This window comes from Triticum aestivum, chromosome 3D (assembly GCF_018294505.1).
Source record: "Triticum aestivum cultivar Chinese Spring chromosome 3D, IWGSC CS RefSeq v2.1, whole genome shotgun sequence".
NCBI classification, from domain to species: domain Eukaryota; kingdom Viridiplantae; phylum Streptophyta; class Magnoliopsida; order Poales; family Poaceae; genus Triticum; species Triticum aestivum.
The window spans coordinates 398933136-399221493 of record NC_057802.1 but is presented as its reverse complement, the minus strand read 5'-3'; the positions used below and the strand labels follow the sequence as shown (position 1 = coordinate 399221493).

General features: G+C 44.5%; 2 protein-coding genes across 3 annotated transcripts; one reads left to right on the top strand and one right to left on the bottom strand.

Annotated features, from left to right (window-relative positions):
* The first annotated feature begins 207527 nt into the window (after window positions 1-207527).
* LOC123079166 (FCS-Like Zinc finger 8) lies at window positions 207528-209727 on the top strand. The gene is made up of 3 exons (XM_044501855.1): window positions 207528-207817; window positions 208476-209203; window positions 209290-209727. Exons 2-3 carry the CDS (start codon window positions 208515-208517, stop codon window positions 209408-209410), a joined length of 810 nt encoding a protein of 269 aa, XP_044357790.1. The 5' UTR covers window positions 207528-207817; window positions 208476-208514; the 3' UTR covers window positions 209411-209727.
* Window positions 209728-224660: 14933 nt separating this feature from the next.
* Window positions 224661-230125, bottom strand: LOC123079165 (probable E3 ubiquitin-protein ligase RZFP34). Of its 2 annotated transcripts, none has more exons than XM_044501853.1 (12): window positions 228676-230125; window positions 227970-228514; window positions 227773-227860; window positions 227041-227100; window positions 226913-226945; window positions 226746-226823; window positions 226612-226655; window positions 226459-226499; window positions 225681-225763; window positions 225495-225586; window positions 225300-225405; window positions 224661-225163 (listed from the first exon to the last, which is right to left on the bottom strand). In XM_044501853.1, the coding sequence occupies exons 2-12, from the start codon at window positions 228137-228139 to the stop codon at window positions 225059-225061; spliced, it is 900 nt and encodes a 299-aa protein (XP_044357788.1). In that variant the 5' UTR covers window positions 228140-228514; window positions 228676-230125; the 3' UTR covers window positions 224661-225058. The 2 variants fall into 2 exon arrangements, with proteins under 2 accessions (XP_044357788.1, XP_044357789.1); XM_044501854.1 differs by having other exon boundaries at window positions 227970-228192; window positions 229913-230125.
* Between the last annotated feature and the right edge of the window lie 58233 nt (window positions 230126-288358).

Below are 288358 nucleotides of genomic sequence, written 5' to 3'. Positions count from 1 at the left end.
GTCATAGAAGTGTCATAAGCATGACAGAAAAAAATCGTTCGGCCCAAAATGTCACGGATGCGTCTTTTTTGTAGTGATACATAAAGTTCATACGCACTTATTCCCATAAAACAACATACAAACTCTCTAGCTAAAGCATTTAAATGCAACATCAAATGCGATCAAGATCGCAACTAAGGTAACAATTGATCCAACAACATAATGATACCAAGCCTCACTATCAATGGCATATTCTCTAATCTTCAAGCGCATTTTCTCCATCTTGATCATTGACGACACCGGCAACATACAACTCCAGTTTCATCTTCTCTTCTTCAATTCTTTTCAATTTTTCTTTCAAGTACTCGTTTTCTTTTTCAACTAAATTTAACCTCTCGACAAGAGGGTCGGTTGGAATTTCCGGTTCACATACCTCCTAGATAAAAATATCTATGTCAACTTGACGGGCATAATTTGTCATAAACACGAAATGCAACAAATAGTTATAAAAGAGAATGTACCACATCTGAATCATAAACCGGACAAGGGCCGACGGGGACGGATATCAAAACCATGCCGTATAACAAACAACGTATGGGTAAGAAAATTATAAGAGTAACTATATATCTAAATCACACAAACATGATTTTTTTTAATAAGAACAAGAGGCTCACGAAGGTGGTGTCGGCGACGGGAAGGTCCGGGCGATCGACGGTGGTTAGGACGGGGATGGGAAGTCACTAAGTAAACCACACCTACATATGCAAACTAAGCGTTAATTTTAGTTCAAATTGCATATAAATCAAATAAACAACCACATATAATTACTCCCAAACTAAAACCCACAAATCACTATACTTATAGAGCATTGCAAGAGCTAATCTAGCAATGAGAGATGAAGGGACAAAGTTGCAAACCTTTGTGTTCACTTGGATGGATGGGGGGCCTTTAAATCTTGACAAATTTTGGGCAAAATTAAGGATGAGCTCGAGCTTTGGGGAAGAACAGAGAGGAGAGGAAAGGGGAAGAACAGAGAGCTTGATGGCGGGCTGGACGAAGGGTTTATATAGGAACATCTTTAGTCCCGGTTCATGATATAAACCAGGACTAAAGGTGAGCCTCTAGTACCAGTTCGTGCCACGAACTGGGACTAAAGGGGTTGGTGGGTCCCCAACATGACACCAGCCTGCCACCACCTCTTTAGTCCCGGTTTGTGGCACGAACCGGTACTAGAGGTTCAACACGAACCGGGGACTAATGATGCCCGCCCGCCTAGCCGTTGGAACCGGCACTAATGGTCACATTAGTGCTGGTTCGTTTACAAACCGGGACTAATGTGTCTCACGTAAAGTAGTTTTTCTACTAGTGATGTATTTAAAACCTTATCCTCAACTAAGAGGGCACTAGATTCCTTTTTTACAAGGGCATCCACCCTTTGTTCGGGGTCTTGACTTAACTTAGCCTCAAAGGCTTGCCACATAGGCATAACTAGTTAGAGTCTTCAAACCCTGATAGCTTTACTAAACCGTCACCACCAATCGTGGGGTGAGGTCAGTTATCACAAACTCATTTCGTGGCTCAGGGCTACCTTTTACTGACATGTCTCATCAATACTGAGTTCGTGCCCCAGGTTTTAAGGCATATCATCAACAAGTTGTTTTACCGATGTGAGCACAATGACATGATGGGTTGGAAAACATGAGATTTACCCGGCGCGGAGAGGGGACTCTTGGTCTTTTACTGACCTATAAAAGCAAAGGGGTAGTAAATCACTTCTTCCACGCTTCCATCCCTTGCTCCATCGCTCAAATCTCCCAAAGCGCTGGCACCCTCAGATCCACCTCCAAGCTTCTCTCGCTTTCCCACGTTTCCCCATCAACGATCACCAACGCCGAGGTGAAGGGGCGGTGGGTGCCCTCCAATGTCACGGTGGGAACCATTGAGGAGCTCCAGTCTGCGGGTTACATCCCTGCAGCAACCAAGTGTCGTGCACCGGCGCCAAGTGAGACCGACCACTCCGACTCCGCCATTCCCACTCCCAAGGAAAGGGAAAGGGTGGTCTTCATCCCCCACTTCATCCAAGGTCTAGGATTCCCTCTTCATCCCTTCGCGAGGGCGCTGATGTTTTACGACGGGTTAGACTTCCACCACCTGGCCACGAACGCCATCCTCCATATAGCCACTTTCATAACTATTTGTGAGGCGTTCCTGTCGAGCCGCACTTTGGCCTGTGGCTGAAGATCTTTAGTTTTAAGCCAAAGAGTAGCGGCTCCCAGCTAGCTAAATGCGGTGGGGCCATGATAAGCAAACTTCCCAAGGTGCGCTGGCCGGAGGGTGTTTTTGTGGAGACCATCAAAGTGTAGCAGCGGGAGTGGTTCTATCTCACTGACATGCCCGCCAAGGGTCAGACAATGATCCCCGCCTTTACGACCGAGCCCCGGAAGAGACTCGTCTCCTGGACAAAGAAAGGCCTTGACTGGGGAAACCCATCCGAGGTTCAGATGCTTCAGAAACAACTCACAACGGTCATCAAGCATGGCATCAAATTAGTGGACATAGTCATCGTCATGCTTCATCGCGGCACCCTCCCTCTTCAGCTCAGGGCCAACCCGCTGCGGTGCTACAAGCCTGAGCATGAGGTGACCATGTGACACTTCTTCCGCAGCAGCCTTGAATGGATGTGGACGGCACTCTTTAAGCCGTCCAAGAATGACTTCCCTGAAAAGAAAGAAGACGTCGTCCTTGATGCCCATAATGCTCCATCAGAGGTATGAAACAATGTTACTTATGTTCCTATCCTTTCATTGTTTTTCGTCTTTCAGTAGAGTGATTGGTTTGTCCTCCCATAACCAGACCTAGTGCAATAAGGATCGGAAGATGAAGTCTCCGGCGCCGCTATCCGAAGAGGCCAGGACCCCTCAACTTGAAGCCCTCCTGGTCGAGGAGCCATACGAGGTTCTGGTCAAAGAGACGAAGAAGAAGAAAGAGGGCATGCGCCATCGAAGGGCAACTTCGGGTGCCAGGTCAAAGAGTAACCACGGATCTTCCATCCACGAGGAGGAGGAAGAAGAGGTGGAGAGCGAGGAAGCCTACCCTAAGAGGAGGAGGGCAACATCTAAAGTCGGCCAACCAAGTTGGTCCTCGGCCCTTGACGAGGTCGCACATTCTGGTGCCTCTGAGGATGTGTTCCCCTATCGTGTAGGAAAAAATGCAACCGAGAAGGTACCTTGTCTAACACATTGTAGGTAACTAGTTTTAGTTGGCATATGCTTGATTTTGCTGACTTTTACTTTTACATACCGTAGTGACGCCTTCCAGGAGAGGGATCGAACAATGCCATCCCTCCTCCCGAGCTAGCGGAGAGCTCTTCGGGCCCGCGTGTGTATCCCTCCCTCGTGCATGATGAGCTTGGGGAGGTGTCTTCGCATCTAGCTCCTCTTGTATTAAACACGGTGAGAGATGATGATCTGCTCATGGACGAGGTTCAGACCTCAGTCGTCGAGGACCAAGGGGAAAAGACTCCTCTGGTTTTTGAAGAACCGGTGCTTAACTGCTCGGAGTCCCCGGTCCTGACGGCTCCATTGCCACCAAGTTGCCCGGAGGCGGCCGCCACTTCTCCAATGAGGGACAGGGACAAGGATGCATAGCCGCCCATCTTGGGGTGGCATAAAGAGATAGAGGCAGCTCTCAAGAGCAACTCAATATTTCCCGAGCACCGTGCCATTCTTGGTGCAGCGTTCAACCAATCTCGTGCTGCAGAGGCCGGCATCATGGATGCTTTAATAAGCCTTTCAAAAGGTTTCGAGGTATGTAACTTTTACTTTTCATCAGTCTCTACAACTGTAATGTTTTAAGTTAATGCTTATACACCCAGTGGACAAGTTTTAAAAAGGGTAAAAGTTGTCCGAAGAATTTACTCGTCGGTATTGTCTTGAAAAAATCAGGTTATGCTTTTGGAAATGCATATATAGTAGCCCCTGAGCCCTAAGTTAGCTTGATAAACTGACTTGGGGGTTGCTTTAATGAACTTGAAAGTTATATTAAAAAGTGATTATGCAGTATCCCTCGAGACTCCTGTTGGACCAATATGTCCAACGATAGGATTGATTTTCATTGTAACAGACTAATAAAATCTTTGCAGTCGCCCGCCTCCACTTCGGCATCCAACTCGAAAGAGTTGGAGTCCGAAGAGGACATGAATCTGTTGAAGGCGCAGATGGATAAGGCGCAAGGTAAGATATGCACCATAGCTTTATTCATTGTCAAAAAAACTCAAGTACTAATACATGTGCGCTTGTTGTTGATTTAGCTGTCATGGACAAAATGGAGGCCATCCGTACCGAGCTTCCCGAAGAGCAAAATGCTCGGAGGAAAGATCAAGCTCGGGTCTATGAGGTGGAGCAGGACCTACATGGTCTATACGTGGAGCGTGACACCCTCAAGGCCGACAAGGCGAAGGACGCCGCTGGTCTTAAAAGGCTCAAGCTAGCGCAAAAAGAGGCCCAGGTCCAGGCAAGTGTGGACAGGGAAGAACTTCGGCAAATTTCAGATATAGCCACTTGTGAGCCATCTTAATGCAGTGCGTCTTCGGTGGTGGCCGTTTCGCTGAGCTTACGCAACTCTGGCATGTGTCAGGTGCCTTCACGGACCCGCCAAGGAGTGCGGAGGATGCGTGACAATACTTCGATGGGCGTGAAATGCTAATGATCACAAGATATTCTGGGCGCAATTTCAAGCGTCGTTGCATTCCCCGCTCCTCAGCAACCAGATGAAGCAATTTATGGAGTTGGATCGCGTTGCCAGGCCTGCCATGGAAGACCTTTGTGTTGCCCTGTGGCCTACTGTTAGGGCATATTTCACCCTTGTGGTTTTGGTGATTGATGGCAATGCGTTTTGCGCTAACCATGTGCATTGAGTATTTCAGAGATTACATTAGATGGCAAGAGACGGTTTATTTATCCTCGGTGATTAAGTGAAGACGGTTATGTTCCGACGATTTTTTTGAGATCTAGAGTAGAAAAAACTACTCAAGAGTGACCAATACAATTGGGGGTAAACTCCGAGATCATCAGTGGTCTGAGACTAACTGGTACATTCACAAACATCAGTTGATCTCCATCGCTCCTAGTCAAAGTTGCTAATCCATGTGCAAGCTTATTTCTATCTCTTCTCACATAGCTAAAACTGCAGGTGTCGAAAGCTACTGCATCATTCTTGATTCCATGATAAGGCCATAGAGAGGCGAGCACGTGGGAGACTGAGCAGCTAGCTCCTTTGCAATGATCAGGTTATCCATCTCAACGATCATCTTACCACTAAAGGAACCAGTCAGGGTCTGTAGGCCGACTTGGACAGCCCGAGCCTCGGCTTCCTCCACACTATGGCAGTGCAGCAACTTTTTGCAGACGGCCGCAAATACATATCCTCTCCAATCTCTCACAATAGCAACAGCAGAGCTCTCTCCATTTTCAGCTAAAAAAGCAGCGTTAGAGTTGATCTTGACATATCCTCGTACAGGGGGAATCCATTGCATGTTCATGTTATCAGGCGGCTAGGTAGGCATGTCTCCTCTATCCCTGTCCCCTTTCTCACTGTCCAATCCTCTGGCCCATTTGCACTTTTTAGTTCCTCAACATACTGAGTCAGAAACTGAACTGACCTGCTGATTGTTTCTCTGCCATTACTGCGAACGCAATCTTCCCTGAGGAACTAGTAGCGCCAGAGGAGTAGTAGGATTTTGGCATGGATGTCCTCATTTTTTGTGTCAAGCAGGACTTGCAGCCAATCATCGCATGTATGCCAAAACCTGTTTTCTGCAGGTAGGTTCCAGACCTCCCTCATAGCATATCTCAAGCTTCTACTTTTTGTGCATGTGATCACAACATGGAATTCGTCTTCCAAGCCATTTCCACAAATGTTGGAGGTTGCATCTGTGTCAAGGGATCTTTCCATTTGTTTTTCTTAGTAGCAAGGGTATTTGTAGCCACCCTCCAATCGTACCCTCCATCCAAAGATACGAACTTTCCTGGGTACTTTTGCCTTCCAAATTAGGTCCCAAATACTGCGATCATTTGGATCCCTGGATGAACTAGACGGGTTTTGAATCATTTGTGGGAGGCCAGCCTCAGCCAACTTGTACGCGCTCCTAACCATGAAGATTCAATTCTTTTCAAAGGGACAAGCGATTTCATCTGTCGCATCTAAGGCCAGGATTGGGATTTTGCATATTTCATCTGCATCGAATGTATAAAAGTCTATCTGATTAGGTCCTCGTTCCACTCCTTTTTATCTGGCTGTATGAGTTGGTTAACCCAATGGATCCTGGACCTCTCGATGAATTTTGCCGTCATAAGCCCTTCTCTCCTTGGGATCCATTGGTCTCTTTGGATTTGGATTCTTTTGCCATCTCCCACATGCCAGATTAGGCCTCTTTTTAGTAGCTCCAAGCCGAACTCAATAGCCCTCCACATAGGAGATGCGTCAGAAGTAAAAATTGTATCCATGATATTACCGTGAGGATAATACTTGAATTCGAGGACTCTGGCAGATAGACTATCTAGGTTCTGAATGAGTCTCCATCCTTGCTTCGCTAGGAGGGCTTGGTTAAACAGGTGCATGTCTCTAAAGCCGATGCCCCCTGCTCTTTTGGGTTTTGTCAACCGTTCCCATGACATCCAATGAACCTTCATGTGACCATCCTCATCTTCCAGCAGAAATCCCTGATCATTCTTTCATATTTCTCACAGAAGCCTTTGGAAAGCATGAATACGCACAAGATGAAGGTGGGGAGCACCTGCACAACCGATTGATCATGAACCTCCTTAGCTGCGTACGACATAAATTTTTCTGACCAATCATTACATCTTTTCCACAATCTATCCATGATAGGTTAGAAGTGGTCATCTTTCATCCTTCCTTCCGGTGTTGGCAGCCTGAGGTATTTGCTCTCAAAAGTGTGCGAAGACAATCCAAGGGTGCTTTTTTACCTCTTCTCGTGTTTCGGCCACTGAATAGGAGTGAGCATTTGCTCGCACTCAGTAACTGTCCAATACACCTCTGAAAAGAATTTAGTACCCTCTTTATAGATTCAGCCTGATCCGGCGTTGCTTTGAAGAAGATCAAGCTGTCGTCAGCGAACAGGAGGTTTGAAATGCCTGGGCTATTTCTAGCAATCTTTATGGGGGTCAGGTTGTTCTGAACCATCTCCTTCTTGAGCAGGTGCACTAGTCCGTCAGCGACAAATAAGAAAAGATATGGGCTGAGGGGTCACCTTGTCGCAAGCCACGGGACGGTATGAACGGTTCTAGAAGCACTCCATTGCATCTCACAGAGTATCCCACTGATCGTACGCACTGCATCACCCATTCGGTCCACTTGTTGCAAAACCCAAGCATTTGTAGCACTCCTTCCAAGAAACTCCAATCAACCCTATCATAAGCTTTTGCTAGGTCCAGTTTGTACACACAATAAGTATCTCTAGCGTTCCTGCTATGTTGAATCTTGTGGAAGCATTCAAATGCTATAATGGCATTATCCGTGATCATCCTGCCGGGGATAAACACACTCTATGTTTCCGAGATGATATCATCCAGCATAGGTCCAAGGCGGTTCACAAGGCATTTCGCAATCACCTTGTAAACTATGTTGTATAAGCTGATGGGTCTGTAATCCTTCAAAGACTGAGGGTCACTTCCTTTAGGAATTAATACAATCATTGTGTCCTTTATACCTTCAGGAACAACACCACTTTCAGAAAAATTGAGGACACCTCTTACTACATCCTCCTTCAATTACCCCCAGTTCCTTTGGAAGAACCGTGCCGGGAAACCGTCCGGGCCAGGTGCCTTAAGAGGACCAATTTGGAAAAATGCATCGCTGATTTCCTCTCCAGTAAAAGATTTTGTTAATGTCTCATTCATATTAGCACCGAACGTTATGTGACTAATTCTAGAATTTCTGTAGGATCAATCCCACTTTCTTTCTCATAAAGCGTCTTAAAAAAAGAGTTTGTCATCTCATGTAAACCTTTATCATCCTCCACCCAAACCCCACTGTCATTCTTTAGTTTTGATATTTTGTTCTTCTTCTTTCTCCACATTGCTTTCCGTTGAAACCATTTCGTATTTTTGTCCCCCTCTCTAATATAAGTTACCCTTGAGCGCTGCCTCCACATGAGCTCTTCCCGGAGCAGTAGTTCATCCAACTCTTTTGCAATCTTATTTGCTCTCTCCTGTAGTACAGCGGATGGTGGTGAGTTCCATATTCTACTCAGTTTCTTTTGAATTTCTGCTGATTTCTTTACAACCGAACCAAAGTCTCAGTTGGCCCAGACCCTCAATTCTTTCTGCATGCTCTGAATCTTTTCGCCCACTTTCTGTAAATTTCCAGCCGGTCCATCCCTATTCCATGTTGCTATGATGGTATTCTGTAAAGATCCCACGCGCTCCCACATATGTTCATATCTGAATGTGCACGTATTCTTTTCACCGACAGGTCTCCATTCCATTCTGCAACCCACACTGAGTAGTAGTGGAAAGTGGTCTAACCAAGAGGAACAAATGTGTTCAACAGTGGCGTCTTTGAAGTGTTCTAACCATTCCGGGGAAGCTACACCTCTGTCCAACCGAGCACGAACATTTTTTTGGCCCTCCTGTTTATTGTTGTAAGTCCATACCGGTCCTCTATACCCCAAGTCAAACAGATTACACTCAAAGAGTACCTTCCTAAAATTTTCCACGTATCTCTCAGATCTTTTAGCCGCTGAAAAATGTTCGGATTGCCACATGGTCTCGTTGAAATCTCCCATCATCAGCCAAGGGAGATCATGGGTGTCTTTAATCCTTTTTAACAGAGTCCACATGTTGTGAAGTTCGTGTGCTTTCGGTTCGCCATACACAAAAGTAACCCTCCAAAACAAACCATGAGGATTCAAACATATCAACACATAAATATACCTCGTCCCAATGGCAATCTTTTTTATTTCCACACTCTCATCATAGAAGATGGCAATGTCGGCACCTTTTCCAATGTCGAGTTGCGCAATGCAGTGGCGGAGGCCAAGCCTTCCCTTGAGATTCATGACATACTTATTACTTTGTCGTGTTTCAGTGAGGAAGACGAGCTTGGGCTTATACGTATGCACGAGGCACACAAGTTCTTGAACTGTTAGAGGTTGCCCGAGGCCTCGACAGTTCCAGCCGAGGATCGTCATGGCTCCTGGCGAGCACCCTCCTTAGCGCCCACCAGTTTAACGGGAGCCCCTATTTCGGTTGCTTCCATTCCACCATCGTCGCCGAGATGATTTCCCTCCTCTTCTTCAGCAGTTCCCTTGATCTTTTTCTTTTGTTCATTGTTATCTCCTTTGTTCTCTGGATCTATTGGTGCTTTGAACTCCTGCTCTCTGTCACCTCCTTTTCCAAGTACATACGTCATCTGGACGGAACTAGCAGCTGTCTTTCTGTTCACTTTCTGAACCTTGGCACTTGTAACAGCAGCTTCGCCAGCAGATGGCGCCATAGTTGGAGCAGGGGCGACAACAACTGCACTGGAAAACTTGGCCACCGGTCCAAACCCAGGCGAGTAGGGAGGATCCTCTTCATTGGCTGCCACTGTAACCTGCACACCAACTCCAGCCTGCTTTGGGGGCGCGCTAACACCATCTAGCGTTGCATCCTTCTTTTCAGTAGCAGGGATTGGGAGCAGAGCCGCCTACTGTCCCAGCTCCCTCTGATCCCAGCATGGTCCAACGGAGTAGACACCACCAGTGTCGTCTGTCCCGTTGGCTGAGTGTCTCTGTCTGAGACTTTGACAGCGATGACTGCTACTATAGCTGCTTGCACTAGAGGGTTTGAAAGGATCTCCTCCGTGATCCTCTCTTGGTCTTGCCCTGACAGACTATCAGTATCCCCTCTGACCACCTCTTTTCCGAAGCTGAGAAGCCTCCTAGCACTGCTCGCAACCGGAGCCACATAACCACCCCTACTGCTACTCTTTTTAAATGGGGAGGCGCACATTGTTGTCGTGTACCTCATCTCTTGGAGGTCCTCCGGCAACTTTCCTGACGATTTCTTTTTGGTGGATTTGAGTCATTGGAAAACTGTACTATTAAGAAGGGGTCCACAGTGGAAAGGTTAGGGTGGAATCAACATGTACACTTCCCTGTGCACCCATGATACTTTCCCACTTCGATGGAGCTCCATCTGTTTTTCTGGTGGGACAATTCCATTTCTCCCCTAACTTGAGCCACCACTTGGCATTTGCCCTTAATTTTCGGGTATGCTCAAAAATACCCCTCTGCAGTCAAGTCACCTTATAGAAATGCCCTTACCGTCCGGTCAAAGGGCTTTGACCGTCTGGTGAATAGTAAATTCGAAAAAATAGCAAAAAATCAAAAAATCTGCAATTTTGTGGGATCGAAGATACTCAAGGGCGCAAGGTGTGTGCAAATTTTCCCGTTGTTTGGACATTCCAGGAACTCATGGCAAAGGAAAAACTATAAATTTATACGCCATAAATAGTAAATTCAAAAAATAGCAAGGAAATTCAAAAAATATGAAAAAATTGGCATCAAAGAGGCTTGGGTGCACAAGGCGCTTGCAAATTTTTGTGCTCAAATGGCATGCGAGGAGCTCTAGCAAAAAAACAAAATAGTGCATTTTTTTAAAGTTTTTTTCTGAGCCAAATTTTGATTTTTTTGTCCACGAGCTCCTACAATGTCGAAACACAACACAAATTTGCAAGCACCTTGTGCATCCCAGCCTCTTTGATGGCAAAACAATTCATTTTTTTGAATTTTCTTGCTATTTTTTTGAATTTACTATTCATAGTGTACATATTTACATTTTGTCCTTTTCCACGAGCTCCTGGTGTGTCCAAACCACACGAAAATCTACACGCACCTTGCTCCCTTGAGTATCTTCGATCCCACAAAATTTCAGATTTTTTTGCTATTTTTTTCAAATTTACTTTTCACCATACGGTCAAAGCCCTTTGACCGGACGGTAACGGCGCCGAAGGGCATTTCTATAAGGTGACTTGACGGCAGAAGGGTATTTTTGAGCATACCCGAAAATTAGGGGCAAATGCCACGTGGTGGCTCAAGTTAGGGGGTGGAATTGTCCCTTTTCTGTTGGTGGTTTTGAAGCACCCAAGCGGTAGTACCGCGCTGGGCAGCAGTACTGCCGCATTTCAGTGATTTGTGCACTACCGTTTGTTTTAGGGCCATTGTGATGAAAATTGCTCCAGTAGTAGTAGGGCGGTAGTGGTGAGCGGTAGTACCACTCGAGCGGCACTACGACTCACACCTCTACCTCACTACCGCAATTCCTGTTGTAGCCCTGTCAATTTAAGCGGCAGTACCGCTCAGGAGGAGCGATAGTACCACTTGTGCGGTACTGCCACATTCTTCCTCCGCTCGCACTATCACCTAATTTTAGCTTCTGTATCCATTTCCCTCTCAATGGAAGTAGAGCGGCAGTAGGACACGGCAGTATCGCTGGTCGCAGCACTACCGCCCCTCGCCGACTCCACTACTGCTATTACTGTGTACTGCAACCTCTACGGTAGTATCGTGGGGGCGAGTTCCAATCATAAGTGCATGTGACCCAAGTACAGAAAGTATGTTAGTGTATGCCTCTCCCTCATTGCATATGATAAGTATCTATCGTGTTATATTCAATTGCCTATGGACACTCTTTCTCTTTGTGTTACAAAAAGCTCTCTAATAAAACAAACTAACTTTTATTATCTAGCTAAGTACTTCTAGTTTTATTCTTGCAAACTTATCATCTTACACCTACAAGGTAGTTTTATTCTTGTTCTAGGTAAAGCAAACGTTAAGTGTGCATAGAGTTGTATCGGTGGTCGATAGAACTTGAAGGGAATATTGATTCTACCTTTAGCTCCTCATTGGGTTCGACACTCTTACTTATCGAGAAAGGCTACAATTAATCCCCTATACTTGTGGGTTATCGAGCATCCATCCTGGCGCCCAAGTGGTTCTTCATGGCATCAAACTTGTCGTTGTTGGTGTAGACCGAAGTAGATGTGCTTTGCCTATCCATCATAAGACTCGAGCAAAGGTGGGTAGGAAATGAGACAAACAATCCCAATATACCTTTTCCCAAAGTTGAGGATGTATCCCGCATCTCAATGTGAATTGAGAGAATAGTGGAATTGGTACCGAACTTGTTCACTCACATCTACAAAGTAAAGCTTGCCGAGTGGCTTGGTTAGGACAAGTGACACAAAATTCAAGCAACTGTTAGTCAATGATATCGAAAATGTTGAGAAAGATTCACAAAATTGCAATCTAAAGCAAATAGATCAATAGCTATAGTGGCATAAGAAACACACACGGATAGATAAGTAGGATCCGTGCATCCAAGGAATGAGCTCAAAAATGTGTTACCACGAAAAAGCTCTTGCTGCACGGATACTAGAGAGACAATAGCTCGATTGCTCAAATGGGCTAAATATGATTGTGCACCAACCTATGCAAATAACCATGTCATCTTCAATCCCAAGTATGTTATGTATGTATGATCCAATATGATATACTATGCAAAATGGCTAAATGCTATTTCTAGTGCTTACAAGCTCTTTGGTATCTCCTCTTTTGCTTAAGCTTTGTTGTATTTTTGATATGCTTTGCCACTATGCTCGATGCTCGAGCCAATATATGAGACAAGTATGTAAGATATGCATGGGAGAGACTTATGGCACAATGATGATAGCAATATGATTGCACGCTAAATGTAGCTATGCGGAGTAAGCGTATCACTAAGATGCACAAAGAGCATGGCTCGGCAATTCTAAACTCGCTAGTCTTGGTGGGAAGGTGACGCAAAGTCTCAGGGCTAACAAAGCAATGGCAAGGAAATGTACAATGACGTCGTCAAAGTTACCGTCCTTGCTTACGGGCACGGTGTCAAAAGGTGAAGTGGTCGTTGTCAATGTCAAGTCCATGGCGATGATGAGTGGCGGTGATGTTAATGTTGGACCATTCCTAATTATCCAAAACATCTTAGGAAAGGGAAAACCACAACTCAAAGTCTCAAATAGAATTGGTCAAAATTGGGTTAAGGTAAACGACACCAAAACAAAATTTCAGCTGAGTCAGTTTTCACAGGTACCGGATTTCCGGTAAAGTTTGGACTTTCGATAATTTGGTACTTTATAGGGGCATCAGATTTCTGGTAATTACAGGGCATCCGGTGGTTCGGGAGGCTCTGGACGTCCGAAAAAATGCTGGTCATCCGGTGGGTCGGGGTCAACGCGGGATTTTGGATGCGGGACGTGATTTTGGACAGAAATTGATGATTTGGGGGTCAAAATTGATGGGGAAAGAAAAATTTTGGGTGGATTTCATGGTGGGGAGGTGGGGAATGCCAAGATCCACTTGCAAAACAACAAAATCATGGGTCAAAGACAACAAACTCACAAGAACCAACAAAATAAAAAAAATGGTATGGCTATTTTTGGTGGGGATTTTCAAATTGGGACAAAAAAACAAAATTAAGCTAGAAAACAAAGGGGGGATACTCCAAATTCGTGAGAACCTAAGCTCTGATCCAAGATGATGTAGGGTGGAGACCCTAGTTGGTGATCTTTCACGAATTGGAGGGGGATTCCACGAAGAACACAAAGAACACGGAGAAATCACAAGAGGAACACTCAAGAACAAGCCCCAATCGCACACCCACTAGACCCATAGCCACACAAGATCCACAAAGTTATAAGAACAACAAAGGGAACAAGGATACATGGTAGAGTTTAGCCCAAATCCTATGAAGGAGATGAGGTATTGAAACCCATATGGATCTTCCCTAGAAAGGTGTCTTGATACCCTCTAGGGTCTTCTCACATGGAGGCCTTGGACTCCATGGGAGTTGCAGTGGTAAGGAGCAAAGCTAAATTAGAGTGAGCTATCACTTTGCTAACCCTAGAAATGAGGAGGAGAAGGTCTATTTATGGTCCAAGCCAAGAAGGGGTAAGTGGGAGAAAGATACAGGGCCAAAGGCCCACGGCTGCGCACAGGCTGGTACCGAACGTCCTGAGGATGTCGGACTTCTGACGTGTAGCCTCTGGACGGGTGGCACAGGATTTTCGGACATGGTCGGTCGTCCGGTCGCTGGAGGTTGTTGGACGTCCGACGTCTCGTCGGTCGTCCGGCCACTGTAGAGTTCATCGGTTGTAATTCTTCTCGATGGCTCCACTGCATTAGGTACCAGATGTCTGGGGCGTCCGGGCGTCCGGTGGTTTGTAGCTTGCAGCAGCTCCGTTTCTTCCTTCTTCGCTTCCACGCTTCCCTCATGGACGCTGCAAGTGATCCTTGGAGCTTGCACTCCTCCTCGTCATCCGTGAAGTTCCGAAAATACCTATGCATGCACACGAGAGGGGTTTCAAGTGGTATACCATCCTCGAAGGGGTCAAGTGAACACGTGTAAAGGAGATGATTCACCTTTATGTATGTGAAGTAGAAGTTGTATGTGTCACTTGCCAAACAGACTCTTGACATGGTGATGTCCGTAGGATGCTCCACATTAGTTTTTTTCAATCTTACTTATATAACGTAAATAAATTGTAACCCAATAATTTTTAAACATTTTAGGAATTGATCACATTCTAGTACAGCAGAACAATTCAAATACTAGATGCAGAAGTTTCTGTTTCTGCACAGGATCGAATCAACAAGCATCGAAACTATCCCAAAGGATTTACTTGGCACAAAAATGAAAAGAGAAGATAAAGACATAATTACTACGGAATTTGATTAAGATAGGCTTGAGATTGGGTTGTCTCTTTGAAATAAATTGGGTTGTCTCCTAACAAGCTCTTTCTTTATTGTCATTAAGATAGGCTTGAGATTTCAATGATGCTCACATAAAAGACAAGAAATGGAGCACAAAGAGGGCAACATATAACGTGTAACAAACACATTTAACTCTAACCATCTTACTATGCATAGGCATTTTATAGGAAAACAAATTATCAAGACAAGCAATATCTAGCACATGCAAATAAGAAGAATGAAACATTAATAATTCCAACACAAAGAGAGGCAATTTAGTGACATGAAGAATTTTATAACCATATTTGGCCATCTCAAAATAATTACATGTAGGATCATAATCAAATTGAACAATATAACTATCGCATGACATATTCTCTACATTATGAACATGCATACGAATTTTATAATCTTCCAAAATAGTGGTACTATTATCAACTAAAGTCATGACCTCTCCAAACCCGCTTTTAACAAAAACTCATAAGATGTTCTCCAAAATAGTGGGATTTTCACCTAAAGTTGACACTCTTGCAAACCCACTTTTAATAGTATTAGAAATTTTATTATTTATAATAGATTCATTACGGGCTCAAATAAATTCTCAAGATCACAAGAGGCATCATAATCATCACCCCGATCATGATCATTAGCACAATTGACTTTCATAGAATTTGTGCTAACATCGTTGCAATCATGCTTTTCATTCAAAGAACCACCATGAATCATTTTATAATTTCTTCTTCAACACATCATAATAATTTTCAGATTCATGATTTTTAAGAAAAACTTCATAAAGATAATTAAGTGCACTCAACTCCATCTTTTCTTTCAAAGAACTTACCCCAATGGCATTTTCATCACTAGAAATTTGTTTATCATAACTGGAATTTTTGGAAAGATTAGCAAGGGGATGAGGATCAATATCAATAAATTTTAGCAAGCGAAGATGCAAGCAAATAGAAGGCACATGGTAACACAAGCAGAGATAGTGACACAAATATTTTTGGTATTTTTGATCTTTTTATGAGGAGGGGGAGGAAAAAGAGAAGGCAAATAAAAAATAAAAAATAAAGGCAAAAGGAAAAAAAGATAAGGACAAGAAAATGATAAGTTTGTGCAAAGGCACCTAGTTTGTGTGGTGAAGCCTCCCCAAAACGGCGCCAGAAATTCTTCTTCTACTTGTAATAGTGTTGGGATTCCCCGAAGAGGATGGGTGATGTAGTATAGTAACAGATAGTATTTCCCTCAGTTAAGAACTAAGGTTTATCAAACCAATAGGAGACGGCACACAGACAACTTTAGCAGTACTTGCACATGCACACACACACAAATGTTGGCATCCCAACAAGGCACGGGGCGTCACTCCCCTTGTTCTTGCTCATTGCAAGTATCAAATCTGGTAGTGGTAGATACAATACATATAAGTAAAATTAAAATTAAAAGAAAATAGCGAGGAATTATAAGATTTGTTTTAATTTAAAGGTGAATGGACCCGGGGGCATAACGTTCACTAGAGGCATCTCTCTCATAAATAACATCGGTGGGTAAACAAATTACTGTTGGGCAATTGACATAATAGCACATAGTATTATGATCATCCATGGCTTAATTAATATATAGGAATTACGTCAGTTCCAAGTAGGCCGTAATCCAACTGCATCTACTACTATTACTCCACCCCAAGGCCGCTATCCAGCATGCATCTTGCTACTTGTGATAGCGTTGGGATTCCCCAAAGAGGATGAGCGAAGTAGTGTAGTAGCAAAAAGTATTTCCCTTAGTTAAGAATCAAGGTTTACCGAACCATTAGGAGACACCTGTCACGCCCAATATGTGACTCTATCCTAAAGGAACTCGAAGGTCCCACCAAGGATAGTACCGCATATTGACACGCTTTTGCAAGGTGGATATCATTACATCGTACCATTACATAATAGTTGGGGATACAAACAAAGGCATACAAATGCCACATGAATACATCAAACTTCATACATGAGAACAACATCCGACTACGGATGAAACAGAAACAAGAGCTCAAACGACATCCACCCTGCTAGCCCAGGTTGCCGACCAGGAACCTAACCCAAGATCGGCGAAGAAGAAGAAGAACTCCAAGACAAGTAACATCAGTCTCACGTCATGATCATCGCATTAGCTGTACCTGCAACTGGTGTTGTAGTAATCTGTGAGCCGCGAGGACTCAGCAATCCCATTACCATGGGTATCAAGACTAGCAAAGCTTAATGGGGGTGGAAAGGATAAGTGGTGAGGTTGCAGCAGCGGCTAAGTAATGTATGGTGGCTAACTTACGAGTACAAGAGTAAGATGAGAAACTACGCAAACGGTCGCAAACTAGTAATGATCAAGAAGTGATCTTGAAACAACTTATGTTCAAACATAACCCAATCGTGTTCTCCTCTTGAACTACCCCGAAAAGAGACAGTCACGGTTACGCACGCGGTTGGTGTATTTTAAATGAGTTTACTTCAAGATCGCTACAACCGGATATTAACAAATTCCCATCTGCCACATAACCGCGGGCATGGCTTTCGAAAGTTTAAACCCTGCAGGGGTGTCCCAACTTAGCCCATCACAAGCTCTCACGATCAACGAAGGATATTCCTTCTCCCGGAACAACCCGATCAGACTCGGAATCACGGTTACAAGACATTTCGACAATGGTAAAACAAGACCAGCAAGACCGCCCGAATGTCCCGACAAATCCCGATAGGAGCTGCACATATCTCGTTCTAAGGGCACACCGGATGAGACATCCTACGAGTAAAACCAACCCTCGAGTTTCCCCGAGGTGGTTGTCGGTGTCAAAACCGGCGGATCTCGGGTAGGGGGTCCCGAACAGTGCGTCTAAGGCCTACTTTGGAGGTAATACCCTACTTCCTGCTTGATTGATCTTGATGATATGAGTATTACAAGAGTTGATCTACCACGAGATCGTAGAGGCTAAACCCTAGAAGCTAGCCTATGATTATGATTGTTGTTGTCCTACGGACTAAACCCTCCGGTTTATATAGACACCGGAGGGGTCTAGGGTTACACAGAGTCGGTTACAAGGGAGGAGATCTACATATCCGAATTGCCAAGCTTGCCTTCCATGCAAAGGAGAGTCCCACCCGGACACGGGACGAAGTCTTCAATCTTGTATCTTCATAGTCCAACAGTCCGGCCAAAGTATATAGTCCGGCTGTCCGAGGACCCCCTAATCCAGGACTCCCTCAGTAGCCCCTCAACCAGGCTTCAATGACGATGGGTCCGGTGCGCAGATTGTCTTCGGCATTGCAAGGAGGGTTCTTCTCCAAATCCCGAGTACCTGTCGTAACGAGTAGTGTCCGGCTTCCCATGAATGTTGCACTCCTCGGCTTCTGTGCTTTAATAATGGCTATCTCCACGTGTCGAGCGAATGCGAGAAGTCGGGGCATTTTTACATTTGCCACCCTAACCATGTAAGTAAATCGTCTATTTAAAGAGACGGGGATCCTCAGATCCCGATCTCACCATCCTCCCACAGCGAGTATCCCTCAGAGCGCGCCCGGAAAAGTCCATCCCATCATGGCCGGCCATCGCAGCTCCTCCTCTCGCTCCCGTAGCACTAAGCCAGGCAATTGGGAGAAGTGTTCCGTCCCCCACAACCAATTAGTAGAGTTGCAGACCCAGGGGTTTCTCCCTCCTGCGCATATGGTCCCCGTCCGAGCCGGACTAGCCACTTATAATGGCGGGGAGCAAGCGGAGAGCTTTCCCAACCCATCCAGGGGGAGCGGGTATGCCTTGTCCCTTACTTATTGAGGGGACTCGGATTTCCAGTCCATCCATTCCTCCGTGGGCTCCTGGAGTTCTATGGCCTCCAGCTGCATAACTTTACTCCCGCCTCCATATTACACATCGCCGGCTACGTCGCCTTTTGTGAGCTGTTTCTGGGCTGCGAAGCTCATTTCGAGCTATGGAAGAGGCTATTCTGCCTCGTTCCCCGTACACAGGAGGGGTCAATATATCAAGTGGGCGGAGCCGAAATATGTCGCATCGCCGGGACCGGATACCTATCCGGTATTCCGAAGAAGACATCCGAAGACTGGCCTTCGGAGTGGTTTTATATGGAGGACGTCCCCCTTTCGGACCCTATTCTGATGGGCCTTCCTGAGTTTGATAATGCCCCTTTGAAGAAACGCCACAGCTGGCGCCCTCGGAGCCCCCAGGAGGAAGATAACAGAGAGGTCCTTTAGCTGATGGGCAGGATAAAAACGCTGGCCAAATCAGGACTGACAATAGTTGAGGTTATGTCAATATGTATAATGCAGGGGGTGCAGCCACTTCAGTATCGGGGGAAACCCATGTGGCACTTCAATGGAGAAGACGATGCCACCCGCTGCGGTCGTAAAGGTCCGGACTCCGCCGCTGCTCTAGCGAAAATACTGTCCGATTTGTACAAAGGAGAGGAAGAGGAGTTCATCCGCATTAAGCCACGGGATGGATTCTCCATGTACAACCCCCCAAACTGGGTGAGCCGCTACCTTTTACTCCAGACCTTCCCGCATTCTTCATCATAAATATTTACCTTGCTATTTCATAGCAGGAACTGCGAAAAGCTGTGAGGGAGGTCCACAGCCCGTCTCCACAGCCAAAGGACCCTGACCGGGCCCTCGACCCCGGACTCGAAGAAGATCCGGACATATTTGTGGAGCTCGTCGACAGGACGTTCTATCAGTTAAGCCGCGACAGTGCCTTGGTGGCCATCATAGCCGATTATCCTGGCCTGCTCCCTGCATCGCATGTAAGTAAAACCGGAGTCCCAACTTCCGAGAAGGATCCCTTCTTTGCACTTCACCCACCGCACACGTATTGCGTCTTATAGGGAAGGCCCTCGGGGCGCCATGCCGAACCCGCAGTGACTCATCGACAAGGGGAACCGAAGCCGGGTAGGCTTAAAATGAAGGCGGTCAGGATTGAGACGCCGTCGCAGAGGTATGAAAAAACCCTGCTCCGTGGTTGTCGTCTTTAAAATATAATAACGTCCATGGTTCCTGGCAGAAAAAACGCTCGCCGGACCGTGTCCGGAGAGCCTGCCGGCCACACCTCCACCAGCCGGACTCCAGAGCCGGACTTAGGGGCAGATGCTAACGTGGGGACAACACTGGATGTTCCTCCTACAGAGGATGCGGATAGGCTGTCCGCTACGAATTCCGAAGTGGAGAGCGCCATGAATCACAGGCGTCGCCGGGCCGTACTCCGCGACCCTAGTTTCTCCGAAGAGGTGTTCGATGCCTTCAACTCAGGAGACGCGTATATCTGAGCTGCTCAAAATGGCCTTGCCAGAGCCACGGGCCAGTATGTAAAGGATATACGGGTAAGAAAATCTGATAATTATCTATATCAGTAGCCCCTGAGACTTGAAACAGTTGGCACAACTGATTTAAGGATCATTATATGCGTAGGTTCTTACGGAGAAGAATACCCAGTTGTCTCAAGAGCTGGAGGAGTGCAAAGCCCAGCTACGGGCCGTAGTTGCCGGAATGGAGGAGTCCAAGAAGGCCCCATCTGGTAATACTTGTCTTGATCGAAAAGAATGAAATGACATGTACCAGGTAGTATTCGGCATGCATGCAAATCTAACAATAGATTCTGCAGATAATACCGGAGTGAATCCGAAGATCGTACGAGGGGAGGAGCAACATGCTCAATGACAGCTAGAGGCTAGCGAGCGCGTGCTGACGCGGGTTAGGCGGGAGAAAAACGATCTCCAAGATGCCAATACCCGGCTGGGCATTGAACTGAAAGATGTTCGGGCCCAGCTTGCTGACTCCGTAAAGGAGAATAGGAGGCTTCGACGCGGCATTTTTGGTAAGTGCTTGAACGAACTTTTATAGAGTTCGACGAAGAAACCGGCTAACAGAGTTATATCTGTAGGTATGCTGACGGGTCATCCCGAAGAGGAGATGCCCGGATCTACAGGCGATCTTCTGCAAGAGCTCTCACAACTGCACGAACAAGTTCGGCAGGTGATGCAGGGCATTGCCCAGGCCTTGTGGCCATCCGCCTCCCTGCCAGGAGTCATGGGGGAGCTCATAGAGATGCTCAAGGGAGCGCGGCGGCGCTTCCGATTATGGAAGATATCGGCCTGCCGACAAGGTGCAAGGGAAGCCTGGGCCATGGTGAAGACGCGATATACCCAGTCTGACCCGAACCACATGGCCGAGGTCGGACCTGTAGGGTCTGATGGGAAAGAGATCCCCGTTAGTCTGGTATATGACCAGGTAAAATTAGCCACAAAGTATTCCCAACAGGATTGTAGGCTAGACAGCCTGTTGGATGGTATAAAAGAAGAATTTAGTTAGTCTAAGTGACTGTGTACTTCAAATGACATATTTTGTCCCTAGCCGGATTGTAAATCATTTGTCATGGCGGACCTTTTCGCTTCGACCTCCGGACCCGACAGTCCGGAGTGTATCCGAATACCCGCTCAGTTATGTAAAAACCGGGGTACGCGTGGAAACCAGGCGTAGGGGTCATAAGTGCTTGAACAAACAAGTACCCAACTGGCTATGTTATATTACATGGATAGTAAGAAACATCTTCCAGGGAGAATAGTTCCGTTAAGGGTTCCTTTCCCTGGGTACGCAGGCATTAATGTGCATGTCCGAACTGCGAAAAGAGACGCAGGATATAAACATCTGGGGGCATGTATTGCAATAAGTAAAAGTAATCTTTTGTTCACCGATCGAATATTCCCTTAAGAACGCTAGCTTTCGGCTTCACCCAGTCTGAGGTACACATCCGGCTGACCCGGCAGTAACAATCGCAGAGGTGCTCCCCTTATGCCCTAGCCGAATTAACGGGAACGTAGGGCATAAACACAAGAGCCAGGCAACCCAGCTTGGCCAAAACTTAAGTCATATCGATGCATATAATGGCGAAGAAAAGGTACATGTGGAAAAGTAACACATGTGCAGGGGGCATAAAGCCCGGAATATAATTATATTAAGCTTCTGTATAAGAAGCCCCCAGGTATAATGAGCACGCACGGTGCGTCAAGATTGTGTAGTTAAGACACATTTTAAGCTTTTAAGGCCATGAAGAAAAGGGGAAGAAAGAAAGAAAGAAAGACAGATAGCGGATATATATTAAAAAAGGTGGAGGTAAGGAGACGAACACAGAGTCCGGCACTAGGCGTAGAACCTTCGGAGTCGGGCCGCGTTCCATGGGTTTGGCTCGAGTCGATTGTCCGATGCATCACGCAGACGGTACGCTCCACCGGTTAGAACTTTATCGATGATGAAGGGACCTTCCCATTTGGGCTTGAGCTTGTCCTTTTTCTTCTCTGGTAGGCGTAGAACGAGTTCGCCAACGTTATAAGTTTTGGGCCGTACTTCTCTGCTTTGATACCGTCGAGCCTGTTGCTGATAGAATGCGAAGCGGGCTTTTGCAACGTCACGCTCCTCCTCCAGGGCGTCTAAACTGTCCTGCCGATCAAGCTAGGCTTGTTTCTCTTCATACATGCGCACTCGAGGTGAGTCATGAATGATGTCGCAGGGCAGTACCGCCTCTGCGCCGTACACCATAAAAAATGGTGTGTATCCGGTAGTGCGATTCAGCGTGGTCCGCAGCCCCCATACTACGGAGTCGAGCTCCTCAACCCAGTGCGTATCTGATTCCTTCAAGGATCGCACTAATCTGGGTTTAATGCCGCTCATAATAAGACCGTTTGCTCGTTCGACTTGACCGTTTGTTTGGGGGTGATAGACGGAGGCATAATCGAGCTTAATGCCCATGTTGCCGCACCAAGTTTTTACCTCGTCAGCTGTGAAGTTCGAGCCGTTATCGATGATGATGCTGTGGGGGACACCATAACGGTGTACAACCCTGGATATGAAGTCTATCACTGGTCCGGACTCAGCCGTTTTAACTGGTTTGGCGTCTATCCATTTGGTGAATTTATCCACCATGACCAATAGGTACTTTTTCTTATGGCTTCCTCCTTTAAGGGGTCCGACCATATCAAGCCCCCAGACCACAAAGGGCCAAGTAATGGGGATTGTTTGGAGAGCGGTAGGTGGCATATGGCTTTGGTTTGCAAAAAGCTGGCAACCGACGCAATGTTGGACGAGGTCCTATGCGTCTGCTCAGGCTGTCGGCCAGTAGAAACATGTACGGAAGGCCTTGCTTACAAGGGCCCGAGCTGTGGCGTGATGGCCGCCGAGTCCAGCATGAATTTCTGCCAAAAGTTGCCGTCCTTCCTCTTCAGAGATGCACCTTTGAAGTATTCCGGTAGCACTTTTCTTATAAAGCTCTCCCTCGTGGACCTTGTAGGCTTTAGACCGCCACACAATGCAACGTGCCTCGTTTGGGTCCTCAGGGAGTTCTTGCCTATTTAGGTAAGCCAAGAAGGGTTCTGTCCACGGGGCGATGACAGCCATAATCGCGTGGCCGAAGGTGTTATTTTGGTGGCGGAGCCTCCGATTACGTCAAAGTGTTCGGGGTCTGGTGTTGTGGCCGGATCCGGACTGTTATTGCCGGTCTCCCCTTCCCACTCCACGGATGGCTTAAACAGCCTTTCCAAGAAGATATTAGGTGGGACAGGGTCGCGCTTAGCGCCGATGCGGGCGAGGATATCCGCCGCTTGATTATTTTCTCGGACCACATGGTGGAATTCGAGCCCCTCGAACCGAGCTGACATTTTGAGGACGGCATTGCGGTAAGCCGCCATTTTTGGGTCCTTGGAGTCAAAGTCTCCATTTATTTGAGATATTGCGAGGTTCGAATCCCCACACACCTCTAGGCGTTGAATGCCCATGGAGACTGCCATCCGGAGACCATGCAACAGGGCCTCATATTCTGCTGCATTGTTGGAGTCTGTGTATAATATTTGGAGTACGTATTGGACTGTATCTCCGGTGGGGAATGTTAGGACGACGCCTGCCCCCAGACCAGCCAGCATCTTAGAGCCGTCAAAGTGCATGATCCAATTGGAGTACGCGCCGTACTCTTTAGGGAGTTCGGCTTCTGTCCATTCGGCGACGAAATCAGCCAGTACTTGCGACTTAATGGCTCGTCGTGGTTTGTATGTTATGTCGAACGGGAGGAGCTCAATAGCCCATTTAGCAATCCGGCCCATGGCATCGCGGTTATTTATTATGTCATTGAGTGGTACTTCAGAGGCCACCGTAATTGAACACTCTTGAAAGTAGTGTCGTAGTTTCCGGGATGCCATGAAGACCGCGTATGCTATCTTTTGATAATGTGGGTACCGTGATTTGCATGGAGTGAGGACAGTGGATACGTAGTATACCGGCTTTTGAAGCGGGAACTTATGTCCGTCCGTCTCTCGTTCGACGACGAGCACTGCGCTTACAACCTGGTGTGTTGCCGCTATATATAACAGCATTGGTTCGCCGATATTTGGCGCGGCCAAGATTGGGTTGCTGGCCAAGAGGGATTTCATTTCTTCCAATCCGGCCGTGGCCGCATCCGTCCACTCGAAGTGTTCGGTGCGTCGAAGAAGGCGATAAAGAGGTAGTGCCTTTTCTCCCAATCGGGAGATAAAGCGACTTAAGGCAGCCACGCATCCAGTTAATTTCTGGATTTGCTTGAGGTCTGTTGGGATAGCCAACTGTGACAGAGCTCGGATTTTTGCCGGATTTGCTTCAATTCCTCTATTGGAAACGATGAAGCCCAAGAGCTTTCCGGCGGGCACGCCGAAAACGCATTTTTCCGGATTGAGCTTGATGTCATATGTTCGGAGATTGTTGAACGTAAGCCTCAAGTCATCTATTAAAGATTCGACGTGTCTGGTTTTGATGACCACATCGTCTACGTATGCCTCCACTGTTTTGCCGATTTGTGTTTCCAGGCATGTCTGAATCATGCGTTGATAGGTTGCACCGGCGTTTTTTAGCCCGAAAGGCATGGTGTTAAAACAGAAGGGGCCGTATGGAGTGATGAATGCCGTTGCGGCTTGATCGGACTCCGGCATCTTGATTTGATGGTATCCGGAGTATGCGTCGAGGAAACACAATGAGTCGTGTCCTGCGGTAGCGTCGATAATTTGATCGATGCGGGGGAGAGGGAAGGGATCCTTGGGGCAAGCCTTGTTAAGGTCCTTGAAATCGACACATAGGCGCCAGGATTTGTCCTTCTTTGGTACCATTACTAGGTTTGCTAGCCAGTCCGGATGTTTTATTTCTCTAATGAATCCGGCCTCGAGTAACTTGGCTAGCTCCTCTCCCATGGCTTGTCGCTTAGGCTCTGAGAAACGCCGAAGAGTCTGCTTGACCGGCTTGTATCCCTTTAGAATGTTTAGGCTATGCTCGGCCAGCCTGCGTGGGATTCCTGGCATGTCTGAAGGATGCCAGGCGAAGATGTCCCAATTCTCGCACAAGAACTCCCGCAGTGCGGCGTCTGTTGTGGGGTTCAGCTGTGCCCCGATGGATGCTGTTTTTGTAGGGTCCGTTGGGTGGACCTGGAATTTAACTATTTCGTCTGCTGGTTTAAAAGAGGTGGACTTGGGTCTTTTGTCGAGTGTCACGTCGTCCCTGTCCACTGTGGAGCGCAGCGCAGTTAGTTCTTCGGTCGCGAGGGCTTCGGATAATGCCTCGAGGGCCAGTGCGGCGGTTTTATTTTCGGCGCGGAGTGCTATGTCTGGATCACTAGCTAGAGTGATGATTCCACTGGGCCTGGGCATCTTGAGCTTCATGTACCCGTAATGGGGTATAGCTTGGAAGATCGTGAATGCCTCCCGTCCTAAAAGGGTGTGGTATCCGCTACTGAACGGGGCCACTTGGAATGTGATTTCTTCGGACCTATAATTCTCCGACGTGCCGAATACCACATCTAGTGTGATTTTTCCCGCACATCGTGCCTCCGGACTAGGGATGATTCCTCTAAAGGTCGTGCTGCTTTGCTCAATGCGGCTCTTGTCTATGTCCATTTTGCTAAGAGTCTCCTCGTAGATGAGGTTTAATCTGCTGCCACCGTCCATGAGCACTTTAGTAAGCCGGAAGCCGTCCACAATTGGACTAAGAACCAAAGCGGCTGGTGCTCGGACTGTTCGGAATTGAGGTTCGTCACTGGCATTGAAGGTTATGGCCGTATCGTTCCATGGATTTATTGCTGCAACGTGGCAGACTTCGGCGAGGCTGCGGAGTGCTCGCTTGCGCCTATTATTTGAGGCGGAAGTCTCGAAGACTGTCAATACTGTATTGTTATTTTCCACGGGATGGTGCTCTATGGTATTGTTGATGAGGAGATCCTCGCCGCTCTTGGCCACCTGCCGGAGTATCCAACATGCTCTAAGGCTGTGTGTTGGCATGGTATCTGGTGTACTGTGAATTTTGCATGGCCCATTGAGCCATCCCTCCAATACGGTTCCACGTACTGTAGTGGGCTTTGGTTTCTTTATAATTGGATCGGGTGACTTATGAGAGTACACCCTTTTGGTTCGGACGGGGGGTTTAGTGAGAGCCGGAGGATCCCGCGCTTTCCATCGCACAGTACTTCTGTACTATGGCCGCCAAGTCAGCGAAGTGTGCTATGTCATGGCGACTTATGGCGTTGAGGATTCCCTTGTCCGTGCAATTTTTGCAAAAGAATGAAATTGCGTCTTCCTCGCGACAGTCCTTGACCTTGCTCATTACAAGGAGGAATATGGCCCAATAGTGATGTACTGTCTCTTGGGGCTCTTGTCTAATGTGGGAAAAATCACTTATGTCTAGGTGGGTGGGTAGATTTAGGTCCAAACCCTGACCCAATCTAAGACCCAGGGGTAGAGGAGTTTCCGAGCTTGGCAGTTCGGGCTCCGGGATGTTGCCCAATTTTTCTGGCCCGCTGTCCGATTCTAGGTTCGAAGCTTGGGCCATGTCCTCCCGTAGACAGGTATCCGGCTTGGAGAGCTCGGGAATCCTGACATAGTTTGTCCTCAAAATAGAGGAAGAATCGCTGCATTGCTCCTCCACCACCGCTATCTTATGGGTGACCGGCGGAGAGTTAATCTCCCTTTGGTCGGGTTTAAGCCCGATCCGATCATATTCCGTAGAGACTCCCAGGGTGGCGATGCGATCCAAGAGCTCGTTCAAGGAAGAGAGCTCCATTGGATCCATCTGCTCGGTGAATCCTGAGCCGATGTGGAGGCTGTTTTTGATGACCCGAGAAGTCATCGTCGGCGCGACGGCTGAACGGGCGGTCATGACGAAGCCGCCTAGTCGGAGGGCTTGGCCTACAGCCAGGGCTCCCCCAGAGGTGATGCTGTCCTTGACAACAAGACGAGTCATCAAGCCTTACCGTGACGGCACAGTGGAACTCTCAATGAAAGCACCAATGTCGGTGTCAAAACCGGCGGATCTCGGGTAGGGGGTCCCGAACTGTGCGTCTAAGGCTAATGGTAACAGGAGGCGGGGGACACAATGTTTACCCAGGTTCGGGCCCTCTCGATGGAGGTAATACCCTACTTCCTGCTTGATTGATCTTGATGATATGAGTATTACAAGAGTTGATCTACCACGAGATCGTAGAGGCTAAACCCTAGAAGCTAGCCTATGATTATGATTGTTGTTGTCCTACGGACTAAACCCTCCGGTTTATATAGACACCAGAGGGGTCTAGGGTTACACAGAGTCGGTTACAAGGGAGGAGATCTACATATCCGAATTGCCAAGCTTGCCTTCCACGCAAAGGAGAGTCCCACCTGGACACGGGACGAAGTCTTCAATCTTGTATCTTCATAGTCCAACAGTCCGGCTGTCCGAGGACCCCCTAATCTAGGACTCCCTCAGTAGCCCCGCAGTATACTCGGTTCGGACCAACACTCAGAGGAGCACTGGCCCGGGGGGTTGATTAATAAATTCCTCGGGTTAATTACTCCCTAGGCAAATTTTAGTTGTTATTAGGAAAATGGTAAAACCAAGGTTGGGCCTTGCTGGAGGAGTTTTATTCAAAGCGAACTGTCAAGGGGGTCCCATAACCCCAACCGCGTAAGGAACGCAAAATCAAGGAACATAACACCGGTATGACAGAAACTAGGGCGGCAAGAGTGGAACAAAACACCGAGCAAAAGGCCAAGCCTTCCACCCTTTGCCAAGTATATAGATGCATTAATTAAATAAAAGAGATATGGTGATATCCCAATATATCCATGTTCCAACATGGAACAACCTGCAAGGTACCTACAACTAGCAACGCTATAAGAGGGGCTAAGAAAAACGGTGACATAGCCAAACAACGGTTTGCTAGGAATGGTGAAAAGGTTAGAGGCTAACATGGCAATTTGGGAGGCTTGATAAACAAGTGGTAGGTAGCGTGACATAGAGATAGCATCGAGACGACTAGCATAGCAAAGATAGTAGTGAGATCTAAGGTGATGGTCATCTTGCCTGAAATCCCTCTAGGAAGAAGATCGAGTCCATAAAGAAGATGAAGTCACGTAGACGAACGAATCCTCACACTCGCAATGAAACAGGAACTATCGAGAAGGAGCACAACCAGAAAGAGGCAAACAACATGGTAAACACACAACACATAAACATGACATGATGCTCAACCAAGTATGATGCATGACAAGGCTACATGATGCTACTCATGGCAAGAGATGATGCATACAAGAGTAACACACCAAAGCAAGTTTAAATGAGGCCGGAAACAACATATATCAATTCCGGTAAGTCCTCATATGCAAATTTCAGAATTGGTCCTGAACTTATTATAACACAATGTTGAAGTTGTTAAATAGCAAGTTAAAGTGCACCATGATGATCTACACGGTTTTCCAATCAAGTTACATATAAAGTTTGTTTAGTTTGGAGCTACGGACTAGAAGATATGAGCAAAACAAATTAAACATGGATTGATGCAAATGCAAGCAAAACAACATCACAAACACTCCAAAACAAGGATGCGACAACGTAACATGAAACTACATGCAAAACCAAGCAAGTTTCATATAGATCATGCTCAAAACGGAGCAACGGTTCAACACATACACTCAATACAAGTTTCAAACACAATTTGCCCAAAACAGCAACTAAGCACTTTGCAATCAAGGAAACAACATGCTACAGGAAACATATGGACATAAACATGATATGCACTTCAAGTACAGACAACATGCTTCAAATATCATTAAGGTTCAGGTCTGTAGGCATCAAGATTAAACCAAGATGATCAATGCAAAAAGCAGCTTGATAACACAGATTATGACAGTGAAAAACAAAGCATATACATGAGCAGAGTTTAAACGATGGCATGTTGGAGGCAAGAAATAATTAAGCTACAGTGAAAGAACATGGCAAGCAAAAGCATGACATGCTATTACATAACATGGAGATCACAACACACCACAAGGCATAACCATACGAGCAACAGGTTCCTGAGAATCATCAAGACAAGATGCAAACATGATATAAGCTGATTCTCAGACTTAGAAGAAATCTGGGAATGCAAACAATAACATTATGATTCTGACTTTGGAGGCACATAACAGCAAGCATAGCAACTTTAATAATTATACAAAATACATGGGCATGTAGTAGATGTGATATACTTCAAATTAGTCCAAGGGCACAAGTTCATATGATGCATGGAGTAATCACTATGATGGTTGCAAAAAGGAACATGTTGTTAACAGATTGACAGTTTTAGCATGAAGGGAACTTGAGAGCAAGAAAGAGACAAACTACAGCAAGTTATATGGCAATGAAGGGCATGGAATAAAAGTACTCATAACAAAGAGCAAATAAAATTAAGGCATCATACACATATGGCTCATGGACTAGTGGGAACCATCAAGTCAAGTTTGAATGTTGTAACAGTTTCAGCAAGTATAAAACAGCAACATCAGCATAGCATGTTTGCAAGCTTAGAACAGATGTCATATGAAGTCCAAAATTAGCAAACTTGGCATGTGGACAAAGTACTCATAGCATACTTCAAATCATGTAAGCATCTCCAAAAGAGGCATAGGTTAATTAATAACAAGCTCACAACATGGCATCATGAAGTTAACAGAACACTGGAACATCATTTAGGCATGTTCATGGCAACAAAAACATATGCTACAGGATACATATGAGGCATCAAAAGGCATGGCATGATAGGACAAAACATGTCAACTAGGCATCCCCATATTATACATGGAATAGATGGTGGCACCAAGTTTACATGGCAACAAATTGTAACAATTACAGAAAGCAAAAATCACAGTCTCGGAAAACAGCAAACATCAAGTGGCACACTTTGTAAGCTTGATGCACTCACCACAAGGCACATAAAAATACATGGATTGAACCACTGTAAAGATGGCATGAGGATGCTCCTAAAACATGTTGACATGATACTCAAAAGATCAACACACAAAATGCTATGAAAAAGACAAATCAGCAAGTTATGACAATTTTCAGCAGGTTATATCATTTAGCACTTCTGCAACGATGATTAGGGCATCAAAATGAGCAGTAACATATATGAAAATTACACTAGCATGTAGAGCACTCAGATAAGAACAATTCCATATATCATGCATGCAAAACGAAGTAACGAGCACGGAGTTATGCCATGATGAAGAGGCACACATAATATGAGATCCTGGGGACTTGGGGAAATTTCAACCTCGTGGAAACGGGACGAGGGGATCCGGGATGAGCAGATCTGGGACGGGACGAGGCGTTTGGTTCGGGGGAGTGGTGGATCTCATCCCACTCCCCAGATCCAGCGACTCCGGCGATGGCGACGACGAACTCCGGCGAGGAGGGCAGCTGGACGGTGAGGGGCGGCGCCGGGCGAGGTGGAGGCGGCCGATCCGGCCGCTGCGCACTGGATCCGGCCGGTCTTGGACCCGGGGCGGCGCGGGGAGGCTCGGGCGGCGAGCTTGCGGCGGCGGCGCGGTGGCTGCGGGGTGGCGGCGTGCAGCGGCAAGGCGTGGAGGCGGGCGACGCGGCGCGGCACGGAGGCGACGGTGCGGGCAGACGGCGGCGCGGGCGGCGGCGGCGAGGCGCGGCAGGGCGGCGGCGAGGCGGCGCGGTGGCGCTACGGCGGCGGCGGCGCAAGGCGGCGGCTCGGGCACTGGCGCGAGGCGCGGCCCGGTTCGGCCCGGGGGCGGGCCGGTGATGGGCCCCGCGGGCCCGCGCAGTGGAGACGGCGGCGGGGTGACGTGGCGCCTTCCGATTCATCGAGGGCGGTGGTGCTGGACGCGTCCGGCGTGGACGGACGTGTCTGGCGGTGTGGAGGGAAGATGGTTAGGGTTTCGTCCGCGAAAATGGAGGGGGAGGGCCTATTTATAGGTAGAGAGAGTTAGGAGAGTCCAAATGAGGTGTTGTTTTTGCTCACACGATCGTGATCCAACGACGGAGAGCATGGAGGGGGTTTAGATGGGCTAGTGGGCTGTTATGGAGGGGTGCTGGGCTGTAAAGAGAGAGGGGTCTCGTGGTTACACAGTTAACCGTTGGGGCATCAAACGACCTCCAAATGGGACGACATTTGGCAGGCGGCCTACCGGTGATATGCCAAGGCCACTCGACAAATCTCGTCCCATTCCGAGAACGTTTTTCTCCCGCCCACGAAACAAGGGCTGGAAGGTGCGGCGGGTGCATGTGAGAGTGTCGGAATCCGAAACGGACAACGGAGAAAGTGACCGGATGAAAGTTTTGAAAACATGAGGATGCAATGCACATGATGACATGGCAAAATGCAACACGCAAGCAAATGACATGGCAACGACGGCGAATAACTGGAAGACACCTGGCGCATCGGACTCAGGGCGTTACAACACCACACGGACAAGATAAACGGTACCTACACACACAAAAACAATGGTTGCACCCAACGACAGCAAGGGGGTTGTCAATCCCGTTGTTCTCGCCAATTGCAAGGATTAAATCTGGTAGTGATAAATAGATAAAATTAAAAGGAAATAAATTGCAGCAAGTATTTTAAGGGTTTTAGTAAATATAAAGTAATTGGACCCGGGGGACATAGGTTCACTAGAGGCATCTCTGTCATAAGCATAGTAACGGTGGGTAAACAAATTAATGTTGGGCAATTGATAGAATAAAGCATAGTTATGATGATTCTTCATGGCATGATCAATGCATAGGCATTATGTCCGAGACAAGTAGACCAAAATCCATCTGTATCTCCTACTATTACTCCACCCCTCAACCGCTATTAATCCAACATGCATCTTAAGGTATTAAGTTCATAACAAACAAGTAATGCTTGGAGCATGATGACATAATGTAGACAAATTAAGACTAAATAATATGTTCGAACCCCGTCATTTTATCCTTAGTAGCAATAATACAAATATGTGCCTTGCAACTCCTCTTTTCACAGAGTAAGGACGCCGCAAGATTGAGCCTACTACTAAGCACCTCTCCCACTAAAGATAAATAAATCTAATTGGGCAAAAGAGATAAATAGATCGGAGATAAATACAAGGCTATAAAATCAAAGGTTGGTGTTTACGGTTTAGAGTCTAAGGTCTATTGATTAGGCTATTCCATAGCTTTATTGTTCACGACAAAAACAAACATGCCCGTGTGTTGCAACAAGAGAAAAACACAATGCGTTCAAATGCAATCAATCTCAAAGGTGACGAAAAAACTAATCTGGTCAAGCTGGGCGACCGCTGTTCCCGAGCTATGACCTACACCTAGTCCATCACCGTCCCTCATATGCGCGCTCACTTTTAAGTTGTATGTCTTTTTGCAAAATGCATCAACACTTTTTTAAAACATATAGACACTTTTTAAATCACATGGACTTTTTTAAAGAGCATGAATGTTTTAAAATTATGAATATTTTTTTAGCGCGTGAATACTTGGAACTACATGAATTTTTTTAAGAAAAGGGTGAAGAATGAAAATTATATGAAAAATATTTTTATATGTGAATACTTTTTCTTAAAACTACACAAATATTTTAAAATGCACATATGATTTTAAAAATAACATATATTTTTTTAAAGGCACAAAGACATTTTACATAACTTTTTTTTCCATGAAAACAGGTATTGATAGGATAGGGAGTGTATCAACTGATTAGGTGCTAAACATATATTATTCCTATGTTATTTTCTAGGCATTAATCCCTTATTTCAATTGGCACAATGGAGTTTATCATTTGTTTATTTGATTCTTGAGGCAGCTAATTAATTTGAAATCATAGATGTTGGTGTGATGAGGTGTAAGAAAGCGAGGTGGGACTATTTAACAAAACAAATTGAGGCAGCTATTGTGATGATGTTTTGAAACAGACTGTGCATGTATCCTCTGGCATTGCTACTGAAGCTCTAATGGAGAAATATTTGGGCCTCCCAACTGCCCTTGGTAGATCAACAGATGCACAATTTGAAGGGATCATCTCATCTATTAAGAAATTGTCAAGGGTTGGACGCCACAAATGTTAAACAGTGCAGGCAGAGAGGTGATGGTGAAATCAGTCTGCCAGGCGATCCCGACTTTCTCTATGAGCTGTTTCAGATTGTCAAAAAATATGTGTAAGAAGATTACGAATCTTTTTGCTCGCTATTGGTGGGGGTGATGAGAAAAAACGTAAAATGCATTGGAAAGATGGATCGACATTGCAGTTCCGAAGAGTGAGGGAGGAATGGGATTCAGGGACATTCAACTTTTCAACCAAGCTATGTTGGCGAAGCAGGGTTGGAGGTTGATAACGAATCCAAACTCGCTTTGTGCAAGAATTCTAAAAGGCAAGTATTACCATGATTGTGACTTCATGTCCGCAAGAAATAAAAGAAATGCTAGTCATACATGGAGAGCTATTCTGCATGGGAGAGAGGCGCTTAGCAAAGGTTTAATTAAGAGGGTTGGTGATGGAAGTTCTATCAGGATTTGGGAGGACCCGTGGATACCGAAGAGTTATAGTAAGCAGCCACTGATTAGATTACCTACTGCATATGTATTAAAAGTGAAAGAGCTGATTTATCCATGATTGCAAGAATTCCAATTGGGAGACTTCAAGAAGACTTCTCGGCGTTGCACCCGGATAGACTTGGGAATTTCTCGGTAAAATCTGCGTATAACATGTTGGTTATGTTGCGTCGTGATTCAGAACATTCTTCGACCTCGACAGGACCTGACAAGATGTTCTGGAAGAAGCTTTGGCGCCTTCTAGTACCCCCAAAAGTCCGGAATTTTTGGTGGCGAGTTATTAAAGAATTTATACCAACTAGATCAGCCTTGTGTGCAAGACATTTGGAGCAGACTGGGTTCTGTGAGGCTTGTGGTCAGGAAGAAACTATATGGCACGCATTGTTTGATTGCACTTGGGCGAAGCTTTTCTGCCAAGAGGTGAAACTAATCACAGGCATCAAAATACCAAACCTACGTCCAGACTCTTGGGCGATGGATATGCTTGACGAAATGGCAGTGAAACAAGCTGATGCTTATGTCATCTTATGTGGTGTTTGGGCAGTCTGGACGGAGAGAAATGTGCGTGTGCATGGGGAGACGACTAGAACCATTCAACAATCTGTGAAATGGGCTACAGACATAGCAGTGAACCTATCACAGACCGGTAAACAACAAAGACTTAGACCAGTGAAACATATGCAGAGTTGGCAGCCACCTAAAGATCCTTTCATAAAGATTAATGTTGATGCCTCTTTTCTGGAGGAGACTCATCAAGGAGGTACTGGGCTAGGAGTACGGAACCATGAGGGTACTCTGATTCGCGCTCAAGCTCTATGGTATGAGTCTGGATTATCAGCAATGGTGATGGAGGCTTATGCAGTGAGAGATGGGGTCCAACTAGCTTATGAGTTGGGTTATAGAAAAGTTATCATTGAAACTGATGCTAAACTAGTGGTAGATCAGTGGAAGACTCCAAGGGTTGACCGCTCGGAGATATCTACTAGATAAATGAAATTTGAGAGCTTAGTGGGAATTTTGAGGAATTCCGTTTGATCTATACGGCCAGAGAAGCGAATGAGCTAGCGCATCTTTGCACTAAACAATGTAGTGCTTCTAGGAGGCGATGCTTATGGATTAATTATATTCCTACCTTCCTCGCGGCTTGTGCGGAAGGAGTGTAATCCTGTCGATTGATTAATATAGCTCACGATTCTCAAAAAACAAATTGAGGGCTGGGGCTATTTAATAATTGAACGACAAATAAAAAAATTGTGTGGTGATGGGCCGGCCCATCAGGTGAGGCGATGCGAAGGTGGACGACACTCTGCTCGAGTTTACGTATTTGCGGCACAGGGATCAAGCGAGCGAACGTGTTATGGGCAAGCCCATTTGTGCAACGCGAACGTAGTATACGGGGATCAAGATTTTGAAGGAAGCTCCTATTGGGCACATAACGCGCTGGGAACGAAGCAGGCACACAACCTCATCTCGGCCGGCCCATGATTAAAAAAATGTTCACACTTTCAAAAAGAAATTGTAAGTTTTGATAAATGTTCAAGGTTTCAAAAAATGTTAATGTTTTAAGATATTGTTAACAAATTTGTGAAAACAAAGTCACAACTTTAAAAATGTTCATCATTTCATAAAATGTTTATGACTTTAAAAAACATTCACAAATTATAAGATTCTCGCAAATTAAAAAAAAGAATAAAAACGAAAACATAAAAACAGAGAACAAAAGAAAAAATAAAACAAAACAAAAAAGGAACAAAAAGAAAAGAAAGCGTAAAAAAGAAAAGAAAACCAGAAAACCCGGTTCAGGAAAAAAAAAACCTCCCGAAACAGGTTGGGGGTGAAACCCCGAAATTGGCCGGCCCATGGAAACAGCACCGCGTGAAGGGGGTACGCGCTACGTCGCTTCCTAGCGACCTAGACGCTATATAGGAGGGCATTTCCTAAACGGCGCCCTCAGAGCCCGTTATAGGCTGATTCACAAACGGGCGCACACCCGCCTCCCGTCATGGGCCAGGCCCGTTTTACTTCTTTTTCTTCCTTCCTTTAATGGTCCAAAAAATACGTGCCTGCGCAGGGGTCGAACTCCATACGTGCGGCCTTTTGTTGCAGCGCAGCTAGCCAACCGGCACAATTTATGGGCAGCTCCTGTGTGACGTTCGTTAGCGTCAAGCAGAGGAGCGTTCGCTGAAGGTACATGCTGATGGGCCGGCCCATTTAAAGGTCTGAAGCTCGAGCGCGTGAGAAAAAACGCCAAAAATATCCCGCACCAGCAGGAAATCGATCCCATGACGTCACGCTCCGAAACTCTGGAACCTAACCAGTTGAGCTGATAACTTCTTCTGGTTCGGAGGCAGCGCGAGATTTTAAAGTACCAAACAACTTTTGAATTTTCCGAACAATTCAAGAAAATCAAGAAAAAAATAAAAACTTCTGAACAAATTTTGACAAACGCAAAACCCTTTTTATAACCATGAACAATTTTTAAAATTCGAAAAAACTTTACAAACGTCAACAATTACTGAAAAGTTGAACACAAATTTCGGAATTCCAAAAAGAAGAGTTTTTTAAATATACATTGAAAAATTTTGTAACATATGCTGAACAATTTTTAAATACATACTGAACATTTTTCTGATATATCCCAAACAAATTTAAGATATACATTGAACATTTCTGTAACGTATGCTGAACAATTTTAAAATAAACACTGAACATTTCTGTGATATATCCCGAACAAATTTAAAATATACATTGAACATTTATGTAATGTACGCTGAACAAATTTTGAATTGTGAACAAAATTTAAAAACTGCGTGTTTTATGAAATCATGAAGAAAATAAGGAATTTTAAACTTTTTTGAAAACAAAGGATAAAAATAAATACGAAAAAATAAAAAGAAAATAATTTTAAAAAAAGAAACAAAAAAGAATAAAGAAACAGGAAAAATCAGAAAACCGGCAAAGAGTATAAAATAAGAAAGAAACCGGTTTAGGGAACCTGCTAGAAGGTTCCCAAAACCGGTTTGCCTGGCAACGCTTGAATTCGCGAGGTGGGCCGGCCCGTCGCGCGCAGCTCCTCCCGCGCGCTTCAGCGAAGCCACGCTTCCTGGACGCACACGGGCGTCAATTAGGATCCACCCAATTTATGGCTCTGATCACATTTCTGCTTTTACGATTTTGTATAGTAAATAAAACGCTAAGAAAAGCACCTACTTTCCCAGTCTGGTTTCCTTTGTATTTTTTCCGTTTTGTTTTTTCCTTTTCTTAAATTCACAAACTTTTTTCAAATTCTTAAAAAGAATCAAACTCCTGGAACTTTTCTCCAAAATTGATGAATTTTTTTCCCAAAATCCATGAATTTTTTCAAAATGGATGAACTTTTTCTCCTGACTTGATGAACGTTTTTCCCCACCAAACTCGTGATTTTTTTTTCAAAATCGATGTACTTTTTAAAATATGTCAACTTTTCTAAAAAATGATGAACTTTTTTCTAATTTTGTGAACTTTTCTTCAAAATCGATGAACTTTTTTCAAGTTTTCTGATAATTTCTTGAAAATTGGTGAACTTTTTTCTTCAAAAACAATGATTTTAAAAAAATATATGAACCTTTTTCAAAGTTTTTGATTTTTTCTAGAAATGATGAACTTATTTTTAGAATCGATGAACATATTTTTCAAAATCGATGAACTTTTTCTAGATTTAGTGAACTTTTTTGAAAATCAGTGAAATTTTTTGAAAATCATCGAACATTTTCGAAAATTGGATGAACCTTTTTTTTAGAATCTATGAAGTTTCTTTGAAAATCGATGAACTTTTTTCAATTTTCATGAACTTTTTTGAATTAGTGAACTTTATTCTAATTCGTGATTATTTTTGAAATATATGTACTTTCAAATTGCCCAAAACCTAAAAAGTGCGCGCGCACGATCCGGAGGAAACGAGTGGCCGCGCTAGCCGACAGAAACAGTCGTCGCTGACTCGCTCTCTCTCTTTAGTAGCTGCCTCTCTTCAGAAAAAAAACAACTAATCCCCTTGCACGCATATGGTGAAGCACGCCGCCCAGGAGCTTCACGAGCGGCCGTCTCGCCGGCGAACAGGATCCGCGTCACGCCGGTCCCCTCCTGCCTTCCCTCCTCTTTCTTCCTTCGCTCTCCCTCTCAGCTCTCTCTCTCTGTTCCACACAGGTCGCCGCCGTGGAGGATCCACGCCTCGGGTCAAGCTCGCCCCCGCCGACCACCGCCACGCTGGGCCTCCTCTCCATCTGCATCGACTTCGGCACGCCTCCGCCGCCGCCCCTCCCTATCTTCTCCATGGCCGCTGGATTTGAGATCCACACATCCTACTTCCTCTCGTTCATCCAAGGAGGTGCGTTTCTGCATTTGGATCGAAAAGAACACCAACTGTTCTCAAATCTTCTCCTAATGATAGTATCATTATGCGGGTGTAAGACTGTAGTTAATTACTAGTTTATTAATTGGAGACAAGGTGTCTTCTCGGGTGGATTTAGGCTGCAAAGTAGTACTACTATTATCTATGGATTTGTTTCTAATGTTGTTGTCAAGGAGTTTCAGATTTGTTCCAAACTGTTTAAGTAGTATACAATGCAATCTGGACATATCCGCCGAAGCAAAGGTCCAGTTCTATGTATTTTTCATCTTCCTTGCAGAAACCTATCATTCAGTGGATGATTGGATGCTGAAATAGATGTTTTCTTTAGTCAACTAATACTACAACGCTTGTATGTTTTGTAATTTATCAATCTCGGATTTTCTCTAGACCATAAGAAGAGTTGCACAACCATACTTTCAGAGTTGCACATCGACTGCCAGATAGTTGGTCGGAGTAGCCGTAGAAGTTGCATTCGTACTGCAAGGGGTAGTTGGAGTGGAGGTGACGCAGTGGTGCTCGAGGTGTGACTCGCAAATCCATTATGGATGGGTTAACAGGTCATGTGGAAGACCCCTACTCGTGGAGCCGGAGCAGTAGTGCAACCGAATGTCTCTTTTTTTCTCGGTGTTGGAGTTGGAGCGATATCATCGTCGAAAAGACACGTAAAGTTGCACAACCATGCTTTCGGAGTTGCACAACGACTGCCAGGCAGTTTGTCGGGGTACTTGTCAAAGTTGCACATCCTACTGGTACGGAGTTGCTTAAGTTGATCTATTTTTGCTAGTAACATTTTTTTGTTGACATCCGCGGTAGTTGTTGTTGCACACATAATAGTCCTCAATTGGATATGACCATTGAGAAGTACACAACATGGTGATACTAAGTTGGCTAGATGATGACTCGCGCTCGCATTGCTTACTAAGTGTAGCCAGAGCGTGTGATGTTTGTAAGCACGTCATAGTCGCACACGCACATCCATGGAGGTGCACACGCGTGTCGGTGCAGTCGCGCACACGCGGCCGTAGAGGTGCACACTGTCGTCGGTGTGGTAGGTCACGCATGAGTGTCCACATCCACGCTCGTAGCGGTGTTCAGGGTGCGACCGACAAATTCATTGTGGCTACGGTTAGCAGGACGCTGGGAAGACCCTGGCCATGGAGCCAAAGCAGTAGCCCCCTGCCGCATCATGTCCCTCTTTTCTCTCGGTGATGGAGCTGGAGCGATGCAGTTGTCGGGAAGCCACGCAAAGCTACACACCATGATATCGAAGTTGCACATCGACTGCCAGATACTTGGCTAGCACAGTTGTCGAAGTTGCACACTCTCGTCGGCATAGTAGGTCACGCACGACTGTGTGAGTTGCACATGTGCGGCGGCATAGTCGCACACGTGTGGTCGTGGAGTTGCACACTCTCGTCGGAATAGTAGCTTATGACGGGGAGGTGCACATGCATAGCGTCATAGTCGCACATGCCCTGCTGTGTAGTTGCACACTCTCGCCGGTATAGTAGCTCACACACGACCACGAGAGTTGCTCACACGCGGTAGAGTAGTCGCACATGCGCGGCAACGGAGTTGCGCACTCTTGTCGACATAATAGCTCATGCATGATTGTGGGAGTTGCACACTCTTGTCGGTATAGTTTCTCGCGCACAGCTGTGGAGTTGCACACTCTCGATGACATAGTCACACACGCAAGGGCACAGAGTTGCACACTCTCGTCGGCATAATTGCTCATGCACCGACCACAGGGTTGCACACTCTTGTTAAATAGTCTCTCATGCACGGTTGCTGATTTGCACACTCTCATTGTCGTAGTAGCTCATGCACAGCTACAAGAGTTGCACGCTCTCGTCGACATAGTCGCACACACACAGCCTACAAAAGTTTCACACGTGTGACTGTGGAGTAGCACACCCTAGTTAGCATAGTTGCTTACGCATGGTCCACTGGGTTGCACGCTCTCCGCCGGATAGTCGCACACGCACGCCCATGGAGTTGCACAACCTCGTCAGCACAGTTGCACACGCGTGACGGTATAGTCGCGCGCGTAGGGCCACAGAGATGCAAACTCTCGTTGGGGTAGTAGCTTACGCACGACCGCGAAGTTGCACACTCTAGTCAAAATATTCACAAACATGGAATTCAGATCTTTCAAACCGTGCGTCGGAATTTAGATCCGTTTTCACCATTGGAATCCTCACGACAAACTCGATCCCGCATGGATATGTTTTGATGAATTTTTTATGCCAATTTTGGTGCCATATGGTGCAACTCTATTACTACATCGTGCAATTTTAGTACAACATGGTTCAACTTTTTTCAAAACCATTTTTTAAAGTTGCATGATCGAAATTATTGTGAGATTTGCAACCTAGTAACCACGACAACTAATTTTTAATGATGTGCAACTAGTCTACTATCCGGCCAACTACCTACTAGTCGATGTGCAACCCTCCATTCCATATTCATGGATGATATAATTTTCCATTGTTGTCATACCATTGCCCCCACCTACCCCTACCAGCTATATGTGCAACTTACTCTATTGTTTTAGCTAACTTTTTAGTAGTCGACGGGCAACTCCTTTCCCTCCATACTTGTGTATATGTAGTTTTAGTTGGTAGGGGCTATAGAAGTAGTTGCACAGAATCTGCTAGGCAGTTGGCCAGGGCAACAGATAAAGTTGCACATCTCACTGGTATGGATTTGTTGAATGGTGAAAAAATGCACAAAGACCATGAGGGTGGAGAAAAGTTGTCTACAGGTGAGATCCTCAAGATGCACATCTCACTAGCTGGGGTGGGTGGAAAGGGGTGCTAGCAATGAAAACTACACATCCACGGGCACAGGGAAAAGTTACACATGCACATCAACCGTTAGGTAGTTGGCTGGGACAGTTTCCGAAGTTGCACATCCACTGCTTGGCAGTTGACCGAGGTAGCAAACAGTGAAAATTGCACTTCCAACTAGAGGAGAAAAGTTGCACATCGGCTACTAAGCAGTTGGCTGGGGCAGCAGGCGAAGTTGCACATCTCACTTGATAGTGGGTAGTTTGAGGTGAGGTGTCATCATTGAAAACTGCACATCCAAGGATAAAGAAAAAGTTGCACATCGACTATTAGGTAGTTGCACATCAACAACTAGCTAGTTGCACAAAACGGGAACAAAATTGCACAAAAGAAGTTTGTCGAAACATATCCATGTGGGATCTAGTTTCGAAGAACACATCGTGAGGATTTCAGCGGTGAAAGTGGATCGTAATTTCGATGTTTCGTTCAAAAATTATGGCTTTTCTAAAAAAATTAAATCTGAATTAAATGCATTCACACATGTTCATGTGTGTGCTTTTACAATTCTGGTTAAACATATTGTATAGTCTTTGTCTTTTTCTTGCTAGGAGGACAAAATAATTTTTAATTTGTTTGATTAAGACAAAAACATACTAAAAATGGAGGGGCTGCTACGGATTGCTATCGAGCAACCAGCCGCTCAGTAGACACGTCCTTCAAATTGTATTCACATTTATTTCAAAAGAAGTAACCTTTTCCAAAAATATTTTTCAAATAATTTAAAGATCTACGTGTACGTGCAATAAACAGTGTGGCTATAGTTTTTTGTTCTTATGCTCTCTCACGCTGGACTAATTCACAAATGCGTGGCAGCTCTTGTGGTTGGCAACCACTTACTGGAGGTAAGAGGCGCGTGTTCGACTCCATATCAGAAGAGTATTTTTGGGGGTTTTTTCGCGCTATAAGTACATTGCACTGTTTGCAGTTCGTGCGCCAGCCCACCAGGGTGCTCGTGTGAGCGCGCGGTTTTGAAACCTAGCAGAGAGTTTGCTGACTGGTTTTTGGAGACTTCTAGAACATTATACAACCGGTTTTTTATGTTTTCTTCTACAGTTCTTTTTTCCTTTTTCTGTTTCCTTTCACTTTTTTGCTTTTTTGAAAATTTGACAACTTTAAAATAAATTCCTGTCTTCCAATTTTGTTCATAAATTAAAAAAAAATGTCATTTCTTGAAAAATTCTCTTACTTAAAAAAAAATTAAAATTTCAAAATATAGTCCCGTTTTGAGTTTTCGTTCGAAAATTCAAAAAACGTAGCAATATTTTAGACATGTTTCGGTTTTCAAAAAATGTTCATCTGTTTTTAAAAAATTCAAAATTTTAATAAAAAAATCTCGTTTTCAATAATAGTTCACAATTTCAAAAAAAATCATGTTCAGAAAAATTGCTCAGAAAATCAAATAAAAGTTCCTACTTTTCAAATTTTGTTTCCGAATTGGAAATATGTCTCCTTTTTAAAAAATCAGAAATTAGAAAAAACTTGTGTTCTTTGAAAAATTCATGTTTGCCAAAAAAATGTTCTGAAATAAAATATTTTATTCAGGATTTCAAGAAATGTTTGAGAAAATTTGAAAAGTATTTTGGATCTACCGCTGCACTTGGTTCTTAAATGTTCACATTACAGTTTAGATAGAAACTTTCACGGGCGGACTACATTTGGTCATAAGCGGGGGTCGCGAGTTTGATTCCTCGCTTTTTTTTAAGGGTGGGTCGATTCTTGGCTTTCACATCGGTTTTTTGGTGTAATTTTACTTCGTTGCTGCTCCCTTAAGGGCCTGCCCAGGCGGGACTCCCCTAAAGGGGAAAGCGGGAAAAAAATGGAAGGCCCGGTATGGGGTGATTACGTACGGGAAAAAAGGACGCACAAAAATAGTACCACCTCAGATAGAAAAAATATATTAAAAATATGATATGGGTGAATGGACCAAAATATCAGAGAAAGGCACCTTCCCTTAACATTACGCATAGATTTACCATTAGTGTTTATGACTTTGGTTTCATTTTCTATAGTATTACTCCCTCCGTTTGTCAATATAAGTCTTATTAGAGATTTCAATATAAACTACATACGGATGTATATAGACATATTTTAGAGTGCAGATTCACTCATTTTGCTCGGTATGTAGTCCCTTATTGGAATATCTAAACAGACTTATATTTAGGATCGAAGGGAGTGTTATTTATAATTACAAATTATTGCCTTTCATGTTTATCACTTTCAATTTGTATGATCTAGCATTTCTTAATCATTTGTATGACTTGCTATAATGTATATTGACTTTGGAAATAGTATAATTAACTTGTCAGAATTGTATTGTGATGAATCAACACTAATGGATCAATATTAAAATAAGCTCACATGTAAATACAGTAAAATTTCTCAACATATGCACAATATGTATACCATTATAATACTACAAATTTTCATTTAATATAAGTTTGTCAACATTTCAAATGATAAAATTAAAGTATAAATTTTATAGACAATACGATTAAATAGATACTATTCGTACGTTGAATCAAAATGATTCCAACATCTTTTAATGATCACAACAATATAATAAGCATCAAATTATGAAAACAACAATATGATAAGACAAGTATTACGTGAAGTTTAGGTTTCATTTCAAAAAACTTGTCCTTACATGTTCATAGTGTTAAGTATTAAGGACCGTAACTTATTTCAACAAATTTTACACAAATATATTAGTAGCATTGCTTTGAGCTTCGTATGATTTCAATTCAAATAATTCGATATTATAAAGACTGGATATGGCGGACAAAAAAGTTGTTCGGGGATAACTAGTAAGCACAAGAAACAAAAAGAACCAACAAAAATATGGAAACATGACCTCACCAACTATACCATAGATTAAAATCATGTACTTGAAGAAATACGATCGTTACCAAATGCATAAGCAAATGAACCCATTTGGTCAAATTTGCACCTTCTTGTACCAAATATACGGGTGCGTGCGTTCGTATCTTCGAAGGCCTTCAACCTATGCGAACAAATGATGATCCCACTCCTTCCCCAGCTGAAATGAGGCCTGAAGGTGGATCGACGAGAACATAAGAACCAAGAGGAAATAAGAAGAAAAACAAAACAATGGCATGTTGGATCGTTTTTGCTCACACCTTTTGTAAATATATATGCGTTCCTTTCTGTTTTCCAGTGTTAAGGAACCCCACGGAACAGTTATCTGGCCCCACACCAATAGGTATATCGGTGTGATATACGTATGCATTATACACAAAAGGGAAAATCGAAAATTGTATGTACGTAAAGCAGTGTCACCAATCTTATCACAGATTGGTGGCCCACAATCTGCAGGGCCGCACCTGCGTGCCGCAAATCCCCTTCCCCAGAATCGTGTCAAGCCAGCAAGTCTCGTGGATGTCTTCTCAGATGGTTCTACATCGAGCCTTTGAGAGTCAGCTACACGCAACAAGGACAGAGCCACCTTGTATAATGCATGTTCAGAGTGCATACATACTCTCCCTCTTTCAGGTTGTTGGGCCTATCTTATTATCTTTATTTTTTCATTTGTTACTCCTACTTTCATTTCTCTTCATCACGGTTTAGATTCATAGACACATTAAATTTCCGCATGTAAGGAATAAAAGAAAACAAACAGCAGCCAGGTAACGGCTACAGTCTGCGAAAAAACCCAGTTTAAACAGCATAAGGCCGGCACGAGACACGAAGCATGGGCAAAAGAGCTTAGGCGCATGGCGTCGGTGGGCTACCAGTTAAGTGGCGTAGTGAGTTGGCGAAGAAGCGGCTATCGTCTACGAAGAGGCAGGACATTGCCAACACAAAAGCCGACAATGCAATGTCGGGCCTAAGTGGTTGCGGTGACTACACGAACTGAACGAGAGAAGAGAGGAAACCTTATCTCCACATGATTTTGCAATTAGTCCATAACATTTCTGCTATTGACGGAAATACTAAGTTCTGCAATTTGTAGTTGAGCCCTCATTCTCTATGGATTTTTAGTCATGCCCTTAGGCTAATCCTGGGCATGGACTGCCCGCCCCGACAACCATGATTGAGTCGAGCCGGGCTTCACATTCGGACCGGGCTTGGGCTTCTGCTTTTCATGATTTTGGGTCAGGCTTGCCCATGAAAATGGCAAAAAATGTTTTGGCTGGGCTTCGGGCTTGAGTTCGGATCGGGCTCAAGCTTAGAAAAGGGTTAATTTGGGGGCTCTGCACTAGGATTCGTCTAGGAGATTGAAGGCCAGGCTTTTGCAAGCCCGGATTTTGTCTGACTAAGGATCAGGTTTACCTTGGACTTATTATTATGGTAGATCGACACGTCGTTGGGCGAGGTCGGTCCATCCCTACGGCCCCGATCGACAGGTCCACCAGAAGATGACATCTTTGCGCTGTCGGTTGAGGTACACCAACTTCTCCTTGATTGATTGGTGTACCAGAAGGCGACATCTTGACATTGTGTGGCATGGGAAAAAACTCGTTGGCCTTCCTTGAGTGCCCTCCTTGACCAGCAGTCGAGAGAGGATGATGCTTACCATGGTAACCCCCTTGTCGGGCCACTAGGCTGACCTAGCCACTGATATCCTCGGTCGCTCAGCTCTGTCTTCGGCCACGAGTGGGAGCTATCCTCCTAATTTCCGAGGAAATTGCATAAAGGCGTCACTAACATTTGCATTGCATGTTCAATTGACTTGTTGCGTGTGATCCATAAATGCAATATTTTTTTCCCGTTGCAATGCACGGGCATATGTGCTAGTTTCAACTCAAGGCCAAAATTGTGTCAAGCCAGCAAATCTCGTGGACATCTGAAAGTGTATCTAATCTCTGGGTGGTTTTGGTAATTCATAACAACATATATCTCATTGAACTAATGCCTACTCAAAGAATATTTCAGGCAAGTTCAATTTAGGTACAACATTTGGATGTGAAACTGGAACCCTCAAAGTGTTAAGGACAAGTGTTGGCAAATCCTCAAGATTCTCCTTTTCTATTTAAGTGATCCAAGATCAAATTGAGTCCATGGGAAATCTAATACGATTAAATGGGGATAAGGTTTTGAAAATGAATTCACTTCTAAAGTGTTGGAAAATGAATTCACTTTGAAAACCTAAGTCACACTCTCATTTTCCACTATATCCTAAATACTAAAGTTCATCATGGTCCCCATTGAAGCATATACACCTGGACTTGCCGAGATACTCTTGACATAGTGGTTGCCTACCCTACACCATAGCACCTCAATCCCACCAAGTTGGCTCTTCGGTCCCACCAAAGAGCACTAGCGAACCTCCTGTTGCCAACTAAAATTCAGTCAATTTTTTTTGAATGGTTTTAGTCGGTGCCACCAAAGTGTGGAAAGTGCTTAGATTAGCATGACTCAGTCTCACCAAGAGGTTTCATCTGGTCCCGCCGAAAAGCCTAAAGTTTAAACCTTTTGTACAGGTCGGCCTCACCGAGTGGTTTCACGGTCCCACCAAACTATGCATAAAGGTGTGTAACGGTTGAACATTTGGTGTTGCCTATACATACTCCCACCCATTCCACCAACCCTCATGGAGCAGCCAGAGCAAAGCATACACTTCCCATATGCATTTTTCTGAGAGAGAGCTCCAAATCCTTGTGCTGAGATCAAAGGGATTCCACTCCAACAATAGAACTTTGATCTCTAACCACCTCAATTGCTTTGCACCCAAAATCGTCTCCTACCACATGACTATAATCCATGAGAGAGTTTTTGAGTGTTGAGGAGACTATCTTTTGAAGCACAATGGCAAGGAGTTCATCATCAACAACAAAATCTATTACCTTTTGGGAGGATGGTGTCTACTAGATTGGTTAGGCGTCACTTGGGGGCCTCCAAATCATGTGGTGTGAACCAAGGAGTTTGTAAGGGCAAGGAGATCGCCTGCTTCATGAAGATCTATCCCGACCGGGGCTAGTCCTTTGTGGATGGTGCAATATGCAAGGTTGCTTCTTCATTTACCCTTTGTGGGTGGAGCGCTCTGTGCACTCGCGCAGCCGCTATCTTTCATGGATTGAAGCCTCCATCAACGTGGACGTACGACACCACCACCTATTAGAACCACTGGAAAGATCTTCATGTCACCATAGAGTCTGCATGTCTCCAAGCTCTTCCTCTAATTATAATCGCTTGCAAAGTCTTTACTTTCCGCTCCCCAGTATTAGACTTGCATGTGTAGGGTGTATATAAATTTGCTAGAATTGTTAAACTCTGTCAAGAACTAAAATTGGGAAAAAGGTTAAGTTTTTATTTGCCAAGTAATCTAATCAACCCCCTATAGACCTACTTACGATCCTACAATGTCTTCTTGGCCGATCATAGTCCACGCGTAGGTTAGTGGATAGGGAGCAATCATGCACCCACACACGTGGTACAAGGCCGGCCCACTCTCACGCTCCTTTGTCTTTTTGTCACTAGTTTTGAGAAGGTTCATCCCTCGACTGGTTTTTCTATTTCTTTTCGTTTAAAAAACTGTTCTCTTTTCTCCTTTTCCCATTTCTAAATTCATGATTGTTTTTCAAATTTAGAACATTTTTCCAAATTCATGAATATCTTTTTCAATTTGAAACTTTCTTTGATAATCAAGTTTTTTTTAAATGCATAAACATTTTTAAATCTTGAACATTTTTTTATAATTAGAACATTTTTTAATGTGAACTTTTTTAACTTCTAAATAGTTTTTGAAATCCAAAACATTTTTCAAATTCAAGATTTCTCTACTCCTATAAAAATGCGAGTTGGTGATGATGGTGTGCCTGCCTTCGTGCCATTTGCACCGCCCGATCTGGAATCTACGGCTGAAACTGAGGAGGTTGTCTTGACAGTTAACTTGCACTTTTACAAAGACACCCCCGCACATTATATGGAATGTTGGAGAAGAGGCGGTTCAAACACAACATCACGCCGCGCTGAGTATTCGAGAACCCCGCGGAAGATGTCGAGTCTTCGAGAACCCCTTCGGTCGAGGGTTCATCCCCTTGTAAAGATTTCTCTATATCTATACCACTATATAGTGGGGGAATAACTTTGAATATAGACCATCTGATCTGTACATCCAATGGCCAGGATTTGGCAAATCCCTACAATGTGGACACATTTGCTCTATGTCCCATCGCGCTCGCCGTCCAGGTTCCTTTCTCCTCCTCAACGGCCTAGCTCCCGCCCCCTGGTACACGCGCGCATTTCCCGTCTTCTCTAAAGCGTTACCCAGAGCTGGCTTAATTTCATTCCAAAAGAACACGCTCAAGACCTCAGTATCAACCAAAGCGATGGTGGCCAACAGTAGGATGGGGAAGTTGCAAGTTGTGCGCAGCAGCAGCGACTGCTGCCTATGGGAGGCCCGGGAAGCCATAGTTCGTTGAGCTGCAGCTAGATGACATCGACAAGGGTAGGAAAGATGGCGGTATTAGTAGACTGAGGATGTTGTAGAGATGTGAAGAAGTTGTGCGAAGGATCTGAAGACGAGGGAGTAGGGAGAGAAGGCCAGATCCTATTTGGCGCCTTCAGCGCTGGATAGAGGCAAACTCGCCAACTGGCGCACACCCCCGTCTCCGCCTTGGGCCGACCCTCTTTCATTATTTCTTTCTATTCTAGAAACGTTCAAAAAAGAATCGCCCTATGAGTATTGAACTCGAGATCTCCAGAAAACAACATACCGCACTAACCAACAGTCCAACATTATCACTTGTGACAAATATAGGTAGGTACGGCTTTGTTCTTATTTACAAATCGCAGTGGTTTCACTGCTTTTATTTTTCGGTTTTTGTTTTGGGCGGTTTTTCTTCTGTTTTTCTCTTTCTTTTTCTTTTTTATTTTTTATAAAAGAAATTCATTAACCTTTTTTAAAATCGTGAACTTTTCTTAAATCCACAAACTATTTTTTAACTTTGTGAACTTTTTCAAAACACGTGGACTATTTCTTCAAAATCGTGAACTTTTTTCAAATCCATAAACTTTTCCTCAAATTAAATGAAGTTTTTTCAAAATGAATGAACTTTTTACGGAAATCGCTGAACTTTTTTGAAAATTCGTGAACTTTTTTTCAGAATCGATGAACTTTTTTTCAAAAGTGATGAACTATTTATCGAAATGGATGAACTTTTTTCAAAATCGATAAACTTTTTCTGAATCGATGAACTTTTTTTGAAACCGATGAACCTTTCAAAATTGATGAACTTTGTTTTCAAATTTGTGAACTTTTTTCTAAATTTGATGAACTTTTTTCATAAAAAAATAACTTTTCGAAATAAATTCAGAAATCTAGGTGGTACTGCGTAATAAATAGCACGGCTGCGATGGTTCTTAAAGTGTTCGGATTGTTATCAATCAGTAGCGTTCTGAAGGTGTAGTGGTTAGCTAAACAATCGCTGTAACGTTGTCGCGTGAGTTCGAGTCCTGGTACACGTGTTTTTTGCTGGGTTTTTTCGTCAAACAGTTTACTGCGCTATGTATGGGCCGGCCCACTAGGCGTTTCTGCGGGCGCCGGTTGCTTTTGCGGCGCCGAAGGTGCTGAGGAGGAGGTCTCGGAGAGAAGATACGGGAGAGTTCGAGGGATGTGTAGATGGACCATGGATGAGATGCAGCACAGTGTCACAAAGCTGAGCTGCCGTGGATTACCTCTTCTCCGACTAGGTAGGTACTCCCTCCGTTCCTAAATATAAGTCTTTTTAGAGATTTGAACAAGTAACTACATACGGAGCAAAATGAGTGAATCTACACTTTAAACTATGTCTACATACATCCGTATGTTGTAATCTATTTAAAATGTCTAAAAGACTTATATTTAGGAACGGAGGGAGTAGATCATACGGGAGCTCCTACGTACAATGTTGCTAGCGCACCACACTAACCACTAGACCAAACTAACTTTGTTGTCTACCAACAGAAACCATTTCTAGTTAACCTTTTCGTGTAGTAAAACGTTAACATACACCCAATATAAATTATCTGAAAAAAGAAAACGTAAATTTGAAAACCAGTTAATCAAAATTTAATAAAAGTTCAACAAATTGAAAAAGGCTCATCAATTTTGAAAAAAAGTACATCATTTAAAAAAAACGTTCATCCAATTCAAAAAAAGTTCATCGGTTTTTTTAAAAAAGTTCATCAAATTTGAAAAAAGTTTATAGAATTTGAAAAATAGTTCATTCAATTCAAAAAAATAGTTCATCGAATTTTAAAAAATTTCATCGGATTTGAAAAAAAGTTCATTGATTTATTAAAAAAAGTTCATTCAATTTAGAAAAAAAGTGCCGAACAAAATCGTTCGAAAAAAGAAAGAAAAACGAAAAAAGAAAAGAGAAAAGGAGATAGAAGAAAATGGTGAAGAATGTGAAACTGGGCACGTGGGATGGCATTTGGCTGGTGGTTAGTGCAGCCTCCCCTGGGGCAGGAGGTCGGCGGTTCGAATCCATCGCAGCGCAGCTCGTTTTTCTTTTTAGAAAACAAAAAAGAGAAATAGCAAGATGGGCCGAGCCCAAATAGAAGCGCCTTCAGGCGCCCGTTGGCAAACGGGCGCTTAAGCGCCAAATAGGAAACGCCGGCCATATTGGAATTTCTTGTTCCAAGTCACATGATCCATCGTAGCGCAGCTCGTTTTTATTTTTAGAAAACAAAAAAGAGAAATAGCAAGATGTGCCGAGCCCAAATAGAAGCGCCTTCAGGCGCCCGTTGGCAAACAGGCGCTTAAGCGCCAAATAGGAAACACCGGCCATATTGGAATTTCTTGTTCCAAGTCACATGACGTGGGAGCAACTAGTTAACGAGCGCTTCTTCGGGAGCCTCGCAACGATCAGCGCCATTTGGCGCGCTCTCAGCCATTCGCCACGTGTCGCGCTCTGGACGCTCCTTTCAGATTTTTTTTATTTTTTCGCACGTGTTTTCGGCTTTTTAAACGGTTTTTTCGATGTTTTGGTTTTTCCCTGGCCTTCCTTAGCGTTTCGACCAAAAAAAATTTAGAAAAAAAAAAATTGCGCGAAAAAACGCGTTTACTTTTTTTTTCTTTCGTGAAAAGTCACTTTTTTTCGCGAGAGGCACGGTTGTGCTCTAGCGAGAGTCACGGCCGTGCCTTTCGGAAACGAAAAAAAAATGCGTTTTCTGTTTTTTTCTTTCGCGAGAGTCATGGTTTTACTTCCGCGAGAGGCACGGTTGTGCTTTCGTGAGAGTCACGGCCGTGCCTTTCGGAAAGGGAAAAACAAAACGCGTTTTCTGTTTTTCTTTTCTTTCGCGAGAGTCACGGTTTTGCTTCCGCGAGAGGGACGGTTGTGCTTTTGCGAGAGTCACGGCCGTGCCTCTCGGAAAGGGAAAAATACGCGTTTTCTGTTTTTTTTTCTTTCGCGAGAGTCACGGTTTTGCTTTTGCCAGAGGCACGGTTGTGCTTTCGCGAGAGTCACGGGCGTGCCTCTTTCGAAAAGGGAAAAAACGCGTTTTCTGTTTTTTTTTCTTTTCACGAGAGTCACGGTTTTGCTTCCACGAGAGGCACGGTTGTGATTTCGCGAGAGGCACGGGCGTGCCTCTTTCGGAAAGGGAAAAAACCATGCTCCCGGTTTGGTTTTTTCGTCCGGTTTTTTTTGAAAAAAAAGTTCGTCAAAACCTATCAACATGGAATCTAGTTTTGAAGATCTCAACGCGAGGAATCCAATGGCGAAAACGGTTTGAGATTTAGACGCACGGTTTAAGAGATAAAACGTTTTGAATAAACGAATCTACGAAAAAAAAGAAAACTCCCGGGTTGCGACAAGTGGCGCGCTGCATGTGCGCCACTTGTCGTGACCTGGGAAGATGGAATGTTCTTTGCAACAAGTACTCCTTAATTAGTGATTTCGACATGAAGTTGTGTTGTAATAGGTGGTAATGGGCCTAAAGAATGAAATCGTGCCATAATGAATGGACTATAAACATAAGACCATAAGGAGGATTCTCTAAAAAATACGTATAAAGAATACCACCAATCAATTGCTACATACACGAAGTTGCCAAAAAAAAAAACTGCGACATACACGCATGCAAGTGTGTACTTTATAAAATGCCAATATGAACCAACTACGTGCACTCCATCAACATGCAAAGCACGTGCCATTTACTAGCTTCTTTAAAATCCATAATATTTTACAAATTCATGTACATTTTTTAAAATTCAGTTTTTTTAAACAGTAATATTTTTTGGAGACGAAAACCTTTTTCAAACTCACAAACAATTTTTTATTTTGGATTTCATTGAAACCAATTTTCAAATTCATGAATATGTTTTAAAATTAAAAATATTTAAATTTGTAAACACTTTTGAAGTTCGGTAGAATATTTTTCAAAATTTTATGAACATATTTTTGAGTTCAAAAAGCAAAAGTAAAACTAAAAACTAAAAGAAAAACAAAAACATGGCAGCCCACACATAGGTCGGCACAAAGCGCGCTCGGGGTGCGCGTTTGGCTGTTATCCACCATGTATCGTGTGGCATAGGAGGTCCTCAGTCTTCTCCCCTCCCTTAACAAGAGCTCCTTTTTTTAGGGGTCCTTAACAAGAGCTCCTATACGACGCCTTATGCTCCGGTTCAGCTTGTTGGCGCCCACACGCATGCTCAATTGGGCCAACCCATTAAAAAGCTCAATGCTCAGTTCGATTACAGGCAGGTTCGGTCGCTCAGTTTGTTTGTTGAAAGCTTGACCCCGGCAACAAACTGTTTGACGTATTGACCATTGGCTTTTCAACTTTTCAAAAAAGGGAATTTGAAAAGAGCTCAAGAATTTCATAGACAGGTTCACCAATTTGAAAAAAGTTCACGAAATACAATAAAGTTCATGAATGTGAAAAACAAAAAAAGTTCACGAAGAACAAAAAAGTTCACGGATTTGAAAAGGTTCATGAATTTGAAAAAGTTCATGAAAAAAGTTCACACATTTGAAAAAAATCACGAATACAAAAAGGGTCCACGAATTTGGAAAAAAAAGTTCATGAATTTGGAACAAATTCGAGAAAAGTTCAGAATCTGTAAAATGTTCATGAAGACGAAAAATGAAAAAGAAAAAGAAAAAGGGGAAAATAAAAAACAAAGAAGGAAAAAGGGAAATGAAAAAAAAACAAAACAACAAAAAACGAGTGGAGGGAAGAAATGGGCCGGCAACCCATTTAGTCTAGTGAGCTGGGGGTGTGCACCCTGTACAAAATACACACTATTTGGCGTTGCGCCAAATTGAATTGGGGTCCCTAACAAAGGAATTTTATCTGTTGGTCGTATATGGTTCTTGCATCCCTATGCATTGCTCTAAACTAGCCTATTAATTAATCATAGCCACTTTCTCTATGTCGTCTTTTCTCTTACCAATAGGTTTATGCCAACAAATTGACACCATGTTATGGAAATTTTTCTAGGGGAGACAGAATGGTGAAAGGAAGGTGGCCTGGGTGTCGTGGGAGGTTCACACAATGCCCAAATATCAAGGAGGGTTGGGATTTCGAGACACATAACTGTTGAACTTAGCTATGTTGGCTAAGAAAGCGTAGAGGCTTGTCCAAGATCCGACCTCTCTTAGTGCAAGAATCCTCAAGGTCGTATACTACCCGGAGATAGATGTGATGCAAGATGAACTAGGCAACAAACCTTCCCTAATTTGGCGGGCGGTGTGCGCTGGTATATCGGTTTTGAAACAAGGCCGTATCAAAAGGGTTGGGAATGGCCAGTCGATCCGGGCATGGGAGGACAGCTGGTTACCTCGTGATTTCATGCTGAGAACACTTCATCTGAGAACTCCGGATCCTCCACAACGGGTCTCGGATTTTATAGATGACATACTTATTCATGGAATAAAGAAAAAGTAACATTTCTAGACATCGGACGCTCAGCTGATACTTAACATTCATGTAAGCTCATGGAACATTGATGACTGCCCAGCCTGGCACTATGAGCGCAGCGGCATGTTCACTTTGAGGTCTAATCGTAGGATGTTCATTGATATGAAGCGCAGATGTGAGGATTGGCTAGAAGGCAGACCATCAACGTCGAACACTGCTACGACCCAGAATCAATTGAAGAAATTGTGGAGAGTAAATGTCTCGAGGAAAGTTAGAAATTTCGCATGGCGACTACCTTAAAATTCAATCAGATTTGTAATAATATGGAGGATAATGACGACATGCCCTGATTGATTGTAATATGGCAAAATGTATTTGGTCACTTGTAGACGAAGAGCTTGGTGAGCATCTCATTCGAGTCAAATCATAGGATGCTAGGATATATTGCTTATGGAGCTAATGGATTCTTTAAAAGATGGTGAATTTCTCGAAGTGCTGGTCACTTTATGGGCAATCTGGTGGGCACGGAGAAAAGCTATCCATGAACATGAGTTTCGGTCTCCGCTGAGCATTTTCAGTTTTGTGCAAAGTTACTTGGTAGATCTCCCATTGGTACCTAATGGCAGAAACCAGCAGGGGCACCATCTTCTTCATACTGGGTCACCAACCGATGAGGGGATGCTACTTTTTGAGCTTGCGTTGATTTTTTCCTTGAAGAGGAAAGGGTGATGCGGCAAAGTAGAGATAAGTATTTCCCTCAGTTAAGAATCAAGGCATCAATCCAGTAGGAGGCACAAGCAAGTCTGCAATTTATGCACCTACACAAACTAACAAACACTTGCACTCAACGCGAAAAAGGGGTTGTCAATCCCTTCACGGTCTTGAACAAGAGTGAGATCTAATAGAGATAGGTATAAACGATAAATAAAAAGGCAAACTAAAATAAATCTAAATAAATTGCAGCAAGGTATTTTTGGGTTTTTTGGTTTATAGATCTGAAAATATATGATGGAAAATAGACCCGGGGGCCATAAGTTTCACTAGAGGCTTCTCTCTTGAAAGCAAACATACGGTGGGTAAACAAATTACTGTCGAGCAATTGATCGAAAAGCGCAAAGTTATGACGATATCCAAGACAATGATCATGAATATAGGCATCACGTCCGTGTTAACTAGACCGACTCCTGCATGCATCTACTACTATTACTCCACACATCGACCGCTATCCAGCATGCATCTAGAGTATTAAGTTCATAAGAACGGAGTAACACCTTAAGTAAGATGCCATGATGTAGAGGGATAAACTCAAGCAATATGATGAAAACCCCATCTTTTTACCCTTGATGGCCACAATACAATACATGCCTCACTACCCCTCCTATGTCACTAGGTGAGGACACTGCAAGATTGAACCCAAAACTAAGCACCTCTCCCATTGCAAGAAAAACCAATCTAGTTGGCCAAACCAAACCGATAATTCGAAGAGAAATACAAAGATATTTGATCATGCATAAAAGAGTTCAAAAAACACTCAAATAATATTCATAGATAATCTGACGATAATCCACAATTCATCGGATCTCGACAAACACACCGCAAAAGAATATTACATCGGATAGAACTCCAAGAACATCGAGGAGAACATGGTATTGAAGATCATAGAGAGAGAAGAAACCATCTAGCTACTAGCTATGAACCCTTAGGTCAGTTGTCAACTACTCATGCTTCATCGGAAGGGTAGCAAGGTTGATGTAGATGCCCTCCGTGATCGAATCCCCCTCCGGCAGGGTGCCGGAAAAGACCCCAAGATGGGATCTCATGGGAACAAAGGCTTGTGGCGGCGGAAAAATATTTTGGTGTATCTCTCTGATGGTTTGGGAATATTTGGGTATTTATTGAGCAAATATTAGTGTTGGAGGACACCCGAGGGGCCCACAAGCCCTCAGGGAGGCTTGTGGCCTCCTCGGGACTCCTCTAGCCCCCTCTCCAAGTCTCTTAGATGTCTTCTGGCCCAAGAAAAATTATCGCGAAAGTTTTATTCCGTTTGGACTTCGTTTGATATTCCTTTTCTGTAAACTAGAAAACAAGGAAAAAACAGAAACTGACACTGGGCTCTAGGTTAATAACTTAGTCCCAAAAATAATATATAATAGCATATTAATGCATATAAAACATCCAAAATAGATAATATAATAGCATGGAACAATAAAAAATTATAGATATGTTGGAGACATATCAAGCATCCCCAAGCTTAATTCCTACTCGTCCTCGAGTAGGTAAATGATAAAAACAGAATTTTTGATGTGGAATGCTACCTAACATATTTATCCATGTAATCTTCTTTATTGTGGCATGAATATTCAGATCCATAAGATTCAAAACAAAAGTTTAATATTGACATAAAAATGATAATACTTCAAGCATACTAATAAAGCAATCATGTCTTCTCAAATTAACATGGCCAAAGAAAGTTATCCCTACAAAACTATATAGTCTGGCTATGCTCCATCTTCATCACACAAAGTATTTCATCATGCACAACCCCGGTAATAGTCAAGCAATTGTTTCATACTTTAGTATTCTCAAACTTTTTCAACTTTCACGCATACATGAGCGTGAGCCATGGATATAGCACTATAGGTGGAATAGAATATGGTGGTTGTGGAGAAGACAAAAGAAGGAGAAAGTCCCACATCAACTAGGCATATTAACGGGCTATGGAGATGCCCATCAATAGATATCAATGTGAGTGAGTAGGGATTGCCATGCAACGGATGCACTAGAGCTATAAGTGTATGAAAGCTCAAAAAGAAACTAAGTGGGTGCGCATCCAACTCGCTTGCTCACGAAGACCTAGGGCAATTTGAGGAAGCCCATCATTGAAATATACAAGGCAAGTTCTATAATGAAAAATTCCCACTAGTATATGAAAGTGTAAAAATAGGAGACTCTCTATCATGAAGAACATGGTGCTACTTTGAAGCACAAGTGTGGAAAAAGGATAGCAACATTGTCCCTTCTCTCTTTTCTCTCTCTCTTTTTTTTTCTTTTTTTGTTTGGGCATCTTTGGCCTCTTTTATTTTATTTGGGCTTCTTTGGCATCTTTTATTTTTTTATAAAGTCCGGAGACTCATCCCAACTTGTGAGGGAATCATAGCTTCCATCATCCTTTCCTCACATGGGACAATGCTCTAATAATGATGATCATCACACTTTTATTTATTTACAACTCAACAATTACAACTCGATACTAGAACAAAATATGACTCTATATGAATGCCTCCGGCGGTGTACCGGGATGTGCAATGATCAAGAATGACATTTATAAAAAAATATGAACGGTGGCCAAGCCACAAATAGTATGCCAACTACATGATCATGCAAAGCAATATGACAATGATGGTATGTGTCATAATAAACGGAACGGTGGAAGTTGCATGGCAATATATCTCGGAATGGCTATGGAAATGCCATAATAGGTAGGTATGGTGGATGTTTTGAGGAAGGGTATATGGTGGGTTTAATGCACCAGTGAAAGTTGCGCGGTACTAGAGAGGCTAGCAATGATGGAAGGGTGAGAGTGCGTATAATCCATGGACTCAACATTAGTCATAAAGAACTCACATACTTATTGCAAAAATTTATTAGTCATCGAAACAAAGTACTACACGCATGCTCCTAGGGGAGATGTGTTGGGAATCGTAGCATAATTTTAAAATTTTCCTACGCTCACCAAGATCCATCTATGGAGTATACTAGCAACGAGGGGAAAGGAGTGCATCTACATACCCTTGTAGATCGCGAGCGGAAGCGTTCCAATGAACGTGGATGACGGAGTCGTACTCGCCGTGATTCAAATCACCGATGACCGAGTGCCGAACGGACGGCACCTCCGCGTTCAACACACGTACGGTGAAGCGACGTCTCCTCATTCTTGATCCAGCAAGGGGAAGGAGAGGTTGATGGAGATCCAGCAGCACGACGGCGTGGTGGTGGATGTAGCGGGTCTCGGCAGGGCTTCGCCGAGCTTCTGCGAGAGGGAGAGGTGTAGCAGGGGAGGAGGGAGGCACCCAAGGCTGTAATACTACTGCCCTCCCTCCCCCCCTTTATATAGGCCCCCTGGGAGGGGGGGGGGGCGCCGGACAGAACCCATCTGGTGGGGGGGCGGCGGCCAGGGGGGTGCCTTGCCCCCCAAGGCAAGTGGGGCGCCCCCCCACCCTAGGGTTTCCAACCCTAGGCGCAGGGGGGAGGCCCATGGGGGGGCGCCCAGCCCACTAGGGGCTGGTTCCCTTCCCACTTCAGTCCACGGGGCCCTCCGGGATAGGTGGCCCCACCCGGTGGACCCCCGGGACCCTTCCGGTGGTCCCGGTACAATACCGGTAACCCCCGAAACTTTCCCGGTGGCCGAAACTTGACTTCCTATATATAATTCTTCACCTCCGGACCATTCCGGAACTCCTCGTGACATCCGGGATCTCATCTGGGACTCCGAACAACTTTCGGGTTTCCGCATACACATATCTCTACAACCCTAGCGTCACCGAACCTTAAGTGTGTAGACCCTACGGGTTCGGGAGACATGCAGACATGACCGAGACGCCTCTCCGGTCAATAACCAACAGCAGGATCTGGATACCCATGTTGGCTCCCACATGTTCCATGATGATCTCATCGGATGAACCACGATGTCGAGGATTCAATCAATCCCGTATACAATTCCCTTTGTCAATCGGTATGTTACTTGCCCGAGATTCGATCGTCGGTATCCCAATACCTTGTTCAATCTCGTTACCGGCAAGTCTCTTTACTCGTACCGCAATGCATGATCCCGTGACTAACGCCTTAGTCACATTGAGCTCATTATGATGTTGCATTACCGAGTGGGCCCAGAGATACCTCTCCGTCACACGGAGTGACAAATCCCAGTCTCGATCCGTGCCAACCCAACAGACACTTTCGGAGATACCCGTAGTGCACCTTTATAGTCACCCAGTTACGTTGTGACGTTTGGCACACCCAAAGCACTCCTACGGTATCCGGGAGTTGCACGATCTCATGGTCTAAGGAAAAGATACTTGACATTGGAAAAGCTCTAGCAAACGAAACTACACGATCTTTTATGCTATGCTTAGGATTGGGTCTTGTCCATCACATCATTCTCCCAATGATGTGATCCCGTTATCAATGACATCCAATGTCCATAGTCAGGAAACCATGACTATCTGTTGATCAACAAGCTAGTCAACTAGAGGCTTACTAGGGACACGTTGTGGTCTATGTATTCACACATGCATTACGATTTCCGGATAACACAATTATAACATGAATAATAGACAATTACCATGAACAAAGAAATATAATAATAACCATTTATTATTGCCTCTAGGGCATATTTCCAACAGTCTCCCACTTGCACTAGAGTCAATAATCTAGTTACATTGTGATGAATCGAACACCCATTGCGTCCTGGTGTTGATCATGTTTTTCCCTAGGGAGAGGTTTAGTCAACGGATCTGCTACATTCAGGTCCGTATGTACTTTACAAATATCTATGTCTCCATTTTGAACACTTTCATGAATGGAGTTGAAGCGACGCTTGATATGCCTGGTCTTCCTGTGAAACCTGGGCTCCTTCGCAAGGGCAATAGCTCCAGTGTTGTCACAGAAGAGAGTCATCGGGCCCGACGCATTGGGAATCACCCCTAGGTCGGTAATGAACTCCTTCATCCAGACTGCTTCCTGTGCTGCCTCCGAGGCTGCCATGTACTCCGCTTCACATGTAGATCCCGCCACAATGCTTTGCTTGCAACTGCACCAGCTTACTGCTCCTCCATTCAAAATATACACGTATCCGGTTTGTGACTTCGAGTCATCCAGATCTGTGTCGAAGCTAGCGTCGACGTAACCCTTTACGACGAGCTCTTCGTCACCTCCATAAACGAGAAACATATCCTTAGTCCTTTTCAGGTACTTCAGGATATTCTTGACCGCTGTCCAGTGTTCCATGCCGGGATTACTTTGGTACCTTCCTACCAAACTTACGGCAAGGTTTACATCAGGTCTGGTACACAGCATGGCATACATAATAGACCCTATGGCCGAGGCATAGGGGATGACACTCATCCTCTCTCTATCTTCTGCCGTGGTCGGGCATTGAGCCGTGCTCAATTGCACACCTTGCAATACAGGCAAGAACCCCTTCTTGGACTGATCCATATTGAACTTCTTCAATATCTTGTCAAGGTATGTACTCTGTGAAAGACCAATGAGGCGTCTCGATCTATCTCTATAGATCTTGATGCCTAATATATAAGCAGCTTCTCCAAGGTCCTTCATTGAAAAACACTTATTCAAATAGGCCTTTATACTTTCCAAGAATTCTATATCATTTCCCATCAATAGTATGTCATCCACATATAATATGAGAAATGCTACAGAGCTCCCACTCACTTTCTTGTAAACACAGGCTTCTCCATAAGTCTGTGTAAACCCAAACGCTTTGATCATCTCATCAAAGCGAATGTTCCAACTCCGAGATGCTTGCACCAGCCCATAGATTGAGCGCTGGAGCTTGCATACTTTGTTAGCATTCTTAGGATCGACAAAACCTTCCGGCTGCATCATATACAACTCTTCCTTAAGGAAGCCATTAAGGAATGCTGTTTTGACGTCCATCTGCCATATCTCATAATCATAGTATGTGGCAATTGCTAACATGATTCGGACGGACTTCAGCTTCGCTACGGGTGAGAAAGTCTCATCGTAGTCAACCCCTTGAACTTGTCGATAACCCTTAGCGACAAGTCGAGCTTTGTTGATGGTCACATTACCATCCGCGTCTATCTTCTTCTTAAAGATCCATTTGTTTTCTATGGCTCGCCGATCATCGGGCAAGTCAGTCAAAGTCCATACTTCGTTTTCATACATGGATCCTATCTCAGATTTCATGGCTTCTAGCCATTTGTCGGAATCCGGGCCCGCCATCGCTTCTTCATAGTTCGAAGGTTCACCGTTGTCTAACAACTTGATTTCCAGGACAGGATTGCCGTACCACTCTGGTGCGGAACGTGTCCTTGTGGACCTACGAAGTTCAGTAGTAACTTGATCCGAAGCTTCATGATCATCATCATTAACTTCCTCCCCAGTCGGTGTAGGCACCACAGGAACATCTTCCCGCGCTGTGCTACTTTCCGGTTCGGAAGGGGTGACTATCACCTCATCAAGTTCCACTTTCCTCCCACTCACTTCCTTCGAGAGAAACTCCTTTTCCAGAAAGGACCCGTTCTTGGCAACGAAGATCTTGCCTTCGGATCTGAGGTAGAAGGTATACCCAATAGTTTCCTTAGGGTATCCTATGAAGACGCATTTTTCCGACTTGGGTTCGAGCTTTTCAGGTTGAAGTTTCTTGACATAAGCATCGCATCCCCAAACTTCTAGAAACGTTAGCTTAGGTTTCTTTCCAAACCATAATTCATACGGTGTCAACGGATTTCGACGGAGCCCTATTTAAAGTGAATGCGGCAGTCTCTAAAGCATAGCCCCAAAATGAGAGCGGTAAATCGGTAAGAGACATCATAGATCGCACCATATCCAATAGAGTGCGATTACGACGTTCGGACACACCGTTTCGCTGAGGTGTTCCAGGCGGCGTGAGTTGTGAAACTATTCCACATTTCCTTAAGTGTGAACCAAACTCGTGACTTAAATATTCTCCACCACGATCTGATCATAAGAATTTTATTTTCTTGTCACGTTGATTCTCAACCTCACTCTGAAATTCCTTGAACTTTTCAAAGGTTTCAGACTTGTGTTTCATTAGGTAGACATACCCATATCTACTTAAGTCATCAGTGAGAGTGAGAACATAACGATATCCTCCGCGAGCCTCAACACTCATTGGACCGCACACATCGGTATGTATGATTTCCAATAAATTGGTTGCTCGCTCCATTGTTCCGGAGAACGGAGTCTTGGTCATCTTACCCATGAGGCATGGTTCACACTTGTCAAATGATTCGTAATCAAGAGACTCCAAAAGTCCATCTGCATGGAGCTTCTTCATGCGCTTGACACCAATGTGACCAAGGCGGCAGTGCCACAAGTATGTGGGACTATCGTTATCAACTTTACATCTTTTGGTATTCACACTATGAATATGTGTAACATCACGTTCGAGATTCATCAAAAATAAACCATTGACCAGCGGGGCATGACCATAAAACATATCTCTCAAATAAATAGAACAACCATTATTCTCGGATTTAAATGAGTAGCCATCTCGAATTAAACGAGATCCAGATACAATGTTCATGCTCAAAGCTGGCACTAAATAACAATTATTGAGGTTTAAAACTAATCCCGTAGGTAGATGCAGAAGTAGCGTGCCGACGGCGATCACATCGACCTTGGAACCATTCCCGACGCGCATCGTCACCTCGTCCTTCGCCAGTCTCCGTTTATTCCGTAGTTCCTGTTTTGAGTTACAAATATGAGCAACCGCACCGGTATCAAATACCCAGGAGCTACTATGAGTACTGGTAAGGTACACATCAATTACATGTATATCACATATACCTTTGGTGTTGCCGGCCTTCTTGTCCGCTAAGTATTTGGGGCAGTTCCGCTTCCAGTGACCACTTCCCTTGCAATAAAAGCACTCAGTTTCAGGCTTGGGTCTATTCTTTGACTTCTTCCCAGTAACTGGCTTACCGGGCGCGGCAACTCCCTTGCCGTCCTTCTTGAAGTTCTTCTTACCCTTGCCCTTCTTGAACTTAGCGGTTTTATTCACCATCAACACTTGATGTTCTTTTCTGATCTCCACCTCCGCTGATTTCAGCATTGAATATACCTCAGGAATGGTCTTTTCCATCCCTTGCATATTAAAGTTCATCACAAAGCTCTTGTAGCTTGGTGGAAGCGACTGAAGGATTCTGTCAATGACCGCATCATCCGGGAGATTAACTCCCAGCTGAGACAAGCGGTTGTGCAACCCAGACATTCTGAGTATGTGCTCACTAACAGAACTATTCTCCTCCATTTTACAGCTGAAGAACTTGTCGGAGACTTCATATCTCTCGACCCGGGCATGAGCTTGGAAAACCATTTTCAGCTCCTCGAACATCTCATATGCTCCATGTTTCTCAAAACGCTTTTGGAGACCCGGTTCTAAGCTGTAAAGCATGCCGCACTGAACGAGGGAGTAATCATCAGCACGCTGCTGCCAAGCGTTCATAACGTCTTGGTTCTCTGGGATTGGTGCATCACCTAGCGGTGCTTCTAAGACATAATCTTTCTTAGCTACTATGAGGATGATCCTCAGGTTCCGGACCCAGTCCGTATAGTTGCTGCCATCATCTTTCAGCTTGGTTTTCTCTAGGAACGCGTTGAAATTTAGGACAACGTTGGCCATTAGATCTACAAGACATAGTGTAAAGATTTTAGACTAAGTTCATGATAATTAAGTTCATCTAATCAAATTACTCAATGAACTCCCACTCAGATAGACATCCCTCTAGTCATCTAAGTGAAACATGATCCGAGTTAACTAGGCCGTGTCCGATCATCACGTGAGACGGACTAGTCAAGATCGGCGAACATCTCCATGTTGATCGTATCTTCTATACGACTCATGCTCGACCTTTCGGTCCTCCGTGTTCCGAGGCCATGTCTGTACATGCTAGGCTCGTCAAGTCAACCTAAGTGTATTGCGTGTGTTCCGAGGCCATGTCTGTACATGCTACGCTCGTCAACACCCGTTGTATTCGAACGTTAGAATCTATCACACCCGATCATCACGTGGTGCTTCGAAACAACGAACCTTCGCAACGGTGCACAGTTAGGGTGAACACTTTCTTGAAATTATCATAAGGGACCATCTTACTTACTACCGTCGTTCTAAGCAAATAAGATGCAAAAACATGATAAACATCACATGCAATCAAATAGTGACATGATATGGCCAATATCATCATGCTCCTTTGATCTCCATCTTCGGGGCACCATGATCATCTTCGTCACCGGCATGACACCATGATCTCCATCATCATGATCTCCATCATTCTGTCTTCATGAAGTCGTCACGCCAACGATTACTTCTACTTCTATGGCTAACGCGTTTAGCAACAAAGTAAAGTAATTTACATGGCGTTATTCAATGACACGCAGGTCATACAAAATAATAAAGACAACTCCTATGGCTCCTGCCGGTTGTCATACTCATCGACATGCAAGTCGTGATTCCTATTACAAGAATATGATCAATCTCATACATCACATATATCATTCATCACATCTTCTGGCCATATCACATCACATAACACATGCTGCAAAAACAAGTTAGACGTCCTCTAATTGTTGTTGCAAGTTTTTTACGTGGTTTGTAGGTTTCTAGCAAGAACGTTTCTTACCTACGTATGACCACAACGTGATTTGCCAATTTCTATTTACCCTTCATAAGGACCCTTTTCATCGAATCCGTTCCGACTAAAGTAGGAGAGACAGACACCCGCTAGCCACCTTATGCATCTAGTGCATGTCAGTCGGTGGAACCTGTCTCACGTAAGCGTACGTGTAAGGTCGGTCCAGGCCGCTTCATCCTACAATACCGCCGAAACAAGAAACGACTAGTAGCGGCAAGAAGAATTGGCAACATCAACGCCCACAACATCTTTGTGTTCTACTCGTGCATAGTAACTACGCATAGGCCTGGCTCATGATGCCACTGTTGGGAATCGTAGCATAATTTTAAAATTTTCCTACGCTCACCAAGATCCATCTATGGAGTATACTAGCAACGAGGGGAAAGGAGTGCATCTACATACCCTTGTAGATCACGAGCGGAAGCGTTCCAATGAACGTGGATGACGGAGTCGTACTCGCCGTGATTCAAATCACCGATGACCGAGTGCCGAACGGACGGCACCTCCGCGTTCAAGACACGTACGGTGCAGCGACGTCTCCTCCTTCTTGATCCATCAAGGGGAAGGAGAGGTTGATGGAGATCCAGCAGCACGACGGCGTGGTGGTGGATGTAGCGGGTCTCGGCAGGGCTTCGCCGAGCTTCTGCGAGAGGGAGAGGTGTAGCAGGGGAGGAGGGAGGCGCCCAAGGCTGTAATACTACTGCCCTCCCTCCCCCCCTTTATATAGGCCCCCTGGGAGGGGGGGCGCCCGCCAGAACCCATCTGGTGGGGGGGGGGGGCGGCGGCCAGGGGGGTGCCTTGCCCCCCAAGGCAAGTGGGGCGCCCCCCCACCCTAGGGTTTCCAACCCTAGGCGCAGGGGGGAGGCCCATGGGGGGCGCCCAGCCCACTAGGGGCTGGTTCCCTTCCCACTTCAGCCCACGGGGCCCTCCGGGATAGGTGGCCCCACCCGGTGGACCCCCGGGACCCGTCCGGTGGTCCCGGTACAATACCGTTAACCCCCGAAACTTTCCCGGTGGCCGAAACTTGACTTCCTATATATAATTCTTCACCTCCGGACCATTCCGGAACTCCTCGTGACGTCCGGGATCTCAACCGGGACTCCGAACAACTTTCGGGTTTCCGCATACACATATCTCTACAACCCTAGCGTCACCGAACCTTAAGTGTGTAGACCCTACGGGTTCGGGAGACATGCAGACATGACCGAGACGCCTCTCCGGTCAATAACCAACAGCGGGATCTGGATACCCATGTTGGCTCCCACATGTTCCACGATGATCTCATCGGATGAACCACGATGTAGAGGATTCAATCAATCCTGTATACAATTCCCTTTGTCAATCGGTATGTTACTTGCCCGAGATTCGATCGTCGGTATCCCAATACCTTGTTCAATCTCGTTACCGGCAAGTCTCTTTACTCGTACCGCAATGCATGATCCCGTGACTAACGCCTTAGTCACATTGAGCTCATTATGATGATGCATTACCAAGTGGGCCCAGAGATACCTCTCCGTCACACGGAGTGACAAATCCCAGTCTTGATCCGTGCCAACCCAACAGACACTTTCGGAGATACCCGTAGTGCACCTTTATAGTCACCCAGTTACGTTGTGACGTTTGGCACACCCAAAGCACTCCTACGGTATCCGGGAGTTGCACGATCTCATGGTCTAAGGAAAAGATACTTGACATTGGAAAAGCTCTAGCAAACGAAACTACACGATCTTTTATGCTATGCTTAGGATTGGGTCTTGTCCATCACATCATTCTCCCAATGATGTGATCCTGTTATCAATGACATCCAATGTCCATAGTCAGGAAACCATGACTATCTGTTGATCAACGAGCTAGTCAACTAGAGGCTTACTAGGGACACGTTGTGGTCTATGTATTCACACATGCATTACGATTTCCGGATAACACAATTATAACATGAATAATAGACAATTACCATGAACAAAGAAATATAATAATAACCATTTATTATTGCCTCTAGGGCATATTTCCAACAAGAGGTTGGTAGGAGTTAACCATCGCGCGCTCCCGACCTCCACACAAAGGATGACAATCAATAAAATAAATCATGCTCCGACTTCATCACATAACGGTTCACCATACGTGCATGCTACGGGAATCACAAACTTTAACACAAGTATTTATACCAATCCACAATTACTCACTAGCATGACTCAAATATCACCATCTTTATATCTCAAAACAATATGCAAGGAATCAAACTTCTCATAGTATTCAATGCTCTTTTTATATGAAAGTTTGTATTATATCCCTCTTGGATGCCTATCATATTAGGACTAAATTCATAACCTAAGCAAATTACCATGTTGTTTAAAGAGACTCTCGAAATAATATAAGTGAAGCATGAGAGTTCAACAATTTCTAAAAAAATAAAACCACCGTCGTGCTCTAAAAATATACAAGTGAAGCACTAGAGCAAACTACTTAGCTCAAAAGATATAAGTGAAGCACATTGAGTATTCTAATAAATTCACGATTAATGCGTGTCCCTCTCAAAAGGTGTGTACAAAAAGGATGATTGTGGCAAACTAAACAACAAAGACTCATATCATACAAGACACTCCAAGCAAAACACATATCATGTGGTGAATAAAAATATAGCCTCAAGTAAATTTACCGATGGGACGAAGACGAAAGAGGGGATGCCATCCGGGGCATCCCCAAGCTTAGATGCTTGGTTGTCCTTGAATATTACCTTGGGGTGCCTTGGGCATCCCCAAGCTTAGGCTCTTGCCACTCCTTATTCCATAGTCCATCAAATCTTTATCTAAAACTTGAAAACTTCACAACACAAAACTCAACAGGAAACTAATGAGATACGTTAGTATAATAAAATAAATCACCACTTTAGGTACTGTTGTGAACTCATTCTAAATTTATATTGGTGTTATATCTACTGTATTCCAACTTCTCCATGGTTCATACCTCCCGATACTACCCATAGATTCATCAAAATAAGCAAACAACACATAGAAAACAGAATCTGTCAAAAACCAGAATAGTCTGTAACAATCTGAAAACTTTGTATACTTCTGTAACTCTAAAAAATTCTAAAAAAATATTAAAATCTAGGAAATTCGTATATCAATCTTGTGTAAAACATTCAGATCAAAAGCACATTTCTGTGATTTTTAAATGTTTTGGCAATGAGCGCAAAAGTTTCTGTTTTTCAGCAAGATCAAATCAACTATCACCGTAGACCATCCCAAAGGTATTGCTTGGCTCAAACACCAATTAAAACACCAAAACACAACTACTACAGAAGTAATAATGTGTATTTTCATAAAAACAGAAAATAGAAATATTGGGTTGTCTCCCAACAAGTGCTTTTTCTTTAAACCCATTTAGCTAGGCATTGATAATTTTAATGATGCTCACATGAAAGATAGCAATTGAAACACGAAGAGAGCATCATGTAGCATGTGAAAAACAAGTTTAAGTCTAACATACTTCCTATGCATAGGCATTTTGTAAGCAAACAAATTATCAAGACAAGCAAAAACTAGCATATGCAAGGAAGAAGGAAATAATAGCAATCTCAACATAACAAGAGGCAATTTAGTAACATGAAAATTTCTACAACCATATTTTCCTCTCTCATAATAATTACATGTGGGATCATAATCAAATTCAACAATATAACTATCATATAAAATTTTCTCTTCATGATCCACATGCATGCAAAGTTGACACTCTTCCAAAATAGTGGGATTATCATTAAATAAAGTCATGACCTCTTCAACCCCACTTTTATCAAAAAAAATATAAGATCGATCATACTCCAAAGTAGTGGGATCATTATTACCTAGGGTTGACACTCTTCCAAACCCACTTCCAATATTATTGCAAACATATTCATCATGAGGCTTAAATAAATTTTGAAGATAATAAGAAGAATCACCCCAATCACGATCATTACAATAAGTAGCGGACATAGCAAAACTAGCATCCCCAAGCTTAGGGCTTTGCATATTATTAACACAATTGGCATTAACAGAATTTATAATAACATCGTTGCAATCATGCTTTTCATTCAAGGAGCTATCATGAATCACTTCATAAATTTCTTCTTTTAACACTTCATCACAATTTCCAGATTCACAAATTTCAAGCAAAACTTCATAAAGATAATCTAGTGCACACAACTCACTAGCAATTGGTTCATCATGATTAAATATTTTGAAAAGATTAGCAAGTGGATGAGGATCCATAAAATTTTTGGTTTCTGATTTTCAATAAATACACAATTATACCGAGCAAACAAGCAAACAAACCAAGTAAGACATAAGGGCAAACGAAAAGAAGGCAAATATTTTTGTGTTTTTCTGAAAACGTTTTAGAAGTGGGGGAGAGGAGAACGAGAGGCAAATGGAAAATAATGTAATGCAAGAGTTGAGAGTTTATGATGGGTACTTGGTAGGCTTGATGTGGAACCTCCCCGGCAATGGCGCCAGAAATTCTTCCTGCTACTTCTTGAGCTTGCGTTGATTTTTCCCTTGAAGAGTAAAGGGTGATGCATCAAAGTAGAGGTAAGTATTTGCCTCAGTTAAGAACCAAGGTATCAATGCAGTAGGAGACACAAGCAAGTCTCCAATCTATGCACCTGCACAAACTAACAAACACTTGCACTCAACGCGAAAAAGGGGTTGTCAATCGCTTCACGGTCTCAAACAAGAGTGAGATCGATATAGGTATAAAAGATAAATAAAAAGGCAAACTAAAATAAATCTAAATAAATTGCAGCAAGGTATTTTTGGGTTTTTTTGTTTATAGATCTGAAAATATATGATGGAAAATAGACCCGGGGACCATAGGTTTCACTAGAGGCTTCTCTCTTGAAAGAAAACATACGGTGGGTAAACAAATTACTGTCGAGCAATTGATAGCAAAGCGCAAAGTTATGACGATATTCAAGGCAATGATCTTGAATATAGGCATCATGTCCATGTCAAGTACACCAACTCCTGCCTGCATCTACTACTATTACTCCACACGTCGACCGCTATCCAGCATACATCTAGAGTATTAAGTTTATAAGAACAGAGTAACGCCTTAAGTAAGATGACATGATGTAGAGGGATAAACTCAAGCAATATGATGAAAACTCCATCTTTTTACCCTTGATGGCAACAATACAATACGTGTCTCGCTACCCCTACTATGTCACTGGGTGAGGACACCGCAAGATTGAACCCAAAACTAAGCACTTCTCCCATTGCAAGAAAAACCAATCTAGTTGGACAAACCAAACCGATAATTCGAAGAGAAATACAAAGATATTTGATCATGCATAAAAGTGTTCAAGAAAGAATCAAATAATATTCATACATAATCTGATCATAAATCCACAATTCATCGGATCTCGACAAACACACCGCAAAAGAATATTACATCGGATAGAACTCCAAGAACATCGAGGAGAACATGGCATTGAAGATCATAGAGAGAGAAGAAGCCATCTAGCTACTAGCTATGGACCCTTAGGTCCATTGTAAACTACTCATGCTTCATCGGAAGGGTAGCAAGGTTGATGTAGATGCCCTCCGTGATCGAATCCCCCTCCGGCAGGGTGCCAGAAAAGGCCCCAAGATAGGAGCTCACGGGAACAGACGCTTGGCGGAAAAGTATTTTGGTGTATCTCTTTGATGGTTTGGGAACATTTGGGTATTTATGGAGCAAAGATTAGGGTTGGAGGACACCCGAGGGGCCCACAAGCCCTCAGGGCGCGCCCCCTGGGGCGCGCCTAGGAGGCTTGTGGCCCCCTTTCCAAGTCTCCTGGATGTCTTCTGGTCCAAGAAAAATCATCGCGAAAATTTTATTCCGTTTGGACTCCGTTTGATATTCCTTTTCTATAAAACTCAAAAACAAGGAAAAAACAAAAACTGGCACTGGGCTCTAGGTTAACAGGTTAGTCCCAAAAATAATATAAAATAGCATATTAAAGCATATAAAACATCCAAAACAGATAATATAATAGCATGGAACAATAAAAAATTATAGATACGTTGGAGATGTATCAGGGGAGCGTGGAAGAAACCCGTGTAGGTGTGTATGAAACTCAACGTCGCTGTTGTAGGGAGGCATCGAGATAAAGGCTCATGTGCGGAGGATACGCAGGTGCGTCTGCGTTGGTGGTACATGATATGGTGCAACCCGAGAGTCTAGAAGCTATTGCGGTGAGGGAGACGTTTGCGTTGGCGCATGATCTTCAATTGACCAATATACACATCTCCTCCGACAGCGTGTCATTAGTTAACTATCTCGGCGGCAACTATATGGGTCTCCTAGGTGCGGTCCAATTATTCACGATATAAAGAAGATGATGATGGAGTTTGAAGAAGTACACATTTTGCACGATAAGTGAAAAAATATCTAGGAGCCACATAATTTAGCGAGATTTTCTATTACCTTAGACTCGGGGTGCAATCTATGGCTGTTAAATACCCCAGACTTTATGTATTTGCCACTTTCAATTTCAGTCGAATAAAGCATGGTAACACCCAAAAAAATATCATAGCCATCGATGGTAAGGTAAACCCTACTCTACACACGTGGCGAAAAATACGGGCCAAGTCACACAGTGCGTGCGAGGATGGCCGTCCCATTTGGTAGCTATGAGCAGTTCTCTTTTGGTCCTAGCTTTCTATGGTTTTGTGTTTTTCCATGTGGATCCTTCTTCTTTGCTGTTCACTTCCTTTTTCCTTGTTATTTTTTCTTCACTTTTTGAATTCATGCATATTTTAAATTCATGAATAATTTTGAATTTCACGAAGAGTTGTTTAAAATCGATGTTTAAACTCATGAACGAATGTATTGTTAATACCTTAAATAAGATTATCCCTATTCTATGATATATAAATACACTTTTTATAGCATATGATCTTTTTGTAGTATATATATTTTAATCTACTTTAAATAATTTGTCTTGTAAAATCTTCCGAGAAAGAACAACCTTTTACTTTTCAGTAGGAGCACCTAATTCGTGTCTTACCTGCAAGAGTTATTGGTTTTCTGGGAACGAGGAAGAGTTACAGGGCTCGTTTGTAGATGATTTGTGCCAGCCTGTGTGGGAGTTTGTAGACGATTTGCTCGATAGGATGACTCTAATGGACCTTGCACAGTTCAAATCTACAAAAGCAGCGGGATATCACCCAGAGATATGAAGTTGAACGTTGATGATGTTGGGGAACGTAGCAATAATTCAAAATTTTCCTACGTGTCATCAAGATCAAACTAGGAGATGCTAGCAACGAGAGAGAGGGAGTGCATCTTCATACCCTTGAAGATCGCTAAGCGGAAGCGTTACAAGAACGTGGTTGATGGAGTTGTACTCGTGGCGATTCAAATCGCGGAAGATCCGATCTAGCGCCGAACGGACGGCGCCTCCGCGTTCAACACACGTACAGCCCGGGGACGTCTCCTCCTTCTTGATCCAGCAAGGGGAGAGGAGAAGTTGAGGGAGAACTCCAGTAGCACGACGGCGTGGTGGCGATGGAGCTCGTGGTTCTCCGGCAGAGCTTCGCTAAGCACTACGGAGGAGGAGGAGGAGGTGTATGAGGAGGGAGGGCTGCGCCAGGGAAGAGGTGCGGCTGCCCTCCCACCCCTCCACTATATATAGGGGCAAGGGGAGAGGGGGAGGCGCCCTAGGTTTCCCCTAGGGGGCGGCGGCCAAGCAGATTGGATCTCCCTAGGGAAAATCCTAGGGAGACTTGCCCCCCAAGCCAAGCAGGTGGAGGCTTGCCTCCCAAGCCAGGTGGAGGCGCCCCACCTCCCCAAGTAACGTGGGAAAGGGTGTGGGGGGCGCACGTCCCCTTAGTGGGCTGGTTTGCCCCTTCCCCTTTGGCCCATGAGGCCCTCCAACACTTGTCGGGGCTCCCGAAACACCTTTCGGTCATGCTGGCCACAACCTGGTACCCCCGGAACACTTCCGGACTCCAATACCCTTCGTCCAATATATCGATCTTCACCGCCGGACCATTCCGGAACTCCTCGTGATGTCCGGGATCTCATCCGGGACTCCGAACAACCTTCGGTAACCACATACTATTTCCCATAACAACTCTAGCGTCACCGAACCTTAAGTGTGTAGACCCTACGGGTTCGGGAACCATGCAGACATGACCGAGACACCTCTCCGGCCAATAACCAATAGAGGGATCTGGATACCCATATTGGCTCTCACATGTTCCATGATGATCTCATCGGATGAACCACGATGTCGGGGATTCAATCAATCCCGTATACAATTCCCTTTGTCTATCGGTATGTTACTTGCCCGAGATTCGATCGTCGGTATCCCAATACCTCGTTCAATCTCGTTACCGGCAAGTCTCTTTACTCGTTCCGTAACGCATGATCCCATGGCTAACTCATTAGTCACATTGAGCTCATTATGATGATGCATTACCGAGTGGGCCCAGAGATACCTCTCCGTCATACGGAGCGACAAATCCCAGTCTCGATTCGTGCCAACCCAACAGACACTTTCGGATATACCTGTAGTGCACCTTTATAGCCACCCATTTACGTTGTGACGTTTGGTACACCCAAAGCATTCCTACGGTATCCGGGAGTTGCACAATCTCATGGTCTAAGGAAACGATACTTGACATTAGAAAAGCTCTTAGCAAACGAACTACACGATCTTGTGCTATGCTTAGGATTGGGTCTTGTCCATCACATCATTCTCCTAATGATGTGATCCCGTTATCAACGACATCCAATGTCCATGGTCAGGAAACCATATGTGATAGCCTGACTTATTAGGGATGATAGACTACTCATATCAATAAGGAATTCCTTCTTTTCCGGGAGCCCATTCGGACAGAAGTTAAGCGTGCTCAGCTTGGAGTAGTTTCACGATGGGTGACCGACCGGGAAGTTGCTCCCGGGTGCGCACGAGTGAGGACAAAGTGTGCAGAAAAGACTAGTATTGATCTGTGAGGCCAGTCTGGATCCCGATAGGAGTAACGACCACCGGCGGGTGTGTCCGGGGCGTTACAAGTTGGTATCAGAGCCGACCCTCGCGGTTACACGGATGTTTGCCGACAGGTGCGCGGTCATGTTGTTCATGACGTTTGTGACCCGTCGTGGCACACGGCATGGCACATGTACTGGAATGGATGCACAGACGTATGTGCCAAGAGGGAACGTTCCTGTGGCCCGACGAGGACGTCGGTTCCTCTGAGTGGGGGTGTATGTGATAGCCTGGCTTATTAGGGATGATAGACTACTCATATCAATTAGGAATTCCTTCTTTTTCGGGAGCCCATTCGGATAGAACTCCAAAGTTAAGCGTGCTCAGCTTGGAGTAGTTTCACGATGGGTGACCGACCGGGAAGTTGCTCCCGGGTGCGCACGAGTGAGGACAAAGTGTGCAGAAAAGACTAGTATTGATCTGTGAGGCCAATCTAGATCCCGACAGGAGTAACGACCACCGGCGGGTGTGTCCGGGGCGTTACACCATAACCATCTATTGATCAACGAGCTAGTCAACTAGAGGCTTACTAGGGACATGTTGTGGTCTATGTATTCACACATGTATTACGGTTTCCAGTTAATACAATTATAGCATGAACAATAGACAATTATCATGAACAAGGAAATACAATAATAACCATTTTATTATTGCCTCTAGGGCATATTTCCAACAGTCTCCCACTTGCACTAGAGTCAATATTCTAGTTCACATCACTATGTGATTGTAATGAATCCAACACCCATGGGGTTTGTTCATATCTCGCTTGTGAGAGAGGTTATTAGTCAATGGGTCTAAACCTTTCAGATCCGTGTGTGCTTTACAAATCTCTATGTCATCTTGTAGATGCAGCTACCACGCGCTACTTGAAGCTATTCCAAATAACTGCTCTACTATACGAATCTGGTTTACTACTTAGAGTCATCTGGATTAGTGTCAAAGTTTGCATCGACGTAACCCTTTACGACGAACTCTTTTACCACCTCCATAATCGAGAAAATTCCTTAGTCCACTAATTATTAAGGATAAGTTCGACCGCTGTCATGTGATCCATTCCTGGATCACTCTTGTACCCCTTGACTAATTCATGGCAAGGCACACTTCAGGTGCGGTACACAGCATAGCATACTGTAGAGCCTACGTCTAAAGCATAGGGGACGACCTTCGTCCTTGCTCTCTCTTCTGCCGTGGTCAGGTCTTGAGTCTTACTCAATACTCACACCTTGTAACACAGCCAAGAACTCCTTCTTTGCTGATCTATTTTGAACTCCTTCAAAATCTTGTCACGGTATGTATTCATTTGAAAGTACTATTAAGCGTTTTGATCTATCCTTATAGATCTTGATGCTCAATGTTCAAGTAGCTTAATCCAGGTCTTCCATTGAAAAACACTTTTCAAATAACCCTGTATGTTTTCCAGAAATTCTACATCATTTCCGATCAACAATATGTCAACAACATATACTCATCAGAAATTCTATATTGCTCCCACTCACTTCTTTGGAAATACAAGTTTCTCATAAACTTTGTATAAACCCAAAATCTTTGATCATCTCATCAAAGCGTACATTCCAACTCCGAGATGCTTACCCCAGTCCTTAGAAGGATTGCTGGAGCTTTGCATACTTGTTAGCATCTTTCAGGATTGACAAAACCTTCTGGTTGTATCACATACAACCTTTCCTCAAGAAAATCGTCGAGGAAACAATGTTTTGACATCCTATCTGCAAGATTTCATAAATAGTGCAGTAACTGCTAATATAATTCCAACAGACTCTTAGCATCGCTACGAGTGAGAAAGTCTCATCGCAGTCAACTCCTTGAACTTGCCAGAAAACATCTTAACGACAAGTCGAGCTTTCTTAATGGTGACACTTACCATCATTGTCTGTCTTCCTTCTAAAATCCATCTGCACCCAACAGCCTTACGACCATCAAGTAGTTCTTCCAAAGTCCATACTTTGTTTTTTATACATGGATCCTCTCTTGGATTTTATGGCCTCGAGCCATTAGTCGGAATCCGGGCCCACCATCGCTTCTCCATAGCTCGTAGGTTCATTGTTGTCTAGCAACATGACTTCCAAGACAGGATTACGTACCACTCTGAAGTAGTACGCATCCTTGTCATCCTACGAGGTTTGGTAGTGACTTGATCCGAAGTTTCATGATCACTATCATAAGCTTCCACTTCAATTGGTGTAGGTGCCACAGGAACAACTTCTTGTGCCCTGCTACACACTAGTTGAAGTGACGGTTCAATAACCTCATCAAGTCTCCACCATCCTCCCACTCAATTCTTTCGAGAGAAACTTTTCCTCGAGAAAGGACATGTTTCTAGAAACAATCACTTTGCTTCCGGATCTGAAACAGTAGGTATACCCAACTGTTTTTTGGGTATTCTATGAAGATGCATTTATCTGCTTTGGGTTCGAGCTTATCAGCCTGAAACTTTTTCACATATGCGTCGCAGCCCCAAACTTTTAAGAAACGACAGCTTAGGTTTCTCTAAACCATAGTTCATACGGTGTCGTCTCAACGGAATTGCGTGGTGCTCTATTTAAAGTGAATGCGGTTGTCTCTAATGCCTAACCCATAAACGATAGTGGTAATTCGATAAGACACATCATGGTATGCACCATATCCAATAGGGTGCAGTTATGATGTTCGGACACACCATCACACTATGGTGTCCAGTCGGCATTAGTTGTGAAATGATTCCCACAATGTCTTAATTGTGTGCCAAACTCGTAACTCAGATATTCATCTCTATGATCATATCATAGACATTTTATCCTCTTGTCACGACGATCTTCAACTTCACTCTGAAATTACTTGAACCTTTCAATAATTCAGACTTGTGTTTCATCAAGTAAATATTATCAGCATCTACTCAAATCATCTGTGAAGTAAGAACATAACGATATCCACTGCGTGCCTCAGCACTCATTGGACTGCACACATCAAAATGTATTACTTCCAACAAGTTGCTTTCTTGTTCCATCTTACTGAAAACGAGGCCTTTCAGTCATCTTGCCCATGTGGTATGATTTGCATGTCTCAAGTGATTCAAAATCAAGTGAGTCCAAACGATCCATCTGTATGGACTTTCTTCATGCATATATACTAATAGACATGGTTCGCATGTCTCAATCTTTTCAAAAACGAGTGAGTCCAAAGATCCATCAACATGGAGCTTCTTCATGCGTTTTATACCAATATGACTCAAGTGGCAGTGCCACAAGTATGTGGTACTATCTTATATCTTTTGGCATGAACATGTGTATCACTACGATCGAGATTCAACAAACCATTCATTTTAAGTGCAAGACCATTGAAGGTATTATTCAAATAGACAGAGTAACCATTATTCTCCTTAAATGAATAACCGTATTGCGATAAACATAATCCAATCATGTCTATGCTCAACGCAAACACCAAATAACAATTATTTAGGTTTAACACCAATCTCGATGGTAGAGGTAGCATGCGATGCTTTGATCACATCAACCTTGGAAACACTTCCAACACATATCGTCATCTCACCTTTAGCTAGTCTCCGTTTATTCCGTAGCCTTTTATTTCGAGTTACCAACACTTAGCAACCGAACCGGTATCTAATACCCTGGTGCTACTAGGAGTACTAGTAAAGTACACATTAATATAACGTATATCCAATATACTTCTGTCGACCTTGCCTGCCTTCTCATCCACCAAGTATCTAGGGTAGTTCTGCTTCAGTGGCCGTTCCCCTCATTACAGAAGCATTTAGTCTCGGGTTTGGGTTCAACCTTGGGTTTCTTCATTAGAGCAGCAACTGATTTGCCGTTTCATGAAGTATCCCTTCTTTCCCTTGCCCTTCTTGAAACTAGTGGTTTTACTAACCATCAACAATTGATGCTCCTACTTGATTTCTACTTTCGTGGTGTCAAACCTCGCGAATAGCTCAAGGATCATCATATCTATCCCTGATTTGTTATAGTTCATCACAAAGCTCTAGTAGCTTGGTGGCAGTGACTTTGGAGAACCATCACTATCTCATCTGGAAGATTAACTCCCACTCGATTCAAGCGATTGTAGTACTCAGACAATCTGAGCACATGCTCAACGGTTGAGCTTTTCTCCCTTAGTTTGCAGGCTTAAGAAACTTGTCAGAGGTCTCATACCTCTTGACGTGGGCACTAGTCTAAAATCCCAATTTCAGTCTTTGGAACATCTCATATGTTCTGCGACGTTTCAAAAACGTCTTTGGTGCCACAATTTTAAACCGTTAGCATTACGCACTGAACTATCACGTAGTTATCAAAACGTGTATGTCAGATGTTCGCAACATCCACAAACGACGCTCGAGGTTCAGCACACCGAGCGGTGCATTAAGGACATAAGCCTTCTGTGCAGCAATGAGGACAATCCTCAGTTTACGGACCTAGTCTGCATAATTGCTACTATCAACTTTCAACTAAATTTTCTCTAGGAACATATCTTAGTAGAACTAAAGCGTAAGCTACGACATAATTTGCAAAGACCTTTTGACTATGTTCATGATAATTAAGTTCATCTAATCAAATTATTTAATGAACTCCCACTCAGGGAGACATCCCTCTAGTCATCTAAGTGAGACATGATCCGAGTCAACTAGGCCGTGTCCGATCATCACGTGAGACGGACTAGTCATCATCGGTGAACATCTCCATGTTGATCGTATCTTCTATACGACTCATGTTCGACCTTTCGGTCTCTTGTGTTCCGAGGCCATGTCTGTACATGCTAGGCTCGTCAAGTCAACCTAAGTGTTTCGCATGTGTAAATCTGGCTTACACCCGTTGTATGCGAACGTTAGAATCTATCACACCCGATCATCACGTGGTGCTTCGAAACAACGATCCTTCACAACGGTGCACAGTTAGGGGGAACACATTCTTGAAATTTTAGAGAGGGATCATCTTATTTATGCTACCGTCGTTCTAAGCAAATAAGATGTAAACATGACAAACATCACATGCAAATCATAAAGTGACATGATATGGCCAATATCATCTTGCGCCTTTTGATCTCCATCTTCGAGGCGCGGCATGATCACCTTCGTCACCGGCATGACACCATGATCTCCATCATCGTGTCTTCATGAAGTTGTCTCGCCAACTATTACTTCTACTGCTATCGCTAACGGTTAGCAATAAAGTAAAGTAATTACATGGCGTTTTCATTGACACGCAGGTCATACAATAAATTAAGACAACTCCTATGGCTCCTTCCGGTTGTCATCCTCATCGACATGCAAGTTGTGATTCCTATTACAAGAACATGATCAATCTCATACATCACATATATAATTCATCACATCCTTTTGGCCATATCACATCACATAGCATACCCTGCAAAAACAAGTTAGACATCCTCTAATTGTTGTTGCATGTTTTACGTGGCTGCTATGGGTTTCTAGCAAGAACGTTTCTTACCTACGCAAAAGCCACAACGGTGATATGCCAATTGCTATTTACCCTTCATAAGGACCCTCTTCATCGAATCCGATCCGACTAAAGTGGGAGAGACAGACACCCGCTAGCCACCTTATGCATCAAGTGCATGTCAGTCGGTGGAACCTGTCTCACGTAAGTGTACGTGTAAGGTCGGTCCGGGCCGCTTCATCCCACAATGCCGCCGAATCAAGATAAGACTAGTAACGGTAAGCAAATTGAACAAATCATCGCCCACAACTACTTTGTGTTCTACTCGTGCATAGAATCTACGCATAGACCTAGCTCTGATACCACTGCTGGGGGACGTAGCAATAATTCAAAATTTTCCTATGTCTCACCAAGATCAATCTAGGAGATGCTAGCAACGAGAGAGAGGGAGTGCATCTTCATACCCTTGAAGATCGCTAAGCGGAAGCGTTACAAGAACGCGGTTGATGGAGTCGTACTCGCGGCGATTCAAATCGCGGAAGATCCGATCTAGCGCCGAACGGACGGCGCCTCCGCGTTCAACACACGTACAGCCCGGGGACATCTCCTCCTTCTTGATCCAGCAAGGGGAGAGGAGAAGTTGAGGGAGAACTCCAGTAGCACGACGGCGTGGTGGCGATGGAGCTCGTGGTTCTCCGGCAGAGCTTCGCTAAGCACTACGGAGGAGGAGGAGGTGTATGAGGAGGGAGGGCTGCGCCAGGGAAGAGGTGCGGCTGCCCTCCCACCCCTCCACTATATATAGGGGCAAGGGGAGAGGGGGTGGCGCCCTAGGGTTTCCCCTAGGGGGCGGCAGCCAAGCAGATTGGATCTCCCTAGGGAAAATCCTAGGGAGACTTGCCCCCCAAGCCAAGCAGGTGGAGGCTTGCCTCCCAAGCCAGGTGGAGGCGCCCCACCTCCCCAAGTAACGTGGGAAAGGGTGTGGGGGGCGCACCACCCCTTAGTGGGCTGGTTTGCCCCTTCCCCTTTGGCCCATGAGGCCCTCCAACACTTGCCGGGGCTCCCGAAACACCTTTCGGTCATGCTGGCCATAGCCTGGTACCCCCGGAACACTTCCGGACTCCAATACCCTTCGTCCAATATATCGATCTTCACCGCCGGACCATTCCGGAACTCCTCGTGATGTCCGGGATCTCATCCGGGACTCCGAACAACCTTCGGTAACCACATACTATTTCCCATAACAACTCTAGCGTCACCGAACCTTAAGTGTGTAGACCCTACGGGTTCGGGAACCATGCAGACATGACCGAGACACCTCTCCGGCCAATAACCAATAGAGGGATCTGGATACCCATATTGGCTCCCACATGTTCCACGATGATCTCATCGGATGAACCACGATGTCGGGGATTCAATCAATCCCGTATACAATTCCCTTTGTCTATCGGTATGTTACTTGCCCGAGATTCGATCGTCGGTATCCCAATACCTCGTTCAATCTCGTTACCGGCAAGTCTCTTTACTCGTTCCGTAATGCATGATCCCGTGGCTAACTCATTAGTCACATTGAGCTCATTATGATGATGCATTACCGAGTGGGCCCAGAGATACCTCTCCGTCATACGGAGCGACAAATCCCAGTTTCGATTCGTGCCAACCCAACAGACACTTTCGGAGATACCTGTAGTGCACCTTTATAGCCACCCAGTTACGTTGTGACGTTTGGTACACCCAAAGCATTCATATGGTATCCGGGAGTTGCACAATCTCATGGTCTAAGGAAACGATACTTGACATTAGGAAAGCTCTTAGCAAACGAACTACACGATCTTGTGCTATGCTTAGGATTGGGTCTTGTCCATCACATCATTCTCCTAATGATGTGATCCCGTTATCAACGACATCCAATGTCCATGGTCAGGAAACCATAACCATCTATTGATCAACGAGCTAGTCAACTAGAGGCTTAGTAGGGACATGTTGTGGTCTATGTATTCACACATGTATTACGGTTTCCAGTTAATACAATTATAGCATGAACAATAGACAATTATCATGAACAAGGAAATACAATAATAACCATTTTATTATTGCCTCTAGGGCATATTTCCAACAGATGACGCATTTGCAAGACTGCAAATAGGGGAGGGAAACAAGGTTCTATTAGGCTTGCAGGGCTACAGCTCTTTGAAAGACGAGCTGTGTGGGGGTGGTCTAACAGGACGAGAATTGTGTGATATCAAGGCGCATCAGTGCTGGTGTTCGATGGACTGACTGACCTGTAAACATTAGAACATTAGAGGCATACGCATGCAGAGAAGCGCTCGCTATGCGTGAAGATCTTCGGTTGGACAAGCTCTACGTCTCATCCGACCATCCGACAGTCATACAGGAGCTCGAGACGGCGAAGAACTTCGGTGGTCATTGCATGGTCCTAAGAGCATCTCTAGCAGACCTATAATGCCGACCCGCAAAACTCGTTTACAGTTCGCAAAAAATTGGTTTTGCGGGCCGCTACGGGTGCCGGCCCGCAAAACAGATGGGTTTTTATCTGAATTTGACACGTATGCCACATATTCAGAATTATTAATTCAATATAAGATAAAATGTCAATATTACAATACAAAATCATCCAAATTACAATAATTATTGAAATCACCGAAGCAAACTAAATAATTCAATACAAAACTTGTCCCTAATACAAATCACACATGAACTAAATGAAATGAATGCAAAATGGAATGTGTTCCTGCCCAGCCCTTTGCCAATGGTGCTCAATGAGATCCTCCTAAAGCTGAAAGTGGGTGTTTGCATTTTCAATCTCCCGGTAGATCTGAAGAAATGCTCTAATGCAGTTCGGGTCTCTAATTGGTTTAACACGGCTACCCACATTGTCGTAGAAGAACTCCAAGTTCATGCCTCTCTCATCTTCAAGAATCATATGTGAAGAATAACACAGCATGTCATGATGTTTTTCAAGGATCGCTTGTCCCAAAAACGAGCAGGACCACGAACAATGGCAAACCTAGATTGCAAAACCCCGAATGCTCTTTCAATATCTTTTCGGGCTACCTCTTGTACCCTTGCAAATTCACATTGTTTCCTAGTTTTGGGGTCTTTGATGCTCTTGACAAATGTGCACCAAGAAGGGTAGATACCATCTGCAAGATAGTATCCCTTTGTGTATTCATGCCCATTGATAGTGTAGTTGCAAGCAGGAGCATCACTACTAGCAAGCCTAGCAAACAAATGAGACTGTTGCAACACATTGATATCATTGAGAGTACCCGGCATACCAAAAAGGCAATGCCAAATCCATAAATTCTCGGATGCTACGGCCTCTAGCACAATTGTTGCATCACGAGACTTGCCACAATACATTCCCTGCCATGCCTTCGGTCAGTTTTTCCAAGTCCAATGCATACAATCAATGCTTCCTAGCATGCCATGCCAACCTCTTCTCTCACTTGATGCCATCAATTTTTTTGTGTCTTCCTTGTTGGGTGCCCGAAGATATTCAGGACCAAAGACACGGATGATCACTTTGGCATTCCTACGCACTGAATCAATTGTAGTATCTTCACCAATGCGAAGATACTCATTGGCATAGTCGGCCGGAATGATGTATGCAATTACACGCATAGCTGCCGAGATTTTCTGATATGCACTAAATCCCTTCAAGCCCGCGGCATTTCTTCTTTGAGTAAAATACCGACAATTGGCCTCGCAAGCTTGCACTATTTTTACAAAGAGGGATCGGCGCATTCGGTACCTTCTCCGGAAGAGGTGCTGTAACATCCCAAATTTTCAATTTGGAATGTTATACATAGATCATCATTTGCATATCATGTTTTGTGCATTTTTACAAAAATCCTCGATAAATCCTAAGCAACTCAAGGACCCTCGGAGAGAGTTGGGGATTTTCTTGAATTTTCTTGTTGATTTTTCCAACGAGGATTTTGGTTTTTAGTTATTTTTCTCTCCGGAAAAATATTTCATTTTAAATAAACAAGAGGAGAAAATATGACTTCTCCAAAACAATTGAAATACTGGAGGAAAAATGTTAAAATCATTATTTGAAATTTATCGGATTTTATTTGCATTTAAAAATATGCATGTTTTCAAATTATTTATTTTTGATTTTAAAAATGTTCACCCTATTCTAGATTTTCTAACTAGACGGGGAAAATTTATTTCATATTTTTCTGATTTTTATTTATTTTTCTACGCCATATTTTTCGCGGAACTTATTTATAAAAAAAAACGCGCTTGCCCGACTGGGCCGAGGCCCAGCCGATGCCAGGCCGGCCCGCTCGCGCCTTCTCCTCCCCGCGTACGAGCGCCGCCGCCGCGCCGTGTCCATGGCGGACACGGGAGACGCCCCGCCCGGCTTGCCCCTTCCCCAAGCCGCCGGTCTCCCCCCCTCCTATTTATACCCCCCCTCGCCTCCTCCTCTCATCCCGCCGCCGCCCGCCCCCGCACTCGCCGCCGCCGGAGCCGGAGCTCGAGCCCGCGCTGCCGCTCGCCGAACCTCGCCCCCCCCCCCCCCCGAGCCCCAAGCCCCGCCGCCCTCGCCGCCCCTCACCGGAGCACGGGAGCCCCGCCGGAGCTCTATCCCAGACGAGGTACTGCCCGTTCGTGTTGACCGGTTTTTCTGAAAAAAAACCCTTTTGTTTAAAAAAAAACCCTAGATCGGTTTTTTCTTCGGTTTTATTATTTTGCGAGCGTTCACCGAACCGTTCGTTTTAACGAACGCGTTCGTCGGTTTTTCTCTGTTAACGAACGTCCGTTATTTAACCGTTCGTCAGTTTTTCTTTTTCGACGGATTCTCTCGTTATTTTTCTCAGATTCGATTTCTGATCGAAACTTCGAATCTGTTTAACTTTTCGCTCGTTTATCGGAATCAGGTGATTCAAGCGCCTAGAGTTTCGTCTCGAAATTCTCTTTCCGATTAATCTACTCAAACAAGTTTTTGGTACAGTAAAATTTGACCTAGATCCAGATTAGCAAACGAAGTTTCTTTCTTTCGCCGTTTGACTTTCGTTGCTTCTTTCGAGTTGATTCTTTTTGCAAACCGGAGTTCTTAAGTTGAACTTTCTGGTTGGATTCTTTCTTTCGAGTTTTACCTGTGCATTAGATGAGTACTGATTGTATGCTTGTTTGTTTGCGGTAGAGTACCCGGAGTGCGCCGCTTGTTACTTCGAATCGCTAGGTTTTGCGGATCATCAGCAAGGCAAGTAACACTTTGATCATACCCCGTTCATACCCAGTTTTATTGCATTAGATCTGTTTTCCTCACACACTTGCATGATTAGGATCTAATTAAACTGTGGGTATTGGGAAGTAGTTGAGGTAGTACCTATTACCTGTTTACTATCAAACCCTTGGGAGTTACTTCTACGTTGCTTTTATTATTGCCATGCTATGCTCGTAGACGTGGATTGGGTTTGAGAGATATGCATGACAGATGTGAGTGTTTAATAATGGTTCAACTTAAGGTGGCAACTAAAACTCACATCTGGGTGGATTGAGGCACCTGGAGAACCCAGTGTTGTCTGTATGTATAAGGTCCGCCACCCAGGCTCAAAGAGATCATAAGATTATTCATGCTAGAAACTTCCGTGTGCAGCCGCAAGCTATTATGGGCTCTAGCATAGCTGAGTAGGTTACAGGATCTCTTGAAGAGGTGGACTAGCAGATGTAGGGGAAAGTAGGTGTACCGGTCCATCCAGAGTAGAGAGTGACTGTTTCTGAAAGACTGTGTCTCGGTCATCCGTTTCTCAAACATCATGCAGTGCGAGAATCAAGCGGAGGCGATCGAGTCTTGTGGGGAAAAGTGCACAAACCTTTGCAGAGTGTACAAACTGATCATGATTAGCCGTGTCCCCGGTTATGGACAACTTGAGTATCTAGTACCTGGATTATCATTTGAATCTCATCACCATGATACTTATAATTAATTTTGTTGGGTTAATGATGATACTTAATTGGGATTGAGTTGGAGGTACCTTCTCAATGTTTCAACCACCATGATAGTTAAATAAAATTTATTCCTTTGCAGTAGGATAAAATTGGCTTTTCGCAAAACTGTAACCATAGAGCTTTCTACCAGCCATATATGCATATAGTATAGCCTTATCATTGTTCATCGCTCTCTATGTGTTGCTTTGCCAGCATATTCTATGTGCTGACCCGTTTCGGGCTGCAACGTTTCATGTTGCAGACTTTTCAGACGACGAGTAAGGTGCCTTAGGTCGTGGTCTTATACTCAGTGATGCCGCTGGAGTTGATGGACTCACTTAACTTCCAAGTCTTCCGCTGTTATCGATTTTAGATGGCCTTAAGCCATGTTTATTATACTTAATCTCTTCGGAGATATTCGATGTAATAAGTGTGTGATTGCTACTCTGTTATAAATCCTCCATTTGTACTGTGCGTGTCAGCATTACTGATCCAGGGATGACACTGGTGCACAGCAGCACAGGCCATTTGAGGTCTGGTCGCTACAGGTGCGACATATATGTTGAATTGTCGGCGAAGTAGTCTTGCATCAACATCTCGTTCCCGAGATGGAAATTTCGAGGAATGCAAAGACGGTCGACGATCGATCCTTGCCGTCTCTTTCGATTCTCATCTTCGTGCTCCTTCACGGCGAGGGCCATCACCAACATCTGCTGCCGATGGTTCTCGAGCAGCGTCTCAACATCCGAGTCATCCGAATTGGACGAATCCTCGAGCAAAAACTTGACGTGAGGGCTCAAATCCATCTAAATTCACAAATACGAATGCCGCATGAACTAACTATGCATAGCGCATCCCAAAGCACAAGCACAAATACTCACCGGTGGCTCGGGGGGATGGCTCTGCGGCGGTGGATCCTGAGGCAGCGAGGGGGACTAGGGGCGGCTCGGATCGGGGCGGTGGCTCTGCGGCGGTGGATCCCGGGGCGGCGACGGCGACTAGCGGCAAGGCTCGGCGGATCCGGGGAGCCGGTGAAGCGGCTAGGTGGAACAGGGTGAGGGGCGCCCCCACGGCGTGATTCCGTCTGCAGATTTGGCTGGAATCGCCGGCGGCGGACGAGCGGAACTAATGGCGAGCGGGTGCGGAAGGGGGTGGGGAACGGGCGCGGGCTGAAATGTCCCTCCCGCCAACCGCTTTTCTAGGATACGGGGCACCGTCGGGTCGAGGGGGAAACCTGCGTTTTCGCGGGTTGGATATGTGATTTTACCGCGCCCCTCAAATTTTTATATGGGTCCGACACATTTACAGTGTCTGATCGGGTAGTATTTTCGCGCGGACCTGTATTTTGACGGGTATATTGCGGGTCGAGTCATTATACGAGTCTGCTAGAGATGCTCTAAGGGAGACCAAGGCTCGCATAACTTCTTTCCTGACATGTCGTTTTTGCCATGAAGAGCATAGCAGAAATGGAGAAGCTCGTAGGCAAGCAAAGATGGCTTCCTCCCTTGATGTTGGTCGCCATCTTTGGTTATCTGCACCTCAGGACATTTGTGTATCCCTTTTTTTTGAACCGGGCATAACCCCTTTCCATTACTCACATAACGGAAATACAACAGTTCAAAGCCCATCCAGGAAACTAAGAAAGAGGAAAGCGAGTTCAAAGCATCACTGGAAACCCACAATAAACACCCGTCATCGGGCAGTTCATCGCGGGGCGAATACCCAGTGACACCATATCAACTACACAAAATTACCAGATCGACAGGCTATCCAAAGCAAGTATCTAAGAAAGGCAACGATAAGTGCTCACGCAGGAGCATAAATCCACTCACACAGCCAAGCTAACTACTCCAAAAGCAACAGGACAGGCCAGCATGTCCCAGGCGAAGAAGAAAAGGCCACATCACGACTGAAAAGCGCCCATCATGTTCTTCAGTTCATCCCTCCCGGTGCCGCGCAGATACGCGTCATGTTCATAGCATTGATCCTCAACATCTTAGCTCCACGCTCCATTGCCTCACGTTCTTATCCCATCATCAGACCTGCCCAATAAGCAAGATAACCACAAGCAAAGTAGATTACATCAAAAGGAGATCTCAGATTCTTGAATTCAAAGGTGGCTCTGTTACGGCTATTCCACATAGCTCAACAAAGTGCAGCTAAGCCAAAAGTATAGAACTTCTCCCCATCTGGGAGAAACGTATAGCACCAGGAAAAATATTGCCATATGTTGTTCGGACATAGGTCCGTTCCCAGTATACATCCAACAGTTCTCCACATGACTCTTGCCACTGGACATGTGAAGAACAAGTGCTGGGAGGTTTCTCTATTAGCACAAAAGGAGCAGGGTGGATTCCCCAACCATTTCTGCCTCTTCATCACATCTCTAGTCAAGACAGAATCTTGAAATAGCAGCCATAGGAAGATTTGAATTTTAAGCGGAATTTTAGCTTGCCAAATCCACTTATAGTTACACCCAGCAATATTTCTTTGCAGATATTCATAGACTGATCTAGTAGTGAACTTCTTCTTCTTTTTCCCCAAGGACCACACAATGTTCATTAGCTATCGGCCAAGCCCCCACAACGGTTTGCATTTCTCTCCACTGATCCAACATGGGAGAGTGGAGGCGTCTTCTAAAGAAGTTGTCATCCACACCTTTATTAAAATTTGCTACCGTGATCTCTTGATCATTGCAAATGCCATAAAGCACAGGAAATTGAATGCATAAGGGAGGTTTATCATTAATAGAGTCATCCCACACTCTAGCAAGATTACCAGATTTCAGCACTACCTTCCTACCAGCAAGGTAGTACTCCTTGACTTTCATAATGGCTTTCCAAATTGGAGAATCACCAAATTTAGTTTTCATCGATACAACCGTGTCTTTTTGAGGTACTTGGCTCAGATTACGTCCCGCCACAGCCCTTGCTGTGTTTCCAACTTCCACCACCACTTTGTGAGGAGGCTAATTTGTGTATCCCTTTAAAAACATTGCCACATGAAATAAAGCTACACTGTTTATCTCGAAAGAAAACAAAAAGAAGCAAAGCCACTCGCAGGGGCGGAGCCAGCGTAGGAGCGTTGGGTTCAGCTGAACCCAATGACTTTTCGTGGCTGGGGTACAGGTATACGTATAGTATGTGCATGAACCCAATAAAAATTAAGGCATGAACCCATCAACTTGGAATGAAACGCTAGTGAGAAGCCCAAAAGCCCACAGTGAATTCCCTTCGTGCGAGCCTAATAGGCCTGATCGTGGGTTCTTGCCTATTCTATCTTTTCTGTAACGCGCGTATAGGGCAGCCGCACAACCTTTTGCACTTCTGTTCGCTTCCTCCCCTCTGCGATCTACTCTCGTTCGTCTTGATACCCCAACGACAGCGATGCGCCGACAAGGGAAGGGCGGCCGCGGTAACCCGGCCAGACCAAATTCAAGGTACTGACTCACATGGTCAGATCGTCAAATCCCCCACATCTCCTCTCTGTCGTGCATGCCCTAGCCAGTTGCCCATAGTTTTCTAACTAATTAGTTATTCGGTTAATCCTCGTAATTATATTGATCTAGGCTATTGAATTATATTTCTGAAAAAACAATCATCAGATTCAGATAATGATGTTAGCAGTTCAAGGTCAGCCATTAGACATAAATGTCATCGTGAGTATTCTTCTGAAGCCTTCTATTCAAAGAGAAATTAACATAGATGAGTTAAGATTCAGCTGGTCGGAAGATAATTTTCATGTACACAAGAAATCCTAGGAAGCAAGATGATATTAGGTTCAGATATTTAATGAAAGGACCTTACATGCCACTATTTAGTTATGTTTATCCACATAGGGATATTGGAGATGGAAGGAGATTTAATCCAGGCTGGTTTAAAGAAGGAAATTGCTAATTATTTTGCAAAGGGGACTTCATCATGACATTCTTTTGCTATTATTTGTGTTTTCTTACAAGTTAAAGATGTTCCCTGAGTTATTTATCTTCTATGTAGATAATTTTAAATTCTATTATTGAAAAAATCAGAGGTAATGTATTCATTTTGTTGATTGCTGAGGCTGCTGGCATATCCATTATTTTGCTCAACAACTCTAGTTGGTTATTGTGGCAGTATTAAAGAACCATGATGATATTGCAGATTTTTTCTACATGATCACCATTTCATTCAATATCATCCGATTGGTATGTCCCGCACTCTTTCAATTTTTAATGTAATACAATATGTGATAGGTGATGACGTATTTTCATTCCTTATGTTTTTTTCAAGTGCTAAACTAAAAGGACAAAGGACAAACCCAGTGCATAGAAGCTCCTACACAAGGTGGCCCCTGCAAAGTGCAATGCAGAGAGGCTGGTTCGAACCCAGGACCTCTTGGCACAAGTGGGGAGGACTTCACCACTGCACCAGGCCTGCCCTCTTTTCAAGTGCTAAACTAGAGGGTATATATTAGATTTTATACTTAATTAATTCATACCAAATCCTCGTAACAAATCAATAAGTGAATTCAATGGCAAAAATTTTCTGGCTCCGCCCCTGGCCACTCGTGATTCTCAAAGCACTCGACCGGCGATATGCATGTGACTAGGCGTAAACATCCCAGAACCAGAACAGGTGCTTTCCGATTGCAAGCTCGAGTGGCCTTGGTTTTGGAGAGAAGCACAAGCACGATATGGTTCGCGTGGTCTCCTGAGTTACTTGTGCTTGTGGTTGTGGACAACATCGACCGCAAACCAAGGGCAGTTTGCTTGTACGCTTGCACGAACTGCGCATATTCAACTGGCTGGTTCCACAGCTCCTCGACCTCGCCTTTGTTATCGCTCGACCGTGTTTTCAATCTTGTGCTGCCCGATACAGCCAGGCACGAATCTGCTAATGACAGAGCGTCCGAAACCTGCAGTAAATAACTTGAAAAATCATGCGGGCGTATCTATGTATCTATGTTGAGGATTGAATGAAGAACACACAGCCTTATAAGTAGTGTAATATTTATATGCACAACGAACAAAAACGGTGTGAGAGATGGATGGATACTCCTACGGATCGCAGTGTCATCGTCAGGCCAATAGATTTTACTGCTCACAGCAGGGGCACCACCGGCTGTCCCCTGGCCACTGCGCACGGCACAACCCACAGTGCCTGCCCGCGTAAAGAGGACCACCCAAGCGATTAAACCAAGTAAAAAGGGCCCTGCAGAGTGAGTAGAAAAGGAGGAAAGGGGAAAGCTCCAAGGGAGGAATTTTTCGTGGCCTGCGATTTGGAGCGGGTTAGCCTTAATCATCGTACCGCACGAGAGGGTTTAGCGCAAAGGTAGAGGCGGCTGCTGCCACTTAAGTCGTCGACCGATGCGATGACGACGAGTGGAGCTCGACACCTGGTCCCGTGACCTGACCTGCCTGCCAGGAAGAGCTGAGTTCATTGATGCTAACCACCATGTCGCCGGTAGCAGTCTGAGTATAAAGAAAATCACTTGCTTAAGTTTTACCAGTACATACATGCAGTGTACGTGGGCTCGTTTATGAAATGTGCGAGATGGTTGCACACAGTAGTCCGTCTCGTACAAACAATGACACGAGCATGTGCAATCGCTTTTAAAAGAGAAAGTAAAGAGCAGGAAAAGCCGCCACGTCCCTGGATAGGAGTACGATTGTTATGGAGATCTGCGCCGGTGGAACACGTATCCCTCCTTTGATTCTCCCTCGGACGCAAAACGACAGAATAGGCTTATCTTGATTTCAACGTTTTCACCGTTGTAGTTACAGTATAAATCAAAGCTAGGCGCAAGTTTGAAAAGGGATAGCTACGTGCAATCTCTTTCCAAAGGTGGAAAAAATGGTGGCATGGCATTTCAATACCCGAAAATATAAGGCGTATTAGTTTTTAAAAAAGGCACATTTTATTTAGATACCAATAAATATAGGACCCTGATAAGTGTCACACGTGTAGGACGAAGCAATTCCGGCCAAATGCCCTTCTAGCCACCCATTGTGACACGTCGGCCTTTTTCATTCTTTCACACATGCATGCAAACAGGGACGAAAACAAACATATGATGTCAGCGTGAAAATCTTTTGGGTTTTCAAATTTTAAAATGCTTTATCTCTTAAATAAAAAATCTAATTGAAAATCCGTTTTCACCATTAAATCCATCGTGACAAGGACTTCAAAACTAGATTTCATATCGACATGTTTCGAATATATTTTTTGACGGTCAAAAGTTACCATGTCTATTGCACATAAATTACCATGATGTTTACACTGAAATTTTCATGATATATTTGAACTACTTTTTCTTCTACGTTTAAAATAAATTTTGACATGTAATAAAAAAGGGAATTAAGAAACTAAACTTGCCATGGTGAATTACTAAAATTTGTCATGATTCATGAAATAATTTTGACATGGGTCATAATTAAAAAGAAATCTGTGGTTAATTACTTTAAAAATGCATAGTTAATGACTCAGATTTTCCATGAACCATAAACTAAAAATGCCGTGGTGAATTACTTAAATTTTCCAGGACACATGTACTAAAATTTGCCATATACAAATAATAAATTCCATGGTCAAAATACAAGAATTGTCATGGTTAATAAACTAAAATTGCCATGATCTATAAACTAAATTTGCTATAATGAGTTACTAAAAATTGCCATGATTAACGAATTAAATCTGCCATTGTTAATTACTAAAAATTGCCATGGTCAATTAATAAAATTTACCGTGAAAAGTAGTTGAAATACAATGGTAGCTTTAAATCTAGAAGAAGAAAAATAGATGAAACATATCATGACAACTTTAGTGTAAAGACCATGGCAACTTCAGTGTAAAATCATGGCAACTTTTGGCATCAAAAAAGTCGTAGAAACATATCAATATGGGATCTAGTCGTGAAGACCTCTTCGAAACGGATTTAATGATGAAAAAGGATTTTTAATCAGACTTTTTGTTTAAGAGATAAAACATTTTTAAATGCGAACAACCAAAAAGATTTCGCTGATGTCATATGTTTGATGTGGCAAAATGGATATTAATAGAAGCGTTTGGACCATGTTGCTTCATGTTGCACGTGTGACACTTATCATTTGGGTAAATATAAACATATAATTAATGTCGATGTATTCCTCTTCAAAAGAACTTATTTGCCATGCCATTTAAATCAAAATAATTGAAAATTAATAGAGTAACTGTTTACAAAGGCATTGTCTTAATCAAATGAAATATATCTTACATTTATTTATTTATTTATGGAATAGCACTTAGGGCATGCTTTTTTTCGAGAACACGGAAGAGATCTGTGTGCCTATGTGTTATGAGAAATCAAAATTTTGTTCGAGAGAGTTGCCTGAAAGCACCACATCAAGCTAGCCAAACATCCACCATGCGATCTCACTTAGGAGTTAGGACATGTTTCATTGGTCATATTTTTGTCATAATCTGAGTGCATTCCACTTGATATCCTTATACTTGTATCGTTGATCTTGCCCATAAACAAATACCATGCAAACAAATTCTGTCACAGTTCATGACACATTCTTCCTACTTCCCACTGTAATAGAGATAACTATTGTTGGTGGTCCCCCTATCCTTGGTTCCGTGGTGATGATGGCATGACCTCGGGGTATAGCAAAAGAAGAAATAGTCATCCCAATCACAACGCGGCAGCCTAGGTCAATGACTCGGAAGCCCAATGCGTATGTTAAGGCGCATCATCTACTTGGAATACAATCAAGGAATATTTGAGGATCTAGCTCAATCTATTTAGATTAGGTAGTATCGGTGTTAAAACCGGCGGATCTCGGGTAGGGGGTCCCGAGCTGGTGATCTTGGCACGATGGTAACATGAAGTAAAGGGACACCATTTTTACCTAGGTCCAGGCCCTCTCGAAGAGGTAAAACCCTACATCCTACTCTTGTTATATTGATTGTGGATGGGGTACAAAGTACATGATGATCTACCCCGAGATTGTATGTGTGAGCTTTAATCTCTAAAACCTTGCCTCTATAAACTAAACCCCTCGACGTATAGAGGGACCAAGAATATCTAGGGCTACAAGTATGTCGGTTACAACTAGGGATAACATGTCGATCATTTGAATGTGCCTTGAAGTATACGTCAAGTCTTCGGAGGATTCCATCTTGAGCACACCAAGGGCCACGGCCTGCGCGGCCCATTCTTCATCTATCGGTGGGTCCTCGGGTGACCCATGAATGGCGGGCCAACGTGGTGTGCACCCCCTAATCAAGGACACCACCAGGTAGATCGTAACTGACTCGGATCATGTAGCCCTAGCCTCAACTGTGCTATATAAGGCAAGGAAGGGGACCCTCGAGTGGGACTTACACAATCTCGCATCCACACAACCTATGTGATCTCATGATTTGCAACATCTATTCGCACAAACCCTAGTTCTTATATGGTACTAGAGCAATACATGCACAAAATCAGGAAGTATGGGATTACCTCATCCTTGAGAGCCTAAACCCAAATAAAACCTCTCTTCATATGCATCCCATTGGATTACCAATGACGTGCGATATCCCCATCATGATTACCCTCGGGAATTTACCACGACATGTGGCGCCAAATAAAAATAGGTGTCGACCACCTATTTGAAGGAAATATGCCCTAGAGGCAATAATAAAGTTGTTATTTTATATTTCCTTATATCATGATAAATGTTTATTATTCATGCTAGAATTGTATTAACCGGAAACTTGATACATGTGTGGATACATAGACAAAACACTGTGTCCCTAGTAAGCCTCTACTAGACTAGCTCGTTAATCAAATATGGTTAAGTTTCCTAACCATAGACATGTGTTTTCATTTCATGAATGGGATCACATCATTAGGAGAATGATGTGATGGACAAGACCCATCCGTTAGCTTAGCATAATGATCGTTAAGTTTGATTTCTATTGCTTTCTTCATGACTCATACATATTCCTATGACTATGAGATTATGCAACTCCCGAATACCGGAGGAACACCTTGTGTGCTATCAAACGTCACAACGTAACTAGGTGATTATAAAGATGCTCTACAGGTGTCTCTGAAGGTGTTTGTTGAGTTGGCATAGATCAAGATTAGGATTTGTCACTCCGAGTATCGGAGAGGTATCTCTGGGCCCTCTCGGTAATGCACATCACTATAAGCCTTGCAAGCAATTTGAATAATGAGTTAGTTACGGGATGATACATTACGGAATGAGTAAAGAGACTTGCCGGTAACGAGATTGAACTAGGTATGAACATATCGACGATCAAATCTCGGGCAAGTAACATACCGATGACAAAGGGAATAACGTATGTTGTCATAATGGTTCGACCGATAAAGATCTTCGAGAATATGTGGGAGCCAATATGAGCATCTAGGTTCCGCTATTGGTTATTGACCGGAGAGGTGTCTCGGTCATGTCTACATAGTTCTCAAACCCGTAGGGTCCGCACGATTAACGTTCGATGATGATTTGTATTATGAGTTATGTGTTTTGGTGACCGAAGTTTGCTCGGAGTCCCGGATGAGATCACGGACATGACGAGGAGTCTTGAAATGGTCGAGAGGTAAAGATTGATATATTGGAAGGTAGTATTCGGACAGCGGAAGGGTTCTGGAGTATATCGGGTACATACCGGAGTACCGGAGGGGTTACCGAAACCCCCCAGGGAAAGATATGGGCCATAGGAGGGAGGCTAACCAGCCGACAAGGGGCTGGCACGCCCCCCACAAGGGAGGAGGCCGAATTGGATTAGGGAAGGGGGCGGCGCCCCCCTTTCCTTCTCCTACTACCTCTCCCTTCCCCCTTTCCCCCTCCTGAAGAAGGAAAAGGAGGGGGGCGAATCCTACTACGACTGGAGTCCTAGTAGGACTCCCCTCTCCCTGGCGCGTCCCTGGTGGCCAGCCTCCTCCCCTCCTCCTTTATATACGGGGGCAGGGGGGCACCACAAAGCACATCAACTGTTCTCTTAGCCGTGTGCGGTGCCCCCCTCCACAGTTTACTCCTCCGGTCATAGGGTCGTAGTGCTTAGGCGAAGCCCTGCGTGGATCACATCACCATCACCGTCGCCATGCCGTCGTGCTGACGAAACTATCCCTCGACCCTCTGCTGGATCAAGAGTTCGCGGGACGTCATCGAGCTGAACGTGTGCTGAACTCGGAGGTGTCGTACGTTCGGTACTAGATCGGTTGGATCGTGAAGACGTTCGACTACATCAACCGCGTTAACCTAAGCTTCCGCTTTTGGTCTACGAGGGTACGTGGACACACTCTCCCCCTCTTGTTGATATGCATCTCCTTGATAGATCTTGCGTGATCGTAGGAATTTTTTTGAAATTGCATGCTACGTTCCCTAACAGTGGCATCAGAGCCAGGTCTATGCATCGATGATATGCATGAGTAGAACACAAAGAGTTGTGGGCAATAATAGTCATACTGATTACCACCAACGTCTTATTTTGATTCGGCGGTATTGTTGGATGAAGCAGCCCGGACCAACCTTACATGACCACGTTTATGAGACCGGTTCCACCGATAGACATGCAACTTGTTTTGCATAAAGTTGGGTGGCGGGTGTCTGTTTCTCCAACTTTAGTTGAATCGAATTCGACTACGGCAGGTCCTTGTTGAAGGTTAAAACAACACACTTGACAAAAAATTGTTGTGGTTTTGATGCGTAGGTAAGAACGGTTCTTGCTAGAAGCCCGTAGCAGCCACGTAAAACTTGCAACAACAAAGTAGAGGGGGTCTAACTTGTTTTTGCAGGGTATGTTGTGATGTGATATGGTCAAGGCATGATGTGATATACGTTATTGTATGAGATGATCATGTTTTGTGAAAGTTATCGGCAACTGGCAGGAGCCTTATGGTTGTCGCTTTATTGTATGAAATGCAATCGCCATGTAATTACTTTACTTTATCACTATGCGGTAGCGATAGTTGTAGAAGCAATAGTTGGCGAGACGACAACGACGCTACGATGGAGATCAAGGTGTTAAGGCGGTGACGATGGAGATCATGACGGTGCTTTGCAGATGGAGATCAAAGGCACAAGATGATGGCCATATCATGTCACATATTTTGATTGCATGTGATGTTTATCTTTTATGCATCTTATTTTGCTTAGTACGACGGTAGCATTACAAGATGATCCCTCACTAAATTTAAAGGTATAAGTGTTCTCCCTGAGTATGCACCGTTGCGACAGTTCGTCGTGCCGAGACACCACGTGATGATCGGGTGTGATAAGCTCTACGTTCACATACAACGGGTGCAAGACAGTTTTGCACATGCGGAATACTCGGGTTAAACTTGACGAGCCTAGCATGTACAGACATGGCCTCGGAACACTGGAGACCGAAAGGTCGAACGTGAATCATATAGTAGATATGATCAACATAGAGATGTTCACCATTGATGACTACTCCATCTCATGTGATGATCAGACATGGTTTAGTTGATTTGGATCACGTATCATTTAGATGACTTGAAGGATGTCTATCTCAGTGGGAGTTCTTAAGTAATATGATTAACTGAACTTAATTTATCATGAACTTAGTCATGATAGTATTTGCATATCTATGTTGTTGTAGATCAATGGCCCTTGCTACCGTTCCCTTGAATTTTAATGTGTTCCTTGAGAAAGCTAAGTTGAAAGATGATGGTAGCAACTACACGGACTGGGTCCGTAACTTGAGGATTATCCTCATTGTTGCACAGAAGAATTACGTCCTGGAAGCACCGCTAGGTGCAAGGCCTGCTGAAGGAGCAACTCCGGACGTTATGAACGTCTGGCAGACTAAAGCTGATGACTACTCGATAGTTCAGTGTGCCATGCTTTACGGCTTAGAATCGGGACTTCAAAGACGTTTTGAACGTCTTGGACTATATGAGATGTTCCAAGAGTTGAAGTTAATATTTCAAGAAAATGCCCGAGTTGGGAGATATGAAGTCTCCAACAAGTTCTATAGCTGCAAGATGGAGGAGAATAGTTCTGTCAGTGAACACATACTCAGAATGTCTGGGTACCATAACCACTTGACTCAGCTGGGAGTTAATCTTCCTGATGATAGTGCCATTGACAGAGTTCTTCAATCACTGCCACCAAGCTATAAAGGCTTCATGATGAACTATAATATGCAAGGGATGGAAAAGACAATTTCCGAGCTCTTCGCAATGCTAAAGGCTGCAGAGGTAGAAATCAAGAAGGAGCATCAAGTGTTTATGGTTAACAAGACCACTAGTTTCAGGAAAAAGGGCAAAGGGAAGAAGGGGAACTTCAAGAAGAATAGCAAGCAAGTTGCTGCTCCCGAGAAGAAGCCCAAGTCTGGACCTAAGCCTGAAACTGAGTGCTTCTACTGGAAGCGGAACTGCCCCAAGTACTTGGCGGATAAGAAGGATGGCAAAGTGAACAAAAGTATATTTGATATACATGTTATTGATGTGCACTTTACTAGTAACCCCAAGGGTATTTGATACCGGTTCAGTTGCTAAGATTAGTAACTCGAAACATGAATTGCAAAATGAACAGAGACTAGTTAAGGGCGAGGTGACGATGTGTGTTGGAAGTGATTCCAAGGTTGATAAGATCACCATCGCACACTCCCTCCACCTTCGAGATTAGTGTTGGACCAAAATAAATGTTATTTGGTGTTTGCGTTGAGCATGAATATGATTGGATCATGTTTATTGCAATACGGTTATTCATTTAAGTCAGAGAATAATTGTTGTTCTGTTTACATGAATAAAACCTTCTATGGTCATACACCCAATGTAAATGGTTTATTGAATCTCGATCGTAGTGATACACATATTCATAATATTGATGCCAAAAGATGCAAAGTTGATAATGATACTGCAACATATTCGTGGCACTGCCGTTTAGGTCATATTGGTGTAAAGCGCATGAAGAAACTCCATACGGATGGATTTTTGGAATCACTTGATTATGAATCATTTGATACTTGCAAACCATCCCTCATGGGCAAGATGACTAAAACTCCGTTCTCCTGAACAATGGAGCGAGCCACTGACTTATTGGAAATAATACATACCGATGTATGTGGTCCGATGAGTGCCGAGGCTCACGACGGGTATCGTTATTTTCTGACCTTCATAGATGATTTGAACAGATATGGGTATATCTACTTGATGAAACACAAGTTTGAAACATTTGAAAAGTTCAAAGAATTTCAGAGTGAAGTGGAGAATCATCGTAACAAGAAAATAAAGTTTCTACGATTTGATCACGGAGGCGAATATTTGAGTTATGAGTTTGGCCTTCATTTGAAACAATGTGGAATAGTTTCGCAACTCACGCCACCTGGAACACCACAGCATAATGGTGTGTCCGGACATCGTAACCGTACTTTATTAGATATGGTGCGATCTATGATGTATCTTACTGATTTACCACTATCGTTTTGGGGTTATGTATTAGAGACAACTGCATTCACATTAAATAGGGCACAGTCTAAATCCGTTGAGACGACACCGTATGAACTGTGGTTTAGCAAGAAACCTAAGTTGTTGTTTCTTAAAGTTTGGGGTTGCGATGCTTATGTGAAAAAGCTTCAGCGTGATAAGCTCGAACCCAAATCGGAGAAGTGCGTCTTCATAGTATACCCAAAAGAAACTGTTGGGTACACCTTCTATCACAGATACGAAGGCAAGATCTTTGTTGCTAAGAATGGATCCTTTCTAGAGAAGGAGTTTCTCTCGAAAGAAGTGAGTGGGAGGAAAGTAGAACTTGGTGAGGTAATTGTACCTTCTCTCGAATTGGAAAGTAGCTCATCACAAAAAACCGTTCTCGTGATGCCTGCACCAACTAGTGAGGAAGCTAATTGAAAAGGATCGATATAGTTGACTAGAGGGGGGGGGGGGGTGAATAGGCAACTAACAATTTTTAGCTATTCTTTACCAATTTAAACTTTGCATCAAAGTAGGTTGTCTAGATATGCAACTAGGTGAGCAACCTATATGATGCAACAACAACAAGCACACAAGCAAGCAAGGGATACGACACAATATAAGCTTGCACAAGTAAAGGTAAGAGATAACCAAGAGTGGAGCCGGTGAAGACGAGGATGTGTTACCGAAGTTCCTTCCCTTTGAGAGGAAGTATGTCTCCGTTGGAGTGGTGTGGAGGTACAATGCTCCCAAAGAAGCCACTAGGGCCACCGTATTCTTCTCACGCCCTCACACAACTTAATTGTAGGCTCCCAATGACACCACGAAGCTTCACCACAATGGAATATGGCTCCGCGGTGACCTCAACCGTCTAGGGTGCTCAAACACCCAAGAGTAACAAGATCCGCAAGGGATTAGTGGGGGGAATCAAATTTCTCTTGGTGGAAGTGTAGATTGGGGCCTTCTCAACCAATCCCTAGAAAATCAACAAGTTTGATTGGCTAGGGAGAGAGATCGGGCGAAAAAGGAGCTTTGAGCAACAATGGAGCTTGGGGGAGGAAGAGGTAGTCAACTTGGGGAAGAAGACCCCCTTTATATAGTGTGAGGACAAATCCAACCGTTACCCACCAACTCAGCCCGCGACATGCGGTACTACACCTGGGAAGTGCGGCACTACCGCTCGTGCGGCAGGAGCCAGGTGAATCCCTTGCACAAGGCAACGAGCGGTAGAACCACCGGAGCGGTACTACCGCGCACCCTTGCGGTACTACCGCAAGGCAGGGCTGAATCTGGGCTGGGAAGGCACGGACTAATAAAATTACATCCGTGGCTACTTCCGCTGAGTTTCGGTCAGTGCAAAAATCCGGCATGGTACTACAGCTCACAGGGAGCGGTACTACCGCGTAGAGTGCGGAAGTAAAAAATTACTTCCACCCCTACATCCGCTCATGCCATGGTGCCGGGCCAGAGGCCACGGTACTACCGCGTGCTAGGAGCGGTACTACCGTTGCTATGGGCGATACTACCGTGGGCAGCTGCGGTACTACTGCTCCCTTGAGAAGTACTACCACACGCCACAGACCCGTAGCACTAGGAGACCTTCATCTTCGCAACGACAAGGGGAACAACCGGTGCTCCAATGAAGCAAGGAAAGGTGGTGCAAAGGAATAGATGTGTACGTGTTGATTCCACCCTAACCTTTCCGAAGCGGACCCCCTCTTAATAGTACGGCTTTCCTACGACTCAATTCCACCGAAAAGAAACATAGAGAAACATCATCTTCGATAGGCTCCGAGGGGCACCGAATCATCTTGTGCCTATACATGAGATATCTAAAATGCTCAATGCACACGATTAGTCCGCAAATGCATTGTCATCAATCATCAAATCCACTTAGGGAGTAATATGCCCTTACAATCTCCCCCTTTTTGGTGGATTGATGACAATACAGGATTTGCAAATAGAGATATAAAATGAAACATAAGCAAACCCAACATCTATAAAATATAGACAGGCTCCCCCTAGATGTGTGCACTCTAGAGAAATGCTTTGGACTGCACGGCACACATACTAGGATCAACACTCCCCCTATATTTTATAAACAAGGCAATCCTTGCAACAATGTGAATGACAATGAGCATGGAGGCAAGGTATAGAATTGAGCATGAAGTGAAAAGGGGACATGGCATAATAAGCTCACAATCTACTAAACATACTAGATAATAGGATAAGACAATAAGATAAGCTGAGGACATATGTCTTACACCATATGATAGTCTCCTGGACTCACATGAACACAACCACAAACCGACAAGACAAAGCAACCGAAGGTTCAACAAAGCAAAAAGCAAAGCGAAACAAGACTCGACACAAGACTCGCAAATCCTACACTCTCTCCCCCTTTGGCATCAAGACACCAAAAAGGCAGAGAGGACACCTACGACATAGGTGGTGGCAGAACACCAAGGCATCACCAATCATGCTCATCCTCCGGAGACTCCTCAGCAGCACGGGATGTAGAAGGAAATCCAGCCTCCTCCTCTGAGTCGCTCCAGTGGCAGTGCTGACGGGTCCACTACTCCTCATCTGTGATCCGCTCCTCAGAGCCACTCTGGACCTCAAGGCCAACCTGCCTCATAATGGCCTTGTCGCGACGACGAGCCATCTTGGCGTTCACATGAGTCCGGTACCGAACCTTGGCGTGCATGCAGAACAGAGCCTTCATCTTGGCCTTGAGCTTCTTAGCCCAAGTGGGCTCAAAAGAGGGAGGAGTGTATCCATCAAAACTATCCTCATCCGCTTCCTCCTCCTCGAACTCATCCTCATCCACATCCATCTTAGCAGCCTCTGCCTCAGCCCGGGTAGTGGTGTTAGCCCATTGGCTCTTGATGCGTAGCCTGATGGGCTCATGACGAATTTAGTTGGGGGCAGCAAACTCTTCATTGGGAAAGAGCTGCTCCCAAGTCTTCGAGATCAAGAGAAACAGGTAAGGTCCATAGATGGGTACCTTACGGTTGAACACCGCAAACTGCAGCTCACACCACATGATATGAGAGACATCAAGTGGTTGCATCTGTTGGAGACGCGCCTCCTCACAGATGAGAATCATGTCCACGAGATAAGCATGCACCTTATCCTTGTCAGAAAGAGGGTGTTCCGGAAGATCCGGTGCATGATGTCAAGGAATGGATTCAGCACCCAAGTCTTCTTGTCAGTGCCAAGCTTCTTCTCAACAAGGTACGGCTGAAGCTTGTTCTTGTTGGCCGACTCGGGGTTGGCATGAGGGCGGACACCAACGGGCACATTGAGCCCCTCATCACGAACATGTAGCATCTCCATGAACTTCTTCCACTTAGCAGTCATCCTCTTCCCATTGGTCATCCATGTCATGGTCCGTTCCTCATCTGTATGGAAGTGGACCGACACAAAGAACTGAGCCACAGTCTCTGGGTCATAGTCCATGTGGAACGTGAGCAAGTCCTCAATGCCAAATTGCTCCACCAGGTCCAAAGCCTCACCAAAATATGCCCGGTGTTTATCCTTCCTCATATGAACCATGTCAATCCAGTGCACGTCCACATAGATGTTCTGCTTGGCCTTGATCACATCCAGGAAGATAAGATTCTGTTGCTTGGTCCAAAACAAGTCATTGCCCCTAGTGGCCTCCCTAGGGTTGACGTAGGGGTTGAGCTTCCATCGCATCAGAAACTCCGCTTGAGGTATCTCATCCATGCCTTGAGTTGGTTCCTTGGTTTTGGTAGCTGTGGACTTGGTTCTGCGTTGTGGGGCATTGGAGCTCTCTGGAGCCTCTTGGTTGCGCAGGCGCTTCGAGCCCGTATCACGGCTGGGATTCAAGCGCCGGACATTGGAACCGGAGCCACCACCTATGACACACAACACAAAATGAGAAAAACCGAGAAGGATTATTGCAAAGACGAGGGCCAAAACCAAATGAAACAAGCAAACATGAGATTTGGAAGGACAAAATAGCATAGTTTGCAACTCTACGGTAGTACCGGATCGGCTTACGGATGTAAAAAACTACAGCCGCTCTAGCCGCGGTAGTACTGTGCCGGGGTGGCACGGTAGTACCGCGCCTGGAGCGGAAGTAATTTTTTACTTCCGCGCCATGGGCGGTAGTACCGCTCCAGCGGAGCGGTAGTACCGCGCGAGGACAATTCTTGGCGAGCGTGCGGTAGTACCGCTCCAGGAGGAGCGGTAGTACCTCACGGATTCAAAATCCACAAGAACAGCAGATCCGGATCTAGAGACATCCGCAACAATAGATCGGTACTACCGTTGATCAAACTATACTGTTGTATCACTCCAAATAGCATGCCTACTGCACTAGCACTCTCCTACAATTCCCTCTTGTAAAGATTTAGCCAAAAATCACACGAACTACACATGCATCTCCCCAAGATCTATAAGCACAAGAATGGAACAAAAAGGGAAGGACTAGGGGGGATACCGGTGTCCATGGCAAGATGGCGAGGTGGGGAACGATCCCACCGGTCGGAATGCGAGGAGAGCGGCCGGAGACGGAGATCCGGCGAGGTCCTCCGGCGCCGTTCTTGGGAAGGAGAGAGAGACAGGGTGGGGAAAAGAGATGAATGGGTAAGGGGGAGTTGGAACTCCCCCTGCCCCGCTCTTAACCCCCACCCGCTCGCGACGGCACGGTAGTACCGCGGGTCCTCGCGGTAGTACCATCCGGGCGGAAGTACCGCTCGCAGGGCGGTAGTACCGCTCTTCTAGCGGCAGTAAAAAATTACTTCCGCAATGGAAGTGGTAGTACCGTGTCGGGGATGCAGCTGTGCACGCACAAGGCAACCCATCTCCAGCAGTAGTACCGTGGCTTGCCACGGTTGTACCGCAAACCCAAGAAAGTGCAAGTTTCGAAAAACAGAAAAGAACACGGCCTTTGCAATGCGACCTTCAAGCAACCGGACACACAAAAGAGCTAACACACGAGGCAACGCAAGCACAAGCTCGGCTCAAAGAAAAAAGGCAAAGGACAACAAGGACCAAACACGAAACGCACCCTCTCCAAAGAGAGGGCGGTGGCCGGAGCCACCTATGTTTGAGTCAATTGGTATGGCACCGCGAAGAATTATCCTTGGGCCCATGACCAAAACTCGTCTTTGAAGCACAAGTACCATAAAAAAATGGCTAATGTGAAAGAGTTGATCAATTTATGCATAATGGGGGGAGGGAGAGTTCATTGAGAGAACAACACTCCCCCTATGTCCATGCCTACACCTAAACAAGACATCAAGATGAGTATGGTGGGGTGTGCAAGGGTTCAAGCCACATTGCTCGAATCAATGATATTTAGCTCATGCCTTACTCGCGAGATCTTGCTTCATCCAAGGGCTTCGTGAAGATATCTACAAGGTTATCATGAGTGTTGACATAGTTGAGCTCGATCTCCCCTCGCCTAATGTGATCCCGGATGAAGTGATATCGAATCTCAATATGCTTCGTCTTGAAGTGTTGCACCGGGTTGAGAGAAATCTTGATGGCACTTTCATTGTCAAACCAAAGAGGCACTTTGTCACAAACGACACCGTAATCCTTTAAAGTTTGCCTCATCCATAGAAGTTGTGCACAACAACTACCGACACCCACATACTCCGCTTCGGTGGACGAGAGAGACACACAACTTTGCTTCTTAGAAGACCAACTCACCAAAGAGCAACCAAGGAATTTGTCGGATCATGGGTTCCGGCAAAACCCTCAAGGTTCGAACACTGGGGTGCGCGCGAAGATTTCCTCCCTACCGATCCACGCCCTAGATCGCTAAGATCTCGCGGACGAACTCGACAAACTCACAACACAAAAGACACAAGATTTATACTGGTTCGGGCCACCGTTGTGGTGTAATACCCTACTCCAGTGTGGTGGTGGTGGATTGCCTCTGGGCTGATGATGAACAGTACAAAGGGAAGAACAGCCTCCTGAGGTTGAGGTGTTCTTGTGCTTGGCCAACTTGTGTGGGTGAGGACTTGATTCCCTCGAGATGAGATGCCCCCTACTGTGGTGGCTAAATCGATTTATATAGGCCCCGGTCCTCTTCCCAAATATTGAGCGGGAAGGGAGACAACAACGGCCGATTTGAAAGGGGACAGCTACCACAGCTTATCCTGACAAAAGTGGTCTTCGCCTGCAAAAGGCTCTGGTGGTGACGCCGCATTGGGCTCCATGGTGGCCTCCGTCTTGCCGTATCGCTGGTCTTGGTCTCGTTGCACCGATATGGAAACCTTTGCTTGATGCCTCGGTACTCCGCGCCTACGCTTGCCTCCTTAGCACCAAAGAGGAAACAAGGACGCTGCGCGCGCTGGCGCCCGCCTGATCTTGATCGTCATGGCTCACGTCACGAGAGCCTCGCGAGGTTTGCCCTGCCTTGATTTCTCCGCTCCTCATGAGGCAGCCTGGTGAGGCCGCTCCCGAGGAGGTCTTGCGTCGTCCGCCTCGCGAGGCTTGGCCCCTCGCGAGGGTTCTTGAATGCCTTGTTGATGAAGATGGGCCGTACAGGCCCGCTAGCTCAGCCACGCCGCGGGCCGCAGGGAGGCAAGTCTGGGGACCCCCGTTCCCAGAACGCCGACAGAATTGGCACCCTCCGGAAGTTGACTTCCTATCCACTTTGTCTCCCGCCCAATCCGAGTCCGAAAATCCCACAAGGTTGAAGTTAGCTCCTCTTGGGTACCATAAGCCAAATTTGGGGTATGAGCAAAATATCGAAAGATTTGCTTGACCGCCACAAAGTGGCTTTCCTTAGGTGCGGCTTGAAACCGTGCGCCAATACCATTGGGATCTATGTCAAGTTGAAATTTGACAGGCATTGGAGTGGAAGCCGGCTTGACATCACTTAGCTTGAATCTCTTGAGCATGTCTTGAGTGTACTTGGCTTGGTTGATGAAGGTTCCTTCTCTTCTTTGCTTGACTTCGAACCCGAGAAAGAACTTCAACTCTCCCATCATGGACATCTTGAACTTTGAGGTCATGAGAGCGGCAAATTCCTCATTGAAAGCTTTGTTAGGGGAACCAAAGATAATATCATCAACATATAGTTGGCACACAAACAACTCCCCTTTGACCTTCTTAGTAAAAAGAGTGGGGTCGATTTTCCCAATTTCAAACCCACGATCTTGCAAAAACTCGGTAAGGTGGTCATACCACGCACGTGGGGCTTGTTTAAGGCCATAGAGTGCCTTATCGAGTTGGTACACATGATTGGGGAAATAGGGATACTTGAATCCCGGGGGTTGTTTGACATACACCAACTCATTAATAGGACCATCAAGAAAAGCACTCTTCACATCCATTTGTTGCAACTTGCAGAAGTTATGATGAGAAGCATAAGCAATCAACAAACGAATAGATTCAAGGCGAGCAACGGGAGCAAAGGTTTCACCGTAGTCGATACCCTCGACTTGGGAGTAGCCTTGTGCTACCAAATGAGCCTTGTTGCAAACTATAATTCCATGAGCATCTTGCTTGTTCTTGAATATCAAATTGGTTCCAATGACGTTATGGTTCCCCGTTGGCCTTGGCACCAATATCCACACCTTGTTGTGCTTGAAGTTGTTGAGTTCTTCATGCATGGCATTAAGCCAATCCGGATCCTCGAACGCCTCATAGACCTTTTGGGGTTCAACACAAGAAACAAACGCGTGATGTTCACAATAGTTTGCTAATTGTCTATGAGTTCTTACCCCCTTTCTTAATCTTCCAAGCACATTCGTCATGAGATGATCTTTGGTAGTGAGCTTGGATGCTATCTTAGCGGCAAGACGCTCCAATTCCTCCTCAGGAGTGAGTTGAGGAGCAGAAACTTGATCATCTTGAGCGTCGTCTTGAGAGCTTGTTCTTGATCTTGAGCTTGCTCTTGATCTTGAACTTGCTCGGTGGTGAGAACTTGACCTTGGGCATCACTTGGTGGTTCACCACCATCTTGAGGTTGATCTTGCCCTTGATCTTGTTCATTTGGTTGAGGGCCTTCACTTTGTTCTTCGGAAGTGTGTGGGTCTTGGGTTGGTGATGGTTCCACTTGAGTGGAACATTGTCCTTCTCCTTCGGCCACATGGGGTTCCTCAATGGGTAGGATATGACCAACACCCATCCTTCTTATGGCTTGGGGAGGAATTTCATCACCTACATCACAAGTACCACTTTGCTCCACTTGGGAGCCGTTATTCTCATCAAACTCCATGTTACATGTCTCCTCAATAAGTCCCGTGGATTTATTGAGGACACGGTAAGCATGAGAGTTTGTAGCATAACCAACAAATATGCCCTCATGAGCTCTAGCCTCAAATTTAGACAAACGAACACCTTTCTCGAGAATGAAGCACTTACACCCGAACACCCGGAAGTACTTGAGGTTGGGCTTGTTACCGGTGAGAATATCATATGGAGTCTTGTTCAAGCCTTTGCGGAGATAGAGCCGATTGGAGCATGACAAGCGGTGTTGATGGCTTCGGCCTAAAAGTTGTATGGAGACTTGAACTCCGCCATCATGGTCCTTGCCGCATCCATCAACGTCCGGTTCTTCCTCTCCGCTACACCATTTTTTTGAGGGGTGTATGGTGTGGAATATTGATGCTTGATCCCCTCATCACTAAGAAACTCATCCAAGGTGTAGTTCTTGAACTCGGTGCTGTTGTCACTTCTTATCGTCAAGATCTTTGCATTGTGTTGGCATTGAGCTTCATTTGCAAAGTCAATGAAGGTTTCTTGGGTCTCACTCTTCCTCTTGAAGAAGTATACCCAAGTGTATCTTGAATAATCATCCACAATCACCAAGCAATACTTTCTACCCCCAAGACTATCAAAGGATGGAGGCCCAAAGAGATCCAAGTGAAGGAGCTCCAAAGGCCTCTTCGAGTAGATGATGGTCGTGGGAGGGTGAGCCTTCTCATGTAGCTTTCCTTCGATACAAGCACTGCAAGCACGATCTTTGGCAAAACTAACATTTGTTAGTCCACGGACATGGTCCCCCTTGAGAAGACTTTGCAAAGATCTCATATTGACATGGGCTAGACGGCGATGCCAAAGCCATCCCACGTCAACTTTAGCCATTAGGCATGTCGCGGTCTTAGTGGGTCGCTCCGAAAAGTTAATCACATAAGACCGTTCTTGACATGCCCAACAAAGGCTACTTTAAGAGTCTTGCTCCACAAGAGGGCCACGGTATCAATATCAAAGAAAGTGGCAAATTCCATGAGTGCAAGTTGACGAACGGAAAGTAAATTGTATGCAAGGGACTCAACAAGCATGACCTTCTCGATCGTGAGATCATGAGAAATGACAAACTTGCCAAGACCCAATACCTTAGAAGACGAGGCATCACCCCACTCGACATTGGTGGGCATAGATGGAATCTTGTGCACGTCCACCACCAAGTCCTTGCTTCCGGTCATATGATTTGTGGCTCCACTATCGAGCAACCATGATCCCCCACCGGAAGCAAACACCTACAAGAGATCAATGCTTGGTTTTAGGTACCATTCTGTAATGGGTCCTTTGATGTTAGTAACAAGGGTCTTAGGAACCCATATAGACCATTCAATGTACTCATAAGGAGAACCAACAAATTTAGCATAAACATGCCCATCACTAGCACGACATAACACATAAGAAGGGTTAAAGTCGCCGGCTTTGTTGGAAGGGGTGGCATTGCCCTTCTTGACACCACCGCCCTTCACATTGTTCTTCTTCTCCTTAGAAGCACCCTCTCCCTCCTTCACAAAAGTTTGCTTGAGAGGAGGAGGTCGTTTGGCCTTGTCATTCTTCTTCTTGTTCTTGGACTTGGGTGCGAACCCAATTCCCTCCTTGGCCACAACTTCCTTTTGATTGCTCAAAAGGTCGTTGAGGGTCTTGTCCCCTTGTATGCAAGACAGAAGGCCTTTCTCAAGTTGCTTCTTCAACTTTGCATTCTCCTCCACAAGATGCACATGCTCACAACATGGGTTAGTAGCATTTACATTATCAATTAAAACCATATGAGGAAAAGTGGCTTTCTCCTTGGTTAGCTTCACTTGGAGTTGATCACGAGACTCTTTAAAGCTAGCATGAGTACCCTTCAAGGCCTTGTGAGCCTTGTAAATTATATCAAACTCCTCCTTGAGTCTAAGCAAGATCAACCCCAAGTTTGGCCTTCTCGGAATTTAGCACACGAGATACAACAAGAGCATGATCAAGATCTTTTTCTGATTTAGCATGATCATCGTTGTGTGACTCCTCAAGAGCCAAACGATGACCACACTCCTCCTCAAGCGCATTAGAGAGATCCGATATCTCATCGGCATAGTCATGACTATGCCCCTCCATCTTAGAGATGGTTTCCTCGTGAGCCTCGATCATGTCATTGGCTTCACCAAGTTGTGACAAGAGAGCAACAAAGTGCTTCTTGGATTTACCCTTGAGCTTACTCATAAAAGACTCAAATTCATTTTCCTCCTCATTAGACCCCTCACTTTCATCAATGCAATCCGTCAAAGAAGGATTAGTAATGATGGTAGTTTTGATGTTGGGGGTTACCTTGTTGGTGGCTTTAGCCATGAGGCACTTGGCGGTGAAGTTCTTATTGGGTGAGTCGAAGAGGGACACCCGTGAAGTTGTCACAATGGCAACGGAGGCCATGGCAACCGACTCACCGTCTTCATCATCATCATCGTCCTCATTGTACTCTTCTTGTGCTGCCAACCCCTTGGGAGGAGTCTTCTTGGTGAAGTTGTTCTTGTTGGGGAAGGACTTGGCCTTGTCTTTTCGGATGAGCTTGGCACCATTGTCTTCCCTCTTCTCATATGGGCATTCCGCAACAAAGTGGCTCACATTGCCACAATTATAGCAAGTCCTCACACGTTGCTTGCCCTTGGCGCCACTTGAGTTGTTCTTGTTGAAGTTGGGCCTTGAGTTCTTCTTGCTCCAAAATTGCCTTAAAGCGAGAGCCATGTGCTCATGATAAGCATATTTTGTATCTTCGGGGTTACTCTCCTCTTCTTCCTCTTCATCCTCTTCTTCCACACTAGCCTTGGCCTTCAAGGCAAGGTTGGGTTCTTTGCTCTTGAGAACGCAACACCGCATTGTCGGCGGTCTTGTCCAAGATCCTCATTGCCACAAACTCATCCAACACTTCACTTGAGGACAAGGTGTGGAAGTCCGGCCTTTGACGGATGACGGAGGACATGGCCTTATGGTAAGGCATCATGGCCTTGAGAAACTTGCGCTTGATCCAATTGTCATCCGTATCCTTGCTCCCATGATCTCGGAGTGAGACCGCGAGAGTGGTTAATCTCCGGTAAAGCTCACGAGGTTCTTCATCTTCATTCATTGCAAACTCATCGGCTTCATCTTGCACCACTTCATAGTTGGAGCGTTGAATGCTTGCGCTTCCCTTGTAAATGGAAACAACATGGTGACATGCTTCCTTGGCCACGGTGAAAGGTCGGAGATGCGCAATATCTTCGGATGGAATTGCATCTTGGATGATGAAGAGAGCATTCTCGTTGAATTGATGATCCGCGGCTTCTCTAGGGGTGAAGTTGCTTGGGTCATGCGGATAGAAACCTTGCTCAATGATTCTCCAAAGATTAGTATTAACATGATTTAAATGACGTTTAAAGCGATAGACCCAAGAGTCAAAATCCTCATTTTTCACAATCTTAGGAGGAGGACCAACATGATTCAAATGAGTGGAGGGAACCGGTCCTCCATAAGTAAGTGGAGGTTCAACATGGGCAAAGATGCCACTTCCATTTCTACCACTAGATAAAGGAACTTTGTCACTAGTAGCTTCCCCCTTGTCGGAGTTAGCATCCGTCACCTTGTTAGCGGGATCACCCACTTTCATTGGTGCGGTGGATAATTTAAGGCCTTCTAAGAACTTGTTGAACATGCCTTCAACCTCGGTCATCATGGAGGTCTTCAATGTGTCCAAAGCCGCATTGAATTCCTCACGAGAGACTGAGGATCCCCATCGGCCGTAGACGAGAACGAATTCACACCAGAGTGCTCCTCCCCACCGTCAACGGTGTCAACCATACTCTTCGAACGGCGAAGTCCTTAATAAAGAGACGAGGCTCTGATACCAATTGAAAAGGATCGATATAGTTGACTAGAGGGGGGGTGAATAGGCAACTAACAATTTTTAGCTATTATTTACCAATTTAAACTTTGCATCAAAGTAGGTTGTCTAGATATGCAACTAGGTGAGCAACCTATATGATGCAACAACAAGAAGCACATAAGCAAGCAATGGATATGACACAATATAAGCATGCACAAGTAATGGTAAGAGATAACCAATAGTGGAGCCGGTGCAGACGAGGATGTGTTACCAAAGTTCCTTCCCTTTGAGAGGAAGTACGTCTCTGTTGGAGTGGTGTGGAGGCACAATGCTTCCCAAGAAGCCACTAGGGCCACCGTATTCTCCTCACACCCTCACACAATGCGAGATGCCGTGATTCCACTATTGGTGTCCTTGGAAGCGGTGACCGAACCTTTACAAACAAGGTTGGGGCAATCTCCACAACTTAATTGGAGGCTCCCAACGACACCACAAAGCTTCACCACAATGGAATATGGCTCCGCGGTGACCTCAACCGTCTAGGGTGCTCAAACACCCAAGAGTAACAAGATCCGCAAGGGATTAGTGGGGGGGATCAAATTTCTCTTGGTGGAAGTGTAGATCAGGGCCTTCTCAACCAATCCCTAGAAAATCAACAAGTTTGATTGGCTAGGGAGAGAGATCGGGCGAAAAAGGAGCTTTGAGAAACAATGGAGCTTGGGGGAGGAAAAGGTAGTCAACTTGGGGAAGAAGACCCCTTTATATAGTGTGAGGACAAATCCAACCGTTACCCACCAACTCAGCCCGCGACATGCGGTACTACCGCATAGGCTTGCGGTACTACCGCTAGGAAGTGCGGTACTACCGCTTGTGCGGCAGGAGCCAGGTGAGGCCGTGTTGCACAAGGCAACGAGCGGTAGAACCGCCGGAGTGGTACTACCGCGCGCCCTTGCGATACTACCGCAAGGCAGGGCTCAATCTGGGCTGGGAAGGCACAGACTAATAAAATTACATCCGTGGCTACTTCCACTGAGTTTCGGTCAGTGCAAAAATCCAGCACGGTACTATAGCTCACAGGGAGCGGTACTACCGTGTAGGGTGCGGAAGTAAAACATTACTTCCGCCCCTACATCCGCTCATGCCACGGTGCTGGGCCAGAGGCCACGGTACTACCGTGTGCTAGGAGCAGTACTACCGCACTTGTGGTACTACCACTCCTATGGGCGGTACTACTGTGGGCAGCTGCGGTACTACTGCTCCCTTGAGAAGTACTACTGCACGCCACAGACCCTAGCATTAGGAGACCTTCATCTTCGCAATGAAAAGGGGAACAACCGGTGCTCCAATGAATCAAGGAAAGGTGGTGCAAAGGAACAGATGTGTATGTGTTGATTCCACCCTAACCTTTCCGAAGCGGACCCCCTCTTAATAGTCCGGCTTTCCTACGACTCAATTCTACCAAAAATAAACATAGAGAAACGCCATCTTCGATAGGCTCCGAGGGGCACCGAATCGTCTTGTGCCTATACATGAGATATCTGAAATGCTCAATGCACACGATTAGTCCGCAAATGCATTGTCATCAATCACCAGAAATATGCCCTTACACTAATGATAATGATCATGAAACTTCGGATCAAGTTACTACTGAACCTCGTAGGTCAACTAGAGCATGTTCTGCACCAGAGTGGTACGGTAATCCTGTTCTGGAAGTCATGTTACTAGACCATGACGAACCTACAAACTATGAGGAAGCGATGATGAGCCCAGATTCCGTTAAATGGCTCGAGGCCATCAAATCTGAGATAGGATCCATGTATGAGAACAAAGTATGGACTTTGATTGACTTGCCCGATGATCGGTGAGCCATTGAGAATAAATGGATCTTAAAAAGGAAGACGGACGCTGATAGTAGTGTTACTATCTACAAAGCTCGAATTGTCGCAAAAGGTTTTCGACAAGTTCAAGGTGTTGACTACGATGAGATTTTCTCACTCGTATCGATGCTTAAAGTCTGTCTGAATCATGTTAGCAATTTCCGCATTTTATGAACTCTGGCAAATGGATGTCAAAATTGCATTCCTTAATGGATTTATTAAAGAAGAGTTGTATATGATGCAACCAGAAGGTTTTCTCAATCCTAAAGGTGCTAACAAAGTGTGCAAGCTCCAGCGATCCATCTATGGAATGGTGCAAGCATCTCGGAGTTGGAATATACGCTTTGATGAGTTGATCAAAGCATATAGTTTTATACAGACTTGCGGTGAAGCCTGTATTTACAATAAAGTGGGTGGGAGCACTACAGCCTTTCTGGTAAGTATATGTGAATGACATATTGTTGATCGGAAATGATGTAGAATTTTCTGGAAAGCATAAAGGAGTGTTTGAAAGGAGTTTTTCAAAGAAAGACCTCGGTGAAGCTACTTACATATTGGGCATCAAGATCTATAAAGATAGATCAAGACACTTGATAAGACTTTTGATAAGTACATACCTTGATAAGATTTTGAAGGAGTTCAAAATGGATCAGTAAAAGAAGGAGTTCTTGCCTGAGTTGTAAGGTATGAAGTTGAGTAAGACTCAAAACCCGACCACGGTAGAAGATAGAGAGAGAATGAAAGTCATTCCCTATGCCTCAGCCATATGTTCTATAAAGTATGCCATGTTGTATACCAGACCTATTGTGTACCTTGCCATGAGTTTGGCAAAGGGGTACAATAGTGATCCAGGAGTAGATCACTGGACAACTGTAAAAATTATCCTTAGAGGACTAAGGAAATATTTCTCGGTTATGGAGGTGATAAAGTGTTCATCGTAAAGAGTTACGTCGATGCAAGCTTTAACACTGATCTGGATGACTCTAAGGATACATATTGAAAGTGGGAGCAATTAGCTAGAGTAGCTCCATGCATAGCATTGTGGACATAGAAATTTGCAAAATACATACGGATCTGAATGTGGCAGACCCATTGACTAAACTTCTGTCACAAGCAAAACATGATCACACCTTAGTACTCTTTGGGTGTTAATCACATGGCGATGTGAACTAGATTATTGACTCTAGTAAACCCTTTGGGTGTTGGTCACATGGCGATGTGAACTATGGGTGTTAATCACATGGTGATGTGAACTATTGGTGTTAAATCACATGGCGATGTGAACTAGATTATTGACTCTAGTGCAAGTGGGAGACTGAAGGAAATATGCCCTAGAGGAAATAATAAAGTTGTTATTTTATATTTCCTTATATCATGATAAATGTTTATTATTCATGCTAGAATTGTATTAACCAGAAACTTGATACATGTGTGGATACGTAGACAAAACACTGATACGTCTCCAACATATCTATAATTTTTGATTGTTCCATGCTATTATATTATCCATCTAGGATGTTTTATATGCATTTATATGCTATTTTATATGATTTTTGGGACTAACCTATTAACCTAGAGCCCAGTGCCAGTTTATGTTTTTTTTCCTTGTTTTTGAGTTTTGCAGAAAAGGAAAACCAAACGGAGTGCAATTGACATAAAATTTGACGGAGATTATTTTTGGACCAGAAGAAGCCCACGGAGCATCGGAGATGGACCAGAGGAGTCCCGAGGCACCCACGAGGGTGGGGGGCGCGCCCCCTACCTCGTGGCCGCCTTGGAGACCCCCTTGACTTGTTCCCGACGCCAAAACCTCTTATATATACCCAAACTTCCAGAACATAACCTAGATCGGGAGTTCCGCCGCCGCAAGCCTCTGTAGCCACCGAAAACAAATCTAGACCCGTTCCGGCACCCTACCGGAGGGGGGAATCCCTCTTCGGTGGCCATCCTCATCATCCCGGCACTCTCCATGACGAGGAGGGAGTAGTTCACCCTCGGGGCTGAGGGTATGTACCAGTAGCTATGTGTTTGATCTCTCTCTCTCTCGTGTTCTTGAGTTGGCACGATCTTGATGTATCGCGAGCTTTGCTATTATAGTTGGATCTTATGATGTTTCTCCCCCTCTACTCTCTTGTAATGGATTGCGTTTTCCCTTTGAAGTTATCTTATCGGATTGGTCTTTAAGGATTTGAGAACACTTGATGTATGTCTTGCATGTGCTTATCTGTGGTGAGAATGGGATATTCACGTGATTCAGTTGATGTATGTTTTGGTGATCAACTTGCGGGTTCAGTGACCTTGTGAACTTATGCATAGGGGTTGGCACACGTTTTCGTCTTGACTCTCCGGTAGAAACTTTGGGGCACTCTTTGAAGTTCTTTGTGTTGGTTGAATAGATGAATCTGAGATTGTGTGATGCATATCGTATAATCATACCCACGGATACTTGAGGTGACATTGGAGTATCTAGGTGACATTAGGGTTTTGGTTGATTTGTGTCTTAAGGTGTTATTCTAGTACGAACTCTACGATAGACCGAACGGAAAGAATAGCTTCGTGTTATTTTACTATGGACACTTGAATAGATCGATCAGAAAGGATAACTTTGAGGTGGTTTCGTACCCTACAATAATCTCTTCATTTGTTCTCCGCTATTAGTGACTTTGGAGTGACTCTTTGTTGCATGTTGAGGGATAGTTATATGATCCAGTTATGTTATTATTGTTGAGAGAACTTGCACTAGTGAATGTATGAACCCTAGGCCTTGTTTCCTAGCATTGCAATACCGTTTAGGCTCACTTTTACCACTTGTTACCTTGCTGGTTTTATATTTTCAAATTACAAATACTCATATCTATCATCCATATTGCACTTGTATCACCATCTCTTCGCCGAACTAGTGCACCTATACAATTTACCATTGTATTGGGTGTGTTGGGGACACAAGAGACTCTTTGTTATTTGGTTGCAGGGTTGTTTGAGAGAGACCATCTTCATCCTACGCCTCCCACGGATTGATAAACCTTAGGTCATCCACTTGAGGGAAATTTGCTACTGTCCTACAAACCTCTGCACTTGGAGGCCCAACAACGTCTACAAGGAGAAGGTTGCGTAGTAGACATCAAGCTCTTTTCTGGCGCTGTTGCCGGGGAGGTGAGTGCTTGAAGGTATATCTTTAGATCTTGCAGTCGAACCTTTTAGTTTCTTGTTTTATCACTAGTTTAGTTTATCAAAGAAAACTACAAAAAAATGGAATTGAGGGTGCCTCATATGCTTCATCTTTTTAATATCTTTCATGAGAATAAGGATTCCGATAATTGTTCTCAATTGCTAGAGGAATGCATTAAAATGTTTGGCACTAAATCTTTGAATGATGAGCATGATTGCAATGTTGTTAGTATGAACTCTTTGAATATCCATAGTACTAATGATGATTGCACTAGTCATGATGAAAATGTCTCTTATAAGCATGTCCACTTTTGTGGAGTGCATAGAGTTTGCAAGTACACACCAAATTGGGAAGATAGATTTTGCAAGAGGCATAAGTATTTAGAAACTAAATGGTTGCAAGAAAGGCTAGATGTTTGTGCTGAAAATTTAAAATTTCTTTGCCATCCTTGTGAACTTTGCAATGAACGTGATCATTTAAATCTCCAATGCAAATTGTTTCATGATCGAATCGTGTCCAAAAATTGTGATGACTTGATTTCCCTTGCACATCATAATGAACTTAGTTTGCTTTCGGGTTATGAAGAAATGAAACGTATAACTAAGGATATGCCAGAATTTATCCTTGATAAAGTTCTTGATTTTGATCTAGAAGAAATTTTTATGTATTGTGCGGTGAATTGTATTGAAAATCCTTATATTGCCAATTACATAAAGAAAAGAAAAAGAAATAGAAGATGAAGAGAATACTGATGAAAGGGAAGAGACTTCCCAATGTCCTCCTATTATTTCTTATGATGAATCAGGTAACGAGGAGGAGCTTTCTATTCAAAAAATCTCATTAATAAGGAGCTCAAAAAAGAGGGTTAAACCCGCACATGATGTGAAGAAGAAAAAGAAAAGACGGAGAAGCAAAGGTAGAAAGGTATCCCTCCAAAATGATGTTGCTCCTATTACTCATTGTGATGATGATAATTGCTATACTATTGGTGCTATCCATACTATTAATGATGAGAGTGATTATGCTTATGATATGAAAAGGCCCAAGCTTGGGGATGCTATGTTTAATGAAGATGATATTTTTAGCCTCCCAAGTTTTGATGAGCAAATTTATTATGATGATAGCATGCCTCCTATTTATGATGATTATTGTGATGACACTTATGCTATAAAAAGTAGTGATGATTATATTTATAAAACTTGTCATGATTATGATTACCCTTTTTCTGAACATTACTCTTTTAATGTGGAAACAATTTATAGTATTCGAGTCTCTTATGATACTCCCACTATTCCGAATGAGAAGAATTTTGCTTATGTGGAGAGTAATAAAATTTCTATGCTTGTAGATCATGAAAAGAATGCTTTAGGCGATGGTTATATTGTTGAAATTATTCATGATGCTACTTAAAATTATTATGAGGGAGGAATATATGCTTGTAGGAATTACAATAATATCAAGTTTCCTCTCTATGTGTTGAAAATTTTGAAGTTATGCTTGTTTTGCCTTCCTATGCTAGTTGATTATTGTTCCCATAAGTTGTTTGCTCACAAAATCCCTATGCATAGGAAGTGAGTTAGACTTAAATGTGCTAGTCATATTATTCATGATGCTCTCTTTATGTTTCAATTCTTATTTTTTATGTGAGCATCGTTGAAATCATCATGCCTAGCAAGGGGCGTTAAACGTTAGCGCTTGTTAGGAGACAACCCAATTTTACTTTTGTTCTTTACTTTTGCTCCTGTTTAGTAATAAATAATTCATCTAGCCTCTGGTTAGATGTGGTTTTATGTTTTAATTAGTGTTTCTTCCAAGTAGAACCTTTGGGAAGACTTGGGTGAAGTCTTTGCGATCTTGCTGTAAAAAATAGAAACTTTAGCGCTCACGAGATTAGCTGTCATTTTTACAGAAGAGTGCTTTTAAGTTGATTATTTTTGCAGAAGATTAATAGACAAATTACTCAGGTCCACCAATTTATTTCAGAATTTTTGGAGTTACAGAAGTATTCGAATGATACAGATTACTACAGACTGTTCTGTTTTTGACAGATTCGGTTTTCATTGTGTTATTTGCTTATTTTGATGAATCTATGAGTAGTATCGGAGGGTATGAACCATAGAGAAGTTGGAATACAGTAGATATTACACCAATATGAATTTATAATGAGTTCACAACAGTACCTAAGTGGTGATTTATTTTCTTATACTAACAAAGCTTACGAGTTTTCTGTTAAGTTTTGTGTTGTGAAGTTTTCAAGTTTTGGGTAAAGATTCGATGGACTATGGAATAAGGAGTGGAAAGAGCCTAAGATTGGGGATGCCCAAGGCACCCCAAGGTAATATTCAAGGACAACCAAAATCCTAAGCTTGGGGATGCCCCGGAAGGCATCCCCTCTTTCGTCTTCGTGCATCGGTAACTTTACTTGGATCTATATTTTTATTCACCACATGATATGTGTTTTGCTTGGAGTGTCATTTTTTTTGTTTTACTTGCTGTTTGAATAATATCCCAAGATCTGAAATTCTTAAATGATTAGAGAGTCTTCACATAGTTACATAATTATTCGACTACTCATTGATCTTCACTTATATCTTTCGGAGTAGTTTGTCATTTGCTCTAGTGCTTCACTTATATCTTCTTAGAGCATGGTGGTAGTTTTATTTTGAAGAAATTATTGATCTCTCATGCTTCACTTATATTATTTTGAGAGAGTCTTTTAGAACAGCATGGTAATTTGCTTTGGTTATGAATTTAGTCCTAATATGATGGGCATTCAAGAGGGATATAATAAAAACTTTCATATAAAGTGCATTGAATACTATGAGAAGTTTGATTCCTTATGATTGTTTTGAGATATGAAGATGGTGATATTAGAGTCATGCTAGTTGAGTAGTTGTGAATTTGAGAGATACTTGTGTTAAAGTTTGTGATTCCCGTAGCATGCACGTATGGTGAACCGTTATGTGATGAAGTCGGAGCATGATTTATTTATTGATTGTCTTCCTTATGAGTGGCGGTCGGGGACGAGCGATGGTCTTTTCCTACCAATCTATCCCCCTAGGAGTATGCGCGTAGTACTTCGTTTCAATAACTAATAGATTTTTACAAAAGTATGTGTGTTCTTTATGACTAATGTTGAGTCCATGGATTATACGCACTCTCACCCTTCCACCATTGCTAGCCTCTCTAATACCGCGCACCTTTCGCCGGTATCATACACCCACCATATACCTTCCTCAAAACAGCCACCATACCTACATATTATGGCATTTCCATAGCCATTCCGAGATATATTGCCATGCAACTTACCACCGTTCCGTTTATTATGACACACTTCATCATTGTCATATTGCTTTGCATGATCATGTAGTTGACATCGTATTCGTGGCAAAGCCACCATTCATAATTCTTTCATACATGTCCCTCTTGATTCATTGCATATCCCAGTACCCCGCCGGAGGCATTCACATAGAGTCATATTTTGTTCTAAGTATTGAGTTGTAAGTAAATAAAAGTGTGATGATCATCATTATTAGAGCATTGTCCCGTGTGAGGAAAGGATGATGGAGACTATGATTCCCCCACAGGTCGGAATGAGACTCCGGACGAAAAAAAAAGAGAAAAAAAAGAGGCCATAAAAAGGAGAAAAGGGCCCAAATAAAAAAACAAAAAAAGGAGAGAAAAAGAGAGAAGGGGCAATGCTACTGTCCTTTTACCACACTTGTGCTTCAAAGTAGCACCATGATCTTCATGATAGAGAGTCTCCTATGTTGTCACTTTCATATAATAGTGGGAATCTTTCATTATAGAACTTGGCTTGTATATTCCAATGATGGGCTTCCTCAAAATGCCCTAGGTCTTCGTGAGCAAGCGAGTTGGATGTACACCCACTTAGTTTCTTTTTGAGCTTTCATATACTTATAGCTCTAGTGCATCCGTTGCATGGCAATCCCTACTCACTCACATTGATATCTATTGATGGGCATCTCCATAGCCCGTTGATATGCCTAGTTGATGTGAGACTATCTTCTCCTTTTTTGTCTTCTCCACAACCACCATTCTATTCCACCTATAATGCTATGTCCATGGATCACGCTCATGTATTGCGTGAAGATTGAAAAAGTTTGAGAACATCAAAAGGATGAAACAATTGCTTGGCTTGTCATCGGGGTTGTGCATGATTTAAATATTTTGTGTGATGAAGATAGAGCATAGCCAGACTATATGATTTTGTAGGGATAGCTTGCTTTGGCCATGTTAGTTTGAGAAGACATGATTGCTTTGTTAGTATGCTTGAAGCATTATTGTTTTCATGTCAATATTAAACTTTTGTTTGAATCTTATGGATCTGAATATTCTTGCCACAATAAAGAAAATTACATTGATAATTATGTTAGGTAGCATTCGACATCAAAAATTCTGTTTTTCTCATTTACCTACTCGAGGACGAGCAGGAATTAAGCTTGGGGATGCTGATACGTCTCCGACGTATCTATAATTTTTTGATTGTTCCATGCTATTATATTATCCATCTAGGATGTTTTATATGCATTTATATGCTATTTAATATGATTTTTGGGACTAACCTATTAACCTAGAGCCCAGTGCCAGTTTCTGTTTTTTCCTTGTTTTTGAGTTTTGCAGAAAAGGAAAACCAAACGGAGTCCAATTGACCTGAAATTTGACGGAGATTATTTTTGGACCAGAAGAAGCCCACGGAGCATCGGAGATGGACCAAAGGAGTCCCGAGGCACCCACGAGGGTGGGGGGTGCGCCCTACCCCGCTGGGCGCGCCCCTACCTCGTGGCCGCCTCGGAGACCCCCCTGACTTGTTCCCGACGCCAAAGCCTCTTATATATACCCAAACTTCCAGAACATAACCTAGATCGGGAGTTCCGCTGCCGCAAGCCTCTGTAGCCACCGAAAACCAATCTAGACCCGTTCAGGCACCCTGCCGGAGGGGGGAATCCCTCTCCGGTGGCCATCTTCATCATCCCGGCACTCTCCATGGCGAGGAGGGAGTAGTTCACCCTCGGGGCTAAGGGTATGTACCAGTAGCTATGTGTTTGATCTCTCTCTCTCTCTCGTGTTCTTGAGTTGGCACGATCTTGATGTATCGCGAGCTTTGCTATTATAGTTGGATCTTATGATGTTTCTCCCCCTCTACTCTCTTGTAATGGATTGAGTTTTCCCTTTGAAGTTATCTTATCGGATTGAGTCTTTAAGGATTTGAGAACACTTGATGTATGTCTTGCATGTGCTTATCTGTGGTGACAATGGGATATTCACATGATTCACTCGATGTATGTTTTGGTGATCAAATTGCGGGTTCAGTGACCTTGTGAACTTATGCATAGGGGTTGGCACACGTTTTCGTCTTGACTCTCCGGTAGAAACTTTGGGGCACTCTTTGAAGTTCTTTGTGTTGGTTGAATAGATGAATTTGACATTGTGTGATGCATATCGTATAATCATACCCACGGATACTTGAGGTGACATTGGAGTATCTAGGTGACATTAGGGTTTTGGTTGATTTGTGTCTTAAGGTGTTATTCTAGTACGAACTCTATGATAGACCGAACGGAAAGAATAGCTTCGTGTTATTTTACTACGGACTCTTGAATAGATCGATCAGAAAGGATAACTTTGAGGTGGTTTCGTACCCTACAATAATCTCTTCGTTTGTTCTCTGCTATTAGTGACTTTGGAGTGACTCTTTGTTGCATGTTGAGGGATAGTATATGATCCAATTATGTTATTATTGTTGAGAGAACTTGCACTAGTGAAAGTATGAACCCTAGGCCTTGTTTCCTAGCATTGCAATACCATTTACGCTCACTTTTACCACTTGTTACCTTGCTGTTTTTATATTTTCAGATTACAAATACTCATATCTATCATCCGTATTGCACTTGTATCACCATCTCTTCGCCGAACTAGTGCACCTATACAATTTACCATTGTATTGGGTGTGTTGGGGACACAAGAGACTCTTTGTTATTTGGTTGCAGGGTTGTTTGAGAGCGGCCATCTTCATCCTACGCCTCCCACGGATTGATAAACCTTAGGTCATCCACTTGAGGGAAAGTTGCTACTGTCCTACAAACCTCTGCACTTGGAGGCCCACCAACGTCTACAAGGAGAAGGTTGCATTGTAGACATCAAACACCGTGTCCTAAGTAAGCCTCTACTAGACTAGCTCGTTAATCAAAGATGGTTAAGTTTCCCAACCATAGACATGTGTTGTCATTTGATGAACAGTATCACATCTTTAGGAGAATGATGTGATGGAAAAGACCCATCCGTTAGCTTAGCATAATGATCGTTAAGTTTTATTGCTATTTCTTTCTTCATGACTTATACATATTCCTCTGACTATGAGATTATGCAACTCCTGAATACCGGAGGAACACCTTGTGTGCTATCAAATGTCACAACATAACTGGGAGATTATAAAGATGCTCTACAGGTGTCTCCGAAGGTGTTTGTTGAGTTGGCATAGATCAAGATTAGGATTTGTCACTCCAAGTATCAGAGAGGTATCTCAGGGCCCTCTCGATAATGCACATCACTATAAGCCTTGCAAGCAATGTGACTAATGAGTTAGTTACGGGATGATACATTACAGAACGAGTAAAGAGACTTGCCGGTAACGAGACTGAACTAGGTATGAAGATACCGACGATTGAATCTCGGGCAAGTAACATACCGATGACAAAGGGAATAACGTATGTTGTCATAACGGTTCGACCGATAAAGATATTCGTAGAATATGTGGGAGCCAATATGAGCATCCTGGTTCCGCTATTGGTTATTGACCGGAGAGGTGTCTCGGTCATGTCTACATAGTTCTCGAACCCGTAGGGTCCGCACGCTCAACGTTCGATGACGATTTTTATTATGAGTTATGTGTTTTGGTGACCGAAGTTTGTTCTGAGTCCCGGATGAGATCATGGACATGACTAGGAGTCTCGAAATGGTTGAGAGGTAAAGATTGATATATTGGAAGGTAGTATTCGGACACCGGAAGGGTTCCGGAGTATATCGGGTACATACCCGGAGTACCGGAGGGGTTACCGGAACCCCCCGGGGAAAGATATGAGCCATATGGGCCTATAGGAGGGAGGCTAACCAGACCACAAGAGGTTGGCACACCCCACACAAGGGAGGAGGCCGAATTGGATTAGGGAAGGGGCGGTGCCCCCCTTTCCTTCTCCTACTCCCTCTCCTTTCCCCCTTTCCCCCTCCGAAAGAAGAAAAAAGGGGGGGTCGAATCCTACTAGGTCTGGAGTCCTAGTAGGACTCCCCTCTCCCTAGCACACCCCTGGTGGCCGGCCTCCTCCCCTCCTCCTTTATATACGGGGGTAGGGGCACCACAAAGCACATCAATTGTTCTCTTAGCCGTGTGCGGTGCCCCCCTCCACAGTTTACTCCTCCGGTCATAGCGTCGTAGTGCTTAGGCGAAGCCCTGCGCGGATCACATCACCATCACCATCGCCACGCCGTCGTTCTGACGAAACTCTCCCTCGACCTTCTGCTAGATCAAGAGTTCGAGGGACATCATCGAGCTGAACGTGTGCTGAACACGAAGGTGCCGCATGTTCGGAACTAGATCGGTTGGATCAAGAAGACATTCGACTACATCAACCGCGTTAACCTAACGCTTCCGCTTTCGGTCTACGAGGGTACATGGACACAATCTCCCCCTCTCTGTGCTATGCATCTCCTAGATAGATCTTGCGTGATCATAGGATTTTTTTGAAATTGCATGCTACGTTCCCTAACATTAGTTGCAGGATGATGTATTACAGAATGAGTAAAGAGACTTGCCGGTAACGAGATTGAACTAGGTATGAAGATACTGACGATTTGGTGAACGAATGTTGTTCGGAGTCCCGGATGAGATCACGGACTTGACGAGGAGTCTCAAAATGGTCGAGAGGTAAAGATTGATATATAGGACGATAGTATTCGGACACCACAAGTGTTCCGGAGGGTACCGGGTACATATTGGGTCACCGGAAGCGGTTCCGGGCACCCCCGGCAAAAGATATGGGCCTAATGGGCCAAGAGGGGGAACACAGCAGCCAGCAGGGGCGGCTCTGCACCCCATATGGGCCGAACCATAGGAGAAGGAAAGAGGGGAATAGAGAAGGAAGGGGAGGGATTCGGCCTCCCCCTTCCTTCCCTCCTCCCTCCTCCTTCCTTCCCCCTCCGGAACTTATGATAGGGGGGAGGCCGAATTGGGAGGCGCCCAAGTAGGATTCCTCCTACTTGGGGCGCCCCCTTGCTGCTCCCCTCCCTCTCCCACCTATATATACATGGGGAGGGGGCGCCTAGAACACACAACAACATCTGTTAGCCGTGTGCGGCGCCCCTCTCCACAGATTACACCCTCGGTCATATTCTCACGGTGCTTAGGCAAACCCCTGCGCGGATCACTTCACCATCACCGTCACCATGCCGTCGTGCTGGCGGAACTCATCTACTTCCTCGACACTTTGCTGGATCAAGAGTTTGAGGGACGTCATCGAGTTGAACGTGTGCAGAACTCGGAGGTGTCGTATGTTCGGTACTTGATCGGTCGGAACGAGAAGAAGTTCGACTACATCAACCGCGTTGTCAGGCGCTTTCGGTCTACGAGGATACGTAGACACACTCTCCCCCTATCGTTGCTATGCATCTCCTAGATAGATCTTGCGTGAGCGTAGGAATTTTTTTGAAATTGCATGCTACGTTTCCCAACAGTTGCATCCGAGCCAGGTCTATGCGTAGATGATATGCACGAGTAGATCACAAAGAGTTGTGGGCGGTGATAGTAATACTGCTTACCACCGACGTCGTACTTTGACTCGGCGGTATTGTTGGATGAAGCGGCCCGGACCAACCTTACATGACCACGTTCATGAGACCGGTTCCACCGACAGACATGCAACTAGTTTTGCATAAAGGTGGCTGGCGGGTGTCTGTTTCTCCTACTTTAGTTGAGTCGAATTTGACTACAACCGGTCCTTGTTGAAGGTTAAAATAGCAAACCTGACGAAACACCGTTGTGGTTTTGATGCGTAGGTAAGAACGGTTCTTGCTAGAAGCCCGTAGCAGCCACGTAAAACTTGCAACAACAAAGTAGAGGACGTCTAACTTGTTTTTGCAGGGCATGTTGGGATGTGATATGGTCAAGACATGATGTGATATACGTTATTGTATGAGATGATCATGTTTTGTAAAAGTTATCGACAACCGGGAGGAGCCTTATGGATGTCTCTTTATTGTATGAAATGCAAATGCCATGTAATTTCTTTACTTTATCTCTATGCGGTAGCGATAGTTGTACAAGCAATAATAGTTGGCGAGACGACCACAACGCAACGATGGAGATCAAGGTGTCGAGCCGGTTACGATGGAGATCATGACGATGCTTTGGAGATGGAGATCAAAAGCACAAGATGATGATGGCCATATCATGTCACATATTTTTTGATTGCATGTGATGTTTATATTTTATGCATCTTATTTTGCTTAGTTCGGCGGTAGCGTTATAAGATGATACCTTAACTAAAATTTCAAGGTATAAGTGTTCTCCCTGAGTATGCATCGTTGTGACAGTTCTTCGTGTCGAGACACCACATGATGATCGGGTGTGATAGGCTCTACGTTCACATACAACAGGTGCAAGACAGTTTTGCACATGCGGAATACTCGCGTTAAACTTGACGAGCCTAGCATGTACAGACATGGCCTCGGAACACTGGAGACCGAAAGGTCGAACGGGAATCATATAGTAGATATGATCAACATAGAGATGTTCACCATTGATGACTACTCCATCTCACGTGATGATCGGACATGGTTTAGTTGATTTGGATCACGTATCATTTAGATGACTTAAGGGATGTCTATCTAAGTCGGAGCTTTTAAGTAATTTGATTAATTGAACTTAATTTATCATGAACTTAGTCCTAATAGTATTTGCATATCTATGTTGTAGATCAATAGCTCGCGATGTAGCTCCCCCTTTATTTTTGATATGTTCCTAGAGAAAAATAAGTTGAAAGATGATAGTAGCAATGATGCGGACTGAGTCTGTGATCTGAGGACTATCCTCATTGCTACATAGAAGAATTATATCCTTGATGCACCACTAGGTGATAGACCTATTGCAAGAGCAGATGCAGACATTATGAACGTTTGATAAGCTCGGTATGATGACTACTTGATAGTTTAGTGCGTTATGCTTTACGTCTTAGAACCAGGACTTCAAATATGTTTTGAACACCACTGAGCATATGAGATGTTCCAAGAGTTGAAATTGGTATTTCAGACTCATGCCCATGTCGAGGGGTATGAGACCTCTGACAAGTACTTTGCCTACAAGATGGAGGAGAATAGCTCAGCCAGTGAGCATATGCTCAGAATGTCTGGGTAGTACAATCGCTTGAATCAAGTGGGAGTTAATCTTCCAGATAAGATAATGATTGATAGAGTTCTCTAGTCACTATCACCAAGGTACAAGAACTTCGTGATGAACTATATATGCAAGGGATGACGAAAACGATTCTCGAGCTCTTCGCGATGCTGAAATCGGCGAAGGTAGAAATCAAGAAAGAGCATCAAATGTTGATGGTTAACAAGACCACTAGTTTCAAAAAAGGCAAAAGGGAATGAAAGGGAACTTCAAGAAGAATGGCAAACAAGTTGCCGCTCCCATGAAGAAGCCCAAAGCTAGACCTAAGCCTGAAACTGAGTGCTTCTATTGCAAAGGGAATGGTCACTGGAAGCGGAACTACCCAAAATACTTGGCGGATAAGAAGGATGGCAAAGTGAATAAAGGTATATTTGATATACATGTTATTGATGTGTACTTTACTAGTGTTCAGTAACCCCAGGGTATTTGATACCGATTCAGTTGCTAAGATTAGTAACTCGAAATAGGAGTTGCAAAATGGACAAAGACTAGTTAAGGGCGAGGTGACGATGTGTGTTGGAAGTGATTCCAAGGTTGATAAGATCACCATCGCACACTCCCTCTACCTTCGGGATTAGTGTTGGACCTAAATAAATGTTATTTGGTGTTTGCGTTGAGCATGAATATTATCGGTGAAGGAAATATGCCCTAGAGGCAATAATAAAGTTGTTCTTTATATTTCCTTATATCATGATAAATGTTCATTATTCATGCTAGAATTGAATTAACCAGAAACTTAGTACATGTGTGAATACATAGACAAAACAGAGTGTCCCTAGTATGCCTCTACTTGACTAGCTCGTTAATCAAAGATGGTTATGTTTCCTGACTATAGACATGTGTTGTCATTTGATGAACAAGATCACATCATTAGAGAATGATGTGATGGACAAGACCCATCCGTCAGCTTAGCATAATGATCCTTAAGTTTTATTGTTATTGCTTTCTTCATGACTTATACATATTCCTCTAACTATAAGATTATGCAACTCACGAATACCGGAGGAACACCTTGTGTGCTATCAAACATCACAACGTAACTGGGTGATTATAAAGATGCTCTACAGGTGTCTCCGAAGGTGTTTGTTGGGTTGGCATAGATAGAGATTAGGATTTGTCACTCCGAGTATCGAAGAGGTATCTTTGGGCCCTCTTGGTAATGCACATCACTATAAGCCATGCAAGTAATGTGACTAATGAGTTAGTTGCAGGATGATGCATTACAGAACGAGTAAAGAGACTTGCCGGTAACGAGATTGAACTAGGTATGATGATACCAACGATCGAATCTCGGGCAAGTAACATACCGATGACAAAGGGAATAACGTATGTTGTTATTGCGGTTCGACCGATAAGCATCTTCGTAGAATATGTAGGAACCAATATGAGCATCCAGGTTCCGCTAATGGTTATTGACCGGAGATGTGTCTCGGTCATGTCTACATAGTTCTTGAACCCGTAGGGTCCGCACGCTTAACGTTCGATGACGATTTGTATTATGAGTTATGTGATTTGGTAACTGTTATAACCTAGGGCGATACGGAACTAGCTCCAGCTCCTCGATATAATGTAGGCATGTATTCCGTAAATAGTCATACGTGCTTTATTAAAAGAACTTGCATGGCATCTTTTGTCCCACCCTCCCATGGCAGCGGGGTCCATATTGGAAACTAAGGTATATTAAGGCCTCCTTTCAATAGAGAACCGGAACAAAGCATTAACACATAGTGAATACATGAACTCCTCAAACTACGGTCATCACTGGGAGTGGGCCCAGTTGTTGTCACTCCGGGGTTGCCGGATCATAACACGTAGTAGGTGACTATAGCTTGCAAGATTGGATCTAAAACATGGATATAATGATGAATTCATAAACGGTTCAGATCTGAGTTCATGGCACCCGGGCCCAAAGTGGCAAGCATTAAGCATAGAAAAGTCATAGCAACATCAATCTAAGAACACAGTGGATACTAGGTATCAGGCCCTAACAAAACTAACTCAATTACATGATGAATCTCATCCAACTCCTCACCAACCAGCGAGCCTACGAAGGAATTACTCACTCCCGGTGGGGAGCGGAGCATCATGGAATTGGCGATGGAGATGGGTTGGTGATGATGAAGAACGAAGATCCCCCTCTCCGGATCCCCAAACGGACTCCAGATCTGTCCTCCCGAGGAAGAATAGGGCTTGGCGGCGGCTCCGTCTCGTGGATCGCGATAATTCTTTCTCCCTGGTTTTTTTTCCTGGAATAATGTGAATTTATAGTATTAGGGGGGTCGTCAGCAGGGCCACCAGGTGGGTACAACCCACCTGGGCGCGCCAGGAGAGGGGGGCGCGCCCTGGTCGGTTGTGCCCAATCAGGGGCCTCTCTCTGGTGGGTCTTGGCTCCAGAAATTCTTATTATGGATATAAAAAATCCTTACAAAGTTTTGTTCCATTCCGAGAACTTTATTTCTGCACAAAAACAACGCCATGGTAGTTCTGCTGAAAACAGCGTCAGTCTGGGGTTAGTTTCATTCAAATCATGCCAATTAGAGTGCAAAACAAGAGGAAAAGCGTGAGAAAAAGTAGATACATTGGAGACATATCACATAATTGTGCAAACACACAAGAACAGAAAGCAAAAAAGCAAAAATAAATTTTATTCATTGGGTTGCCTCCCAACAAGCGCTATAGTTTTACGCCCTTAGCTAGGCGTAAGGCAAGGATCTAAGTTTTGTCTTCCGAAGTTTTGGCAACTTTTGTAAGGGTTTTCTCAAACCCGGGAGGCTCTTTATGCTTCCCTAAATTCTCCGGAAAAGAAACCATGTTAGGATCCAAAATATCCAATCGCTTGTTGCAAAGAGTAATAAAGGTATTCATGCGACTGATACTACCATTGAGGTGCTTGAGGGGTTCATTATATTTCTGTATTTCAACCATATGTTTATGCAAATCACCAAGTTTGCCCAACATTTGAACTCCCTCAGGGGTAAAGGAAAACCCCTTCTTTTGAGGAGGAATTCCCAAAATTCCTTCCAAAATTTCATAGGCAGCGTTTGCATCAAGCTCAATAAAATTTCCTTTAGCGGCAAAATCAAGAAGTCGCCTATGATGCAAAGCTAATCCAATGTAAAAATTACGAAGCAAAACCTTAGCATCCCCCTTTAGATTGGAAACACGTATGATTCCATATGCCTATACCAGGCATCTTTTAAAATTTCTCCTTGTCTTTGCTTGAAGTAAAGAACTTCAAAATCTGGTGACAGAGAAGGAGTAGGGACGCTAGACATCGGGACTAGAGACAAGAGATCGGTGAAAAAGAGAGGCGAATAAGATGGCAAATTTTTGTGAAGTGGGGGAGAGGAAAACGAGAGGCAAATGGAAAATAATGTAAATTGCGAGGAGATGAGATTTGTGATTAGGAACCTGGTTATGTTGAAGATCCTCCCCGGCAACGGCGCCAAAATTCCTTTTGATGTCGCTTGAAGCTACGTCGGTATTTCCCCTAAGAGGAAGGGATGATGCAGCACAGCGGCGGTAGGTATTTCCCTCAGATATGAAACCAAGGTTATAGAACCAGTAGGAGAACCAAGCAACACAACGTAAACAGCCCCTGCATACAAATAACAACACTTGCAACCCGACGTGTTAAAGGGGTTGTCAATCCCTTTCGGGGTACGCCCCAAAAATGTGTGTTGACGGGAGAAAGTTGTAATAGATTGAATAATAGATCGCAAATAAAATAAAGTGCACCAAAGTATTTTTGTATCTTTGTTTAATAGATCTGAATAAAAGTGCAAAGGAAAAGTAGATCGCAAGCAAATATATGAGAAAGAAGACCCGGGGACCGTAGGTTTCACTAGTGGCTTCTCTCGAGAAAAATAGCAAACGGTGGGTAAACAAATTACTGTTGGGCAATTGATAGAACTTCAAATAATTATGATGATATCCAGGGAATGATCATTACATAGGCATCACGTCCAAGATTAGTAGACCAACTCCTGCCTGCATCTACTACTATTACTCCACACATCGACCGCTATCCAGCATGCATCTAGTGTATTAAGTTCATGGAAAAACGGAGTAATGCAATAAGAACGATGACATGATGTACACAAGATATGTTTATCTATGGCGGTAGATATAGATCCCATGTTTTTATCCTTAGTAGCAAAAATACATACATGTCGGTTCCCTTTCTGTCACTGGGATCAAGCACCGTAAGATCGAACCCACTACCGGGCACCTCTTCCCATTGCAAGATAAATAGATCAAGTTGGCCGAAAAAACGGAGAAGAAATACGAGGCTATAAGAGATCAAAGAAACTCAAATAACTTTCATGGATATAAAAAGATATAACTGATCATAAACTTGACGTTCATCAAATCCCAACAAACACACCGCAAAAGAGTTACATCATATGGATCTCCAAGAGACCATTGTATTGAGAATTCAGCGAGAGAGAGGAAGCCATCTAGCTACTAAGTACGGACCCGAAGGTCTACAAATAACTACTCACGCATCATCGGAGAGGCACCAATGGAAGTGGTGAACCGCTCCGTGATGGTTTCTAGATTGGATCTAGTGGTTCTGGACTCTGCGGCAGCTGGATGAATATTTCGTCAACGTCTCTAGGGTTTCTAGATTTTTGGGGTATTTATAGAGCAAAGAGGCGGTCCGGGGGGCACCCAAGGTGGGCACAACCAACCAGGGCGCGCCAGGGCCTCCTAGCGCGCCCTGGTGGGTTGTCCCCTCCTCGGGACTCCCTCAGGTGCAACCAGGGCCCAACTTCTTCCTTCTGGCCCGTAAAAAATCATCGTGAAGTTTCATGGCATTTGGACTCCGTCTGATATTGATTTCCTGCAATGTAAAAAACATGGAAATAACATCAACTGGCACTTGGCACTATGTCAATAGGTTAGTACCAAAAAATGATATAAAATGACTTTAAAATGATTATAAAACATCCAAGATTGATAATAAAGCAGCATGGAACAATCAAAAATTATGTATACGTTGGAGACGTATCAGCATCCCCAAGCTTAACTCATGCTCGTCCTCGAGTAGGTAAGTGATAAAAACAGAATTTTTGATGTGGAGTGTTGTTCATCAAGTCATATCATATTCTTTTCTTTATAACATAGGCATCTAGACTTTTATGTGATTCAAAGCAATAGTCTAGTTTTGACATAATAATTTAGATACTCAAGCATATCAACAACCAACCATGTCTTTCAAAATATCAATGCTAAAACAAGTTATCCCCAGCCCATCATGCTCAAACATTGATCCATTCATGAAACACACTCAAATATTAACTACACCCAATACTTAAGCATGATCATGTTGCCTCTTAGTTGGTGCTTTTTGTAAGAGAAGATGGAGACTCAAATTCAAACATAAAAATTGCATAAAGTAAAAGAAAGGCCCTTCGCAGAGGTAAGTAGGGATTTGTAGAGGTGCCAGAGCTCAAAGTGAAAAAATTAGAGATAAAAACATTTTGGGAGGTGTATCCATCCCACCAACGAAAACGATGTAGACCTACGAACAATTTCCATGCTAGATATGCCATAGGCGGTTCCCAAACAGAAAATAAAGTTTATTCATTTTCCCACCATTCTTTCACTTTCCATGGCTAGCCGTATCCATGGGTGCCTTCCATACCAACACTTTCCAAGGAATTTATTATTTGAAAACATAAAGCAAATTTATTTTTGCATTTTGGGACTGGGCATCCCTAAAACCTTTGCCTTAATCTCGTGCAACGACAAGTGAATAAACACTCATCGTGAGAATAACACATCCAACATGGAAAATATCAGCCACCCGTTACCGTTCCGCGGGCGAAACAAACACACAAAATAGAAGTTTATTTTGAAAATTAGAGATGGCACATGCAAATTTGCTTAGAACGGCAAAATAATACCGCATATAGGTAGATATAGTGGACTCATGTGGCAAAACTGGTTTAAAGGATTTTGGATGCACAAGTAGAGATCATACTTAGTGCAAAATAAAGGCTAGCAAAAAGATTGAGAAGCGACCAACCAAGAAACGAATAATCTCATTAGAAAGCATTAAGCATAATTAACACCGAATAATGCACCACAAGTAGGATATAATTTTCATTGCATGATATTGACTTTCGTGCATGCATAGGGAATCACAAACCTTAACACCAATATTCTTACTAGAGCACAATTACTCATCAACATAACTCACGTATCACATCATCATATCTCAAAACTATTACTAAGAATCAAGTTTATTTTGTCCAATGATCTTCATGACATTCTTTTACTTTATCCTTCTTGGATATCTATCACTTTGGGACTAATTTTCATGTGTTGCTTTTCATAAGCTCAAACAAATATAAGTGAAGATCATGAGCATAACAAATTTTCTTTCTCTCAAAATAATTTAAGTGAAGCAAGAGAGAATTTCTTCAAAATTTTACTAACGCTCAAATAAATCTAAGTGAAGCAAGAGAGCATTTCTTCAAAAATACTAAGCACACTGTGCTAAAAAAGATATAAGTGAAGCACTAGAGCAAGTCCTAGCTCATAAAAGATTTAAGTGAAGCACAGAGAGCAATTCTAACAAGTCATGATATAATTTTGGCTCCCTCAAATAGGTGTGTCCAGCAAGGATTGATGACTTAAAACACAAAATAAAACAAGCAAAGGCTCATATCATACAAGACGCTCCAAGCAAAACATATATCATGTGACGAATAAAAATATAGCCTCGAGTAAAATACCGATAGTTGTTGGAAGAAAGCGGGGATGCCACTCGGGGGCATCACCAAGCTTAGTTGGTTACTCATTCTTGGATAAAATCTTGGTATGCCGGGCATCCCCAAGCTTAGGCTCTTACATCCTTCCTTCATCCATCGTAAGATAACCCAAAACTTGAACACTTCAATTACACAAAACTCAACAAAACCTTTGTGAGATCCGTTAGTATAAGAAAGCAAACCACTACTATAAGTGATGTATCAAACTAATTCATAGTTTTTCGTATTATATCTACTGTATTCCAACTTTTCTATGGCAAAAACTCATCAAAGAAACCCATAGAGCCATCAAAATAAGCACACAACACAAAGAAAACATAATCTGTCAAAACAGAACAGTCTGTAGTAATCTGACTTTGGCGAATACTTCAGGAAGTACAAAAATTCTACCAAATTAGGACGACCAGGGTAATTTGTATATTAATCTTCTGCAAAAAGAATCAGGGCAAAATCTCTTTTCCGTGATTTATGAAAATTATTTTCGTGAGCACAAAGTTTCTGTCTGTTTCAGCAAGATCAAACAACTCTCACCCAAGAAGATCCTAAAGGCTTTACTTGGCACAAACACTAATTAAAACACAAAAAACAAAATCATACCAGTAGCATACTGATAACCCACAAGTATAGGGGATCGCAACAGTTTTCGAGGGTAGAGTATTCAACCCAAATTTATAGATTCGACACAAGGGGAGCCAAAGAATATTTGAAGGTATTAGCAGTTGAGTTGTCAATTCAACCACACCTGGAGATTAATTATCTGCAGCAAAGTGATCAGTAGCAAAGTAGTTTGATAGTTTTGATAGTAGTGACAGTAGCAACGGTAACAATAACAGTGATAGGAGTAATTTGTAGCAAGTGTAACAGTGATGATAGCAATAGTAACGCAGGAAGATCAATAAGGATAAATTCGTAGGCATTGGATCGGTGACTTGTTGGATGATATTCATCATGTAACAGTTATAACCTAGGGCGATACGGCACTAGCTCCATCTCATCGATATAATGCAGGCATGTATTCCGTAAATAGTCATACGTGCTTTATTAAAATTACTCGCATGGCATCTTTTGTCCTACCCTCCCGTGGCAGCGGGGTCCATATTGGAAACTAAGAGATATTAAGGCCTCCTTTTAATAGAGAATCGGAACAAAGCATTAACACATAGTGAATACATGAACTCCTCAAACTACGGTCATCACCAGGAGTGGGCCCGGTAATTGTCACTCCGGGGTTGCCGGATCATAACACGTAGTAGGTGACTATAACTTGCAAGATCGGATCTAAAACATGGATATAATGATGAATTCATAAATGGTTCAGATCTGAGTTCATAGCACCCGGGCCCAAAGTGACAAGCATTAAGCATAGCAAAGTCATAGCAACATCAATCTAAGAACATAGTGGATACTAGGGATCAGGCCCTAACAAAATTAACTCGATTACATGATGGATCTCATCCAACTCCTCACTGACCAGCGAGCCTACAAAGGAATTACTCACTCCCGGTGGGGAGCATCATGGAATTGGCTATAGAGATGGGTTGGTGATGACGAAGAACGAAGATCCCCCTCTCCGGAGCCCCAAACGGACTCCGGATCTGTCCTCCTGAGGAAGAACAAGGCTTGGCGGCGGCTCTGTCTCGTGGACCGTGATAATTCTTTCTCCCTGATTTTTTTCTGGAATAATGTAAATTTATAGTATCAGGGGGGTCGTCAGCGGGGCCACCAAGTGGGTACAACCCACCTGGGCGCGCCAGGAGAGGGGCGCCCCCTGGTGGGCTGTGCCCAACCAGGGGCCCCTCTCTGGTGGGTCTTGGCTCCAGAAATTCTTATTATTGATACAAAAAATCCTCGCAAAGTTTCATTCCATTCCGAGAACTTTTATTTCTGCACAAAAACAACACCATGGTAGTTTTGCTGAAAACAGCGTCAGTCCGGGGTTAGTTTCATTCAAATCATGCAAATTAGAGTCCAAAACAAGAGGAAAAGCGTGAGAAAAAGTTGATACGTTGGAGACGTATCAACTCCCCCCAAGCTTAAACCTTTGCTTGTCCTCAAGCAATTCAGTTGATAAACTAAAAGTGAGAAAGAAAAACTTTTACGAACTGTTTTGCTCTTGTTTGCATAAATAAGCTTAAACAGCACCCAGGTTTTCAGCCAGCATTATAACTAACCATGTCAACAATAACATTTAAAGATTATAATGACTCATATCAATGACATAATCAGCTAGCGAGCAATAATAAGATATCTCAAACAGCAACACGTTGTCAAAACAACCATGATATAATATGACAATAGTGGTATCTCGCTAGCCCTTTCTGAGACCGCAAAACATAAATGCAGAGTACCTCCAAAGTTCAAGCAGCGACTAAACATTGTATAATGGTAGAAAAGATCCAATCATGATGCACCCAACATTAGCTATACATAATGCATAAATCATGACAGCTGTGCTCTACTCAGTTTCTGGCGCTTGTTTTTAGAAGGTGATGACACGACATAAAAGTAAATAGAAAGTCCCTTCACAGAGGGAAGCAGTGATTTGCAGAGGTGCCAGAGCTCAATTTTTAAAACAGAGATAAATGATATTTTGGGACATGCACCCTTCTTATTCACTTCATGACCATCAGTTATCAACATCTTCCATGCTAAGCACGCTAGTGGCGGTTCCCAAGCGATATAAGTAAAGGTTTACTCCCCCTCCACCATCAATCACACTCCACGGCTTGTCCGAAACAACGGGTGCCGTCCATACCAACATCAGTCCCTGGGGAGTTTTGTTTAATTATTTGCATTTTTGAGTTCGGGACTGGGAATCCCTATTACTGCCCATTTTCTCGTGCGATGGAGAGTGAATAAACACTCGACCTGAGAATAACATGCTTAGCACGGAAGGTATCGACCACCTCCTGTCGTTCCATGAACGATCTAGGCACACAAAAAGGATAATTTTTAGAAGTTTTTAGAGGTGGCACATGCAAATTTACTTAGGACGGCAGGGTAACACCGTATATAGGTAGGTATGGTGGACTCATCAAGAATAACTTTGGGTTCAAGGTTTTTGATGTACAAGCAGAATTCCCACTTAGTACACGCGAAGGCTAGCAATTAAGATTGAGAAGCGGCCAGCCAGAGAGCAACAACGATCATAACCAGGCATTACGCATAAGTAACATTGGACACTAGCATGAGTAGGATATGAACACCATGAACATAAATATTATAGAGGCTATGTTGGTTTTGATTCAACTACATGCATGAACATGTGCCAAGTCAAGCCACTCGAACATTCAGAGGAGGATACCATATCATCATACTACATCACAATCATTTTAACGCTATGTTGATATCCAAGATGAATCATTATCAACTCCCAGCGACTTATGCATGGCATGAGATACTATAATATCTAATTGTCATTGCAAACATGTTTAATCGTAATGGGCTGGAGCCTGGATACTAGGTTAAACATATTTACACAAACATAACAAGTCGAGTTCATACCAGTTTCTCTTTGCCACGGCCAGCTCATCGAATATCGTCATTATTGCCTTTCACTTGCACGACCAAATGATAAGAAAATAATAATAGTGCAAGAGTGCCATGAACTAAGCTGGAATCTGCAAAAGATTTTATTCAACGGGAGAAGACACGGTAAAATGGGCTCTTTATTAGTTCAACAATTATTCATATGAGAGCCACTCAACATTTTCATCGTGGTCTTCTCCTCGGTAAGACTCGAATAAAAATAAAAGAAGTTCAGAGAAACACACTGAAATATTTTTGGAGTTTTTGGTTTCCTTGAACAAGCAAATACAAGGGAAAAGCAAAAACGAGAAAAACTATTTACACGGGAAAGCTCCCAACAAGCAAAAGAAGAACAAGGAAATCTTTTTGGGTTTTCTTTTTAGTACTACTACAACTAATTTTTTTGGTTTTTCTAAAGCTTTTGAAACACATAAGAAGAAAGCAAGAAAATAAATCTAAGCAGGGATGATACAATGAAAAAGTGTGAACACCGACAAATAGAATGATATGTGAACATGAATATAATGTCGGTGAGAAACACGTACTCCCCCAAGCTTAGGATTTTGGCCTAAGTTGGTAATCAATCAGTAGCCTGGAGGGTAGTAGGGATCCTGAGGAGCGGGCATCCACTCATCCCATCGCTGAGGTGCATGTGCAGCCTCTACAGCAGTGTGAGCGTTCCAGTAGGCAAGGATGTCTGCAGGTATAATCCGGTATCCGCCCCTAGCAACAGAATCAAACAAAGCAGGCGCAGGCAATGGAATAACATCATGAGTTTCAATGCTATAGACCAGGTTATAAGGAATGGCAATGTTAGCAAGATCATGTGCAAGAAAGTCATGATGATGCATGACTGCACGGTCTTGGTAAACCTTAGTCGGAGGATAATCATGAGGGCGTATCGCAACCTCGAAATGGCTGCCAAACGAGTGGCACAAATCCCACCATGTATTTTACCCTGAGATTTATTAAGATGGAGGCGACGAGCCACAATAGCTCCCAAGCTATAAGTGTTGTCGCCCCCTAAGGCACGACGTAAAACAGCAAGGTCCGGTGAACTGAGCGCACCACCTTCTCTCTAGCAAGCAAGCATTTGGTAATGAAGAGTGCAAAGTAATGAACAGCAGGAAAATGTAAGCCACCGGCAGTGATGGCTGACACTCTTCTCTCATCCCCCACTGTCAAAGTGCGACAGAAGGCGTCAAACTCAGTCAGCCTAGTCTCAGCCAAGCTCCCATCAGACGGGATCATGCATATGTTACAAAACTCAGTAAGTGGTATGTGATGGTTTTCAACATATAAATCAAAGCTCACTTCCGGAGGATTATTTCTAGGCAGGAAAGTAAAACTTTGAACAAACATGTTTGTGAGGATTTGGTGTTGGTCACGGTCATCTGCGATGAAGTCCATGAGGCCGGCATTGGCAATATATTGCATGAACTCCTCATGAATTCTAGCCTCTTGCAAGAACGGGGTGTGCGGCCATTTGCACGGCCGTACCTCCGCCAACCTCTAAGGGTGGAGATCACTGTCAGAAGACTCCCCAATAACACCCTTGGAGTTCTTCTTAGAGCCAAACTTCCTAAAGATATTCATGTCCGCATACAATTTTTCACAGCAACAATCCCCCGAAACAGTTTCGGAAATGGAGCTTCGAGCAAAAGATTGAAATCCGCGGGTTTGAGCTCAAGAACACGGGGGAGAGAGCAATGGGGATTTTTTTCTGGAGGTAAGTGATGATGTGGGATGAAGAGGTAAGTGAGGGGGGCCCACGTGGGGACCACAACCCACCATGGCACGCCTGGGGGTCCTGGCGCGCCTAGGTGGGTTGTGCCCACCTGGTGCACCTCCCTCTGGTATTATTTGCACCAAAAATTCCAGATAAAAATCGTATTAAGTTTTCAGGGCATTCTGAGAACTTTTATTTTTGAGTCATTATTTATTTATTGTATGGGAAATTCATTATCACTAGGTGGATGATCATTACCAGATTGAGTTTCGGCATCAGAGATAGAAGCTTCATTTTCATTATCAAGAGGTTTTTCTACTTCAGGTTCACTAGAAGCATGCAAAGTCCTATCATTTTTCTTTTTGTTTTTCTTTATAGAAGGATTGGGTGCACTAGTGTTCTTCCTTTGTGAGTCTTGTTCAATTCTTTTTGGGTGTCCTTCAGGATAAAGTGGTTCCTGAGTCATTTTACCTCCTCTAGTTGCAACTCTAACAGCAAAGTCATGCATATTATGATTCATTTCATCAAGTAATTCTCTTTGAGATTTAGCAACTTGTTCTAGTTGGGTTTGTACCATAGAAGCATGTTTTCCAACACCTCTAAAATCATTTGAGATTCTAAATAACAAGTCAGTCAAGCGAGTAAACATATCAGAGTTGTATTTCAACTGTTTCATAACATTTGCATTGAAGTGATCTTGTTTTCTAATATAGTTTTCAAACTCATAAAGGCATTGACTCGGATGCATATTGTGAGGATTATCGTTTTCATTGAAATTCATAAGAGAATTTACCTCTACCACCTTAGGCAGTGGTGGTGTATTAAGCCCATGTATTTCTTCAATAGGAGGTAAATATTTAACATCCTCAGCTTTAATACATTTTTCCTTCGTAGATTTCTTTGCCTCTTGCATATCTTCACGACTGAGATATAATATATGCCTCTTCTTCAGAGTGGGTCTAGCCGGTGGTTCAGGAAGAGTCCACTCATCATAATGTTTCAATATGTTATTCAATAATTCCTCAGCTTGTCCAACAGTTCTTTTCCTGAAAACACAACCAGCACAACTATCTAGGAAGTCCCTAGAAGCATCGGTTAGTCCATTATAGAAGATATCAAGTATTTCATTATTCTTAAGAGGATGATCAGGCAAAGCATTAAGTAACTGGCAAAGCCTCCCCAAGCTTGTGGGAGACTCTCTTCTTTAGTTTGTATAAAGTTAAATATTTCCTGTAAGGCAGCTTGTTTCTTATGAGCAGGAAAATATTTTTCAGAGAAGTAATAGATCATATCCTCGGGACTACGCACACAACCAGGAGCAAGAGTATTGTACCAAGCTTTAGCATCACCCTTTAATGAGAAAGGAAATAATTTGAGAATAAAGTAATAGCAAGTTTTCTCATCATGAGTAAAAAGGGTGGCTATACCATTCAACTTAGTAAGATGTGCCACAACAGTTTCAGTTTCATAACCATGGAAAGGATTAGATTCAACCAAAGTAATTAACTCTGGGTCGACAGAGAATTCATAATCCTTATCAGCAATAAAGATAGGTGAAGTAGCAAGCTTAGGATCACATTTCATTCTAGCATTCAGAGATTTTTCTTTATACATAATAATTTCTCTAGATCATCTCTATAATTGCAAGCAAGAATATCTCTTGTTGCTTCTTCACTCATAACATAACCTTCTGGTACCTTAGGCAATTCATATCTAGCAAGGCTAGTTCTAGCAGGTGTTTCAGTTTCAAGTTCATCATCAGATTCAACAACATCATGTTGTATAACTCTAGCAATTTGTTCATCAAGAAATTCACCAAGTGGCACATCATCATTATCAAGCAAGGTACTAGCATCATCATAAGCGTCATTCATAGTAGAAGTAGCATCATCAATAACTTGCGACATATTAGAATTCATAGCATGTGGTGGTGTTGCAAGTTTACTCATAACAGAAGGTAAATCTAAAGCAGAACTGGATTGCAGTTCCTTACCTCCCCTCGTCCTTGAGGGAAATATCTTAGTCTTTGGATCCTTCAGATTCTTCATAGTGATAATATGATGATAATTCCAAGTGACTCAACAAATATAGTTATGCTCCCCGGCAACGGCGCGAGAAAAAGGTCTTGATAACCCACAAGTATAGGGGATCGCAACAGTTTTCGAGAGTAGAGTATTCAACCCAAATTAATAGATTCAACACAAGGGGAACCAAAGAATATTTGAAGGTATTAGTAGCTGAGTTGTCAATTCAACCACACCTAGAGATTAATTATCTGCAGAAAAGTGATCAGTAGCAAAGTAGTTTGATAGTTTTGATAGTAGTGACAGCAGCAACGGTAACAATAACAGTGATAGCAGTAATTTGTAGCAAGTGTAACAGTGATGATAGCCATAGTAACACAACAAGATCAATAAGGATAAGTTCGTAGGCATTGGATCGGTGACTTGTTGGATGATATTCATCATGTAACAGTTATAACCTAGGGCGATACGACACTAGCTCCAGCTCATCGATATAATGTAGGCATGTATTCCGTAAATAGTCATACGTGCTTTATTAAAAGAACTTGCATGACATCTTTTGTCCTACCCTCCCGTGGCAGCGGGGTCCATATTGGAAACTAAGGGATATTCAGGCCTCCTTTTAATAGAGAACCGGAACAAAACATTAACACATAGTGAATACATGAACTCCTCAAAGTACGGTCATCACCGGGAGTGGGCCCGGTTGTTGTCACTCCGGGGTTGCCGGATCATAACACGTAGTAGGTGACTATAACTTGCAAGATCAGATCTAAAACATGGATATAATGATGAATTCATAAACAGTTCAGATCTGAGTTCATGGTTCCCGGGCCCAAAGTGACAAGCATTAAGCATAGCAAAGTCATAGCAACATCAATCTAAGAACATAGTGGATACGAGGGATCAGGCCCTAACAAAACTAAATCGATTACATGATGAATCTCATACAACTCCTCACCGACCAGCGAGCCTACAAAGGAATTACTCACTCCTGGTGGGGAGCATAATGGAATTGGCGATGGAGATGGGTTGGTGATGACGAAGAATGAAGATCCCCCTCTCCAAAGCCCCAAACGGACTCCAGATCTGTCCTCCCGAGGAAGAATAGGGCTTGGCGGCGGCTCCGTCTCGTGGATCACGATAATTCTTTCTCCCTGATTTTTTTCCTGGAATAATGTGAATTTATAGTATCAGGGGGGTCGTCAGCGGGGCCACCAAGCGGGTACAACCCACCTGGGCGCGCCAGGAGAGGGGGCGTGCCCTGGTGGGTTGTGCCCAACCAGGGGCCCCTCTCTGGTGGGTCTTGGCTCCAGAAATTCTTATTATTGATATAAAAAATCCCTGCAAAGTTTCGTTCCATTCTCAGAACCTTTATTTCCGCAGAAAAACAACACCATGGTAGTTCTGCTGAAAATAGCGTCAGTCCGGGGTTAGTTTCATTCAAATCATGCAAATTAGAGTCCAAAACAAGAGGAAAAGCGTGAGAAAAAGTAGATACATTGGAGACGCATCAACTCCCCCAAGCTTTAACCTTTGCTTGTCCTCAAGCAATTCAGTTGATCACCTGAAAGTGAGAAAGAAAAACTTTTACTAACTCTTTTGCTCTTGTTTGCATAAATAAGCTTAAACAACACCCAGGTTTTCAGCCAGCATTATAACTAACCATGCCAAAAATAACGTTTAAAGATTATAATGATTCATATCAATGACATAATCAGCTAGCAAGCAATAATAAGATATCTCAAACAGCAACACGTTGTCAAAACAACCATGATATAATATGACAATAGTGGTATCTCGCTAACCCTTTCTGAGACCGCAAAACATAAATGCAGAGCACCTACAAAGTTCAAGCAGCAACTAAACATTGTAATTCATGGTAGAAAAGATCTAGTCATGATGCACCCAATATTAGCTATACATAATGCATAAATCATGACAGCTGTGCTCTACTCAGTTTCTGGCGCTTGTTTTTAGATGGTGATGACGCAACATAAAAGTAAATAGAAAGTCCCTTCGCAGAGGGAAGCAGTGATTTGCAGAGGTGCCAGAGCTCAATTTTTCAAACAGAGATAAATGATATTTTGGGACATGCACCCTTCTTATTCACTTCACGACCATCAGTTATCAACATCTTCCATGCTAAGCACGCTAGTGGCGGTTCCCAAGCGATAAAAATAAAGGTTTACTCCCCCTCCACCATTAATCACACTCCACGGCTTGTCCGAAACAATGGGTGCCGTCCATACCAACATCAGTCTCGGGGGAGTTTTGTTTAATTATTTGCATTTTTTAGTTCGGGACTGGGAATCCTATTACCACTCATTTTCTCGTGTGAAAGTGCGTTATATCGACTAGAGGGGGGTGAATATGCGATTTTTATGAATTCTTCACTGAGGAATTTGCCAGTGAGGAAATTCCTTAGCGAAGAACTACTTGCAGCGGAATAAGTACTCAAAAGTATGCATAGCAGAACACAAGCATTGTCATCATGATGAAATGAAGACAAGCAGAGAGTACAGAAAGCGTAAACACAGGATAACACAAGATGAAGACAAACAGACTGAAGAAATTGAACTGAGGAAATTGAGAAAGTCTTCAGTCAAAGTCTTCAAACACAGATATGAACAATTGCACAACACAGGAATGAGGAAATGAAAGAGTTGAGGAAATAGAACCAGTTGGCTTGGTGAAGACAATGATTTGGTAGACCAGTTCCAACTGCTGTCTCAGTTGTACGTCTGGTTGGAGCGGCTAGGTATTTAAACCTGAGGACACCCAGTCCCGGACACACAGTCCTCACCGTATTCTCCTTGAACTAAGGTCACACAGACCTCGTCCAATCACTCGTGGTAAGTCTTCAGGTGACTTCCGAACCTTCACAAACTCGGTCACTCGGCGATCCACAATTTCCTGTTGGATGCTCTGGACCATGATGCCTAACCGTCTGGAAGAAGCACGGTCTTCAAAGGTAACAAGCGTCGGATCCACGCAGGATCAATCTCTTCAGTGATGCTCAATCACTTTGGGTTTGTAGGTGTTTGGGTTTGGGATTTTTCCTCACTTGATGATTTTCGCTCAAAGTCCTCGGAGGATGGGATCCTCTCAAATGACAAGTGTCAGTTTCTCCCGGAGCAGCCAACCAGTTAGTAGTTGTAGGGGGCGGCTATTTATAGCCTAGGGAACAGCCCGCATGATAAGACATAAATGCCCTTCAATGATATGACCATTAGGTGGGTAGATATTTTGGGACAGCTGGCGCATAGCACAACAACGGTCGGAAATTTGAGGTTCAAATTCCTCAGGGCTATCATGTTCCTCACTGTGTAGGCAATCCGCACTGGCGAATTCCTAACTCCTCAGTCAGAACAAATTCCTCAGAGACCAGAAGAACTTCGTCTCTATCACTGAAGAATATGACTGAACTGTATGAGATTTCCAATGGCTTCATTCGAAGGGATTGGTAGGTGTAGGATTTTGAGTTGAGCATCACATGGAAATTTTTCCTTAGTATTTCCTTGACCCCCTTTAACAGTGCGGTGTTTCCTATGACTCAAGAAAGAGAAAACGGAACTACGAAAACAAAAGTCTTCACGCTTCATATTCCTCAAATGAATACCAAGTCTTCAAGGTCACACCAATTTCTTCACCTTCAAAGTCTTCAGAAAGTCTTCAGAAATCCAAAGTCTTCAGTTGAAGAACTTCATTTTTAGGGGTCGATTTTCTCTGTAATTATCAAACTGCTCATAGACTTATAGATCTGTGTACACTAACAAACGCATTAGCCCCTTAACCTATAAGTCTTCAATACACCAAAATCACTAAGGGGCACTAGATGCACTTACAATCTCCCCCTTTTTGGGGACTGATGACAATATATGTGAAGTTTTCAACGGGGATAAACATATGAAGTGTAAATACTGATATTGAGGAATTTGATTGCAAGATATAGAAGAAATCCCCCTGAAGATGTGCATAGTGAGTAATTTGCTTTTGAAGCAATGCACACTTGAAGAGTTGAATCATGGAGATCTCCCCCTATATCTTGTAATTCATACACGCATTTGACATAATATATGAAGAATTTGAAATGCATGATGAAATATGGTGACTGATGTAATTCAGCATGCGTGCAATAACATTAACGAGGAATGTAGAAGAAACAACAAAAGTATCAGGTCACCATAGAGTTTAAGTTTACAACTCGATCCAGCAAAGTCTTCAAAAGAACGAGAGTTGCAACTTAAAAAACTCCCATTTAAGATAGACCCGCTTGAAGACTAACTCAAATTTCTCCCCCTTTGTCATCAAATGACCAAAAGGGTCGAAAATGAGGACTAACGCCCCTGAAGAATATCAAGGTGATGAAGGAGCGACAACGTTGTTGGGGTCGGTTGTTGGAGAGGGCCTGCCGCAGTGTCGTCCAAATCTTCATGTTCATCAGTGTCACGTGATGAAGAATAGGAGCTGGCCACCAAGGAAGGAACCTTGACCTTCTTGTACTTCTTCGGAGGAGGTGCAGCCCAGTCAAGATCGTCCTTGAGACCCATTTTCTTCAGATCTTCTTCACTATAGACTTGAGACAGAACAACCCAGGTGCGGTTGAGAATTTCATGAAGGTAGTAGTGGTTTTTCTTCACTGCATTGTGGGTAGCAGTCATGTTGTGAAGAATTGAACCAAACTGACGCTTGACCCATTTATGATTGCGATCAACCTTCTGGTGAAGACTGAGGAGAAGCTCACGGTCAGTCATCACCCTCGGTGCTATGCCTTGAGGATTTTGCTTGGGTGTGTTGGCGGCAGAGTCATGGGTGGCAGAGTCATCATTGGTGGAGTAGGATGCAGCCTTGCGAAATTGTCCATCCAATGGACGAATGCCTTCATCAATTACAGCAGTAGCCTTGCCCTTTTCATCAGCTGAGGAAAATGTCCATTTGAGGACTTCAATTGGGGGCAAGTAGCTGCAATGGTTCAGTGTATCAGCTTTATAGTTGAGTGAAGACCTTGTCGTGATGAATCTCATAATCCAAGGTGCATAAGGCTTCAACTCAAATGGTGACATGGCGACATTAGCCAGAGTCCTCATGAAGAAGTCATGGAAGTTGATGGGAATGCCATGAATGATATTGAAAAGCAGATTCTTCATGATGCCAACGACTTCTTCATTTGAGTCGTGGCCCTTGATTGGACTCAATGTCTTCGTCAGAATGTGATAGACAGTCCGAGGCACATACAGCAATTCCTTCACAAGGAATTTTGTTCTTCAGGTCTGACCTGGCTTCAAAGGCTTCATCAGCACTTGCATGTAGTGGTCGGTTAGCTCAGGTTCAGTGTAGACACAACAAGCACCTTCAAGGGGTGGACTGAGAGGTAAGGCACGAAGCAATTCAGTAGCTGGTGCCTTGTAGTGAGTGTTTTCAGACATCCAGTCCAGCACCCATGAATTCACATCTTCAGAATTTCCGGTGATGTGCAGCGTTGCATAGAATTGAAGAATAAGTTCTTCATTCCAATCACAGATGTCAGTGCAGAAATTTAACAGTCCAACGTCGTGAAGAACACTGAGAACTGGCTCGAAGCACGGCAGAGATTCCATGTCCACATGAGGAATGTGCTCATGATCGAAGACTTTGTCTTTGTCGAACAGCACTGAGGAATAGAAATTTGCCTGGCTGGCAGTCCAGAAATGCATCTTCCTTATGCGAGCAGAGTTATAAGGGTTGTAACCAGTGAAGAATACATGCTCGCCAAAGAAGGCATCAGTCTTGAATTTTTGCTTCCTGGAGAATGGATCCTTTGGTTTGGGCAAAGGAGTGTCAGTGAGTTGCATCACAACCTCAGGAATGTTAATCTCAGGTTCTTCAGGCTGAGGAATTTTTGGTTCCTCTTCAGTGGCAGCCTGGTTCTTGAATTCTTCATTTTCAGTTTCTTCAGCACTAGCGGCTAGAATGTCTTCCTGAGCTTCATCAGATCCCATTTGAACTGTAGTGACTGGGGACTGAGGAATTTGCTGCAGTGGAGTGAAGAGTGGAGAATTGGGGTGCTGACTTTCCCAAAACTCATCATTCATCACAGGTGTGGTACAACCAATGTCCACATCTTCATCTTCAATTTCTTCAACGCCGGCCTCTTCAGCAGTAAACTGAGGCACAGGCGAGGAAACATCTGGGGTTGACGGGATTTCATCCACTTCAATTTCTTCATTCATCTGCTCTGACGTAGCAGCAGAAGGAGTTTCTTCATCAGATCCGCTAGGGATCACATATTCTTCATCAAAAGGAACAAGGTCCTTTGATGGCATGGTTGAGATTGGAACAGCATCAATCGGGTTTGCAAAAGAGCTGGTCATAGGCTTCATTTTCTTCGGTGCAGAAGAATCTGAAGAAGCTGATGCTTTCCTTTTCTTCACTGCCGCACGCTCTGCAGGCTTGGTCTTCTTCACATCTGATGCAGATGGAAGGATTGGAGTTGGAGTAGGCGCAGGTGGAGCAGAGGAATTTGGTGTAGTTTCTTCAGGCACAACTGATGCAGTTGCACTGACCTCTTCATTTTCTTCAGGCGCACCACAAGTGGGTGCCCTGGGAATTTCATCAGTGGCTGGAATGCAGTCATCAGCCTTGGAACTCACATTATCTTCAGCAGCCTGATTGTCATCAGCGGTGCTGGCATGTTCTTCAGTTTGCTGAGCAGATGCTTCAGCCGGAGTGACTTCAATATGCACAGGGGCAGCGGCACTTGAAGTGAGTGTCTTCGTCAGATTGACGAACCTGACCTTGGCTCCTTTCCAATCAGCATAGTAAGCGTTGAAATCATTGATGAGGACTTTGATTTCAGACTGGAGCTTTACGAGTTCATTAGTTGTCATAGAGACAACGTTGTTCTTCAGAAACTTCTCCTTCCTGTACTGTGCTTTCTTGAGTTGCCTGGCCTTCTCATATTTCCATTTTTCTTCACTGATGAAATGGGTCAGCATGTGACTTTGGCCAGGTGTCAACTTGAAATCAGGCATAGGAGTGTTTGGGTCCTTGTGCCAGAGACCAATATAGTAGAGGATCAGCTTTAGATCCAAAAGCAGTGGCACTTCTGTGCCCTTGGCTCTAGCGGCCCTGACTTGCCTGTCTCTGATGATCTTAGCAAGTTCTTCATCATCCGCTTCATCATCTTCAGGCGGTACTTGGAAGGCGACCTGCTTCTTCTGAGGACTTGGGCGAGAGCCTCGTCCTGCAGTGGTCTTAGTCTTCAGCAGAGATGGTCTTGTTGAAGAATATGGTGCAGCTGAGGAACTAGCTGACGCTCCTGAGGCAATGGAGATGCCTGTAGTCCTTTGGCACGTGGCAAGATGCATAGGTGCTGAGGATTTTGTCGGAGCAGCTGAGGACTTTGGAGGGGCAGGAGCGGCTTGAGGAATTGGCCGTGAGGGCTTAGCTGAGGAAATTGGCTGTGAGGGCATTGAAGAAGAGGCACTTGGCTTGTGCGCAGGCTTCTTTCCCATGGATTTCTTCGGCCTTACAGAGGCCTCAGCAGCAGCAGCAGTGGAATCTTCGTTGAATTTCCTCACTGCATCTTTTGCCTGTTTGGCCAACTTGGCCTGGCGCTTGGCCCATTCTTCAGGAAAATCCTCGCCGCGCTTGATGCTAGTGGGATCTGCCTCTTGGCCAGGTGCCAATGGAGGTCTTGAGCATGGAGGAGTAACATCGAATTTCTTCATATATTTTGGAGTCACATACCTGTACTCCCTCCACTCTTTTGCCCATCTCCTTTCTATCCTCTGAATGCGCACCTTGCACTGATTTTTATCTTCCTCAGGGGGTGTGCAGTACCCAGCATAAATGTCCTTAGGGATTTCAAAGGCAGTATTGACCTCAGGCCTCTTTCCTCCTTTCTGTGGCCTCTTTTCATTAGCCATTTTCTTTAGTTGAGGAATTTGAACAATTGAACTCTCTGAAGAAGTATGCAACTTTTCTTCAAGGAACGCTGCAAATGAGTTAAGTTGATGAGAACCTAGTGATTCAGCAGCGGACATGAGTACCTGTGAACAGAGTATAGTTGCGAGGAATTTGGAGAGGTCATATGCGTTCTCAGAAGGTTTTTCAATAAGAACAAGTTTGAGGAATTTGACCAGATGAGTCTTGAAGAATTTCACTAAGCGTTCTTTGTCTTAGGTTCCAGAGTTGTGTAGATCGAAGATCCACACAACTGAGGAATCTTGAAGAAAAGTGATGCTTAGAGAAACGAATCAAGAGCAGATGACATGTGAGGTGTTTAGTGTGTGAGGATTTGAAGAAAAACACCTTTGAAGATTTTGTAGTAAACATTTGAATCAAAGTGGGCAGTAAAAGTAACTTTTAATTACCTTGAACGAAGAACACGACGAACTGGGATGTGGAGAAGTGAAGCTCGTCTGTGCAGATCTTCCACGCCCTAACTTGGCGGAGGAAGACGGCTACGGCGGCGGCAGAGTGAAGATTTCCGCGGCTGGCGTGAGTACGGCGGCGACGAGGTCGAGGCAGTGAAGCTCTTCCTCACCGGCGACGATGATGTAGCGGCGGCGCTAGGGTTTGAGAAGCTCGAGCTTGGAGAGAGGTCGAGCGGGGTAAAAGAAGTGAGGAAGGGGAGAGGGGGTATTTATAGCCATGGTGAAAAACAGTTCGCCCGAAGAAATTGGACGAACGTGCCCCTGACCCTTCTCATTCGCATGACATGTGTCACCCACGTACTGAGAAGTGGAGATCATGTTAGATCGTGGGTGAATAGATAAGTATATCGTGGGAAGCGGAACGGTTTGAGCGGCAAAGCCGAAAATTTGGATAAGATAAGTTAAAAGTTCAGTTCGTAAATTCTTCAGCTGACAAGGACGCAGTGAAGATTTTGAATGAGTTTCAAATAGAACGCACATGAAGAATTTGTGAATAGATTGGGTTGAGTATAGCATAGAGGGGGAAGGGTCCGATCACATTCACTCAGCAGAAAAACCAACTTGAAGAATTAGCCATAAGTGAATGCTGTAGAGGACATAAACTCATATATATATATATAGCCAATGAAGAGAAATGACGGAAACAGTGAAGATTTTGCAAAGTTGAAGAATATGAACAACTGAGGAATTTCAAAACTGAGGAAAAACTCAAATTGAAGATTTTCAACTTTTGTGGTGGCGTGACCCACCGTATAAGAATGATGATTTCAGACACCGCGTACAATTGTCGTAGGGTTCTGAGAATCAAATTCTTCATTAATTTCTTCACACTTAGAGTGTTATTCTTCATTGATTGAACAAAAACATTTCTTCATGTGTTGCACATCTAAGTCATCAATTTTGCATAAGTGTTAGGATGAGTGTCCTTTTCAAAGAACATTCGAAGATTCTAAGATATTTAGCTCACACCGCAACTTGCTAAATATCTTCTCATCCAAGGGCTTAGTGAAGATATCGGCCAGCTGTTCTTCAGTCTTCACATGCTCAATAGAAATGTCGCCCTTCAACACATGATTGCGAAGAAAATGATGACGAATCTGAATGTGCTTTGTCTTTGAGTGCTGAACTGGGTTGTGAGCAATCTTGATGGCACTCTCATTGTCACAGAAGAGAGGCACATTCTTCACGTTGACGCCGTAGTCCTTGAGAGTTTCCTTCATCCACAGCAATTGAGCACAGCAAGAACCAGCAGCAATGTACTCAGCTTCAGCAGTAGACAGTGATACGCAGTTCTGTTTCTTCGAGGACAAACAAACCAAAGATCGTTCGAGGAAATGACATGTACCAGATGTTGACTTGCGATCCACACGATCACCAGCATAGTCAGAGTCAGAATATCCAACGAGATCAAAAGCCGAGCCCTTGGGGTACCATAATCCTAGTGTTGGTGTGTGAGCTAGATATCGAAGAATATGCTTCACAGCCTTATGGTGTGATTCCTTCGGTGTAGCTTGAAATCGGGCACACATGCAAATACTAAGCATAATATCTGGCCTAGATGCACATAAGTACAATAAAGAACCAATCATGGAGCGGTATTCCTTTTGATCGAAGTCAATACCATTTTCATCAGTGCACAGATGGCCATTTGTGGGCATAGGAATTTTGACGTCTTTGCAATCTTGCATGCCGAATTTCCTCAGTACATCCTTGAGGTATTTCTCCTGAGATATGAATATGTCATTGCGCTGTTGATGAATTTGAAGACCTAAGAAGAATTTCAACTCTCCCATCATAGACATTTGATATTCTTCACTCATCATATAGGCAAATTCATCACTATAACGTTGGTCAGTACAGCCAAAGATGATGTCATCAACATATATTTGGCATACAAACAATTCATCATCATATGATTTAGTGAAAAGAGTAGGGTCGAGTGAACCGGGTTTGAAGCCTTTCTTCATGAGGAATTCCTTCAAAGTATCATAGCACGCCCGAGGGGCCTGCTTGAGGCCATAGAGGGACTTATTTAGTCTGAAGACTTTGTCAGGATGCTTAGGATCTTCAAAACCTAGGGGTTGAGCAACATATACTTCTTCCTCAAGCTTACCATTGAGGAATGCACTTTTCACATCCATTTGATATAAAGTGATATCATGATGGTTAGCATAAGTTTAGCTTCAATTCTAGCAACAGGTGCAAAAGTTTCATCGAAATCAATTCCTTCAACCTGTGTGTAGCCTTGAGCTACTAGCCGTGCCTTATTCCTCACCACAAGGCCATTTTCATCTTGCTTGTTGCGGTAGATCCACTTTGTGCCAATGATATTGTGTTTGCGAGGATCTGGACGATTGACCAGTTCCCAAACGTTGTTGAGCTCGAACTGATGTAATTCTTCTTGCATGGCCTGAATCCACTCAGGTTCCAGAAATGCTTCATCTACCTTAGTGGGCTTTGAGATAGAGACAAAAGCATAGTGCCCACAAAAGTTAGATAAATGTGAAGCTTTTGAGCATGTGAGAGGACGTGGTGCTTCAATGTCATCAATGATCTTCTCAACTTGCACTTCTTTTGCAACGCGAGGATGAGTAGGTTGTCGTCGAGGAATTTGATCAGCATTTTCTTCAGCACCATTTTCTTCAGCAATTTCTTCAGGTGCATTAGCTCGATGTTCTTCACGTTCTAGAATGAATTCTTCAGCAGATTCTTCGGTAGGAATGACATCCTCAGTAGCCTTGAACTTGATAGTTTCCTCAGGTGCTGGTTCATCTATCACAGAGGGTAGGTGCTCTCTTTGCGAGCCATTAGTTTCATCGAACCGCACATCTACAGTTTCAACAACCTTGTGAAGAACGGTGTTGAAGACTCTGTAGGTGTGCGAGTCCTTTCCGTAACCAAGCATAAAACCTTCATGTGCTTTCGGTGCAAATTTAGCATTGTGATGAGCATCTCTAATCCAACATTTAGCACCGAAGACTTTGAAATAACTCACATTGGGTTTCTTGTCAGTGAGGAGTTCATAGGCAGTCTTCTTGAAGAATTTGTGAAGATATACCCTGTTGAGGATGTGGCACGCAGTATAAATTGCCTCAATCCAGAAGTGACGAGGCGTCTTGTACTCATCAAGCATAGTGCGAGCCATCTCAACAAGAGTTCTGTTCTTGCGCTCCACGACGCCATTTTGCTGAGGAGTGTAAGGAGCAGATAACTCATGAGTAATAGCAAGTTCATCAAGATAGTCATCAAGACCAGAATTCTTGAATCAGTTCCATTGTCACTTCTGATGTGCTTGATCTTCACACCAAAGTTGGTTGAATCCCTCGAGGAAAATCGTTTGAAGACTTCCTGCACTTCATGTTTGTAAGTAACAATGTGTACCCATGTGTAACGAGAGTAATCATCAACAATAACAAGTCCATAGAGAGATGCGTCATTTGTGACAGCTGTGTAATGGTTAGGACCAAAGAGGTCCATGTGAAGCAATTCGAATGGTCGAGTAGTGGTCATGATAGTCTTCGTTGGATGCTTAGCCTTGGTCATCTTTCCAGCTTCACAAGCTCCACATAGGTGATCCTTGAGGAATTTGACATTCTCAATGCCAATGACATGCTTCTTCTTCGCAAGCGTGTGCAAATTCCTCATGCCTGCATGACCAAGTCGTCGATGCCATAGCCATCCTTCTGAAGCTTTTGCAAGTAGGCACACGGCTGGTTGCGGTCCTGTAGAGAAATCAACAATATACAAGTCTCCTCTCCTAAAGCCTTCGAAGACTTTGGAATTGTCAGCTTCCATAACCACAACACAACGATACTTGCCAAAGACAACTACCATATCAAGATCACAAAGCATTGAGACAGACATGAGGTTGTATCCTAAGGACTCGACAAGCATGACTTTGTCCATGTGTCGATCCTTTGTGATTGCAACCTTACCTAGACCCAATACCTGACTTTTGCCTTTGTCAGCGAAGATGATATGCTTCAGATGCGATGGTGATAAGGGAGCATCAATCAATAGATTCTTGTCACCAGTCATGTGATTTGTACATCCACTATCAAGGACCCACTCAGTGGCTTTGGGTTGATCATCCTGCAGATGAATTAGTGCAGCTTACGAACTTCATATACTTCATCAGTGAAGAATATGACATCAATTCATCAGATCAATTTCATCAAGCAATGCAATAGTTAAAGCAGTATGAGGACGTGAGAAATGAAAGTTCATTTCTTCATGATTAGCCTGCGTCCTTTCAGGCAAACTTCAGGTCTCCACAAATTCTTCAGACGTTAAAGTACGTCTGGAGACCTGACCTGCATAAGAGATTAGTTCTTTTTCTTCACCACCCACATCTGAAGGGGTGGCAAAGAGTTCATCACTCTGCGAGCTCCATACGAGAAAGGTGGCATAGAAGCCAATCCATTTCGTTTCACATAAGAGGAGTTAGGGTAAGCATATGAATAAGCAGAGAAATTCTTCGAGGACTTATGAACATAATGATTAGAAGAATAATGCTCATATTCATAGCCCTTAGCTCTTCCCTGCGAAACAGAGTTGTTAGCACGATGATGTTCATATGAGGACTTTGATCCTTTTGAGGAATATGATCCACGTGAGGAATTCGATCCGTATGAGGACTTGGATCCATATGAAGAATTTGATCTGGGGTTCCTATTCTTCACAGGTGGTGTCATGAGGACATTCACCTGAAGACTTTGAAGGCATCTTTTGGGAACCCAGATTTTCTTCATAGGAGAACCGTTCCTGTAGTTAGTGCCAACATATCTAGCAAATACTTCACCATTCTGATTTTTAAACAGTTTATAGTTGGAGTCAAATGACTCATCAGAAGAATGAGAAGATTCACATGTAAAGCCAAATAAATTAGATGGATCAACTGGAGGTCCCTTTGCAGCAACCCATGAGGTTTTGGGGTACTGCTCAGGCTTCCAATATGTACCATCAGCATTGAGTTTCCTCTCAAAGGCAATACCCTCTTTCATAGGGTTCCTGTTGAGGATCTGCTTTTTAAGCACATCACAAAGAGTCTGATGCCCTTTGAGGCTTTTGTACATGCCTGTCATGTACAATTCCTTCAGCCCTGCATCCTCAGTGATACTAGCAATGTCCTCAGATGAGGAATTAGTGATAGCAGAGACAGTTGAAGAATTTGTAGCATTAGAAGCATTTGAACATTCAGGTGAAGAATTAGCAGATTCACGTTCAATGCATTTCAAACATGGAGGAACAAATTCTTCATGAGCAGCGCTGATTTGTTGAGCAAGTAATGAATCACGCTCCTTCTGAAGATCTTCATAACTCACTCTTAGCTTTTCAAGATCTTGCTTTCTCTGAAGAAATTCATAAGAAATGTTCTCATGATCAGATAAGAGAGTGTTATGATGACCTTGAAGGTTGTCAAATCTAGACTGAAGTCTCTGAAGATTTTCAGTCAAGGTTTTAGTGGGATCCATTTCTTCACCCAACATATCATCACTTTTATCTAGCATGTTTTGAACCTTTTCCAAGGCCTTTTGTTGTTTAGTGGCAATACAAACAGGCTTGGTATAGCTAGGTCCAAAATCATCATCAGATTCATCATCACTAGACTCGGATGAGGAACATTCGGTCCTTGGCACCTTTTGCCATGAGGCATGGTGCAGAAGATGATGGTTCAGGTTCGAAAGTCATCGTTTTGAGAGATTCCTTGGAATCCTCAAACCAGGGATCATGACAAGTTCGATGACCTTCATAGACGTCAGAGATTCGGTCCCAGATAAGCTTCGCATTGCAAAGATGCATAATGCGCCTGAATTCATCTCTAGATAGGCAGGAACAGATGATATCCTTCGCCATGATGTCAAGTCGAGTGTACTTGCGAATTTCATCAGTGTCCGCCATGTTGAATAGATCGGTAAGACCAATCTCAGTGACGGTCTACAGCTTGCTGTTCATTGCCATGAGGCGCTTCCTCATCATGGCCTTCCACTTGGGATAATCATGACCGTCAAAGATGGGGCATGTCACTTTCTTCATACCTGTGGTAGACATAACTAAAACTCCAGGTGGTTAAACCAAAATCACACAGAACAAGGGAGTACCTTGCTCTGATACCAATTGAAAGTGCACTATATCGACTAGAGGGGGAGTGAATAGGCGTTTTTTATGAATTCTTCATTGAGGAATTTGCCAGTGAGGAAATTCCTTAGCAAAGAACTACTTGCAGCGGAATAAGTACTCAAAAGTATGCATAGCAGAACACAAGCATGGTCATCATGATGAAATGAAGACAAGCACAGAGTACAGAAAGCGTAAACACAGGATAACACAAGATGAAGACAAATAGACTGAAGAAATTGAACTGAGGAAATTGAGAAAGTCTTCAGTCAAAGTCTTCAAACACAGATATGAACAATTGCACAACACAGGAATGAGGAAATGAAAGAGTTGAGGAAATAGAACCAGTTAGCTTGGTGCAGACAATGATTTGGTAGACCAGTTCCAACTGTTGTCTCAGTTGTACGTCTGGTTGGAGCGGATAGGTATTTAAACCTGAGGACACCCAGTCCTGGACACATAGTCCTCACCGTATTCTCCTTGAACTAAGGTCACACAGACCTCGTCCAATCACTCGTGGTAAGTCTTCACGTGACTTCCGAACCTTCACAAACTCGGTCACTCGGCGATCCACAATTTCCTCTTGGATGCTCTCGACCATGACGCCTAACCGTCTGGAAGAAGCACAGTCTTCAAAGGTAACAAGCGTCGGATCCACGCAGGATCAATCTCTTCAGTGATGCTCAATCACTTTGGGTTTGTAGGTGTTTGGGTTTGGGGTTTTTCCTCACTTGATGATTTTCGCTCAAAGTCCTCGGAGGATGGGATGCTCTCAAATGACAAGTGTCAGTTTCTCTCGGAGCAGCCAACCAGCTAGTGGTTGTAGGGGGCGGCTATTTATAGCCTAGGGAGCAGCCCGCATGAAAAGACATAAATGCCCTTCAATGATATGACCGTTAGGTGGGTAGATATTTTGGGACAGCTGGCGCATAGCACAGCAACGGTCGGAAATTTGAGGTTCAAATTCCTCAGGGCTATCATGTTCCTCACTATGTAGGCAATCCGCACTGGCGAATTCCTAACTCCTCAGTCAGAACAAATTCCTCAGAGACCAGAAGAACTTCGTCTCTGTCACAGAAAATATGACTGAACTGTATGAGATTTCCAATGGCTTCACTCGAAGGGATTGGTAGGTGTAGGATTTTGAGTTGAGCATCACATGGAAATTTTTCCTTAGTATTTCCTCGACCCCCTTTAACAGTACGGTGTTTCCTATGACTCAAGAAAGAGAAAATGAAACTACGAAAACAAAAGTCTTCACGCTTCATATTCCTCAAATGAATACCAAGACTTCAAAGTCACACCAATTTCTTCACCTTCAAAGTCTTCAGAAAGTCTTCAGAAATCCAAAGTCTTCAGTCGAAGAACTTCATTTTTAGGGGTCGATTTTCTGTGTAATTATCAAACTCCTCATAGACTTATAGATCTGCGTACACTCACAAACGCATTAGTCTCTTAACCTATAAGTCTTCAATACACGAAAATCACCAAGGGGCACTAGATGCACTTACATCGTGCGATGGCGAGTGAATAAACACTCGACCTCAGAATAACATGCTTAGCACGGAAGATATCGACCACCTCCAGTCGTTCCATGAACGATCCAGGCACACAAAAAGGATAATTTTTAGAAGTTTTTAGAGGTGGCACATGCAAATTTACTTAGGGCGGCAGGTTAATACCGTATATAGGTAGGTATGGTGGACTCATCAGGAATAACTTTGGGTTCAATGTTTTTGATGTACAAACAGAATTCCCACTCAGTACAGGCGAAGGCTAGCAGTTAAGATTGAGAAGCGGCCAGCTAGAGAGCAACAACGATCATAACCAGGCATTATGCATAAGTAACATTGGACACTAGCATGAGTAGGATATGAACACCATGAACATAAATATTATAGAGGCTATGTTGGTTTTGATTCAACTACATGCATGAACATGTGCCAAGTCAAGCCACTCGAACATTCAGAGGAGGATACCATATCATCATACTACATCACAATAATTTTAACGCTATGTTGATATCCAAGATGAATCATTATCAACTCCCAGCTACTTATGCATGGCATGAGAAACTATAATCTCTAATTGTCATTGCAAACATGTTTAATCATAATGGGCCGAGGCCTGGATACTAGGTTAAACATATTTACACAAACAGAACAAGTCGAGTTCATACCAGTTTCTCTTTGCCACGGCTAGCTCATCGAATATCATCATTATTGCCTTTCACTTGCACGACCAAATGATAAGAAAATAATAATAGTGCAAGAGTGCCATGGACTAAGCTAGAATCTGCAAAACATTTTATTCAACAGGAGAAGACAAGGTAAAATGGGCTCTTTATTAGTTCAACAGTTATTCATATGAGAGCCACTCAATATTTTCATCGTGGTCTTCTCCTCGGTAAGACTCGAATAAAAAGAAAAGAGGTTCAGAGAAACACACTGAAATATTTTTGGAGTTTTTGGTTTTCTTGAACAAGCAAATACAAGGGAAAAGCAAAAACGAGAAAAAACTATTTACACGGGAAAGCTCCCAACAAGCAAAAGGAGAACAAGGAAATCTTTTTGGGTTTTTTACATCTATGCCCCTGGTTCTTTAGCTCTACTCATCCATTCCCACGCTCTTAACTTTTGCTCAGTTTTCCCCACTCCCTTGCCCGAAACCCTTAGAAGAGGTCACAACGAACGTCGCCGTCAGGTCAGTGCTTTGACCGTTAACTCTGACGAGTGGGGCCGTGTTGGGGGTGTAGCTATTCGACCATTGGGCCGTGGTTTCGTTGGGCTGTACCTTGCATTAAACGCGTGCACGCGCCGACATGACAGAAGCCTGCTATGCATGCACCCAACAAGTCTGCCTGCATGCATCGATGCGCCGACCGAGCCTGCATGCGCTGATGCATGCTGCCATGATGCACTGACTGAGCCGCTTTCGTGCACGCCAGCCGCCACGGATGCAGCGACGGTCGCTGCCGCTGGTTCCTCTCTTCTCGCACATTTGTCTCCTCAATTTAGGGCATCGTTTTTTATGATCAGTTGCAGCCTTTTCGATCCACTCGCATCTGCACCCGTTTTGCTACGACAAATAAATTGAACAAATATGTTGTGGCTGCATGCACTAGCTAGGTGGCTACATATTTGTGGCTTGTGTAAGAAAAGAAGGTTTTGTTGTGGCTGCATGCACTAGGTGGTTACTAACAAAGCGAGCTCTCTAAGAAAACAATCAACATACATGTAGATAGGGCCAACAAGCCCATAGCACGATCACATAGTTGAAACTAGGAAGAACTTCATAATAGAATAGATAGAAAACTTAATAACATAACTTGATAAAAGGGCCAACAAGCCCATAGCATCTCTCACATAGTTCAATGGGATTACAACTTAACATAACATAGACTCAAAAAAATAGATAGAGGGTTTAGAACCCTAGACGCCGCCTTCTCCACCTCGCTCCTCCTTCGGGCGCCCTTCACTGCTCCTCCGGGGCGTTGTAGATGGGGTACGGAAGAGTGTGCATGCGAGACACGGTGGGGAAGATCTTGGTGTACTCCGTGAACATGTTGTGGGTGGTGAAAGCGATGAACTCGTAGCCACACCAAAACACCCGGCCGAGGAGGTAGAAGGCGTCGAATGTGTTGGTGAAGTGGGCAAGGAGAGCAACCACCACCCCGTTTTGGATGACCTCCTCGACGCGGAACATCCTTGGAGATCCCCGCGGGAGGTGGTGGTAGCCGGACGCGAGGAAGAACTCGGTGAAGTTCCTTGCGGTCCTCCACCTTGATATTGCCCACACACGTAATGTGCGCTCAACGTACACGCCAGGAGGGTAGAGCCTCTCCGGCATGGTGGGTGGGAATTGGTAGGTTGGTCCGGTGTACTGCATGGCTGAGGATGTGCTAGAAGAAGGAGAAGTGGTCGAAGAGCAAGAAGGGCAGATGGCAGAGAGGATGGGAGATGGATGAGGGATGGCAGAGGCAGAGGGTGGATGAAATAGCCGTAGTGCTATGTGTTATTTGGTCGTGGCAATAACAGGGTCAAATGTGAAGTAACCTGTTTTCAAACCCACCGCAGCATCGGGAGTGTACACGCATGGGAAACGGTGGTTTGAAAAAGAAGAAGAAAAAGAAGCTAATTGCACGCATGGGAATCCATGGTCATATATATTATATGAACAAAAAAGGACAATTTTTGAATATTTTCTGGCCATTTTGCATGATAAAAATAAATTTGGCCCTTAAAAATTTGGTCATTTTCTACGCAATGTCAATTGATTTCAAATGATGCAAAAATACAGAGCCAGCACGTTCACAAAAAACAGAGCAAATGATGCAAAAAAAATGACGCAATTCGATGGCCCAACCAGAGCTTGGTTTCCTTTTGGGCCCAATAACAACGTTTTTTTCGAGGAGTCAGTGGTGGGCGAGCAGCCGAGCACAACCAATAGGATCGCCTCTCGCGGATCGCCCCACGATCCAACAATGCGAAGCCGTCCTTGTGATCCAACGGCGCGGAGCCTGCACGCAGCCAGCCCACCTAATTCCTTCTAGAAGACCAGATCTGAGGGTTGTCGCTTGGCACGAGAGTATGATCAGATGGCTGACGTTGGGAGCTAGGGTTAGGCGAAACCCCGTGGGGTTTAGAGGGGTTTTGAGCTGGTCAACGGGGTTTCGAAGGCTTTGACTGAGCATAACTAATTTTAGAAAAATCAAAAAAATATTAAACCTTCGGCATTCGTCGTTTTATAAGACACACTAAGGAGGAAAAATACTAAACTTGGTCTATGGTCATTTTCATGAAAAAACCCTAGCTGGCACGATTGAGGTCAAATGAGCACCATTAATTTTTTAAAAATCAATAAAATATAAAACATGCGTACATTGTTGTCTTATGTGACATGTTACCAACCAAAATCATAAACTTGGTCTATGGTCATTTTCATGAGAAAACCTTCACACATATGAGCTATCATTTACATGAGTCCATGGAGTTCAAGGAGAGGAGGTGGTGTTACCTTCTGTTTTTAAAAACTTAAAAAAAATCACCAAAGCTTTATTTTAAAGTGAATAAGAAGGATCTGAAGTTAGTTTTCCATTTTCATATTTCAAAATGTGTTTTTAATAGTTTTTATATTAAAGCATATGTTTTCAAAAGAAAATGTAAAAATATGAAAATTAATTCAAAAAATAGTGAGACTTCGAATCTACACTATGGAAAGTGAATATGTGTTAATAAAAAACATTTGGCTCATTTAGAGTAGGTCCAAAAAAACTTGATTACAAATGGGTTGTTTGCCCTAGCCTGGGAGCTCATTTGGAGCACATTTCTCAAATTCAAATTTCTTTGACCTCCTCTAAATCACTTCAAATTTTGCACACATGATCTCCTACACAAACATAGATAGTTTGCCAAGGTTTTACTTGTTTTTGCATTTTCTTGAATTTATACTGTCCAGGTTTGCCAAGGTTTACATGATCTCATTTGGAGCATGCATTTGATTTCCTACACAACATGTGTGATCATTGCAGCACCTAAAATCATACTAACCATAGATTCAGGACAGACAAATATACGACAGGAGAATTTAAGGACAGACAAATATAGATAGCAACCAGATTACTAGCATAACCAACGAGATTCAACGAGATACAGTTCAACAAACCAAACCAAAAGTAACACAACATCACATCATCGATCGCATCACGCCGGAGTCAGGGCCTTCGCGAGGGCGGCATGCTGCCCCCTGATCATGTAGTCCTCCCTGCGAATCGCTAGATCCTCAGCATGAGACAGAAGGTGATCGAAGCGGCCATCCCTTGGCTTTACCTTGGTGGTGCAGTAGGGGCAGTGCAACTTCTTTAACTTGCGGTTGTAGAAGGAAGCAACTCCCTTGGCCTTGATCTTCTCCACCTCCTTGGCTGTGAAGGACGCGACGTTGCCTTGTACACATCATCTCCAGAATCATACTGCACACATGAATGAATTGCATTAATACATTATAGATTCATATACACCATGTCAAAGGAACTAAATGAACAAGGTATAGGCTTACCTCATATTCAAAATCGTCACTAAACGCCCCCTCGTATGGGTCGTAGTCGGCCAGCTTCCTCTTTCTCCCCCCCCCCCCCCCGCAACCATCATCCTCCTGAATATACAATTACATCCATCACTAGTAGCCAATTGAAAATTTAGATATGCACACATGACACATTGATCATAGGGCTACTATACTCCCAATATCATAAATGTTTTAGAAGTGGGGTTTTTTATTTCTGTGCCCCTTAGCTCTATGCATTCAAAAACCACATCCATCACTAGTATATCAATGTATTAGATTTGTACACACATTGATCAAAAACCCCAATATGACATTCAGATAACACATTGATCATTGGTCATATACTAATGAATCAAATAACTTCTTAATCAATGGATTTCATTTGGGCATATGACATTCAAAACCCCAATCTGAGTAGCATTCAAAAACAAATCTAATAGGGACCCAATCTAAGGCAACGAATCTGAGTAGCATTAAAAACCCCAATCTATGAGCACTAAAAACAAATCTAATAAGCATCATAGCATTAAAAAAACCAATCTGTTCACAACATCTAGCATTTTTGCAACGAATTTATCCAAATCTAAAAACAAATCTAAAACCCCAATCATTGCAGCACCTAAAATCATAGTTCACAACATAGCATTTTTGCAACGAATTTATCCAACAAACCCTAGTCCAAAAACCCCCGTCCCCCCAACCCATACCCTGCAGAAAACCCCAGCCCATCCATCAAACCAACTACTCTAACCATCTGAACTACCGTATGAATCACAATCTAACCAATGCAACTAGGGAGCAACTAACTCTACAAGCTAAGCAAGTGCAAATACCTGCTCCTCCACGGCAGGCGGTGCAATGGGGGCATCTGGATGGACTGCACCGCTCGACGCCGTCACCTTCTGTAGTGATGAGGCGGAGCCCGCCACATCCTCAGCGGTTGCGAGTTTCCCCGCACCACCGTGGACGCCGCCGACATCCGCTGTCACCGCGCCCGGACCCTGTAGCTCCACCACATCTCCAGCCACTGCGCTGGCGTCGCCACGAGCATCGGCCATCTGACAGATGGAGGCGATGAAGGTGAGGAAGAGGATGCGGTGGGGGAGAGCGAGACGGTGCGGTGGAGGTAGTGGAGGAGAGCGAGACGACTCCAGTGGGGGAGAGGAAGACGATGCGACAGGAGGGGATTTGGGGGAAAATGATAGGGGCGATGGAGGTGGTTGCCCTCTTTATATGATGGGACGTTTCGGGAATGTCCATGGACATGTGCTACCCCACGACTGCGGTCTTGCATGCGCCCACGTATACGCGGCCCCACTCGTCAGCTAACGGTCAAAGGCAATGACCTGACGGCAACGTCCGTTATAACCTGTTCTGAGGGTTTCAGGCAAGGGAGTGGGGAAACGTGAGCAAAAGTTAACAGAGTGGGGATGAATGAGTAGAGCTAAGGAACCAGGGGCATAGAAAGAAAAATCCCTTTCTTTTTAGTACTACTACAACTGATTTTTTTTGGTTTTTCTAAAGCTTTTCAAACACACAAGAAGAAAGCAAGAAAATAAATCTAAGCAGGGATGATACAATGAAAAAGTGTGAACACCGACAAATAGAATGATATGTGAACATGAATATAATGTCAGTGAGAAACACGTACTCCGCCAAGCTTAGGCTTTTGGCCTAAGTTGGTAATCAATCAGTAGCCTGGAGGGTAGTAGGGATCCTGAAGAGCGGGCATCCACTCATCCCACTGCTGAGGTACCTGTGCAGCCTCTACAGTAGCGTGAGCGTTCTAGTAGGCGAGGATGTCTACAGGCATAATCCGGTATCCACCCCTAGCAACAGAATCAAACAAAGTAGGCACAGGCAATGGAAAAACATCACGAGTTTCAACGCTATAGACCAGGTTATAAGGAATGGCAATGTTAGGACGATCGTGTGCAAGAAAGTGATGATGATGCATGGCTGCACGGTCTAGGTAAACCTTAGTCAGAGGATAATCATGAGAGCGTATCACACCCTCGAAATGGGGTGCCAAACGGGTGGCAAAAATCCCACCATGTATTTTACCCTGATATTTATTAAGATGGAGGCGACGAGCCACAATAGCTCCCAAGCTATAAGTGTTGTCGCCCCCTAAGGCACGACGTAAAACAACAAGGTCTGTTGAATTGAGCGCACTCACCTTCTCTCTAGCAAGCAAGCATTTGGTAATGAAGAGTGCAAAGTAACGAATAGCAGGAAAATGTAAGCCACCGGCAGTGATGGCTGACAATCTTCTCTCATCCCCCACTGTCAAAGTGTGACAGAAGGCCTCAAACTCAGCCGACCAAGGCTCAGCCAAGCTCCCATCAGACGGGATCATGCATATGTTACAAAAATCAGTAAATGGTATCTGATGGTTTTCAGCATATAAATCAAAGCTCACTTCAGGAGGATTATTTCTAGGCAGGAAAGTAAAACTTTGAACAAACATGTTTGTGAGGATTTGGTGTTGGTCACACTCATCTGTGATGAAGTCCGTGAGGCCGGCATTGGCAATATATTACATGAACCCCTCATGAATTCCAGCCTCTTGCAAGAACGGGGTGTGCGGCCATTCGCACGGCCGTACCTCCGCCAACCTCCGAGGGTGGAGATCACTGTTAGAAGACTCCCCAATAAAACCCTTGGAGTTCTTCTTAGAGCCAATCTTCCTGAAGATATTCATGTCCGCGTACAATTTTTCCAAGCAAGAATCCCCCGAAACAGTTTCGGAAACGGAGCTTCAAGCAAAGAGATCGAAATCCGCGGGTTTGAGCTCAAGAACACGGGAGAGAGAGCAATGGGGATTTTTTTTCTGGAGGTAAGTGATGATGTCGGATGAAGAGGTAAGTGAGGGGGCCCACGTGGGGACCACAACCCACCAGGGCGTGCCTGGGGGTCCTGGCGCGCCCAGGTGGGTTGTGCCCACCTGGTGCACCTCCCTCTGGTATTATTTGCACCAAAAATTCTTCAATATTCGGGAAAAAATCGTATTAAGTTTTCACGGCATTCTGAGAACTTTTATTTTTGGGTCATTTTTTATTTATTGTACGGGAAATTCAGAAAACAGACAAAACATGGCATTTTATTTTATTTAACAATTAAAAATAGAGAATAAAAATTAGGGACAAAAAGTAGTGCTTACTAAATTCATCAACTTCATACCGCTCAAAAATGATTCATTAATAAGGTTGATCAGGTCTTATTAACAACCACTTTCGATTAGCATGAAACCGAAGAACTTTCATAAATCACTAAGTTACCTCAATGGGGATTTGCATCTCCCCAACAATAACCATTTCATAATTCTTTTCGACAGTAGGTAGAGGTATTTGAAAACTTCCAATAGTGATTGTCGGAGATTTTTCAATAACATTAATACCATTCACTTGGAATTGTTTCTTCGGAAAGTGCACCATATGCTCATTACCATTAATATGAAAAGTAACCTTGCTTTTATTGCAATCAATAACAGCCCCTGCACTATTCAAGAATGGTCTTCCAAGGATAATCGACATGTTGTCATCCTCGGGCATCTCAAGTATAACAAAGTCAGTCAAAATAGTAACATTAGCAACAACAACAGGCACATCCTCACAAATACCGATAGGTATGGCAGTTGATTTATCAGCCATTTGCAAAGATATTTTAGTAGGTGTAAGTTTATTCAAGTCAAGTCTTTTATATAAAGAGCAAGGCATAACACTAACACCAGCTCCTAAATCACACAAAGCAGTTTTCACATAATTCTTTTTGATGGAGCAAGGTATAGTTGGTATTCCTAGATCGCCAAGTTTTTTAGGTACTCCATCTTTAAAAGTATAATTAGCAAGCATAGTGGAGATTTCAGCTTCCGGTATTTTTCTCTTATTTGTGATGATGTCTTTCATATACTTTGCATAAGGAGGCATTTTCAAGATATCAGTCAAACGAGTACGCAAAAAGACTGGCCTCAGCATTTCAGCAAAGCATTCAAATTCTTCATCATCATTCTTTTTAGTTGTCTTAGGTGGAAAAGGCATAGGTTTTTGAACCCATGGTTCTCTTTCTTTACCGTGTTTTCTAGCAACAAAGTCTTTTTTATCATATCTTTTATTCTTGGGTTGTGGGTTATCAAGATCAATAGGTGGTTCTATCTCAACATCATTATCTGGTTCTTTATCATTTGGTTGAGCATCTTCATGAACATCAGCATTATCTTTTTCATTATCACTAGGTGGATGTTCATTACCAGATTGAGTTTCAGCATCAGAGATAGAAGTTTCATTTTCATTATCAAGAGGTTTTTCTACTTCAGGTTCACTAGAAGCATGCTAAGTCCTATCATTTTTCTTTTTCTTTTTCTTTCTAGAACGACTAGGTGCACTAATGTTCTTCCTTCGTGAGTCTTGTTCAATTCATTTTGGGTGTCCTTCAGGATAAAGTGGTTCCTGAGTCATTTTACCTCCTCTAGTTCAACTCTAACAGCAAAGTCATGCATATTATTCATTTCATCAAGTAATTCTCTTTGAGGTTTAGCAACTTGTTCTAGTTGGGTTTGTACCATAGAACCATGTTTTCCAACACCTCTAACATCATTTGAGATTCTAAATAACAAGTCACTCAAGCGAGCAATCATATCAGAGTTATATTTCACCTGTTTCATAACATTTGCATTGAAGTGATCTTGTTTTCTAATATAGTTTTCAAACTCATGAAGGCATTGACTAGGATGCATATTGTGAGGATTATCATTTTCATTGAACTTCATAAGAGAATTTACCTCTACCACCTTATGCAGTGGTGGTGTATTAAGCCCATGTATTTCTTCAATAGGAGGTAAATTTTTAACATCCTCAGCTTTAATACCTTTTTCCTCCATAGATTTCTTTGCCTCTTGCATATCTTCAGGACTGAGATATAATATACCCCTCTTCTTCGGAGTGGGTTTAGCCGGTGGAATCAGGAAGAGTCCAATCATCATAATTTTTCAATATGTTATTCAATAATTCTTCAGCTTGTCCAACGGTTCGTTTCCTGAAAACACAACCAACACAACTATCTAGGAAGTCCCTAGAAGCATCAGTTAGTCCATTATAGAAGATATCAAGTATTTCATTTTTCTTAAGAGGATGATCAGGCAAAGCATTAAGTAACTGGAAAAGCCTCCCCCAAGCTTGTGGGAGACTCTCTTCTTTAGTTTGCAAAAAGTTAAATATTTCCTGTAAGGCAGCTTGTTTCTTATGAGCAGGAAAATATTTTTCAGAGAAGTAGTAGATCATATCCTGGGGACTACGCACACAACCAGGAGCAAGAGTATTGTACCAAGCTTTAGCATCACCCTTTAATGAGAAAGGAAATAATTTGAGAATAAAGTAATAGCGAGTTTTCTCATCATGAGTAAAAAGGGTGGCTATATCATTCAACTTAGTAAGATGTGCCACAACAGTTTCAGTTTCATAACTATGGAAAGGATCAGATTGAACCAAAGTAATTAACTCTGGGTCGACAGAGAATTCATAATCCTTATCAGCAATAAAGATAGGTGAAGAGCAAACTTAGGATCACATTTCATTCTAGCATTCAGAGATTTTTCTTTACACTTGCACAATAATTTCTCTAGATCATCTCTATCATTGCAAGCAAGAATATCTCTAGTTGCTTATTCACTCATAACATAACCTTCTGGTACCTTAGGCAATTAATATCTAGCAAGGGTAGTTCTAGCAGGTGTTTCGGGAGTTTCAGTTTCAAGTACATCATCAGATTCAACAACATCATGTTGTATAACTCTAGCAATTTGTTCATCAAGAAATTCACCAAGTGGCACATCATCATTATCAAGCAAGGTACTAGCATCATCATAAGCATCATTCATAGTAGAAGTAGCATCATCAATAACTTGCGACATATTAGAATTCTTAGCATGTGGTGGTGTTGCAAGTTTACTCATAACAGAAGGTGAATCTAAAGTAGAACTGGATGGCAGTTCCTTACCTCCCCTCGTCCTTGAGGGAAATATCTTAGTCTTTGGATCCTTCAGATTCTTCATAGTGATATTATGATAATAATCCCAAGTGAATTAACAAATATAGCTATGCTCCCCGGCAACGGCGCCAAAAAAAGGTCTTCATAACCCACAAGTATAGGGGATCACAACAGTTATCGAGGGTAGAGTATTCAACCCAAATTTATAGATTCGACACAAGGGGAGACTAAGAATATTTGAAGGTATTAGCAGATGAGCTGTCAATTCAACCACACCTGGAGATTAATTATCTGCAGCAAAGTGATCAGTAGCAAAGTAGTTTGATAGTTTTGATAGTAGTGACAGTAGCAACGGTAACAATAACAGTGATAGCAATAATTTGTAGCAAGTGTAACAGTGATGATAGCAATAGTAATGCAGCAAGATCAATAAGGATAAATTCATAGGCATTGGATCAGTGACTTGTTGGATGATATTCATCATGTAACAGTTATAACCTAGGGCGATACGGCACTAGCTCCAGCTCATCGATATAGTGTAGGCATGTATTTCGTAAATAGTCATACGTGCTTTATTAAAAGAACTTGCATGACATATTTTGTCCTACCCTCCCGTGGCAGCGGGGTCCATATTGGAAACTAAGGGATATTAAGGCGTCCTTTTAATAGAGAACCGGAACAAAGCATTAACACATAGTGAATACTTGAACTCCTCAAACTACGGTCAACGCCGGGAGTGGGCCCGGTTGTTGTCACTCCGGGGTTGCCGGATCATAACACGTAGTAGGTGACTAAAACTTGCAAGATTGGCTCTAAAACATGGATATAATGATGAATTCATAAATAGTTCAGATCTGACTTCATGGCACCCGGGCCCAAAGTGACAAGCATTAAGCATAGCAAAGTCATAGCAACATCAATCTAAGAACATAGTGGATACTAGGGATCAGTCCCTAACAAAACTAACTCGATTACATGATGAATCTCATCCAACTCCCCTCACGGAGCAGCGAGCCTACGAAGGAATTAATCACTCCCGGTGGGGAGCATCATGGAATTGGCGATGGAGATGGCTTGGTGATGACGAAGAACGAAGATCCCCCTCTCCGAAGCCCCAAACGGACTCCAGATCTGTCCTCCCGAGGTAGAACTGGCTTGGCGTCGGCTTCGTCTCGTGGATCACGATAATTCTTTCTCCCTGATTTTTTCTGGAATAATGTGAATTTATAGTATCAGGAGGGTCATCAGCGGGGCCACCACGTGGGTACAACCCACCTGGGCGCGCCCTGCCCAACCAGGGGCCCCTCTCTGGTGAGTCTTGGCTCCAGAAATTCTTATTATTGATATAAAAAATCCTCGCAAAGTTTCGCTCCATTCCGAGAACTTTTATTTCTGCACAAAAACAACACCATGGTAGTTCTGCTGAAAACAGCGTCAGTCCGGGGTTAGTTTCATTCAAATCATGCAAATTAGAGTCCAAAACAAGAGGAAAAGCATGAGAAAAACTAGATACGCTGGAGACGTATCATATAATTGTGCAAACACACAAGAACAGAAAGCAAAAAGCAAAAATTAATTTTATTCATTGGTTGCCTCCCAACAAGCGCTATAGTTTTACGCCCTTAGCTAGGCGTAAGGCAAGGATCTAAGTTTTGTCTTCCAAAGTTTTGGCAACTTTTGTAAGGGTTTTCTTAAACCCGGGAGGCTCTTTACGCTTCCCTAAATTCTCCGAAAAAGAAACCATCTTAAGATCCAAAATATCCAATCGCTTGTTGCTAAGAGTAATCAAGGTATTCATGCGATTGATACTACCATTGAGGTGTTGGGGAACGTAGCAATAATTCAAATTTTTCTACGCATCACCAAGAACAATCTATGGAGTCTTCTAGCAACGAGAGGGAAAATAGTGCATCTACATACCCTTGTAGATCGTGAGCGGAAGCGTTCAAGTGAACGGGGTTGATGGAGTCGTACTCGTCGTGATCCAACTCACCGATGACCGAGCACCGAACGGACGGCACCTCCGCGTTCAACACACGTACGGTTGGGAAGACATCTCCTCCTTCTTGATCGAGCAAGGGGAGGGAGAGGTTGATGGAGATCCAGCAGCACGACGGCGTGGTGGTGGAAGCAGCGGGGATCTCGGTAGGGCTTCGCCAAGCTCAGCGAGAGGGAGAGGTGTCACGGGAGGGAGAGGGAGGCGCCAGGGGCCTGGGGTGCTTCTCCCATGCGCCTCCCCACTATATATAGGGGTGGAGGGGGCTGGTTTCTTGCCCTCCAAGTCCATTGGGGCGTTGGCAAAGGTGGGGGAAAGAAATCCCATCATTTCCCTTCCCCACCGATTGTTATCCCCCTTTTTTAGGGATCTTGATCTTATCCCTTCGGGATATGATCTTATTCCTTGTAAGGTGGGATCTTGGTGCGCCTTGACCAGGGGTGTGGGGCCTTGCCCCCACTACCCACGTTCATGTGGGTCCCCCCATGCAGGTTGGCCCCACTTCGGAACCTTCTAGAACCTTCCCGGTACAATACCGAAAAACTCCGAACATTTTCCGGTGGCCAAAATAGGACTTCCCATATATAAATCTTTACCTCCGGACCATTCCGGAACTCCTCGTGACGTCCGGGATCTCATCCGGGACTCCGAACAACTTTCGGTTAACCGCATACTAATATCTCTACAACTCTAGCGTCACCGAACCTTAAGTGTGTAGACCCTACGGGTTCGGGAGACATGTAGACATGACCGAGACATTTCTCTGGTCAATAACCAACAGCGGGATCTGGATACCCATGTTGGCTCCCACATGCTCCACGATGATCTCATCGGATGAACCACGATGTCGAGGATTCAATCAATCCCGTATACAATTCCCTTCGTCAATCGGTACGTTACTTGCCCGAGATTCGATCGTCGGTATCCCAATACCTTGTTCAATCTCGTTACCGGCAAGTCACTTTACTCGTACCGTAATGCATGATCCCGTGACCAAACACTTGGTCACATTGAGCTCATTATGATGATGCATTACCGAGTGGGCCCAGAGATACCTCTCCGTCATACGGAGTGACAAATCCCAGTCTCGATTCGTGCCAACCCAACAGACACTTTCGGAGATACCCGTAGTGCACCTTTATAGCCACCTAGTTACGTTGTGACGTTTGGCACACCCAAAGCACTCCTATGGTATCCGGGAGTTGCACAATCTCATGGTCTAAGGAAATGATACTTAACATTTGGAAAAGCTCTAGCAAACGAACTACACGATCTTGTGCTATGCTTAGGATTGGGGCTTGTCCATCACATCATTCTCCTAATGATGTGATCCCGTTATCAATGACATCCAATGTCCATAGTCAGGAAACCATGAGTATCTGTTGATCAACGAGCTAGTCAACTAGAGGCTCACTAGGGACATTTTGTGGTCTATGTATTCACACATGTATTACGGTTTCCAGTTAATACAATTATAGCATGAACAACAGACAATTATCATGAACAAGGAAATACAATAATAACCATTTTATTATTGCATCTAGGGCATATTTCCAACAGTCTCCCACTTGCACTAGAGTCAATAATCTAGTTCACATCACCATGTGATTAACACTCAAAGTTCACATCGCCATGTGACTAATACCCAAGAGTTTCCTAGAGTCAATAATCTAGTCCACATCACCATGTGATTAACACTCAATGAGTTCTAGGGTTTGATCATGTTATGCTTACGAGAGAGGTTTTAGTCAACGGGTCTGCAACATTCAGATCCGTGTGTGCTTTACAAATCTCTATGTCATCTTGTAGATGTAGCTACCACGCGCTACTTGGAGCTATTCCAAATAACTTCTCTACTATACAAATCCGGTTTACTACTCAGAGTCATCCGGATTAGTGTCAAAGTTTGCATCGACGTAACCCTTTACGACGAGCTCTTTTACCACCTCCATAATCGAGAAAATTCCTTAGTCCACTAGATACTAAGGATAAGTTCGACCGCTGTCATGTGATCCATTCCTGGATCACTCTTGTACCCCTTGACTAATTCATGGCAAGGCACACTTCAGGTGCGGTACACAGCATAGCATACTGTAGAGCCTACGTCTAAAGCATAGGGGACAACCTTCGTCCTTGCTCTCTCTTCTGCCGTGGTCAGGTCTTGAGTCTCACTCAATACTCACACCTTGTAACACAGCCAAGAACTCCTTCTTTGCTGATCTATTTTGAACTCCTTCAAAATCCTGTCACGGTATGCATTCATTTGAAAGTACTATTAAGCGTTTTGATCTATCCTTATAGATCTTGATGCTCAATGTTCAAGTAGCTTAATCCAGGTTTTCCATTGAAAAACACTTTTCAAATAACCCTGGATGCTTTCCAGAAATTCTACATCATTTCCGATCAACAATATGTCAACAACATATACTCATCAGAAATTCTATAGTGCTCCCACTCACTTCTTTGGAAATACAAGTTTCTCATAAACTTTGTAAAAACCCAAAATCTTTGATCATCTCATCAAAGCGTACATTCCAACTCCGAGATGCTTACTCCAATCCTTAGAAGGATTCCTGGAGCTTTGCATACTTGTTAGCATCTTTCAGGATTGACAAAACCTTCTGGTTGTATCACATACAACCTTTCCTCAAGAAAATCGTCAAGGAAACAATGTTTTGACATCCTATCTGCAAGATTTCATAAATAATGTAGTAACTGCTAAATATAATTCCAACAGACTCTTAGCATCGCTACGAGTGAGAAAGTCTCATCGCAGTCAACTCCTTGAACTTGCCGGAAAACATCTTAACGACAAGTCGAGCTTTCTTAATGGTGACACTTACCATCATTGTCTGTCTTCCTTTTAAAATCCATCTGCACCCAACAGCCTTACGACCATCAAGTAGTTCTTCCAAAGTCTACACTTTGTTTTTATACATGGATCCTCTCTCGGACTTTATGGCCTCGAGCCATTCGTCGGAATCCGGGCCCACCATCGCTTCTCCACAGCTCATAGGTTCATCGTTGTCCAACAACATGATTTCCAAGACAGGATTACGTACCACTCTGAAGTAGTACGCATCCTTGTCATCCTATGAGGTTTGGTAGTGACTTGATCTGAAGTTTCATGATCACTATCATAAGCTTCCACTTCAATTGGTGTAGGTGCCACAGGAACAACTTCCTGTGCCCTGCTACACATTAGTTGAAGTGACGGTTCAATGACCTCATCAAGTCTCCACCATCCTCCCACTCAATTCTTCCGAGAGAAACTTTTCCTCGAGAAAGGACCTATTTCTAGAAACAATCACTTTTGCTTCCAGATCTGAAATAGGAGGTATACCCAACTGTTTTGGGTATTCTAAGAAGATGCATTTATCCGCTTTGGGTTCGAGCTTATTAGCCTGAAACTTTTCCACATAAGTGTCGCAGCCCCAAACTTTTAAGAGACGACAGCTTAGGTTTCTCTAAACCATAGTTCATACGGTGTCGTCTCAACGGAATTGCGTGGTGCCCTATTTAAAGTGAATGCGGTTGTCTCTAATGCCTAGCCCATAAATGATAGCGGTAATTCGATAAGAGACATCATGGTATGCACCATATCCAATAGGGTGCAGTTATGATGTTCGGACACACCATCACACTATGGTGTTCCAGGCGGTATTAGTCGTGAAACAATTTCCACAATTTCTTAATTGTGTGCCAAACTCGTAACTCAAATATTCATCTCTATGATCATATCACAGACATTTTATCCTCTTGTCACGACGATCTTCTACTTCACTCTAAATTACTTGAACCTTTCAATAATTCAGACTTGTGTTTCATCAAGTAAATATACTCAGCATCTACTCAAATCATCTGTGAAGCAAGAACATAACGATATCCACTGCATGCCTCAGCACTCATTGGACTGCACACATCAAAATGTATTACTTCCAACAAGTTGCTTTCTTGTTCCATCTTACTGAAAACGAGGCCTTTCAGTCATCTTGCCCATGTGTTATGATTTGCATGTCTCAAGTGATTCTAAATCAAGTGAGTCCAAACGATCCATCTGTATGGAGTTTCTTCATGCAGATCTACCAATAGACATGGTTCGCATGTCTCAATCTTTTCAAAAATGAGTGAGTCCAAAGATCCATCAACATGGAGCTTCTTCATGCGTTTTATACCAATATGACTCAAATGGCAGTGCCACAAGTATGTGGTACTATCATTACTATTTTATATCTTTTGGCATGAACATGTGTATCACTACGATCGAGATTCAATGAACCATTCATTTTAGGTGCAAGACCATTGAAGGTATTATTCAAATAGACAGAGTAACCATTATTCTCCTTAAATGAATAACCGTATTGCGATAAACATAATCCAATCATGTCTATGCTCAACGCAAACACCAAGTAACAATTATTTAGGTTTAACACCAATCTCGATGGTAGAGGGAGCATGCGATGCTTGATCACATCAACATTGGAAACACTTCCAACACATATCGTCATCTCACCTTTAGCTAGTCTCCGTTTATTCCGTAGCCTTTTATTTCGAGTTACCAACACTTAGCAACCGAACCGGTATCTAATACCCTGGTGCTACTAGGAGTACTAGTAAAGTACACATTAATATAATGTATATCCAATATACTTCTGTCGACCTTGCCTACGTTCTCATCTACCAAGTATCTAGGGTAGTTCTGCTTCAGTGACCGTTCCCCTCATTACAGAAGCATTTAGTCTCGGGTTTGGGTTCAACCTTGGGTTTCTTCACGAGAGCAGCAACTGATTTGCCGTTTCATGAAGTATCCCTTCTTTCCCTTGCCCTTCTTGAAACTAGTGGTTTTACTAACCATCAACAATTGATGCTCCTACTTGATTTCTACTTTCGTGGTGTCAAACATCGCGAATAGCTCAAGGATCATCATATCTATCCCTGATTTGTTATAGTTCATCACGAAGCTCTAGTAGCTTGGTGGCAGTGACTTTGGAGAACCATCACTATCTCATCTGGAAGATTAACTCCCACTCGATTCAAGCGATTGTAGTACTCAGACAATCTGAGCACATGCTCAACGGTTGAGCTTTTCTCCCTTAGTTTGCAGGCTTAAGAAACTTGTCAGAGGTCTCACACCTCTTGACATGGGTACTAGTCTGAAATCCCAATTTCAGTCTTTGGAAAATCTCACATGTTCTGCGACGTTTCAAAAACGTCTTTGGTGCCTCAATTCTATACCGTTTTAACATTACGCACTGAACTATCACGTAGTCATCAAAATGTGTATGTCAGATGTTCGCAACATCCACAACGACGCTCGAGGTTCAGCACACCGAGCGGTGCATTAAGGACATAAGCCTTCTGTGCAGCAATGAGGACAATCCTCAGTTTACGGACCCAGTCCGCATAATTGCTACTATCAACTTTCAACTAAATTTTCTCTAGGAACATATCTTAAATAGTAGAACTAAAGCGTAAGCTACGACATAATTTGCAAAGACCTTCTGACTATGTTCATGATAATTAAGTTCATCTAATAAAATTATTTAATGAACTCCCACTCAGATAGACATCCCTCTAGTCATCTAAGTGATACATGATCCGAGTCAACTAGGCCGTGTCCGATCATCACGTGAGACGGACTAGTCATCATCGGTGAACATCTCCATGTTGATCGTATCTACTATACGACTCATGTTCGACCTTTCGGCCTCTTGTGTTCCGAGGCCATGTCTGTACATGCTAGGCTCGTCAAGTCAACCTAAGTGTTTCGCATGTGTAAATCTAGCTTACACCCGTTGTATGCGAACGTTAGAATCTATCACACCCGATCATCACGTGGTGCTTCGAAACAACGAACCTTCGCAACGGTGCACAGTTAGGGGGAACACGTCTCTTGAAATTTTAGTGAGGGATCATCTTATTTATGCTACCGTCGTTCTAAGCAAATAAGATGTAAACATGACAAACATCACATGCAAATCATAAAGTGACATGATATGGCCAATATCATCTTGCGCCTTTGATCTCCATCTTCGAGGCGCGGCATGATCACCTTCGTCACCGGCATGACACCATGATCTCCATCATCGTGTCTTCATGAAGTTGTCTCGCCAACTATTACTTCTACTACTATGGCTAACGGTTAGCAATAAAGTAAAGTAATTACATGGCGGTTTTCATTGACACGCAGGTCATACAATAAATTAAGACAACTCCTATGGCTCCTGCCGGTTGTCATACTCATCGACATGCAAGTCGTGATTCCTATTACAAGAACATGATCAATCTCATACATCACATATATATAATTCATCACATCCTTTTGGCCATATCACATCACATAGCATACCCTGCAAAAACAAGTTAGACGTCCTCTAATTGTTGTTGCATGTTTTACGTGGCTGCTATGGGTTTCTAGCAAGAACGTTTCTTACCTACGCAAAAGCCACAACGGTGATATGCCAATTGCTATTTACCCTTCATAAGGACCCTCTTCATCGAATCCGATCCGACTAAAGTGGGAGAGACAGACACCCGCTAGCCACCTTATGCATCAAGTGCATGTCAGTCGGTGGAACCTGTCTCACGTAAGAGTACGTGTAAGGTCGGTCCGGGCCGCTTCATCCCACAATGCCGCCGAATCAAGATAAGACTAGTAACGGCAAGCAAATTGAACAAATCATCGCCCACAACTACTTTGTGTTCTACTCGTGCATATAATCTACGCATAGACCTGGCTCATGATGCCACTGTTGGGGAACGTAGCAATAATTCAAATTTTTCTACGCATCACCTAGAACAATCTATGGAGTCTTCTAGCAACGAGAGGGAAAAGAGTGCATCTACATACCCTTGTAGATCGTGAGCGGAAGCGTTCAACTGAACCGGGTTGATGGAGTCGTACTCGTCGTGATCCAACTCACCGATGACCGAGCGCCGAACGGACGGCACCTCCGCGTTCAACACACGTACGGTTGGGAAGACGTCTCCTCCTTCTTGATTGAGCAAGGGGAGGGAGAGGTTGATGGAGATCCAGCAGCACGACGGCGTGGTGGTGGAAGCAGCGGGGATCTCGGTAGGGCTTCGCCAAGCTCAGCGAGAGGGAGAGGTGTCACGGGAGGGAGAGGGAGGCGCCAGGGGCCTGGGGTGCTTCTCCCATGCGCCTCCCCACTATATATAGGGGTGGAGGGGGCTGGTTTCTTGCCCTCCAAGTCCATTCATTTCCCTTCCCCACCGATTGTTATCCCCCTTTTTTAGGGATCTTGATCTTATCCCTTCGGGATATGATCTTATTCCTTCTAAGGTGGGATCTTGGCGCGCCTTGACCAGGGGTGTGGGGCCTTGCCCCCACTACCCACGTTCATGTGGGTCCCCACATGCAGGTGGGCCCCACTTCAGAACCTTCTAGAACCTTCCTGGTACAATACCGAAAAATCCCGAACATTTTCCGGTGGCCAAAATAGGACTTCCCATATATAAATCTTTACCTCCGGACCATTCCGGAACTCCTCGTGATGTCCGGGATCTCATCCGGGACTCCGAACAACTTTCGGTTAACCGCATACTAATATCTCTACAACTCTAGCGTCACCGAACCTTAAGTGTGTAGACCCTACGGGTTCGGGAGACATGTAGACATGACCGAGACATTTCTCCGGTCAATAACCAACAGCGGGATCTGGATACCCATGTTGGCTCCCACATGCTCCACGATGATCTCATCGGATGAACCACGATGTCGATGATTCAATCAATCCCGTATACAATTCCCTTTGTCAATCGGTACGTTACTTGCCCGAGATTCAATCGTCGGTATCCCAATACCTTGTTCAATCTCGTTACCGGCAAGTCACTTTACTCGTACCGTAATGCATGATCCCGTGACCAAACACTTGGTCACATTGAGCTCATTATGATGATGCATTACCGAGTGGGCCCAGAGATACCTCTCCGTCATACGGAGTGACAAATCCCAGTCTCGATTCGTGCCAACCCAACAGACACTTTCGGAGATACCCGTAGTGCACCTTTATAGCCACCTAGTTACGTTGTGACGTTTGGCACACCCAAAGCACTCCTATGGTATCCGGGAGTTGCACAATCTCATGGTCTAAGGAAATGATACTTGACATTTGGACAAGCTCTAGCAAACGAACTACACGATCTTGTGCTATGCTTAGGATTGGGTCTTGTCCATCACATCATTCTCCTAATGATGTGATCCCGTTATCAATGACATCCAATGTACATAGTCAGGAAACCATGAGTATCTGTTGATCAACGAGCTAGTCAACTAGAGGCTCACTAGGGACATTTTGTGGTCTATGTATTCACACATGTATTACGGTTTCCAGTTAATACAATTATAGCATGAACAACAGACAATTATCATGAACAAGGAAATACAATAATAACCATTTTGTTATTGCCTCTAGGGCATATTTCCAACATGAGGTTCTTGAGAGGTTCATTATATTTCTGTATTCCAACCATATGTTTAGGCAAATCACCAAGTTTGTCCAACATTTGAACTCCCTCAGGGGTAAAGGAAAACCCCTTCTTTTGAGGAAGAACTCCCAAAATTCCTTCCAAAATTTCATAGGCAGCGTTTGCATCATGCTAAATAAAATTTCCTTTAGCGGCAAAATCAAGAAGTCGTCTATGATGCAAAGCTAATCCTATGTAAAAATTACGAAGCAAAACCTTAGCATCCCCCTTTAGATTGCAAGCACGATACGATGCCATAAGTCTATACCAGGCATCTTTCAAATTTTCTCCTTGTCTATGCTTGAAGTAAAGAACTTCAAAATCTGGTGACAAAGGAGGAGTAGGGACGCTAGCCATCGGGACTAGAGACAAGAGATCGGTGAAAAAGACAGGCGAATAAAACGGCAAATTTTTGTGAAGTGGGTGAGAGGAAAACGAGAGGCAAATGGAAAATAATGCAAATTGCAAGGAGATGAGATTTGTGATTAGGAACCTGGTTATGTTGAAGATCCTCCCCGGCAACGGCGCCAGAAATTCCTTTTGATGTCGCTTGAAGCTACATCGGTATTTCCCCAAAGAGGAAGGGATGATGCATCACAGCGGCGGTAGGTATTTCCCTCAGATATGAAACCAAGGTTATCGAACCAGTAGGAGAACCAAGCAACACAATGTAAACAGCCCCTTCACACAAATAACAGCCACTCGCAACCCGACGTGTTAAAGGGGTTGTCAATCCCTTTCGGGGTACGGCGCCAAAAACGGTGCTTGGACGGGAGAAAATTGTAATAGATTGAAATAATAGATCACAATTAAAGTAAAGTGCAGCAAAGTATTTTTGTATTTTTGGTTTAATAGATCTGAATAAAAGTGCAAAGGAAAAGTAGATCGCAAGCAAATATATGAGAAAGAAGACCCGCGGGCCGTAGGTTTCACTAGTGGCTTCTCTCGAGAAAAATAGCAAACGGTGGGTAAACAAATTACTGTTGGGCAATTGATAGAACTTCAAATAATTATGACGATATCCAGGCAATGATCATTACATAGGCATCACATCCAAGATTAGTAGACCGACTCCTGCCTGTATCTACTACTATTACTCCACACATCGACCGCTATCCAACATGCATCTAGTGTATTAAGTTCATGGAAAAACAGAGTAATGTAATAAGAACGATGACATGATGTAAACAAGGTCTGTTTATCTATGGCGGTAGATATAGATCCCATCTTTTTATCCTTAGTAGCAATGATACATACGTGTCGGTTCCCTTTCTGTCAGTGGGATCAAGCACCGTAAGATCGAACCCACTACCGGGCACCTCTACCCATTGCAAGATAAATAGATCAAGTTGGCCAAACAAAACCCAAATATCGGAGAAGAAATACGAGGCTATAAGAGATCATGCATATAAGAGATCAAAGAAACTCAAATAACTTTCATGGATATAAAAAGATATAACTGATCATAAACTCGAAGTTCATCAGATCCCAACAAACACACTGCAAAAGAGTTACATCATATGGATCTCCAAGAGACCATTGTATTGAGAATTCAGCGAGAGAGAGGAAGCCATCTAGCTACTAACTACGGACCCGAAGGTCTACAAAGAACTACTCACGCATCATTGGAGAGGCACCAATGGAAGTGGTGAACCCCTCCGTGATGGTGTCTAGATTGGATCTGGTGGTTCTAGACTCTGGGGCGGCTGGATGAATATTTCGTCGATGTCTCTAGGGCTTCTAGATTTTTGGGGTATTTATAGAGCAAAGAGGCGATCCGGGGGGCACCCGAGGTGGGCACAATCCACTAGGGCACGCCAGGGCCTTCTGGCGCGCCCTAGTGGGTTGTCCCCTCCTCGGGACTCCCCCCAGGTGCAACCAATGCCCAACTTCTTCCTTCTGGCCCATAAAAATCATCGTGAAGTTTCGTGGCATTTGGACTGCATCTGATATTGATTTCCTGCGATGTAAAAAACATGGAAAAAACAACGACTGGCACTTGGCACTGTGTCAATAGGTTAGTACCAAAAAATGATATAAAATGACTATAAAATGATTATAAAACATCCAAGATTGATAATAAAACAGCATGGAACAATCAAAAATTATAGATACGTTGGAGACGTATCAGGGCACCCCATAGCACATCAATTGTTCTCTTAGCCGTGTGCGGTGCCCCCCTCCACAGTTTACTCCTCCGGTCATAGCGTCGTAGTGCTTAGGCGAAGCCCTGCGCGGATCACATCACCATCAACGTTGCCACGCCGTCGTGCTGACGAAACTCTCCCTCGACCCTCTGCTGGATCAAGAGTTCGAGGGACGTCATCGAGCTGAACGTGTGCTGAACTCGGAGGTGTCGTACGTTCGGTACTAGGTCGGTTGGATCGTGAAGGCGTTCGACTACATCAACCGCGTTAACCTAACGCTTCCGCTTCTGGTCTACGAGGGTACATGGACACACTCTCCCCCTCTCGTTGCTATGCATCTCCTAGATAGAGCTTGCGTGATCATAGGAAATTTTTTGAAATTGCATGCTACGTTCCCCAACAGTGGCATCCGAGCCAGGTCTATGCGTAGATGATATGCACGAGTAGAACACAAAGAGTTGTGGGCGATAATAGTCATACTGCTTACCACCAGCGTCTTACTTTGATTCGGCTGTATTGTTGGATGAAGCGGCCCGGACCAACATTACATGACCATGTTCATGAGACCGGTTCTATCAACGTGATTTGCACACAAGTGGCTGGTGGGTGTCTATTTCTCCAACTTTAGTTGAATCGAGTTTGACTACGGCCGGTCCTTGTTGAAGGTTAAAACAACACACTTGACAAAAAATCGTTGTGGTTTTGATGCGTAGGTAAGAACGGTTCTTGCTAGAAGTTCGTAGCATCCACGTAAAACTTGCAACAACAAAGTAGAGGACGTCTAACTTGTTTTTGCAGGGCAGGTTGTGATGTGATATGGTCAAGACGTGATGAGATATAAGTTGTTGTATGAGATGATCATGTTTTGTAAAAGTTATCGGCAACTGGCAGGAGCCTTATAGTTGTCGCTTTATTGTATGAAATGCAATCGCCATGTAATTGCTTTACTTTGTCACTATGCGGTAGCGATAGTTGTAGAAGCAATAGTTGGCGAGACAACAACGACGCTACGATGGAGATCAAGGTGTCAAGCCGGTGATGATGGAGATCATGACGGTGCTTTGGAGATGGAGATCAAAGGCACAAGATGATGATGGCCATATCATGTCACATATTTTGATTGCATGTGATGTTTATCTTTTATGCATCTTATTTTGCTTAAGTACGGCGGTAGCATTATAAGATGATCCCTCACTAAATTTCAAGGTATAAGTGTTCTCCCTGAGTATGCATCGTTGCTACGGTTCGTCGTGCCGAGACACCACGTGATGATAGGGTGTGATAAGCTCTATGTTCACATACAACGGGTGCACGCCAGTTTTGCACATGCAGAATACTCGGGTTGAACTTGACGAGCCTAGCATATGCAGATATGGCCTCGGAACACTGAGACCGAAAGGTCGAACGTGAATCATATAGTTGTTGGGGAACGTAGTAATTTCAAAAAAATATCCTACGCACACGCAAGATCATGGTGATGCATAGCAACGAGAGGGGAGAGTGTTGTCTACGTACCCTCGTAGACCGTAAGCGGAAGCGTTTTATCAACGCGGTTGATGTAGTCGTACATCTTCACGATCCGACCGATCCAAGTACCGAATGCACGGCACCTCCGAGTTCTGCACACGTTCAGCTCGATGACGTCCTCGCCTTCTCAATCCAGCAAGATGGGCAAAGTAGTAGATGAGTTCCGGCAGCACGACGGCGTGGTGACGGTGTTGGTGAAGAACAATCTCCGCGGGGCTTCGCCTAAGCACTAAGAAAACTATCACGGAGGATAAACTAGAGGGGACGGGGTTGCCGGCACACGGCTTGGTGTTTCTTCATGATTCTTGGGTGCTAGCCCTACCCTTCTATTTATGTGTTCAGCCTTGGGGTCGAAATTTGGAGTAAAATCCTCCACAAAATCGGTTTCACCCGAAAGGCAAGAGTCCTTCTCGGACTCCAGGGCCATACGCCAGGGTTCCCGGCGTCTGGACCCAGACGCCAGGGACCCTGGCGTCTGGCCCCTGGACTCCGCAAAACTTCCTTTTGCGCTTTCCAAAACCTCGTGGGCTTTCCCCTTTGGCCCAGATAAAGTGTTCTCGTGCCCAAACATTTCGGGAAACATCCGGAACCCCTTCCGATGGATTCCGGAACCTTTCCAGAGATCAAACACTACTATCCACATATCAATCTTTACTTCCGGACCATTTCGGAGTTCCTCGTCATATCCGTGATCTCATCAAAAACTCCGAACAACATTCGGTCACCAACATAACTCATAGTACTATATCGTGAACGAACGTTAAGCGTGCGGACCCTACGGGTTCAAGAACTATGTAGACATGACCGAGACACCTCTCTAGTCAATAACCAATAGCGGGACCTGGATGCCCATATTGGCTCCTACATATTCTACGAAGATCTTTATCGGTCAGACCGCATAACAACATACGTTGTTCCCTTTGTCATCGGTATGTTACTTGCCCGAGATTCGATCGTCGGTATCTCAATACCTAGTTCAATCTCGTTACCGGCAAGTCTCTTTACTCGTTCTGTAATACATCATCCCGCAACTAACTCATTAGTTGCAATGCTTGCAAGGCTTATAGTAATGTGCATTACCGAGTGGGCCCAGAGATACCTCTTCGACAATCGGAGTGACAAATCCTAATCTCGAAATACGCCAACCCAACAAGTACCTTCGGAAACACCTGTAGAGCACCTTTATAATCACCCAGTTACGTTGTGACGTATGGTAGCACACAAAGTGTTCCTCCGGTAATCGGGAGTTGCATAATCTCATAGTCATAGGAACATGTATAAGTCATGAAGAAAGCAATAGCAACATACTAAACGATCGAGTGCTAAGCTAACGGAATGGGTCAAGTCAATCACATCATTCTCCTAATGATGTGATCCCGTTAATCAAATGACAACTCATGTCAATGGCCAGGAAACATAACCATCTTTGATCAACGAGCTAGTCAAGTAGAGGCATACTAGTGACACTCTGTTTGTCTATGTATTCACACAAGTATTATGCTTCCGGTTAATACAATTCTAGCATGAATAATAAACATTTATCATGATATAAGGAAATAAATAATAACTTTATTATTGCCTCTAGGGCATATTTCCTTCAGTCTCACACTTGCACTAGAGTCAATAATCTAGATTACATAGTAATGATTCTAACACCCATGGAGCCTTGGTGCTGATCATGTTTTGCTCGTGGAAGAGGCTTAGTCAACGGGTCTGCAACATTCAGATCCGTATTATCTTGCAAATTTCTATGTCTCCCACCTGGACTAGATCCCGGATGGAGTTGAAGCGTCTCTTGACGTGCTTGGTTCTCTTGTGAAATCTGGATTCCTTCGCCAAGGCAATTGCACCAGTATTGTCACAAAGATTTTCATTGGACCCGATGCACTAGGTATGACACCTAGATCGGATATGAACTCCTTCATCCAGACTCCTTCATTTGCTGCTTCCGAAGCAGCTATGTACTCCGCTTCACATGTAGATCCCACCAAGATGCTTTGTTTAGAACTGCACCAACTGACAACTCCATCGTTCAATGTAAACACGTATCCGGTTTGCGATTTAGAATCATCCGGATCAGTGTCAAAGCTTGCATCAACGTAACCATTTACGATGAGCTCTTTGTCACCTCCATAAACAAGAAACATATCCTTAGTCCTTTTCAGGTATTTCAGGATGTTCTTGACCGCTGTCCAGTGATCCACTCCTGGATTACTTTGGTACCTCCCTGCTAGACTTATAGCAAGGCACACATCAGGTCTGGTACACAGCATTGCATACATGATAGAGCCTATGGCTGAAGCATAGAGAACATCTTTCATCTTCTCTCTATCTTCTGCAGTGGTCGGGCATTGAGTCTTACTCAACTTCACACCTTGTAACACAGGCAAGAACCCTTTCTTTGCTTGATCCATTTTGAACTTCTTCAAAACTTTGTCAAGGTATGTGCTTTGTGAAAGTCCAATTAAGCGTCTTGATCTATCTCTATAGATCTTGATGCCCAATATATACGCAGCTTCACCGAGGTCTTTCATTGAAAAACTCTTATCCAAGTATCCCTTTATGCTATCCAGAAATTCTATATCATTTCCAATCAGCAATATGTCATCCACATATAATATCAGAAATGCTACAGAGCTCCCACTCACTTTCTTGTAAATACAGGCTTCTCCAAAAGTCTGTACAAAACCAAATGCTTTGATCACACTATCAAAGCGTTTATTCCAACTCCAAGAGGCTTGCACCAGTCCATAAATGGATCGCTGGAGCTTGCACACTTTGTTAGCTCCCTTTGGATCGACAAAACCTTCCGGTTGCATCATATACAACTCTTCTTCCAGAAATCCATTCAGGAATGCAGTTTTGACATCCATTTGCCAAATTTTATAATCATAAAATGCGGCAATTGCTAACATGATTCGGACAGACTTAAGCATCGCTACGGGTGAGAAGGTCTCATCGTAGTCAATCCCTTGAACTTGTCGAAAACCTTTTGCAACAAGTCGAGCTTTATAGACAGTAACATTACCGTCAGCGTCACTCTTCTTCTTGAAGATCCATTTATTCTCAATTGCTTGCCGATCGTCGGGCAAGTCAACCAAAGTCCACACTTTGTACTCATACATGGATCCCATCTCAGATTTCATGGCTTCAAGCCATTTTGCGGAATCTGGGCTCACCATCGCTTCTTCATAGTTCGTAGGTTCGTCATGGTATAGTAACATAACCTCCAGAACAGGATTACTGTACCACTCTGGTGCGGATCTTACTCTGGTTGACCTACGAGGTTCAGTAATAACTTGATATGAAGTTCCATGATCATCATCATTAACTTCCTCACTAATTGGTATAGGCGTCGCAGAAACTGGTTTCTGTGATGAACTACTTTCCAATAAGGGAGCAGGTACAGTTACCTCATCAAGTTCCACTTTCCTCCCACTCACTTCTTTCGGGAGAAACTCCTTCTCCAGAAAAAAATCCGAATTTAGCAATAAAAGTCTTGCCTTCGGATCTGTGATAGAAGGTGTACCCAACAGTCTCCTTTGGGTATCCGATGAAGACACATTTCTCTGATTTGGGTTCGAGCTTATCAGGTTGAAGCTTTTCACATAAGCATCGCAGCCCCAAACTTTAAGAAACGACAACTTTGGTTTCTTGCCAAACCACAGTTCATAAGGCGTCGTCTCAACGGATTTTGATGGTGCCCTATTTAACGTGAATGCGGCCGTCTCTAAAGCATAACCCCAAAAAGATAGCGGTAAATCAGTAAGAGACATCATAGATCGCACCATATCTAGTAGAGTACGATTATGACATTCGGACACACCATTACGCTGTGGTGTTCCGGGTGGCGTGAGTTGTGAAACTATTCCGCATTGTTTCAAATGAAGACCAAACTCATAACTCAAATATTCTCCTCCACGATCAGATCGTAGAAACTTTATTTTCTTGTTACGATGATTTTCAACTTCACTCTGAAATTCTTTGAACTTTTCAAATGTTTCAGACATGTTTCTTTAAGTAGATATACCCATATCTGCTTAAATCATCTGTGAAGGTGAGAAAATAACGATATTCGCCACGAGCCTCAACATTCATCGGACCACATACATCTATATGTATGATTTCCAACAAATCTGTTGCTCTCTCCATAGTTCCGGAGAACGGCGTTTTAGTCATCTTGCCCATGAGGCACGGTTCGCAAGAACCAAGTGATTCATAATCAAGTGGTTCCAAAAGTCCATCAGTATGGAGTTTCTTCATGCGCTTTACACCGATATGACCTAAACGGCAATGCCACAAATAAGTTGCACTATCATTATCAACTCTGCATCTTTTGGCTTCAATACTATGAATATGTGTATCACCACTATCGAGATTCAACAAAAATAGACCACTCTTCAAGGGTGCATGACCATAAAAGATATTACTCATATAAATAGAACAACCATTATTCTCTGATTTAAATGAATAACCGTCTCGCATCAAACAAGATCCAGATATAATGTTCATGCTTAACGTTGGCACCAAATAACAATTATTTAGGTCTAAAACTAATCCCGAAGGTAGATGTAGAGGTAGAGTGCTAGCCGCGATCACATCGACGTTGGAAGCATTTCCCACGCGCATCGTCACCTCGTCCTTAGCCAATCTTCGCTTAATCCGTAGCCCCTGCTTTGAGTTGCAAATGTTAGCAATAGAACCAGTATCAAATACCCAGGTGCTACAGCGAGCATTAGTAAGGTACACATCAATAACATGTATATCACATATACCTTCGTTCACCTTGCCATCCTTCTTATCAGCCAAATACTTGGGGCAGTTCCGCTTCCACTGACCAGTCTGCTTGTAGTAGAATCACTCGGTCTCAGGCTTAGGTCTAGACTTGGGTTTCTTCTACTGAACATCAACTTGCTTGTTGTTCTTCTTGAAGTTCCCCTTCTTCTTCCCTTTGCCCTTTTTCTTGAAACTGGTGGTCTTATTGACCATCAACACTTGATGCTCCTTTTTGATTTCTACCTCAGCGGCCTTTAGCATCGCGAAGAGCTCGGGAATTGTCTTATCCATCCCTTGCATGTTATAGTTCATCACGAAGCTCTTGTAGCTTGGTGGCAGTGATTGGAGAATTCTGTCAATGACGCTATCATCCGGAAGATTAACTCCCAGTTCAATCAAGTGATTGCAGTACCCAGACATCTTGAGTATATGCTCACTGACAGAACTGTTCTCCTCCATCTTGCATATGTAGAACTTATTGGAGACTTCATATCTCCCAATCCGGGCATTTGCTTGAAATATTAACTTCAACTCCTGGAACATCTCATATGCTCCATGACGTTCAAAACGTCGTTGAAGTCCCGGTTCTAAGCCGTAAAGCATGGCACACTGAACTATCGAGTAGTCATCAGCTTTGCTCTGCCAGACGTTCATAACATCTGGTGTTGCTCCTGCAGGAGGTCTGGTACCCAGCGGTGCTTCCAGGACGTAATTCTTCTGTGCAGCAATGAGGATAATCCTCAAGTTACGGACCCAGTCCGTGTAATTGCTACCATCATCTTTCAACTTTGCTTTCTCAAGGAACGCATTAAAATTCAACGGAACAACATCACGGGCCATCTATCTACAATCAACATAGACAAGCAAGATACTATCAGGTACTAAGTTCATGATAAATTTAAGTTCAATTAATCATATTACTTAAGAACTCCCACTTAGATAGACATCCCTCTAATCCTCTAAGTGATCACGTGATCCATATCAACTAAACCATGTCCGATCATCACGTGAGATGGAGTAGTTTCAACGGTGAACATCACTATGTTGATCATATCCACTATATGATTCACGCTTGACCTTTCGGTCTCCGTGTTCCGAGGCCATATCTGTTATATGCTAGGCTCGTCAAGCTTAACCTGAGTATTCCGCGTGTGCAACTGTTTTGCACCCATTGTATTTGAACGTAGAGCCTATCACACCCGATCATCACGTGGTGTCTCAGCATGAAGAACTTTCGCAACGGTGCATACTCAGGGAGAACACTTATACTTTGATAATTTAGTGAGGGATCATCTTATAATGCTACCGTCAATCAAAGCAAGTTAAGATGCATAAAAGATAAACATCACATGCAATCAATATAAGTGATATGATATGGCCATCATCATCTTGTGCTTGTGATCTCCATCTCTGAAGCACCGTCATGATCACCATTGTCACCGGCGCGACACCTTGATCTCCATCGTAGCATCATTGTCGTCTCGCCAATCTCGCCAATCTTGTGATCTCCATCGTAGCATCATTGTCGTCTCACCAATCATGTCACATATTTTGATTGCATGTGGTGTTTATCTTTTATGCATCTTATTTTGCTTAGTACGGCGGTAGCATTATAAGATGATCCCTCACTAAATTTCAAGGTATAAGTGTTCTCCATGAGTATGCACCGTTGCTACAGTTCGTCGTGCCGAGACACCACGTGATGATCGGGTGTGATAAGCTCTATGTTCCCATACAATGGGTATAAGCCAGTTTTGCATATGCAGAATACTCGGGTTAAACTTGACAAGACTAGCATATGCAGATATGGCCTCGGAACACTGAGACCGAAAGGTCGAACGTGAATCATATAGTAGATATGATCAACATAGAGATGTTCACCATTATAAACTACTCCGTCTCACGTGATGATCGAACATGGTTTAGTTGATATGGATCACGTGATCATTTAGATGACTAGAGGGATGTCTATCTAAGTGGGAGTTCTTAAGTAATATGATTAATTGAACTTTAATTTATCATGAACTTAGTCCTGATAGTATTTGCATATCTATGTTGTTGTAGATCGATGGCCCATGCTACCGTTCCCTTGAATTTTAATACGTTCCTAGAGAAAGCTAAGTTGAAAGATGATGGTAGCAACTACATGGACTGGGTCCGTAACTTGAGGATTATCCTCATTGTTGCACAGAAGAATTACGTCCTGGGAGCACCGCTAGGTGCAAGGCCCACTGCAGGAGCAACTCCAGACGTTATGAACGTCTGGCAGACTAAAGTTGATGACTACTCGATAGTTCAGTGTGCCATGCTTTACGGCTTAGAATCGGGACTTCAAAGACGTTTTGAACGTCGTGGAGCATATGAGATGTTCCAGGAGTTGAAGTTAATATTTCAAGCAAATGCCCGATTTGAGAGATATGAAGTCTCCAACAAGTTCTATAGCTGCAAGATGGAGGAGAATAGTTCTGTCAGTGAACGCATACTCAGAATGTCTGGGTACCATAACCACTTGACTCAGCTGGGAGCTAATCTTCCTGATAATAGTGTCATTGACAGAGTTCTTCAATCACTACCACCAAGCTATAAGGGCTTCGTGATGAACTATAATATGCAAGGGATGGAAAAGACAATTCCCGAGCTCTATGCAATGCTAAAGGCTGCCGAGGTAGAAATCAAGAAGGCGCATCAAGTGTTGATGGTTAACAAGACCACTAGTTTCAAGAAAAAGGGCAAAGGGAAGAAGGGGAACTTCAAGAAGAATAGCAAGCAAGTTGGTGCTCCCGGGAAGAAGCCCAAGTCTGGACCTAAGCCTGAAACTGAGTGCTTCTACTGCAAAGGGACTGGTCACTGGAAGCGAAAGGATGGCAAAGTATTTGGCGGATAAGAAGGATGGCAAAGTGAAAGGTATATTTGATATACATGCTATTGATGTGTACCTTACTAATGCTCGTAGTAGCGCCTGGGTATTTGATACTGGTTTTGTTGCTCATATTTGCAACTCGAAACAGGGGCTACGGATTAAACGAAGATTGGCTAAGGACGAGGTGACGATGCGCGTCGGAAATGGTTCCAAGGTCGATGTGATCGCCGTCAGCACGATACCTCTACATCTACCTTCGGGATTAGTTTTAGACCTGAATAATTGTTCTTTGGTGCCAGCGTTGAGCATGAACATTATATCTGGATCTTGTTTGATGCGAGATGGTTATTCATTTAAATCAGAGAATAATTTTTGTTCTATTTATATGAGTAATATCTTTTATGGTCATGCACCCTTGACGAGTGGTCTATTTTTGTTGAATCTCGATCGTAGTGATACACATATTCATAATATTGAAGCCAAAAGATGCAAAGTTAATAATGGTAGTGCAACTTATTTGTGGCACTGCCATTTAGGTCATATTGGTGTAAAGCGCATGAAGAAACTCCATGCTGATGGGCTTTTGGAATCACTTGATTATGAACCACTTGATGCTTGCGAACCATGCCTCATGGGCAAGATGACTAAGACTCCGTTCTCCGGAACAATGGAGCGAGCAACTGACTTATTGGAAATAATACATACTGATGTATGCGGTCTGATGAGTGTTGAGGCTCGCGACGGGTATCGTTATTTCCTGACCTTCACAGATGATTTGAGCAGATATGGGTATATCTACTTAATGAAACATATGTCTGAAACAGTTGAAAAGTTCAAAGAATTTCAGAGTGAAGTAGAAAATCATCGTAACAAGAAAATAAAGTTTCTACGATCTGATCGTGGAGGTGAATATTTGAGTTACGAGTTTGGTCTTCATTTGAAACAATGTGGAATAGTTTCGCAACTCACACCTCTTGGAACACCACAGCGTAATGGTGTGTTCGAACGTCGTAACCGTACTTTATTGGATATGGTGCGATCTATGATGTCTCTTACCGATTTACCGCTATCGTTTTGGGGTTATGCTTTAGAGACGGCTGGATTCACGTTAAATAGGGCACCATCTAAATCCGTTGAGACGACACCATATGAACTGTGATTTGGCAAGAAACCTAAGCTGTCGTTTCTTAAAGTTTGGGGCTGCGATGCTTATGTGAAAAAGCTTCAACCTGATAAGCTCGAACCCAAATCGAAGAAATGTGTCTTCATAAGATACCCAAAGGAAACTGTTGGGTACATCTTCTCTCACAGATCCGAAGGCAAGACATTTGTTGCTAAGAATGAATCCTTTCTAGAGAAGGAGTTTCTCTCGAAGGAAGTGAGTGGAAGGAAAGTAGAACTTGATGAGGTAATTGTACCTTCTCCCGAATTGGAAAGTAGTTCATCACAAAAACCATTTCCAGTGATTCCTACACCAATTAGTGAGGAAGCTAATGATGATGATCATGAAACTTCAGATCAAGTTACTACTGAACCTCGTAGGTCAACCAGAGTACAGTCCGCACCAGAGTGGTACGGTAATCCTATTCAGGAAGTCATGTTACTAGACCATGACGAACCTACGAACTATGAGGAAGCAATGATGATCCCAGATTCCACGAAATGGCTTGAGGCCATGAAATCTGAGATGGGATCCATGTATGAGAACAAAGTATGGACTTTGGTTGACTTGCCCGATGATCGGCAAGCCATAGAGAATAAATGGATCTTCAAGAAGAAGACTGACGCTGACGGTAATGTTACTGTCTACAAAGCTCGACTTGTTGCAAAAGGTTTTCGACAAGTTCAAGGAGTTGACTACGATGAGACCTTCTCATCCGTAGCGATTCTTAAGTCTGTCCGAATCATGTTAGCAATTGCCGCATTTTATGATTATGAAATTTGGCAAATGGATGTCAAAACTGCATTCCTTAATGGATTTCTTAAAGAAGAGTTGTATATGATGCAACCAGAAGGTTTTGTCGATCCTAAAGGTGCTAACAAAGTGTGCAAGCTCCAGCGATCCATTTATGGACTGGTGCAATCATCTCGGGGTTGGAATATACGCTTTGATAGTGTGATCAAAGCATATGGTTTTATACAGACTTTTGGAGAAGCCTGTATTTACAAGAAAGTGAGTGGGAGCTCTGTAGCATTTCTGATATTATATGTTGATGACATATTGTTGATTGGAAATAATACAGAATTTCTGGATAGCATAAAATGATACTTGAATAAGAATTTTTCAATGAAAGTGAAAGACCTCGGTGAAGCTGCTTATATATTGGGCATCAAGATCTATAGAGATAGATCAAGACGCTTAACTGGACTTCCACAAAGCACATACCCCTTGATAAAGTTTTGAAGAAGTTCAAAATGGATCAGTCAAAGTAAGGGTTCTTGCCTGTGTTACAAGGTGTGAAGCAGGGCCGGCCCTGAGATTTTGGGGGCCCGGGGCAGAACTAAAACTCAGGGCCCCTTAATATAAACATCATAACAACAAAATTATACATTGCTAATGGCATCGATTGATTTTCCTAGAGAAAAAGGCTAGATGGCACCGTCTATGGCACCCCAATGAGACCCTAGGAATCTCAAGTGGCGGGGAGTAGAAGGTTGCTAGTTGGGGGTGTTATGGGGTCGCCGACGCATGAGAAGGGGTCACTAGAGTGATGGTCTAGAGGTGGCGTCCCGGCAGCGGAGGAAGTGGCTCGGGCAGACACAGCAGTGCCAAACCGATCAAGGGTAGTGGTGGATGGCGGTTCTGCCGTTACAAGAGGACAGATCTGACTTGGCGGGATTGCGGAAAGATTGACTCATGCCAAAAAAAGGCGGCTGAATAATAGCCAGACCAAGAAAATTGCATCAAAGGTTGAACAATGCAAGCCATGCATCATGCATCATGCATCGTATAGATAAATTACTTTACTTAATTGGCAAAATAGGTATAGAGAATGATTCTTCTAAAAAAAGTATAGAGAGTGATAATATGGTATACCTCTATGATCCCTGATTGGACGCTCGGTGATGACAGCATGACTCGCAGTTGGTGGGAGACGCTCGACATTGTTATCATCAATGTTGGTGTGAAATTTTATTGAAGCAGCGGAAGCACCAGTATTGAAAAAATTATGAGTATCTTCACGCTGTGATTGTTCCAAGTTATCCATTTTTTTCCTTTACATTTTATGGGTACACGATGCAGATTCTCTGAACGACGTGATTGCAGATAATGCTGGAAAAAGAACTGCGTCAAATATTGACGGCTGTGCATCTAAGGAACAGAAATATGATATACCTTGGTGACTACCCATACAATGCAGTCTGTTGACGGAGAGCAAGCAAATGGCGGCGGGGCCACGACAATTGAAATTGGCCGCGGTGGCGAACTGGGTTAGGAAGGAAATTAGCAGGAGGCGGTAGTACGGCGGCCGTGGACTAGGGTTGCGAATTGCTTCTTGGTGGAGTAGAAAGGGTTCGCGAGATCGATACGATCGCGCTCCTAAAAACGAATCGACCGGGCTGCGTGCGAGGAACAGCATGAAGCCCATCCACTAAATATTTTTTTTTCTGACCAATGGCCGACCCATAGGCCGAAGCCTACCTACATACCTGGTCGGGGGGCCCTGAGGTTTGGGTGCCCGGGGCGGCCGCCCCCCCTCAGGGCCGGCCCTGGTGTGAAGTTGAGTCAGACTCAATGCCCGACCACTGCAGAAGATAGAGAGAAAAATGAAAGTCATTCCCTATGCCTCAGCCATAGGTTCTATCATGTATGCAATGTTGTGTACCAGACCTGATGTGTGTCTTGCTATAAGTTTAGCAGGGAGGTACCAAAGTAATCCAGGAATGGATCACTGGACAACGGTCAAGAACATCCTGAAATACCTGAAAAGGGCTACGGATATGTTTCTCGTTTATGGAGGTGACAAAGAGCTTGTCGTAAATGGTTACGTCGATGCAAGCTTTGACACTAGTCCGGATGACTCTAAGTCACAAACTGGATACGTATTTATATTGAATGGTGGAGCTGTCAGTTGGTGCAGTTCTAAACAAAGCGTTGTGGCGGGATCTACGTGTGAAGCGGAGTACATAGCTGCTTCGGAAGCAGCAAATGAAGGAGTCTGGATGAAGGAGTTCATATCCGATCTAGGTGTAATACCTAGTGCATCGGGTCCAATGAAAATCTTTTGTGACAATACTGGAGCAATTGCCTTAGCGAAGGAATCTAGATTTCACAAGAGAACCAAACACATCAAGAGACGCTTCAATTCCATCCGCGATCAAGTCAAGGAGGGAGACATAGAAATTTGCAAAATACATACGGATCTGAATGTTGCAGACCCGTTGACTAAGCCTCTTCCACGAGCAAAACATGATCAGCACCAAGACTCCATGGGTGTTAGAATCATTACTATGTAATCTAGATTATTGACTCTAGTGCAAGTGGAAGACTAAAGGAAATATGCCCTAGAGGCAATAATAAAGTTGTTATTTATATTTCCTTATATCATGATAAATGTTTATTATTCAAGCTAGAATTGTATTAACCGGAAACTTAGTACATGTGTGAATACATAGACAAAACAAAGTGTCCCTAGTATGCCTCTACTTGACTAGCTCATCAATCAAAGATGGTTATGTTTCCTGACCATAGACATGTGTTGTCATTTGATGAACGGGATCACATCATTAGAGAATGATGTGATGCACAAGACCCATCCGTTAGCTCAGCATAATGATCGTTAAGTTTTATTGCTATTGCTTTCTTCATGACTTATACATATTCCTCTGACTATGAGATTATGCAACTCCCGAATACCGGAGGAACACCTTGTGTGCTATCAAACATCACAACGTAACTGGGTGATTATAAAGATGCTCTACAGGTGTCTCCAAAGGTGTTTGTTGGGTTGGCATAGATCAAGATTAGGATTTGTCACTCCGAGTATCGGAGAGGTATCTCTGGGCCCTCTCGGTAATGCACATCACTATAAGCCTTGCAAGCAATGTGACTAATGAGTTATTTGTGGGATGATGCATTACAGAACGAGTAAAGAGACTTGCCGGTAACGAGATTGAACTAGGTATGATGACACCGACGATCGAATCTCGGGCAAGTAACATACCGATGACAAAGGGAATAACGTATGTTGTTATTGCGGTTTGACCGATAAAGATCTTCGTAGAATATGTAGGAACCAATATGAGCATCCTGGTTCCGCTATTGGTTATTGACCGGAGATGTGTCTCGGTCATGTCTACATAGTTCTCGAACCCGTAGGGTCCGCACGCTTAACATTCGATAACGTTTTGTATTATGAGTTATGTGTTTTGGTGACCAAAGTTTGTTCGGAGTCCCGCATGAGATCACGTACATGACGAGGAGTCTCGAAATGGTCGAGAGGTAAACATTCATATATTGGAAGGTAGTATTCAGACATCGGAATGGTTTCGAGTGGTTCGGGTATTTTACCGGAGTACCGAGGGGTTACCGGAACCCCCCCCCCCCAGGGAAGTATTGGGCCTACATGGGCCTTAGTGGAGAGAGAGGAGGGCCGCAAGAGGTGGCCGCGGGCCCCCCCATGGCAGTCCGAATTGGACTAGGGGAGGGGGCGGCGCCCCCTTTCCCTCTCCCTCTCCTTCCTTTTCCCCTCCGGTAAGAAAGGAAAAAAGGGGGGCGAATCCAACTAGGAGTGGAGTCCTAGTAGGACTCCCCCCATGGCGCGCCCCTCCTGGGCAAGATGAATCATTTGAAACTTGCGAACCATGCCTCATGGGCAAGATGACTAAAACTCCATTCTTCGGAACAATGGAGCCAGCCAATGACTTATTGGAAATAATACATACCGATGTATGCGGTCCGATCAGTGTTGAGGCACGCGGCAGGTATTGTTATTTTCTGACCTTCACACATGATTTGAGCAGATATGGGTATATCAACTTAATTAAACATAAGTCTAAAACATTTGAAAAGTTCAAGGAATTTTAGAGTGAAGTGGAGAATCATCGTAACAAGAAAATAAAATTTCTACGATCTGATCGCAGAGGTGAATATTTGAGTTATGAGTTTGGCCTTCATTTAAAACAATGTGGAATAGTTTCACAACTCATGCCACATGGAACACCACAGCGTAATGGTGCGTCCGAATGTTGTAACCATACTTTATTAGATACGGTGCGATCTATGATGTCTATTACTGATTTACCACTATCGTTTTGGGGTTATGCATTAGAGATAGTTGCATTCACGTTAATAGGGCACCGTTTAAATCCGTTGAGACGACACCGTACAAACTGTGGTTTGGCAAGAAACCTAAGCTGTCGTCTCTTAAAGTTTGGGGTTGCGACACTTACGTCAAAAGGCTTCAGGCTAATAAGCTCGAACCCAAATCGGAGAAGGGCATCTTCATAGGATACCCTAAGGAAACAATTGGGTACACCTTCTACCATAGATCCAAAGGCAAGATCTTTGTTGCCAAGAATGGAACCTTTCTAGAGAAGGAGTTTCTCTCAAAAGAAGTGTGTGGGAGGAAAGTAGAACTTGATGAGGTAAGTGTACCTTCTCTTGAATTGGAAAGTAGCACATTAGTGAAATCCGTTCCCGTTATGCCTACACCAACTAGAGAGGAAGCTAATGATGATGATCATGAAACTTCAGATCAAGTTACTATTGGACCTCGTAGGTCGAACAGAGCACGTTTCGCACCAGTTTGGTACGGTAATCCTGTCCTGGAAGTCATGTTATTAGACCATGGCGAACCTACGAACTATGAAGAAGCTATGGTGAGCCTAGATTCCGATAGATGGCTTAAGGCCATGAAATCTGAGATAGGATCCATGTATGAGAACAAAGTGTGGACTTTGGTGGACTTGCCCGATGATCGGCAAGCCATTGAGAATAAATGGATCTTCAAGAGGAAGACAGACGCTGATGGTAGTGTTACTATCTACAAAGATCGAATTGTCGCAAAAGGTTTTCGAAAAGTTCAACGTGTTGACTAGGATGAGATTTTCTCACTCGTATCGATGCTTAAGTCTGTCTGAATCATGCTAGCAATTGCTGCATTTTATGAAATCTGGCATATGGATATCAAAACTGCATTCCTTAATGGATTTATTAAAGAAGAGTCGTATATGATGCAACCAGAAGGTTTTGTCAATCCTAAAGGTGCTAACAAAATGTGCAAGCTCCAGTGATCCATCAATGGACTGTTGCAAGCATCTCGGAGTTGGAATATACACTTTGATGAGTTGATCAACGCATATAGTTTTATACAGACTTGAGGTGAAGCCCGTATTTACAAGAAAGTGAGTGGGAGCACTACAACCTTTCTGATAAGTATATGTGAATGACATATTGTTGATCGAAAATGATGTAGATTTTTTTGGAAAGCATAAAGGAGTGTTTGAAAGGAGTTTTTCAAAGAAAGACCTCGATGAAGCTGCTTACATATTGGGCATCAAGATCTATAGAGATAGATCAAGACGCTTGATAAGACTTTCGATGAGTTCATACCTTGATAAGATTTTAAAGGAGTTCAAAATGGATCAGTCAAAGAAGGAGTTCTTGCCTGAGTTGTAAGGTATGAAGTTGAGTAAGACTCAAAACCCGACCACGACAGAAGATAGAGAGAGAATGAAAGTCATTCTGTATGCCTCATGTAACGCCCACGATTCGGCTATATCTCCCACGTGTCGAGGCACGACTTAGAGGCATAACCGCATTGTGGTATTGTCGCAAGAAGGGTTATCTTCACACAATCCCATGTAATGAATAAGAATGGGATAACGAGAGTTGCCTTACAATCGCCACTTCACACAATACATAAAATAATTCATACATCATCCAAAATCCACACATAGACCGACTACGGTCAAATCCAAATGAAAATAAGATAACCCCAAATGCTAGATCCCCGATCGTCCCAACTGGGCTCCACTACTGAACATCAAGAAAAGACACATAGTAACGACCACGTTCCTCATCGAACTCCCACTTGAGCTCGTTTGCGTCACCTGGACTGGCATCGTCGGCACCTGCAACTGTTTTTGTAGAATCTGTGAGTCACGAGGAGTCAGCAATCTCACACCCGCGAGATCAAGACTATTTAAGCTTATAGGAAAGGAAGGTGTAATGAGGTGGAGCTGCAGCAGGCACTAAGCATATATGGTGGCTAACATACGCAAGTGAGAGCGAGAAGAGAAGCAACGCAATGTTCGCGAAGCTAGAAATGATCAAGAAGTGATCCTGAAACTACTTACGTTCATGCATAACTCAAACCGTGTTCACTTCCCGGACTCCGCCGAGAAGAGACCATCACGGCTACACACACAGTTGATGTATTTTAATTTAAGTCAAGTGACAAGTTCTCTACAACCGGGCATTAACAAATTCCCATCTGCCTCATAACCGCGGGCACGGCTTTCGAAAGATAATACCCTGCAGGGGTGTCCCAACTTAGCCCATTATAAGCTCTCACGGTCAACGAAGGATAAACCTTCTCCCGGGAAGACCCGATCAGTCTCGGAATCCCGGTTTACAAGACATTTCGACAATGGTAAAACAAGACCCGCAAAGCCGCCCGAATGTGCCGACGAATCCTGATAGGAGCTGCACATATCTCGTTCTCAGGGCACACCGGATGAACACTACGTACAACTAAAACCAATCCTCGAGTTTCCCCAAGGTGGCGCTGCAAGTGGCTCTAGTTTGCACCAGCACTCAGAGGAACACTGGCCCGGGGGTTTAAATAAAGATGACCCTCGGGCTCGCGAAAACCCAAGGGAAAAAGGCTTAGGTGGCCAATGGTAAAACCAAGGTTGGGACTTGCTGGAGGAGTTTTATTCAAGGCGAACTGTCAAGGGGGTCCCATAAATCACCCAACCGCGTAAGGAACGCAAACTCAAGGAACGTAATACCGGTATGACGGAAACTAGGGCGGCAAGAGTGGAACAAAACACCAGGCATAAGGCCGAGCCTTCCACCCTTTACCAAATATATAGATGCATTAATTAAAATAAGAGATATTGTGATATTCCAAAATATCCATGTTCCAACATGGAACCACCTTCAACTTCACCTGCAACTAGCAACGCTATAAGAAGGGCTGAGAAAAAGCGGTAACTTATCCAAACAACGGTTTGCTGGGACAAGATGGTTAGAGGTTTGACATGGCAATATGGGAGGCATGATATAGCAAGTGGTAGGTAGCGCAACATGGCAATAGAGCGAACAACTAGCAAAGCAAAGATAGAAGTGATTTCGAGGGTATGGTCATCTTGCCTGAGATCCCGCAAGGAAGAAGAACGAGTCCATGAAGAAGGCAAACAGACGGAGTCGAACGAATCCTCACAATCGCAACATAACCGGAACTATCAAGATGAAGGAACACCGGAAAGAAACAAACAACATGGTAAACAACCATCACATTCACATGGCATAATGCACAATCAAGTATGATGCATGTCCGGTTTAAAGAGGCATGGCATGGCAAGGTGCACAAACAATACTACACATTAAATGGAGCTCAATATGCAACGAGTTGCATATTGACGAAACACCACGTTCGAGTTATTTAGTTCGCTCTTGTTTAAGTACACAACAATATTAAATGTTGTTAACCATGTAAAGAGGTGAAGCATAATAAAACTGCACATCTAGGCAAGTTTAAATGAGGCCGGAACAACAAACAACAATTCCGGAAAATCCCCATGTGCATATTTTAGATTTGGTACTATTCTACCCTAAACATAATTTTTTATGTTGTTAAACAGCAAAATGAAGTGCACCATGTTAAACTAGGCATTTTTCTACCCCATTTACATATAAAGATTATTTAATTCGAAACTACGGTTAATTAGTTATGAAATAAATCATTTTAACATGGAATTTAAGCAAATTTAAACAAACAGCATTTTAAACATTTTAAAAATGGATGAAAGCAGCATATTCTGAACCTAGATGAAATTCTAAGCATTTTACATATATAAAACATTTTAATCCGATGCACGGTTATTTAAATATGAGCAATGCAAGATGATGGCATTCCCTGTAAATATGCAAAAGAAATTAAAACAACATGGAACACGGGCTGGGCCAACCACTCTCAGTGACGAGAGGGCCCGTGGTGCTGAGGTGGCAGGAGTGTGGGTGTGGAGAGTGGTGTGTGTGGACAGAGAGAATGACGAGTGGGGTCCCACTGTCATAGAGTGACAAGTTCTCTACAACCGGGCATTAACAAATTCCCATCTGCCTCATAACCGCGGGCACGGCTTTCGAAAGATAATACCCTGCAGGGGTGTCCCAACTTAGCCCATTATAAGCTCTCACGGTCAACGAAGGATAAACCTTCTCCCGGGAAGACCCGATCAGTCTCGGAATCCCGGTTTACAAGACATTTCGACAATGGTAAAACAAGACCCGCAAAGCCGCCCGAATGTGCCGACGAATCCTGATAGGAGCTGCACATATCTCGTTCTCAGGGCACACCGGATGAACACTACGTACAACTAAAACCAATCCTCGAGTTTCCCCAAGGTGGCGCTGCAAGTGGCTCTAGTTTGCACCAGCACTCAGAGGAACACTGGCCCGGGGGTTTAAATAAAGATGACCCTCGGGCTCGCGAAAACCCAAGGGAAAAAGGCTTAGGTGGCCAATGGTAAAACCAAGGTTGGGACTTGCTGGAGGAGTTTTATTCAAGGCGAACTGTCAAGGGGGTCCCATAAATCACCCAACCGCGTAAGGAACGCAAACTCAAGGAACGTAATACCGGTATGACGGAAACTAGGGCGGCAAGAGTGGAACAAAACACCAGGCATAAGGCCGAGCCTTCCACCCTTTACCAAATATATAGATGCATTAATTAAAATAAGAGATATTGTGATATTCCAAAATATCCATGTTCCAACATGGAACCACCTTCAACTTCACCTGCAACTAGCAACGCTATAAGAAGGGCTGAGAAAAAGCGGTAACTTATCCAAACAACGGTTTGCTGGGACAAGATGGTTAGAGGTTTGACATGGCAATATGGGAGGCATGATATAGCAAGTGGTAGGTAGCGCAACATGGCAATAGAGCGAACAACTAGCAAAGCAAAGATAGAAGTGATTTCGAGGGTATGGTCATCTTGCCTGAGATCCCGCAAGGAAGAAGAACGAGTCCATGAAGAAGGCAAACAGACGGAGTCGAACGAATCCTCACAATCGCAACATAACCGGAACTATCAAGATGAAGGAACACCGGAAAGAAACAAACAACATGGTAAACAACCATCACATTCACATGGCATAATGCACAATCAAGTATGATGCATGTCCGGTTTAAAGAGGCATGGCATGGCAAGGTGCACAAACAATACTACACATTAAATGGAGCTCAATATGCAACGAGTTGCATATTGACGAAACACCACGTTCGAGTTATTTAGTTCGCTCTTGTTTAAGTACACAACAATATTAAATGTTGTTAACCATGTAAAGAGGTGAAGCATAATAAAACTGCACATCTAGGCAAGTTTAAATGAGGCCGGAACAACAAACAACAATTCCGGAAAATCCCCATGTGCATATTTTAGATTTGGTACTATTCTACCCTAAACATAATTTTTTATGTTGTTAAACAGCAAAATGAAGTGCACCATGTTAAACTAGGCATTTTTCTACCCCATTTACATATAAAGATTATTTAATTCGAAACTACGGTTAATTAGTTATGAAATAAATCATTTTAACATGGAATTTAAGCAAATTTAAACAAACAGCATTTTAAACATTTTAAAAATGGATGAAAGCAGCATATTCTGAACCTAGATGAAATTCTAAGCATTTTACATATATAAAACATTTTAATCCGATGCACGGTTATTTAAATATGAGCAATGCAAGATGATGGCATTCCCTGTAAATATGCAAAAGAAATTAAAACAACATGGAACACGGGCTGGGCCAACCACTCTCAGTGACGAGAGGGCCCGTGGTGCTGAGGTGGCAGGAGTGTGGGTGTGGAGAGTGGTGTGTGTGGACAGAGAGAATGACGAGTGGGGTCCCACTGTCATAGAGGCCAAAATGGCAAAAATAGGGCACTTCACACAACTGGCCCGATGGGGATTCGAACCTGGGTCCATAAGGTAAGTGGGAGAGGTTTCAACCACTGCGCTAGGATCGGGTGGTCTGGATAAGGGTGCGGCCGAGCTGCCCTTAAACAGTTAGGTGCCCTGGCTTGGCTTCTTCTACGGAAACAGAGGAGATGGCATCGTCGCCGGCGAGCAACGGCGGCACGGCAGGACTCCGTATGCAGAGGCGGGCGTGCGGGAAGGAGCAGCAGTGCTGATCCAAGGGCGTGGGAAGGCTAGGAGCGGCGGGGCGCTCAAGTTCGAGCTCGACTCGGCTCGGGCATGCGGTCGCGCGCAGTGGCAGGGAAGGGAAACGCGGCGAGGCGGCGGGTCCTTGCGTTCGAGCGCGGGCGCGCGGTCAGGGTGCGGGCGTAGGTACGGCGACACGCGACGCGGGGCAGAGAGGGGGTTGTGCTCGAGTTCGAGCATGCGTGTGCAAAGCTGCGGTTGCGGGAGCCCGAGGACGAGCTAGTGCTTGACTCAGGCCGTCTCGGCGCTGCCGAACTGAGGCGATGGCGAGCAGGAATGCAGCATTGCGGGCGAGGCATGCGGGTGCGCGTGCGTGCGAGGAAACTGGCAAGGACGCGAGCATAGCGTGGAGTGCGTGTGCAAGAACAAGAGCGTGCAAGACAGAATACTTCAACTACACCCAAAAATTCAGAGATCGTCGGAGCATCAAGATCAAGGCGGAAGCGCGACCCTAGCATCTCCTACGGGGATCATCCAGCATCGAGAAGGACAAGGGAGGAAGCCGGGTATACCTCCTTACCCTAGGACGAGAAAACGTGGCCGGCGATGGAGGGAGGCGTCGGCAGCGGGTCAACGAACTTGGCGCGATCTTCTGTTTGAGATGCAGAGGAAGAAGGGGACGTCGTGGAAGGAGTTCTCGGCCGTGGATCAGCGTCAGGACGGAACCAGGGCGGCGTGCACGATCGCTTGGACGAAGGAGGGGAGGCCGCAGAGGAGGGTTAGGCCGGCGGTGAGGTCGTGACCGAGCCGGCCATGGCGTGGGCGGCGGTGGAAGCGACGCGTGTGTGTCCCCTCACCTGTGGCGGCGGCGCGGAGGAGAGGGAGGAGAGGAAGGGGAAACCCTAGGGCCTGGTTGGGGTCTTATAGAAGGGGTGCGGACCCCGTGGCTTGCCACCGAGGCCATGTTCCCCTGCCCGCAGGTTTACCGTGAGGGGGAGGTGGCGAGAGGAGGAAGAAAAAGGTAGGGGAGAGGTCACTGCATGCGGGACCGGCGTGGGTGTCCAGCGTGGATCACCACACGGAAGGGCGAGCGAAGGGGGCTGCGCTGGTGGGCTGGTGTTGCGCCTGGCGTGCGGGGCTAGCTGGGCCGGCCTGGAGGCCGAGGCCCAGGTGGCTGCTGCTGGACTGCTGCTTCCCTTTTCCTTTTTCTTCTTCAGACAGAAAACAAAAGGAAAAGCACAGGGGGATTTGGAAGGATTTTGAGAAATGTGACAAAATTATCAAGGTCCTGAATTTGTTTAGTATTTAATAAAATTGATTTGGGAAATTTTAAAGGCAGAAAAATATTCCAAGTTTGAATTAGGTTCCAACTTGAAGCAATTTTTGTCCCAACCAAACCAACTCCAAATTAGGTGAAACTTGGCAGAGAGGTGAGTAGCATGATGCTAGAATTGTGAGGAAGAGATGAACATTATAGGAGGAGTGAAAAATGGCACTTGCCAAATAGAAGCAAGAGAAGGAGGGGATGGGTGATGCAAGGGGTGATCATGCATGAAACACACAATGCACATGATGAGCATGATGAAATGCAACATTACAAGAAGCACAAATGCAACACTTGAAATGATCACAATGCAAACATGGATGACAAAAGCAATACATAAAAGGAAATGGCATAGCAATGCAACAAATAACAACACAAAGACAACCAAAAGAATCCAACCATGATAGACCCAAGGAATTGGATGAAGACCAAAATTGATACATTGTCAAAATAAGGAAGGTTTTACATCTGGGGTGTTACAACACTCCACCACTACAAGAGGATCTCATCTCGAGATCTAGGAATGGCACCGGAGGGAAACAGAAGAGGAAGAGAAGAGGTAAAACTAAGTTGCTTCTTTGACAAACGAGTGAAACCATGAACCTTGAGAGATTGAACGAACTAAAAGAGAGAATACAAGGGAGATGAACGAGATTGAGAACACTCCGTTAGACAAGTGGAACAAGCAACATTACGAAAAAAACTTGGGGTTGCAAAGACATGGATGAAGAGCTCCAGCGACAAGGAAGGACATGTAACCGCTCCGGTTGAAACGGAATAAGCAAGGAATGAGAACGAAAGAATGCAGGCAGCACTCCAGTAGAAAAGAGAAGCAAAACTTAATAAGTTGGAAGAACTTGAATGAGAGCACAACACTCCTGTTGAACGGAAAAGCAAGGAAAAGAACATGATCTTGAGAAAACGAGATGATTGGTTGAAGAGAGCAACATCACAAGGCCTCCGGAGACAATGCATGATAGTTATATAGTTGGAATGAATAGAACGAAGAATGAAACCAACATCTCCTACCATAAATGAATTTGAAAGAGCATCCTTACAAAGTAGGATTGAATGGAGTTGTTTGAAAAACAACAATGGTAAAAATAAGCTTGTTGTGGGCTTATGGAAACAACTCAAAACTTAGAGGTGAATACATGCCACTAGAAAGATGAGATGATTTCGGTCGAAATCGATATAAAGATCACCGGAAACGGATGCACGGTTTGCAAATGGCAAGCAAAACAAGAATGACACGATTCTGCGATTACAGCATGATAGCACTTAGAATACATCAAGTAACTATGCCACAGCACTCCAACATAGCAACAAAGCATATGGCAGTAATCTATAGGAGATGCTTGACAAAAGATGAACACTGAGCTACGGCTAGATCACAGCAAGATGTAGTTGATGTATGAATTAATTTATGTATTGTGTGAAGTGGCGATTGTAAGCCAACTCTCGTTATCCCATTCTTGTTCATTACATGGGATTGTGTGAAGATAACCCTTCTTGCGACAATACCACAATGCGGTTATGCCTCTAAGTCGTGCCTCGACACGTGGGAGATATAGCCGCATCGTGGGCGTTACACCTCAGCCATAGGTTCTATAAAGTATGCCATGATGTATACCAGACCTATTGTGTACCTTGCCATGAGTTTGGCAAGGGGGTACAATAGTGATCCAGGAGTAGATCACTAGACAGCGGTCAAAATTATCCTTAGCTACCTAAAGAGGACTAAGAAAATGTTTCTCGGTTATGGAGGTGACAAAGAGTTCATCATAAAGGGTTACGTCGATGCAAGTTTTGACACTGATCCAGATGACTCTGAGTCTCAATCTGGATACATATTGAAAGTGGGAGCAATTAGTTAGAGTAGCTCCGTGCAGAGCATTGTAGACATAGAAATTTGCAAAATACATACGGATCTGAATGTGGCGGACCCGTTGACTAAACCTCTCTCACAAGCAAAACATGATCACACCTTAGTACTCTTTGAGTGTTAATCACATAGCGATGTGAACTAGATTATTTACTCTAGTAAACTCTTTGGGTATTGGTCACATGGCGATGTGAACTATGGGTGCTAATCACATAAAGATGTGAACTATTGGTGTTAAATCACATGGCGATGTGAACTGGATCATTGACTCTAGTGCAAGTGGAAGAGTAAAGGAAATATGCCCTAGAGGCAATAATAAAGTTGTTATTTTATATTTCCTTATATCATGATAAATGTTTATTATTCATGCTAGAAGTGTATTAACCCGAAACATGATACATGTGTGGATACATAGACAAAACACAGTGTCCCTAGTAAGCCTCTACTAGACTAGCTCATTAATCAAAGATGGTTAAGTTTCCTAACCATAGACATGTGTTGTCATTTTATGAACGGGATCACATCATTAGGAGAATGATGTGATGGACAAGACCCATCCGTTAGCTTAGCATAATGATCATTCAGTTTTATTGCTAGTGCTTCCTTCATGTCAAATACAAATTCCTTCGACTATGAGATTATGCAACTCCCGGATACTGGAGGAATGCCTTGTGTGCTATCAAACATCACAATGTAACTGGGTGATTATAAAGATGCTCTACAGGTATCTCCGAAGGTGTTTGTTGGGTCGGCATAGATCGAGATTAGGATTTGTCACTCTGAGTATCGGGGAGGTATCTCTGGGCCCTCTCGGTAATGCACATCATAAGAAGCCTTGCAAGCAAAGTGACTAATGAGTTAGTTGCGGGATAATGTATTACGCAATGAGTAAAGAGACTTGCTGGTAATGAGATTGGAGTAGGTATGAAGATACTGACGATCGAATCTCGGGCAAGTAACATACCGATGACAAAGGGAATAACGTATGTTGTCATAACGGTTCGACCGATAATGATCTTCGTAGAATATGTAGGAGCCAATATGAGCATCCATGTTCCGCTATTGGTTATTGACCGGAGAGGTGTCTCGGTCATGTCTACATAGTTCTCGAACCCGTAGGGTCCACACGCTTAATGTTCGATGACGATTTTGTATTATATGAGTTATGTGATTTGGTGAATGAATGTTGTTCGGAGTCCCAGATGAGATCACGGACATGACGAGGAGTCTCGAAATGGTCGAGAGGTAAAGATTGATATATAGGACGATAGTATTTGGACCCTAGAAGTGTTCCGGAGGGTACCGGGTACATATCGGGTCAGCGGAAGGGGTTCCGGGCATTCCCGGCAAAAGATATGGGCCTAATGGGCCAAGAGGGGAAACACAACAGCCAGCAGGGGTTGCTGCGCCCCCCATATGGGCGAACCATAGGAGAAGGAAAGTGGGGAAGAGAGATGGAAGGGGAGGGATTCAGCCTCCCCCTTTCTTCCCTCCTCCCTCCTCCTTCCTTCACCCTCCGGAACTTATGAAAGGGGGAGGCCGAATTGGGGAGGCGCCCAAGTAGGATTCCTCCTACTTGGGGCGCCCCCTTGCTGCTCCCCTTCCTCTCCCACCTATATAAACATGGGGAGGGGGCGCCTAGAACACACAACAACATCTGTTAGCCGTGTGCGGCGTCCCTCTCCACAGATTACACCCTCGGTCATATTCTCGCAGTGCTTAGGCGAAGCCCTGCGCGGATCACTTCACCATCACCGTCATCACGCCGTCGTGCTGACGGAACTCATCTACTTCCTCGACACTTTGCTGGATTAAGAGTTCGAGGGACGTCATCAAGCTGAACGTGTGCAAAACTCGGAGGTGTGTACGTTCGGTACTTGACCGGTCGGAACGAGAAGAAGTTCGACTACATCAACCGTGTTGTCAAACGCTTCCGCTTTCGGTCTACGAGGGTACGTAGACACACTCCCCCCTCTCGTTGCTATGCATCTCCTAGATAAATCTTGCGTGAGCGTAGCATTTTTTTTTAAATTGCATGCTATGTTTCCCAACACTATTCCTTGTCTTGCTCACTACATTGTCATTCCAACCGATGTTGAGCCACAATATGTTTCATCCGTTAATTTTTTTCAATATATGAAGAGAGGCTCATGTATGTTGAATGTAAAAAGCTAGGTGATAGCTCTGGCGTGGATCTGCCGCCATGAGGCTGGTGTAATTTGTATGCTTGTGTCCTTTGGTTCATTCTTCTATTTTAATTCTTTTTTTTTGATAATTTACTGTCAGATATGGATTTATGTGGTGATCTCACCGCCTCTGATAAATATTACATGTCGATATGCCTTCATTGCAGCCAATTCCATAATTTGGCACGAATCGTACCTCCATACATTATAATTGATTACCGTCCATTTAAAAGTTGAACAAAACATGTCTACTATTTTGTACATTCCATTTTATAGTGGTTGTGTGATCCTGTTACAATTATGTTTGTGTTATCCTTGAACCAAACAAATTCTTGGATGACGGCGGAGTTTTTGCGTCGCTCCCCTTCTGGGAGGCCTTGCCGGGGGCACATGCATGAGGATGGCACTCTTATGCGGGGATTTTGTCGACCGGTGGAGTTTTCTGTTCTATTTTGTCATCACCCCATGGTTGATTAGTTGGGTTATGCTCTGTGACGCTGACAATGCAATCTTTTATGTCGATCTTTGTCGTGTGGCAACTTTCTTCAGCTTGTGCCTTTGTTGGTGAGATTTGTGAATGGCAACTCCTTCCTAGATCTTGACCTTCCTGATTTGCCTGTAAAGCTGCTAGGTTATAAGCTGTTACATAATCATGTATCTTTTTCGTCGTTTTCTTTTTTCTTGTTGCATGTTGTTGTCCTGTGTAATCATATCCGGTTAATGTCTTTGTTAATTCAGTCAGGCTCGCCTCGAGCCTTTTCTCAAAAAAAAATACAATGTGCATATAATTCCTATGCGGCCCAAGATATATGCGCGATGTTGATATCACCACGGAAGGTAAATAGATGATGCATCCAAATGACAGGTGCACAACGTTTCTATAGGTACAAACAATCTGGCCCCGCAAAAAAAAGTATAAACAATCTGGATAGCTTTAAACTGACTGATCAATGGACCCTTTCTTAAGAGCCTTGTTGTCCGGCACGTCTAGATATTCTTGATGCGGTTTGAAATATGATTTTTAGGCCGGATTAAAACATTTTCTTGTCATTTATGTCAAACCAAACTGTCCATACCAGTTATACCGTTGTGCATATGTATATGAAAGGACCACTACAACAAGTGACATTTTTACGGGAGTACACATAGTGATACTTTTTTTTGCGAATACAGTGATACACCCAATTAGAACAAAGAGATCATTCAAATGAAAACACTTTATTTTACTTTATTTTTCTTATTAAAGCAGGACCTAGAAGGTCCCGAAGCACTGGATAAAGTCATCCCAGAACATAACTGAAAGCATCTCCAGTGATATCGAAGTTAACCAATGAAGTAAACTGTTGACATAAATTAAAATAAACTAAAACCCAGCACCATTACGTCGCTAAACTTAGGCGTGTCCGGAGTTAATGTTCTCCAAAAAGTAAAAATAGTCACATGGAGCAGCACTGGAGTGCCTTCCAAGAAACACAAAAGAAAAAGGAAGAGAGAAGAAAAAATAAAAAGGAGAAGAGAAAACAAAAATAGTACTAGGTATCACTGTAGTAGTACTCTCTTCGGTCCTTTTTACTCTGCATATTAGGTTTGTCCGAAGTCAATCTCATCCAACTTTGACCAAGTTTATATAAAAAATTATAGACATTCACGTAACAACACCAATATCATTAGATTCATCCTGGAATATATTTTCATATTATATTTATTAGATATTACAGATGCTAATAATTTCAAATATAAATTTGATCAAACTTAGCAAAGTTTGACTTACGGCAAATCTAATGTGCAGAGTAAAAAAGAGCGAAGGGATTACTACTACACTACATTAGGAGAGAGGTACACTACATTAGGAGAGAGGGAGAGAGGCGAGGAGCCCCGGAGAAGGCACCGCACCCGCCCGTTGCTTTTGCATGCTGCGTGTCCGCGCCGAGGACACTTGTCTTCTCCCCATAAACACACCAGCAAGCAACCACATGGAAAGCACGGAGGGGGAGGAGCAGCAGCAGCGAGTCTAGAGCGAGAAGCAGAGTGCCCTGGAAGCCTCCCCCACCCCATTCCCCCCTTTCTTCTCCCCACCCTTCTTAGTCCCGTCGCGCGAGGAGGGGCGCCGCCGCCTGAGCGAGCATCCCCGCCCGGCCGCCGAATCGACCGCGAGGTACGCATGCACCCACTACTACTACTCTCCCTGAGTGGAAAAGATGCCGCCTCCCTTTCTAGATTTGTGTATGCTTGGCCCAGAAGTTTTTGCGGTTCTTGGCTGGTTTCCCAGTCCGGGCCTCAGATTGGACGGCTTTCGTGTACTGGTTGCTTGATTCCGCCGCGATTCGTGTCGCGTGATTTCTGGTCGGTGGTAATGCCGCCTTCGACCTTCCCTTTCGTGGCCGTCGCAGTGCCAGGTTATGGAGCTCGGAGTTTTATTGCTGCATTCCTGTAAATCCTTGTTGAAGCAGCCGTTGGGATTTGGGAGTAATAAGATTGGGGGGAGAAGAGCTTCTGCTGTTTATCCGTTTGGCTTGGTGTTCTTCCTTTTCTCACCTTGACCATGTTCAAGTGACTGTAGTTTTCGGTCTTGCTTTTTGAATTTGCAAGGATGAGATGTTTGTGCTTGGAACCGGCAGGCAGTTTGTTAGTTTTCATTAAAAAAATCATGTACCCGGTTAATCAATCATCGTTCTTTTGTTCTCTCTGATTGATTGATCCTTTGGCCCATATGAGTAAAAGCAAAAGCTGAAATTTATCTGAACTTTTCTTTGCTCTCGTCACTCACTGCTGACTGATCTGATACTAAAAAACAAACCGCTTGACTGTTTCAGAGACAACTTGCTAGTGCCTGTGCTCCTCAAGAGCAAGCCATGGACAACTGCGCCGACCAGAGCCTTGGACAGAGGAGCATTGGATTCTTCAGGGTGCCTGGTCTCTTTGTGAGGCTAAGCAGCAAAGGCCTGAATGCAGTGGACCCTGATTCAGTCTGGAGCCCAACCTCTCCTCTGGATTTCAAGAACCTGCCGTCATCAAACACCGTGGGCACCAATCTCAAGCCCACTGGATTGCTAGGCATCGAGGCTGATCTTCTGAAGCTCAGAACCGGCTCCCCGAGAGTCGGTCTTGGCCTTGTCGATGCCCTCACCGCCGATGAGGGCTCGTTGCACTTTGGAGGCAAGAACTCCTTTCTTGAATCCATCAAGCCATTTCTTGAGCTTGGGCTGCCAAAGGCGGCTGCCGATGCATCCTCGTGTCAGAAGACCGGTTCGGCTGGCCTTGGCGCCGCCATGAAGGAGAACACAGGCTTTGTTCATTGTGACTGTGAAGATGAAGAGTACACCTGCGTGATCGAGCACGGCCCGAACCCGAGGACGACGCACATCCTGAAAGGCCACACGGTGGAGGTGCCCAACGGCGTCCGTTCCAAGAGGCCGATTTTCACCATCGAGCCCATCGAGGAGCAGTCATGGCCGTCGATGCCGGCTGCTGGCGCCGCTTCTGGTTCGTGCTCCCACTGCAGGAAGCGGCTGCGAGAGGACATGGACACCTTCATGTATCTGTGAGCACTGAAACCATTTTTGCTTCCACCTGTTTTTATGTGGTGTGTTGTTCAGTTGTTGAGTTTTGTGTTGGATTGGAATGCAGGGGCGAGGCGTTCTGCAGCAACGAGTGCAGGAAGTGCTGCATCGAGGAGGAGATCGATGAGGTGGTGGTGGAGCTCATGATGCTGGATTCCGGCGGCTCCTCTGCTGGTCTGCATTGGTGAAGATTGCTTGCTTGCTAGTAGTGGTGGCGAGGAGGCGTTGCCCACAAAGCGTCTGTTCTTTCTTTATTTTGGTTTGAAACTTGGTAGGACTCAGCAGCAGGGAAGGGAGGGAGAAAAACGCTTCTCATTCTGGTTTTTGTATGAATGGAGGAGAGGTTTTGAGTTATCCAGTGTCTGCCATAGCGCAATGGCTGGACCATTTTCATGGGTATTGGGAGTATTCCTTTTTGGCGTAAGACTGGTAGAAATACTCAGATATCGATGTGCCATAAATATATTAATCAATCAATTATATTACCTTCTTATATATCTTTTAATCCTGCAAGTTGTGGCCATCCGAATTTGTTCCTGCAAGTTGTGGCCATCCGAATTTGTTCCTGCAAGTTGTGCATCGGAGCAACTCCAATGGGGCGACCCATTAAAGGGGACCAACGTTGCGTATCCAAACGGACGCGTGTTCGTTTTTTGTCCGCACCCGTTCCCGGCCCATTTTTTAGCCTGATTTGCGTCGGTGCGGACACGCGACGGACGCGCGCGCGGTCGCCTACTCTTGTCCCCGGGCCCGCTGGTCTGTGGCACATTGGCCTCCCTCCTCCTGGCCAACAAGCAACCCTCGCCCCCCGTCGCCTCCGTCACCGACGCCGCCGCCCATTTTTGCGGCAACTCTTCCAGCTGCCGCCGCCTCCACATCCGCCCAGCAACGCCGCCCCTGCCCCCAGTCGCCCGCGGCCGCCGTTTTGCCGCCGGGGAGCAAACTGGTTCCCGCCGCCATTTCCCCCACCGCACAGCCGCCCGCGACCAAGAAGACGCCTCGCCGCCCCCGCCACATACGACCGGCACGCTCGTCGGACGCTGTCACACTCGTCGGATGCCGGCAGGGCAGCTAGCTGGTCTGTGCGCGCCGCGTCTCCCCTCGTCGGCCGTCTCCTTCTTCGACGCCCGCAAGTTGTTCGACAGTTTGCCAAGGTACGAAAATGGACTCCGCCGACGAGTTCTTTTTCCACAATTTCATTTGCGACTCCGACGATTCGTCGTCCCACGACGAGGAGGAGATATTGGCTGCCGTGTTGGTCCATCACCACCTCAACAACCAGCGGCTGTTGTTCCGTGGCTCCATTCCGGGCCACCTTCCGGCGTTGAATCGTAACCGAGAGAGTGGGCATTTCCTTCTCTGGAAGGACTACTTTGATACAACAAACCCGTTGTTCAAACATCACAAATTCCGCCGCCAGTTCCGTATGAGTAGGCATGTTTTCAACCGTATTAGAGAGGGAGTGGTCGGCTATGATGACTACTTCGAGTGCAAAGAGGATGCCGTCGGCAAGATTGGTTTCTCCTCTTATCAGAAATGCACTGCCGCCATCCGAATGCTTGCATACGGAGTGCCCGGTGATCTCATTGACGAGTACGTCCGTATGAGCGAGTCTACATGCCTAGAGTCCCTGTATAAGTTCTGCAAGGCTGTGATTGATGTGTTTGGCCCTGAGTACTTGAGAGAGCCGACAGCTGCAGATACAGCCCGTTTGTTGGCGATGAATGCTAGCAGGGGCTTCCCGGGGATGCTTGGCAGCATAGACTGCATGCACTGGGAGTGGAAGAACTGCCCTTCTGCTTGGCAAGGGCAGTATAAGAGACATGTCAGGGCTTGCACTGTCATACTAGAGGCCGTGGCGTCTCAAGATCTCTGGATCTGGCACTCTTTCTTTGGCATGGCTGGATCACACAATGATATCAACGTGCTTCAGCACTCGCTGGTGTTTGCTAGGCTTGCCGAAGGCAACAGCCCACTGGTGAACTTTATTGTCAACGGCCACAACTACGACAAAGGGTACTATTTGGGTGACGGTATCTATCCTCAGTGGACCACTATTGTAAAGACAATACCCAATCCTGTTGGAGAGAAAAGAAAAAGATTTGCCCAAGAGCAAGAAAGTGCTAGAAAGGATGTCGAGCGTGCCTTTGGTGTTTTGCAATCTCGATGGGGCATCGTTCGGTATCCTGCTAATACTTGGAGCACGCAGAAACTATGGGAGGTGATGACTGCTTGTGTGATCATGCAGAATATGATCGTAGAAGACGAGCGCCCGGAACGTCTGTACGATCAAGGCTTTCAGTTTCAGGGTGAGAATGTTGTGCCTGAGCATGGAGTAGCGGCAACGTTTGAGCAGTTCACTCAGTTTCATGAAGACATGCGTGATTGGGAAACTCACGTGCAACTGCAAAATGATTTGGTTGAGCATATGTGGACTCATGTTGGCAACCAGTAGGTGCGTCTTCTTTTATTCGTTTGCAAAACTATGTGAAACATTTTTATTTTTATTTGGCCTGTAAACTATACTATTTATTTGGGCGGACTATTTTGTTTGTTAAATTTTCATTTCATAATATGTTGAATGCAATGCAAAATTGGGCGGCCAGCCGGACACACCTGTACATATGGGTCGGCGCGTTGAGCGCGCTGCCGACCCATATGAAAAACAGGACGGACGCCGGGCGGGCGGCCGACTCAAACGGATAAAAAACGGACGAAATCGCTGTCCGTTTGAGTCGGCCTGTTGGAGTTGCTCTCATAAAGAGCCATTGTTACTCTCTGCTGCTCTCCTGAGGAAAGGTTAAAAGTGAAAACTAGTACTACAGTATGATGCTCTGCTCTGGTGGGTAGTCAGAGGCACTAACTACAGTCGCAGTGCAATTATCACCAGCTTTGCCATTCATTGTGCTGTAGCCCGCAGCTGCAGAGGGCCCTGTGGAGCTACAGTACCATGTTGCATCGACATAAGGACGGGCGCAGGTAGGCAAGCCTAAGCGCTGGACAGTACGGGTGCTACAGGCAAAACGCCAAGGGTATCCAATGCGCCCGGAAACTCATAGCGGTAGGATATGCCTCCCACGCGCTCCCCTCCCATGCCCGTCCCCGCGCCGCCGGCGGCGGCGGTGGCTCCCCCTGCGCCGACCACGGATTCGCCTCCTGGTTCATGCCCCTGCCTCCGCCTCCGGTTGGTTGTCCGGGGGCGGTCGCGCTGCTGCGGAGATCTTTTCTTCTCCTGCGTTCATCCTCCCTGCCACGGCCAGATCCAGTTTCAACGAGCTACGACCAGGACGGTGTCTTGGACTCCGTGGAGTTTGTCCCTGACTCGCAACCGCCCGTGGCGTCGGTCCGGGCTGCGGTTGGGTCGGCTCAAGCCCCTCCTCCTGCGCATGCCGCGCGCCTTGAAGTTCCGGTCGGTGGAGGCATTAACTGCTCGGGTGCGGAGCAGCTGGCCGCCTCCATCCCTCCTACCTCTGGTGCGCCTTCTATGCCGGCGATACGGTCCGACGCGGGGCGCGAGGCTGAGGTGACCGGAGGCTGGCAGCTCGTCGCGTCGCGTAAAGGCCCGCGCAGTCCGGCTTTGGCCGCCCCGGCATTCAAGCCGGCGCCCATCCCCCGATGGCTCCTAGGCCGGTGCTGTAGGTGTCTCCACCGCGGGCATAGGGCTGAGGCGTGTCGTGACCCGCTGCGCTGTTCACGCTGCCTCCAGAATGGCCATAAATCTCGTGGTTGCAAGAACCAGTGGAAGCCATTAAGCTTGCTGGACTCCCCCGGAGTGCCTCCACCCCCTCTCCCTCGGCTTGCCGCTGTTGCTGTCCAAGTAGCAGCTCCTCGCTCTGGTCGTGGCTGGGAGAATCCTCTGCTGCCTACTGCAACCTCTCCGGCCACGATGCTCCGCCTCGGTGATGCGTCGCTCCGTCCGGAGGAGGACTACGTCGTCGTCCCTGCAACGCCTGAGATGCAGGCTGAGTCTGCTCTCCTCTCCACCAACGGGGCAGTTGCCTGGCTAGAAGGCGCCAGGCAGGACGTCTCCTGCCAGCAGGTGGCCTCCGAGCTGGCAAAGGCCTTGGGGGCACGCCAGACTGATGTCGAAGTCGTCAAGCACTACCCCGAGCAGTTCTTCGTCCGCTTCACGTTCCAGCACCACTGCGCCCTGGCGGTCTCCCTTGGCCATCTTCCTGGCGCTGGCTACCTCATCTATGTGAGGGAGTGTCGGCTCGAGGCGCACGCCGACAACGAGGACCAGCTACACCATGTTCGCCTATGCTTGGAGGGCGTCCCACTACACGGATGGAACAACTACGTCGCCACCTTTCTCATCGGCCGTGGCTGCTCCCTCGACTACATCGAGCAGCGCTCTCTGAAGAAGGAAGACACGAGGGACATGGCGCTCTGGGCGTGGACGGCCGACCCCAACACCATCCCCAAGGTCAAGTGGCTCACACTCCCTCCGCGTGGTCACCGCCGTCGGGGGCGCCGTGGGCTTCGGCATCGCGTCCTCATTCATCTTGACCTCCATGAAGACCACACCAAGGCGCGCGACGACGACAACAACCCACCTCCGCCGGAAGTCCACGAGTTCACTTGCTACCGCAAGAGGGTCGATGGCACCTACATCCCAAGGGAGCGTCAGCAACCACGGGGTGGTGCCGCTCGGCGCCCTGACAGGCGTGATGATGACGATGACCGCGACGGCCGACGGGGTCGAGATGGTGGCCGTGCTCGGGAGGGTTGGGGCGCCGGGGTGCGTCGCTCGCCCTCCCGCAACGCGCGCGATCGCCAGCGCGACGAGGGCCAGGACCGCACCAGAGAGCGCGTCGGTGGCCGTCGGCGTGATGGAGGCGTCCCTAGCAGCGCGCTGGCCCCTTCTTCGGCTGGCGCTGCTCCTGCTGTTCTGCGCGGCTCTGGGTCGGGCAGCGGCGTGGCTGCGCGCGCCCTGGAGCTGCTGGCCATTCAGAGGCCGGTGCTGACTGATGGTCGTGGCCGTAGCCCGGCGCGGCAGCTCTCGCCGCGCTCCGCCAGGCGCCGTTCTCAGGATGAGCGAACCCCGCCAGTGTCGCCCCCGCTCTCCCCGACCTCGGTGTTGCCCCCCAGCCCCGTTTCAAAGCGTGCTGAAACTTCACGCTCTCCTCTGCTGCAAGAGGCACCCAACCAGCCGTTGCTCCAGCTGTGCTCGCCAGTTTCGCTTCAAAGGCCTCTGCTCTCGCCTTCCAGGCCGCCGGGGTTTCAGACATCTCCTACGCCGCCGCTGGCTTGCGACGGCCCCTTGCAGCGCACCCCCTCACCGGTGCATGGTGCGCAAGCCAAGGCCACTGAAGATCTCCTGGAGCCTCTCTTCGAGGTGAGGCAGCAGAGCATTTTTGCCACGCCTCCATCACCACCCCCACGGCCTCCCACAGCTCGCCGGAAGACGTTGGCTGGTGTGCACATATCCAGGAAGGGAGGCTCTCGCTCCAGAGGAACAAACGTACTGGTGCAAGTGTTGCTACGATGCCAGCGACCAAAGTCGCCGAGAAGATGGTCTGCCGCACGCTCGGGATCACCAGAGATGGCAAAGATGTGACGGAGGCAACTCTGAAAGAGTTCACTTCCAAGTTCAAGGACCAGCTAGCTCCAGAGGTGATTATGGCCATGAGGGAGTTCTTTCATCTGGATGACCCAGCAGTCAAAGGCGTCGAGGACGCACTGATTGAGCATGGTGAAGAGGGAGCACTGGAGCTTGCTCAAGAGGGAGGTGTAGCTATCCAGGATGCTTGAGGTTCCTAGTTTGTCTGTTAGGGTACTACGGATCCTTATGTTAGTCCACCCTCTTAGTGCTCCATGGGGTGATCTGTGTGCTGTTCGTGTTGTGGGTGTCGGAGTAATTGGACACGGGTATCCCGAAGACGGCAAGACAATATTTCAAGACATCGGGGCTAGCAAAGCCCCTCAGTCCGACTACCCGGCTGCTCCTGCCGGCTCCCCGTCCGACTGCTCTGCCCGGCCGGCTGCCGGCTGCCGACTGCGCCCACCAGCCGGCTGCCGACTACGCCAACCAGCCGGCTGCCGACTGCAGCCCAACTCGACATCGACAAGACACCGACGAGACGGTCGTACCCGAGCACTATTCATGTGTCACCCCAGCCATCATGTATAGTGTCCCTTGTCCCCTGGCACTATTCATGAAGTGACCTAGGGGACAAGCATGACATGCACCATGCCTTGCTCCCATACCTCTACATAGCTTAGATAGTAAGCTAGCCTCACACTATAAAAGGAGACACACATCCATCCATCCAGGGGATGGACACACACAACACACTCACTCTCACGCACACTCACGGCCATGAGCATGGCCGGCCACTAGCGTGCCCTATATGCATATACCAGATCAGATGCACTTGGCACTGATCTCAGATACAGCTCCAGGAGCAACCCTGTACCAGATATACCACAGATACACAGACATGCAGGAGTAGGGGTATTATCTCTCCGGAGAGCCCCGAACCTGGGTAAATTAGCGCGTGCTTCTCGCATACCCGCTCCCGGTCCTATCAGCAGCAGTCTTACCCTCACACTAAGCCCTTGTGGCATCTGTCGCCTCACACCCCCCCCCCCCGTGAGAATACCACGACAGTTGGCGCCCACCGTGGGGCGGTACTATGCTACCGCGCTGCTGCTGGTTTCGCAGTCCGGGCGGGACCGTCTTCGTCATCATCACCGCGGCGTCGCGCCGTCCCTCCGATAGCGGTCGGGGGCTCGACATCGACATCGCCCCCGGAGTGGCCGCGAGGGCGGCGCGTCCTCACCGTCGGCCTCACCATCTTTATCATCACCGCGACGTCGCCTCCGTCTCTCCGGCACCGGTCGGGGGCTCGACACCGCCATGCCCCGGCGCGACCGTGCGGGACGGCGCGTCCGCGTCGTTGGCCTCGGCATCGCCGGCCGTCCGTCGCGGCTCCGCGGATACTCTGCACCGCGCGCCTCACCAACAAGCGCCCGCGGCCCAGCGTCCCGCTGTCCAGGCAGCAGCGGCGCTGCTCAGCGTCGTTGCCAAGTTCGGCCAGTGCGCGCTCGTCTTCCTCCTGCTGCTCCATGCTCATCCTCGTACATGAGTGCCCACGCTGCGCTTGCTCCAGCTCACTTCCATACAAAAGCCAGATAATGGCCGTATACAGCCTGTACACTACCCAGACCATGGTCGTACTCGTACACCACTCCTACAATTCTCAGACGATGGCTCTCTGCCCATACTCCGTCCACGGCAGTGCGCCCGCTCCGCCGCACCACTTCGCGCTCCGGCCGGCTGCACCACCTCCACGCGCTGCTCAGGAGCCCCTGCCGTGGCGACCTCCTCGTCGTCTCCAGCCCCGCACGCGCGCAGTCCCGCGCCCGTCCGCGACCAGCCGTCCGCGCCCCTGTGGCCCGCGGCCGTCCCGGCCGCTTGCTGCTCCGCCCGCCCGCGGCGGCTCGTTCCCCCTCCGGTGCGCTGCTCCGCCTCCGTCCACACCAAGTGGGCGCCCCGGGCCCCGCCCCACAAACCGCACGGTCGGCCTCATCCCCACGCGCGGCTCGCCTCCACGCGGCTTCACCCTCGACCGTGCTCGGTCCCGACGCGCCCGACTGCCCGTCCGGCCGGCTCCGGGTTCCCCGCCCCAGCGGCCGGGAAGCCGCCCTGCGCCCCGTTGCCGTCTCCACCAACCGCGCCCATCGGCGCCTCCGCACGGCCCGTGCCGACTCCCGCTCGCCCCGCGCCGGCTTTGCGCCTCCGCGGCCGGCTCCGCCTGCTCCGCCGGGCCGCCTCCTCGCACCGGCTCGGCCGCGCGCGCTTGCCCCACCTCGAGCCCGGCCGCGTCCGGCTCCCCCTGCCGCCCCGCGCCCAGCCGCGTCCGGTGAGCGTCGCCTCCACCTGCGACCGGGTCGCCTCCTGCGCGCCACCACGCTGGCTCCGCCCCGCATGCGCGTGGCGCCTCCGGCCACCGCTCCCCTACCCTACCGGCCTCCACGCCAGGCTCCGGCAGCTTGCCGACTCCGCCCCGACTCGGACGGCCGGCTCCGCCGCTTGCCGGCTCCGCCCCGACTCGAACGGCCGGCTCCGCCGCTTGCCGGCTCCACCGCCGGCCGGCTTCGCCCACCACCCGGCCGTCCTGGCTGGCCGCCGGCTCCCCGCTCGCCTGCTGCTGGTTCCCACATCCAGCTGTCCAGGGCCGGCTGGAGAAGAAAAGAGAAAGGGCCGATTGCCCGACGTGAGGCAAAAGAGAAAAAAGAAAGGTCAAGCCCGACTGCCCATGGCCAAAAAAAAAAGAAGAAGAGAGAGAGAGAAAGAAGTCGGCTGGGATAAAGAGAAGAAAAGAAACACCCGGATGATTCGTCCGCTTGCTTCGCCACTCGGACGGTCAGTCGTGACCCACGCTGTCGGCAGTGCCAAGCCGGCTGGTCTTCCTCCTGCTCCGGCGGCACACCCAGCGGGTGCGCTGACGCGCCCCCGCGAGGAGAGAAGACAAAGTAGTCGCCGGGAGATCCGGCCCGACTGCTCAGCAGTCAGCCCGAATCTCGGGGGCTACACCCAGCGGGTGCGCTGACGCGCCCCCGCGAAGAAGAAGAAGACAAAGTAGTCGCCGGGAGATCCGGCCCGACTGCTCAGCAGTCGGCCCGAATCTCGGGGGCTACACCCAGCGGGTGCGCTGACGCGCCCCCGCGAGGAAGAAGACAAAGTAGTCGCCGGGAGATCCGGCCCGACTGCTCAGCAGTCGGCCCGAATCTCGGGGGCTACACCCAGCGGGTGCGCTGACGCGCCCCCGCGAGGAAAGAAGACAAAGTAGCTGCCGGAAGATCCGGCCCGACTGCTCAGCAGTCGGCCCGAATCTCGGGGGCTACACCCAGTGGGTGCGCTGGCGCGCCCCCACGGAAGATTGCAGACAAGAGAAGAGTTTTGTCCGGTTGCCAGCAGCCGGCAGAAGAAGAAAAAGGGCGCCGCAAGTTACCTCGCCGCCTGGCCGGTCGAGCCTGACCGGCCGCGACCCCTTCGAGCACCTAGGGTCTCGGAGGCCACACCCAGCGGGTGCGCCGGCGCGCTCCGCGCGTGCCGTGCCGCGCCGGCTATCTTTGATAACCTCTGCCGCGACTACATGAAAATCAATGTGAGCTCCTCACCCGCATATTTTTTCACCGCAAGTGCACGGATAACCTCGAGCAATGCTCGGGGGCTATCTCCGCATTTTATTACAGTTGCATCACTGTTCGCCCCGGCGCCAGCCAGAGTTGGCCCGGGGGCTGGCCGCTTGGCCTGAGACGTTAGTTCCCGCAGACGGCTTAGTAGCGTGCGCGGTACGAAAGGCCCACTCTTAGTCACAGACCGCAGAGCGGCTGTCCGACTGGCAAGAGTGAACGCTGGAGGCCACCCACGCGAAAAACGTCCGGGAAGAAAAACGCTTCGGGCGACCCGACCGTTTTCTTTATGAGTATCTACTCGGTTAAATTCGCTCCCAGAGTCTGAGTATTGTACACTCCACTCCGCGGCCCACTCTCAGCCACAGACCGCAGAGCGGCTGTCCGGCAAGCAAGAGCATAAGCCAAAGAGCGGAGGGAACATGAAAAAGATTGAAGGGGGCTCGGACGAAACCGAGTCGGCACCCTCCGCATAAAACTTGCAGTGCTAAAAAGCAATCATTTGATATATCTGCGTGGACTAACTTTGTCTTTTGCATGATCATTTCCATGAACACTCGCGAAAAAACCTCCGCCCGACTTTGCCAAGTTGCCCGGAGGCTTGGGGGCTACTGTCGGAGTAATTGGGACACGGGTATCCCGAAGACGGCAAGACAATATTTCAAGACATCGGGGCTAGCAAAGCCCCTCAGTCCGACTGCCCGGCTGCTCCTGCCGGCTCCCCGTCCGACTGCTCTGCCCGGCCGGCTGCCGGCTGCCGACTGCGCCCACCAGCCGGCTGCCGACTGCAGCCCGACCCGACATCGACAAGACACCGACGAGACGGCCGTACCCGAGCACTATTCACGTGTCACCCCAGCCATCATGTATAGTGTCCCTTGTCCCCTGGCACTATTCATGAAGTGACCTAGGGGACAAGCATGACATGCACCATGCCTTGCTCCCAAACCTCCACATAGCTTAGATAGTAAGCTAGCCTCACACTATAAAAGGAGACACACATCCATCCATCCAGGGGATGGACACACACAACACACTCACTCTCACGCACACTCACGGCCATGAGCATGGCCGGCCACTAGCGTGCCCTATATGCATATACCAGATCAGATGCACTTGGCACTGATCTCAGATACAGCTCCAGGAGCAACCCTGTACCAGATATACCACAGATACACAGACATGCAGGAGTAGGGGTATTATCTCTCCGGAGAGCCCCGAACCTGGGTAATTTAGCGCGTGCTTCTCGCATACCCGCTCCCGGTCCTATCAGCAGCAGTCTTACCCTCACACTAAGCCCTTGTGGCATCTGTCGCCTCACACCCCCCCCCCCCGTGAGAATACCACGACAGTGGGTGTGCGTTGTATCAGGTGTGATAGTGTTGTGGGTGCTCGCTGTTTCATGAGAGAAAAATCATGCACTTTGGTTGTCGGTCTGCTGTGTTGTTTTGCTGACGCTGGAGTAGCTCTCCTCTGCCTGATGACCGTGCACAGCTGTTGTCGCTGCCAAAGGTCTTGTGTTTTTTGGTGTGACCCATGACGACACAGCCCATCAACACGTTAAGTTGGAATGTTCGCGGTCTAAACAACCCGGCGCGGAGGTCAACTGTTAGTGCGACGATTGCAGCCTCCTCATGCCAGCTTGTATGTTTGCAAGAGACTAAGCTTGGCTGCGTTGATAAATTCGTTGCTGCCTTCCTTGGTGGTAATAGGCTTCAAGGCTTTGCGCAACGCCCGGCTCTGGGGACTAGGGGAGGGATTCTGCTACTTTGGGATGGCACGGTCCTCGACGTCTCCGATATCACTGCATCGACCTATTGCCTCTCTGGTACGGTTCGTGCCCGTGCGACTGACGTCTGTTTTAGGGTCACCTCCGTTTATGGGCCAACTGACCACGCCTGCAAAGATGCGTTTTTTGCCGAGCTTATCTCCCACAAGCCTCCTAATGGGACTGCATGGCTGGCCCTTGGGGATTTCAACCAAATTTTCCGTGCACGTGACAAAAACAAGAGAATCTTCAACCGGCGTAGGATCAATCGCTTTCGGGCTGCGTTACAATCTTGTGAGCTCAAGGAAATTCACCTCCAGAATTGGCGCTTCACCTAGAGCAACGAGCGGGACAACCCAAATCTCTGCAAGCTTGACTCCTTCTTCTGTAACGCGGAGTGGGATATGACCTTCAGCACCCATGTCCTACATGCTCTGTCATCTTCACTTTCCGACCATTTCCCCCTGCTGCTTGCTGATGATAAAGGGCCCAGAAGGCCTCGATCCTTCAAGTTTGAAAACTTCTGGGCTTCTTTGCCTGGCTTCTCCGAGGTAGTGCAAAAGGCCTGGGACGAGCGAGTCGGGCACTCGGAGCCGTATCAAGTGTTGTACCATAAGCTAAAAAAACTGCGATCCGACTATCTGAGTGGAGCAAGAACTTGTTCTCCAAGGCTAAGGTTCAGCTCCATGCGGCCCTGCTTGTGATTCTCCACCTCGACATCGCGCAAGAGGAAAGGGCTCTCTCTCCTGAGGAGCGAGACTTGCGCACGAGACTCAAGCGGAGGGTGATTAGCTTGGCGGTACTTGAGAGGTCTAGGAAGAGTCAATGTGCTCGGTTGGCAAATTTGAAGCATGGGGATGCAAACACAAAATTCTTCCACCGACGCATCAATGCCAGAAGGAGGAAAAATCACATTCACCGGATCAAACATGTGCATGGGTGGGTGACCGAACACAAGGAAAAAGAGAAGATCATACATTCCCACTTCACAGAGATCATGGGTACAGGATGCAGTAGCAACAAAGACTTCAACTGGGAGGAGCTTCGAATAGAGACCCATGACTTGCACTACCTGGGCAACACCATCACAGAAGATGAGGTTTGGGGGGCCATAAAGGAGATGCCTAGTGATAAGGCGCCCGGTCCGGATGGCTTCACAGGGATCTTCTTCAAGAAGTGTTGGGGCATCATCAAGCTTTCGGTCATGAGGGTCATCCAGTGTTTTGACTCTCTCCACACCTCCAACCTGCATTGGTTGAATTCCGCCAATGTTGTGCTATTGCCCAAAAAGGAGGGTGCGGAAGGCATCTCTGATTACAGACCTATCAGTCTCATCCACGCCATCGCAAGAATAATTGCCAAGGTCCTTTCGCTCCGGCTGGCTCCACACATGGACTGCCTTGTCTCCAACGCCCAAAGTGCATTCATAAAGAGGCGTAGCATACATGGCAACTTCATGTGCGTGCATAATTTTGCTAGGCGCTTACACAAGTGCAAGACCCCGTCACTCCTTTTCAAGCTGGACATAAGAAAGGCTTTTGACTCCGTCAAGTGGGGCTACATGTTAGATCTCCTTCAGCGTTTGGGTTTCCCGGATAGGTTCCGGGCTTGGATTGCCGCACTCCTATCCTCGTCATCGTCTCGTGTTCTCTTAAATGGCATCCCCGGCCCTCCCATTAAGCATGGGAAGGGGTTTCGGCAGGGGGACCCCATTTCCCCCCTGCTTTTCGTCATCGCGATTGATCCGCTGCATAAGATTCTGGATTTGGCAACCCGGAAAGGCCTTCTTCACAAGATACGTGGGCGGGGGCCTACGGTGAGAACCTCCATATATGCGGATGCTGCTGCTGTTTTTCTGGCTCCTATCAAAAGGGATGTTGACAATCTTGCTTCCATCTTGAGAGGCTTTGGTGAAGTGACAGGTCTATGCACCAACTTTCAGAAAAGCTCCGTTGTGCCAATTCGATGTAGTCATCTTAATCTTGGGAACACTCTTCAGTGCTTGCCTGCAACTCGTGCTACTTTCCTGGTGAAGTATCTTGGCTGCCTCTCTCTGTTTGGCAGCTCAGAAAGGTGGATTTCCAATATCTTGAGGACAAGGCGGCGAGCAAATTGGCCACTTGGGACGGCCAAAATATCACTACCATCGGCCGCACGGCACTTGTCAAATCGGTCATTTCATCCCAAGCGATCTACTCAATCACGCCTCTCATTGTGCCGCCAAGTACCCTCAGCAACCTAAATAAGTTGGAGAGGTCGTTCCTATGGTACGGTGCGGATAAGACAACGGGAGCCAAGTGCAAAGTCAATTGGAAAATAGTTTGTAGGCCAAAGGAATATGGTGGCCTGGGGGTACTCAACACCGAAAATTTTTCGCGGGCTTTACGTCTTCGTTGGCTATGGTATGAATGGAAGGAGCCCCACAAGCCTTGGGTGGGGTTTGGTAACCCTTGCACCGCCGAGGACCTCGAGTTTTTCTACGCCTCTACATCTATCACTGTGGGTGACGGTGCAAAAACACCGTTCTGGGACTCCCCTTGGCTATTTGGGCGGAAACCCATGGATATTGCTCCATTAATCTACGAGGCATCAAGGAGAAAGAATTGGAAGGTGCGTGAAGCCCTCAATGAGAATGCATGGATTCTCAAAATCAATCCAAACACTGTTATCTCCATTCGCCACATTAGCGAATTCTTCACTCTTTGGATGCTTGTTCATGACTTCCCCCTTGACGACCAAGCCGAAGACGACATTACTTGGAAGCACGCGAACGATGGGATCTACTCGGCGGCCACTGCGTACAAGGCTCTGTTCCTTGGATTGACTCTCTCTCTCCCATGGACCGTATGGTTTGGAAGGCTTGGGCACCCCCTAAGGTTAAATTCTTTGCGTGGCTTGCCCTGCAAGACCGAATTTGGACCGCCGATCGTCTGGAGAAGCGTGGTTGGGTCAATTGTGGTCTTTGTCCACTATGCAACAGAGAGCAAGAAACGGGGCCACACCTCTTCTTCAAGTGTCGTTACACTCTTAGGCTTTGGAGATCTATCATCGAGAAGCTTGGGCTACCTCACATCAACATTCCCGATTGGCATCTTGATGAATCCGTCAAGGAGTGGTGGGTCAAGCGTACCGATGACCGAAACCCGAATTGGCATGCCATGTCCTCTCTCGTCATGCTCACCTCTTGGACCATTTGGAACTAGCGAAATGCTAGGGTATTTCGGCAAAAATTTGCGCCACCGCCTATTCTCCTCCAAACCATCATTGGTGAGGCAAAGTTATGGGTTACTGCCGACGCCAAGAAGCTAGGGACTATCATTGTGTGTGAGTAATTGTCATGTCGCTTGTATGGGGTGTCCTGTAAAAATCTAAACTCTATTCTCTCCTTATTTAATAGATGAGGCAAATCTTATGCCTCTGTTTCGAAAAAAAATGCGCCCGGAGAAAGGAGAATGGAGGACTCTTGACTTCAGCGTCATTCATCGCTTGCGACTTCAATAGATCAGCAACTTGAACAAGGATCACCAACATCTTTTCCCAAGGGTCGTTTCAGTTTTTCTCCGGGAGAGCGATTTACCTTTTTTTACATCAAATAAATAGACAAGCACAAGAAATAAATGGGGGCCTGCAAATTTCCCCTTTCGCCCCTCCACTCTTTGGGAGCTGGTTCCACCACACGGAAGCTAACCATAATGATCTATGGTCTATTCGCGGTATATGATTTTTTTTGAAGATTGAAATAGGAAGAACACATAATTGTGAGAAAGAGGCCTTTTTTGCTTTCAAGAGTACAAAATTTCTTATTTTTCTTTATAACAAACATGTTCTAACCGCGTGTAAATTTTTGTGAAGCTACAAATGTTACAAACAAATACAATATAAGCCTTGTAGGGCACAATTTTTTCCTAGGTCACAAATCACAACACATATTGTTTCTTCACAAAATTTTGTGTATGCATATAAAAGACATGAACATGTGTGTTGTCAAAAAACATTCAGTTTTTTTCTGTTTGAGGACAACATATTGAACATTTGCATAATTGCCCTCTTGTGTACAGTATGATTGAAACGACGTTTTTTGCTACAACATATTGAATAATTGAATCTTCCCCGTAACCTTTTTTTTCTGCGGGGGATATCTTTCTCATAACTTCATTTTTTGCAGGGAAAACCTTTCTCATAATTTTAACTCAGCTGAAATACTTATACAGAATGTATCCTTACGAAAGAGTTGCATACGAAAAAAAATAAGTTTGAATCGAAGAGGCCCTAAAGTGGCATCTTTGTAAAGCCCAAGAACCCTAACTTAGCACTGGCAGTGCCGCCATTTGAGGAACCTACATGACTATCCACGCACCCCTAAAAAAAAATGACTATCCACACCTAGCGAGGAGTTGCCTCTGCCAAGCTTTTGCATCAACGGCATTGCTCAGATAACAATCCTCCCAAAGAGGTGCCAGGAACATTTAACCGGCGAAGCATGCAATAAACTGAATGAAAAGGCAGCAACAATGTAGACCCGGAAATGACAGCCCAACTTGGTGATCACTGAAAAGGAAATTGTCGATCAAGACAGTTTGCAACCATTAAACCCTATGCCACACAACCTGCTGCATGCACACAACACTCTCCCTGGAGAGGAGATCCTATCCGTTGCAGGCCTGGCCAATGGTGATACCAATCGAGTACTACCTGTCTGCCAAGTGCTGAAATATGCAAGGCTTGAACGGACGCGCGGAAACTGTTAACACACTTTTTTGAACTAACAGAAACGATGCAGGGCAGCTAACAGCCGAGGACGCAGATAAATTGTCTAGTGATGTGCCTTCGCGGCAAACATCACGTAGACGAACGAATCTCCACTGCCGGAGCACTCTCACCAACTTCCAGGAAGAATGTAGAATCCATCCAGGGCTTCACTACTTCAAATCTGCCGGGTGTTGTACGACTTGCAATTATGGCACTTGTGTGCAATTAAGTGGAACTGCACCTCTGATACTGCCCCGCAATCATTGCACAATATGCGAACCTACAACCAGGAAAAGTGGATCAGCAGCGGCCAACATATTTAGCTTTTCAGTTCAAATTATCTAGCAACGAAATTGGTTAACAATGTGCCGAGTATGATGCTCGTACGAGAAAACGACGTGAAACGGGAACGTTACCATTTTATCATCGAAGGAGTTTGACAGAGTCGCTAGTTCTGCATCCAGTCTTTCCCATGCCTTCGACATGTCACATACTGACTTGGAGCAGAGCGGGCATGCAAATCTAAAATTTGGTTTTAGACATGTCAGCTGTCATAGGCATAGTGCTACACATGATAAACCAGCTTATATCAAAGGCCAAGTTAGACTTACTGGCAATGCTCCTTCATCTCTTTCAAGCATTTTTCATGAATGGTATGACCACATGGCAAAACAGAGACATCATTTCTCGACTCAAACAAGTACTGGAAATCACAGCCACAAGATAATTTGAAATCAGAAATTAAACCATTCATCAAACAATATGCTGCAGATACAAATGAGCAACTGAACACCAACCTCGAAGCAGATTGGACAGTCATGATGCATGGCTCCTTCAACGCATGCATGACTGTTCTTCAACACTTTGGAATAACAACATCCTGCATGAGATACATAAACAAGAAGGGTTAAACCAACTTTACGGAATAAAATGATTACAGTTATATGAAACTAATTCATAAGCGTAAAAAATGACATAAGCCCAATATAACTGAGATTTTTTTTAACAAAAGTAGCAATAGTAAAATGTACACCCCTTTCAAAAAAATAGTAAAAATGTAAGCTATAGTGTAGTTAAGACTTTAGACTGACTAAACAACTTGAGGAATAAACTACTCCCTCCGACCCAAATTAATTGTCGCTGATCTAGTACAAGATCCATATTAATTGTCACTGATCTAGTACAAGATCCATATTAATTGTCGCTGATTTAGTACAAGATCCATACTAATTGTCGCTGATTTAGTACAAACTTTGCACTAAATCAGCGACAATTAATATGGATCGGAGGGAGTATTAAAAATAGTGGATCTTGGAGTTGAAAGTTGAAAATACTATACAGCCTTATTCACCTAGTAATTTATAACGTACTACAACAGAATGTAAATATCTCAGAAAAAAACTCTTGTTATTTTCTGGCACAAATCAACTAAAAGTCACGCAACATTGTGTAACTGCATAAGTCTACAAAAAAAAATGCATGAACAAACTTGTCGCAGCAAGTCTCCTAAATGACATCGTACTAGTACATTATACTTTCAAGAATGCAATTTTAGACACAAGAATGACGCATTACCGCATTTTGAGCAGTGAAAGAAATTCTCCCTGCCACCAATTCTGCAAAGATAAGAACAAATTCAAATTTAAACATAAGTTGAAAAAAATAGTTCAGATAGATACATCCATACAATTCCAAGACTGGAAATTATCACAGGGAAAAACTGCATACCTACATATTCCACACACATGGCAGTGATACTGCTCTTTTGAGACCTGGAATCACAAAATTAAGTCTTAGCATGTCATACTGCCACAACTTGATCAAAGTAGACAAAACACCCAAAACTGTAAACTCTTACTCACATCATCATCAAAGAGCTTGCACACTTCACAGAAATACTTTCCCATGCATACACCACAACTTATGCATGTTTGTTGTACCTGGCAACAGATAAGCAACAAGCATCACGACTGACACTAGACAGGAAAGCAGTACTCTCACGAAGCAATGACATGGTTCAGTCACAAACCTCTTGTTCAGTGCCACACAATGAGCATATGACCTGCTTACAGATAAGAATCAACTCAGCATGACTCTAAGAGTAACGAGGGTTGCAAAGTAATGGTATACCTCAAAACAAAACAAAACAAAACAAACCTGCTGCAGTTCATGGCGTGGAAGTTCATGTCTCCTAGCAGTATCAATTTTAATCGAATTCTGTGAATACATAGTACATTATTTCCCCACATCTTCCAAATAAAATAAAATCCAGAACAAATAATGAGCACTTAAACCGTAACAGAACGCATAATCGTCTACGAAAAAACTTACACAGTATAAGCAAAGTATAAGAGATGCACCAAGAAATAGAACAACATTTCAATATGTGGATGGTGTTTGACATATCCCATAATATTACAGCTCCCAACATGCTGTTAATATGACTATATCTTTAAAAATCATTCCAGACAAAAATATGAACACTTAAACCATAATAGAAAGTATAAATCATTTGTGGAAATTGGAAAACCTTACAGGCAATATAAATATAGAGGTACATAAATGCATCCAGAAATAAACAACAAATAGAATAAGAGTTGACCATATTAATTGTCAAGCTTAAATGTTAATGATGTTTCGACATATCACATGATATTATAGCTCCCAACACACCGTTAATATTAATAGTATCATTGAATCAGCACATAACAGGTACTAAATCAGATTATTTTTCCACCGTAAGATTCAAATAGCAGCATAAACAATAGTCAAAGCTCTAATCCAACCCCATGTACAAACTTATCATCAATTCTAGTTCCCGGCCTTAAAACCACTGAGAATATGAATGCAAAATTAAAAACTCAAGACATTGTTCTTATGAAATTGTACCTTTGATTCATTGTGGCAGTGCCGGCAATCAAAAATCTCATTGCAGCACGGAGCTCGTATGCGGCATCTCCTTCGGTAATGCGCACATCTGCAACAGCACATGCTTGTAAAGTTCTCACGACAATAATTTATCAAGGAACTCACTGCTGTGAGCAGATCTTAGAAAATAAAGCGACCCATGAGATAATAGGACATACCCATACTGCATTAATCCCTTCTCAAATCTTTCGTACTCATCAGACTTAGAACCATCAATCCTGGCTGTGTCATTTCCATCAAACAACGAAGGGCCTTGAGGAAGTGAATCCACATTTAGTTTAGCGTGTGCATGTTGAGCAGCAACAGACTCAAGCTGCACGGCACCCATGTCGGCTGTTTGGTAGCGCAAAAACTATCGCGTTGCAAACGCAACACAAATACCTGCAAGTATTATGCATTTAGCAGGATGACTCTCAATACAGAATGCAGTCACAGAGGAAACCACTGCATGTAGTTCTGGTTGCTGAATACTGCTGAAGACCAGGCATATTGACACAAGACCAAAGCAACGCCGGACAGCTCCAATCAGCAAAAACCTCATAGTTTGATCACCAAACAATCACAGCTAGAATAAACTAGCTGGATTGTGAGCTGTGAGAAAACAAATTACACAACTGATATCCATCCAGAGAAGAATTTCCAAGCAATTCGTACACAGTGATCCATCTGCATCAGTTTTACCGTGGTGCTGGCCCCCCGTTCTCTGGCAAGAGGAACAGGCAAGAGCATCAAATGCCAGGAAAAAAAGGTGAAGGGGATGGGATGGTTTCATGATAAGGTTTCGACGTGTTAGCTAGTACCGTCGTTGAATGTTTTTATCGAACAGAAAGGTTCCTTAAGAAGTCAGATTACAAGGAAGCCTACCTCCAGCAGCCACCGGCTTCATCTTCAAAGGAAGAAACTTGTCCAAACATTGGTTTAAAGTCGTGCAATATCCGCAAATAAACTAAACTTCCTCTAATTCTCCCATCAAGAACATCTTGAGAAAGCCAGCGTCCTAATTAAGACTTCAGTGGTTTGTACCTGAAATGTAACCTATCTACAATTTCCTACTGAATAGGGATCGTCTCAATAACTAGTGAAGCAGCATCATTGAAAGAACCTGCATAAGTGAATTCCCCCAACTCTGTGCCAAAGCAGTAAAGAAAATTAGTAACCAATGCTGCACGCAGCAAGTAAGTAGTCTGCAAGTTGCTGCTTTCCGAACATGCCCTCTTTAACTAGGATTCCGGAAGGTAACTTATCTAAAACAGTGATGGTTTCTCCTCAACCTTTTTTTTTTTTTTTTGAGAACGAGCCCTCAACACGTTGTTACAAGCATATCCACTGTTTTGTTTGATTGGTGAACGAAAACAAAATTATGTTTCTTCCTTTGGCACAAATGAGAGTTGGATGAGGAACCAAAACAGGGGCACCGTTTCAGGTACAGGGAGAGCAAGAAAAATGCAGTGTGCCAGTGTCATGGAAGCTTGGATTAGCCAGAACAGCACGAGTGTGATGAAGAAGGATATAAGTTGCCAGTTCAATCCAAAAATAGAGGACGTGTGGTCAGGGATCTATGAAGTTCAAAATTTCTGAAATAACAGGAGTCCATTTGCACAGCTAGCTCATGCCGCTTCATCGGCCGTATGATATATACATGGTAATGTGAATTACTGATAATGATTTGTGCAGCCATTATCCTACACGCCCAAATAGTTGTAGCCAGTAAATAGATCGAACACACTTGGTACCAAGAAGATGAAACGCAACCCAAACCCCTCGTATAGGCGGATACACCACGGGTTTAAAGCGAACTGGATCGAATTTTCTGGATGCACATCATCTAATTTAAATGATCAATAACATCAATCAAGCAGCAGTCAACGAACCAATTGACGAGCATGGTTGAACCGAACCAGGAAAATTGGTCACCACAACAAAATCAAGCAATCAATCAAGCAGTTAGTCATAATAATCAGCATATACATGCAACACATACCTACACAGTAACCGAGATCGATCGAACTAGCTATAAGATTAAAAGCGGTAACCGAGCGAGCCACAGGAAAACCAGAACGGGAAAACGAACACAAAACCGCGAGGCGCGTGACGGACGAACTTCCTAGCGCGCGCACGACCGAATCGAGTGGGCGGGACAGCGCGGCGCGGTCGCCTCGGCGATCGAATCGCGGCTGAATCCTGGAGCGGCGTTCCTGTAGATTGGGGAGGGGAATCGAGAGTGGGTCGGGACGAAAGCTGCGAGAGTCTTTTTAGGATTATAGTAGGAGTGGCGTAAGCTGAGCGAGAGAGATTTGTCAGACTGGAAGCTTATGGGGGAGGTATTTAAACGGATTCTGAGGGCACACGGTTTCCAGAGGATTCGGGTGAGGTGACGCGGACCTGGCTGGCCTCGGGGAGGTTTCGGCCTTATCCTGCAGCGTACGTTTAGGCCGACGAAAATATCAAAGTAGTGCTCTGGCCTCCACCGCCCACAGGCCCACCAGCCCGCCCGCAAGGATACAAGTGGATGATGACCGGAAATTAGACCAGCTCCAACGCATGACCCAAATGAACGTTCGTTGAGTCGGACAAAATGGCAGCGGCGGCCGGCTGTTTCTACATTTACACTGGTCGTGCGCATGACCGGCGAACGCATTTCATCAAGCCGCCCGGAATCTTTTTAAAGAAATGAAAAGTGAAATTTAAGCACCATGATCATAGTTCATGCAAGCGGTCATAGTTCATTTCGGCCAGAGCGCCAGCGGCCGGCACACATTACAAGCCGACAACAAAGCCAGCGACCGACACACTTGCCAGTGCAAAAAAAAAAGGCCATAGTTCATGTCTCGCGGCTTTCCTAGTTCATCCCCGGCACACAGGCCATCTCACTCATCTTGATCGAGCTCCTCCTTTTGCTTCTTTTGGAACCAACTTCTTCTTTTTGGGACATGTTGCTCAAGTCAACGGTCATGAAAGCTAGCGCCACCTCTTTTGCTTTGGTGTTTGTATTGGTGGCATCGATTTCGAGTTTCTTTGTTTGGACGGCCTCCTCGATCTCGAGCTTCCTTCTCTTGATGACCCCCACAATGTGAAACTTCTTCGTTTGGAGCTCGACGTAGGCCTTCATTTGCTCCTTTTTTTCTTGGCGCTTTCTCTCATCCCTTACTTCCTTTTGTGTCATCATGCCTTGCAAAGTTTCTTGTAAGGCGAAAGTTGCCGCATCACGCTTCTCGTCCACCTTTGATTTGGGCCTCTTCACTCCATCTTCTTGCCCAACCACGGCCGCCAGCCCTCCATCATTCTTTAGCGCGGCATATTGGTCTTTGAACTTAGGGCAATCTTTGATGAGCACCCAAAAATGGGGCGAGGGCGAATGGCTTGTTCTTATGCCGGGCCTTGGAGGCTTCCAAAGCTTGGAATGCCTACACAAATAAAGTGAAGGCCACAAATGTAATAGCGAAGGACACAAAATGCAACAAACATGGACATGGCATAGGAACAAAGAGAAGAAGTTCATACCAAGTCACCCACGCCTAGGCTACTCACGGGACGGGCTTCAATGCTCTCAAGCGCGGCACAAAACTTGTTGCATTCTTGTTGGATAAACAACCACCTCTTTTGGATTGAGTTAATGCTACGGGTGCTTGCAAACTTGTAGGGCAGAAATTTCCTACGTTCATGAAAGGTCGCATGAACTCTCCCCAAAAAACGACACCTTTTTGCTCGACGCCAGTCTTGGGATCTTGCCCTATTTCCTTTCAACTCTCACAAATTAACTTGTCTTCATCTTTGGTGTATGATCCCGTGTGAATGCTTTGCCTCATCTTTTGTGCATTGGCTCTTTGGATGAGCTCATCGATAAACAATGGCTCTTCCTCAATGTCTACGCCATCTTCTTCCTCTCCGCAAGAGATGTCTTCATGCCATGAGCTGCCATGGTCGTCTGCCTCTTCTTCTTGGTTGTCACGGCCAATGTCGTCGGCCTCTTGTTCTTGGTTGCCATGGCCAGTGTCGCGGCCATCTTGGCTCTGGATCTCGTCGGGATCGAAGTCTTGGTCTTGGCCCTCGGGGTGGAAGGCTTGGCCGCGACCCTCGTAGATGACATTCTCCATGAAAGGATTGAAGTCGGGGTCGTCTTGCGCCGGCGTCGGGTAGGGAGTTCCTTCAAGCGGGTTGCGAGCGTCGGGGAGGTTGGCCGTAGGAATCGCGCGAAGCCGCTTCCTGCATCCCGGTGGCCGGCGGGCGGCGCCACCGGACCCAAGCGCGACGTTGAGGTCGATGACGGGGCGCGGGGGCGGGGGTGGCCGGTGCGATCATACCGCCGTCTGGCAACGTGGAGAACCGGATGAACACCGCCCATTTGCGGTGTTGTGGACAAGCTCGATGCCTGGCCCTACGGAGGGCGAATGGTTGGCGAGCACGTGCTCACCGCGGCCATGGCAGCGACGTAAAGAATGGCCGGCACGGGTCGGCTAAACCCTAGCATGAGGAGGGCGTGCATCGTCACTGTGTGCATGGCCTTGGTGACGGGGGCCTCGTTGTCCTAAACGGCGGCCTTGTGTTGCGCGGCGGCGGCCTCGAGGGTGGCCTGTGCCGCAACTTTCCTCTTCGCAACAACAACCCTCTAGGCTCTTCTCTTGGCTGATTCTTGATTGAGTCGGTCGAGCTCCGCCTCCAATTTCCTCTTCTTCATCTCAGGACAGGCGGAGGCGGCGTCTGGGATGGCGGCGACAGGTTGCTGTAGGGCGCCATCCATGGAGCGGGAAGGGGTGGGAATGTCTTCCGAAAAGAAGGGGGAATGGAAACGTTGTGTCCCCGACGGATGGGCCAGGGAAGGATAAGGGCGCGTGTCCCGCCCGTCCGCGCCTTGTCCTTTTCGACGCAAACACGTACCAATTTTGGGCCGGAAAATGGGTCGCGGACGGACAGAAAACGGACGCCCTTCCATTCATGGGTGCGCGTTGGGTCGAGATTTGTGTCCGTTTTGACTCAAACAAACGCGGCCGGACGAAATGGGGTCGCGCGTTGGAGTTGGTGTTAGAAACCTCAAAAGATTTTTACAAAAGGAACTAAAAAAAGTGAATGATGATAGGAGGAGGAGCCCGGACTGGATTCGGTATCGTTTCAGAGAAGGCAAAGGGAAAGGAAATATAATGGCGGGACAGGGTATGTGGATTTATGCGTTGTCACGTAGTACGATCGAGTCATCGAGTGGTGCTGCGTGCTCATCCCTATCCAGTTTCCAATTTTGGGCTGTATCGTACTAAGCTGGCCGAGCTGGCCACCTCCAATTTTGGTATTAGATCGGTTGAGTCACGTAACCGTGAGTTTGCATCACGTGGATAACTATTGTGGATCCTGTTTCCGTGTCTCGCTAGACGAGCTCTTTTCAAGCCTTCCGCAAAAAAAAAAAAGAGCTCTTTTTAAGCCAATGCTACCTTGCCAGCGCATAACGGCGATACAGTTTCGAGTTTTGCAGGGTGCTCGTAATTTGTACGTGACGAGGCCGCTTACCTCTCACGTGAACTAAATTATTGGTTCGCCATTATTGGACTTCTGATTGCCATTCACCAGCCAATATGAATACGACGATGACGCTCTTGTGTGGCGGGCGTACGCAAACCAATGAATGATGATTTTTAGCATTATTAGAGCTAACTTTTGAACCGTCTGAAACCAAAACGCAACTTTAACAGATGGTCCATAGGTAAAAAAAATTGGATCGCGGTTTCTTCGTGATGTAAAATACAACACCTCGCGGTGCAAATTTAGAGCATCTCCAATAGACGGTCCAAATGTAAAAATATCTAACTTTTGGACCGTCTGGGGCAAAAAACGCTGCTCCAACAGACGGTCCATATGTAAAAAAATTGAACCACGGCCTCTTCATGATGAAAATACAACACCTCGCGGTGCAAATTTACATCACGAGGTGCATCTGGTCCAAAACCAGCCGCCGCCCGCGAACGCCCAACCGCCAGTTCCTTTCCTTTCCTGCCCGCCCGCGCCCGTCCACCCGGCCGCCGCCGCCCCCCGCCGTCCGGCGCCGCCATGGCCGAAGGCGACGACACCGTAGCCGGTGGGCTGACCCACGTGGCCGCCGCCGCTGCCATCTCGCCCGCAACCGCTGCCATGCCGCCGCCCCTCGCCCGCCGACCCGGATTCGCACCGCCCCGGTCGTTGGCCACCGCGCCGGCGGAAAACGGCCGGCCAACCGCAGCCGCGACCCGACCGACAGTTCTACGCGGCCGGTGAAGGTCTCCAAGGTGGCCGCGGCGGCTCGGGGCGACGACTCGCAGCCGGTGCGGCCGGCGGCCTCCTCCAGCAGCCACACATCCATTCCTCAACCTCCCCCGCCGCCACCGCCGGCCGTGCAGGAAGATGTGGCCACGCCGACAGCCACCGCCTCCAACATGTTCGACGAAATGTCGCAAAGGTATAAATTTTCCGGTTGTGCTCTCGTTTGTTGTTTCAAATTGTATGTGTTCTTGATTGTTTGTGCGTCTAATTGTAGTCTTGATGATGAAGCTTTCATGCACACGACAAATGTGACAAATGTGGAAGCGACCAAATGGTGAACACCTATTGGCAACGCATCAAGGAGTACTTCGATGAGCGCAACACAAGTGGTCACTTCCGTTCGAGCGACTCTCTACGCCAGCGTTGGTCCACCATCAACGCCGAATGCCAAAAGTGGGCCGGTTGCTTGTCAAACGTTGCTCGCATGAACCCAAGTGGTTGCGGTGATAGTGACTTGGTAAATATTTCCTCTTCGTGCGTGCTTTGTCAAATATTTCCTCTTTGTTCCACTTGTTGATGATGATGTGTTGCTTTGTTTTATTGTAGAAAATGATTGCACAAGGATTGTTTCAAGAGAGGAACATGAAAGGCGAGAAGAAGAAAAGGAAAGGAAAAGCTTTCACTTTTCATCATTGCTACAAAGAGCTCAAGGATGAGGAGAAGTGGCGAGGAAAGAGTATGCCGAAGAGAAAAGAATCTTGAAGCTCAAGGAAATAGAGGAGAGGAGTGAGGCCGAGCGGCGAAGGGCGGCGGCCGAGGAGAGGTTGGCCGTGGCCGAGGAGAGGAAGGTGGACCTAGAGGAGAAGAAGGCCGCGGTCGACGAGATGAAGATGGTTGAGGAGAGGACACTCAAGTTTATGTTTATGGACACATCAACTCTTGATGCCAAGGCAAAGGCATATGTTGAACTTTGTCGCGATGAAATTTTCATGAAGAAGCAAATGCTCATGAGGCAAATGATGATGGGAGGAGGCATGGGAGGTGCCATGGGAGGAGGCATGGGAGGTGCCATGGGAGGTGCCATGGGTGGAGGCATGGGAGGAGGCATGGGTGGTTACATGAACATGATTGGAGGTTCCATGAATGATGCATTTGGCGGAAACATGGGAGGTGGCTTCGGTGGCAACATGGAAGGTGGCTTTGGCGGCATTGGAGGTGGCTTTGGCGGCAACATGATGGGTGGCTTGGGAGGTGGCTATGGCGGCAACATGAGTGGCGTTGGAGTTGGCTTCGTCGGCAACATGACCGGTATGGGACGCAATGAAGATGCTTCCGGTGGTGCTCATGGCAACGAGAGTTCACCGCTTGTTGAGAAACGTCGACAAAGACGGTGGTGAAGATGATGATCGTACCACGGTTCACAACGCCGGTGATGTTGATGACCTGCATGAGTAATATTCATGCGCATTTCAATTTCTAGTGCAAAAAACTTTGATTGAGACGATGCTCTTTTGGTAGAGGGATTTGATACTATGATGGTGATGCACTTTTGATTGAAACTATGAGGATGATGCACTTTATTTTCAAATTTTTGATGCTATTTCAATGCAAAACCGCGGCTGAACAGTGGTTGGCAGCAGCCGCGCGGCCGTTTTCAGATTTTTACATCTTTGGTTCGGACCATCTATTGGAGTTGCTTTTTTGGACCATCAATTTGGACCATCTGTTGGAGTTGAGCGTTTTTCGGAGCTCCAAAATGCACTTTTTGACGGTCCAAATTTTACATCTCTGGTTTTGGACCGCCAAAATTTGGACCATCTATTGGAGATGCTCTTACATCACGAGGTGCATCTGGTCCAAAACCAGCCGCCGGCCGCGAACGCCCAACTGCCAGTTCCTTTCCTTTCCTGCCCGCCCGCCCGCGACCTCCCACCCGTCTGCCGCCGCCCCCACACCCTGCCGCCGCCCCGCCGCACGCCACCCGCAACAAATCCGGCCCCGCTCCGCCCCCGCCGCTGTTTCCACGCCGCCCCGCCGCCCTCCCGCCGCGGATCCGGCCGCGGCCGCAGCGCACGCCGCCGCCCCGTCCGCCGCAGCTCCGCCCGGCCCCGGCCTGCCCGCCGTAGCTCCGACCCGCCCCGGCTCCGTCCGCCACTGCCCCGCACGCCGCCACCGCCCCGCCCGGCTCCGTCCGCCACCGCCCCGGCCGCACGCCGCCGCCGCTCCACCAATCTCAACGCTCTCCGATGGCGCCGAAGAAGACGCCGAAGGGCAAGCCGGGCTTCTTCGGCGTGAGGCAGAAGCCCTCCGGTAACTTCGGAGGAGGAGGGGTGCGACGACCCGGAGAAGGAGGAGTTCTGGGCGCAGTTCCGCAGCTCCGACGATGAGAAGTAGTAGTTGAAGTTCATGTATGAAACTATGTTGAATTTGATGTTTGAACTATGTAGAATGGACTAGTAGTTTGTCGTTTTAAGAAATTTACATCTTCATTTTGGACCATCTATTGGAGTTGCTCTTTTGGACCATCAATTTGGACCATCTGTTGGAGTTGAGCTTTTTTCGGAGCTCCAAAACGCACTTTTTGGGGGTCTAAATTTTACATCTCCGGTTTTGGACCGCCAAATTTTGGACCATCTATTGGAGATGCTCTTAGGGGCTGATGTGTGCACAAGAGCATATCAACGGGAATTTTCTTCAAGAGACAGCAGACAAGAATAGACGCTGATTATAATGGTGACGAAGCTTCTAAGGATCTGCAATCAAACAAGATATTGGTTGCTCATATCGACTCTGGCACCCATATTGATTTTGCGGAAGCATATCTCAACAACATAGACTTTGGGTATCATTTAAGAAAGAAAAACAGAGGCTTTGAGTTCACATCAAAGATGCCAAATAGGCATATGTCATGAGTTTGATACAAGAGTTAATTCATGAACACTCATTCTCATTTTTTTCTCTTTGGGTATCTTTTTAAGCCTGTTAGAAAATACGTTAATGATCATTACAGGGAGTTAGGCGGAAGACGCAATGTTCTATTTAGGAGGTTTACCCCGCTATTAATGTGGGTATTTCTATTTCCGGAGTAGGTGTTTTCTCTTTGCGAGATCACGAATAACCTTAAGGAAATGCATGCTCCTTGTCTAGATGGGTTTCTCGTGACTTTCTATAAGAAAATTTGGGGAGTTGTGGGGGAGTAATGTTTCCGATTTAGTTGACGATTTCACTGGTGGTTTAATTGACAGTAAGCGTCTAAACTATGGGGTGTTGGCTTTACTACCCAAGGTGAGTGGGGCGATAGTATTCGTCAATATCGGCCAAGAACCTTGATAAATGTGAGTTTCCGTCTATTGGCAAAAGGGTTTACCACTAGACTGGCCCCGGTGGCACATAAAGTAATTCATCATAACCAAATGGCCTTCATCCGGGGAGCGGGGTGCATGGATCCTGGACGGTGTGGTCGTGTTGCATGAGATTAGATGCTCCAGAGAGAAGGTGTTTATCTTAAAATTAGATTTTTACAAAGCATACGACCAGCTTAGATGGGTCCTTTATAAGAAAAGGTTTGATACCATGTGGACCAGTTGGATGATGTTGTTAGTCCGAGGTGGACAAATGATGGTGAAATCAATGGAGAAGTTGGATCCTTCTTTAGAAATGAGAGGGAAGGGGATCCACTATCCAACTTGTTATTTAACGTTGTAGCGGATGCGCTGGCCATCCTCGATCGTGCCAAAGAGGCGGGCCATATTAGTCAGGTTATGGGCAGGTGATGAGTCCAATTTATGTGATGGTTTTGATAATTATTTTGCGCCTACATGGTAGGCTTTGTGAAGTTTTATTGCGTTCGTGCACTTCTTTTTGTCGCTATTCCACAGAAAACATGTTTTAGAGCAAATAATAATTTATAAAAGAAATCCCAAGAAATGATAGTGAAATCATGTATTTAATGTGATAATCAACTACCATAAAAGAATGGATCAAAGGGATCAAAGGAGGAGTCCCTGTGGCGCCTCCAAAGCAAAAGACGGCGTTCCATACAAGCGCGCCTGCTCGTATGGGCGGTGGTCGTATGAGGTGCCAACGCCGCCGCCTCGTCCACTACTTCCACACCGTGAAATCTGATCGGGGATCATGGAGGAGAACATACACCAGAAACTCGTCCAGAAGGCAAAACCCTATACTCCGAAGCGATCCAGAGGACGGATTGGAAAAGGAGGACACTACTGCAGGATGCTGCTAACGTGACACTACAATCAGAGACCCTTTGACGAAACTGTGTGCGATGCATTATCGCAAACGATGATGTAAAAAAAGGTTAAAAAGATGCAAAACGTTTGCGATGACGGATACATCAAACAAGGTTCAGGTTTTAGTTGCGTGTGTGATGCGGGGCATACGGTTCAGTTCAATGAACTGTTTGCGATGAGGAAGAAGAACAGAAACGGGCAGCCAAATGAAAGCGTGTGCGATATAGGCATACAGTTTAGTCGGATTAACTGTTTGTGATGAGGCGGAACAACAGAAATGGGCAGCCAGATGAAGGTGTGTGCGATTGAAGGCATACGCTTCAGACGGATTAACTGTTTGCGATTAAGCAACACAACAGAAACGATCAGCCAGATCAACGTGTCTGCGATTGACGTCATACACTTCACACAGATGAATGCTACCTCTTGAGCACTGCGTTGGTTTTCCCTTGAAGAGGAAAGGGTGATGCAGTAAAGTAGCGTAAGTATTTCCCTCAGTTTTTGAGAACCAAGGTATCAATCCAGTAGGAGACCACGCACGAGTCCGTCGCACCTACACAAACAAACAAGAACCTCGCAACCAACGCGATAAAGGGGTTGTCAATCCCTCAATGGTCACTTACGAGAGTGAGATCTGATAGATATGATAAGATAATATTTTTGGTATTTTTATGATAAAGATGCAAAGTAAAATAAAAGACAATAAAAATAGCTAAGTGTTGGAAGATTTATATGATGGAAAATAGACCCGGGGGCCATAGGTTTCACTAGTGGCTTCTCTCGAGGGCATAAGTATTACGGTGGGTGAACAAATTACTGTTGAGCAATTGATAGAATTGAGCATAGTTATGAGAATATATAGGTATGATCATGTATATAGGCATCACGTCCGAGACAAGTAGACCGACTCCTGCCTGCATCTACTACTATTACTCCACACATCGACCGCTATCCAGCATGCATCTAGAGTATTAAGTTCAAAAGAACAAAGTAACGCTTTAAGTAAGATGACATGATGTAGAGGGATAAACTCATGCAATATGATATAAACCCCATCTTGTTATCCTCGATGGCAACAATACAATACGTGCCTTGCTGCCCCTACTGTCATTGGGAAAGGACACCGCAAGATTGAACCCAAAGCTAAGCACTTCTCCCATTGTAAGAAAGATCAATCTAGCAGGCCAAACCAAACTGATAATTCGAAGAGACTTGCAAAGATAACCAATCATACATAAAAGAATTCAGAGGAGATTCAAATATTGTTCATAGATAAACTTGATCATAAACCCACAATTCATCGGTCTCAACAAACACACCGCAAAAGAAGATTACATCGAATAGATCTCCACGAGAATCATGGAGAACTTTGTATTGAGATCCAAAGAGAGAGAAGAAGCCATCTAGCTAATAACTATGGACCCGAAGGTCTGAGGTAAACTACTCACACATCATCGGAGAGGCTATGGTGTTGATGTAGAAGCCCTCCGTGATCAATGCCCCCTCCGGCAGGACGCCGGAAAAGGCCCCAAGATGGGATCTCACGGGTACAGAAGGTTGCAGTGGTGGAATTAGGTTTTCGTGGATGCTTCTATTGTTTGGGGGTACGTAGGTATATATAGGAGGAAGAAGTACGTCGGTGGAGCAACGTGGGCCCCATGAGGGTGGAGGGCGCGCCCAGGGGGTAGGCGCGCCCCCTACCTCGTGCCCTCCTGGTTGGTTTCTTGATGTAGGGTCCAAGTCCTCTAGATCACGTTCGTTCCGAAAATCACGTTCCCGAAGGTTTCATTCCGTTTGGACTCCGTTTTATATTCTTTTTCTGCGAATCACTGAAATAGGCAAAAAACAGCAATTCTGGGCTGGGCATCCGGTTAATAGGTTAGTCCCAAAAATGATATAAAATTGTATAATAAAACCCGTTAAACATCCAAAACAGAATATAATATAGCATGAAGCAATAAAAAATTATAGATACGTTGGAGACGTATCAAACATCCCCAAGCTTAATTCTTGCTCGTCCTCGAGTAAGTAAATGATAAAAACAGAATTTTTGATGCGGAATGCTACTTGGCATAATTTTCAATGTAATTCTCTTATTTTTGGTATGAATGTTCAGATCCGAAAGATTCAAGACAAAAGTTTAATATTGACATAAAAATAATAATATTTTAAGCATACTAACTAAGCAATTATGTCTTCTCAAAATAACATGGCCAAAGAAAGTTATCCCTACAAAATCATATAGTCTGGCTATGCTCTATCTTCACCACACAAAGTATTTAAATCATGCACAACCCCGATGACAAGCCAAGCAATTGTTTCATACTTTTGGTGTTCTCAAACTTTTTCAATCTTCATGCAATACATGAGCGTGAGCCATGGACATAGCACTATATGTGGAATAGAATGATGGTTGTGGAGAAGACAAAAAAGGAGAAGATAGTCTCACATCAACTAGGCGTATCAACGGGCTGTGGAGATGCCCATCAATATATATCAATGTGAGTGAGTAGGGATTGCCATGCAACGGATGCACTAGAGCTATAAGTATATGAAAGCTCAACAAATAAACTAAGTGGGTGTGCATCCAACTCGCTTGCTCATGAAGACCTAGGGCATTTTGAGGAAGCCCATCATTGAAATATACAAGCCAAGTTCTATAATGAAAAATTCCCACTAGTATTGAAAGTGATATCATAGGAGACTCTCTATCATGAAGATCATGGTGCTACTTTGAAGCACAAGTGTGGTAAAAGGATAGTAACATTGTCCCTTCTCTCTTTTTCTCTTATTTTTTTCTCTTTGGGCCTTTTCTCTTTTTTTATGGCCTCTTTTTTATTTAGTCTGGAATCTCATCCCGACTTATGGGGGAATCATAGTCTCCATCATCCTTTCCTCACTTGGGACAATGCTCTAAAAATGATGATCATCACACTTTTATTTACTTACAACTCAACAATTACAACTCAATACTTAGAACAAAATATGACTCTATGTGAATGCCTCCGGCGGTGTACCGCGATATGCAATGAATCAAGAGTGACATATATGAAACAATTATGAACGGTGGCTTTGCCACAAATTCGATGTCAACTACATGATCATGCGAGGCAATGTGGCAATGATGGAGCGCGTCATAGTAAACGGAACGGTGGTAAGTTGCATGGCAATATATCTCGGAATGGCTATGGAAATGCCATGATAGGTAGGTATGGTGGCTGTTTTGAGGAAGGTATATGGTGGGTGTATGATACCGGCGAAAAGTGCGCGGTATTAGAGGCTAGCAATGGTGGAAGGAAGAAAAGTGCGTATAATCCATGGACTCAACATTAGTCATAAAGAACTCATATACTTATTGCAAAAATCTACATGTTCTCAAAGCAAAGTATTACGCGCATGCTCCTAGGGGTATAAATTGGTAGGAAAAGACCATCGCTCGTCCCCGACCGCCACTCATAAGGAAGACAATCAATAAATAAATCATGCTCCGACTTCATCACATAACAGTTCACCATACGTGCATGCTACGGGAATCACAAACTTTAACACAAGTATTTCTCAAATCCACAACTACTCAACTAGCATGACTCTAATATCACCAGCTTTATATCTCAAAAAAATTATCAAGCATCAAACTTCTCATAGTATTCAACACACTCATAAGATTTTTTTTACTAATCTTGAATACCTATCATAATTAAAGCAAATTACCACGCTTTTTGTAGGACTCTCAAAATAATATAAGTGAAGCATGAGAGAACAATAGTTTCTATAAAACAAATCCACCACCGTGCTCTAAAAGATATAAGTGAAGCACTAGAGCAAAAACTATATAGCTGAAAAGATATAAGTGAAGCACATAGAGTATTCTAATACATTCTGAATCATGTGTGTCTCTCTCAAAAGGTGTGTACAGCAAGGATGATTGTGCCAAACTAACAAATAAAGACTCAAATAATACAAGACGCTCCAAGCAAAACACATATCATGTGGTGAATAAAAATATAGCTCCAAGTAAAGTTACCGATGGAAGTAGACGAAAGAGGGGATGCCTTCCGGGGCATCCCCAAGCTTTGGCTTTTTGGTGTCCTTAGATTATCTTGGGGTGCCATGGACATCCCCAAGCTTAGGCTCTTTCCACACCTTCTTCCATAATCCATCAAATCTTTTACCCAAAACTTGAAAACTTCACAACACAAAACTTAACAGAAAGTCTCGTGAGCTCCGTTAGCGAAAGAAAACAAAACACCACTTCAAGGTACTGCAATGAAATCATTTTTTATTTATATTGGTGTTAAACCTACTGTATTCCAACTTCTCTATGGTTTATAAACTATTTTACTAGCCATAGATTCATCAAAATAAGCAAACAACACACGAAAAACAGAATCTGTCAAAACAGAACAGTCTGTAGTAATCTGTAACTAACGCAAACTTCTGGAACTCAAAAATTTCAGCCAAAATAGGAAGACCTAGAAAATTCGTTTGTTGATCAGCAGCAATTGGAATCAATATTTTATCACGTTCTAGTGATTTTTAACAATTGTTTTCGTGAACAGAAAGTTTCTGAAATTTTCAGCAAGATCAAATAACTATCATCCAGGAAGATCCTATAGGTTTAACTTGGCACAAACACTAATTAAAACATAAAAATACATCTAACCAGAGGCTATATCAAATATTTATTCCTAAACAGAAGCAAAAAGTAAAAAAAACTAAAAATAAAATTGGGTTGCCTCCCAACAAGCGCTATCGTTTAACGCCCCTAGCTAGGCATAAAAGCAAGGATAGATCTAGGTATTGCCATCTTTGGTAGGCAATCCATAAGTGGCTCTCATAATAGATTCATAAGGTAATTTTATTTTCTTTCTAGGGAAGTGTTCCATGCCTTTCCTTAACGGAAATTGGAATCTAATATTCCCCTCCTTCATATCAATAATTGCACCAATCGTTCTAAGGAAAGGTCTATCAAGAATAATAGGACATGAAGGATTGCAATCTATGTCAAGAACAATAAAATCTACGGGCACATAGTTCCTATTTGCAACAATAAGAATATCATTAATTCTTCCCATAGGTTTCTTAATAGTGGAATCCGCAAGGTGCAAGTTTAAAGAACAATCATCAAAATCACGGAAACCTAGCAAATCGTACAAAGTTTTTGGAATCGTGGAAACACTAGCACCCAAATCACACAAAGCATAGCATTCATGATCTTTAATTTTAATTTTAATAGTAGGTTCCCACTCATTATAAAGTTTTCTAGGAATAGAAACTTCCAACTCAAGTTTTTCTTTATAAGATTGCATCAAAGCATCAACGATATGTTTAGTAAAAGCTTTATTTTGGCTATAAGCATTAGGAGAATTTAGCACGGATTGCAACAAGGAAATACAAATCTATCAAAGAGCAATTATCATAATTAAATTCCTTGAAATCCAAAATAGTGGGTTCATTAATATCTAGGGTTTTGATCTCTTCAATCCCACTTTTACCAATTTTAGCATCAAGATCTAACAACTCCGAATTTTTGAAACGCCTTCTAGGTAAAGGTGGATCATATTCAGTCCCATCATTATCAAGATTCATATTGGAAAACAAAGATTTAATAGGGGACACATCCATAACTTTTAGACCTTCATCTTTATTTTCATAGAAACTAGAAGAACACGCTTTCACAAAGCAATCTTTCTTAGCACGCATCCTAGCGGTTCTTTCTTTGCACTCATCAATGGAAATTCTCATGGCTTTGAGAGACTCATTGATATCATGCTTAGGTGGAATAGATCTAAGTTTCAAAGAATCAACATCAAGAGAAATTCTACCAACGTTCCTAGCCAATTCATCAACTTTAAGCAATTTTTCTTCAAGCAAAGTATTGAAATTCTTTTGCGAATTCATAAATTATTTAACACTAGTCTCAAATTCAGAAGGCATCTTATTAAAATTTCCATAAGAATTGTTGTAGGAATTACCATAATTATTAGAGGAATTACTAGGGTATGGCCTAGGAAAGTTTCCTCTATACGCGTTGTCACCAAAATTATTCCTACCAACAAAATTCACATCCATAGATTCATTATTATTCTCAATCAAAGTAGACAAAGGCATATCATTAGGATCGGAAGAAACACTTTTATTACCAAATAATTTCATAAGTTCATCCATCTTTGCATCGCATGCACTTTTTTATTAGTAGATCTTTCAGTGTGCCATTGAGAATAATTAACCATAATATTATCTAGGAGTTTAGTAGCTTCTCCTAAAGTGATTTCCATAAAAGTGCCTCCCGCGGCTGAATCTAAAAGATTTCTAGAAGCAAAATTCAATCCGGCATAATTTTTTTGTATAATCATCCACAAATTCAAACCATGTGTAGGGCAATTACGTATCATTAATTTCATCCTTTCCCAAGCTTGTGCAACATGTTCATGATCAAGTTGCTTAAAATTCATAATATCGTTTCTAAGAGAGATGATTTTAGCGGGAGGAAAATACTTAGAGATAAAAGCATCTTTGCACTTATTCCAAGAATCAATACTATTTTTAGGCAAAGACAAAAACCAAGCTTTAGCACGATCTCTAAGCGAAAAAGGAAATAGCTTCAATTTAACAATATCATTGTCCACATCTTTCTTCTTTTGCATATCACACAGATCAACGAAGCTATTTAGATGGGTAGCGGCATCTTCACTAGGAAGGCCGGCGAATTGATCTTTCATGACAAGATTCAGCAAAGCAGCATTAATTTCACAAGATTCAGTATCGGTAAGAGGAGCAATTGGAGTGGTAAGAAAATCATTGTTGTTGGTATTGGTAAAGTCACACAATTTAGTATTATCTTGAGCCATCGTGACAAACAAGCAATCCAACACACGAGCAAACAAGAAGCGAGCGAAAAAGAGGCGAACGGAAAAGAGAGGGAGAATAAAACGGCAAGGGTGAAGTGGGGGAGAGGAAAACGAGAGGCAAATGGCAAATAATGTAATGCGAGGGAGACGAGTTTGTGATGGGTACTTGGTATGTCTTGACTTGACTTGACTTGACTTGGCGTAGATCTCCCCGGCAACGACGCCAGAAATCCTTCTTGCTACCTCTTGAGCACTGTGTTGGTTTTCCCTTGAAGAGGAAAGGGTGATGCAGTAAAGTAGCGTAAGTATTTTCCTCAGTTTTTGAGAACCAAGGTATCAATCCAGTAGGAGACCACGCACGAGTCCCTCGCACCTACACAAACAAACAAGAACCTCGCAACCAACGCGATAAAGGGGTTGTCAATCCCTCAACGGTCACTTACGAGAGTGAGATCTGATAGATATGATAAGATAATATTTTTGGTATTTTTATGATAAAGATGCAAAGTAAAATAAAAGGCAATAAAAATAGCTAAGTGTTGGAAGATTTATATGATGGAAAATAGACCCGGGGGCCATAGGTTTCACTAGTGGCTTCTCTCGAGAGCATAAGTATTACGGTGGGTGAACAAATTACTGTTGAGCAATTGACAGAATTAAGCATAGTTATGAGAATATCTAGGTATGATCATGTATATAGGCATCACGTCCGAGACAAGTAGACCGACTCCTGCCTGCATCTACTACTATCACTCCACACATCGACTACTATCCATCATGCATCTAGAGTATTAAGTTCAAAAGTAACGCTTTAAGTAAGATGACATGATGTAGAGGGATAAACTCATGCAATATGATATAAACCCCATCTTGTTATCCTCGATGGCAACAATACAATACGTGCCTTGCTGCCCCTACTGTCACTGGGAAAGGACACCGTAAGATTGAACCCAAAGCTAAGCACTTCTCCCATTGCAAGAAAGATCAATCTAGTAGGCCAAACCAAACTGATAATTCGAAGAGACTTGCAAAGATAACCAATCATACATAAAAGAATTCAGAGGAGATTCAAATATTGTTCATAGATAAACTTGATCATAAACCCACAATTCATCGGTCTCAACAAACACGAGAAGAAGCCATCTAGCTAATAACTATGGACCCGAAGGTCTGAGGTAAACTACTCACACATCATCGGAGAGGCTATGGTGTTGATGTAGAAGCCCTCCGTGATCAATGCCCCCTCCGGCAGGACGCCGGAAAAGGCCCCAAGATGGGATCTCACGGGTACAGAAGGTTGCGGCGGTGGAATTAGGTTTTCGTGGATGCTTCTGTTGGTTTGGGGGTACGTAGGTATATATAGGAGGAAGAAGTACGTCGGTGGAGCAACATGGGCCCCACGAGGGTGGAGGGCGCGCCTAGGGAGGTAGGCGCGCCCCCTACCTCGTGCCCTCCTCGTTGCTTTCTTGATGTAGGGTCCAAGTCCTCTGGATCACGTTCGTTCCGGAAATCACGTTCCCAAAGGTTTCATTCCGTTTGGATTCCGTTTGATATTCTTTTTCTGCGAATCACTGAAATAGGCAAAAAACAGCAATTCTGGGCTGGGCCTCCGGTTAATAGGTTAGTCCCAAAAATGATATAAAAGTGTATAATAAAGCCTGTTAAACATCCAAAACAGAATATAATATAGCATGAAGCAATCAAAAATTATAGATACATTGAAGACGTATCAATGAACTGTTTGCGATTAGCCACAACAAACACAAACAGTTAGAAAAGATCAACGTGTGTGCGCTAGACGGGCACACATTCTAATTAAAAGAAGCGTGCGCGATGGTAATAACGAGCACGCACGGTTGTTGGAACAAGACGTGTGCAAACATTGCCTATTGCGGTGCACCCTATGGTGCAAACGCCACGCACGCGGCCGAGAAAGCGTGCCCACGTTACGCCGTCCGGGAATAGTGCCGCACTTAGAAATTATAGAACCGTCAATAAATTTTCAGCCTACATCCCATTACATTCCAAATTACTACCACACTATATTTAATTGCAAACATGTTCACACCAATAAAAACCTAAACGGTTTCCCACTTAGGAACATATTAGTACTCGGTTATTAATACTACTACTCCAAAATGACTGCACATTCCTCCTCAACTCCTCATCCACAAAAACAAACAAGTCATTCATCATCGTTGCCTTGCGTCTGCCATGGCCAACATGAGTTCTGGGTCGAGAGATTACCACCATGGAGAGGCGAGCATGGAAGCGGAAGCACGAGAGATGTCCCGCCTCGCCACGAAAGCAGCCGACATGTCCCGCCGCACGGTCGTAGCAGCATAGAGGTCCCGCCGCGCCGTCGATGCAACAGACTGGTCCAGCCGTGCCGCGGAAGGAGCTGAGATGTCCCGCCGCGCCACGAATGCAGCAGAGATGTACTCCCGCACCGTGGCGGCCTGGGAAAATGTCTCGCGGGCAGGCGAGGACTCTTACAGGCGCATGCATGCGACAGACCATAGCCAGATGGATCAGATCTCTGGCTGGGCGAGGTTGCGGGACGACATGAAAGCCTCGTTTGAACAGGCTACCAGTGTCATCCGACAACTAAGGGAGGGTAATGCGAAGCTCCGGGCCGAGCGCGACCTGCTGAGGACGAAAATCGTCGGAAGTGGGGAGCAGCAGGAGGAGACCACTGCCTTGTTGAAGAGGACCGGCGTCATCGTCAAGAAACTTATGGACGAGAATGCCATGCTCCGCATCGAGCGCCAAAGGCTGGTGGAGGAATCCGTTGATGCTCTCAAGTAGCATCTTGAGGACACGAAAGAGCTCATCGCCGCTCGCCGCGGAGATTAGTTCCTGCGGCCTGGAGCAACGCATCAAGAAAGTAGAGATCAGCGAGTCAGATCGTTGTCTTCCTTCTTCTTTTGCCCTTGTGTATTTCGGGCGTTGCCACATGTGGTTTTTTAACTATCTTCCTAAATATATAAGAAAATTATTATCCACTGTCATCGTCCTTATATTCATCAGTCTTGCTATAAGTCGCAGTCGATGCTATATAGGTCTATCGGATCTTACATCAAGATCCGTGCAAAACTTTCTTTTCAAATTTTCTTTTTTCTCTCTTAAATGTCAGTCGAGTGAGACATATCCACGTTATGAAATAGGAGCTCGGGTGCCATTAGTGGAGATGTTGGGAGAGAGGTGGGCGGCGGATAGAGGTCGAAGGGCTCTCCTCCCGATGAGCACGCGCAGGGGTCTGATCGCACGCCTCCCGTACTCAAATAGCTACCCCGCACAACACCTCCCAGCCAATAAAAAAAGGGGACACATGGCGGCACGTAAATGGTAAGTAGAACGCCCACAGTTTCAATAATACTTGTCTTTCCGATTTGTAATGTGACAACACTTGTTCCAAAATGACTTTGTTGATTGCTAATGTGTGCGCCTTCGCAAATCGGACAAAAAAATTACCACAACATGTTGGTTCCATGTCATGACATCATGCCAAGTTTCATGATTTTCAGACGAGTTTTGAATTTACGGGAATTTTAAAACCAAGTTTCTTGATGTTTCTGGCCGAGCCAAGACGCCCAGATGTTTGAATTCCATTCTCACTTCTTGCATGGGACCTAGAAATTCGCCCAGGTACACATAAATGATTTTCCAACTAACTTTTGCGCACTGGAGCATGCGCTTGTACTTCAAATTTGAATTATGTGCATTAAATGCCTGGAAAATCAATTAATGTATAAAAAGGCCAAACAAACCCGGAATAATTCCAAAATTTAGCACGGAACTCCTATTTGGTCTAAGCTGCCTGTGTAAAAAAATCAAGGCAGGAGAAGGCAGTGTATGTCGTATCGCGCACGGAGGTGATACGTTCCGTCTCCGAACCATGAGCCTTCTTGAGAGAAGCTCCGGTTTGCAAGAAGCTTATACCAAAGCTTGTCCCAATTCGGCCAAAAAATTTACCACAACATGTTGGTGCCATGTCATGACACTATGCCAGGTTTCATGATTTTCAGGCGTATTTTGGATTTACAGGAATTAAAAAACCAAGTTTCTCTATATTTCCGGCCGAGCCACGACGCCCGGATGTTTTAATTCCATTCTCATTTCTTGCATGGGACCTAGATATTCACCCAAGGACACACATGTGATTTTTCAACCAACTTTGGTGCACTGGAGCATGTGCTTGTAATTCAAATTTGAATTATGCACATTAAATGCCCAGAAATTCAATTAATGTATAAAAAAGGCCAAACGAACCCGGAATAATTCCAAAATTTAGCACGAAACTCCTATTTGGTCTAAACTGCCCGTGTAAAAAATTAAGGCGGGAGAAGGCAGTGTATGTCGTTTCGTACACGGAGGTGATACGTTCCCTCTCGGGACCACGAGCTTTCTTGAGAGAAGCTCTGGTTTGCAAGAAGCTTATACCAAAGCTTGTCCCAATTCGGCCAAAAAATTTACCACAGCATGTTGGTGCCATGTCATGGCACCATGCCAAGTTTCATGATTTTTAGGCGTGTTTTGGATTTACATGAATTAAAAAACCAAGTTTCTCAATATTTTCGGCCGAGCCACGACGCCCAGATGTTTAAATTTCATTCTGATTTCTTGTATGGGACCTAGAAATTCACCCAAGGACACACATGTGATTTTTCAACTAACTTTGATGCACTAGAGTATGTGCTTGTAGTTCAAATTTAAATTATGCACATTAAATGTCCAAAAATTCAATTAATGTATAAAAAAGGCCAAACGAACCCGAAATAATTCCAAATTTTAACACGCCACTCATATCTACCATTTTTAAGAAGTTGCTCCCCACTACTCCCTATTCTCTCATCATGCACACTATCCACATCAGCAATCTATGTTCACACACCCGACCGAGAGACATGCAGCCATATCCACCGTCGCTAATCTTGCGGACGTGTTTTCCTCAGTAAATCGTTACCAACCCACGCTGGGCCTGTGAAGTGACAATTTTGCATCGGGCTGGCCGAGCCCAAAGTTGGTCGTTGATGGTCCACCACCATGCAGCTAACGCAGGCCTGTACCTGCCTTTTTTGTTTGTGCTGTTAGCCCATATATGTGGCATTATGTCTCAGGGTTATCTTTCCCCTAAAAAAGGGTGGGGCGTCGGTATATAATTGATTTTCCCCTCACGTTAGGGTTTTACCTTCTCTCGCCGCCTCCAGCGACGTTGAGATCTTACCGCCCTTCACTCCGGCGGGGGCAGGATCCGACCTCGGCCGCCGCGGGGGGAGCGCAGTCTGCCTCCCCGGACTTGGAACGATCTTCTACCGCGCAAGGGTTAGGGTTTTACTCCGTGGTCGATCGGTTTTCTGCCGACGGCACGCGATGGCAAACCATGGAAGTTCTTCGGCAGCTGATCGTAAAGGAAAAGGAAACCTGGAGGAGATGATGCAGGAGTTGGCCCTCAAAGAGGATGATCTTGATGATGTGATATTTGATGATGATGATGCCCCGGCGGTGGAGAAACTCCGGTGGATGATCCTAGCCCGAGTTCACATGGACAAAGTGTTCAGTAACTACTGGTTCTTCAACAACATGCGATCGGCATGGGACTTAGCCAGGCCAGTCAAGATCAAAACTTTGGAGGATAACTTGTTCCAGATGCAGTTTGATTGCTTGGGGGATTGGGAACGTGTCACACAGGGCGGGCCTTGCCACTTCCGGGGCAATCCAGTTATCATCGCCCCATATGATGGATACACCAAGCCCTCCTCGATCGAGCTCTATACTTTTGAGATTTGGGCGCGGATCATCGAGCTCCCTATTGCTTATCATGGGAAAGTGAAGGCTTTAGCCTCAAAGATTGGAGAGTTTGTTGATGGAGAACCGTCCTCCTTTGACTTTGAAGGAAACTTTTACAAGGTCAGGATCAGGCTGGATGTTCGGAACCCGCTGAAGAAAGCCATATCTCTGATCCGTGGTGGCGAGAGGGAGATCTTCGCCGTCAAGTACGAACGTTTGCCTGATTGGTGCCAGGTGTGTGGCATGTTGGGCCACGAATTCAAAGAACATGGTGACGGGGTGCATCCTCCTTCTGCCCTGGTTTTCAAAAATCTGCGAGCTCCTACGACAACTGCCTGGGGCACACGCCGTCGGAACAGAAATCAGAAGGAACAGAAAAGGGACGGGCCGGCTGCGCCCTACTCGGAGTCAAGCCAGCAGGGCAGTCAGAATCAGCAGGGGATGGATGTGGAGGCGACTGACGCTAACAGGAAGCGCCTGTCGGACCAAGTTGCTGGCTCGCCAGTTCCCAAGGCTGCTACGGGGCTGGAGCTAGTAGTTGTGGCAAAGGCAGATGGGGGGACGATGCCAGTGAGCCCTCCCCCTAAACAAGATCCTAAGCGGTCCAAACTTATGGGGCAGCTTGACAAAGGAGGAAATTCGACAGAGAAGACTGGTACAATCATAGTGAAGAAGACCCCCAATGGGGGGAAAGGCTCGGACGCGAGATCGGCGGCCTCCGCGACGGAGGACCGCCGGACACAATGAATCTGTTAAGCTGGAACTGCCGGGGGATTGGCAACGCCCCGACAGTTCAAGAGCTTCGCGAACTCGCGAATAAGTTTGCCCCTAGAGTACTTTGTATAGTTGAAACCCAAATCGGTGGGGAGAGAGTGGAAAATTTGGAAAGTACTTTAGGCTATGATAATTCCTTTGCTGTTGATGCCTCTGGTAGAAGTGGAGGCTTAGCTATTTTTTGGAATGATGAAATAAAGAATGAGATTTTGGGTTACTCAAAGTATCACATTGATTGTAAGATTACCGGGGTGGGTGATCAACCTTGGAGGCTGTCGTGTTTCTATGGTGAAGCACATACCCATCTTTGTCATCATACTTGGACTACCATGAAGAACCTGTCCACCCTCCATGATCTTCCATGGGTTTGTGTAGGGGATTTCAATGAAGTGTTGAGGCATGATGAACATGACGGGATTGGTTCAAGGAGCCAATCACAAATACAAGGATTCAGAGATGCGGTTGATGTATGTGGCTTGATTGATCTTGGTTTCAAGGGAACAAAGTGGACCTATGAGAAGAAAGTCACGGGAGGATCGTATACTCGTGTAAGACTAGACAAGGCCCTTGGCTCGGTTAACTGGTGTGGGCCGTTCCCAACTGCGGGTGTGGAACACGTAACGGCTGAAACCTCTGATCACTCGGCTATCCTCGTACAGCTAGCGCAAGCAAACGGGGGCGCCAAGAAAACAAAACAGTTCCGGTATGAGGTGATGTGGGAATCACGCTCCGACCTGAAACCAACAGTTGAGGCTGCATGGGAGGCCAACGGTCACTAACAAACGGTTGGTGAAGTCCGCACAAATCTTGAAGCGCTGGCTAGGAACCTGGGTGTGTGGGCACATACCACTTTTGGAAGTGTAAGGGGAGAAATTAGTAGTTTAAAGAAGGAATTGGATCGTCTTCGAAGCAATGTTAGTCGGGTGGGGCCGTCTCATGCAGAAATCAAAATTAATGATCGCTTGATCGAACTTTACTTGCGCGAGGAATTGATGTGGAGACAACGTTCTCGCGTGGAGTGGCTCTCTGCAGGGGACCGAAATTCCCATTTTTTTTCATATGCGGGCTTCCATGAGGAGGAGGAAGAACTTGATAAAGGCTCTGAAAAAACCGGATTGGCAAGTAACCTCGGAGTTTACTGAGATGCAACAAATGGCACTTGATTTTTACAAGCAACTCTATACTTCGGAGGGAGTACAGGGTGTGGAAGATGTTCTTCAGCATGTGCCCGCGAAGGTTACACCGGAGATGAATGAGACGCTCCTGGCCCTGTTTGAGGCGAAGGAAGTTAAAGCCGCTCTATTTCAGATGTTTCCTACTAAAGCTCCGGCCCGACGGCTTTCCAGCTCACTTTTTTCAGAGGCATTGGGATATTTGTGGAGAAACGATGACTAGGGCAGTGTTGGCTATTGTGAAAGAAGAAGAGAGCCGTGCATGTTTGAATGACACATTGCTGGTTCTCATCCCTAAAAAAAAGGGTGGGAGGGAGTCTCCTGCTCGCCGCCGCCACGATCGACGCACGCATTCATCTCCATGAAACGGCATCCATAAATACACATGAAACAACAACATTCATCGTTTCGAATTGTTCACCTTCCGTTACCCTGCAAATGCGGAAGAAGGCTTAATCTCCCCATCGCAGATCGCATAGCAGATCAACGCTATATGTGCCCAGCGGATAGGCCGGTGCTCCAGCATCCAGTTGTACGCCTCATAGGCACCCGCACATATGCAGCACCTTCCATTGAGCGCGGCATGAGCGGCTGGGCGGTTTACCGGCACCCGCTCTGGCAGCACGGACGCGACCAGACGGATCGATCCTGTTGATGTTGAGCTTGCGGATGCCAGCGGCGCGAATCGCGGTCGAGGAGGCCGTGGTAGGGCGCCTCGCAAAAGAGGAGCAAAGCATGCCGGGTCGCGGTCGACGAAGTGCTTGGCACCATCCCGGGGCATGTTTGCGTCGTTGGCGTTCTGGCAGGGTCCAGTATGGCGTTGAGCGTGTTGTTCGTCGTCTCGAACACATGTTCGCTGACATTCACCAGGACGCGGCCAGCTAGCTGCCTGGCTGTGGCGTGCATATTGCCGGTTGTGTATAGACTTCCGTCGAGGGAAACTCACGTGGGTTAAAAAAACATGAACAAAAAACTTTCTTTACACCCCCGCATGCATCAGCATGGTGCCTGAGGACCTCCACTTTCACGTCAATACTAAGGTAAAGGCTATACATGAGTCTACATATTTCCTCTCTTTGTTTTGAATTTTAACACCTGTTGATTTGAATCCATATCACCGATCCCTCAAGAGCCAACGTGATCATCCATCCGCGAAAGATGGAGGCCACACACGCACACCACTTGAGGTACTCTTTCTCCCTCCACGACCTCATTGTTGTCCAATCCCAAAGCATTTATTCTCTAACTAACGACCTTTCCATCTCTATTTTTTTTGTTCCCTAAACATGCTATGTATGAATGGCATGTGAGCAAGGGCATCAAACAATACTAATTTGGCATTTGGCCATACATGCACTCGCGTAAGAATGACAATACATGCATATTTTGATATCATTTATTTAGAAAAAGTGATTGTTATTCTTCGTAACTACAAGTTTATGACCATTGTTGATTCAAGATACCTAGGTTGCTCAAAGGATGTTTGATTAAATGTCTCTACTATCTACCAAATTAAAGATGTTTAGAAGGTAAGAATGTTTGGTGCCTTCTATATTAAGATTAACTCGCTCTATATGTATGGAGTAAATTTGTGTTGAGGAGACAACGAAATGATTCAATCAAATTCACTCTATGTCTATCCAATAACTTTATGTTAACTAGACAATGAAATGGTTCAATCAGATTTTGAAATGGTTTTATTTACTCAAGTATAGCCTATGGGTTTTAGCAGTATTAATGTTTTTTCGTCAATTTCGCCAAACAGATATGTATGCAACAAGCATAAGCCGAATTAAAGGAGACAAGAGCAACATCCAAAAGAAATATGAGAGGAAGCTTTTCACAAATACTACGCTGGTAATGTTTTAATTTTCGCTTGATATATTAAACTTTGACAACCTCTATCTCATATTATGGCAGTGAAAATAAACTTGGTTACCTCACTTGATTGCTTTAGATAATGTGTCTGTGGCACTCAAGTATCCAACATACAGATTGCACCTCTCATTTTAGGGCACAGGTTGAGGTTAGCATGACTAGATCTGGCTAATTTCTCCTTTGCAATGTTTTTTTCTATAACATTCATACTGAATGGAGAAAAGGGGAAAATGTGGCAAAAAAAGGTTTGTAACTCAGGACCAATGTTTAATTAATGCCACAGGCACAATTTCAATAGTTGAAACATATATATTTCCTTCGTATGTGTCCATTGTAAGAAAAATGTTATGTGCTTAATCTAGATGATCATGTTCTCATATTTTTTCAATCATGATTGCATTATATATTTTTATGTTTTTATACTTAATGCATTTTTTCATAGGTTCCCGCTGCAACGCGCGGGATATCTACTAGTAGTTCTATGTTGCCTATGTAAAAACTCAAGGGGGGAGGCAACGTATATCGTTTCGCACACAAAGATGACACGTCCCCCCCCTCGGGAACCACGAGTCTTCTCGAGAGAAGCTACGGTTTGCAAGAAGCTTATACCAAAACATGTCCAAATGCGGCCAATTTTTTTACCACAGCATGTTGGTGCCATGAAATGACACCATGCCAAGTTTCATGATTTTCAGGCGAGTTTTGAATTTACAGAAATTTGAAAACCAAGTTTCTCAATGTTCCCGGTCGAGCCACGACGCCCATATGTTTGAATTTCATTCCCATTCTTGCATGGGACCTATAAATTCACCCAAAGACACACATGTGATTTTTCAACAAACTTTGGTGCACTAGAGCATATGCTTGTAGTTCAAATTTGAATTGTGCACATTAAATGCCTAGAAACTCAATTAATGCATAAAAATGCCAAATGAACCCGGAATAATTCCAAATTTAAACATGGCACTCATGTAGTTGCATGTTCACTGTACATAAATGTTCTAGCAATTCACACTAGTAGAAAAAGGGCCTTTAGTCCCGGTTCATAAGGGCCTTTAGTCCCGGTTCTGGAACCGGGACTAAAGGGTCGTTACTAAAGCCTCCCCCTTTAGTCCCGGTTCTTACACGAACCGGGACTAAAGGCCCTCCAGGTGGCCGCTGCCTGGAGGTCCACCTTTAGTCCCGGTTGGTAACACTAACCGGTACTAAAGGAAATTTTATGATTTTTTTTTGAATTTTTTTTGAATTTTTTTTGATTTTCAAATTTCTGAATTATTTTAACCTCTAATCTCTAATCACCCCTCATCACTGCTCAATTTAACCTCTAATCTCTAATCACCCCTCATCATTCCAAATCATCTAACTTCCCGGACGGTCACCCATCCTCTCACTACTCCAGCCTGAGCACGCTTAACTTCCGGGTTTTATTCTCCCTCGTTTCCAAGTCTGCACTTGTTGTTTTCCTGACAATAGTAAGATGTCAATCCTATTAACCCTCAGGAATTTAGCTTAAGCATGAAGTCACACATTTCACTGTTTGAATTTGAAACTATTGTTCTAAAAGACAATAATTATTTAGTAACACTAATATTTCTTGAATAAGTAGTTTGACCATAGTTTGACCACAGTTTGACCAGATTTGATCAAAATTCAAAAAAACTGAAATAATTATTTAGTAACACTAATATTTCTTGAATAATTAGTTTGACCATTGTTTGACCACAGTTTGACCAGATTTGACCAAAATTCAAAAAAACTGAAATAATTATTTAGTAACACTAATATTCTTGAATAATTATTTAGTAACACTAATACTTCTTGAATAAGTAGTTTGACCAGATTTAACAAAAATTCAAAAAAAAAACAGAAATTTGAGCATAATTTTTTTCCCTTTTAGAATGTGAGGATTCTAAAAATTTGCAAACAAGCCGTAGGCGGTCAAAATCTGATGCGGATTTTCATGCTGAACATTTTGATATATTATACGTTTTTTTTTCTGACATCGTATGCAAAAGTTATTGCCATTTTATATTTTCCCTACAACTTTTTGCAAAAATGTCCGAATTTAAGTTTTTAAATTTTCCTAACTAGTACATGTAGTAACATAACTACATCTGGAAGGATTTTAATTTTTGAAGTTTTTATCATTTTCTTTTGATTTTTACAAAACTGAAAAGGCGATCCACAGGGGGGGTAGAGTTTGAAAATGGGACCTTTAGTACCGGTTCGTGCCATGAACCGGTACTAATTCCTCAAACCCCATTAGTACCGATTGGTGGCTCGAACCGGGACTAAAGGTCTAACCTTTAGTACCGGTTGGTGCCATAAACCGGTACTAATGGGCATCGCACCCTTTAGTCCCGGTTCGTGGCACCAACCGGGACTAAAGGTCCCATTTGAACCGGGACTAATGCCTGTACGGTGCCCTAGCCGCTCGAACCGGGACTAATGCTCACATTAGTCCCGGTTCATAATGCAACCGGGATTAATGCTCTTTTCTGGCCGAACCAAAGCCCTGTTTTCTACTAGTGTCAAACACCATCCTTTCCCTCCATAACACCATTTTGTCTTTCAAAACATAATGAAAAAAATCAGGTATACCACAAACAATTTACTAGCAAGAATCGTGTGGGATGCGATATAAAATATCTTGGCGCACCGTCTTGTCTGGCTTACGCAGGAAGCTTCGTTATCTATAGTCCACCACCCACGCTTGAACCACACTTGCGCGCCAGTTTCTCGCGGCACCGAGCGAAATTTTTCTGCCATCGCGGAAATATTTAACTCCCCGCCCCCTCCCTCCCACCAAAAGCCACATTTCCACTGTTCCTCCTTGCTTTCCAAGTTCAAACCTTCACTGCTGGTTACTGGCAGCTCAGCCTCCTCGCCGGCGACCCTTCTTGTTGCAGCGCCGCCTCCTCGTCGCCGACCCTTCTTCTTGCTGCGTGGCCTCCTCGCCGCCGACCCTTCTTCTTGCTGCACGGCCTCGTCGATTGGTCAGGTAATCCACACCCCACCCACACCATCCTCCTCCTTCCCCGTCCCACATGCCCCGACCGACGGCGCGACACCTTCCGCCAAAATCACTGTCCTCGTCCTCCAATTAAGCGCCGCCCACAACCATTTTGCATGCAGTATAACATGGAGCTCAGTAGCATATGGCAGCGGAGAAGCAAATCGCGACCGCACATGCGCACGAGGTCGCTATGGCTGCCATGCGTGCCGACCGCCAGATCTTGGAGGAGCACCTCGTCTTCGAGGCCACCGTCGACACCGCCACGCGGTTGTCTACTTTAAAATACAGTTCGTGCTGTTTTCTCGAGGCCACCGCCAGTACCTTCTACTGATTTGTCCTCTGTAATGTTAATATGCAATCTGATGTTCAGTTAACAGTTTGGTCCTCTGAAATTTAATGTTCAATTAACAGTTTGGTCCAACAATTGCTACATTTCGTAGTACTGTTCTCAAGCATTCTTTGTTTTGTTAACTGTCTTATCTTCTAGTACATGTTTCTATTCTGCAATGTTGTGCTCAGTTAACTGTTTTGGTTAATAGTATTGCAACTTTCCTTATATGTGTTGCAGGGAAACAATGGGAGACAATGTTGTTTACCATCGAGGTTTGCTCATGCATGGTCCTTTTGCTAATAGCACATTATTGTGCAGTTGCAGGAATCATTCTAATATTTAGGTTTCTTACAATTTGGTATTGCACATGTAGGTCCTGCTGTCATAGGCTTAGACCCACTGTTCAACCCATTTTGCATATGGGGAAATGAAATGTCCATGAATATCAGTCAAGTCAAGAAACTCAGAAAGATTGTTAGGATGAACAAACTTGCGACGAATAACATCAAGATCTTTGTTTGCACAATGAAGAAGACATCAGTCAACTATAGGGTGGTACTAAGTCTTTTACCTTGTTTTTACCCCTTGCGCCAATTCAAAATTTATAACAGCGATTTATGCATATATTTGTTTTCAGTACTTTTCAAAGCAGTTCACCGATGATTACCTCTCAAACCACCTACATGGTCAAGAGGCGAGGACGGTATTCATTCAACACCCATGGTACAATATTGAAGTCTTCCAAAAGAGGACGAAGGTTGGGCGAGCAATTATCCATAGCCACTGGCCTAAAGTTGCAAGGACAGTCAACATCACTGAAGGCTCAATATTTGCCTTCTGCTTCTGCAGTTTCCCAAATGAGATTCATCTGTCTATTTACCATGTATGATGCTACTTTCCAAAGGTTTTCGATGTTGCATGTGAAACTTGGTGCTGTTTGATAACCCACAAGTATAGGGGATCGTAACAGTTTTCGAGGGTAAAGTATTCAACCCAAATTTATTAATTCGACACAAGGGGAGCCAAAGAATATTCTCAAGTATTACCAGTTGAGTTGTCAATTCAACCACACCTGGATAACTTAGTATCTGCATCAAAGTATTTAGTAGCAAAGTAATATGGAAGTAACGGTAACGGCAGCAAAAGTAATATTTTTGGGTTTTTTGTAGTGATTATAACAGTAGCAACGGAAAAGTAAATAAGCGAAGAACAATATGTGAAAAGCTCGTAGGCATTGGATCGGTGATGGAGAATTATGCCGGATGCGGTTCATCATGTAACAGTCATAACATAGGTGACACAGAACTAGCTCCAATTCATCAGTGTAATGTAGGCATGTATTCCGAATATAGTCATACATGCTTATGAGAAAGAACTTGCATGACATCTTTTGTCCTACCCTCCCGTGGCAGCGGGGTCCTAATGGAAACCAAGGGATATTAAGGCCTCCTTTTAATAGAGTACTGGACCAAAGCATTAACACATAGTGAATACATGAACTCCTCAAACTACGGTCATCACCGGGAGTGGTCCCAATTATTGTCACTTCGGGGTTGCCGGATCATAACACATAGTAGGTGACTATAGACTTGCAAGATAGGATCAAGAACTCACATATATTCATGAAAACATAATAGGTTCAGATCTGAAATCATGGCACTCGGGCCCTAGTGACAAGCATTAAGCATAGCAAAGTCATAGCAACATCAATCTCAGAACATAGTGGATACTAGGGATCAAACCCTAACAAAACTAACTCGATTACATGATAAATCTCATCCAACCCATCACTGTCCAGCAAGCCTACAATGGAATTAATCACGCGCGGCGGTGAGCATCATGAAATTGGTGATGGAGGATGGTTGATGATGACGATGCCGACGGATTCCCCTCTCCGGAGCCCCGAACGGACTCCAGATCAGCCCTCCCGAGAGAGTTTAGGGCTTGGCGGCGGCTCCGTATCGTAAAACGTGATGAATCTTTCGCTCTGATTTTTTTCTCCCCGAACACGAATATATGGAGTTGGAGTTGAGGTCGGTGGAGCTTCAGGGGGCCCACGAGGCAGGGGGCGCGCCCAGGGGGGCAGGCGCGCCCCCACCCTCGTGGCAAGGGTGTGGGCCCCTGGCCTTGATTCTTTCGCCAGTATTTTTTTATTATGTCCAAAAATAATCTCCGTGGAGTTTCAGGTCATTCCGAGAACTTTTGTTTCTGCAGATAAATAACACCATGGCAATTCTGCTGAAAACAACGTCAGTCCGGGTTAGTTCCATTCAAATCATGCAAGTTAGAGTCCAAAACAAGGGCAAAAGTGTTTGGAAAAGTAGATACATTGTTACTATGTGGTTCCTCTATGAAACCCGGAAAAGGTAACTTGCACACCACACAGAATTCTTGAAGGGTCATCTCCTTATACTCATCATATAAATAAAAATCCACCATAGGTGGTGACCTCCTAGAATGGAAATGAAAATTTTGCACAAAGGTATTAGTGAGTAAGAGATACTGTTCGTGTTGGTCGCGGAGGAAGTCGGTAAGGCTTGCATTCTCAGCCAATTCATAAAAATCATCATAAATCCCGTCTGCTCTCAAGAAATCATCACAAGGCCATTCACACGGCTGAACTTCCGCGCTGCGAGGCAGATTATATTTGGGCCTCTCTGCTTCTTCACTTTGCTTTTCCTTCGAGCTTCAGCTCGATGAGCCCCTCAAAAATCTCTTCATCATTTTCTGAAAATTTCTGAAATTTTTAGTAACTTCAAATAAAAGTGAACCAAGCTCAACAAAATTGATAGCAACTACTCCTACAAGTGCCTAGAGTCTATATCATGCATTAGAACTACTTGGAACCATATAAATTTGACATGCAAGCTCAAGAACATGGTCACCTAGGCAGCAAAAATTTGCAATGAATAAAGCACTAGAACAAAAACTAATTGGATCAATGGAGGAGTCACATACCAAGGAACAATCCCCCAAAGCAGTTTTGTGAGAGGTGCTTTAAGCAAGGAATTCGAAAATCGCAGAAAAATGAGTTAGAACTCGTGCTTGAGCTGGATGGTGATTTTTTTTGGGAGGAAGAAGAAGTGTGTGGGTGCAGGAATGAGTGGAGGGGAGCCACCATGGGCCCACGAGGCAGGGGGCGCGCCCAGGGGGGTGGGCGCGCCCTGGACCCTCGTGCCCAAGTGCTTGCTCCCCCTAATGTGTTCTCAGTGCCAGATATTCTCAAATATTCCAGAAAAAATCATATTTCAATTTCAGGGCATTTGGAGAACTTTCATTTTCAGGGTATTTTTTTATTGCACGGATAATTCAAAAAATTGACAGAAAATACTATTTTTTCTTTATTTCAACTAAATAACAGAAAGTAGAAGGATAGTACAGAAGGTTGTGCTTTCTAACTTCATCCATCTCATGCTCATCAAAAGGAATCCACTAACAAGGTTGATCAAGTCTTGTTAACAAACTCATTCCGACTAACATGGAACCGGAGAAATTTTGAATAACACTATGTTACCTCAACGGGGATATTCACATCCCCAATAATAAGAATATCATATTTCTTCTTGACAGTAGGAAGGGGAAATTCAAAACCTCCACAAATAATTGATGGAAGTTTTCCAATAGAATTGATACTGTGGACTTGAGGTTGTTTCCTCGGAAAGTGTACCGTATGCTCATTACCATTAACATGAAAAGTGACATTTCCTTTGTTGCAATCAATAACAACCCCTGCAGTATTAAAAAAAGGTCTTCCAAGAATAATAGACATACTATCGTCCTCGGGAATATCAAGAATAACAAAGTCCGTTAAAATAGTAACGTTTGCAACCACAACAGGCACATCCTCACAAATACCGACAGGTATAACAATTGATTTATCAGCCATTTGCAAAGATATTTCAGTAGGTGTCAACTTACTTAAATCAAGTCTACGATATAAAGAGAGAGGCATAACACTAACACCGGCTCCAAGATCACATAAAGCAGTTTTAACATAGTTTCTTTTAATGGAGCATGGTATAGTTGGTACTCCTGGATCTCCTAGTTTCTTAGGTATTCCACCCTTGAAAGTGTAATTAGCAAGCATGGTGGAAATTCAGCTTCCAGTATCTTTCTTTTATTAGTAACAATTTCTTTCATATACTTAGCATAAGGATTCATTTTAAGCATATCAGTCAAACGCATACGCAAAAGATAGGTCTAATCATTTCAGCAAAGCGCTCAAAATCCTCATCATCCTTTTTCTTGGATGGTTTGGGAGGAAAAGGCATGGGTTTCTGAACCCAAGGTTCTCTTTCCTTACCGTGCTTCCTAGCAACAAAGTCTCTCTTATCATAACGTTGATTCTTTGATTGTGGGTTATCAAGATCAACAGCAGGTTCAATCTCTACATCATTATCATTATTAGGTTGAGCATCAACATGAACATTATCATTAATATTATCGCTAGGTTCATGTTCATTACCAGATTGTGTTTCAGCATCAGAAATAGAAATATCATTGGGATTCTCAGGTGGTTCAGCAATAGGTTCACTAGAAGCATGCAAAGTCCTATCATTTTTATTTTTCTTCTTTTTAGAAGGACTAGGTGCATCTACATTATTTTTCTGAGAATCCTGCTTAATTCTCTTAGGATGGCCTTCAGGATACAAAGGTTCCTGAGTCATTCTACTAGTTCTAGTAGCCACTCTAACAGCATAGTCATTATTCTTACTATTGAATTCATTGAGCAAATCATTCTGAGCTTTAAGTACTTGTTCTACTTGAGTGGTAACCATAGAAGCATGTTTACTAATGAGTTTAAGTTCACCTTTAACTCTAGACATATAATCACCCAAGTGTTCAATCATATAAGCATTGTGTTTTAATTATCTACCAACATAAGCATTAAAATCTTCTTGCTTAACCATAAAGTTATCAAACTCATCCAAACATTGGCTAGCAAACTTAGTAGGAGGGATTTCAGCTTTATCATATCTATAGAGAGAATTTACCTTTACTACCTGTGTTAGGTTATCAAGACCATGAGTTTCTTTTTCTTTCATAGATTTCTTTGCCTCTTGCATATCTTTAGGACTGAGAAATAGAACACCCCTCTTCTTCGGAGTTGGCTTAGGAGTTGGTTCAGGAAGTGTCCAATTATTTTAATTGGTCAACATATTATTCAATAGAATTTCAGCTTCATCTGGTGTTCTTTCCCTGAAAACAGAACCAACACAACTATCCAGGTGGTCTCTGGAAGCATCGGTTAGTCCATTATAAAAGATATCAAGTATTTCAGTTTTCTTAAGAGGATGATCAGGCAAAGCATTAAGTAATTGGAGAAGCCTCCCCCAATCTTGTGGAAGACTCTCTTCTTCAATTTGCACAAAATTATATATTTCCCTTAAAGCAACTTGTTTCTTATGAGCAGGGAAATATTTAGCAGAGAAGTAATAAATCATATCCTGGGGACTACGCACACAACCAGAATCAAGAGAATTAAACCATATCTTAGCATCACCATTTAATGAGAACGGAAATATTTTAAGGATATAAAAGTAGCAGGTTCTCTCATCATTAGTGAACAGGGTGGCTATATCATTTAATTTAGTAAGATGTGCCACAACAGTTTCAGATTCATAGCCATAAAAAGGATCAGATTCAACCAAAGTAATTATATCAGGATCAATGGAGAATTCATAATCCTTATCAGTAACAAAGATAGGTGAAGTAGCATAAGCAGGATCATATTTCATTCTAGCATTCCGAGTTTTTTGTTCCAGCTTAGCTAATAATCTCTTAAGATCACTTCTATCATTGCAAGCAAGAAAGTCTCTAGCAGTTTCTTCATCCGTAACATAGCCCTCAGGCACGACAGGTAATTCATATTTATTAGGAGAGTCTTCATCATCACTTTCTTCAATATTATCAGTTTTGATAATTTCATTCTCTCTAGCCTTAGCAAGTTGTTCATCAAGAAATTCACCAAGTGGCACAGTAGTATCAAACATAGAAGTAGTTTCATCATAAGTATCATGCATAGCAGAAGTGGCATCATCAATAACATGCGAAATATCAGAATTAATAGCAGAAGCAGGTTTAGGTGTCGCAAGCTTACTCAAAATAGAAGGTGAATCAAGTGCAGAGCTAGATGGTAGTTCCTTACCTCCCCTCGTAGTTGAGGGATAAATTTTTGTTTTCTCGTCTTTCAAGTTCCTCATAATGACCAGCAGATATAAATCCCAAGTGACTCAAAGAATAGAGCTATGCTCCCCGACAACGGTGCCAGAAAGTAGTCTTGATAACCCACAAGTATAGGGGATCGCAACTGTTTTCGAGGGTAAAGTATTCAACCCAAATTTATTGATTCGACACAAGGGGAGCCAAAGAATATTCTCAAGTATTAGCAGTTGAGTTGTCAATTCAACCACACCTGGATAACTTAGTATCTGTAGCAAAGTATTTAGTAGCAAAGTAATATGGAAGTAACGGTAACGGTAGCAAAATTAATATTTTTGGGTTTTGTAGTGATTGTAACAGTAGCAACGAAAAGTAAATAAGCGAAGAACAATATGTGAAAAGCTCGTAGGCATTGGATCGGTGATGGAGAATTATGCCGGATGCGGTTCATCATGTAACAATCATAACATAGGGTGACACAGAACTAGCTCCAATTCATCAATGTAATGTAGGCATGTATTCCGAATATAGTCATACGTGCTTATGGAAAAGAACTTGCATGCCATCTTTTGTCCTACCCTCCCGTGGCAGCGGGGTCCTAATGGAAACTAAGGGATATTAAGGCCTCCTTTTAATAGAGTACCGGACCAAAGCATTAACACATAGTGAATACATGAACTCCTCAAACTACGGTCATCACTGGGAGTGGTCCCGATTATTGTCACTTCGGGGTTGCCGGATCATAACACATAGTAGGTGACTATAGACTTGCAAGATAGGATCAAGAACTCACATATATTCATGAAAACATAATAGGTTTAGGTCTGAAATCATGGCACTCGGGCCCTGGTGACAAGGATTAAGCATAGCAAAGTCATAGCAACATCAATCTCAGAACATAGTGGATACTAGGGATCAAACCCTAACAAAACTAACTCGATTACATGATAAATCTCATCCAACCCATCACCGTTCAGCAAGCCTACGATGGAATTACTCACGCATGATGGTGAGCATCATGAAATTGGTGATGGAGGATGGTTGATGATGACGATGGCGACAGATTCCCCTCTCCGGAGCCCCGAACGGACTCTAGATCAGCCCTCCCGAGAGAGTTTAGGGCTTGGAGGCGGCTCCGTATCGTAAAATGTGATAAATCTTTCTCTCTGATTTTTTCTCCCCGAACACGAATATATGGAGTTGGAGTTGAGGTCGGTGGAGCTTCAGGGGGCCCACGAGGCAGGGGGCGCGCCCAGGGGGCAGGCGCCCCCACCCTCGTGGCAAGGGTGTGGCCCCACTGGCCTTGATTCTTTCGCCAGTATTTTTTATTATTTCCAAAAATAATCTCCGTGGAGTTTCAAGTCATTCCGAGAACTTTTGTTTCTGCACATAAATAACACCATGGAAATTCTGCTGAAAACAGCGTCAGTCCGGGTTAGTTCCATTCAAATCATGCAAGTTAGAGTCCAAAACAAGGGCAAAAGTGTTTGGAAAAGTAGATACGACGGAGATTTATAACTGTTGTGTAATGGCGTAAATGAGTGCTGAAGCTATCTGATGTAATTCGATTATGAAATCCTGGTTGCCGTTATACATATATGAAATATCTGATGTGTTTTATAAGAAATGTCATTTTGATTACTACATGGATTATCAATAATAGGCTAATTACCCTGCTTATTGGGGTTTTCTATTGCAGACGGTTACTCAGACAACACCGTGGGCGATGAACTCAAACAACCCACACGGTTTCTAGAAAGTAGGCGTGTTGGATCGACTAACAATCACACACGGCTTCTGGCAGAGAAATGTTTGTGTTGGGCCACCTTGAACAAACGTTTCCACACAAAAAACTGTGTGTGATATACATATGAACGGAAATGTTTTTCTGGGATTCACCGTGTGGGATGTACATACGAACGGAAACGATTGGGTTTCAATGCCTCGCCCGATAGCACACAAGCTCATTTTGCCCCCGCCTGTGTGGCTGGAGGGCCTATCCCCGACGGTTTCTGGGTCATGTGGGAAGGACCCCCCTATCGCACACACTCACTAGGCGACGGTTTAAAACTCCGTCGCGGAAAGGGGGTAAAACCGTTTGTATAGCCCGTCTCTTCACCTATGGGAGATGATACGTCTCCAACGTATCTACTTTTCCTAACGCGCTTCCTCTTGTTTCGGACTCTAATTTGCATGATTTGAATGAAACTAACCGGGACTGACGTTGTTTTCAGCAGAACTACCATGGTGTTGTTTTTGTGCAGAAATAAAAGTTCTCAGAATGGAACGAAACTTTGCGGGGATTTTTTATACAATAAAAGAGAATTTCTGGAGCCAAGAACCACCGGAGGGGGGCACCTGGGTGGGCACAACCCACCAGGGCGCGCCCCCTCCAGGCGTGCCCAGGTGGGGACAACCCACCTGGTGGACCCGCAGACCCTGAAACCGACGCTATAAAATCACATATTTCCAAAAAAATCAAGGAGAAAGAATTATCGCGTTCCACGAGACGGAGCCGCCGTCACCTCCTATTCTTCATGGGGAGGCCAGATCTGGAGTCCGTTTGGGGCTCCGGAGAGGGGGATCTTCGATCTTCATCATCACCAACCCTTCTCCATCGCCAATTCCATGATGCTCTCCACCGGGAGTGAGTAATTCCTTCGTAGGCTCGCTGGTCGGCGAGGAGTTGGATGAGATTCATCATGTAATCTAGTTAGTGTTGTTAGGGCTTGATCCCTAGTATCCACTATGTTCTGAGATTGATGTTGCTATGACTTTGCTATGCTTAATGCTTGTCACTTTGGGCCCGGGTGCCATGATTTCAGATCTGAACCGTTTATGTATCATCATTATATCCATGTTCTAGATCCGATCTTGCAAGTTATAGTCACCTACTACGTGTTATGATCCGGCAACCACGGAGTGACAATAGTCGGGACCACTCCCGGTGATGACCGTAGTTTTAGGAGTTCATGTATTCACCGTGTGTTAATGCTTTGTTCCAGTTCTCTATTAAAAGGAGGCCTTAATATCCCTTAGTTTCCAATAGGATCCCGCAACCACGGGAGAGTAGGACAAAAGATGTCATGCAAGTTCTTTCCATAAGCACGTATGACTATTTACGGAATACATGCCTACATTATATTTATGAACTAGAGCTAGTGCCGTATCGCCCTAGGTTATGACTGTCACACGATGAATATCATCCAACAAATCACTGGTCCAATGCCTACAAATTTATCTTATATTGTTTCTGCCAAGTTACTACTGTTGTTGTTACTGTTGCACTTGCTACAAAATTACTGCTATCACTGCTAAGTTACTATTGCTCCTGTTAATACTATCAAAACTATCATACTACTTTGCTACTGGTCGCTTGCTGCAGATAATTAATCTCCAGGTGAGGTTGAATTGACAACTCAGATGCTAATACTTGCAAATATTCTTTGGCTCCCCTTTTGTCGAATCAATAAATTTGGGTTGAATACTCTACCCTCAAAAACTATTGCGATCCCCTATACTTGTGGGTTATCAAGAACTTTTTCTAGCGCCGTTGCCGGGAGCATAGCTATATTTATTGAGTCACTTGGGATTGTTATCAATTTATCACTATGAAGAATCTGAAGGATGCTAAGACTAAGATTTTTCCCTCTAAGACGAGGGGAGGTAAGGAACTGCCATCCGGCTCCGCTTTAGATTCACCTTCTGTTAGAAGTAAACTTGCAACACCACCACATGCTATTAATCCTGATATGTCGCAAGTTATTGATGATGCTACTTCTGCTATGAATGATGCTTATGATGATGCTAGTACCTTGCTTGATCATAATGTGCCACTGGGTGAATTTCTTGATGAACAAAAGTCTAGAGTAAGATAACATGATATTGTTGAAACTGATGATGAGCTTGAAACTGAAAATCTTGAAACACCTACTAGAACTAGCCCTCCTAGATATGGATTGCCAAAGGTACCGGAAGGTTATGTTATGGGTGAGGAGGCAACTAGAGATATTCTTGCTTGTAAGGATAGAGATGATCTTGAGAAATTATTATGCAAGTATAAAGAAAAATCTCTGAATGCTAGAATGAAATATGATCCTAAGTTTGCAACTTCACCTATCTTTATTGATGATAAGGATTATGAGTTCTCTGTTGACCCAGAGTTAACTACTTTGGTTGAATCTGATCCTTTCTATGGTTATGAAACTGAAACTGTTGTGGCACATCTTACTAAGTTGAATGACATAGCCACCCTTTTTGTTCATGATGAGAAAATTCGCTATTACTATATTCTCAAATTATTTTCGTTCTCATTAAAGGGTGATGCTAAAGCTTGGTACAATACTCTTGCTCCTGGTTGTGTGCGTAGTCCCCAGGATATGATTTATTACTTATCTGAAAAATATTTTCCTGCTCATAAGAAACAAGCTGCCTTACAGGAAATATTTAACTTTGCGAAAATTGAAGAAGAGAGTCTCCCACAAGCATGGAGGAGGCTTCTCCAATTGCTTAATTCTTTGCCTGACCATCCTCTTAAGAAAAATGAAATACTTGATATCTTCTATAATGGACTAACCGATGCTTCTAGGGACTTCCTAGATAGTTGTGCTGGCTGTGTTTTCAGGGAACGGTCTATTGGGCAAGCTGAAGAATTATTGAATAACATGTTGAAAAATTACGATGATTGGACTCTCCCTGAATCACCTACTAAATCCACTCCGAAGAATATGGGTATTTTATATCTCAGTCCTGAAGATATGCAAGAGGCAAAGAAATCTATGAAGGAAAAATGTATTAAAGACGAGGATGTCAAAAATTTACCTCCTATTGAAGAAATATACGGACTTGACACACCATCACTACCTAAGGTGGTAGAGGTAAATTCTCTAATGAAATTCAATGATAAAGATAATCCTCACAATATGCACCCTAGCCAATGTCTTTATGAGTTTGAGAACTACATTAGAAAAGAAGATCACTTCAATGCAAATGTTATGAAACAATTGAAATACAATTCTGATATGATTGCTCGCTTGAGTGACTTGTTATTTAGAATCTCAAATGATGTTAGAGGTGTGGGAAAGCATGCTTCTATGGTTCAAACTCAGTTAGAACAAGTTGCTAAATCTCAAAGATAATTGTTAGATGAAATGAATAATAATATCAATGATCATGCTGTTAGAGTAATGACTAGAGGAGGTAGGATGACTCAGGAACCACTTTATCCTGAGGGACACCCAAAAAGAATTGAACAAGACTCTCAAAGATTTAACACTGATGCACGTAGTCCTACTAAAAAGAAAAAGAAGAACAAAAGTGATAGGACTTTGCATGCCTCTAGTGAACCTGAAGTAGAAAAACCTCCTGATAATGAAGTTTCAATCTCTGATGCTGAAACTCAACCTGGTAGTGAACACTCACCTTCTGATAATGAAAAAGATGATGATGAGGTTCATGAAGATACTCAAACAAATAATAAAGAACGAGACAATGATGTTGAGATAGAACCTGCAGTTGATCTTGATAACCCACAACCCAAGAATAGAAGATATGATAAAAGAGACTTTGTTGCTAGAAAACACGGTAAGGAAAGAGAATCATGGGTTCAAAAACCTATGCCTTTCCACCTAAGTCAACTAAAAAGAAAGATGATGAAGAATTTGAACGCTTTGCTGAAATGCTGAGGCCAGTCTTTTTGCGTACTTGCTTGACTAATATCCTTAAAATGCCTCCTTATGCAAAGTACATGAGATACATCATCACCAATAAGAGAAAAATACCGAAAGCTGAAATCTCCACTATGCTTGCTAATTATACTTTTAAAGATGGAGTACCTAAAAAACTTGGAGATCCGGGAATACCAACTATACCTTGCTCCATCAAAAGAAATTATGTGAAAACTGCTTTGTGTGATTTGGGAGCTGGTGTTAGTGTTATGCCTTTCTCTTTATATAAAAGACTTGATTTGAATAAACTCACACCTACCGAAATATCTTTGTAAATGGCTGACAAATCAACTGCCATACCTATCGGTATTTGTGAGGATGTGCCCGTTGTTGTTGCTAATGTTACTATTTTGACTGACTTTGTTATACTTGAGATGCCCGAGGACGACAACATGTCGATTCTCCTTGGTAGACCCTTCTTGAATACTGCAGGGGCTGTTATTGATTGCAATAAAATCAAGGTCACTTTTCATATCAATGGTAATGAGCATACGGTGCACTTTTCGAAGAAACAATTCCAAGTGAATGGTATTAGTGTTATTGAAAAATCTCTGACAATCACTATTGGAAGTTTTCAACTACCTCTACCTACTGTTAAAAAGAAATATGAAATGCTTATTGTTGGGGATATTCACATCCCCGTTGAGGTAACTTAGTGATTTACAAAAGTTCTTCGGTTTCATGCTAATCGAAAGTGGTTGTTAATAAGACTTGATCAACCTTATTAATGGATCATTTTTTGGAGGTATGAAGTTGATGAATTTAGTGAACACTACCTTCTGTCCCAACCTTTTGTTTTCTGTTTCTATTAGTTAAATAAAATAAAATGCCATATTTTGTCTGTTTTCTGATTTTCTCGTGCAATAAAAAATGCCCCAAAAATAAAAGTTCTCAGAATGCTCTGAAAATTTAATACGATTTTTTCTGAATATGTAAGAATTTTTGGTGCAAATAACATTAGAGGGAGGTGCACCAGGTGGGCACAACCCACCTGGGCGCGCCAGGACCCCCCGGCTTGCCCTGGTGGGTTGTGGTCCCCACATGGCCCCCCTCACTTATCTCTTCATCCCACATCATCATCTACCTCCACAAAAAATCACCATTGCTCTCTTTCTCGTGTTCTTGCTCTCAAACCCACGGATTTCAATCTCTTTGCTCGAAGCTCCGTTTCTGAAACTGTTTCGGGGAATTGTTGCTTGGTATGTGACTCCTCCGTGTGTACAATTAGTTTTTGTTTTAGTGGTTTATATTTTGAATAATTAGATACTCTTGGTGCTGCTGTAGATGAGCTTGATTGTTGAATTATTAGAGTTTTAAGTAGTTTGAATGCTTGCTATGGCTTATATGCATCCCTATGAGTAGTTGCTATTAATATTGAGAAGTTTTGTTGACAAATTTGTGTCACTCAAAATTTTTCAGAAAAATTGTACATGAATATGATGAACCTCTTTGGAAGGAGTTCTTCGAGGAGGAGGATCCTCGGGGGCATCTTCTAGTGACAGCTCCGCTCGTCGGTCTTATGTTGAACCAAGTGAGAGTTCCATACGAGATGCTGCCACCAAAACATGCTTATGGTCATGCGATGATTATATGGTGAGTGTGGGCATTAAGGAGGAATTTGAGCAATATGTTCACAATGCCGATCTCGGTCCCTACATTTCAGATAAGTGCAACCAACACCACATTCTCACTGAATCATTCGTCAAAGGATTTAAATTTCATCCCCGTGAGTCTAGGGTGTCATTTAAACTGTATGAAAATCCACTTACCATATCTTTAGAGAGATTTGCTCACCACTGCAAATTTCCATTTTGGGGTTCGCTTGACGAACCACCAAGATCTGAGTTCCAAACATTTTTACTAGTCTTTGCTATGATGAGACTAGAGGAGTGACGCAAGGTAGAATAAAGAGCATTCATTTTCCCGCAATTCAGTACTTCACATTATTCAATGGGAAATGTATTGTAGGTAAACAAGATTGCAGTACACTTTGTGCTCTAGATTTGAGTCTCATACGTACCGCCCTCACCGGTGACAAAAGTTATAATCTCGGAGCGATTGTTGCACGTAGGTTGAAACACAACGCTAATAGTGGTTATTTTTATGGTGGAATTTATGCCACACGCTTAGCAAGAGAGCTGGGTGTTTCACCTTTGCCATATGACCCTATTTTACCCACGCAGTATTACTTTGATGCCATCAAACGTCGTAAGATCCTTAGAGGTGAACCCGATAATTTCACCTATAAATTGTTGTTTAATCAAGACTCCATTGTATACACATATTTGCCTGCGCCTGCTCTCTTCGATTTCCACAGTAGGGGAAGATACTTTGTATTGGAGAGCGAGGCCCGAGCTCATAACGCAGCGGTTATGGCTGCATGGCAGGCTGAGGCATCCGCACCGAGAGCCTCCGTGAGCTACTACCCCAACCATTATGCAGGCTACTGACTGATTACCAAGTTAGGCCAAAAGCCTAAGCTTGGGGGAGTACGTATTTCCACCGACATTACTTTCATGTCACACATTTCATTCCATTTGTTGGTGTCCACACTTTTTCATTGTATTATCAATGCTTAATTTATATTTTTGCTTTCTTCTTGTGTGTTTGAAAAACTTTGAGAAAATCCAAAAATATTTCCAGCTTCTTTTTGCTTTTTCTTTCTAGAGTAGATAGTTGTAGTATTAAAAGAAAACCCAAAAAGATTTCCTTGTTCTTCTTTTGCTTGTTGGGAGTTTTCCCATGTAAATAGTTTCTCGTTTTTGCTTTTTCCCTTTTATTTGCTTCTTTCGGATAAAACCAAAAACTCCAAAAATATTTCAGTGTGTTTCTATGAATTTCTTTTCTTTTTGTTGAGTCGTACCAAGGAGAAGACCACGATGAAAATGTTGAGTGGCTCTCATCTACATTATTGTTGATCTAACAGAGAGCCCATTTTACCTTGTCTTCTCCTGTTGAATAAAGTGTTTGCAGATTCCATCTTAGTCCCCGGCACTCTTGTAGTATTATTGTTTTCATATCGTTCGGTCATGCAAGTGAAAGGCAATAACGACGATATTCGATGAACTGGCAGTGGCAGAGAGAAACGGGTATGAACTCGACTTGTTCTGTTTTTGTAAATATGTTTAACCTAGTATCCATGATTCAGCCCGTTATGATTAAACATGTTTGCAATGACAATTAGAGATTAGAGTTTCTCATGCCATGCATAAGTAGCTGGGAGTGGATAATGATTTATCTTGGATATCAACATTGCGTTAAAATGATTGTGATGTAGTACGATGATATGGTATCCTCCTCTGAATGTTCGAGTCGCTTGACTTGGCACATGTTCATGCATGTAGTTGAATCAAAACCAACATAGCCTCTATGATATTTATGTTCATGGTGTTCATATCCTACTCATGCTAGTGTCCAATGTTACTTATGCATAATGCATGTTCATGACCATTATTGCTCTCTAGCTGGCCGCTTCTCAACCTATTTGCTAGCCTTCACCTGTATTAAGTGGGAATTCTGCTTGTACATCCAAAACCTGAAACCCATGATATTCCAGATGAGTCCACCATACCTACCTATATGCGGTATTACCCTGCCGTCCTAAGTAAATTTGCATGTGCCATCTCTAAAAACTTCAAATAAATATCTTTCTTGTGTGCCTGGATCGTTCATGGAATGACAGGAGGTAGTCGATATCTTCCATGCTAAGCGGATTATTCTTAGGTCGAGTGTTTATTCCCTCGCCACTGCACGAGAAAAAGGGCGGTAATAGGGATGCCCAGTCCCAAACTGCAAATAGAAAAGAGCTTACAAATAATCAAACAAAAACTCCTACGGAGTCATAACCTTTACTTTATCGCTTGGGAACCGCTACTAATGTGTTTAGCATGGAAGATAGTGATAACTGATGGCCGCGAAGTAAACAAGAAGGGTGCATCTCTCAAAATTTCATTTACCTCTATTTTATAAACTTGAGCTCTGGCACCGCTACAAATCACTGCTTCCCTCTGCGAAGGGACTATCTATTTATTTTTATGTTGTGTCATCACCTTCTAAAATAAGCGCCAGAACCTGAGAGCACTGTTGTCATGCTGATGCATTCTGTGTAGCTAATGTTGGGTGCATCATGACTGGATCTTTTCTACCATGAATTACAATGTTTAGTCACTGCTTGAAGTTTGGAGGTGCTCTGCATTTATGTTTTGCGGTCTCAGAAAGGGCTAGCGGGATACCACTATTGTCATATTATATCATGGTTGTTTTGATAATGTGTTGCTGTTTGAGATATCTTATTATTGCTCGCTAGCTGATTATGTTATTGATATGAGTTAATATAACTTTTAAAGTTATTGTCGACATGGTTAGTTATAATATTGGCTGAAAACTTGGGTGCTGTTTAAGATTATTTATGCAAACAAGAGCAAAAGAATTCGTAGAAGTTTTTCTTTTTCACTTTTAGTGTATCAACTGAATTTCTTGAGGACAAGCAAAGGTTTAAGCTTGGGGGAGTTGATACGTCTCCAATGTATCTACTTTTCCTAACACTTTTTCTCTTGTTTTGGACTCTAATTTGCATGATTTGAATGAAACTAACCCGGACTGACGCTGTTTTCAGCGGAACTACCATGGTGTTGTTTTCGGGCAGAAATAAAAGTTCTCGGAATGGAACGAAACTTTGCGGGGATTTTTTATACAATAATAGAGAATTTCTGGAGCCAAGAACAACAGGAGGGGGGCATGTGGGTGGGCACAACCCACCAGGGTGCGCCCCCTCCAAGCACACCCAGGTGGATTGTCCCCACCTGGTGGCCCCGCAGACCCTGAAACCGACGCTATAAAATCACATATTTCCAAAAAAATCAAGGAGAAAGAATTATCGCGTTCCACGAGACGGAGCCGCCGTCACCTCCTGTTCTTCATCGGGAGGCCAGATCTGGAGTCCGTTTGGGGCTCCGGAGAGGGGGATCTTAGATCTTCGTCATCACCAACCCTTCTCCATCGCCAATTCCATGATGCTACCCACCGGGAGTGAGTAATTCCTTCATAGGCTCGCTGGTCGGTGAGGAGTTGGATGAGATTCATCATGTAATCTAGTTAGTTTTGTTAGGGCTTGATCCCTAGTATCCACTATGTTCTGAGATTGATGTTGCTATGACTTTGCCATGCTTAATGCTTGTCACTTTGGGCCCGGGTGCCATGATTTCAGATCTGAACCGTTTATGTTATCACCATTATATCCATGTTCTAGATCCGATCTTGCAAGTTATAGTCACCTACTACGTGTTATGATCCGGCAACCACGGAGTGACAATAGTCGGGACCACTCCCGGTGATGACCGTAGTTTTAGGAGTTCATGTATTCACCGTGTGTTAATGCTTTGTTCCAGTTCTCTATTAAAAGGAGGCCTTAATATCCCTTAGTTTCCAATAGGACCCCGCTGCCACAGGAGGGTAGGACAAAAGATGTCATGCAAGTTCTTTCCATAAGCACGTATGACTATGTACAAAATACATGCCTACATCATATTTATGAACTGGAGCTAGTGCCGTATCGCCCTAGGTTATGACTGTCACATGATGAATATCATCCAACAAATCATCGATCCAATGCCTATGAATTTATCTTATATTTTTTCTGCTAAGTTACTACTACTGTTGTTACTGTTGCACTTGCTACAAAATTACTGCTATCACTGCTAAGTTACTATTGCTGATGTTACTACTATCAAAACTATCATACTACTTTGCTATTGGTCGCTTGCTGCAGATAATTAATCTCCAGGTGCGGTTGAATTGACAACTCAGCTGCTAATACTTGGAAATATTCTTTGGCTCCCCTTGTGTCGAATCAATAAATTTGGGTTGAATACTCTACCCTCGAAAACTGTTGCAATCCCCTACACTTGTGGGTTATCAGGAGATCGCCATGTTCACCACCAAGCACAAGGGGACATCAACATCATCATCACTGTCATCATCATCATCATCATCATCATCAACATCATCACCACTGTCATCATCATCATCATCGACATCCATCTCATTGTAACCTCAGGAACCCTAGTGGATCATCCTGTGTGTTACGTGTGTGGTCCTTTCATGTTTACCCTTACCATCCTCATGATGTTTGTTCTCTCCATGTGTGAGTATACCCCTAGTTCTCAAGGAATATGGATGAACCTTGATAGGCTTTTCGGCACATCCTATGAAAGGCTCTCACCTAGCAGGCCTCTTTGACCCAGTGATGGTACATTCTACGTATTATACTGGATATGAGATACTCTTTTGAATACTTAGTTTAATAAACTTCATGAATGTCGTGAAGGGGCCCCATTCAGCATTACCATCAAAAGTCCATGAAGTGTATCACTGTCGTTGTAAAGGTTAGGATATGAAGTTAATTCGAGGTAACAGTAAAAGCCTTTGCTTCTAGCCTTTGCAATTGATAGGGGATTTACGGAGAACCCTTAGAGAGGCCGCATCCACAGGGTAACCCTTAGTTACCTTAGTTGTAACCTGCAAAGGGAGACTAAGGTGGTGGCGTGCGTGGCACAAAGTCTCCCTAGAGTAGAACGTGTCTTGTACTGGCTCCGCCCAGCATAATCGTCACAAGTTGCTCAAGTATCCAAACCACACTATGCGGATGCATAGGTTGCGTTCGAAACATACCAATAGGAATTCTAGACTCCCTGAGAACATCTTACTCCTATGTCAATTTTCGTTTGCTATTTGTGCTGCTATTTTCTATTTACTTTATGTTATTTACTTTTAGTTTGCTCTACACCAAAATGACTATTTACTTCCGTCCTCACTTCGTCTGGAGTCTACAATTATTTGCAGGCACAAATCCATAATTCACACAAGGGGCAACGCTTAATTCTTGTGCTCCTTGTGGGATCGATATTCTTACTTCGAAAAAGCTACAGCTAAACCATGTGCACTTGTAGACCATCAAGCTTTTTCTGGCGCCGTTGCCGGGGTGCTGAGCGCTTTTGGGTTTTTCTTTGAGTTTTGAATTATCTTGTGTTCTAATAATCTTTGCAGGTTGCTGGCAGCCAGGGTCTTATAAGAACAAATTTGTCAGGTAGATGTGGAAATGGCTGTGGGTCCACCTCTAGGAGAAAATTATATATCCACTGGCCCCGACCTAACTGGTAAAACATTTGGGATAAATCCTCGATTTCTTGATATGTTGAAAAATAATACATTCTTGGCGATGGAACTGAAAGTCCATATTTACATATTAAAGAATTTGAAAATATATGTGGAACATTTTAGTTGTAGGAGCTTACTCATGAAGAAATCAAATTGAAATTGTTTCCTTATACTCTTGAAAAAGAAGTTGCCAAATGGCTACTACTGGAATTAGGATCTTTGCCGTCTGCTTGCTGATGGCAAAGAAGGTCTTTGCCATCATCTTACAGAAAACTGATTTCAAAGAAAGTGCTGACGGCGAAGATCATGTTTGCCGTCTGCTAGCTGACGGCATAGAAGCTTTGTCGTCTGCTAGCTGACGGCAAAGAGGGTGGGTGGCCCACTAACGAGAACGACCTAACGACTACTTTCGTTGCCGTCCGCTAGCAGACGGCAAAGAAATTGGCCAACCTAAGGGCCGTTTCCCCCGGCCCCACCCCACTAGCTAGGCTCTTTGCCGTCTGCTAGCAGACGGCAAATAGCTGTGACCTAACTAAAAAGCGGCCAGCGCCCGCGCCCCACCCCTCTCTCTCCCCTCACCTCACCTGCGCAGCCGCCCCCGTTCCTGATCCGCCCCCGCCCCCAACCCCCATCACCCCCGCCGCCCCGACCCGCAAGGCGCCCCGCCGCTCAGGCCGCCCGCTGCCTCCTCCACCACCGCCGGAGCCAGGTGAGATTTTTTATTGTTTTTTCTACTGTCCTTTCCTTTTTAGGTTGAGGTTATTAATATGTTTAGGTTAGTGGTAGGTTTAGGTTAGTGCTAGGTTTAGGTTTAGATAATTAGAAGAAGAAAGTTGAATAAAAGAAGAATAAGTAGAAGAAGAGGAAAAAGGAAAAAAGGAAGAAGAAGAAAGTTGAAAAAAGAACAATAAGTAGAAGAAGATGAAAAATGAGAAGAAGAAGAAGAAGAAGAAGAAGAAGATGAAAAAAAAGAAGTAGAAGAAGAAGATGAAAAAAAGAAGTAGGAAAAGTAGAAAAAGAGGGTCGCCGAGGGGTTGAGGGTCACCGAGGGGTCAATGGTCAAGGGTCGCCGAGGGGTCGAGGGGTCGAGGATCGAGGGGAGAAGGATTCGGGGGTCGAGGGCCAACACAACACCCCGACACCCCGACCCCGACACAACACCCTGACCCTGACACGGCACCCCCGACCCCGACATAGCACCCCGACCCTGACACGACACCCCGACCCCCGACACCTTGATGTCTACTACACAACCTTCATCTTGTAGACGTTGTTGGGCCTCCAAGTGGAGAGGTTTGTAGGAGTAGCAAATTTCCCTCAAGTGGATGGCCTAAGGTTTATCAATCCGTGGGAGGCGTAGGATGAAGATGGTCTCTCTCAAACAACCCTGTAACCAAATAACAAAGAGTCTCTTGTGTCCCCAACACACCCAATACAATGGTAAATTGTATAGGTGCACTAGTTCGGCGAAGAGATGGTGATACAAGTGTAATATGGATGGTAGATATGGGTATTTGTATTATGAAAATATAAAAACAGCAAGGTAGCAAGTGGTAAAAGTGAGCGTAAACGGTATTGCAATGCTAGGAAACAAGGCCTAGGGTTCATACTTTCACTAGTGCAAGTTCTCTCAACAATAATAACATAACTGGATCATATAACTATCCCTCAACATGCAACAAAGAGTCACTCCAAAGTCACTAATAGCGGAGAACAAACGAAGAGATTATTGTAGGGTACGAAACCACCTCAAAGTTATCCTTTCTGATCGATCTATTCAAGAGTCCGTAGTAAAATAACAGGAAGCTATTCTTTCCGTTCAATCTATCCTAGAGTTCGTACTAGAATAACACCTTAAGATACAAATCAACCAAAACCCTAATGTCACCTAGATACTCCAATGTCACCTCAAGTATCCGTGGGTATGATTATACGATATGCATCACACAATCTCAGATTCATCTATTCAAACCAACACAAAGTACTTCAAAGAGTGCCCCAAAGTTTCTACCGGAGAGTCAAGACGAAAACGTGTGCCAACCCCTATGCATAAGTTCACAAGGTCACTGAGATCACCAAAACATACATCAAGCAGATCACGTGAATATCCCATTGTCACCACAGATAAGCACATGCAAGACATACATCAAGTGTTCTCAAATCCTTAAAGAATCAATCTGATAAGATAACTTCAAAGGGAAAACTCAATCTATTACAAGAGAGTAGAGGGGGAGAAACATCATAAGATCCAACTATAAGCAAAGCTCGCGATACATCAAGATCGTGCCAAATCAAGAACACGAGAGAGAGATAGATCAAACACATAGCTACTGGTACATACCCTCAGCCCTGAGGGTGAACTACTCCCTCCTCATCATGGAGAGCGCCGGGATGATGAAGATGGCCACCGGTGATGGATCCCCCCTCCGGTAGGGTGCCGGAACAGGGTCCCGATTGGTTTTTGGTGGCTACAAAGCCTTGCAGCGGCGGAACTCCCTATCTAGGTTATTTTCTGGAGGTTTGGGCATTTATAGGAGAGGTTGGCGTCGAGAAGAAGTCAGGGGGCCCCACAGGAAGTCCATGAGGCACAGGGGCGCGCCCTAGGGGGGTGGGCACGCCCCCACCCTTGTGGGGCCCACGGGACTCTCCTCCAGTAACTCTTTGTTCCATTATTTTCTATATTTTCCAGAAAAATTCTCCGTTGATTTTCAGCGCATTCTGATAACTTTTATTTCTGCACAAAAACAACACCACAGTAGTTCTGCTGAAAACAACGTCAGTCCGTGTTAGTTCTAATCAAATCATACCAAAATCATATAAAACAATAGTAAACATAGCATGAATACTTCATAAATTATAGATACGTTGGAGACGTATCACACCTCTTCGGCCTCTTGTTGACCGAAAAGGTGCGCTTCGGCGAGCTCCGCCCCTGTGTTCGTGGGTGAGCACAAATGACATCTCCTCCTCCCCCCTTCATTTGCTCTGTTCCGGTCTTCGTGCCGATGAAACTTGCTAGCTATAGGTGTCTTCAATCATCAGTATGCGTGACCACTATGCGTCTCCCGTTCAAAAGGGTTACATCTATAAATATGCATGCATTTGCATATTTATAACCACGATTCTTTCGAATTGTCCAACGTTATCCATGGACAGCCCGAGTATGTGTAGATTGGGTTCGTTTTCCCATATGCTCTGCTCCAGATTCGATGCAGAATTTCGTCAGTGCCTCCTTGTTGTTCTCCTGGTACACATCCTCTCTGCTTATTGCTGAGACGTGTATCAGGAGAACAGCGGGGAGGTGCTGCCGAAATTTTACGTCGGATCTAGAGCAGAGCATGGGAAAACGAACCTAATCTACACATAGTCGGGTAGGATTAGGACCTATCTTTACCTATTAGCGTCTAGGTTGCATGGACGTAATAAAAGTGACAAACTCCATTAACTGATAAATATCATGCTGATATATGTATATATATTTCTCATGTGTCCAGTAGCTAGGCAAGATGAGTGATCGTGCGTGGATGTACACCAGTCACACTAGTCAGAAAGACATGACCATTGAATGGTTAACAAAAACCAAGGGGTTTCTGAGAGCCGCATTTGCAAATGGCCAGAGGACAACCTGCTGCCCCTGTGCCGGGTGCAACAATTGGCACAAGAGGACATAGGATGAAATGGGCAAACACCTGCAGAAGAGGGGTTTTACGCCAGGTTATACGGTGTGGACATTTCATGGCGAGTCTGCCCAATGTGCCAGAGCTGAGGTGCTTAGTCGTCGCACCGACGAGCATGGTACCGGGATGGAAGACATGGTGCAAGACTTTGATGATGCTCGGGACTCGGACGATGAGATGGAGGAATCTGCAAAGGCCTTCAATGAAATGTTGGAGTCTTCAAAACATCCTCTCCACGAGCACATTGAGGTTTGTCAGCTGGATGCCATCTCACAAATAATGGCTCTGAAGGCTCAATTCAACTTGGGCAGAGAATGCTATGATGCAATGATGAAAGTATTTGGACGTTTTCTACCCAAAGGTCATGTACTACCTGCAAACCTGTACCAGTCAGACAAAATCCTCCGTGCTCTTAAGATGCCCTATGAGAAGATACATTTTTGTGAGAAAGGATGTGCCTTATTTAGGCTTCGGTATGCGGACTTGAACTATTGTCCCATTTGCAAGTCATCCAGGTATCTTGTGGTAGACAACGGTATGGGTGAGAAGATGCAGACCAAAATCCCAGTGAATGTTCTTTGGTATATGCCAATCGTAGCAAGACTTCAACGTCTTTTCATGGTCGAAGAGACGGCCAGACAGATGACATGGCACAAAATGGGCAAAAGAACCCAACTAGATGCAGATGGGAAGCTGATGACGGTGCACACATCGGACGGTGAAGCGTGGAAGCGCTTCGATGCATTACATGATGACAAAGCGGTAGATCCGAGGCATCCTCGAGTCGCCATCAGTACAGATGGGTTTAGTGTGTTTGGTCTGACGACAGCCCAATACGGTTGTTGGCCCGTATTTGTCTTCCACTCAATCTCCCCCCAGACAGATTATGCAAAGAAAGAACATTTTCCTGACATTGATAATTCCAGGGCCCAACTATCCGGGGAAGAATATGAATGTGTACATGCAGCCACTGAAGGACGAATTGCAAGAAGCCTGGGATAATGGGTTCAAGACATACAACGCCTTTAGCAAACAGACTTCATAATACGTGTCTGGTACATGTACTCGACACATGACTTGCCAGCGTATGCGCTATTCGTTGGCTGGTGTGTACATGGAAGGTTCCCGTGCCCCACATGCAAGGGAGCTCTTGAGTTTCGTTGGCTTCAGGCTGGTCGCAAGTTTTCTTGCTTCGACTTGCATAGACAGTTCTTGGATCCTAGCCATAAGTTCAGGAAAGACAAGAAGAACTTCATCAAAGGTAGAGTTGTCAAAAACTCCGCACCACTTGCATTGACATGCCAAGAGACCCTAGATCAGTTAAACACTCTCGAGCCAGATCCAGAGCATCCAGGGTATTTCAAGGGGTATAATTCAAAACACGCCTGGACTCACAAGACATGCTTGTGGGATCTGCCTTACTTCAAAGACCTCCTTTGCCCACACAACATCGACATGATGCACACTGAAAAGAATATCGCCGAGGCACTTTTTGGTACATTGTTTGGCATAGAGGGGAAGTCAAAGGATAGTACTAAGGCTAGAGTAGATCTGGAGGCGCTATGTGATAGACCGTTACAAAACATGCAACCACCGAAAGGAAAGCAGAACTGGACAAAGCCAAAGGCATGGTTCAATCTTGGAAGGCCAGCTATGAGGGAAATGATCTTGTGGGTGAAAATGCAGTTGATGTTCCCCAATGGGTATGCAACGAATCTAAAGAGGGGAGTGAGTCTTGAAAAATTGAAGATATTTGGTCCCAAGAGTCATGATTGGCACATATGGATAGAGAGGGTAATGCCGGTGATGTTACGTGGCTTCATCCCTGAGGATGAATGGCTAGTACTGGCAGAGCTGAGCTATTTCTTCCGTGTTCTTTGTGCGAAAGAACTATCGCCTGGCCTGCTAGAAGAAATGGAAGAGTTGGCGCTGGAGTTGATCTGCAAGTTAGAGAATATCTTTCCGCCGGGCTTCTTTAATCCAATGCATCACTTGATTTTGCACCTCCCAACCGAGGCAAGATTGGGGGGGCGTGCAAAATCGTTGGTGCTACGCAATTGAGAGGATGCAGAAGACGCTTCGAGCAAAATGTAAAAATAAACATAGAATTGAAGCATCGATGGCCGAGGCATTCATTACTGAGGAGGCGGCAAACTTCATGACAACACACTACGAAGCCAAAAATCATCATTTGCATAATCCGAAGCCTCGGTTGTCGGTGTCAAAACCGGCCGATCTCGGGTAGGGGGTCCCGAACTGTGCGTCTGAGAGAAGGTAACAGGAGGCGGGGGACACAATGTTTACCTAGGTTCGGGCCCTCTTAATGGAGGTAATACCCTACTTCCTGCTTGATTGACTTTAATGAGTATAGGGGTTATAAGAGTTGATCTACCTCGAGATCGTAATGGCTAAACCCTAGATGTCTAGCCTGTATGATTGTGATTGCCTCTACGGACTAAACCCTCCGATTTATATAAACACCGGAGGGGCCTAGGGTTGTACAGAGTCGGTTTACAGAGAAAGGAATCTTCACATCCGAACGCCAAGCTTCCCATCCATGCAAAGGAGAGTCCCATCCAGACATGGGGGAAGGCCTTCTATCTTGTATCTTCACAACCCATCAGTCCGGCCCATGTCACATAGCCCGGACGCCCGGGGACCCCCTAATCCAGGACTCCCTCAGTAGCCCCTAAACCAGGCTTCAATGACGATGTGTCCGGCGCGCAGATTGTCTTCAGCATTGCAAGGCGGCTTCCTCCTCCGAATACTCCAAAGCAGTTGAACAAAGGAACTATATCTGGCTCTGTATAATAGTTACAACCCTGAACCACAAGGGTGAAATACTTAAATAAAATAATTCATGTCTTCTGGCAACTTTTTCGGCGAGACGTTATGTTCTGGCCTTATCATTATTTCGAACCGTTTTGTGGCCTCCCGCTCCGCACTTCGAGGCACGGCCTCTATTGACACGTCTTGTCAAAATAGAGATCATGTCCCCTTATTCCGGGATTCTCATCAATACGGGTTTGGGTAATCCAACCGTGCCATTCGCACGACCCCTTGGGAATAGGCGAGTTTTAAGGCTCGTGCGGGGGCGCTTGATATTCACTGCCTTTATAAGAGGATAAAGATCCATCCTTTTACCCCATGCCTTCTTCTTCCTCAGCCCATCTGCCCTCGAGCTCTAGCACCCAAGTTTCAATCCTGTCCGTCCCCACTAAGCACTCCAGCCATGTCCAGATCTGGCGCGCAGGGCAAGTGGTTGGCCTCCTCCGCCACGGAGGGGAATGTCAAGGAACTCCGGGAAGCGGGGTACCTGGCCGCGGACATCGCCCATCGGCTCCCTGCCAAAAAGTAGATCATGCCCACCCCGGAGCCTAATGAGAGGGTAGTGTTCATCCCCCACTTCCTTCGCAGACTAGGGTTCCCTCTCCACCCTTTCGTCCGTGGGCTCATGTTCTATTACGGGCTAGATTTCTACGATCTAGCCCCGAATTCCTTCCTCAACATTTCGGCGTTCATCGTCGTGTGTGAGGCGTTCCTCTGCATTCCCCCCACTTCGGCCTGTGGCTCGAGGTCTTCAACGTGAAGCCGAAAGTGGTCGATGGTCAACATGCGGAGTGTGGCGGCGCCATGGTGAGCAAGCTCCCCAACGTCACCTGGCCCAAGGGGACCTTTGTAGAGACCGTGAAGGGATGGCAACATGAGTGGTTCTACATCACAGAACCCCGTGACGCCACATGGGCCGCCACTCCTGAGTTCAAATCCGGTCCTCCAATGCGGCTTGCATCATGGATTAACAAGGGCCTGGATAGGGCGTTGTCCGACGAGGTGATGACGCTGCAGAAGCGCGTCAAGAGCATGATGGAGAAGAACACCGGTCTTGCCGATGTTATCCAGGTGATGCTTTTTCGCTGGATTCTCCCCTGCCAACGCCGGACTCTCCATATGTGGGAGTTTGTTCCGGCCTGTCCGCGGACCTTGCAGCGGTTCTTCGGCACAATGCACGAAGATATATGGAAGCTGCTTTTCAAGGAACAGAAGTCATGGCCGAAAATGACCGAAGACCTCGGCCTCGACTGCGCTCATCCGGCTACTCTAGTAAGTTTTTGAGATTTCCAAACATATCCTCAACTTGTAGATCCAAGGAGTATGCTAAGCCTTCCCCTCATCCTTCAGGGCTGGACGAAGAAGGCGGAGCGGATCCAGTGTCCGGCTCCACTGCCTGAAGACCCAGCTATTCCTCTTCTAATGAAGATGCTGGTTCCGGCGCCGTACCAGGCGCCGGAGAAGAAGGCCAAGAAGAAGGGCAAGGAGGCCAGAAGTGGCCTTCGCCGTAAAGGTACTTCGGACATAGCGTCTGAAGATATCGAAGCTCTCTCCTCCCACGAGGGAGATGAAGACAAAGAGGAAGAGGAGGAGAGCAATTCTCCCCTTAAGGGGGGAAAGAAGAAAAGGGGGGCTTCCGTGGACCTAGAGGCGGAGGCGTACAAGAAGGGGAAGATCTCCCTTTTGGACGATTCGGAATCGGACGCCGAAGCCGTCCCTGAGTGGCACCCCAGGCCGAAGCCCCTGGCCGAATCATAAGTATTCAAAGATACTGTATATATCCGGTTTTTTATAAATTGTTGGATAACATATCATCTATGTGTTTCAGTCCGGCCCGTGATCTCCCCCAACAATCATCGTCTTCGGGGAATTCTTTGGCGTCGGAGATGATAGAGAGTGAAACGCCTCCACGAGCCTCTCTGCCTCATGCCACAGACGACACCGAGGTGTTGTCCCAGAGGACCTCTCCGGGCCAGGGAGAGGTGCGGAAGGCCGCAGAAACGGCGCCAGAGGGTAATGTGTAACAACCTGATTTTTGGCCCTTTCTTTTTCTTTTGTTTTTCTAAGGTTTTTGCTCGACTTTTCTTTTTCCGTGGCTTTGTGGTCTGGAAAGTGAAGAAGATGAACTCTTCTTTGCTTCCAGAGTGGCTTTTCATACCCAAATCCTTCCTAGACCCTGTCATTTTCATCCTATCCCAAATCCCAATATTCTTCTTTTTGGGAATATTCCTTTTTCTATTAAAGGAATAACTCAAATTGCCCTAGGTTGTGAAGCAACCTTTATTTCCATCACCCTAAAATTCCCAAATAATTCTCATAAATTTTTGGGGTCATATCTTTCTCAAATATAGCAAAATATTTCATTTGTCATGTTTATGATCATGCTCAAATAATTCATTTCCTATTCTGCCCTAAATGGCACATTGTGAAGCAAGTGCTATTTTCATTTTCCCAATTGACCTCAAACTCCTTGGACACCTTTTCCTGTCCATATAATTGCCACATGCCAAAATGCAACCTCATTTGCCTAGTAATTATTTAATTATGATTTTTCCAAACTTTCTGCCCTAAGCGGTTTGATAAATTTGTGTTTGCACCATCTGTGGGTGCCTCTAGTGGTCTTATTATTATCTGGAATAGCTCCGTGTTTGTGGGCACACCTTGGTATGTTGATTCGTTTGCTGTGGGTGTCTCTTTTGTTGCTACACAGTCCAGTGAATCGTGGAAATTGATCAATGTCTATGGTCCTTGTTCTGGTCAGCGTCGGGTGGATTTTACTAATTGGTTATTTGACCTACATATACCTGATGATGAGAACTGGTTGATCCTCGGTGATTTCAATTTTATTCGTTCCACGAATAACAGAAACAAACCTGGGGGTGACGCTGCAGACATGTTGCTTTTTAACGAAATCATTAGAGCGCAGTCTCTGATGGAGCTACCTGTGAAGGGCCGAACATATACCTGGAGTAATATGCAAGACGACCCCTTACTGGAACAGCTTGTCTGGTTCTTTTCGTCCTCTTGCTGGACCACCTCGTTCCCAAACACAATGGTCTTGCCACTAGGAAAACCGGTGTCTGATCATATTCCCTGTGTGGTTACAATTGAGTCCTCTATCCCCAAGTCCAAACTCTTCCGTTTTGAGAATTTTTGGATTAACCACTCTGGGTTTATGGAGGTGGTTGCCGCCTCCTGGTCCAAGGCATGCCATGCCCCGAATGCTGCCGCCCGCATTTGTAAAAAACTGAAAACTCTGAGGTATGATCTCAAGAGATGGAGCAGGGATATCTCAAAGCTGAAAATCATAATTCAAAACAGTAATGAATCTTTAGCTACGATGGATAATCTCGAGGACAAAAGACCTCTATTTATCCAGGAATCAAACTTCCGGAAGATTTTGAAATCTCACTTGCAGACATTGTTACAGTTTCAGAATGAATACTGGAGGAAAAGATGCACGATCCGATACTTCAGATTTGCGGATGAAAATACCAAACTCTTTCAATCCCTGGCCACGGAGAGATACAGACATAACTCTATCGCCATGCTTCGTGATGGTGATGTGGAAATACATGACCATGTTGGCAAGGAAGGGGTGTTGTTCAAAACCTATAAGGAACGTTTGGGTTCTTCTAAACCCACTCACATGCGTTTTGATCTTTCCAGAATCATCCGTCGGATTGAAGGACTTGAGCACTTATCGGCACCTTTTTCCAATGAAGAGATTGACACTGTTATTAAGGAAATGCCGAGTGATCAGGCTCCGGGCCCTGATGGTTTTAATGGTTGCTTCCTTAAGAGTTGCTGGCAGATCATCAAGTCAGACTTCTATGAGTTATGCCATGCTTTTCATGCCGGAGGGCTAGATATAACCAGTATTAGTGAGGGGTATATCACCTTGATCCCAAAGAACTCTTCTCCAGAAACTGCAAATGATTATAGACCAATTACTTTACTGAATTGTTGTCTGAAAATCATCACTAAGATCTTGGCAAATCGGCTACAGAAAGTCATCCTCAAGATCATACATAAAAATCAGTACGGTTTCCTCAAAGGGAGGACAATCCAAGATTGCCTAGCGTGGTCGTTTGAATACATCCATCAATGCCATACCTCAACGAGGGAAAACATCCTCCTCAAACTAGACTTTGCCAAGGCGTTCGACACTATTGAGCATGCCCCCATGATGGCAATTATGAAACACATGGGTTTTGATGACAAATGGCTTGGATGGATGAATACGATGTTTGGCTCGGGGGTTTCTTCTGTACTCCTTAATGGAGTCCCTGGTCGAAAATTCAACTGTAAGTGTGGAGTGTGCCAGGGGGACCCTCTCTCACCATTGATCTTTTTCCTGGCGGCTGATCTCCTCCAAGCAGCAGTTAACGATGCTTTTACTCGAGGACTGCTTGAGCTTCCTCTCCCTCGTGATAGGGCGGGTGATTTCCCGGTTGTCCAATACGCTGACGACACGATTTTAGTTATGCAGGCATGTCCCGTGCAGGCTGCCCGTATGAAAGCTATCCTAGAAGATTACGCTACTTCCATTGGGCTGAAGATCAATTTTCAGAAATCAACTCTCATACCCATCAACATTGATCACCGACGTGCTTGTGAACTGGCTGGGGTTTTTGGTTGCTCTGTTGGTCCCATGCCCTTCACATACCTCGGCCTGCCAATGGGCACGACGAGGCCCAGTGTCCTTGATTTT

Coding starts and splice junctions, on each gene's coding strand:
- LOC123079166 (XM_044501855.1), top strand. CDS start 208,515: ATGGACAACTGCGCCGACCAGAGCCTTGGACAGAGGAGCATTGGATTC. Junction 209,204..209,289: donor ATGGACACCTTCATGTATCT/GTGAGCACTGAA, acceptor ATTGGAATGCAG/GGGCGAGGCGTTCTGCAGCA.
- LOC123079165 (XM_044501853.1), bottom strand. CDS start 228,139: ATGGGTGCCGTGCAGCTTGAGTCTGTTGCTGCTCAACATGCACACGCT. Junction 225,406..225,494: donor GAGATGAAGGAGCATTGCCA/GTAAGTCTAACT, acceptor ACCAAATTTTAG/ATTTGCATGCCCGCTCTGCT. Junction 225,164..225,299: donor ACTCCTTCGATGATAAAATG/GTAACGTTCCCG, acceptor TCCTGGTTGTAG/GTTCGCATATTGTGCAATGA.